General features: G+C 48.7%; 6 protein-coding genes and 1 long non-coding RNA gene across 12 annotated transcripts in view; 2 read left to right on the forward strand and 5 right to left on the reverse strand.

The window, feature by feature from the left end:
- Positions 1 to 18,202: 18,202 nt before the first annotated feature.
- On the forward strand, positions 18,203 to 169,306 carry LOC102576771 (copine-5). 4 transcript variants are annotated; one of them, XM_006260045.3, is made up of 21 exons: positions 18,203 to 18,415; positions 46,938 to 46,978; positions 54,699 to 54,745; positions 81,000 to 81,103; positions 83,126 to 83,165; positions 84,493 to 84,569; positions 95,696 to 95,755; positions 98,865 to 98,928; positions 105,336 to 105,439; positions 107,308 to 107,412; positions 121,895 to 121,936; positions 122,373 to 122,448; positions 127,103 to 127,156; positions 128,157 to 128,218; positions 136,286 to 136,332; positions 136,984 to 137,165; positions 137,782 to 137,909; positions 138,792 to 138,894; positions 158,555 to 158,612; positions 165,278 to 165,351; positions 166,062 to 169,306. In XM_006260045.3, the coding sequence occupies exons 1-21, from the start codon at positions 18,306 to 18,308 to the stop codon at positions 166,248 to 166,250; spliced, it is 1,767 nt and encodes a 588-aa protein (XP_006260107.1). In that variant the 5' UTR covers positions 18,203 to 18,305; the 3' UTR covers positions 166,251 to 169,306. The 4 variants fall into 4 exon arrangements, with proteins under 4 accessions (XP_006260107.1, XP_059573098.1, XP_019348151.1 ...); XM_059717115.1 differs by lacking the exon at positions 95,696 to 95,755; XM_019492606.2 differs by lacking the exons at positions 158,555 to 158,612; positions 166,062 to 169,306.
- Positions 169,307 to 180,857: 11,551 nt separating this feature from the next.
- Positions 180,858 to 189,163, reverse strand: NFATC2IP (nuclear factor of activated T cells 2 interacting protein). Of its 2 annotated transcripts, none has more exons than XM_019492605.2 (10): positions 189,106 to 189,163; positions 185,841 to 185,918; positions 185,644 to 185,769; positions 185,130 to 185,187; positions 184,889 to 184,997; positions 184,733 to 184,813; positions 182,248 to 182,428; positions 182,010 to 182,154; positions 181,738 to 181,859; positions 180,858 to 181,643 (listed from the first exon to the last, which is right to left on the reverse strand). In XM_019492605.2, exons 1-10 carry the CDS (start codon positions 189,115 to 189,117, stop codon positions 181,485 to 181,487), a joined length of 1,071 nt encoding a protein of 356 aa, XP_019348150.1. In that variant the 5' UTR covers positions 189,118 to 189,163; the 3' UTR covers positions 180,858 to 181,484. The 2 variants fall into 2 exon arrangements, with proteins under 2 accessions (XP_019348150.1, XP_014460915.1); XM_014605429.3 differs by having other exon boundaries at positions 185,644 to 185,772.
- Positions 189,164 to 206,930: 17,767 nt separating this feature from the next.
- LOC102559906 (galanin receptor 2a) lies at positions 206,931 to 208,013 on the reverse strand. The gene has a single exon (XM_006260060.2). It carries the CDS (start codon positions 208,011 to 208,013, stop codon positions 206,931 to 206,933), a length of 1,083 nt encoding a protein of 360 aa, XP_006260122.2.
- A 6,764-nt stretch (positions 208,014 to 214,777) lies between these two features.
- On the reverse strand, positions 214,778 to 215,731 carry LOC102560132 (galanin receptor 2a). Its single transcript, XM_006260061.2, has one exon. It carries the CDS (start codon positions 215,729 to 215,731, stop codon positions 214,778 to 214,780), a length of 954 nt encoding a protein of 317 aa, XP_006260123.2.
- Positions 215,732 to 223,376: 7,645 nt separating this feature from the next.
- Positions 223,377 to 263,775, reverse strand: SORT1 (sortilin 1). Of its 2 annotated transcripts, none has more exons than XM_019492519.2 (20): positions 263,609 to 263,775; positions 249,348 to 249,407; positions 246,741 to 246,814; positions 245,585 to 245,687; positions 244,899 to 245,063; positions 244,006 to 244,079; positions 242,809 to 242,858; positions 241,632 to 241,759; positions 241,156 to 241,300; positions 239,004 to 239,159; positions 236,786 to 236,892; positions 235,819 to 235,921; positions 235,413 to 235,581; positions 234,129 to 234,319; positions 231,935 to 232,124; positions 231,251 to 231,367; positions 230,474 to 230,582; positions 229,822 to 229,928; positions 227,935 to 228,058; positions 223,377 to 226,592 (listed from the first exon to the last, which is right to left on the reverse strand). In XM_019492519.2, the coding sequence occupies exons 1-20, from the start codon at positions 263,738 to 263,740 to the stop codon at positions 226,578 to 226,580; spliced, it is 2,319 nt and encodes a 772-aa protein (XP_019348064.1). In that variant the 5' UTR covers positions 263,741 to 263,775; the 3' UTR covers positions 223,377 to 226,577. The 2 variants fall into 2 exon arrangements, with proteins under 2 accessions (XP_019348064.1, XP_019348063.1); XM_019492518.2 differs by having other exon boundaries at positions 241,632 to 241,762.
- Positions 263,776 to 264,231: 456 nt separating this feature from the next.
- LOC109284349 (uncharacterized) lies at positions 264,232 to 265,780 on the forward strand. The gene is made up of 2 exons (XR_002091770.2): positions 264,232 to 264,402; positions 264,702 to 265,780. It is a non-coding gene; the product is annotated as an uncharacterized LOC109284349 (long non-coding RNA).
- A 4,279-nt stretch (positions 265,781 to 270,059) lies between these two features.
- PSMA5 (proteasome 20S subunit alpha 5) overlaps positions 270,060 to 285,691 on the reverse strand; it is a 19,675-nt gene continuing 4,043 nt past the window's right edge. The window contains exons 2-9 of the mRNA XM_006260046.4: positions 285,604 to 285,670; positions 280,885 to 281,011; positions 279,341 to 279,408; positions 278,354 to 278,461; positions 278,182 to 278,240; positions 276,339 to 276,441; positions 274,116 to 274,202; positions 270,060 to 270,354 (exon numbers count right to left, since the gene is read on the reverse strand). Of these exons, the coding sequence (XP_006260108.1) occupies positions 270,277 to 270,354; positions 274,116 to 274,202; positions 276,339 to 276,441; positions 278,182 to 278,240; positions 278,354 to 278,461; positions 279,341 to 279,408; positions 280,885 to 281,011; positions 285,604 to 285,670 (697 nt within the window). The 3' untranslated portion in view covers positions 270,060 to 270,276. The remainder of the gene's footprint in view (positions 270,355 to 274,115; positions 274,203 to 276,338; positions 276,442 to 278,181; positions 278,241 to 278,353; positions 278,462 to 279,340; positions 279,409 to 280,884; positions 281,012 to 285,603; positions 285,671 to 285,691) is intronic.

Genomic DNA, 285,691 nt, shown 5'->3' on the forward strand with positions numbered 1-285,691 from the left:
ACATGAACTGCGTCTTATTCTGAACCTGCTAACAATTCTGCAGCAGCAAGCCCTGTGCTCCAAGGGTGGGCCCAAGGGGCAAGATGGTATGTAGCAGACAGAGAAGAGAAATGCATTTAAATCAAGTTGAAAATAAATCTAGATAGATAGATAGATAGATAGATGTTGGTTGGTTTTTAAATAAAACATTTCATTTTCACATGAGAAGTTTGGAAAGACTTTGGCAGTGCTACATTTGAAGGTGTCTGCATGAAATGCTTTGACCCTTTAAAATGTTTTTTTTCCTCATTTCCTTTTTTGCAATCCAGACCAGTAGCCAGGGGTATAACAAGCAGAGTTGGTACTCAGGGCAAACCCCGCAGGAGAGCATGGAGGGGGGTCATGCAGTTTTGGGGGTCGGGGGCATGGGATCTGAGCAGGAGGTGGGTACAGTACTTTTGCCCAAGACAGGAACACTTGCACAGTCCCAGCTGAGCTGCAGGTGCTTGACTTTGCCAGGCTGTTGCTCTTAAAGCATCAGCAGCTCACAGCCTGGCTATGCTGCCCAGGCACAGACTCTGAGAGATTGGAGGTGATTCCAGTGCCCCTCCTAACTTGACGTTTGGGGCTAGTGCCCCTATCGCCCACTAGTTAACTTGTTGACAATCGCTAGTTAACTTGTTGGCAATAGCATAACTAAGGTAAGGAGAGCAGGGCAGATGGCCCAGTTGCTGTCTTGGGGCTGGGATTGGAATAGTATCCACTGCCACTGCAGAACGCATGGTCATACCACTGGGTCACCGGGAGCCACATGTCATTGCTGCCTCCATGCATCCTGCTGCCCCAGGTGCCTGGCTGCTTTGTTGCGCCTCTGACCCAGGCGGACAAATTTGGCTCTGAATTGCATGTTGTTTTGGTCCATTTTTCAGTGCATTTACGATTGGCCAGGGAAATTCACCCAGTTCTAGGCCAGAAAGCAGTTCCAGTCTAAGAGCAGGAGGCTTATGTCCAGGAAAGGATGGAGGCTCACAGCCAGGGGGTAAGAGTCTATAGAGGAGGGAAGTTTGCCCAGACTATGTGCCTGGAGGCTATAGAGAATTTCTCATTGCAAACCCTGTCCATCTGGGACTGGCCTCAGTCCTGCCCCTCCCTTGTCTGTGCCTCCTGCTCTCAGCCACTGACAGCAGCCCCCTCATTTCATTCTGGCAGTGTAGAGTTATTAATAGGGAGCAGATGAAATCTGAGGGCGCAGACTGCTTGGAAGCTGCTTGGCTGAATGTGATGGCACTTAATATCTGGCTGTCTGCCATGCTTAGGGAAGAAGCGTAGGCCTGGGTCTTAATGTATCAGGTCTGTTCATTAACTGACCATTGAGGGGGGAAGGTTCCTTTCCAGACCAGAGAGGTACAAAAGACTCCAGCTGGCCCAGCACAGGATCTGTTACACAGGACTGCTTCCTCTTTGAATTACAGTAGTGCTAATGCACCAAACCACATGCCTGCCAGCCCCATAATGGGGAGGGAGGGACTCTGTTTTCTGCTGCAGCGAGCTCCTCTGAGAAGGCATTCAAGTCCAGGGCATATGCCCAGCTCCATGTGGAAGCACACCAAGGAGGGGCTTGGCTCTTGTAATAGGGATGTGAACTCACTGCTACTTGGTATCAAAAAGGCAGGCTCCAGGCTGCCTTCCAGCATTTAAATAGGGAGGTAACATTTGGTTAAGATGACCCTGAAGCAGAAGAGGGCACATAAACAGGTTGGTCCATATGTGCTGCAGTGCAGTGTGGGGTAGCAGTTGGAGGACTGCCAAGAGTGAGGCCATTATACATCCGTTCACACAAACTCTGAAGTGTGCACTCAGAGTGCAAGTGGTGTTACTCCTTTTTCAAGGAGGATTACTTATTGCAGCTAAGGACACCACACAAGTAGGTTTAAAAAACACTTTTGTGTAGACACAAGGCTCTTTAAGGTTAACTACATTTATTTCAATGTAACGTGCCTATGTAGACAAGACCTAACTGGGGCTATACTGATGGCTCTGTTCTACCAGAGAGTTTTTAGAGCCATTACTCTGGCTCCCAGGCTGCTTGGTCCAGACTCCCTTCATTCAAGTTGCACTGGGCTGTTTGCCTTTTACACAGTTGTGTGACACAAATTGACAACTACTTGCTATAGAGCCTGACAGTCTCCAGGGTAGATCCTCCTGCATTTAATTAAAGTTTCAAAGAAAAACATGCTTGTTTTATTTTAAAAATACATGAAGGTTGAATTGGTTCCTTTAAATATCAATGGTGGTTCCAACCAGAGACAAAATCTGGCACTTTACAAGAGTTTCCAGAGAGCGTAGTCTGTCTGTCTGTCTGTCTCTGTCACACACACATACACACATTCTCTCATTTTTTCTCAGGATTGTTCTTATTTTTCTTATTATTCACCATTGATCTTATTTTTCCAGCATTGTTCTGCCAACAGGCCACCATCAGAGAGTAACTAAGGTTTGTGTTTCTAGCAATGCCTCCATCATGGTGACTCCTGTGTGGTCTGCACAAAGCTGCGCTGTGAGAGGGGAGGAAAGTAGGAATAACAATGCCAAGAATTGAGTCTGAAAAGAAAGGAAATGCAATGCAATGCAATGCACCTCCCCACCAGTGGATTCTGGACCTGAGTTACATCTTATTCTTCATGCTGCAGTAACATGGAGCCAAGTCACTCCCAAACCTTTTTTGCTTTGACTCTACTTAAAGTCAAGTAATTTCATGTATCCCCCACACTGCTATTATAGGGGAAGGGACTCACCACACCTCAGCTGCTCCACAGTAACTCCACCCATGCCTGCTCTTATCCCGTGGTAAGTGTGAAATAAGCCTCCTATGAAATTTAATTGCCCTGAATTATTGTTCACTTATTTAGGGTGAAACTAGGCATAGGGATGGTTACCATGCAGCAGCAATGCTCTGCCCCCTGTTAATTTAGAGCACACAGGGTAATTGCAGGCTTAGAGGAATTCGGGGCTCCATTGGAACTCACAAACCCACTTGTAACAGCTGTGACCCCACTGAAATATGAAGTCCGCTGATATAGTCCTAGTTGTGCTATGGACCCCATTGTGCCATGTACTACAGAGACATCAACTGAGAGACAGCCCCTGCCAACAATAGTCTAATTTGACCATGTGCATAAGGGGTATTCCCATTTCGCAGATGTAGAACTCAGGCTGAATAGTGAAGTGATTTGCTCAAAAGGCAGAAAGAAGGGCTATGGAAAAGCCAGGAACTGAACTGAATCCACAAGCTCAGCAAGAAGTTGTAGTAGATTATGTGTTACAGGTGAAACAACAGTGCCATCCAACAGAGGAGAATGGTGTTAAAATAACCCTTGTGTGGTTCTGTTTAGAAAGCACTGGGTGCAGGGAGTTCCTGATCCAGGTTTGGGCCTTCCAGATGCTAACAGTACACAAGCAATAATACTACTCGTGATGATGGTACACTGCTCTAAGGTGTGTCTGAAGCAATGCTATGCCAATAGAAGATACAAGAGAGGTGTTAGAGCATGAAACGAGCCTTTTATAGAACAAAGGCAGAGAAATACTATGCAACCCCTGATAAGAGAGCCATTATCAGAACCACTCAGCATAGAGGATGTCAAAGCCTCCGCAAATAAACAAGCCAGTGAGTGGCCAGCCCATGCTGATGATAGCATCACCTCTTCTGAGCCAAGTGGGAAGCAGGTGGAATTTCTGTTCCAACAGATCAAAGCAGGCTTATAAAACAATGACCTCGTCATTTCGAGAGAGCAGCAGAGCTACATGTCTCCCTATATTGGAACACGGCCATGCTTGTGATGGGCAGAAAATGGCATCAGGCATAAGCTATGTATGTGTAGCAGGTCTATCCCTGTAAGTGGGGCAGCCAGCTCTGGGTAGCAGCCCAGCTGTGAGTGATGATAAGCTGGCAGGTAAAAACCCAAGCAAGGAAGAAGGAGCAATTTACAGGTGGGAATTAGAGTGACCCTAGAGGAGCTTGCTTCTAGGAAGGGCCAGAACTAAAGGGCCCTCTTCTGCTGCCTGGGAAAAGGCTAACCTTTGCTCATTTATTTGTTTGTTTGGACCAAGGAATTATGGGTTGTGTTGCAAGGACTGGCTGAGGGACTCCCAAGGGAGCAAAGCCAGGCACTGGGGCTGCAGGTACACAATCCTGCTTGTGGACTTTTGTTTGGGTGGATTGAAGGACTCCTAAGGGGGCATAGCCCACCTGCACAGCAACCTGCTTCTGGGAAGACAAGATGGACAGGGCTACAGGATGATGATGGGTGTTTGAGGAAGGGTCCTGCCCTAGCATGGGGAGATGAATGAAGCTGGGGTGATGCTTGGGTGTCATCTCTGAATGGACTGATGATGGAGCGCCCCACCCTGCGAAGAATTTCTCTACTGATTTGGCAGAGTTCTGTCTGAAGACGAGACAATTTGCTTCCCACAAGCCAAACAGGCTTGAATAAGAGACTGGGAACTGGACTGTCAGCTAAAAAACAACAGGCACCTCCTGATGAGAGCAAAGAGCAATCCCTGATAAGCACCTTGCTAAAATTCAAGTCCCTCCACTGCAGCTGGGGAGGAGGGGGGTGGGTAGGGCAGGATGGTTTGGGTGTAAAGCAACCACTGGTGTCATGAAAGTTGTGAATGCTGCCCTTGCCTCTTACTCCATGAGGTTGGACAAGCCAGTTGATCTCTCACTGCTTGTTAACCCATCTCTAGCATAGGGTGTGTAAATGCTTGCGTGCTCGCACAGCACTGTGAAATAAGTCCCAAGGTGCCAAAGGTGGCAGCCCCATGGCAGGGTAAGTGCTATTTGGCTTGTAAAGTGTCTGTGTGATGTTTGTATTGGTGCGCAAAAGACTAAACTCTTAGCATGCCTTCACATTATCTGGCAAGGTGATTTGCAATTGAACTGATATTTCCCTAATTAACTAATTAAAGTTTTTAAATGTCTGATTTTTAGAATTGCTTGTGGATGAATTGTCACTGGCACCCCTAACAGTTTTGACTGGGGTGAAAGTGGGGCACCAAGTTGTAGGATATGTGCCCGAATCCATAGTTGCATATTGTTCCCCAAACTCTCTCTCCTCTCCTAGAGGAGCAGAAAATTAAACATCAACTTGCTAGTTGGTGATAAGACCTTGATTTAGTTATGATTTGATGTTACTTCTTGGTAACATTTAGCACCTGGGTTATGTTCATTCAGTTGAACATTGTGAGCATGCTCATTCAACCACCACCTTTGGCTTCCTGTGGGTTATTGTCTTTAAAGTCCATTTCTGGTGATTTTAAATGTCTACACTTACACCCACATGCTTGAGTTTGGGTTGCATTTAAACACATTTTGAAATCTGGGAAAGGTTTCTACAAGAAACTTAATGGGGGTCATTTATCAAGAACAAACTATAAATCAAATGTGTGTTTGTTAATCCCATGTATAGCATTGTTATCCACTCAGATGACTGAAAATTAAAAGCAAGTAACACTTGTGGAAGAGAGATTAATTCTCATGTTTCAGGTTTAAGCCACCTCTAGGTATGGGTGGTCAGGTGGTAACTTGCTCCATTCACTGGTTCTTTGTCTGGGCCCTAAGAGGACGTGTTGTTTCTGAAGCAGCTGCTGCCGTCATCATTGGAGATGGGCAGCTATGCTACATGTGGTACCCCGGTCATATTCAGTATGGTGATTCTTATGTTTCTACTTCTTCTGCTGCACTTATCCCCATCGCTGCCAGTACTTTGTGATGTCTGAGGGTCATGCCAGTGAGGCCTCTTTAAAGATGGTCTTAACCTTATACGCTTGGCTGGGATGGGTTAGTCATTGATAATCCTGCCTTGAACAGGGGGCTGGACAAGATGACCTTGTGAGGTCCCTTCCAGCCCTACTTCCCTATAGTGTGCCTACGTAGCTCCATGCTATAATGGTGCCCTGTCCCTGTCTTGTGGGGGCTGAACTATGTATACAGGTCAATGACGCTGCTATTCTACTCTAGAGAAGCTGGCTCGTTTTTACTTTAGGCACTAAAGATTACTGCTTTAATCAGTAAGAGCAGAGAACCAGAACCAGTAAAATCCAGAGAGCACCACGCCCATTCAGACTCCAAGGCAAAGCCAGCTCTTCCAGCAATTTAAGCACATGGCAAACATGTTCATCACCGGACACTTAGGTAGCTGATTTCCTTCATTTTGACATTTGGTCTCATGTAGAAATGGCATTGATGCTGGTTGTTGGCACATGTCAAAGCAGGTGCCTGGAAGCTGAGGAAAGCTGGATGGGAGCTGAGCACAGAGCTGCAAATACTTTGCCATTCCCATGCTGCAGAGCTGCCTGGATCTGGTGCTATGGATGGCTTGCCACAGATGCAGATGGGAATGTACATTAAAATTTCTCCATAGCTGAGGTTGCTTCATGTTGCAGTCTGGCATGAAGTTGCCTGGGTGAAAGTTGGAGGGCCAGATGTTGCTCAAAATGATGCTGGTGTAAATCGGGCATTAATTTACTGGAGTCAGTAGAGTCCCAGTGGGCTGAGTGGGATGGTTATTAGCCCAGGGCTGCTGCATTATACCTACCTAGCTGGGATATTCCTAAAACTGGATGGATTTCTGTATTTCGGAGGTCAGAGTAGTGTACATGTAAATGTCTATGCATGCCTATGTGTAAATATGCATGTTTCGGCACTTAGATTTGCAGGGTCCAGGAGTGTTTATGTGCATGTGCCCTTTCAGAGGGGTGTGTATGTGCATGCATGTTTACAGAGAGGGGGTGTGTGCGCTTGGGAATAAGGAACCATTGGAAATCATTTTGAGGGCTCTGCTTTCCAAGCAGAAGTGTGGCTGTGAGCCTCAGCCTAGGCTTCAGTTCAACAGTGTAACTAGGGCTTGGCAGGTGAACCAACAGCCCCCTCGGGAACTGTTTTAGAGGGTTGCCCAAGAAAAACAGCTGCTGCCAGCAACCTGACTGCCACCTCTGCCATCAAGCAGCTCACTGCCACTGCCACTGCCCCAGCTGCTCCTGCCTAGGGCGCACACAGTCCTGGTTCTGCCTCTCTCCAAATCCACAGCCTTAGTCTAAGCCTTTGGATGAAGCACCTGGTAGCTCTGTGGCTTGGTTTCCTGGCTGTCGGGGGTAGGGGTGCGGGGTAGAGGGAGAATACCTGCACTTTCTCTACTTCATTTGCTGGCCCTTCAGAACAGAGTCACTGTTGCCGTGTGTAGGTCCCATATTTGGCCTTCTGGGCCTACAGTAATGGTAGTAAATCTAAAAAAGGAGAATCCTGGAGAGGCACTAGGAGGTTTGTTGAAGCTCCTTTGGTATGTCAAGCTCACTTGGGTACAAGAAAATTCTGTGAATTAAGAACCCTCTAGGCCACTGTTTTTTGATCTGTGGTCTGCACGCTGCTGTGGGATCTACAGACAATGTCTAACGGGTCCGCAAAAGATGACTATGATCAATCAAAAGTATGTGAATACCCACACTTACAATTCAAAGGGGTCCGGACCTTCATTTGAAACTTTTTAGGGGTCTGCAAATGAAAAAAAGGTTGAAAACCACTGCTCTAGGCCACTGTGCAGGGGGGTTCTCTGCCTTTAAAGGGACACAGCAGTTATTTTAATTAGCTTGCCTTTCTCCTAAGTACCCTGGGGCTGTATTCCACATTTTGCACTAATGGCCTTGAAGACATCACTCTATTTAAGAGAAAAAATAGAGCTAAAGAAATAGCTTTTTTTTTTTTGTTTGTTTCATTGAGCACAAAAAGGCACTTGGAGTCCCAGATGTACAAGGGGCAACAATCTCTTCCAGGATAGGTTATCCCCAGCTCCTTGCTTTAGCCCCAGGGTGAATCTTCATTCTGAATTTTAACTTCCTGCCTTGCTAGAGTCTTAGCTTTTAATGAGATTGGAGCCATCCAGTGCCTGCTGAGCATTGGTTTGTACCAAGAAACTGCAGCATGATTGGAAAGCCTCAGGACTGAAATTGGATGGGTATTATATTACAGGAATGAAGTGTACTGGAGCTGAGTATGTGCTTATAACCCAAGGCTTGGATAGGAGGCTATGGGATAGACCTAAGGGGCATGAGCTGCTGTATGTATGGAGTGGGCAGCACAAGGCAGGGGGAAGGTGGGGGAGCTGTAGGTTGGGGTCAAGGGAAATTGGTAGTTATGTATTGGGTGACCCGGGGCAGGAAAGCAGGGACCTGCCAGTTAAGGCTGGAGGGCAGCAGTAGATTTGTAGGGAAATCCAGAAAAGGAAGGGTGCCATTATGGGTTTTCTGCACCCTGGCAGTAATGCATTATTATTATCAGGCTGTTCCCAAATATGCCCACAAGCACTGTCCATACCCAGAAACATGCGGGTGAGAATGCTCTGGTGTGTCCCTCTATGGCTGGTCTTGAGCTCTTCATCTGGCAGGCTTGTGAGCAGCCATTGGGGATAACCCCAGAGTGGCATCACTGGTGAACTTTGGTGTTTTGGAGCCTGTGTGAGAGCAAGGGTAGGTGGTCTATTCTTGGGAATGACCCTGATGAGACGCACCACAGTCAGATCATAGACAAGCCCTTCATCTCCCTGTTCCTCTGTTGCCCAGCTGTACAGCTGAGATGCTTATCTTCATAAACCAATTTTGAGATACAGTAGTGCTGCATCTTAACCATTGTGAGGTGCACAGATATTGCTATTATTTTGCCCAGCATATTTTAGGACAAGCAGACTAAAAATTCTCCCTTGCCCCCAGCGATCACAATAAATCAAACATAAAAAAGCCAGTCTTTGAACTGTTTGATCTGACACAGAATATTGCATCTCAGCAGGAATTTGCATTTCCTTTTTTTCCCTGGCATTCCAGTGATGCTTCTGTATTAACTCCTGTATTTCCCTCTGCAATCCTTCTACAAGCCATGCACGATAGGTGATAAGTCCTCCCATCTGTAACAGGTTTTTTTAGAAACCATCTATCATTATTTTTTATTTATTTATTTAACACCCCCCCCCCAAACACTAATTAAATCATGTATATATTTTTTGCTGTCTCAAACACTTGCCAGGGAAAAGTTCAAAGAAAACAGACAGTAGGGAGCAACTGGAGAGTAGGGAAAACAACTTAAGGCTAGACAGATTTGCTACCTTGAGCATTAAATGCTCTCTTTTTTAGTTAAATCATATTTAAGTAATCTTTTTTTGGGGTGGATGGAGTTTGGTATGAATGTGTTTCTACCCTCATTAGGTATTAATAGGTTCTAACAGAGCCTTGAAACCATTTTCATGCAAATTACACTAGGATTTTAGATGTTATTAACTGTTCAGTTCCATATGTGAACTGGAGAAGCCGGATGGCAAAAAATGGTAATTTCATCTGAACATGATTCTGTAGTTTATTTTTAGTAGGCGATATTGAAGAGAGATTATCATCATCTTTAAGACCTAAAATTTAAGCCGCCAATCTTCTTCTTCTTCTTTTTAATGGGCTTTGCAAAACCCCCTGTGCTGAGAAAAATGTGTCATTTAATAATAAAGATGAATGGATAATTGTTGCCCAGGTGGCTTGCTAGTTGCTAATACGTGGGTTCTTGCAGGATTCCTCTCTCTTCCAGGGAGAGGTGGATGCCATCAGTCGAATATCTTCTGAGGTGCAAACTTATCTATTTACAAAGAATGTGCATGCCGTTCTGTTCACCTGGACACAGCAGAAGCATGCAACAAGAAGCGGTTTCATCATTCCCAACTTCTACATCTGTCTTTCCAGTCAGTTCTGGGCCACAGAGCCCTGTCTTTCTGTTCCCTTTCATGCTCACAATCTCTTCTCTTCCCCTCTGCTTGCTTGTATTTGGCTTTCTCCCTACAATGCTTTGCCAAACAACTCTCCTAGCCTCTCTGGCTTGCCTTGAGTGATCCCCTTGGTCCAGCTGGCCTAGCATTTGCTCAGGCCTCTCTGTGCAGTCTGTTGCCTTAGGCAATGGCTTCTATTACTTGTACAAGAAGGGACTTAATTGTACTTTCATCAAGTCTGTAAGAAGGGTGCTTAACACGTGTGTGTGTGTGTGTGTGTGTGTGGGTGTGTGTAACCAGGTCTGTGGTTTATAGTGAAGTAGCATTTGTGCTATAAAACTAAGAAGTGCTTTCTGCTTTAATGGACAACTCTTATGTGTTTAAAAATCCGCATGCTTATTGAGATTGTCTTCTGTTTGATTTATGTATGCGCCACCCTTCTTAACAAGGGCTCAGGACTGCTTGCAATAAGAGCACAGAATTGCAGAACAGAAGTGGACGAGAGAACAAAACAACTTTTAAAAGGGAACTAGAATATCCACGTAAAAAAAAAAAAAAGACCCCACTATACTATATCCCAGCCTCACTTTGTTGGCTAAGTGCCTGCTAAAACTGTCTTGCATTGCTTAGGAAAGATATTTGGGTTTGGGCTCTAGCAGACTTCAAGAGGGAGGGAGTTTCAGAGCTGAGGAGCTCCTGGCTCCATATTCTTGGCAGTTGGTAAAGAGCAAGCTAGAGGTGGTATGGCTCAGGCACATAGATGGCTTCTTGTCTGGAGGGGAACTGGATCTATGGTGTAGCCTGAACCCTCCTTCCCAATAGGGCAAAAACTCCCCACCTTCCAGCTTTCCATATTAACTGCAAGATATAGTAGTTCAGCTTCAAAAGGAGGGCTGAGGGATACTTAGACTATGGCCCCGCAGTTAGAGAGCTGTGCTGGGAAGTTGGAGATGAAAGTTCAAAGCTCCCTTGTTAGGTTAGGAGCCTAAAACCTGTGCCCATTCTTTCCTCAGGCAGTTCTTAAACCACTGTCTTATTGGGTTAATATGCAAAGACCTTCTTAGTTTCTTCCTCCTGTGCTTCTTACCCTGCTACAGTCTGTGGGGGCTTGCACTCAGTTACGCATCCACACAACATGTGGAATAGGATCCCAAACTGAGTAAGTGCCAAAAATGGCAATTACATGGCTGGGTAAGTACCATATGGTCATGTCAAATGAAATGGGATTCTGCCCAAAATAACTAGTGGTAGGATGGCCATCATATAGAGGACAGTCCAGTTCTCTGTCCTCTACTGATATGAAACTGGACGCCTTTTATGTTATGTTTATCCAGTTATGACATAAAGGCATTGGGTTTTGTATCAACAGAGGACAGAGTAGCAGAAAACTGGAATGTCCTCTATGGTGGCCACCCTAAATAGTGGTCAGATAGAAAAGTGATTGTACTGGCTGAAAGTGAACTTCCTCTAGGAAGAAAAATGAAACACTGGAAGAATCTTGAAGAATCTTTCTAATCTGTGGAGATGGTCAATGCAAGATTCAAAACTCCTTGAGAATCGGAAAACAATTTGTTACATATTAATCTAATATTCCTGAAAATGGTTTTCTTTTAATTTGAAAGGAAATTTAATATATAATATAATATAATGACGACAACAACAACAACATTTCGCTAAGAGAATCGGGAAATCTAATAGACTAGAAATTAGGGCGTTTCAAGTTTGCATTTGATCAGTCAGATTTCATAGTTCAAGATGAGTGAAATGGTAGAAATGGACAGTGAGAAAATTGGGGCTTTAAAATTCATTTCAGTTAAAATCAGCCAAGGGATTATTAATAGCCACGCAGGTAAAGAAACTGATTTTTAAATATAGAATCCAGGGCTGTCAAACTGACAATCTGAATGAGTGAGGGGGAGGTCTCACTCTTCTTTTCTTTTTTTGCCTTAATTTTAATGTTTCATTGAAAAAATATCACAAAATCCTTTCTAATGAGGCTATTTTTAAAATTGCCTAAAAATTTGATCCAAAACCTTAATCCTGGTGCCTGAGTGACACGAGGATATCCGTTTTTATCCCACAAGTGTATCTAAGATCAGCTGAGATTCATATGCAGAATTTGCCCTCATGCCAAAGGAGGTGCTGTTTTTAGATGGGATGGACCAGAGCTGGTGCATAATATGGTGCATAGGACAGCTAGCGAGAGAGATGCAAAAAGAATGTGGAAGTAGAGCCCCGTCCATCCAGTGAAGAAATTGGGCTCAAGATTTATAGCTGAGGTCTGCTTCAAAGCTCAATGAAGTAAAACAAGGCTTCAGTGATCTGAGTTTCTCATTGAAGAGCTTGGATTATGAAGATGTCCTCAGAACCAGAGTTGCAGTGCTCCCATGCTCTAGAGTCAGATTTTCTTTGTGCATATTATTTTTAAAAAATGAGACAACTAGTCACACTAATTGCTTCTTGTCTTGACAGCATTGCTGGAAACTTAAATGTGACCATGCTAAGTATGCCCTTTTCTCCAGCCAGCCTTGCCAACATCCTCATCTGATTTTGTTACAATGGGCAGGCTCTTGATTTGCTATAGAGTACATGTAGGGTCTGTGAGCAGTGGAGACTGGGGACATCCACCTTCCCTTCTCCTCAACAAACAAGCCAGCTGTGTTCACATCTGATATAGTCCACGCCACATGAACATGTGTTTTTTACCCTATTTATTGCTGTACTCTAGGCTGGATGCATCTCAACAGGGAACACTTCGTTTTCCCAACAGTTGTCAGACACTTTTTATTCCCAACACTGGCCAATAATCGTCTCTTGCACTTGTTGAGCATACAGGCTACAGAGTCCAAATCCTTTGTGCAGCTTCCCCAAATGAGACTGTGACTCTAACTGGGCCTTTCTGACCATTTCAAAAAGAAAACAATCAATCCAGAAACTAAATCTTTCAACATTTTCACTGCATTGAAAGTGAAATGATCCAATTTCAGATTTAAAAAAATGATTTGCTGAGATTTTTAGATGATTTTTTTTTATTTTAAAGGTATTTAATTAAAAAAAATGAAATTCAGAGATGCTGTTATTTCAAAATGTCCAAACAAAATGGTTTGAGGTTTTTTGTTTTTTTTTCAAGAAATGTTGAGTTTGTTTCTAAATGAACAGTTCAGAGCAATCCGAAAGAACTTGGGGAATGTTTTGGTGTTGCTAAATCTAAATATTTCACTGGCAAAGAGCCGGACAAAATTTATTCAAACAAGATCTATTTGGGACCCTGCTCCAGGCTGCAGAAATGTGTGCAGACTGTATTAGGACTACTACACTTCCTGTACACAAAGGAGCTGCTGTTACTTCCATGTAGTAAGACCTGTGATTCCACCACAGGGGGTAGGAAAGGGAGCAGAGCTGAAGGTGATGTTGGAAATTCATCTGCGTATTTGCAAGGAATGGGGATCTCCTATGCCGCCAGGTGGAGTCCTGTTCTTGGCTATGCCCCTGCTTTGCTTGGATGAGTCCTTTCACACCTCTAGTATATGTTTCTGTGCAAGTTTGTATGTGCCATGGCTGACCCTACTATGGGCACTTCCTCACTGTAAAGCCTTACTTGTGTCTCTGTGTCCTTGCAGTTTCTGCAGTCACCTGTGCAGGCTAGGGGCATATCTCACAAGCGTTTGTGCTGAGACACTCCAGGTGTCTTTGCCAGTGGCAGAAACAGAGGCATAATTAGCAAGTACTTTGCCCTGGGCAGTGGTGGCATAAGGTACAGGACCAGTGGCTGGAGGTTCCTTGCTGCGGGGAGGGATGTCACCTCTTTAGCTGCCCAAGTGTGTTGAGTGGCCATTTAAAGGCTGGTTTATGGTAACCAAGAAAATGAAGTGACATCTTCCCCAGCAGCAGCAAACGGCTGGCCACTGCTCCTGCACTGAACAGTGCTGCCTCTGTTCTGCCCTCCCTGCTGCCAGAGTGGGAGATGCTGCTATTGTAGGGAAAGTACAAGAGCGTGAGGCCCCATCCCATCCCTTGGGCAGTGTCTGGGGTCCATGCCCCTCTCACCCACCCATCATTACAGTGCCCTTTGAGAGGAATTGGGGGAAGGCAATGGAGGACTATAAATACCTCCAGCTTTGAACCTGTGTCCTCCCTGCCAAGTGGATGGGTTCTTGACTTGGATAAAGTGGAGGCTAGACTTTAATCCATGGTGTCTGCCAAGTAGGCAAGCCCAGATGTCTATTGCCTCCAAACTGGGACTTTTTTTTCTGTGTGGATGGAGGGGTTGGCATAATATGAGTAAATGGGAAATGCAAATGTACCCCTTGTTCATCTACCCAGTCAATGTTTTGACACTGAATTAATGCCTACAAGTTATTTGAAGATCCTAAAATGATAGGACAGGATTAAGTTCCAACACAGTCCATATGTAAGGCTCAACAGGACCTGATCATGGTGCTGCTAGATGCTGTGCAGAGACATAAGTTCTTGTCCCAAAGTGTTTACAATCTAACTGGAAATAGAGGCTGCCCAAAAAGACTTTTACTTTTTAGATTATGTATATGCCCACATGGTCTTGCTATCTGACTGCCTTAAAAATGCTAAAGGTCTTAGCCTTACAGCACCTTTCAGAGGTAAATATTACTAGTCACACACACAGTGAGCAGTAGAAGCAGAAATTGGATTCGGATTTCCTGAGTTTCGTTTTAGTGCTTTGACCAGAAAGCCATGAATGCATTATTCTAATTATCTAGGACTTCTGATGTTTGGCTCATCTGCTTTGCAGAGTTTTAGCTTCCTAAAACTTAATATTGAATGTCCTTATTGGAATATTGTGTTTGTTTTGTTTTTCAATTTAAGTAATAAGCCTACTTGTCCTTTATCGGGGTCAGTGAAATGAAACTCCCTTTGACACACGCACGTGAACAGGTATCGAGCTACATTACTTTTTGATGGTGTGAAGGGGAAAAGGCTGTCAGAATCGCATCACTTGATTGTCATTCCCCCAAGTGGGAGTATGAGCCATCTGCATGCAGAGTCTGCTGGGCCACAGGGTTTTTTGCCAGGTACACGTTTTGTTCTGACACCAAAGCTGCACACTTTCACAGTCAGCAACCTTTATGGAGACTTATTTACAACTTTCTCAGCTAAACACAAGCAGCTTGGGGAAACCCTTGGGCCAGAAGAAGTGTTGGTTGCGGAGCCATCTGGCGGTTTGTGGAGGAAATGGGCTGTGCAAAAAAACACACCCGCCTTTAGGATCTGTTCCTGGATGCTAACCCCATAGGGGGATTTTTTTAAAGAGATGATTTCTGTCATCACTGCCAAGAGCAAATGCCAGTGAAACGGATGCAGGATCTGAGCACCAGAACAAAAGGCTTTTAACCCTGTTAGCTGAAAGGGAAGCTGATGAGTTAGAAGTAAAGATCCGTCGTGTCGATTCCCAGCTAAGTCCACGCGGCTGAGCCCTGGATGGAATGCGTCTCCTGAGGCAGAAGGAATAAAAGATACCCTACAGACTTGCATGGAGAACAGCAATAAAGGACAATAGTCTACAAAGGACCTGATCCTGTAACTGCTTGCTTCTGCAAGTAGCTCAGAGGTCCCAGTGCTCTCCTCAACTCCCATGCGGTAAATCAGGAATAACTGCTGAAGTAAACGGCCCTACGTGGGGGTAGGTGAGAGAAGAATGCTCCCTGCCCCACGGGCACTTGCACGGAGAATGCTATATAGGGTCGGGCCCACAAAAAGCTAGAGACTTGAGACCAGAGATTTTTAAGCAGGGTGCTGCAGGGTGCCCCGCAATGTAGGAGCGCACAGGAGTCACCAGATAAACCCAGAAGTAGGATGCAAGCATTTAAAAACATTCTGACTTGTTCTGATCTTTCCTAGTTCTTTGTAACAGAAGCATTGTTCTGGTTTCTCTGTAGTTAAAAATGAGTGAAACCTAAGAGCTGACATTTTCTGAGGGGGGGCTTGAGTCTGGAAAAAAAAGCTGAGAACCACTGCTTTAGACAGCATATCTGCATCCAGTCTGGAAAATCCTACCCACATCAGCCATCCTGTTGATTCAGTGGGTCTGCAGGGGTGATTAAATGTGTTGAGGATTTGATTTATGGGTCAAGTGGTAGAAACATGGGACCTACTGCCAAAATCCAAGATATGGACCCCTGTTGGGGCTGTGTCCGTGGTGGAGGGTCGAGTGGTAGAAGCATTAATTCCCACAGCCTCTGCTTGACCCACCCCTGCTGCCATGTCTGGACTGGCGTGGGAGGAGGCCTGTGCTGTGGATCCAGCTGCGGGGCAGGTGAGTTTGTACCCATCTGAAAGTGCTGCAAAATGTTTCAGACAGGGTGGGCCAGATGCACTGAAGTCAGTGGCCCAGAAATACGGCAAGGAAGTCAGTGGAGCACTCTAGACAGCAATCAGTCAGATACAAAGCTGGTGTAAATCAGCCTCACTTTTTCCTGGAGCTGCACCTGCTTACAGCAGCTGGGCATCCGGCCCCACATCCATTGCCAAGATTTCATTGACACATTCTCTTTTTTTGCAGAGTGCTCCTTACCGGGTTATAATCAATGCACTGTCATTAACCTCTGCTATTCTGAGTTGTTTCATTCTGGCTTTTCAGTCCATTGCCCTGGTCCTACTAGCACCAGATGTAGTGACAGAAGGAAAAGCAAACCATAAGGGGAGGGATGATTTCCATGCTGGGGCTCAGTTGAGTGGGGAGCAATTTGCTAGACCAATTCTCAACTGGGTGCTATGGCATGCCAGGGTGCTGCAGGATCCAATAAAGGGAGCCCTGAAATGATAAGGGCAGGCCCCTGCCTTGCTACTCCTCACCCCGCTCTCAACACCCATGCAAGCGTCTACAGTACACAACACACACACCACATGCAGACATTCACTAACAATCCCTCAGAAGACAGTGCACCGCTCGTAGATCTACACGCACAATTTACATACACCCCCCAATACACACCCTACAAATGCACAGTAACACAACACACATACATGGCACACACACGCATCCAAACATGCTATGAATACAGTGTGTTTAATAAATGATCATAATATACACGTATGTATATAGGCACATACACCAGCACATTCACAATGCACAGATGTATCAAAACATGTAGAACATGTGACCCACCTGACCCTACCTGAATACGACAGAAAAATATGCACCAAAAAAGCAAGTGCAACCTCTTAACACAGGACTGTAACCAGTCACCCGAGCCATGCACACAGCCCACCAACACACGTACCCGTTGGGTACATATATGTACCAGCAAGCATACAGAGATCCTCAATGCTCACACGTGTGCATGTGCCTACACAGAACAAACACACATCAAGCATATCACACACGCATGCACACTCCCCCAAAAGGTGCACACATTCATCTAAAACAACTGTATACTGTGCTTTCATGGGTGTAGGCACATACACAACAGGTGCACACACAACATGCCCAGTCAGCACACACAAGCACCCAGCAACTACCCAAAAGAGCCACAATATTCGCACATGTGCACACCCCTCACCCCCATGCTTGGACATAGGCACACATCAGACACACACATATACCAAACAGCCACACATGAACACACACAGACATGCTCCCATATATATGCTGTCACACACTCTCACACACCCGCTGACATGCACAGACACCCCCAGACACATATGCTGTCACACTCTCTCACACCCACTCATATGCAGAGACAAGCACACACACTTACTCTTTCTCTCTTATACACACACACGCCCACTCACATGCACAGACACACTCTCAGACACACACACTCTCACACATGCAAATACAAGCTGTCACATACGCTCACCCCCATAGACACGCTGCCACACACATACACACTCTCTCACACACAGATACATGCTGTCACATGCTCTCTCTCACACGCAGACACTCTCACGCCCACTCACATACACAGACACACTCTCAGACACGTACACTCTTACACATGCAAACACATACGCTCACCCCCACAGACACACTGCCACACACATACACACTCTCTCACACAATTACATGCTGTCACATGCTCTCTCTCACGCCCACTCACATGCACAGACACACTCAGACACACACAAATACATGCTGTCCCACACCCCCCACTCACACACAGAGCCACATGCTGTCACACACTCTCACACCCCCCTTTCACACATCCACTCACACACACAGACACATGCCATCACACACACACACACACACATATGCTGTCTCTCATGCAGACACACACTCTCGCACACACAGTCACGTGCACACTCTCTCACCCCCCCACACACGCTGTCTCACACGCAGACACACACTCTGAGACACTCTCTGTGCGCGGGGCGGCTCGGGGGCCGCGGGCGGGGGCGGGGCGGGGCGGGGCGTCGGGGCTCCCGGCCCGGCCCGGTCCGGCTCTTATCCCGGCGCGAGGGCAGGCGGGCGGGACCTGAGGCGGCGGCAGCATGTCCGTGCCCGTGCGGCAGGGCCGGGCGGCGCCGGGGCTGTGAGGCCGGCGGGGGCTGCCCATGGAAGACGAGGCGATGGAGCCGGCCGAGGACATGGCGTCCGTGAGCGACTTCGACCCCCTGTCGGGCAGCATCCCGGCCACCAAGGTGGAGCTCACCGTGTCGTGCAGGTGGGGCTGCGGCGGTGCACGTGCAAAGTTTGGGGCGCGGCCGGGCCGGGGGGTGGCCCGGGTGCGGGGCGCGGCGCGCACGTGTGTGCGGCACTGCCCCGGGCCGGGCGGCGGGAGAGCGCGGCGCAGCTCGGGGCCGGGATGCCTCCAACCCCGAGTCTCGGCCAAGCCCAGGAGAAAGGAGCGGGTCCTCCGCTGCACCCGTCCGGTTGAAATAAGCAGCGACTCAGCCTCTGGGCTCCCCCTTTGGCTCCCCGAGGCAGAGTCTGGGCGCGGGGCTGACCTCGAAACGACAGGGAGCCGGCCGGGAGAGGGAGGCAGGAGCACTCACCTGTGAGCTGCCCTGGATCCCCTCCCAACCTGCCCCGCTGGGAATGGGTGTAACCAGTGCAAGATCTACCCTGCCCCACTGCCCTGGATCCCCTCCCAACCTGCCCCGCTGGGAATGGGTGTAACCAGTGCAGGATCTACCCTGCCCCACTGCCCTGGATCCCCTCCCAACCTGCCCCGCTGGGAATGGGTGTAACCAGTGCAGGATCTACCCTGCCCCACTGCCCTGGATCCCCTCCCAACCTGCCCCGCTGGGAATGGGTGTAACCAGTGCAAGATCTACCCTGCCCCACTGCCCTGGATCCCCTCCCAACCTGCCCCGCTGGGAATGGGTGTAACCAGTGCAGGATCTACCCTGCCCCACTGCCCTGGATCCCCTCCCAACCTGCCCCGCTGGGAATGGGTGTAACCAGTGCAGGATCTACCCTGCCCCACTGCCCTGGATCCCCTCCCAACCTGCCCTGCTGGGAACAGGGTAACTAACCAGTGCAGGATCTACCCTGCCCCACTGCCCTGGATCCCCTCCCAACCTGCCCTGCTGGGAACAGGGTAACTAACCAGCGCAGGGTGCCTCCAAGAGCTTAGTGGTAGCGCTACCCTTTTCCGGCTGCCTGCGAAGGGGGCTCTGTAGTGAGAGGGATGTGGATGGCAATCTGTGCAGCCCTGTGTTGCACACGGGGTTTGCAAGTAACATCTTCCCGCTGACCCCGTGAAGCAGGGGTCTACGGGCCAGCTCTACCCTAGGGATCCACCGGGTCTGTGAGCAAGACGGTGCCCCTTTATCCTGTTCCCGGCTGGGGCAACCCAGAGGAGGGCAGTAAGGAAATCCTCCTGGAGATTTCCATGTGCTAATCTCTCTCCCATGGGAGCAAACAATTTGGCTCGACATTATTTATCAGGCAAAGATGCCCTGGGCATCAGTGGGAGTGTTGCCGGAATAAAGGGTGCTGGATGTGGTTGACAGTGCCGGCAGTCAGCTGGCACACAGGCCAGTTTCTAATCTGAGTTTTGCTTTAATAGAAATCTGAAGTAACTCCACTGAAGGCAATGGAGTTGCTTCAGATTTAGGGTAATGTAACCAGCATCTGATCCCAGATATGTTGGTGTAAATTTGTAATCCCTCCCTGGTCCTGGTGTGAGTACTCCGGTTTTATATCTAGGCAGGAGAGAGGAGAATGGGCCCCGTAGAGTCACTCCGGACTTACATCGGTAGCTCACTGACATGTGCATCGGGCCCCTTGTGCATTTGCGTTCATACTTAACATGCAGCAAGTAAGCAGAGAGCGTTGCCAGCTTTAAACTGCTGTAATATATTCTGAATATTGTTATACAGATGCCATCCTCAATAAGCATCTTTATCCCTAATGCGACTTAGAAAAGATGAAAAGGGTTTCTTTTTCTTTGTCATTTTGGATTAGAGAAGAAAAATGTGCATGTGAGAGAGAATGGGCTGGATCTTCAGCTATGCACAGCTTCACTGACTTTGAGGGGGCAGCTGTGAGCTACACCAGTTTGTGGTGTGGGCTGAATCCTGTGTCATGTTGGCTCCCCTCATGTCACGGCTTCAGAGGCATTTATTCTCATGGGGCTATTTTGGAAGGCTCCAAGCCTTCATTGCAAGGTTCTCCTCAGGCTTTTCTTCCTACGCTCTGTCATAAGGCTTGCTTTGGGGACCAGGTTTTGCCAAGCTGAGGTCAATTAGGAAGTGCAGGGGCAGCACCCACTAGACTAGCAGGGACTGCTTAATTGCCTTCATCTGTCCTGAGCTACTTGGCACCAGGGCTTGATCCAAGTTCTGCAAGAGTAGAGGTTGAGGCGGGGTTTAGATGCACACTTCTAAAGAGGCACGTTCTAGAGCAGTGACTCTCAACCAGGGTGTCGTGAGATCCTTTCAAGGGTGTTATGGGGTGCAAACGTGATTCCCAAGATAAACCCAGCAATGTCAAAGAAGAATTCATAGTTCCTGTTCAAGACCTGTTGTGCTTTTTTCTAAACTCTTTGCAACAAAATATTGTTCTAAAATTTTTCTGCAGTCAAAAACCAAGTGAAAACTAAGAGATGACACTTTCCAAGGGGTGAGTCTAAAAAAGGCCAGAACCGCTGGTTGAAACGGAAGAAGTCTCTTGTAACCTAGCCAATCTTGTATTGATATTCCTGGATTAAGTTACTAGCCTTGGCAATAATTTGATGTGTGGCTTTCTTGGGGGAATCGCCTCTTGATTCAGTGCCTCAGTTTCCCCTCCTGTGAAAGAGGGAGAATGATACTTCCCTCCATCCCAAGGGGAATACGGTCACTGAGTGATAAAACCACTTTCTGATCCCAGGAAAGAGGGCAGGGGGTTGCTCTTAAAACATTGTTCCTTCATAGGTGCCTTGTATGGAGGCTGTGCACATTCATTAATATCTTTAAAGTACATCTCAGATGAAAAGCCCTTTAATCCATAGCCCTGCTACAAATGTTCTTTGTGTCCCTGCCGTGAGGTCTCGCTCCAAACTGCAGTGGGGCTTTGCTAGCTGAGTTGAGAGTCCTGTCTGAATAGTTTTATAATAGAGACAGGGCATGGGGGGTTTCAGCTGTATGGTCCAACTTCATACTGTCTAGAACTGGCCAGAAATGCAGAAGACAATGGTTTTTGATGGAAAGCAGTGATACAACTCTAGCTATCAACTTCTTGCTTTGATGAGCTCTTCCTCCCCACCCCACCCCCGCACCAGTTGAGCATCAGTCTACTCCTTGCCAGATAGCTGTAGACAGCCAGAGAGATGCATGCATGCCTTTTCACCTGCAAATGCCGCTTCCCACATGCTCAGAGCAGAGTCTCAAAATGTCTGTGAGCCCATAGCTGTGAACAGAGGGTGCTGCATGTGATGGAGCAGGGTGTGCATGACGGGAACAGTGTCTCTGCTTTCCCTTGCCCACAGCTGGGCAACTTGTACTGCCCACCAGAATTCAATGCAGCGTTAAGGGGTGTGATACAATGAACTGCTGATGTAGACAGATGAGGATACTGCTCTTGGGCAGTAGTTTCTGTATGTGTTCTTCGTACCTGGCTGATGCTTGTTTCAGAAAGACTGTGCCCAGTCCTTTTAAAGTAACTCAGGTTCCCAGTGTCTGAACTGAATCCTTAGAGATCCATTTGCCCAGCAAGTGTGGAAACTTCCCTGTTTCAGTGACCATGGCTAGTTCCTAAATGATGGATTTCTGAAGAATCTGGAATGGATCAGAGGCAGTTTGTGGGGGGTCTTTTTGCCTGTTCAGGTCCTACAGAGAGGTTGGTGTTGCTTGCTGTGGAGTCCTGAGGCCCCATCTAACTTGAAGCCTTTCTTCGTTGGTTATTCCAGTGCTTTCACGCTGCAGAATTGCTGCGGCACAGACTGTTCTGCTCATGCTACGTAGTGGTCCTCTCCTTCCCCTTTCCTGCCTGCTGTGTGTAGGGCTGCTGTAGAGGCAGCACAGTACTTGTGGAGCTGGCTTTGCTCCTGATACTGGGATTAGCTTTGCCTCAAACATTCTGAATGGTTGTGATTAAAAAACAAAACAAAACAAAAAACCCCCCAAAACTTGTCAGTATGGCACTGTATTCCTGAGCCTGCAGATAAGCAGCCCTAGTGCCTCAACTACTGCTTACTGTTTTGCAAAGCTGCAGAATGAAATAATAGGCTGCTGCCCTATTAGTCTGGGTCTAAGAGTAGTTTGCAGTGTCTCTCGTAGAGGCTGAGAAATGGTATTTTTTCCCCCCTTCCTTGAATGCTTCTTCATTCCTTTTTTACCATTCCCACCTTGTTTTACTCACTCTTCTGTAAATCTCAGTTTGTGGGAAGAGATTGTGGTGGTTAATTAACTGGAAACCCCCGGCTGGCTCACCAGCCCTGCACTAATGAAAGTGCTGGGGCTCCAGTGTTAAATGTGCATGGCAAACAAAGAGCTGAGTTAAACCAGTTGAGTTAAGTCTGTGCTGAGTGTCCTTGTTGTTAACTGGGCTGAAAGGAGAATTAGTGCAGAGATGCATTTTAATATTTCTCTTTAAGAGCTCTTCTGGCTTTCTCTCCTGAAATCCTCTGGCACATGCTATATGAAGGCAGTGTAGATTTGCACCTTATAGACTAACCTGTGTGTGTGTGAGATGCATCTATCACAAGCTTTCATAGGCTGAAGCTCACCTCATCAGATCTTCCAGCTACACAGCTGAAGCTTTATTGATACAGGAATATTGATAAGCTGCCAGAGCACTAGGATGTTACACCAAGAAAACACCTGTAGTGTGCATACAGCTGTAGTACCAAAGCTATACTCCTGGCAGGTGTAATAAACTAAATGCCAAAGTCAAAAAAAGTGGTACCATGAGACTGCAGACTTGTTGGTACAACTGTGTCCATATTAAAGACTTATGCTGTGGTAGCTAAGATGCTCAGGGTCCACAGCTTATCATCCTTTCTTGCTGGATGGAAGCTGTAGTGAAGACTTGTCCTATGCTGTTTGACTCAAGTCACTGTAGCTTGTAACAGGGAAACCTCAACATCTGGAATAATTTAGCTCACTTGTGTTGCCACAGGATCATGCAGACATAAGAGCATAACAGTAGATGAGTGCTCCTGAGCAGAAGCCCCCTCCTCTTTTTTTAAAGTGGCTAAAAGGTATGTTTGTCCATACGCCATAGACACACACACGCCTTTCAGGGCTTCTGAATCCACCCTCTGAAAGCCAAAAAAGGGCCCAAACTCCAGTTCTTTCCCTATGGTCACATGTCATAATGAGATCACTTTTCATTTTCAGTTTGCAAGTGACAGTGGCTTACGTCACATTGACCTTTTCATTCCCCAGGGAGAGGAGAATGAATTTAAACAATTAAGATTCCATGCCAGATCAGAATGGTTTTAAAGGAGGATTAATATGGGGGCCTAAATAATTTCAAAGGGATTCTTTATTGTCCCAATTTCAGTCAGACTTTATGGATTAGTTGTTACTGTGCTATTAAAGTTTCCATATGTCACCAATTTGCTTCAGTTTGATTGGCCCAAGGAAGAGAGCTATTGTCTAGCTTGATCAATTGAAGAACAAGTTTACCACACAACTAATCTTCCTCTTTAAAGCCTATTGTACCTAATGTATGAGTCCGGAAAATACTGATTCCAAACTGTAAATCTGTTTTGCTCAACTTTAAGCCCTGAACCTTGCTCGGCTGATTCAGCAATCTCCTTTGCTTACATAATGCTACTGAACATCACACAGCTTTTCCCTAATCACAATTACCAGTATTACCATAATTCTTTCCACTTGTACAGCATCTTTCTTCTGGAGAGCTTTAAACGTTCGTTGATGTTATCATCACTTAAAGGACAGGGAAATTAAGGTAGGGAGAGGTGAAATGACTCAGCTGAGGTCACAAAGAGGTCCATATCTTGAGCTGATGTACATCTGCCTGCGCCCACTTATTCCAAAACACAGACCTTAATATATGTCATCTGAGCACTTTGTCCTTTTAGTGACAGAAAGTCCAAATTGATCAAACAGCAGTCCCTTGCTTTAACTATTGGATATTTCTGCCACGTGACTCCTCTGGTCTTATAGAATTTCTTTTTGTCTTTAGGTAATTCTCCCATTGTACTCTAGGTTTATAGGAGGGAGGCTTTAATTTGTGCTCTAGGTTACAAATAGCACCATATCAACACATATCTATATAGCTTTCGGATCCAGCTAGAACAAACTAGGGTCAAAAGTTGCAAGGCTGGATACCTAAACTATCTGCAGCAGGGGTCGGGAAGTGATTTTCTCACTTATGTGTTAAATGTATGGATAGGACAGCTGATTTGGGGGTGGGGGGGAGGGCAGGATTGATACTCGCCTCCTGTGAGTATCAATCCTGCAGGAAAGTAAAAGGCTAGATGGAGCACTGGTCTCCTCTGAGAAAAGGGATCTCTTCTACACAGAATAGAAATCTTGTCCTGTATTGCAGGAGTTAGAAGGCTGGATCAAATGGTAAAGGAAGAGGGGGCTGGACTGAAGGGATCTGTAACAGCTTGGCAGGAGATGGGAGACCTGATTTAGGTGGATCCACCCAGTGTAGAGCAGCATGAATAATAGATTTTGGGAGGTACTTTAGTGAGGGGTACCTTGAGTCTAAAAAGGTTGAGAACCACTGGCTTAAGGAATAGCAGTCCAGATGCTTGCATTCAGAGGTCCCTGGCTCGGTCAGTGGCGATAACTTAAGTTGTCTGAGTGTGAAAAGGATGAAAGTAGAAGGGGTCAGGGAGGCAAATAATAGACAGTATTATAATAAACCATGTAGGCAAACCAAGCTAATTAATGTAGTAGCAACTGAAAAGACCTAAGTGGTGGGGTGTAAAGAGGTCTCCTAGGGAATATCAATATCAGGCTAGAGGAAACAGCAATTCTTCCTGGCTGCTCTGGGGTTGGGGTGGGGTCTGTGTTCCTCAGTCAGTCGGGTAAAGCAGGAGCCTGGCAGAGTTTCTCTTGCCCGGTGACAAGAAAAAAAGAGATGTCAGGAATGCAATAAAAAGCAAGCTGCCAAAGCTCTGTGGTGAGCATAAATTCCAATCTATAATATATGCTGTGCAGGGATAATAGATTCTAATGATAAATCACAGCTGATGAAAAATGTAGATCAGGGAGGCAGCTCTCATAGTCACTGAGTAGAGAGCAAGCTCAGCAGAGGGGTGCTGGCCATTGGGGCCAGCCAAGAGGAGACCCAGCACTGGGCTAAGGGGACGGGGACGGGGGACCATGAAAGGATATGGACCATGAAATGATGCGGACCAAGTCAGTTAGCATTGATTCTGGGCTGGTTCTTAGCTGGTGTAAGGTGGCTTCATTGACTTACACCAGCTGGGGATTTGGCCCTACATTTGGATTAGCAGATGACATCATTTGGCTGGTCATAATGCTGTTCCCAATGGATGCATGTCCCTGTCACCAAAATGCCAGCTCTGTTGGCACCAACTGTCTCATTGTGTGAGTCTCAGCAGGCCAATGGGCCATGGGTTCTGGACTCCCCTCCCATGGACAGAAGTGGCTTCCCAGGTGAGGGCTCAGGCAGGTAGCTTGCCCTGCCTGGGCTACAGAGAGCTGGCAGACTCCAGGGTTGCCAATCCAGATCCTCCCCTGGGGTTAAGTTCCTTGGTGCTGCGTTTGGAGGGATGATGGTGAGATCAGAGCTGGTTTCTGTGAGCTGTGGATAAAGACAGAGCTAAAAACAAGTGGCATCCTTGAGGAGGAGAGCCAGCCAGGGTGTACCCCACAGTGACAGACAAACCATGCTCGGGGCCCAGTTTTCACCTTTGATGCAATGTTGTTGTAAATCAGGGTGGCTCTGTGGCAGCCCAGATGGTTACATCCCTGGCAAACCAGTGCAAGGGGGAGCAGGACTTGGTGCCTAGATTCCAGCGAAGGTGAACATCACAATTGGCCAGATCCGCAGGTAGCCTACATTGGTGTAGGTCCGTTGCAGCTGTTCAACACCAGCTGAGGGTCTGGCCTACAATACAGAAGTCAACCTGTTCATCTCTCTTGAAAGGTTGGGACTGGCGCGATCAAAGAGTTCTCTGAGGTCCTCAGGACTTCCACAGGGTGCAGGCTGGACCCAAGAAGTGCAGAGGCCTGGGGAAAATGGGGAAGGGGCCTTGCCAAGACTTCTGTAGCCTGCAGAGCCACTCCATGTCCAGCCTATGCATGGAAGCATTGCCAAAATCCAGTCCAAGCCCCCTTCTCCTTGTATCATTCCCACACTCAAAGGGTCAACACCACCAAGGAACAGAAAGGGGGTTCATGTTAGAGACTGCCATAAAGCTGGAGTTTGGTTTGAAACCACCCTGTAGACCCAACAGGCTGGCTTAATCTGTTTGACTTCAGCGTGCCTCAGTTTTAGAACAGGGTTTGGGGAGCTTCTTTTTAGGTTGGTCTGGAAATGTCTGGGGGAACAGCCTAGGTCCAGCTCTTTGATCTCTCTCAACTACACTGATCCAATGAGGAGGGTGACAGGAGCCCTGGGAGTCTGGGTTGTCCCCATCCATGGACTTCAGCTCTGATCCTTTCTCTCACCTTTGATATGCACTGGATGAGGAAGCAGATGGATTTCCGAGATGTCTCTCTCAGTGCTGCTGTGGGGCCAGTTATAGTGATGAGGAATGGCAGGTGGGATCGAATAAGCAGTCAGAGCTGTTGAGGATGCTTTGTCTTCAAATTGGCAAAAGCGGGGAGTAGCAACACAGCTTCTCCCAGCCGTAGAGCAGACATCAAGATGCCTATTAATTTCTACTCCATTAGAACACAAAGGGGCATTGCCTAACCCCAGAGCTAGCAGGACCAGGGTTTTGATCACCTATCCCAGTATGCCTTCAGATAAGATGGTGCATTTCTGCAATGACTCTTGGATTCCCCTCACCCAACAATCTCCTAAAATTATTAAGTCTTCCTTTTCCATCTCCCCAAAAAGGACTGCATCCTTTTGCCAGAACAGAAATGAAAGCAGCACTCGGCTGCTGTTGCAATGCCTCGCTGTCGGAGACACCCCAGCCTGCAGAAGTCAGCAAATGGAAGGATTTAACAGTTCATTTGTTTAGCAAGTCAGATAATTAGATCCTTATATATAATTCATGGTGCACATTTCTATTGTAACAACTGGTGGGTAGGAATTGTTGTGCGTGTTTTTTTTTGGCTTGAGGAAAGAGAAGAGATGCAAATATAAAATTAAATAAATCCTTCCACTCAAAAGAAGCTGCAGCTCAGAATATTTTTGGAAGTCTGTGTATGTTCAGCCAGTTATGATGAATCACAGTGCTGTAATTTACCTAGGTTCTTCTTCCTTACAAAGTGTTCAAGATAAATGATTCGGTTCATTTGTTTCCTGGGGATCTTGAGCACAGTTTCAGCTTCTGAACATATCTGTGACCTGTAAGCTTCCCCCAGGTCCCTGCGATAACAGAGTTGCTCCTGATTTTACCCCCCCATACATGAAACCTGACTGATCACCAGGTGAGCAGTATCAGGTCCCTGTGCCTGGTTCTGACCTTGCTCATTCTGGAGCAAATCGAGAGTAGCACTAACTTCATTCAACTCTTTGAGCTAATTGTTGTTGCTGGTGGGGCAGATAACAACAGAGTCTGGCAAACTGGTCCTCCTTGTGAATTGACACAATGTACAGTGATCGACACCAGCTATATCTTGTGTATGTCTGTGTGTGCACACACATAACACACACATAATGTCAGTTTGCTAGTGTAAAATGGTATAGGCTCCTGGAAATCATGACAATGCTGCTTTATGCCCACCAAGGCACTAACATACGTACACACCTGTACATGGTTGGGGGGAGAGAGCATCCAGCCAGTTTTGGGGTGTAAAATCTCATCTTTGAAAGTCACAGAGCTCTTCTGCTTTACACTACTGAGGATCTGGCCCATAATTTTTCCCCTGTCTTGTGCATATCTGAGTTCCTCACATGGTGATTGATGGCTGCTTTGCCATTGTAAGTGGAGAATGAATTAATTCTGAATTCCTCTCATATGGAAATTGCTGGATCAGAAGAAGGGGCTTTGTCTGGAACTGCACAACTTGACCTTGGCTTCTAAATGAAAAAGGGAAAAAAAAAGTGGATGTCAAGTGGCTTTTTTCCCCCCCATTTGTTTCAAGATGCGATTGGATTTTTTTTTCTTTCAAAGAAACTGGGCAGATGTATTTTTTTTTCTCTGCTTTTCCTTTTCTCCTTCTCCCCTCTCACTTGGCAAACTGTCTGGCCCTTAATATCCCTCTACCCTTGCAAAAACACCCACCACAGATAGCAGATGTGTTCTCTTCATTACTATTCTGCTTAGTCCATACAGGCGTCGGTGCCACAGTGTTGGGGTAGTAGGGAATTTCTTCCACAGCTAGTCCTCCTGCACTGTTCCCTACAGTGCCACCTCTTAGCAGAGGCTGGTATTTGATTGGCTGAGGGTCTCTTCCGGCAGGTACATGACATTCCCTTACAGTGCTCCTTTGTGGTAGAATTTAAGACTGAAGTGCCCAAGTAGGAGCTCTGTATGGCCAGACTCCTATAATTGCAGCAGTCAGAGACAGAAGGACCTTGCTAGAGCTAAATCCTTTGCAAGTCATCTCCAGGAGGCTTGGCTTGGCCCCATTTGTACATGTACAAATCATTTTTCCAGTCTTGTTATAGGTTTTCTGGGGGGCTCTGTCCTCCACAAAGCCTGTTGTGTTGGCTGAAGTAAGTACAGGGGAGGGTAACCCTTTCCAGCAGGTATTTCCTCCCAACCAGGACTCCTATACCTGTACCTTGGGACTAGATGTAGAGAGCACCCCGTGACCAAGCTCTCATGCTATTCATTAGGTTATTACCCAGCCAGAGTCTCCTTTACACTGGCTGGAATTGGTGTGCCTAAAAGCCTGTCCAGAATAGACATTCTAATAGCCTATGCTGCCTTGTAGCGCCGGGTGCTGTCCCTGTCTTATGCTTTCATTTCTTCTTGGTGGCTGGTTCTGGCACAGTTCAGATCATCCCCACTACTGGTTTTCCTGTGTGGGTGCCAGTATTGCCTCCTAAAGGGATAAACTGGAGATGAAGGCAGTCTGGGACCTATTCTTAGGTGTATAGGACAGACTGGGGTGTGCATGTGTGTTGCTGAGCTCGGGCAGCCTGCCATAGTCCTCAAACCCTGTTTTGCTTTGAGCAGGTAGTTGCATGGGCCAGTGTTACACAGCACCTGAGGAATAAATTCCTGGATGCCTGAAGGGCACGGTTTTGCTTAGCACCAGACATAAAGTGGAGCAGCTGATAGAGGCAGTGGTGTGGGGGGTTTATCTCTGCCTGGCTGCGTTTGCAGGCTGCTAGGAGCCGGGCACAGCATCCCAGCCTGCCACTTTGTTCCAAAGCACTTGGCAAGCATGTGTGTGCAAGGAATACTTGTGGAGGGCTCCAGAGATAATGAGAGGCTGTGCTGAGGGATCTCTTCCTCCTCTGTATGCGCAAGGGCTGATTAACTGGTTATTAAAGAGGGCTGTGACTCCTGGCTTCAAAAGTTTCTTTTCTAGGTAGCTGCAGGGTGTAACTTCAGTTGCTCAAATGAATTTGGCACTGCTAAGAGGATGAGGCACAAAGGCCCTGGGACCTGGAGTTTTGGGCCTGACTGCAGACTAGGGACCAGTTTGGGGAGTGAGATTGAGGGCTCTTAGCAGAGCGTACAGCCAGTCACAGTTTTATCCCGGGGCTGCCTTTGTGGGAAAAGTGCCTGGGGCTCTGCCGTGCTCAGTGTAATGAGGGCACGAAACGAGGCCTGCAGACAGAGGAGGGGCGGTTTTGTGGCTAAGATGCGGCATTGGCTCCGTGAGGTCTGTACTCCATTCCTGGGCCTGTCGCCAACTCCCTGTGTCACCTCGGGCACTTCAATTTTCCAGACTTTGTGCTGCTTCCTTTACCTACGGAGACTGAGCATAGGGAGCCTCTCCTGCAGTACATACGTGTGGTGCCTAGCAAAATGGGCACCACTGTAATAGCCATAAAGAAAAAATCTCCCTTTCAACTCTGGGAGCCTTCCTTGGCTATCCCCAGGGGAAGGAGCTGGGCAAGGAGGTGCTGGTATGTTTGTCCTGCAGGCTGCACTTCAACACGGAGCAGGGACCGCAGGACCAAGGGGCATTTGGACTGCTCTTTGTAATAAGCTGAGAAGCCACTAAGGAGGGTCAGGGATATGCTCCCTTGAAAAGCCAAGCAGCTGGTGTGTCTGAAGAAGGACGTTTCAGCCTCAGGCCTATATTCCTTGGTGGCCAAGCCTATGGGGGTCACTAGGAAGGTAGCTTGTGACCAGAGCTGGGTGAGAGCTTTGGGTCAAGACCCGGATCACCGCCTGCATGATGCAGGACTTGGACAGCTGGCTCTGGAAATACCCCAGCTGCTGATTGCAGACCTGCTGGATGAAGAAGCACCAACCCATGTCTGGGCTTTATTGCATTTTCAGGCTAGAAAAATGAGAAGAGAGTCACTGACGTTTGAACTTTCTTTTTGATAATTTCTACACAAAATGCTTCAAGTCTTTGATCTAAACGCATTCCTGTTTTGGAAATTTCTTTCAATGTTATGGGGGGGGGGGAAGGCTGTGGCCAGGTTGGGTGCTGACAGGGAGTCATTTTCTGTTCATCTGGATGTTTTTTGCTTTGCAAAGTTTCCCATATGCCTCAGAGTCATCGGAGGAGCAAGAGCTCAGCCTTTCCCACTCTTCTTGCAAATCCCATCTGCCCAGGTGTGATGGGATCTGATTAGGAGGATGGGGCATCCTTATCCAGCACAGTCCCAGGTAGAGTGGGAGAAAGTGCACTTAACTCACCCCTCCCAGAGGTTGCCAGATGAGCTGTGGGCTGCTGGTACTGTCCTGCTGAGAGGTGATTAATGGGTCCATCTGTCTTGACTAACAACTCAGCTGATGCTCATTAGAGGTCTGGGGGTGGCTTGCCAGCTTCTCAGACAGGCTCTGATAGGATGAGCAGATGTGGATGAGGAAGGAAGGCTGCAGGAAACTGTCAGCAAACTAAAGCTCCCTCCTATGATGGGTGATCCCCTGTGTGAGGTCCCCAGGAGCCAGAGACCTTGCCATGGGTTTGCCCTCCTGACACCCTCCGCTGCTCTCTCCCTGCTGACCACTCTCCGACCCCAAACTTTGTCCTCTGGCTTTCAGCTCTGATCAGAGTTGCTCTGACTCACGCTGCAGTCTCTGTGGATGGATCTGGCTGCCTTTTGGCCTGAGTGCAAACGGGATTCTGCTGTTGCCCTTTCTGGCTCCCAGCCACCTCCACAGAGTGAACTTCAGTCCTTCCACCGGAAATTGGTGAGTGAGGAAGAAGATGTAGCCAACTTCATTTGGAAAAGTGACACCTGGCACAGGTTGTTCAAAGACCCACCGGGAGGGGAAGAGGACAGAGATACAACTGGACATGGAGACAATGAGAAGGACTACAACAGGATCAGCGGAAAGGACGGTGACTGAACTGAGAATGTAAACCCCAAATCGGGGCTTGGACGAAAGGACTGTGATTTGGGGTAGGTGAGGGTGGAGGGTGAGTGCGCAGGGGAGTGGGTGCATTTATTGTATCAGGAAGCACGGGCTTCTTAATGCAGTTTTAAGACATGTGATGGAAAGTTTATGATAGAGTGTGTGTGTGTGTGTGTGTGTGTGTGTGTGTGTGTATGTATGTATGTGTGTGTATATATATATATATATATATATAATATAATTTTTTTTAATAAAAACAAAAGAAACCTCCACAGACTCCACCTGCATCATAACATCAGGCTACATTGCACCGTCCCCATACGAAACTCCACCAGGGCCTCCCTTGCTGCTCCTGGCATGACAGATGACATGGACCATGGGCTTTAGACGTGTCAGGACTCTGGCAGTTTGTGACGTGGCAGAAGCAGTTGGGGTCTGAGAGGGCAGAAAATGCAAATCGGTAATTTGGGGGCAGGATTTGTGCCTTTCTGTCTGCACATGCGTTACCTAGGCACTAATGCAATGGAACTATTAAGGAGGTGGGCACGGGAGGTAGTAGGGGGAGCTGATTTCAAGAGGCCTGGGCATCCTGCCTGAACTCCTGATCCCAGGCCCTGTATGTTTCAGGGCTCATTAGAAGCTCCTGGATCATGAATGAATTTGGGGAAGGTCCTTTCTGGACTTGTGCTGTATTGCATTAACGATATGCAGCAGTGTCTGTGGGTGGATTTAGCTGCAGGGATTGAACTAGGGACCCCCTGCTTTGCCAAGTACACGGCTGTATTGCTGATGCTAAAGGGCCATACTAAGCAAGCAGAAGCCACCAGAAGTCTCATGAGCCTTTTGTTTGGAGCCATCTTGACTTCTATTTCTGCTCATTGAGTAAGTCCTTTTTTTCCTCTAGATGCCGATGAAATACAGCTTCCTCTGTAGTGAAACAGAGCAGCTGTTAAGCAGTAACACCGCTCAGCAGTCTAGGTGGAAAGCAAAGGAGAATCTCGCTTGGCTGACCTGTGGGAATCCCCAGGGAGGAGGCATTTGACTGAGTAGGAAGCTAGCCAGGGTATTGTCTAAAAAGCATGATGGCATCACTAACGACTGCAGGCGTGCAACAGCCTGCATGCTTTCCCCAGTGAACATGGCCCTATGAACTGCTTATGCTAAGTAATACTTATTTATCGTGTTCATTCTGGTCATGCTTGGGACCAGCTGAGCAAGGAGCCTCATCGTGCTGTGCAGACAGAGAATGCATCTGCTGATGCTGGTTTTATTATGGGAAGTCCCTGATTCTGTTTGAACCTTACTAAGTTATTTATTAGTGGTCCTCACAGCTATGAATTTGTTTCCTGGTGATTAAATGGCCTAGAATTAGCGTGTGACAGTCCCCATGGGCACTGGACTCCACAGAAAGCAACCTGTTCAGTGCATGGCACTATAGCAAGTCAGGGATCTGATTCACCCCTATTCCACCTGGTTACATCAAGGCAAACTCCCTGGTTTCTAATCACTCGCCCTTGTGTAAATCAGGATTACTGAGTTTTGGCAAGCCATCGAGGGCCGCATGACAGGCAGCTTGGGGCAGATAAATATTAGTTGTCTTAATTTTGGGGGTCCCCACGGGCCAGATAGAATGGCCTGGTGGGCTGCATCCGGCCCCTGGACTGCATTTTGCCCACCCCGGGGCTAGATGTACCCAGAGGCAGCCTGGCAGTTAAAGCACCACCTTGTGATTGGGGAATCCAGGTCCTTTGGGCAAGTCCTTTCATCTCTTTGCCTTGGTTTCCCAGCTGTAGCATGGGGCTATGTGAACTGCTTTACTGTCACAATGTGAAGGTAAAGGATTTGGAGACTGGGAGTTGTTCAGCTTCTCTGCAAAGAGGGCCTAAGGGGGCTGCTGTTCATTTTGTAGTGCAACTCCCTCAGCATAAATAGCAAGACCTATGTCTTACATTACTTTTATCGCAGTGAGATGTCGTGCTGAGGTCAGTGGAGTCCCTGTTCATAAAGTTAAACCTACATCTAGGTCTGTGCAGAATCAGTGCCAAAAGTACAGTGCCTTAAGTTTATTGTAAACAGCAAACCAAACCAGACCACTGTGCAAGAACAGAAAGTAGCGTGCCTGTGTGACCATCAGAGCCATGGTTTTGCTTTGAATTTCCCAGTGTCTTTTTGAAGGGGAGAAAAAAGGAAAAGGAAGAAATTACCTGTGTAAAGTTGGGAGTTGAAGCAGGGAGTGCTGGTGCTAGGTCCCCTGATCTAACTCCCATGTATGTGTTTATGTAGGGGGATTATGTATCCACAGTGAAGACCCAAAGCATGATAGCTCAGTGCCCCATGTCCTAGTCCATTGGGTTTAACTGAGTTTTAGCTGTGTTCTTTTGCCATTCTGCAGGGAAAGAGAAAATTCCTAAGGTTACAGAGTGGGGCTGGCAGCGAATCAATACTTTGTGCTGGAATGACTCCCAGCCCTGGTCGATGGGAGGATTAGATGGTGACAGAATGAGCTCGCTGTCTAACGAGAGAACCTCCTGAAACCTGTCTTCTCTAATTAAGAGACACCATGAGAAACTCCAGCAAAGAGAAGAGAAATCAAAGCAACCTCCCAGAGCTTCTCTAACAAGGCCTGAGGACCTAACTGTGCTGAGCTGTCCCATTGCAGGCACAGTCTTGCTTCAGAAGAGGGACAGGAGGCAGAAATGGTTGTGGGGCTCTGGTGAGGAGGGAAATTTCCTGACCTGGGAGGTGAAGAGGGGCTTAATTCCTGGAAAGCAAAGATTGGAGAAGGGCCTACAAGCCTCAACTCCTGGTTTCTTTTTATGGATCTGAAAGGGAGTGTTGTCTTGTGGTTAAAGGTTGGCCTGGGAATCAGGACTGCTGGGACCTCCTGGCTCTAAGAGGGCGTGTGAATTGGGTAGCGGGTTCAGGGAGCTGCGACTCCCATGCTCTCTTAGCCGCTCTGCCAGCAGCAAATTTTGTGACCCTGGATTGATCTTAGGACTTGGTTTTCTTTTCTGTAAACTGTAGCTAATTACATTGATCCACTTGCAGGAGAGGCAGGGAAATCCTTGGGTCATGGGGACAGTGTGAGCATAGTGTCATTGTTTTCTACTCCAAAATTCATCATCCTGACTCTTCTCAGTGAAAGATAATTATAGCATTGGCCCCTAAGCCTGATCCATGCCTGTGCACTCTCCTCTGCTTTAAGTTGTTGACAAGTTTTGGGGGAAAGGGAGAGGAAGGGACTTGAGGCTGGGGCTTGGCCCAGGCTTGGGCAGGCCATGTTGTTGCAGTATGCCAGGTCCCAAAGGGCTCTGCAAGCCCCTGTGAGTGAGGGCAGTACAGCCCCATTTCACAGACGAGGAAACTGAAGTACAGAGAACTGAAATTTGTCTGGGGGTCTGGAGCAAGCCTGTAGCACAGGAGTCTGTATCCAGGAACGCTGACTGTCAAACCTACCTCCCTGAGCCCGCTAATGTCCCCTTTCCTCTGTTATACTAAGAAGAGAATCCAGGAACTTGACTCTCCATTGCCCTGTCCTGTAAGTACTAGGCCCTGCTCCCTTACAAAAGCCAGGGACTCTTCACACCTTCCCCCAAGACTCTCTGGTCCTGCCATGATCATAAATAAGTTTGTAAATGTAGACGAATCTCTGGGCCCGGTACAGAGGGGATCCCTCTGCTAGTGCAAATGACCATGGCTCGGAAGTCTATGGGGTTGTTCCAGTCTACAGTGACTGGGGACCCTGCTCTTCATACTGGATGATTCTTTGCTTCATCCTTCAAATGATACTTACCTCTTGAGTTTGCAAGGTCTCTGGGGCCGGGCTGGGTGTCCCACCCAGTGCAGCGGGGCTCTCTGTTCTGTTGCTACTGTGTGTGAACTCATGATCGTTGGACAGGTGCTGGGGGCACAGCATCTGCCAGGCCTCAGTTCCCCAAGCCCTCTTGCAAGGCACTGGAGCCAGGTCCTGAGAAGGGAGTGCCCTTCACATTTACACCCTCACTTACATCAACTGAGGAAGAAGCCCTGCCAGTTATGGAAAGCACTGTCTTGCCCCATCCCTGTAACGGGTGAGGGTAGGTGGGAGGCAAAGCCAGGTTTGGATGGCTCTGTGGTGCTCTTCTCCCTGTTTGCTGAGGACATTAGAGGCAGGTTTAAGAACCGCTCGGCTATGAAGCGGGTCAGGCAGGGAGCCAGCTCCTCAGCTGCTGTGACCAGGTGTCACTCTGAGTTCAGCTGGAGCTGGGCCAAAAGAAATCCCCTGAACATCTGGCCTGGCCCAGTGTCTGCAAATTGCTCTTGGTGGCTGAGCAGAAGGATGCAGGGCATGGGTTTTAGCCCAAGGGAAGCACAGGCATTTCCAAGCACATCCCAGTGTTCCCCACTGTGCCTGCAGAAGTTGCTTGCAGCAGGGATAATGGCACCTCCCTCCTGTGTCCTGCTGTGATGTACAGAATTCCCAGGCAGGGACTTCTGCGCTTGCCTCGTCCTCAAGCTCTGGCCAGCATCAGTCTTTGATATTGGCCTTGTCTGTAGTCTATAATGCACAGCTGGGGCTCATCTCTTTCTCAGCAGGCACTACAGTGTGCTCTGAGCTGCCTGATTGCTATCTCCTGCTCACTGCAGGGCTGTGCATTACAGTCACTTCTGCATCCTTTAAAAGGGCAATGGCAAGGTAGCCTAGCCCCAGCCTTGTCTACATGGAAAAAAGCAGTCTGAGCTTGCTGGCTGGTGAGTGCCTTGGCTGGAGTGAATCTGTTGTGTGCTGCATGGACTATACCCTGGTGATTCCAGAGAAGGCTTAGGGCCATGGGGCTAGCTTGGGTGCCTGCACTAGCAATAGGGCTGTAGTCATCTTTGTGCTCAGGTCTCTGCCTGGCCTCTAGTGCATGTTGGAGCAGCTCAAGGTTGCTTCAAGTGGTGCCCACAGGAAGAAGAGAATAGTTTCAGCACAGTACAGCCCTGCTGCATCCCTGAGTGCAGCTCTGCTGTAGCAGCAGGGAACGGGGCAGTGCAGTGGGCTCTGCTCCCACCCCCTGTCTGCCCCGTAGGATCCTGGTAGGGTCAAGAATAGCTGTGGCCCATGGGACTGCCCCTTAATGCAGAAGTCTCTCCCTGTTTGTGTCTGTAGGGCTGCTGGGAGTAAGCTGTGCCTGTGCTCGGGGACCGCGGTGGATCCAGCTGCCTCACAACAGGGGTACAAAGGGAGGTCCTCGGCACTCCTCCCAGCCCCATCAGGCCCTCAGTCTGTCAGGTACAATCCGTCCCTCTGTAACTCGCCCAAACAATCCAGGAGTCCTGCTCCTCCATTTCCAAACCTGATTGGCCCTGATTGCAGTAACTGGCAGGGGATGGCAAGTGATGGGGCTGGGTGGAGGGTGCTAGACCCACAGGCCTCCTCCCACAAGCCTTGGGAGCGGATAGGGGAGTCACCTCAACCCACCTAGGTGCTGGCCCTTCCTATTGACTCCCATCCCAGAGGAACTCTCTCTGGCACTTCTTGGTGGGACATTGGCTTGGGATTGAAACTCTGGTGTGGTCAGTCCAGACAGCAGCTTGTGTGTTAATTAGCGCTCCTGTTTACTGCGGTGATAAGCCTTGGAGTTGGGTATTGATGTGCAAATGTGAGAGCCCCATGATTTTCTGGCTCTTTGCTGTTAGAAAAGGCTCCCATTCAGATCAGCTGGCTCTAGAGCAGCCTCGCAGGGCCTGTTCCCGTGGCCTTCAGCAGTGTGGAGGCTGGACAGTTCCCTGGCCCTGATTTGGGCTGGGCTCGAGCATGGGATACGACAGCAGCATGGAGCCGGGGAATAGCGTCTGGAGTCCTGTGCCTGCCACCTCCACCCACTGAATCACCAGCCCCAGCCCTTGCAGCATCCCCAGCTGCATTTCCTTGTAGAGCTAATTGGAATGTAATTAAAAAAGGCTCATCAAAACCTCTAGGGATCAAGTCCTGCTGTGATTTAATCCTACACAATGGACTGAAGGTAATGGGGCTGGGCAGGGTGTGAATCCTAGTAGAAGATACTCCTTAGCTCCTTTAGGAAATAATCTTTGGTGGATAATAGTAAACACAAGCTACTTCCTCAGTGGCATCGTGATCCTGTCAAACACAAGCTGTACGGAGAATTAGAAGATCTAGTGTCTGTCCCCTAGGTTTATTCATCTGAGTGATCTCAGGTATGTCAGCTCCTCTCTCTATGCCTCAGTTTCCTTGTTTGTAGGAGGAGTCAATACACTTAAACTTCCTCTGTAAAGAGCTTTGAGATCTGCCAATGAAAGTTGCTGCAGAGATGTGTGGGTAGAAGGCTGTTTTATGCACACAAATGGCAGTTACACAGCTGGGCAAGAGCCATTTTTGGACTTGCACGCAGTTTGCAGTTCTTCCCCATATTTGGTGTGGACACACAAGCATGCACATGGCTACTGAGCATGCTCTGGTCAGGCAGGTTTGGAGCTCCAGAAACACTGGTTTGAGCTTAAGTCCCCAGAATTCAGCCCAGCAAAACTCAACAGGGAGAACACCCTGCCGTGTTTCATCCCAGGAGCCTAGTGTTGTTACCACTTACCCAGGATGCAGGAGACCCAGGTCTTATATTCCTCGCAAGCAGGGGGAGCTTAAATCTACATGTTTCACTTCCAGGACAAATGCTGTGACCACCAGGCTGTGGGCTGGGCACTGTCTCCTGTCTTCTCCAGGCCTTCTTCTGGAGCTGAATCACTGTCCCCTGCTTTTAATTTTAATTGGATAAAATGGCTAGAGGACAGTGGGGAAATCTGTGACCCACTGATAGCAAGGGTCTAGGAGAGAAAGCAGACCCTCTCCTTCCCAGGGGATCAGGCGTGTGCCACAGCTTCTAATTTATTCTTTTTCTCTTGCCCCATGTTTCTCCCTTGGTTCCCAGCTTCAGCAAGAGTGTGGGCTTGTGCCGAAGCTGTGGCTTGGTGCTCAGAGCACTGCTGGGAAGCTAAGAAGCTATAGGTTCACCCTGCTCCCCTCTTCCCCGCTCCTGGTGAGAGGAACCTAGAATTCAGGTCTCCTGGTTCCTGGGCAGGTGTCTGCAGGGCTAAAGCAGAGAAGGGATCTAATGCCTGCTAGTCATGGGGTTTGCACTCATCCAGGAATGCATGGAGTCACATACCTGCCTGGCCAGAGCACAGGCCTCCCGGCAGTGCTGTGGATGTTCATGTGGCCACACTGCATGTGGAATAAGATTGCGAACTTTGTGCATGAGCCAGTGGCAGCAGCTACAAAGTGGCCTAGCTGTCTTTTTGGGTGCTTCAAGCAAAATTGGATTCTGCCCTAGTGTGAGTGGGGCACAGCTTTGGACACAGCCTCATTTTCCCTCAGTGTCACTTGCTGCATTTTGTTCTTTTGGAGAACAGATTCCATGTGTCATCTCTCTGTGCAAGGTGCTTCACTGAACAGTGGGCGATTTTTTTTTTCCCCATAGGCACCTTGGAATCAGGAGAGATTGTCACCAGGCTACTGTTTTATTTATGCTTGTGGCCCGATTTTTTTATTTATTTATTTTTTCCCCCTGACTTCTACCCCTGGACATCCCTCCCTCAGCACCAATAATGCTACTCTGAGGCAAGTGGCTCCATCCTGGCTTAGTGGGAAGAGGGTCCCTCACTGATGTGCTACCACATCGCTGGACCCAGTGTGCCTGGGAGTCCCTTGGAGCTTTTCCCTGACTGCTGTCTGAGGGCTACAGACCCACCACGAGAGGTTGGTGGTTTGTAATATGCTCCAATGTCCAGTTGCAGTAGGGGTGGCTCAGCACCATGGGCTAGCAAAGCTGTGGCACTTCCTTGCTCCCAGCTGCCTGCTGTGTGGCTAATGGGCCGTGTGGGAGCCCCGCTTTCTGTCTGACCTAGTTTCTTTCCTGCCTGCAAGTTTCTGCAAGCCAGACAAATGCTGCGGTGCTACTCAGCCATTATTTGAGGCATATTCACTTGTACAAATGTATGTACATATTTGAATGCATGCCACATGCAGACACATGCCAAGAAGCAGGTGTGTACCAGGGTCTGTGTGCCTGCATATGCACTCAGATGCACAAGCCAAGGTGTCTGTGCAGGTGGCATGCACGTGTACTACACATGCAAGCACACATTCAAATCAATGCTACTCCTCCCCCATGACCTCCCTCTCTTTTCAGCTGGCAGGATTGGTAAAAACGTAGGTACATGTGAAGTGGAGATGTGCCGGGTCCTGTGATGTGAGTGTGTGTGTGTGTGGTGTGTGTGCATGTGGGAAAGAGGCAGGGACTCCCACAGTATTTAGCCATGGTATCTGGGCTTGCCCTGCTGAGTCCCTGGGAGGGAGGCAGTGGGAGGGGTGAGGATTGGTGATTTCTGTCCGTCTTCATGCCACAGATAGGGAGACTGGTGATGCTGGAGGATATCCTCTGCTCCCAATTCCACTTCCAGATTAGGAAGTGGAGCACCGTGGTCAGGACTCTCCCTGGGCAAGCGCAGGGCTGCTTCTCCCATCTGCTGTCTGGGCCTTCCTGTCTGTGGTCAGAGGGGCTGGGAAGGGAAACGCCTGGCAGGGGAAATGCCATGTATCTGGGTCCAAGAAGGCAGTTCTCCGTAAGCGTTCCTGAGGATAACTGTTCTTCTGGCGTGGTTTAGTACCGACCGAGGTGTTAGGGCTTTAAGCCCACTTTATGGAAATGGGAGGCTTCTCCCTAGCTTGCTCCTGCAGCCATGTGGCTGAAGGCAGTTGAAACTTTGGGGCATCCAAACCCCAAGCGTCCAGGCTTGGGCCTGCATGTAGGATGCCTGCCAAAAGACGTTGGAAATATCTGAAGCCCTTCATGGGAGTGGAGGATGTTTGCCAGTTGTAGGGCCACTTATGGTTTTGGACTGACTCACGGATTTGGACTTGATTTGGCTTGGAGCACAAATTTTTTAAAGAAAGGTCAGAGGGGCTGGGAGAACAGGAGCTGTCCAGTATAGGGGCTTTCTCCTATACTGGACTATTCCTATAGCTTCCTCTCTCTTGGAAGAAGTGTCCTGTCGTCATCTTTAACCCCTGTTGTGCCAGGGAACTTTATGGCAGGCCGATGGGTCCTGCTGGGTCTTGATTGGGTGCTGTACATTGCTTGCCAGAGTTCCTCAAACTACCATTCCCCTCTGCCCCCACTTCTTCGCCACTGGCACGTTAATGGAGATTTGGTTGTCTTCTTTTCCTGGTGGAATCAAGTTCTGTCTCTCCCTCTCTGGTGATTGCTCCTGTGCCTGTTTCCAGCCATCCCCTGGGAGTGCCACGCAGCCTAACAAAGGGGGACTTGCTCTTTCTAGCAGTATTTCAAGTCTGTTACATCTCAGCTGGTCCACGTTCCTTGTGTTGGATAACACCCCGAGAGGATCCAGGAGTCTGAAATGAAGCCAAGTCTTTATTAAGAGACCTAAGTACAGAAACGCAGCAGCAGCAGGTAACATTCTAGCTATATGCACATGGTCTGGCTTCCTGGGGCCTTCTCCAAACACCTCGTGTAGCCTGTGCTGCTCTGTCCTGTTCTGCGCAGGCTGTTCTCTCTTCTTGTTGTCATTATCTTTTGTTCAAGCATTTACTGACTTGCTGGGGCCAGACTATTAGATAGAGGCCACCTGAAGGATACAGCCACTATTGCCTGGACACTGCAGCCTGTGGGGTTGCCTGGTCATTCCTGTATGCTGCTCCAGCCCTGTTGGAGCACCCTTTAGTTAAGTGGCATCCTGTTGGCCCTCTGTGTTGTTCGTGTACCTTGTTTCTGACCCTCCCATCTCAGGCCGCTGGTGGCTCAGCAGCTTCCTGATCCTGGCCTTGGCTCTGTCTGTCTGTCTGCTACTACTCTGCAGTTGTCTTTGGTTTTGCCTCAGCCACACCTTTGAGTCTGTAGGTGCCTTTTATCTCACTCTTGCCTGGACTGTTGCCTTTTGCTGTTGTTTCTTTGGCTGTTGGAGAGAGAGAGGTAGGGTGGCTCACCTGCACATAATGGCTTCAGATCTGGGGCTCTTGTAGCAGGTTGCTTGCCAAATACTTGCCTTTCACCTCTGTCATGCTTCTGAGTCTTCATTCTACAGACTTCAGTCCCTGTGCTGGACTGCCATGTAGCAGTCCTGTGGTCCAGAATTGCCATGTCCTGTTGTCCAGAATTGCCAGGTAAATTTTAGACCTATGTCATAGTCCTGGGTTATCCCTTTCTTGATACCTTCTCTAGGGAAAAAAAAGGTTGTTAGCTATAATCCTGGTGCCTGAGGGTCTGGATCAGTTGTGCAGAGGCTGAACACTTGCCTTTAAGTTGCCCCTTTGTGCCTGAGCTTGCCTTCTAGGTGTCTCTCTCCTTGACATATATATCTTTGTATTCTGTTAGAATACAAGCCGAGGTCCATGGACGCTATTCTCTTTCCTTTCTCTCCGATTGGGGATATTGTGCTATCCGTTACTTGCATTGCCCTGTTGCCCAGCAATGGGCACTACTTCAGTGGTCAGCTTCTGTAAACACCAGGTGATAACATCTCTTGCTTCTTATTTATAGCCAGCATCCTATCTCCTGGCCACGGAATGATTTCATTGTACAGCATGAGTATTCAGTCACATTTCTCCCATCTAATATTGCTGCTTATCAGTGTTGCTAGGATTACACTGCAGCTGGCTTTGCAATCCAGCTGGAATGAAATTCATTGTCCATCTAGTAGCGTGGGTGTACATACAGCTGCTGAGTGACTGGCAGTGCTTTCTGCACCGTGTATGTACTGAGAGTGTTTGAGCCTGCTAGAGCAGTCATGTCAAACTTGCCTCCTGTCCTGGGCCAAATCTGGACCATGGGGTCCTTGCAAGCTGGATCCAGCTGGGCTGGTGGCTGGGGAGGTAGGGCTGCAGTGCTGGTGATGGGCAAAGTGGCCAGAGGGCAGCTGGGGTGTCAGTTTTTTCCTCTTGGTGCAGATTTGCCATGTCCACTGGAACCCAAGGGCCCTGGATTTTGTGGCAGGACTCCCCCGCAACCCCCACATTGCATCAGTAAGTAGCCCAGCAAGTTGGATGCAACTGCTCCACAGGCTGGAAGTGGCTCATAAACAGTATGTTTGACACCCCTGGGCTACAGTCACACTGCAGAGAATTGGGTGCTTGGTACATATTCAGTTGTGGCTTTTACTATTGCTTTATTTGTTTCTTCTGGGGTAGCTGCAGGGGGACAGACAGTGGTTCTGTTTCCTATATACCTTGCAACATTGTCTGTAGACTGGGCACTTTTCTTTCTGCCTTTCCTGCTGCTTTCTGTAGTATATGAACTGAAGTGTGATGTCTGCACTCGGTTATTCTCTCTGTGCTCAGCCTTTTGGTTCCTTTAGCCTGACCACTTGTGTTTATTCTGTACAAGTGGCTGTCATGGTTATAATCCTGTCTTTGGGTAGGTTAGCCAGCCCTGCTCTTTGGAGGTATTTCTCTAGGGTTAGACCTCCGTGTCTCAACACTTGCTCCTACAGACAAGCCTGTCTGTAATGACCTCCTTCACGTCTTCAAAGTGACATGTAGATGACAGAGTTCTCCCTCCTGTTTCTTGGTGTCAGGTAAAATCCCAGTGTTTCTCTATGGTCTCATTCTGTCTAAGTTTGCAGCAGTCGTCACACACCTTTATTAACTGTTCCAGCATTTCCGGCATTATCCCTGGCAGCTGTATCTCAGTCACTTTGGGCTAAACCCTATTTTCCTTCGTGTGTCTAAGTGGTATTTATGTAGCTACCATTTTTGCATAATGGCAGTGTTTGGCACTTGCCCATAGTTTGGATTCTATTTGCATTTGCTTAGCTGTATTCACCCTGTAATTTCCTTCTGAACGTGCTCAGCAGGCTGCAGTCTGCCCAGTGAAGGCTCCAGTGTGGAAAAAATTACCTGGGTATGGATGTAATGCCAGGGCATTACCAAGGCTTCAGTTGCAGAAAAACCCAATTTGTATGTGGTGGGGGCAGAAAGGACCTTGACACTCTTTAACCTAATACCTAATAGGTAGGATACTTGAAGGGTGGGTGGTGGTTCTTGTTTCCCTTATCCCTCAAACCTAGGAATTGTTTGAATCTGCACCTCTGACTTCCCAACACGATGCTCCAACCACCTGGACCCAGACTACGCAGCGCACTCTCCAGCCTCTTCTTGGAATTGGCCTGCTGGCAGCCAGGAGGGGAGGAAATGTGGAGCCAAGTAGAGGAGAGCAAGCTAGAAGGAGGCTTGCTCAGTGAGGTGAATATTGTCCTGGAAGGGAAAGGGGCCACAGCTCTACCTCTCCCTCTGAGGAGGGTAGACACTATCCCAGTGCTGTTCCTGTTTTAGTTGTTTTTGTTTTAATGAAGATGAAGTGCAAAGTTCAGGAAAGTCTTTGGCAGCTAGCGACCAGAGTCAAGGGCCTCTTTCTTCCAGGACATGGGAGGGGATACTACTCTATTCACTGTTGGTTAGGCCTCACCTACAGTACTGTGCATAGTTCTGGGCTCATCTGGTACAACCCCTGCAGGAATGCTGCTTCTAGATCATCCCTGCCTAATTCTTATCCAGCCTCCTCTTGAAGATCTCTGATGAAGGAGATTCCACCACTTCCCTGGGTGCAAGTGTTGAGAAGGGATCCAGTGGAAATGAATTGCTTCAGTGGTAAGGAAGTTTTTCTTGAGATCCACTTTAAATCCACTTCGGTGAAATTTTGAAGCTGTTGCTTCCTGTCTGCAGCAAGGGGAAAAAGTTGTTCTCCTTTTTTCTTTGCAGCAACTTTTCAAATATTTGAACCCTGCTATTGTGTCCTTCCTTAATCTCCTTTTCTCCAAGCTAAACATGCTTGGTTTCCTCAACCTGTCCTCATATACCTTGTCTTCCAACCCTTTTTTCATTTTTAGCACTAATCTGGGCCCTCTCTAGCTTCTCCATGTCCTTCTTAAAATGTGGAGCCCAGAACTGCTCCCAATACCCCAGATGAGGCCTAACCCATGCTGTGTGACCCTATTATGTCCTGTCTTGCACCCAAATGCTTCAGCTGGCATACCCAAAAATTGCATTCCCTTTTTTATGACTGTCTCACAACTGATTCATGTGGAGTTTGGGATCCACCAGAACCACTAGACCCTTCACAGCAGCACTGCCTCCCAGCTGGCTAGTCTGTATTTTTGTATTTATGCATTTGGTTATTCTTCCCTTTTAAAAAAAAAAAAAAAAATACCAGTGGTACCAGTGTGTGACGCAGGGGAGAGGGCAACCTTTTTGGCTGGCATGCCACAAATTAGCCTGGACCCTTCCCAAATGCTTCTCTGACCCCCTTTCCCTGCCTGATATTCTACTTTGCTTTCCGCTCCCTGTCCAGTCTGCCACCCATCTTTCATGTGCCACACACAGGCTGCCCATGTTGCAGGTTGGCTGCCCCTGATTGATGGCATCCACTTTGTGACCAGCAAGCAGGCAGGTGGGCTAATAGTTGATCCTGACTTACCTTGGTGTAAGTGAGAAAGGCATTGGGCCCAGTGGGGTCACTCATTTACAATGATGAGATGATAAAGGTGCTAGTTAAATGGGTGGAAATCTGTATTAGTCCAGTGAAATCTCTCCAGCAGAGTTGCTTCAGATTTTATACTGGAGTGACCTAGAACAGCATGTGGACCATGACACTACATCACATTGCATCCATGGAGGCTCTGCACCACTGACTTCATTGAGAGTTTGTGTGTATACCTAGAGATTGGCACTATAACATGTACCCTAAGTTGGCAGTATTGGGGCAGCAGAGCCTAGTGTTCCTGTTGGTTGTCATACGCCATGCTCCATGCTGTCTCTCTTGGATGAATCCTGCTGTCTCCACCAGGCGGGGCCAGGTGGGAAGGGTGAAAGTGCTGAGAAAGGACATACTTTATTTTGCCTTCTGTCCATCAGCAAAGCCTGAAGCTCACCTGGGGTAGTCAGTCTGCTCACGGGCAACAATTTGGTTTTGTGTCCTACCCTCATCCCTCCTATTCTTGCTTCTTCTGGCCTCTCATGACCCTTTGCAGAGCTGAGGCAGCCATGGCTGAATGTAGAAAGGGCCCTGTTGCCATTTCTTCAGTTGTCTAGACTCCTCTAGGTGGGCTGCTGTGCAACATGCACTCTCTTCTCTCTCTGAGGCTGACAGTTGGATCCCCTCTCATTGCATCCATTTCTGCTGCAATTACCTTGCAAGCGCTTTCTGGGGGCGGCCGAGTTGGTGAATCCCAAGTATCAGGAGACTATAATAAGAAGCACATTTGATATTCTGAGAACTTGACGGTGCTGGAGTGAGAGAAGGGTGCGAGGGAACAGGGAAGAGACTGAGGCGGAGAGGTGTGGAGAGAAACTACTGACTTAGAAAGTGCTTGGCTTTCACTGTCTTCCTGAACCAGCAGCTTCTATATGGCCAAGGTGCCAAATGGAGCCTGTTTTCCTTTACCAAGTAGGCGTCTGTTGAAATTGTGTTCTTTGGGGCTGGATTTTTTTTTTTTTTTTTTTTTTTTTTTTTGCAGCCAACTGGCATGGTGGGAGGAGGCTAAGTTTGTTTGAAACATCTAGACCACCCCACAAAGCAAGCAGAGAATGGGCAGGTGTCTGCCACTCTGTCCTCTGCTAATGTATCCAATGCCTGTCCCCAGTGAGGGGCTGAAGGGACTTTCACCCAACCCTTGGACTCTGCTGAGACTACAGACGGGGGTTGGTGATGATGGTGGAGGCTTGTTCATGCTTATCCATTTGGATTGGGGTGGAGACCTGTCAAATTCATTGCATACATATCCTGTCCTGTCTTATGTATTTGACCATGGGGAGGTTTTTGCAGTGCACTGCAGAGCTAGTGGGCGGGCTGTGAGTTGGGATTGAGGGGTACTGGCAGGGCAGGGCTGGCATTGCAGGGAGCATGGTATGTCCTGACTAAGGTGCCTGGACAGATCAAGGGTGGGGAACAGTCTACCCAGGAGATAAGGATGCGGACACAGGAGATCAGATGGGGCTGTGAGACGAACGCTGCATGTTAGCAAGCCTGCTGCTGGCTGGAGTCCTGCCAGGCCTGAGTTTGCAGAGGTGCCTCTGACCAGAGCTGGCCCTTGGGGAGAAAGGGCAAGGGGGCTCTCTGGGCTACCAGGGGTGCCTCGGGTAAAGCAGGCTGATCTGTGCCCGACCTGCCCCTGCCACGCTGTAACTCATTCTCTTCTCTATTCTCTTCAGGCATCTCCTGGACAAGGACACGTTCTCCAAGTCTGACCCATGTGAGTAGCAAAAGTGGCTTGTTTTGAGGGGGCCAGGGAGTATGGGGTGGTGGTGGGTCTCTGGTGAATTGTCCCCAGCCGGGACATTAAAAGTACTTGCGGGGGGACTCAAAAGGGTCAGATCTCGGGGATCAATTCAGTGGTTGTCAAAGTTTGAGGAGGTGCTTTAAAGACTGTCACACTCTGGGGTGACAGGCTCACAGGTAAATCTCTGCCCCTCCTACTCCCTATTTCATAGATTTCATAGACATTAGGGCTGGAAGGGACCTCGGGAGATTGAGTCCAGCCCCCTGCCCCAGGGGCAAGTCAACTAGGGTCAAAGGATCCCAGCAAGATAAGCCTCCAAACCCTGACTCCTGGGTTTTATTCCTACCTTGAGGAGCAAAGTGGGATCTAGGCTACAGAGAGCAGGGCCAAACATACAACTTTGCCTCCTATTGAGTATCCTGGGACTCGGTGTGGTTGGATTGAGGCAGGACACTTGAATTGCTAGCCCCAGGATCCTGTGGTTAGAGGCCTGTACTCACTGGTCCATGAGCCCATGGCATGGCAGCAGGTAGTAGTGCTGGCATAAGGCAAGCTGGGGTCAATTGGGTCTTGGAGGAGGATGAAAACCCAGATTCTCTCCAGGACAGGATGTGGGATGTTTTAGGCATACCCAAACTCCAGGGCATGACAGACTGGGACCCACACCACGGAGTTCATGGCTCTGGGGCATGGGGCACACCATGCAGTGCAGGTCAGCAGCACTGATGTTTGTCCCTGGGTCTCCATGCCAGTCGCAGTGCAGGGAGTGGAGGGGTTCTGGCCATCTGGGACAAGACGGTAGGGTCTGGAAAAAAGACTAGGTGTGGGGGATGTCTGCCACAGAGGTGGAGGCGGGGAGTCTGAGAACGGTGGGCTCCTTCCACCCACCAGCAAAGTAAAATCAGACTAAATCTTCAACTGAGAAACAAAATAGTGGAAAAGTTCTTACAACTCAGAGAAAACGTGGGTGATAGGTTGGGCTGAGGGGCCAGGGACATTGCAGGGTATTTTCATAGGACCAGCTTTTCCAGCCCCCAGATTAAATTGCAGTTCAGTGTAGGTGCTACCATCTCAAACCAGAGCTGTTCTCTGCACTTCTTTGCTGCACAGCTGTAATATAAATATCCCCTCTGAGAAAAGACATTCAGGCTATTAGAGCACTCCCACCTTCACGGGAGTGGGAACCACATAGTGAAATTGCCTGGTAAACGGCCCCTTGGCTTAGTAAATAGCATTATAATCGAGTCCATACCATCTTGATTCGTCTCCAAATGACAATTTCCTGGGAGTGCCTCTTTTCTCTATCCGTCTGTCTCTTTGTCTCTCCATAAATCTCCTTGGTTTAGCGTATAGCTCACTGTCTTGATATGAACTGGCACCAACTTGGGGACCGGGAAGAGGCCTGGTGGGACCCGTGGTTTGCAGGAAGTACATCCCCAGGGCTTTGTCATTTAGTAGCCAGTGCAAGTGGACAGTCAGACCATGCATATGAGGCTGCCTTAGAGCTGTTGTCTGTGGTGGGTGCTGGATGACTTGGGGGGGCTGGGGTGGGGGCTGTAGAGTCTTGATCACTGACCAAGGGTAGTATTGATTGGGAGCTGTGTGTTTGCTCCTGTGCAAAATGAATGTGCTGGATCCAAGCCCAGTCCTAAGGCAGGCACTGATATCTCCTTGGTACGTCTCAATAGAGGAGCCTGGGATTGAATGGGCCACAGAGACCAGATTCCCCTCTCAGTTCCTCCACGTTTTGGACCAGAAGCACCCCTAGGAGGAACAGGAGGATCCTGGAAAGTCCCCGTTTTCCCCCCATCCTGCTAGGAACCACTGAACGGGAGCTGTACCAGCTGCGAGAACAGGACAGCTCAGATGACACCGACCTCAGGGAGGACTAGTCAGCCATCCTGCCATTATCCCATGTGACCATCCCATCCAGTCATTGCCCCATGGACCATTAGGGCAGAGCAGTGCTAACAAAGGCTATCGTGGTATGCTGGGGGGAGGGTGGCATTATTTCAGTTTGACTGTGAGGTTTGCAGTCCTCCTATCCAGCCCGTTAACATGAGCTGGGTGGTAGTAAGGGGGGCACATGGTGTTTTTTTTAGAGGGAACAATGGGGGACACTGACATTGCTCATTGAGAGACTAGTAAGTTTGGAGTGATGGCTCAGGAAATGTATGAGAGGTGACGGGGAGGGTGGTGATCTCTTTTATTGGGCCAACTGTTCAGCTGAGAGAGATGTTTGGCAAACTGTTGGTCATGAAACACCTTCTTCAGGTCTGAGAGAGAAGTAGACCAGGCTAAGCTAAATACCAGCCCCCCTCCCTTGGCTTGGGGACGATTGCTTTGGGCTTTCAGTCATTTGGCAGGTCATTAAGGTGCTGCAGTCTTCTCCTTCATGTAGGGGTTAACACAGCATTTCAGGGCAGCTTCCATGGCAGGTTCAGCTGGAAGGACACTGAGAGGGGGTCTTGGTGCGACTGCATTCACTGTTTCTGGGGGATTGGTCAGGCTCCAGGACTTGGCATTTCCCCACCCCGTCCCCACAAAAGGAGCCAGACCTGAATTGCCCCAAGCCCCCAGATCCCTCCCTTCACCTGGGGTCCCCCTTCTCTCCAGGGCTGCCAGGGGGAGTGCTGCCCCACATCCCTGATCTGAAGCTGCTCCCCCCCTCCCTGCAGCCCAGACAAGAAGGGGAAGAGCTCCTAGGACAGGAATCCAGGAGGGAAGAAAAGCTATTCATCACCTGGTGGTTTGTCTTGGCTGGTGTAGAGAAGTGCAAGTAGAGCAGCTGGAGAGAGAGGAGAATCTGTTGTGGGTCCCACCCTCCCCCAGCAGCCATCTCACTCTGTGGCTTGAGCCCCTCCAGAAATGCAAATCACACAGCCAGAACGGCTTCAGTACAGTCGCAGGGGCTTCTCCTTGCACTCGGTTGAAGCCAGCACTTGCTCTGCCTAGGCAGCCCCCAAACCCTTTGAGCTTTTAAACATCCAGCCTTCAGACTGGAGCTGGAGCAGGGTGGGAAGTAGGCAGGAGATGGGACTCCCAGGGCTTTACTGCTAGCAGCTGGGCAGAGACACGGGAGGGGACAGTTCTGGCTTCAGTGCTGGCTGCTTCCAGGGGGTCGGAGCAGATTCAATAGGAGAGGATTTAGATAGAGCAGCAGAATGCCAACTGCAGGAGGGGGACCTGGCTGAAGATGTGCCTGTGGGCCTCAGGAGGATGGTGCTGGAAAACAGTGAACCGCGGAGGGGTGGGGGAGTGCTCTTTGCTCCGGGAGGGAGCCAGTGGGCATCCAGTCCTTTGGGGAAAAACCTACTCAAACCTCCTTAGGAGCAAGTCAGGCAGCCTTGCTCTGACATCAGTGAGGACATCCAGGACAGAAGGGGGGTTCGTATAACTGGCTTGGCCCTTCCAGGAGATAAGGGTGCAAGGTAGGATCATTTCCTGCAGCTGTGGGAGAGTGCAGGCCATCAGGTGTCTGGACGATGCTGTGCGTGGCTGCTCTCCTCTGGCCCTTGGCAGATGAGGGGGGTTATGCCTGTGAAAATCATAGTGGTTCAGTAAATCGTGGGGGGGGATGAGTGTCAGGGGTGGGGAGCTAAGGCTGCCACTCTTTCTCCCCATGTCATCTCCCTCCCCCATGCTGCTGCAGCCTGGCATGTTCCTCAGGTAGACCCCTTACCCTGGGGTCACCAAAGCAGCTTGTGTGCCTGGTGGTGGCTGATGCCAAGGACCCTCATGGAGGAACCCCTGGGGCTGTGGTACTTGCTGTCTCTGCCATGGATGTTCAATGTGAAACCTTTTGAGGGAATTCAGCTCTTGTCAGTAAGTCATGCCAGTGTAACAAGGCTCCTTGACTGTTATGCCAGGGTTAGTGTCTGCAGCAGCAACTGCTCCCACCGGGACTGCTGTTTTGGGCCCGAGGCAAGACTGCAGCTCAGCCCCTAGCCAGGCTGAGGAGGAGGGGGAAGAGGAAGGAGGTGATGCTTGCAGACCTGGCAGCTGGGACTGCAGAGGATGGGCATGCTTGGTTAGGACACTGTCAGGGGTGCTGTCTGTTCTGGTCTTCCAGTCCCAAGCCCTACCTTCCCATGCTCAAACCTTTCTCCTGCCATCTCAGCCATACCAGGATCTGGCTAGCTCAAGCACAGTCCCAACACCCCTCCTGCACTGTCTTTCAGCCAGCCTTACCAACCTGCAGCACCAGCCTGCCACACTGAGGCCCCAGAGCCCTTTCTCCAGCCCAAGAGGGAGCTTCAGGATTTGAGAATGGGGTCAGGGAGAGCGTTCTTTGCCTTTACAGGGTCTTGGGGAAGGTGGTGGGATTCTCCAGCCCTCTTGTCCCTCTGCACAGCGGGACATCATTGCCCTCATGAACCCCCTTCCCTCTACAGGGGAAGGGGAAGCCATGCATGGCAGGGCACATTGGCTTGTGGGCCATTTTTAGGCTGCTTCTTTCCCCATGTCTCTTCTTTGAGTTTGCAAATCCTCCCCATGCACCCCAGTGCCACTTGCAGCACGTGGTCTTTGTTTCCCAGAACAGCGTGTGATGTTTCTGTGCTCAATAAAACCCTGGTCTGGTTTTTCAAACAAATGAACGAGTTGTTTTTGGGGTTAGTTGGGCTTTACACAGAGGAGATCTCCTCCTTCCCGGCCCCTCTGGCACCTCCATCACAAGAAGGCCCTGATAGTTATTGTGTGAGGAAAAGCTGTTGCTGGGCCTGGTGCCAGCTGGGGGGCCTCTGCTGTCCAGGCTTCCAGAAACAGGGCCAAGAATTGAGGCAGGCTGGCATCCCTGCTCACTGGCCCTGGGTTGCAGAGCAGTGCAGCAGCATTGGTGCTGGCACATGTTGAGGCCCTTTGTTTGGAAAGGGATGTACATTTGGACAGTGCTGAAGTGCTCAGAGAGTGCTTCAGATTAGGGCAGGAGGTTTGAAGCTCTAGGTCAGGAGCCCTACCAGGCAGCCCATCCTGGACTCGTTGCCCAGTTGGCCACACCTGCTAGAGGCTCTTACTGGTAGCTCCTCCCTGGCTGATGAACCAGCTGGCTGCTGTTAGGGCCTTGATTAGCTGCCAGGAGAACAGGCTTCATATTTAAGCCCACCTGTGGCAGCAGCCTCAGGCCAGCCCACAGCTCTTTGGAAGGCCTGCCATGGGAAGCCTTCCTAAATCGTGTGCTTTTTGCTCTGGCTTCTGACCCTGCTTGGCTTTGGACTCTGGCTTTGGGAGCTCTGCTCAGCTTTGGTAACTTGGTACCTTGCTCCACAGCACTGACTTGACTTGCGGTTTGACTAGGACTCTGCCCCTGGCTCCTGTCCTCCCCTGGTGACCTAACCACTAGGTCAGCCCAGTCCTTACACTCTTCGCGTGTATGTCTGTCCATGCTCAGATGCTTCTTACACTGGTGTCTCAAGCCCATCATCCTGTTTGGGCTGCGTGTACCCTCGGGGACTGCAAAGCTTACCTTGGCCAGGGAATGAGCAACCGAACTTCAGCTGGAAGTGGCTGATGTACTGCTAAACAGATACATGCTGCCTTGCCAGAAGAGGCTGCTGTACTGAGCCTCAACCCCCATGGCTCACCCCACAGCCTGGTACCCTTCTGTCTTTCCCCATTCCTGGATACTACATGAGGGAGGAAATAATAACATTTGGATGCTTATCTTGCTGGGATCCTTTGACCCTAGCTGACCTCCTGCCACTGGGGCTGGGGGCTGGACTTGATCTTCAAGGTCCCTTCCAGCCCTAACATCTATGAATATCATGGTGCTACCACTCCCTTTTCCCCTTCTTTCTGCTGGTGGAAGGAAAAGGAGCTGGGTTTCTTCTACAGGAAAGGTTCATCTCTCCCATGAAGTAGAGGACAGACACAGCAGTAGTGGGGCTAGAAGGAGTGGTATCAGAGAGGAGAAATACACTTGGGATTGGAAATGGATCACAAGGGAAAGCTGGGGGATTGCTTTGCTCTCTGCAATGTTGGTTACAGCCATTATAAAACTCATTAATCTTCTTAATGCCTCTCCAGTGCTGAGCTAGTGGGAAGCTAGTGAAAGGCAGCCGGGCACTCCAGTGAAGGGATCTTAATTGGCTGCTTATATTTTCCTTCCTTCAGGCATGGTAGCTTTTTCCTCATCTTGAGAGCTTAGGCTTCACTCTGCCTCTTCCACCCGCATCATACAGATTACTGGAACTGCTCCAGGCTGAGCTTGAAAACAGCCATCGGGGACTTGAAGGGGTGGGAAGCTTGAGAGAGAGGACCCTGCTTCACCTGAGATCAGACCAGGGTGGGAGACCAAGGGGTGGAGGTTGTATCAGTCAGTGCCCCCTCAGTGCAGTGTGTCCCCATTTCTTGCATGTGGTCATTAAAGATCTGTTAGTCCCAGTGTCCTCTGAGCCAGTTCTTCTCCTATTAGCCAGTCTGTGCTGTGGTTCTCTATCCTGTGATCAAGGTTTTTCCTGTGTTCAGATTGAGACCATGATAAAGGTGTTATGAGGCCACAGCACCTGCAATGGCCCAGTGAGGCAGCCCTGTCCTTGCATCTCCTATGGAGTTGCTGCAGAGCCTGGGCAGAAGTTTTGGTGCTAACAGCAGAGACTGCTGTTGGCACAGCTACCCTAAAATCATGGCGTTCAGGGGCATCCCCGAGCCAGGCTCCTTGATCTGCTGAATGTCTGTTGCTGTGACAAAGGATAAATCCTGGTTTCAGCTTCCACTGTTCCTCTTATTGAACCAACAAAACTGCTTGCCAGATCCCCCTGGAGTGAGTTATCTTAGACCCCCTGCCAGGGTCAGGGAGCAGCTTCCAACTGGGCCAAGCTGATCAGGAGGCTGCGGCCCGGCTGGGGAAGGCTCCCTGTCTCCTCTGCTGAGAACAGCCACCACCTACGCACCACAGAGGCCCCGGTGTGCAGAATGCACAGGGGTTGGGTCCGGCCAATGTTTGTAGGGCCTCCTTAAAGCTAGTTGTGTAGCACCAGTGATCCCTGCTCTGAGCATGTGCATAGGAACTGCCTAAGCCCTCCTGAGAGATGCTCTGTCCACACTATGTAAAAGTATCCTGCAACCACCTTGGAGGAGCTGGGTTTGCACTAAGTTTGACCATCAGTGGGTGGGGGGCAGTATTTCTGCTAGACTGCCCCTGACTCTGCCCCTGATGATGGGGCAGTAGCTGCTGGTGTGCTCTGTACAATGCTCAGAGAAGGACTGTGATACAGGGATCCAACAGCCTGCGAGGAAGCTTATGTTGATGGTGTCAGCAGGTTGCAGTGGGCAGGGCAGGGGACTCAGGCTTCCTGACCCTGCTGTAGGGTGGCCTGGGTTTTGTTACATCCTTTCTCTGCATTTCAGTTTCCCCTTGGTTGTGAAGGGAACATCCCTCACTGGGATCTGTAGTGTGGTGAGGCCTTGAGCCTGGTTGGGCATCTGGGTGTTGTATGTAATACAAGCACCAAGCAATAGTTCTGCAGAGGCAGGGAGGATCACCAGAGACCCACTCTAGGAGCTAAAATTTTGGGCTCCCAAATTATACAGGGGAGGCTCAAGCCCACCTTCCTTTTCCTCTGTCTGGCTTTAGCTTTATCTCCTGAACCATAATCCCCAGTGGAGGCTAACCTGCTGCAGGATTCCCCCATCACACACTTCCTACAGGGCTGTTGCCTGCACTAACTCCCAGTCCTATTCTTTCTCTCCACAGTGTGCGTGCTGTACACCCAGGGCATAGAGACCAAGCAGTGGAGGGAGGTACGTACTGCACGATTTCTTTCCTGTTCATATGAGAGACTCCAGGGTTTTGTGGAGGAGAGGCAGGTGAGACCAGTGCCTAAGAGCTAAGGTGGTTGTTGGTGTCCATTCTCTTCTGCCACCCGTTTGCTCTGTGACCATGAGCAAGTCACTTCTTCCCTTTGTCTCAGTTTCCCCACCTGCCAATGATGTTGATGAGCCCGACCTAGCCCATGAGGCATCCTGAGAACCAGCGCAGAAGTGTCTGGGAGCCACCTTGCCTAATGTTCTTCATGAAGGGACACAGCAATTACTGGAGTTGGAAAAATGAGAAAAAAATCAGACAGACGTTCTCTTGGGGATTCAGCCTGTCCTCTTTCCCCACAGTCTCCTGCTTGGTGCTCAGCTGTTTATTCCCATCCAGAACGTGGAGAAGCACACATGCTTCCTCAGTTGCCGCCTTGCACTCAGTCTGTCCCTAGCTAGTGCCCTCAGGATGCAGTAATATGTGCATGTATGCACAGGAACCAGGGCCGAGCGCTGTGTGGCTGTGGTTCTGGGCAGATCCACATGTAAGTCTGCCCTTGTGTCCAACAGCGTGTATGTGTGTGCAGAAATGCATGTGGTTTAATTCTGAGTATATCTGTGTGCAAATCTGCTGGATATGTTTGTGTGTGAGAGGTGGAAGCCCATTCATGTGGGTGAGGTTGTGCATACGTGTGTGAGGGGGCTGGGAACCTATGTAATCTGTGGGTGAGGGTGTAAATATATGTCCATCTGGATGTGAGCTGGTGAGTGCAGGTGCACTTGTGTGTCTATGTGGGTGTGAGGTAGTAGATGTGGGGGTCCGTGTGTATGTCCATGTGTAGGTGGGGAGCCAGGGGTATAGCTGTATGTGTGCAACTGGGGACACATTTTGGTGGGTGGACATGTGCTGCAGAACCTATACAGCATGGCTCCTGCTCTTACTGCAATAGGAGGTCTTCGAGACCTGGGTCATCGTCAGGCTTTGTGCTGTACACAGCAAAACAGGGTACTCCTTGAGTACCAAGCTTGGCAACTGCTGAGCAAATGAGGAGCAACTTTTGTCTGTCTCTGAAGCTATGGCACCAGGCTGGGCCTGGCACAGGCTGAGATAGACATCATGTTGGGATAAGCCATGGCGAGGGAATTTGTTTGACGGGAATTGTTATTAAAGGAAAATTTCAATGATTAGCTGTGGATACCCACAAGTATGCCCCCTTCCCCTACCCCCAGAAATACATGTGCACCTACAAGCAAACACAAGAATGATTACACATACATATGTACCATCTCCTGCACATGCAAGCGAGCACACACTTATGTGAACACACTCAAGTCCATAGATCACTCACAGACAAGTGAATGTATACTGAAGCCTGGATATGTGGGCACATGCAGGTGCAGACTTGTGAGCTTATACATGCATATACACACAAACAAATGAGTACAAATACACTCATTCAGATAAGTGCATGCAAATGCGCACACAGCTCTGGTAAAGCTTGTTGCAATCTCTGCACAGTGACTTGGTGACTATGGGTGGTTAGTGCAGTGTTTCCCAACCAGCGTGCTGCGGCGCAAAAGTGTGCCATCAGAAATTAATAGATGTGCTGTGGAAGTTTGCCATGGCAATGAGCTACAATCAGTATGAGGATGGGGAATGCCTTAAGAGGTGTGCCATGGAAAAAAATTATTAGTGTAAGTGTGCCTTGGGCTGGAAAAGGTTGGGAAACACTGGGTTAGTGTATCAGGGTTTTAAACAGGCAGAGATCTCCACACACAGCATGGCAAGATGCTGAAAGCTCCTCTGCTTCTCCCGTGATTTCATATGCTGAGCAGCACGTCTTGTGTCTCGGGCTACGTCACTGAACAGCTAGGAGAGCAATGGCTAGACATGAAAGACAGTCTGATAATGATTTGTTGGCCCATGAAATGCATGATAGATCTCATTCTGGTTTCTGGTGGAAAAATGCCCACATCATTAAGAACAATAGAAAATTGCCCTCTTCCCTTAAAACAGTAGGGACTCTCCCCACCACATGAGACCAGTGGGGAATCCCCCGTACTGAGAACAATAAAAAACATTCAAGTTCCTCCATTAAGAATAATGGAACTGAAAACCATGGAAGTTACTGTCTGCTGGCCTCTGAAAAGCTTTCCCCTGTGTTGTCTATTGACTTGAAGCCACCAACAAAGTGGTTTTGGAACCTCTCCAAACCAGAGGTGAACAAGAGAAATGTCATTGGTGTCTGGATCAGGGCTGGACTGTTGGAGGTTGAGCCAGAGCAGGGGTTCCAGTACAGCGGCACTGGTGTCCCCCAGCATTTCTCAAGGGCAAAGGTGTGACTATCAGCTTTGGTGCCATGGGAAAACTTCTTGGCAAGGGGTGGAGGGGTGCTGAATGCTAGAGAGCAGGGGGGAGGAGAAGGCGTGGTAGAAGGATGAAGCCACAGGGCAGGTAAGACCAAAGACCTCCTGCTGTGTCCTAGCAGCTGGCCCCTGCAGGTGGGTGCATTGGGTCTGCTTCTGACACCACAAAGGCTCTGGGGTGAGGGGACACCCTTATGGCACCACCTCTAAGTTGACACTTGGAGCTGATGCCCCCCTCGTACCCTGATTGTGCTACTGCTCGAGAGAGCTGTGCCATAGTTTCTTATGTGATAGAGAGAGAGAAAGCTTCTGCCATCTTGAATGTCATGCTCAGGAGGCTGTCTCCATTTTCAGCCTTATCTAACTTATCCACAGAAAACAGATCTCTTGTTTCTGAGCTAGAGTGGAAGTGAAATGGGGGCAGGTTGTGATGCAGGGTTTTGTATGTACAACCCTCCCACCCACAAACTTCTTGGAGCTGCTCATGGTTTGAGGCTCTGCCGTGGGCCTGTTTCCACCAGCATGTTTTGGCTAATGCCATTGACTGAGGTCAAGAAACGCAAGGGCCTTTTTGCATTTCATTTGCTTGCAGAAGGGCCATGCATTGCGAGACAGCTAGGCTGCCTGATGTCTGAGTAATGACAGCTGAGGACAAGATGCCCGACTGCAAGCTGTCAGATGTGTCCATAAAACTCACAAACAGGCCATATCCTAAAGGGTGAACCTGAATCTGTATGAGGCAGATGGAGTGAGCGAGAGACCAGGATTGCAGTTGCTACCAGGGGGGCAGGAGCAGCGTGTGCACTCCTTATGGTGACAAAAGCCTTGGTTCCCATGGCAGATCCTCCTTGCCGGCCATATGATGGGTGGAAGGAGGTGGGGTTACCTGTTCGTATTGATGTGTTAAGGAGCATCCAATCCTATTCATGGCCAGGTGTCCTTGCTAGGTCGAGTGGTCACATCCCTCCTCTCCTAGCGCAGGCTTGAGCTGACTGCTTTAAAAACCAAGGGGAGTTTCTGTTTTCCTGCGTTGCACCTAAATGGGAATTTTCTAGCTAGGTATGGGGCACTCTGTGCTTGCCCTGTGCTATGGATGCATAGACATGTGTGCAGACTGAGCATGTACTGGCCAGGCACATGCATGTATACCTGAGTGGAAGTTCAGGAAAAAATCCTCCCATGTAGCTGAGCAGTTAGTGCATGTAAACTCTGCATTTTAGCCTCCCACCCAGAGGGAACTTGAACATGCATCTCCAGACCCCTTTCCAGTTCTCCCTTTGATTGCATGTATCCATTGTTGGACAGAGAGCGATGCAGTGGGGAAACTTCTGCCATGCTGGGTGTGAGGATCCAGGCTGGTGTGCAGGGTTCTCTGTTCTGGGGCAGCTCCCATCTCACCTCCTCTGGCTTGACTTCTTCCTCCTTGTCCCACATATTTCCCTCTTACCTGTTCAAAATGGAACGGCCCCAGGGTGGATATGCCTGACCTGTGGCCTGATGGTTAGGGCCCTGTGCTGGGAAGCAGGGTCAAACTACTTCTGGGTGAGGGGCACCTGGAATCTAGGTCTAATGTTTCCTTTGTAAGCATTCAAAGCACTCAGCTGTTGGTGCCAAAGCATGGGAGTTTCATCGTCCTCTCTAGCACCTCGCACCTGCTGACTGTGGGTTTCTGGCTGGCCACATTTTACACAGGTCCATTCTGGATGCATACATGTATGTGCCCAGGCAGGGCATGGCCTACTGCTCATGCTTAGTCTATGTGCACATGCTTACTCATCCACAATGCAGAGGTAACAGAATCACGGCTTTTGTGTAAGGTGCCACAAAAACCACTTGCCCAGCTAGAAATCTGCTGTTTGGGGGCACAGAGGGCAATCAAATTTTGGTCCAAGTGCTTGTCCTGTGCAGACGCTGAGTTGCCTTTATTTGTTCCTGATGATGGTGTTCTAGGAATGGCTGCTAATTTGTTCCTAAGTACCAGATCTCCTCTGGAGTACTTGTAGAAGTACCTGTAGGTCGTCTCTGGAGTCACGAGGGTTCAAGACACAGGGCAGGATAATTTCATGTCTTTTGGCAGCTGTGCAGGGAAGTCATGGGCTTAAGCAGGAGTCACTGCTCAGCCCATATCCCACCCACATGCTCTTATGGGGAGTAGCTCCCTCCTGAAGCCTGTTCTATTCCCAAAGGCCAGAGCAGGGATCCCTCTGCTTGCCTGCAGTGGGGAATCAAACTTGCTACCTGTTTCAGAAGTTTCCCAGCCAACAAACTTGTCTGTCCCTGTTGTCACGCTCACCACATCGGGCTTCGCTGTCAGATGAGTCCGAGAGCCTGATCAGTTCATCTCAGCATGCAGCTCAGTGGAGGTCAGAAGGGCCTCTGTAGCTTGAGCTCCCACCAGTGTGGATGCTGTGATGTGTGTGGCTTTGTACCTTAGTTCTGGTTCTTGCTACGTGGTCCTCTCTGCATCTCTTTGGCTTTCTGGGAAGCACAGCTGGTTCCAGGTAATTCACAGCATTAGGGACCAATGGAAAAGTACTGGGTAGGCATCCAGGGAGAGCAGTTGGCTAATGCACCAGTCTCAGACCCTGGGGAGCTGGGTTCAGATCTGCTTTGGTCATGTGAGACTCATTACCGCTTGTGGAGCAACTTAGGCAGGAAGCATCTCTCACCTTCCCTGATTGGTTGGGAGATCTTCATCACCCCGAGTGACCAACTTGAGGGGTTGCAGCATGAGCCATGGCTGTGCAGAATGCAATGGCTTGGCCCTTGGGTGAGCTGGACTAGTGTAAGCTCATCATCACATCACCCCTGCAGTCCATACCAGGGTCTACCCTTGGGCAAACAAAACATGTTGGGCTAAACCCCTCCTTTGCTGTAACACCACTGGCTTTACACCAGGGAGGAATTTTTCTCTGCTTCCAGTAAGCAAGCACCTGACCCAATATGTCCAGTTGGAGAAGGGAGCTGGGAAGGCCTGTGTGGAGGCAGTAGGACATGGGGTGCAGAGGTGGAACTCATAACTTCTGATGTACTTTTCAGCTAATGAACCAAGTGAGACTGAGTTGAGTGTGGGGGTTGCAAATTAGAGGCTGGTTATACAGGGTTGTGTGCAAAGAAGGCATCAGGCAGGTGCCTTCTTCAGGGGCTGGCTGGGCGGGGGGGGTGCAGTCACAATCAGCATCTCTGTAAGACTGACTAATGGCTGTGGACACGAGTGCACATGACTGCATTTGCATAATGGCTATTGGTATTCACGCAGTACATTCCCCCTGCCTGGGAATATGCATTAGGGAACTGAAATCTGTATTTCTCCTGCCTGGCTTGGCAGTGCTGGCTCTAGAGATGAATGTCCCATTGGTGAATATGCATGACTTCAGCCCTCCTGCTGGGGGCACGTTCCTCAGCTTAAGTTGTCACCCTTGGCTGCTCAGGGATTTGTGTGAGTGACTCCTAATAGCACTTCTGGAGATGAGTGCCTCAGTCCTCGGGCACTGAGATAAGGCAGGGTCTGTAGCATAGGCGAGTGCATTATCGGATGGGAAGAGAGAGGGGTGGGTATCTGGGACAGGAAGGTGCCTTACAGGCTGGGAGGAGAGTGTGTTCCCGGGGCAGGACAGTGCATTACTAGCGGGGGGAAGGTGGGGTGTCCTGAGATCATGTGGTGCATAACTAGGGTGACCATATGGGATAATGTGAAATCCTGGACAGCGGACACTGCCCCCACTCTCCCCCTGCTGCAGGAAGCCTATTCATGATCCATTGCTCTTTACTTCATAGGTGTTAACAATCTCCTGTGAAGTAACAATTAGTGTTAATGGTCATTCCATTTATGAAGCTGACCTATTTTAGGGCAATTCTGCTGTCAGCTAGGGCTTCCTATTTCATAGCTCCTCTGCCTCTGCACCCTGTGCCCAGGGCCACTCATTTTAATTTTCACCAGCCAGCAGCTGGGACCAGCCTCTGAAATTTGGGACTGTCTTGGCCAGACTGGGACATGCATGCATAACTGACTGGGGCAGACAGGTTGCTGGTGATGAGCCTGGCCTCTGAGTCCCAATGATGCTGTGGAAGGAAAGGTCTCCGAGGGCTTGGAAAGCGGAAAGGAGGAGAGGGACTCATTCATTTAAGAAATAAGGCTGGTTGGAATCAAGCTGGATGGACCCTTTCAAGATGCAGCAGTCTGAGAGGTAAAGTGGATTCCCCTGCATGTAGCCTGGCCTCTGTCTTGAGACGCTAATGAGTTGAGCCTGGTGATCACATCTCAGATGCTAGAGAGCACTTGACCTCACTTTCCCCCCCAAGCTCCCCACAGTCCAATTTGACAGACCTGATTTGAGAAGAAGCCAGGAAGGAAGGCAGTTTGTGGCTGAGGCTTTCTGCATTTATACCATTGCAGTGTTCTGGGGAACGAACACTGGGAAATAACGGGACTTGTGTGTCACGGCTTATTTTAATTTTGTAGCTGGGACTGCAGCAGCAATAAGATTATCATCACAGAACGATGGAATCGCGGGGTTGGAAGGGATCTTGAGGGTCCTCGTGCCAACCCCTGGCACAAATGCTATACATCAGTCATCCCTGTCCAGTGCTTATCCAAACTCTTCTGGGGGGGCATTCTGGCTGGGGCCTGTGAGGGCGAGGGGGGGCAACCCCTAAACCTTGACTCTTGCACTTGGCCTAGAAGATTTGTCACTCTTACTTCCTGCTGGCAGGGAAATAGTGAATGTGACAAGAGCCTTTGGGAGGGTGGCTGGAGCAGCTGTCATTTTGATTTTTTCCAGAAAATTGAAATTTTCCCATGGAAAATTTGAATTTAACAAAAAGGACATTTTCTGATGGAAAAAGCCACATGGATCCAATGTACATGCCCTGCAAAGCTGTGCTATCAGCAGCAGGCATCTCTACTGTTACAGCTGCCAGTCTAATCAGCAGGGGACCTTGTTCCTCTCCAATTCCTTCCCACCTGCTGGAGATCTTGGGACAGCCACCATGAACTTCAGGTAAGTCTGGGGCAGTCTGCAGGTGGCTGCTTTACTCAGACTGTTGGGACCCAGGACTTCTGTCTGCACCCATGTACTGTATATGGGGATGAAAGCTCCGGCTCAGCAGCATGTGAGAAGGGGACCAAGGACAAGGCCTCCCCCCACCTTGCCCCCAGCAACACTGTAGAGAGGGGAAAAAGAAACGGGCAGTGGCTCAAGACAAGGTTCACGCCTGGGGAAGTTAGACATGGGGAGCATCAGCCTGAGGGCATTTGGGGTGGGGATTAGCTTTGAGAAGAGAGAATTTGGCAATGCAGGAGCAGGGCTGAAAAGAAAAAGGAGGACAAGCTCACCCTGGGCTCTCCACTGGTGCCCTAATCTGGTTAGACTGGCAGCTATAACACTGGAGGTGCCTGCCCCTACTGCAGCATCAGGATGGTCAGGGTCCCCCCCACCCAGTCTCTCAGGCCACAGGGCCCCTTAGCCTAGCCATTCCTGTCCCGACCCTCTTCTGTACAGTCGTAAGGTCTCATTCTCAGCCCGGTGACAGACCCTTGTGAGCAGAGCTTGTGATTAAAGAATAAAAGCCCAGCACCTGCTCACCCCTCACAGGCAGAGAGAATGCATTGGAGGGATTTTTGCTTATCACAGGGCTCTGGGGAATCTCTATCCATGACCTCTCCTGCATGCTGGTAATTGTTGTCTAGGCTCTTCACGCCATCAGGATAATAGCTTGCATGGCTCTGCAGTGTGCTCTGCTCTCCATCTGGTCTCTGGAGGGAGCTGGCTGTGCTCACATTGGGAAATGGCTTTCCCTGCAGCTCCGACCTAGAGCTATTGCCACATTCCCTGCTGGGAGGGGCTGAACAGGAGCCTATGGCACCAGGGGCATTACCCCACTTCTTCCCTGGGCACTGCTTCAGTTCATCAGCTGTTTTGTGCACAGACTTCCAGTGGGTGATGCGTAGCTCCATACTTCAGACTCCCCACTCCATCCCTTGGTGCAACTCATCCCCCAGGTCTTGGCAAGGTCCTGACTTAGGTGCTGGACAGGTGAACGAATCCTGCAGATGGACAGGTGAGAAGCTCTCTTGAAGCTGTCATACAATAATGGGCAAGAGAGTAGGTCACAGCCTGTTTCCTTTTAGCGATGCTAACAGCTGGTGCCCTGGAAGACTTTTCTTTTACCCTTGATTCTTTCGGGGACAGTTCTCGCTGGCTTGGGAGATGGTTCCCCAATTCAAGAGTTTGCCATTGTCTGTCTACTAGTTTTTTACACCAGTCCAATGCTGTTTACATGGAGGTACCTCTGTCCAGGGCCTTTGGAGCCAGTAAAAGACCTTGGAAGGGTGGAAGGGGTGACACTCATGTCTATACATCCCGTTATGTGGCACAATGCAGTGCTGCTGCTGGGAGCATTGAGGAGCAGGAGGGATGTCATGCTATCACCTCTGTCTGTGACCACTTAGCCCAGGTTCCCTTTCCCTGCTCCCATGGAGGAATAAGCCTGACCCCCAAGAGTCAGGTTGTGAGGTGACAAATGCCTTTTGTGGGGCAGGAGCAAAGGCCAGGCACTACTGTTGGCTCTGCTCTGAGGATCCTCGCACCTGAAGGTTGGATCGCTTGTTTGGGCTGTTGTGGCTCCTGGCCCATACTTCCAGATCCTCCAGGCTAGGAAGTTCAGCATGGGAAGGACAGAAAGGGCCAGGAGCAGCTCTGCTCCTTTCTGGGAATGTCATTTGTGGTGATGATCCATTGTCCGTAGCAAGGTGTGGGGGTGGCTTGCCTGCCTGTCACACATACAGGCTAAGGGCTCCTCCAAAGGCCTTTCATTGGTGCCCACGTGCTTAACAGCTCACATCCAGGGAACATTTTCACTTCAGCAGGAGCTGAATGGGAATGCCATTCCAGAAACCCTATTCACCAAAACCACAGAGCCCCAGGAACTGAGGTTTGTTTGCGAGGGACCAGGCTGGCGAAAGAACCCAGCAGAGAGAGCAGGTCAAGGGGACTGGACTGGGTGCACATCAAAACTTGTAGACACAGGAGGAAGAGGAGGAGGGATCTCCAGTTACTGTAGCAGAGCTGGGTGTGGGGGGCTGGGATAACAGGGGGCTGCCATTCTGGACTGATGGGCATCAAGCAGAGCTGGCCATGGGGGGGGGAATGCAGGATCAGAGGCGTGCTGCAGATCAGCCCTGGTGGGCATCAGAGCTGGAAGTAAGGAGGGCTCAGGGGTGGGACAGTAGGGGATGGGGTTGAGACTGAGGGGCATTGACAGATGTTTAAGGGGGCTTAAGGGCTGGGAGCACAGAGTGCTGCAGATGGGGTTCAGGGTTGCTGGCAGTGCAGCATGCACGTGTGGAGCTCAGGCCGGGAGTAGTAGGGGAGATGTGCCTGGCTTCCAGCACCTCCTCCTCCACCTTCACAAGCGCGAAGCCCATGCACCAATTAGTCTGGAGTCCTCAGCTGCCGGCAGATGCTCTTGCCACCTCCCCCACATCAGAGCCCCAGGCAGGCTCGGTCCCTGCTAGCGGGGTAAAGCTGGGCGGCTTGCTGTGTCAGTGTAGCTGGGGACACTAATGGCCTGGCACTTGCAAACCTGTCTCGGCAGCACCTGGGGGGAGCGTCTGAGCTTCCTGCCCATGTGACAGGGCAAGTACTTGCTGGGGCACGCGCAGGAGGCAGTGAAACATGGAGGGCTCTGTGCAGCCCACAACGCTCAGGCAGGGCCTTTGCTTGTTTGTCCATGTCTCATGCTTTTCTATGCCAGGTTACTCTTCCTACCACTACCTCTTCCTACCACTGTGGAGCATCTTGCATACCCAAGCATGGAACCCAGTTCAACCCCGACACCAGCCTTCCAGTGGTGTCCATCCATGGGTATGAAGGAAATGGCTCCTGATAGCCCCTAAAGGAGTGTATTTGGGTTGGAGGGATGGACAGATCTGTTCTGTGGCCACCTTTCTCTGTGCTTCACTTTCCTGTATCTACAAAATAATGCTAACAAAAGCGGGAACAAGCCAGCAAGCCAGTTGCAGAGCCATGACTAGAACGCAGGTGTCCTGAGCCCTGGTCTCGTGCACAGTCTACTGGGACAGAGAGCTGTCAGTCTAAATGCACCTTGTGTGGTCCTCGCAGGACATGCAGTCTGTCAGTGTTGTTCTCACTCAAGCTGCCTAAGTAGGAGGACAGCACAATGATGTTCCCCCTCCCTCCCTTCTTGTGGTCACCTATGCCATTATGAAAGCAGGTGTGGGGAAGGGTGAGGTGTGTGTAGGAGGGTATAACACAACTTCAAGAAGCAAAGCTGTATTTTTTTCTTTCTAAACAGAAAGGGGGCAGATCTCTACCTGGTGAAAGTCTACAATGCATCAGATTGTAATGGGTCTGCAGCAGTTTTCTACCCACCAAGGATGTGGCATTCATGTTCGTCATTTCTCTTTTGCCTTTTCAGCTTCCTGTGCTCTTCTGCCTGCCAGCACCTGTGGTGCTGACACAATCGCACAGCAAAATGCCAGCTTAAAAGCTTCTGCCTTTCCATAGGCTCTGTAGCTGGACAAGGAACTTTGTCTCATCAGAGAGAGCGCCAAAGCGGGACAGAAGGAGTCCTGGATAATCTTGAGTGTCAGCAATACACATGGCCTGGGATAAATTCCCTGCGTGTATGTGGCGCTAGTGTATAAATGCTCCAAATTGTCACCCTTGCACAGATCAGCTGAGACTTCTGTGTGCATTGTATGTATGTACCAAAGGGCTGGATTTTTATTTGGTGTGTGTTAGTGTAGCTTCATTGAGCTGCGTTGCGAATTTGACCCACTCCGCCCGTCCTTTCTTTTCTATGACACTAACATCCCGTCACAGCATGCTAGCGCTATACAGGGCATCGCTATTCCTTTATTCTGATGTGTCCTTCCCTATCTTTTCTTGCTCCGGCTTTGATGTCAGAAGTCCTCACTGGAGATGCTTCTTGACTCTTTCAGGTCCAACTTGTCACCCAATTAGAGTTGCCTTCCTCAGTGTGCAAACTCTTTTGGCTAAATCCTCTGTCCCTTGCTAGATGCTCAGTGACTTTTCCTTTGATGTTTTCTAACCATGGCAAAGTAGATTGGCTCCTTCCTTATGCAAAGTGCCTTTGAACTTGGGTGCCTACAGGACTTTCAGGACTTTTGAAGCTGAGGGAGCTGGGAGTGATACTTTTGTTGCAGTCAAGTCCCTTAAAGGCCAGCCCACTGCTCAGTACAGCTAATGGGATTTAGGTCAAACACTCAGTTATCTGATAAACACTCAGTTATCTGATAAAATTTCCATTCTAGGAAATCGCCCTCAATAAGACAGCCACAACGTCCAGCCATCTCTCTGTTCATTTATATACCATGCCTATCTCAGTGACACTTGATTTCTTTACAGAGTGACAGAGCCCCTCTTGCCAGAGATACTTTGCTGTGGACAAAATATCACAGGCAGTGATTGCACCTCCTTCTCCTTTTAGGCATGCTCGGAGAACTATGCACCGTCAGGCCCCAAAGGGAGAGCACACAAGGGATTGCCTGGTATATGCATTTCACTGGGACATAGTTTTGTGCATGTCCCTGACAGAATTGCAGGTGCCTAAGGGACTTAGGCACATCCCTGGCTAGATGGCAGCAGCATAGGGGTTGTAAAGATTTTAGTGGTGTTGAAATATTGCCAGCATGGCAGAGGCTTTGAGCTCCCTGTGCCTATTTTTACTGTGCTTCTGTACACAGAAGGGCTCCAGCTTGCACACATCAGAGACAGGATCCCCCATGCTGTGTGCAAAGCTTAGTGCTTCATCCCCTCCTGTTTGCTGTGTCAGCCACTTTGTTGCTTCCTTCGTGGTAATGTTTGCAAACTGCTGCGCCTGGTGCTCCACTTTGCTGCAGTGTGGGGCAGGAGTGAGGGATTTACGGACAAGGCTGTCATCACCAGAGGGCACAGAGCAGTAAGGCCAACAACCATGGGGAGAATGATGCAGATTTGGGATGGTGCTTCTGGGAGCCATGACAATTATGAGCAGCAGCATGGCCAACCTCCGCCTTGGCAGGGCTCCCGTCTGATGCGGTGCCCCGCAGACAATAATATTTAAGCCATAAAACTTTCAGACAGATACTTGTAAGACACAGTCATGTCAAGTGCCATTCTTGACTAGGCAGGAAATGGTGTCAAATTAATAGGTGAAATGCAAAGGCCAGATCCTCAGCTGGTCTGTAGTGCTGTAGCTGTGTTGGAGGGCCTGGGTTCAGGTCCCAGCTGATATGAATCAGCGGAGCTGCACTGCTGGCAGTGGGGACAGATCCCTGACTGGTTGAAATCCATGTAGGGCCAACGCTAGGCTGATTTTTATACCAGCTAAACAACTGACAGTAACTTCCTAACCCACTGCAGAGAAAGGATATGTTCCCTAGGCCCAGCAAGAAGGTGGTTACCTGGGACCATGCTTGTTTGGCCTTCCTTGTAGTTGTGAAGTCCAAAACCCCCCTTGATCACAGGGTGAAATGAGGCCCTGGGCAGCACAAGGTCCAGGTACCACCTCAGCTCCACAGCAGGAGCATGTGAGCCATGTTTGGAAAGGAAATCGGATGTTACTAAAGCTGCTGACAGACATTCAGTTAAAGGCACGATGGGATTTGATCTGCAATCCCAACAATCACACGTCCTGCCACGCCACGCCACACGTGCGCAGCAGGAGGCACGATGGTGGGGGAAGGCCGGATCCGAATTATGCCCTTTTGCTGGTGCAGGGCGAGCCTGCGATTGATGATCCTGGGATCCCCCTGAACCAGCATGTAGCAAACTAGATCCCTGGTGTTCCTGAGGCTGGGAGTGCCAATCAGCTGATTGGTGCTGGCTTCACATTCAGTTTAAGGTGCAATGGGAACCAACTGAACAGATATTACACATATTTTGTGTAATAACTCTGTGGCTTATTCCCTGTTTTATTGCACAACTATGCTTGAACATGTTTCCGAGTTACTACTTAAGACATTAAATGGTTAATCATGTGTTTAGTACAAGTCTGCTAGGGGCCTCATACCATACACCTTCATAACACCCTCTGTCTAGGGGTCTCTGGCCACTGCCATTGATCCACAAGGCCCTCTCTTACACTTGTGAGCCTGCTGTTATTATTTTTGCCCCTGATGGGCCAACCATGGCTGTTAAATGATCCCAAGCCAGTGCAGTGGCTGAAAAAGAGATGGAATATAGTTTCACGGTCCTGTCCTAGAGCTTAGCCAATATGGACCGGCACATGCTCAATTGTGATATTAGGAGCTTGGCAACAGATAAGACAATGACAAATCATTGACCAAGCCCATTGCCATAATGAGGTGGCTTCTGAGCACTGGAAAGGCATCATGAGGGCTAAGCTGGTGGTAATACTTAGTGCCACATACTTGCCAGTTGTAAGGAAAAGCCCTTACCCCACTGGAAAGAGTGAAGGATAGAGGGGGGGCAGTGCCAAAGTTGCACAGCAGATCAGGAATGAAAGCTCAGCATTGCCCACAAGACCTCACGGACTTCATTCACCTGGACCAGAACAAATGGCCTTTGTTAGAGGAAGCAGATGCACCGGGTCACCCCTCCTTTATCTTTGTGTGCCCAAGCGGCACTTGCAGCTGTGTAGCCCTTCCTTTGATACTTCTGCTGTTTCAGTTACATGTAGCTATGCTGTCCTTGCATTTCCCTTCTGAGCATGTCTAGGGGGCTGCACTATGCCTGCGTAAGAAGAAAATCACTTGGGTTCATGTGTCATGCTAGATAAGTCCTTACACTTCAGCTATGGAAAAGCCATGACTAGTGGGTGCTTGGTGCATGAGGCCAGTGTACTAGCCCGGTAGTCTAGCAGTTGGGGCATGTTCCCAGGGAGCAGGAGAACCAGCTTCTAGCCATCCCACACCCAGAGAGGTTTGAACCTGCTTCTCACAAGGTGCTCTAAAAACCAGCATGTGGGCTAGACATTGTCCAGAGCACTCTGTTCCTGCACCTGGATCACAGGGCAGCCAGGAGGGGAAGTTGGCTAGAAGAAGAGCAAGCTGGAGGGTGCATGGCTCAGCAATATGCCCTAGATAGGAAAGGGCATTGGATTCTAGCCTAGACCCTGCCTCTAGTGGGGCAGAAACTATACTACTGCTATTCATCCATAAAGTATTGAATGCAAGGCGCAGCCAAGCAGCTTCAAGGGGAGGCTAAAGAGTATTTGGGGCAGTATCTGGCCTATGGCCTAGGGTGACAGCACTTTTCTGGGAAGTGTGAAATGCAGGTTCAAGCCTTCCCCAGGTGAGGGGAGATGAGAGCTGGGTTCTCCTGGTTCCCGGGCAGTTCTTCTAATGATTAAGTGGGAGGGACCTCTTCTACCGCCATGTGTCTGGCAGGCATGAGGGCAGAGTGCTGCTGTTCTGCTGTGGGTGGAAACAGAATCCAAACTGTGCACAAGTGCCAAAAATGTCTGATGTGCAGCTGTATACGTTCCATTTAGATGCCCAAGGATAAAATAGGGTTTAGCCCTTGGTCTGTGTAACAACAAAGCCTTTGGTCAGGTTCTGGGCCAATTCTGCAGTAACCATAAGAAGGCACTCTCTTGTTCCACAAGTGGAAGAGACGCCTCCTGGAAAATGACTCAATAAAGTTCATATCAACTGGCAAGCCCTGTAGATTTCATGAAAATGAGCCTTAATTGTTTATTGTGTTTGGAATCTTCTTCAATCAGCTGTGTATAAATATTTTTTATAAATACAGAGGCTCCTTGGATAATGATAACAGCGATGAGAATGCAATGAAAGAATAAAAGCTGTTATCAAGCAATAAGCTGATTAAAAATAGGTTGTATGAGTGCTAGAGAAAGATGCTGTGTACAAGCCAAATGTATATTTTTCCTCTTTGATTCAGTTCAGTTAACTTCATAGGGACACACTTGTTCTTCAAGTGTGAATTCTGAAATGAACTGGATAGGATGGATAATGCAGCTGTTTGGGTGATATCAGCTCTGCCTAACTGTGCAACATAAATCCTATACTGCAGACAATTAATGGGTATTCTCTTTTAGCCCAAAAGAGAGAGGTCTGCACTCTTTGGAGAGAGAATGTGGGTTCTGTCTCTCTCGCTGGCACAAGCTTCAGATCCCAGATGACTGGAGAGGTTACCATCCCATACAGGATGCGGCATTGCAAAAACTGTGCGTCCCTCTATCACTTCTCCATTGGAAGTTACTCCTGGTTTTTATTTGACTGTCAGGTTGTCACTGATCATTAAATAAAGCCTGGTATCTCTTTCATTGCTCTTCCCTCGTGTTTTGATGGAAGATTTCTTATTTTGCCTATAATCCAAGGAAGACTCTTGCATTTTCTTTATTTTCTGGACAGTACAGCCCAAAACATATTTTTTCCCAGTTCTCATCTCTCTTCAGTCCCACTGGTCAGAATTTTTCCTCTCTGGATTTCTAGGATATCTTGTTGCCTCTCGGTTCCACTTTGCAATCAGATTTTCTCTTTGGTGGAAGTCGTCTTACACTACACACATCTCACTGTGAAATGTAGGAGAAGAGGGCTTATACCGCAATCCTAGAAATTCAGGGTTGGAAGGGACCTGAAGAGGCCACCTAGTCGTGCGTCTGGCCCTGAGGCCGATTCCAGTACTGTATATCTAGCCCATCCCTGATGGATATTTGCCAACCTACTCTTAAAAATCTCCAATGAAGGGGATTCCCCACCCTCCCTTGGTCACCTGTTCCAGCCCGTAACTGTTTTAATGGTTAGAAAATATTTCCCTAAATCTTTTTAGCTGCAAATTAAGCTAAAATTTGCAGCAGCCATGGAATACCCTTGCTCAGTATCCTCATCATAACAACCTTTTTTCTATTGTCTCTCCCCAATCTTCTCTTCCCTTCTCTCAGCTCAACAAACCCACCTCCTTCTGTCTTTTCACATAGGTCACATTTTTTCTTATTAAGCTCCTTTCTTTCCACTGGAGTCTTTTCAGTCATCTGAATATTTCTTTATCTGTAGTGGCCTAAACCAGGGGTAGGCAACCTTTTCCTGCTGCCCACCCCAGGAAGGGGACAGGTATGCAAGGTTGCCACTCCCTGGCATAAACTATACACTGTACAGAGGCTGGGGCCTCTCCAGTACTGAGTGGAAATGCAGTAATTCCCTCCTGTGCCTTCTTATTACACTCCAGAATGACATTTGCTTTTTTGCAAGTGTTGCATTGCTACTCATATTCCTGTTGTGATCCATCAACACCTACAAATCCCTTCCTGCACTTGTGCTCCTTAACCAGTTATTCCTCAGCTTGTAGTTGTGCATGGGATACTCCTTTCTAAGTGCGGTACTTTGTCTTTGGTTATATTGACTTTTACTTCAGACAGTTCTTCCAGTTGTGAAGACGGTTTTGAATTCTGTTCCTGCTCTTCAGAGTTTCATAGTTGGTAGGGTCAGAAGGGACCTGAGTGGATCATCTAGTCCGACCCCCTGCCATGGGCAGGAAAGGATGCTGGGGTGAAATGAGAGTTGCACCTTCTGATCCTGCTCTTCAAGCTTGCACCTTTTGCCCACCTCGGTGCCATGCACAAGAATAACAAGTGCGCTTCCAGTTTCATCAGCCCATCATTAATGACCACAGTGAATAGAACCAGGCCCAGGAAAGAAGTACAGGACCCCCCTTGAAATGCCCACTGAGTTTTTTACACTTTAGGGTGATGTCATTTCAGTCCTAAACCCTCCTTTTTCTTGTGACAATATCCTGTGGAAAAATGTCAAGTCTTACTAAAGTCAAGGTACATCGTGTCTACTGCTTTCCTCCTATCCACTAAGTCAGCTATCTTGTCAAAAACGGAATTAGATTTGTCTGACATCACTTATTCCTGACAAATCTGTGTTGGCTGTTTTTTATTCCCTTAACATCCCCTTGGTGGTTATCAATGATTGCTTAATAATTTTGCTCCAGTATCTTTTTAGTTAGCAAGTCAGGCTGAGTAGCATATAATTCCTTAGGTCCCCTTTTCTCCCCTTTTGAGAGAGATGTGCTGTGTTTGCCTTTCTTTAGTCCTTTGGGACTTCACCCATCCTCTGAGAGTTATCAAGGATAATTGCTAATGGTTCAGAGACTGCTTCACTTGGTTCTTCTAGGGTGACTTTCCTAGGCTCTGTATCTAAATACCCTTTGACTATTCTAAGCATGCTTTCCTTTTTCCCTGGCAGTCTATTCCTTCTTGTTTCTTGCTTGGATCTTCTTAGAAATCTGACAGAAAACAAGACCAGTTCCTCAGCGGGTGTAAATACGCACTGCTTCGTTCACTATGGTTCCTTACACCTTCCGAGGACCGGGCCCATATTTTGTGGTTTCTTATTTGTAAGGGATTGAGCCGCAGGCTTGAGCAGGATTCTTTTCAAGCTATCCCACCTGTAATGCTAGAGCAGCAGTAGTATGCTTCTTCCTTCAGGGTTTTGTCTGGATTTGCTTTTTTTTTTCCCCCCCTCGTGGTTTGTGAAGAGGCAAAGCTGAATCTTTTGTGTTTCCTGGCCCTACTCTATTTATTGCTGAGAGCATATTGTCTTCTCTGCAACAGAGCCCCTGCTATTCCATGACACTTGTTGTCATCAGGAAAAGAGGACGTCTGTTACTATTGGGGACAACTGGTATTTAATCCCACTGTTTTCTCATCAGTTCCTAAAAGTAACTCAGAGGCTGGTTGGAGGTTTAGGTCTGGCATTCACATCTGCTAAGGGCATTTACTAGTTCTATCACTATTCTCAGCTGAGAGTCTCAGCAGTTCTTGAAGACCGATGGTACTGATAGAGGGACACATAATCCCACATTATTAAGACTGGTGGCACTGATAGAGGGACTAGACACCAGGTCCCCATTAACAGGAAGCACTCCACTGCCATGATGGCCAAGGACTTGCTCTCTTCTGTTAAATGCTGTTCACTCGCAACAGGATTTTTATTTCTTCCGTGTTTGCACAGCACCCAGCATAATGGTGCTTTGGGGCTCGTAGGTTCTCTAGCAATGTAAGCAATAGTAGGATGCTTACAGTGGAGGATAGAAAAGACTTTCCCAACTCTTGTTTGTAAGATGAAGCCAGGTTGAGAGTGGCTCTATTTAATTGCTTGTCTTAAACAACGGGTGCTCCAAGACCTGGGGCCAGGTTTTGAAAGGTGTTTTGGTCTCTAATGTTGCTGGTGGGAACCTTGCAGAGTTTTCAAAAGGGCCATCTTTGGGCATCTTAATACCTTTCCAGATCTGGACCTTGGAGCTGAGGCTAGGTGCTTTTGCAAGTTCATGCCAAACGACAGTAAAGTCAAGGAAGGGGTTACTAGAAGTTTTATGAGAGAAATTACACTTCTGGGGAGAAAGACCTAGGATATATTCTCCCTCTGTTTCCTTCAGTCTAGTCTGAAAATGAAAGTTTTCAAGGGTGGAAAGAGCTGGTGTTTTTCTGTGAGAAAAATGAATGCGAGGAGCATTTTTCTATACAGTATCTCTCCCTAGGTTCAATGCATTTATGTTTGGTAGCAGTAATTAGAGCTCAGATCTGGAGGTTACAGCTGTGGACGGGGCTTCCCATGTAACACTTACATAAGTCACTGCCTTACATTGAGTCTCTATTCTCAATGGGAGTCATGAGGCTTAATTACTTGGCATTTATTAACTATTTTGAGAAGCTCAGTTAAAAGATGCCAAGTTTGGCTGACTCTCACAGTAGGCAAGGGTAGTATATCACCGATTGGAGAGCCCATAAGTCTTCAGGCTTATCTTCACAGGGAACTCACAGTGCTTTAGCAGTCCCTAGATAATTAAAGCCATATAGCACCCATCTTGTCTTGTGCAGTTACAGTTATCATGATCTAAAGGCACTCGTACTAGTGCAGCTCATTCCTGTATAGGAAGAGGAAAAACTGAACTGGTATAAGGCATTTGTATGCTGAGATAGCTACACCCACTCAAGAGGCTGTCCATATATAATGACATCCGAAAAAAAATTATAGCTGTAACCGATATATTATAGATCTTTACAAAGTCTGTATGTGGACCTGGACACACAGGATGAGGTGTGATGGGATTCAGTGCTGGCAGGTTGCTTTCAGAGTGGTCTGCCCATACACGGTCAATCTTAAGCGTATATTTGCATTTTCTAGATTCTCTTAATGCTTCACATTGACAGGACTGGAGTTTGGGGCATGCCCTGTTTTGCATCCTGGTCCATTACAGTGGTGGGAATCGGAGCTTTAAAGCCCAAGTTGCCATGCTCAGATCTTGCTAGTGGATAGACTTGTCACATTGGCACTTAATCAGGTGAAAAAGGCTCTTAATGCACATTGCTTGTGGAGAGTGCTCAGGATAGACCCCCATACCTCACAGGATCAGATCCTGCCCATTTAGATCTGCCTGAGTTTTAAGTGATCTTCCTGAGGTTTCCGATGCAATCCATCAGGATAGTTTTATTTTGCTGCTGTTGCTGCCTGCTGTGTAGCAAGCCTAATGAGGCTTTAATGGGCTATCAATTACTTACGCAAATAAAGGGGGGGGACCTGCATCAGAGGGGGCAATAATTCCTAGCATTACAGTTCTATGGTAATAAGATCCAATCCATCACAGCTATTTGAGAGCGTGTTGTTCTCTCCTGTGTCTCTGAGTTTCGTGTCTGTAACAGATATGGGACCTGCTCCATAACATCTCTCAAGGGGCCAGATCCATTTCAGTCGGAGTTAAAACATGCCTGTGCCACGTAGCTGTTGCTGTAGCAAAGGCCTCAAGAAGATAATACATCAAATATTAAATTGGCACTATAGCTAATCTTATTCAGAGGGCCAGAGCCTTTGAGGGGCTAAACACCTGGTGACTTCAGCTCCTTTCAAGATTGGGCCTTTTCAGAGTCAGATTATGATCATACCATCCTCCTTTAGCCTATTAGTAAATTAGATTTAGGAAATCAAATGACAGACATCACAAACTAAAGCCACTCATGGAGCATCAGAATATCAGTCCTAAGACTTATTGGAGAATAATATAGCAGTGGTGCTCTTTAGGGATCAGTCTAAACACTTAGAGAGGAAATGATACCATCTGTAGACCTCTGGAAGCACACTATTCTGTTCTGCACCAGGGGTGAAATCTGCTAGTCAGATCTGCAGGAGGGATCCACAGAACCTTACAGGAAGGTTTTCCTAGCTCCTCAAGGCATTCTCATGGAAAAAAACCCCAAAACGCATCTTTCTGGGCTTTGCAAGGCTGCAGGAGTGAGAGGTGACTTGATTACAGTTTGTACGTGCCTCCACTCTGGGAAGATGTGTGAGGCTGCGTTCACATGGGAAAGCTGACAAGCATGGCTATTGCAGAGTAAGTGAGGAATTATTTCAGGATAACTTCATTTTTATCTCAGAGTAGAGTGCCCACACAGGGCTGCTATTCCAAGAGAGTTACATTTTGCAGGCACTGTGCCAGTCTGTTTCTCCTGCATAAACTAGGTCTGATAGTAGAGGGCTGTAATTTAGCAGACAGAGGCAGAACAAGACGCAGCTCAAAAATCATGAAACTGGCCCAAAAAATCCTGAGATTTTTCAAAACAACACATCTTGAATTCTTTTCCAGGCTTCCTGTGAGCATGTATGGTTTTTAATCTTTTCCTGATCATGGTGATCAATTTTTCCTCATGTCCACTGGGGACAGGACAAGGTATAATGGGCTGAAATTGCAGCAAGGGAGATTTAGATTAGATATCAGAAAGAACTTTCTACCTGCAAGGGTGATAAAGGACTGGGACACATTACCCAGACAGGCTTTGGGATCTTTATCACTGGAAGTTTCTGCAAGCAGGCTTGACTGGGATGGTTTAGATATAGTGGGGCAGGGGGTTAGACTGGGTGACCCCTTAAAGTCTCTCCTATGCTTTGTACCAGGCCCTTAGTCAGTTAGACAGAGCAGGGTCTGGGGTGCGAGTGGAGGCCACTGGCTGGGTCTCTTGAGATTCAGTCCTGATCCCAGAATTGTTTGAATAGTCCTTAACTCAACCATGAGCTATGTGGTCGATGCAGGAATTACTGGGGGGGGTGGGTCTCCAGCCTGTTTTCACAACAGGTCTGACAAAGAGCATAATGGTCCTCTCAGGCCTTGACATATCAAGCTAGCAGGTGAATCATGGCGCTTCTTCACCTCAGCTTCCATCTGTGACATACAGATGTAATAGCCTGGAGACTAATTGCAGGACTTTAAAAAGCCAGCTGTTACCACAGAGATCCTTGGTATCCCAGTTATTTGGATCTGTTTTTCTTTCTCATCTGTCCCTATTCACTGTAGCTGAGCCAGCCCTACCAGTGACTGAGCTAATTGGGGTTGATCCCCAGCTAATGCAAATCTTTCTTCTACAGCAAGGGTCCTCACTTAGGACAGCTGTCTGGTTTATGGAAGTGGGGCTAGGTCTGAACAGAGCCCAGGGCTGTGTTTTTGGCCCTAGGAAGGCCTGGCTGGGAACCTGATGAGGAAATTCACCCTCCTCTGTTTCTTGGGGCATGATTCGCCAGCTGGCATCTTCTGGGCATCTCTCGCCCAGTCTGTCCCTAACATTGCAGAGTCTCTTGGTCTCTCCATTTTTCTGCCCGTAAGTTGAAATGCTTTCATATAGATTCATACAGTCTTAGGCTTAATGTAGGGGTATCTAGGTGAAACATAATGGCCTGCGATGTTCAGGAGGTCAGACTGGATGATCTAATAGTCTCTTCTGGCCTTAAACTCAGTGCACCCATGAAATGGCACCGACTCCACAGTGGGTAGATTAAGAAGCTGACGTTTGAGTGGTAGCCTCAGCCGTGATTCACCCCCGGTGGGAGGGAGCAGGAATACCACCAGCAGCAGCTGTCCCAGGGTGCAAGGACAGGCAGCTCCTGTCCTACCAGCAGATACTGTTCAGATCCTCAGCAAGGGTCAATCAAAGCAGCTGCAGTTTCTGAAATGGAGCCAGGGGCTGGGCATCAGCTGAGGATCTGCCCCAGTGTTGCTGTGCTTTTGGAGGAGACTCCAGAAGTGAAAAGGGATTAGAGCAGTGGTTCTCAACCTTTTCAGATCCAGGGCATCTCTCGTTAGCACCAAAGCCTTTCCATAACTTTTGCAAATGGAGTGGCACCCCATTTCAAAAGCAAATGTGTTTATTACAGTGCTTACCTCCTTGCTCAGGGGCCAAGCAATGGGGAGAGAACAGAGGTGGCCTTAGGGGTGGGTGACATGGGCAATTGCCCAGTGTGCCATGGTCGGGGGGGGGGGCAAACACATGTGTGAGCAGCCTGCACTTACAGCAGCTGTCTGCCCCCAGCCCTGCCCTGGCTAATTCCCCACCCCAGGCAGAAGTGGTACCCAGCCCAGCCCACCCTCGCTTCCAGCTGCTACTCAGGAGCAGCTGGGTTGGCAGGGTGTGTGTGTATGTGTGGTGGGGGGGGGGGGCAGGATGGCACCTACTCCTGCCCACCTACCTGCTTGACACACCATGCCGCTCCAACTCCCAGCTGCACTACGCCCCATGCCCCTGCCTGGCTGCTTGCCTCTGGCTCAGCCTGCAAGTTGGCACTGACGTTGGCGGGGGTGGGGGGGAGGAGGGAGGGGTGCCAGAATATAAGTGCACCCAGGGTGCCATTTTTCCTAAAGTTGGCTCTGGTAGGGAATCATGGAGAGCCTGAGCCTGCCCTTATCTGTTTATCTCCTCACACCTGGAGCCTGATCCTATCCTTATCTGCTTATCTTCTAACACTTCCTGCAGCACCCTTCAAAGGATCTCACAGCACTCTTGGGTGCTCCAGCATCCTGGATGAGAATCACTGGGCTAGAGAATGGGTGTAACTGATGTGTTTTATGGGGAGAAATGCAGAGAACAGGGAAACAGTGCAAATGGGGACAGCAAGATTCAATTAATACTTTCCCTTTGTATGGTCTCAGGTGCAATCCATCCATCCAAGCCATTTGGTGTTTTTATACAGTCCACCATTGTCAGATGAAGGTACTCTTGGGTCCTTTCTCTGTTCTGGCATGGATTCCCTATGTACCCTGCTCTGTGCCTCAGTTTCTCCATCTGTGAGACTGGGGAGGTGATCCTTCACTTACCTAAGGCCTCAGAGGATGGCTGTTGAGGATGCTGGGCAATAGGCCACGTCCTCAGATGTGTAAATGGGCATTGAATTTGATGGAGGTACACCCATTTACAGCAGCTAAGGATCTGGTCCAAAGTGTGTAAAGGGTTGAGAGCTCAACAGAGACTTGGGAATCCAAGTGCCTCGCAGGTGTCTGGATCTGCTCCTCCGGAGGGAGGGGGAATCGCTGCCCAGCAGTTGCTCGCTGGATGCCTGGTGCCTCCTGACAGAGCCTGAAGGGATGTCTCCTTTGACTGGCAGGCGCAGGGCAGAACAGTTCCTGCAACTCGCTGCCTCTGGACTGTTAATCAAGGGCTTTCAGGATATTAAAAAGTGAGCTCAGCAAACAGCCTCTGTTTGAGTACTGGGTGCCCCTGTGGGGGAGGGAATCCCATTAACCTTTGCAGTTTCCGCAGGCAGCCCCTGGGGCATCAGAGAGCTCTTTGCAGTGGGATTGAGCATCCCTGACATGGACAGAATCATACAGTAAAGCCCCTGGGTGAGATCCAACCAGTTAACTCCATCATGGCCATTCAGATAGCAGGCTGCTCTGCTGGGCAGCCCCAGATTGGGGCAGCATGGTCCAGTGCAGGGCTGTCCAATTTCTGAGTGGCTGCAGACTGTACACCTTCCTGGGGTGCATGACATGTGGGCTTCCCTTTGTGTGCCACCACAGGAACCCTCCGCAGCACTGTCCTGTGTTGTGTGGGGGTTCCCGGCTCCCTCAAGCCCTGTGGGCCCTACCACATCATCCTGTCCTGCCCCCAGGGGTGGGGGTAGGAAGCAGAAGGTCAAGGGGGAGCCCAGAGACCCTGGTGACAGCAGCAAGAGAGTGATGGCAGGAGCAGCACCTGGACTGTGAGCCTGGGGGCCATGAGTTAACCACTTTCAAGCCACATGTGACCTGTAGGCAACCAGCTGGACAGCCCTGGAGTGGTTTACAAGCCACTAGGCTGGGAGTCCAAGAGTGCAAGGTAAAATCCCAGCTCTTTGGAAGTCAAAGGGAGCATTTTTCATTGATTTAATGGGGACAGGAACACATCCTTGGGGTCCATTCCTGGCTCTGCCGCTAATCACTGCCTCTGTTTCACTTCTCAACCTTGCTCTGGAGGGTCTAAGGTGGGGGGGGGGAATTATTTTGGGCGGAGAGCTGCTTACTGAGTTTTGGCAAGCCATCGAGGGCCGCATGACAGGCAGCCAGGGGCAGATTAATATTAATTTTCTAAATTTTTTAGAGGCCCTGCAGGCTGGATAGTATGACCTGGTGGGCCACATCCAGCCCGCCGACCACATTTTGCCCACCCCTGGTCTAAGGGCATGCAGCGCAATGAAGCCGCAATCGCAGCTGAAGGGCTCCTGACATACTGCTTCTAATGAGAGCAGAAAGCCTACACATCTGATGCCTTGTTCAGCAGTGACACTGCATTGCAAGTCCAGGGGTCTCAGTGTATTGCTCCATCCCACTCATCATCTCACACAAGCCATGTGTCCCCAACACGTGCCACTGGGGGCATGTGAATGTGTGGAGGGCAGTGCTGGCAGGGTAGTGGGCTGCTTACATTTCACCTCCAGAGAACTGGCCTGAGCTGTAGTTTAGATCCCATGTGAAATGAGTTTGAAGGTCTTGGACGCTAGTGGCTCTCTGACACCTATCTGCTTCCAGAGCAATGCACAATGCCATGCTGTTGCCACAGGCTGCAGTGGCAGACGTTATAGGTGGGGGATTGAGGGACATCAACACATCTGAATGTGTGAGATCCCTAGGGCTGGGATCTCAGGGGCTGTTCATCGGGAATGAAGAGCATTGGCATCTCTAGCCAGCTCTGGCATTCATTGGTTTCAGCATCGTGGCCTGCTGTCCTTTCCCCTTGCAATCCCTCCCTCTGGCTCTTTGCCTGGACTCTCTCTGGGATTGGTCCTGGTATGGAGCCCTCCTCTGTGGCCCAAGGGAAGTGCCTCCAGCAAAAAAACCAAAAACCCTGTTAGCGTTAGTAAAACACATGTGTGACCCTGGTGCTTGTGTCACTGGCTTAATTTAGTCCCGAGAAGACGCTAATTTGTGCCTGGCAGGAAGGGTTTGCGTCTCCCCCCTGCGGTTCCTTGCCCAGGGGCACACATGACGTGTAATTAACAGCGGTGTCATTGACGTGCCTTGGGGCTTAATCACAGCGGCCTCGTGAACTCTCCTGGTGCCGGCTTTGTGCGAGGGCAGCCGCCTCTGCCAGAACTCTGCTGGTGTGAGCAAGAAATTAGCAGCTTAAGAGACAGAGGCATCTGCCCCCTTTCTCTATCCCCCTGATTCCACTCTTCCCTTCTCCGTTCTCGCTCTTGTCTTTCCTTCCGTCTTGAAAAGGTGGGCTGGAGCTGTCAGCTTATCTACTATCCGTACTGGCTTCCCTAATTATGAGTGTAGAGAGAGGTAGTTAGCTGTGTGAGTCTGAAGGTAGTCTGAACTGTGCTTCAATGAGGATTGCTGAATTGTTATTTCCTGTCCTATCATTAGGGGAGAGGAGTAGGAGGCACAGCAGTGGTGGTACCTTATAGACTCACTCGTTCAGAGAAGCACGCTGCCCTGCCTTCTGCCTGCCTTCCCTAGTGATAGGACAGGAAATAGTAATTCAGCTCTCCAGGGTAAAGCACAGTTCTAGGGAAGCCCAGAGCTGGTGGTTCCCAGGCTCCGGGTATCTCCCAGGCTACCTTCTGTACCATCCCAGGGCTTCTGGCTTCAGCTCACTGCTGTCTCGCTCTCTCTGTCTCTCCTTGCAGTTTGGCCGGACTGAGGTCATTGACAACACCCTCAACCCTGACTTTGTGCGCAAGTTCATCCTGGATTACTTCTTCGAAGAGAAACAGAATCTGCGCTTCGATCTGTGAGTGATGTGATCCCAGGTTGTGGGGCGACAGTGGGAGGCCTTTAAGGGAAAAGAGCAAAGGCTGCATCTCAGGAGAGACCCTACAACAACAAATCAATGTTTGTCCGTGGTAAAGAGATCCTCCTGGGACATGTCAGCTCATGTGCAGACCCTAGCTAGAGTTTTCCAAAGGGTACAAAACACTTGAATCCCATGAATAGTCAGTGTGGGGGAGCCTAGATCCCTTTGAAATCCCATCCCCACTAATTCACCGACTGGTGTGTGGGCTAAATTCACAGACCTCATGTTTCTAAGGTATCCCACACAAACAAGCCAGTGAGAATAGCCAACCATTTTTGCTTGTTAGAGACCCTACAACAGTGGTTCTCAACCTTTTTAGACTGGAGGCGCCCCTCTATAGAGTCAAGGCCTCTCAGAAAATGCCAGCTCTCAGCTGCCACTCTGTTTCTGACTACAGAAAAATACTAAAGCAATTCTCCTGTTGCAAATAACTCAGGAAGCCCACTACAGGTCAGCATGTTTTAACACTATGGATTTGAAAACTCTGGGTTTATCTTGCAAATCATATTTGCACACTGGACAGCACTGACTTTGTGTGGCAACCCGTGCCACCTTTGAAAGGGTCTCAAGGTACCCTTGTTGAGAATCACTGCCCTGCAAGAATAACACACTGGTGTAAGCACACCCCAGGGTTCGTGAGACCCTACAACAGCAAACTAGTGTGTTCCACCAAGACCCAGGGGAAAGACATTCAGGAATATGGATTCAGTCCCACTCTTCCAGACAGCTTGAGCTTGGTTGGCTCCAGGGGGGTGGCAGCCCAGGCATGATCTTGTCCAGTGACAGTCCTTTAACATCATCTAAATAACCCCCAGAGCTGAGCACCCAGGACAGGACCAGGTCCCCGTCAGTCACACAGGTCACAGGCTATGATCATGCACTTGGTGTGGCTCAGAGCCCATTCATACTCTTGCTGTCTAGCCCTCTGATTGCACTAACCAGAGCTGCCCTTGCCCTGCTTTCCAGCCCCTGCTCCTGCAGGGAAATCTGCACAGTCTTGCTCCGCTCCTTTTGGCTCAACCAATCTGCTCCTTGGATGATACAAGTAGCTGTAGAGGGGCTAGCTCCAGGAAAGGGCTTGGACAACACTGTCTGACTGCCTGGGAGATGTTAGTGATGCTTGTGCCTTGTGCTGGCTTTCTATTTGAGGGGAACATTTCTCTGTGTATATCTCAAGCAGATCTTTCATCTTCTGGGCCTGAAATTAGGTTTCAATTGCTCTTCCTTCCTGTTAGTCCTGAAATACAGTCTGACCGCAAGGCAGGATGCTGGCATCCCGTGGAAACGGATGCTATTTAAGGTCCACTTGGAGCCCTCGTTCTGCTTTCGGCTTTGTTTGTGCCATTCCATAGAGGGTCCTAGGCTGTAAAGGAGTCTGATGTGGCAAGATGAGGTGCTACAGTCTTTATCATACTGGTGGTAGTGCATGAGCCAGACTGACAGATGTTGGATTTTTCCCAAGGCAAAACCTTTTATCTTGGGGTCCTACAAAGGGATAGCCCTTCTGTCCCATGTTAAGTACCTGTAAAGTATCTGAATTAACACTTTGCCTGGGGACAGTCATGGCTAATTCAAGTTAATAACCATTCAAACTTCCTGTATAAAACAGGGAGAGTCCTTTAATGTGAGTCAAATCATCTTCAGACTAAACCTTAGCCTGAGGCTACCGGGACCTCTGGGAGGTAGGGAGGAATTGTGCTGGAAGACAGAGCCCAGGAGGGCTTGTGTTCAGGAGTGGCAGGTGCAGAGACCATCTCTTTACTTGCAAGCTGGCCATATTTGATCCTATAAAGATAAGATTGTGTTGCTCTCCTAGCCAGTAAGCCCAGCGCCACATGTTGACTGACACGCTCTGGCTCAGAAGGTGCAATGTGGCAGTGATGAAGAATGTCATGAACCTCCTGGACGGGAGGCACCAGGGCAATGTGTAATATGACTTCTCTTTTATCTTCTCTGCAGGTATGATGTGGATTCCAAAAGTCCTGACTTATCGAAGCATGTGAGTGTCTTCCCTGCTCCCCCCAGAGTGATCCACTCCTGTACCAAGTACTCCTGTACCAGCCCACCCCATTACCTCACTGGGGAACACAGCAGCTGCTTTGCACTTCTTGCTGAGCCCACCTGTGGTGACACTGGCTCCACAACCTGCCAGCAGCCTGCTGTGGTGATGGCAGGAGAGTTTGGCAATGGGATATGGTGTCATCTTCCTTTCACCAGTATTTCCAGCATCATGGTGATGCAAGGCTTCATGCCTGGGAGTTGTCCAATGACTCTGGTGTGAAGTGAATTTGATAGGTCTCAGCCTAGACAGGCAGGCCAGGTAGGTGTCCTCATCACCAGAGCCACCATGCTGATTATTATCCTTACTCTCAGCTTGGTGGAGGGACTGAGGGTTGACTGGGTCATGGAGACTAAATTCCCTTTTTACTTTCTATGTGGGTTAGGAGTGGGGACACTGATGCCTTGGATGAACCAGGAGGCCTAGGATGGAGGTGGGTCTCCTTAGGGGTATTGTATAAGAGCGACCATACCGAGGCAGGCTTTGGCTTCCTTTAGGCTATGCCAGCCTGGAGCTAGTCATGCTGTGTTTGCCCTTGTCACCACCTGGGCAAAGGTCTCACAGACCGCCTCATCCTTCATCCCAGAGAAGTGCCAACATCTGGAAGACTTTGGAGCCAGAAGGTTGCTTCAGCTGTTGAGCTGATAGAGCTAGTGAGGTCATTCAGACTCACGCTAGGAGAGCTCCCACCTAGGCTTGATTAGAGACTCTCCTATCTGGACGTGTACACAGTGTTTCATGGCAGCTGATAGGATTTGTCCACCCAATTGCTAGTGATGGCATTGGGAAATCCTGGCCTTAGTGTTTTGTGATATAATCTTTGTGTGGGACAGGAGATGCTGACATGCTGGGGGCGGTGGGACTTCCTAAGATTTCTTATACTTCCTATTTCTCCCCATAATACCCTGCAGTGATTCCATGTTACTTCTGTAGATAAGTCACAATTTTCAAAGTAAAGAGTTCTTATTGGAAACAGTCAGTTTTTTTAGGAGCCAAATACCCAAACTTTCCATGACTGGTCCTACGCTGGAATTTTATGATGAAAAGCCCTGTCAATTGGAACAAATGATAACTCTCCACCCAGGCAAAACTGAAAGATTCTTATACAAGTTAATAGATTTGCTCAGTTTTAACACAATGCAGCCAACATGGGTATATTGAATTACCATCTACCTTCAGGGCGGATCCTCAGGTGGATTGGGTTATAACAGAGAGCAAAGAAATCATTTGGATACTTGATATTCATCCTGGTCAATTCCTCCAACAGGATTTCCTGGGTCAGGCGTTCTGCACGCTGGGAGAAATTGTTGGCTCTTCGGGAAGCCGCCTGGAGAAGCCGCTGACGTGAGTGATGGAACTGCACAGGGCAAGGGTCATGCGATTGTTGTACCATCAGTGCATGGGCGGGTGGGTTTGGCCTTCCTGACCCCTGGGATCTGCGTGGTTTCAGCTACAGGGTTTGACCAGGAAGGGAGTGAGGTGGCAACTGGACCCAAAGAGCTATCTCTTGACTTTACACAGGTTGAAATAAAAGGGAGCAATGAGTTGACTCTAGATTTGGCTGGGGTGAGTGCTGTGGGGATCAGGCCCAGAGCTGAATGGGTCTGTAGGCGCTGAACCAAGTAGGAGATTCATGGCCATTGTGTGCTGCCAGAGAGGGGAAAACAGGCTGCTGTTGCATTTCTCTTGGGTTTCCTTCTTGCCTCTTGCTCACTGACATTTTGGAGATGATAAATTATGAGTCAGTAAGTTTCTTTTTTTCCCTCTCCACTGTGGTGATGGAGCTTTGTTGGCTCAGCTCAGTGGAGCTACAGGAGCTAATAGCACTTATTGACTGAGGGCCAAGCTGTGCACTGTTACACTGGTGTAAATCCAAGTGAGCTTCACTGCATTCTTCTCCACCACTTACTCTATCACACAAGCAGACTCACACCCTGCTAACCGGACTGCCCAACTGCCCTTGCTGCAGCCCCGAATCCAGCCTCTAGACCTGAGCACTGCACTTCCATGTGCCCACCAAAAGAACCACAGGCAGGAAGTAGTCCTCATAGTCAGGGCACCAGTTTGATGTCCAGGAGAGGCAAGTTCAGTTCCATGCTCTGCCACAGCTCTCCTATGTGGTCTTTGGCAAATCACTTAACCTTGATGTAACTCAAGTTCCTGTGTATAAATTTTAGGTCTCTTTGGGGGTATATGGTCATTGTGCAAATAAACATATTAGAAACTGATGTGCTTTGGTACAAGATAATGGGAGCCATAGCTCAGTAGATAGGTAACTATTTGCAGTTGATATAATTCCCCAAGGGTCACAAAGACACACTACTTGGGCATCCCCAGACCCTGAAAACAGCTTAGCCATGGGCATAGGAAAAGAATTTGGTATGTGCTCTCTAGTATTTCTTTCTGATGGAGAAAGAAAACTTGGAAGGGATTTGATTTGGTGAATCTGGGTTTTTAATCTCTGAAAATCAGGGCCATCATGTCTTGCTTTTCCCCATTTATCTCAGCGGTTCTTTGGAAGACATGTGGATTGGAAATTCTAAATCAAAGGAGCAGAGGTGCAAAGCCTTTAACAAAGATAACTTTTCTCCCAAATTACATGCATGTTTGCAGAAATAGTGTTTTAAGAAGTCTGATCAAATATCCCTTCTTCTCTTAGAGCTTTCATTTCACTGGGAGCTGCAGTCTTACAACTAGGTTGTCAGGCAGCCATAGACACCTCGGAAGAGTTGGATAGTGGTAGGCAAGACCTGAATTTCTAATGTTCAAAACAAGGAGGAAAAACCCTTAAGCAAACTTCACAGACTATCTTTACCTGTGATAGGAAATGCCACATTTCCCCCTTACAGGTCACCCTTACAAGTTAATCAGCTAAGTCAGGCACACAGAGTCATTTTTTCCTAGGGGGTTTTCAGTCCCTGCACAGCATCTGTAGAGCATTCAAATTCCCATTGACAGACCAAGATGAAAAGGCCTCTGTGGAGCTGTTACTGCTTTGCGTGTCCATCACAGGTCGACTGGGACCTCTGCTTATGTGAATCAGGGCTGTCCCTGTTCATCCCAGGAGGAAAAGAGTGTATTCTGACAATGGAGGCTTTCTAAATCTCAGCAGGAGCAGGCCAGATCCTGAGCCATGTTAAACCAGCCCAGTTGTATATTAATTTATCGCTCTTAACAATGAGGCAGCGCCTACAGACAGCCAGTCCGATCTCCTGTGTTTTATGGGTGTCATGCACTGGGGCAAGGGATTTTTTTGGGTCTCATTTCAAAGCTACCGGCAAGCTGTCCAAACTGCTCTCAGTGGGACAAGTTTCACTTCTGCTAGTGGGAGTGGAGTTAGATCAGCCTCAGAATTGAGGTTTCCCTGTGACATATGGAGGCTCCATCAGCCTAATTAATAGAGTGGATGCCAAAATCTGCTTGTCTTCTAAAAACCGTGGGGGTGTGTGTGTGTGAGAGAGAGAGAGAAAATACCTGTGTGTGTGTGCACTTGATTGTGTGAGAGCAGGAATATCTGGTTATGTGCGTTCAAGAATATCCATGTTTTCCAGTGTATGTAAAGAGCTTGTGCAGTGGTGTGTGTGTATATGTGTGTGCATGTGCATGTATGTATTAGTAGGGATAGCTGCTATTACAAGGTTTTATTTGCAGTCCAGCTGGACCCTTTACAAAGCTTAATCAGAGCAATCAAGGCTCTCACCAAATGAGATTAACATCCCAACTGCCTGTGGCATCCCCAGCCAGCCTGAATGCAGGATTTAGTCCAGTGGGAGGACATGGCCAAGAAAGTGGAGGCTTGAGGCTCCTTCTGAGAGCAGTCAGACTCCTGCCTTTCTCTGTTCATGGCCCCCACCAGCTTGTGAACACTAATGAGAAGGGTTTCAGTGCCAGTGGTACAGGTGGGGAGACTGAGGCTTACAAATGTAGCCAGTGGCACACAGGAAGCCAGGGATGGGACTCATGTTCCTTAAGTCACCTTTCAGAGCAGGAATCACAAGTCCTGCCTTGGTTCCCATCTGAATACACCTTTATACCAGCCACAGAGGCAGGTACTACTGCAAAGACTGCTCCACTACCACCCTGCTCCAGAGGCTCTGGATTGCTTGCTCCGTGTGACTGCAGCAGTGAGTATCCATATATGGGGCAGTCCCCTAGAGAGAGTGCCTGGTATAATAATTGACCCCATGGTGTGCATTGTTAGTAGTCTCCAGCCCTGAGTCTGCCATCCAATTTACAGGAAGGACTGTGGGTTTTCAAGAAAGCAATTTAGTTCATTAGGGTGAAATTCAGAGTGACTTAGCTGCTGCCTGGGGCTGATCTGCTGCGTGGGGTGAAATCCGCTCTTGCTGAGCACGTAAATTGGCCCCGTGTAGAGTGGGCAGAGCTGCTATGAGTGAATGTCACAGCTCCCCTGGCATCGTGTGTAATCCATTACCCCAGCTGTACGGTAGGAGGCTGCATGCATGTGTATGTGTGTGCACGTGCGCGCGTGTGTATATATCAAGTCAGTGATGACCAGTCACACTGTGACAGCGACACTTGGGTGATTTTCACAGGCTTCTCCAGGAAGCCTGTGAAACAGCTTAAGGCAAAAATCCTGGCAGCTAAGGGCAGGTGCTGATTGTATGTGCAGAAGGAAAGGGGACCTTGGAGTTGTGCTGGGGCTGTGGGGTGCTTGCTGCTGCTTCCTGAATACTGCCCTTGGGTGGCAAAGCTGTGGCCAGAGGTTGAACTCCTGCCCAGCTGGCACTAGGACTGAGACCTATGTCAGGATGAGGCTGCTACTGTCTACAGAGAACAGACCAGCTGCAAGGGCAAAGGTTTGGCTGGGGCTGGCCTGTCCTTGACAGGGCAGTACCCGTCCAGGAGGGGTAAAAGAACCTAATACCTTAGGCATCCTTGGCCTGTCGCCAATCCATGGTGGCCATACCAAGAATGACCCTCCTTACTCTAGCATCCTCCTCTCCTGTTTGCCAGTACCACCCCCTTCACCTGGTGGAGGGCTCCATCATTCTCTGCCTTCTGATTCTCCTGCTATGGTGCTGCAGCAAAGATGTTGATGATGGGCAGAACCGGGACTAGTGTTTGGGCCACCTGGTCCCACATTGTGTGGGGGATGTGTTTTGAATGCACTTGGAGCCTGATCCTTCTCCCACAGCAGTCAATGTGCAGCTCCTGTTGAGTCATAGAGGAGCCACTTGGACTTGCGATAGGGGAGTGGAGATTCTTGTGATCTCCCCAGAAGTTGTCACCTCTGCAAAGGCACCAAGCTCCTCCTGGGCAATCCTGGTCCTGACGTTGCTGTTCCCAGAGGCAGGATTGCTGTGCAGGGAGGCAGGGTGAGTATGATACAGTGGTTTGAAAATGCATCTATTTGAGTGTAGCTGTCTTGATGGGAGAGGCCATCTTGGCAGCCTTGGAGAGGGAATCCTTTGCTTGGCCATGAGTCAAACTGAGGATGCACAGTGATTAAGCAAGCCCCTGCATCAGGCACCCCAGCCCTGCCCTTTGGATGTCTTTCATATAGCCAAGGTGGGGGTGGGCTTCACACCTCAAATAGTGCTTGGCCTCATTGCTGTGGTCAGACCTGGTGGTGACAAGAGGACAGTGTATTTAGGGGAAAAGACCCCAGTGAGAGACAACCTTTGCTATGGCTTGTAGGGTGTTATTTGACTGAGGCATGCATTGATTTTTTTTGATTTTTTTTTACTTATTTATGGTAAAAAACTGGGATCTCTCTCTCCCCCACAAATATATTTTAAAAAGCTGCCGTAGATTGATCCTGCTCAGCAGGGTTACATGGCCCAAGTGCTGTGATCTTGGCTGCAGGTTGCCTTTCTCTGCCTTTCATAGTGCCAGGACTTCCCTCTGGTAACAGCATGGTTGGAAGGATTGTCACTAGCACTGATGATGAATGTCTGTGCTGCTCCTGCGGTGCTCTGGAGGGCTGTTGCCAAGAAGCACTGTTCGTCCACTTGCTCCTGCTCTTCTAGTGCCAGTAGTTAAGTTCAGTAGCATAACTAAAGGGGTGTTGAGCAGGGAACCAGACACAGGCACTGATTTGTGGGGCACAAAAATAGCAGCTGCTGCTGCTGCCAACCCAGTGCTGCTTCCCTGTACGCTGCCATTGTCCAGGGCACAGAACCAGCCAACAACACCTCTGATGAAGCTGCTGTCCATCCCCATGGGAACCCACCTGTCTATCTGTGCATGTGCTGGGTCTGAGTCTGGCAGGACAGCATATTAGTTAAGTCCAGCTCTAGAGCATCAACAGCACAAGAAAACAGCCTGTGTTCTCACAGCCAAACTTCTCCTGTGCCCCCTTTCCATCCTGAGATACAGCATCAGATCCTCAGGACAGCTCCCTCAGAGCTGCAGAAATGTGGGACTGTCAGAAGGGTGCATTCAAAGCCCTCTCCCTCCCTTCATTCTGGGGGAGCCAGCACCCCCAGAGCCAAGCCAAGCAGCAAGGGAGACATTCATATCCAAGTTAATGAGATCTACTCTTAGGTTGGGCAAAACCTATGTCCATCCAGACTCTCCTAATCACAGCAGGGACTGTGCCCTGTGCTGGTGCAATCATAGCTGGATTTCATGCTCTGCTTGAATCTCCAGGAGGTGTCATCTGTCTTTAATGTTCAACTACAAAGCCCAAGTCTTTATGAAAACCTGAGCCATTGATCTGTGTCCTCCAGGTGCCAGAGAGATTCAGAGGCACTGACTCCAGAGCTGCTGATACAGCACTTGAGCGGAGGTTACTTTTCCTCTTTGTCTCCTAGGCAGTTAGTTTGTGCTGATGGCTCTTGGGGGCAGCTGCCTGGGAATGGCAGGGCCCTGTGAAGCTGCTGAACATAATTGGCCTCCTTGTTTTGAACACCTGTTCTGTCTTTGGTTACCTGGTGAGCTTTGTAAATCAGAGCCCTAAGATGAAGAACCAGGAGCTTGTCATTAATCATTTTTGTGCTGCATGGGCATCCACACAGCGCTGGCCATGCTCCCAACATCCTGAGCACAGAGTAAAGCCTGGTCTGGATTCTCCAGAGGCCTGGTTGGTCCAAAGCCCCATTCAGGTCTCCAAGAAATGACAGCCTCTTTGCATCCAGTCCCACAGATCGTGGGTCCCTTGGCCTGGCACTGGCTTCCTCTCTGCCCCTCCCCACTGGATGCAAAAGCTGCCTTCTCCGCACCTCTGTCTGTCTGGACTGCTTCCCTGTATCTCCCATTCATTCCCTCTGCTGCATGTATCCCAGCACCTTACTACCTCACTTGTGTCACTGTTCTCCCCCTACAGAGACTGTTAGTCCTGTGCCTTTGTTCCCAAGTCACTTCTTCCCCTGGTGCAGTGAAGTTCCTATCTCTGGCTCAGTACTAGGGTGGGGCTGCCCCTGCACCCAGCTGCATGGCTGCTTCACATATTTGGGGTCATTCTGACTCCTTCCCTTCAACCCCAAAGGATGAGCATTTGGCTCCCAATGCAGGTAACATGGCAGCTTGGGGGATAGGAGCTTGTAGGAACAGATGTCAGTTAGCCATCAAACCCAGCTCCAATCCAAAGCAATGAAGGTTGCTCCCATCCCCTGGTGCCTCTGACATCCCCTGTATGAAATGAGTTTGCCAGGCCTCTTGCCAGCTCCTGGCACACAGGTGTTTGCAGCTTGCAAATGACCACTGGCACTGAAGAGCCCCTGTGGAAACCAGACTCCCCTCTCATTCCATCTGGGACAGGCACGGGATACAGCGGTGGCAGGGAGTGTGTTTGGAACAGCTTGCCTTGCCTTGCCTTGCCTTGCCTTGCCTTGCCTTGCCTTGCTGCTGCCCATGTCATCCCACATCTGCCCCTCCGCAGAGGCTGTGGTTCCAGCATCTTGCACCAGAGCTAAATTCACCAGTTGAGCACCGAGTTGAGATTCTGCAATTCTCCTTTTGTGTATTTCTGTTCCCAAACAGAAGAGCTATGCTTCTCTAACAGATGGTGTGTTCACTGCAGCCCCAGACCCAGGCGAGCTAATTCAAGAGCTCCTTGGATTTATTTTGCTTTCCAACTTCTATATTTAACAACCCTTCCTTTATAAACTTACAGTAAATGTTTCTCTTTCTCACACACACACACTTTGGATTGGACAGATTCTCTTTCTCTGCATGTATTGCTGGAGTCTCTTTGGAGGATTAATTTCTCTGACACTAATAGCACTCTGCAGAGCTGCTGGGTCTTGACTCAACATTTCAGGCATCAACTGCTGACAGCAAGGCAGGCTCATCTTGCAAAGAGGCTGAGCACCCCCAGCTCCTGGAGGGGGCTGGAGTGGTGGGGCCAGGCCTCCAAGGCAGCTGGATATTGTCAGGTAGACATATACACAGAGATCTTCAAGGAGAGCAGCTCCCTGTGCTAAGGCAGAATTGAGGAGCTCTTTTAGTTGCCCTACCAATAATCTGCTGAGCTGGAAGTGCCTGTGTGATCCTGGCCAGGACTGTGGAACCAGTCAAAGGATCTACCCGAGGTTTCCCAGCAGACCTGTAGACGCATGTGTGAGAGACAGGGGTGGGTGATTGGATGTCAGTGCAGAGCAGGACATGGGCAATAAAGCTGAGGGCTCCCATATTAATAGCTGCTTCTGTTCTCTAGGTAGGTGCCCGCCGGCAGCCTTGCTTACAGCTGCCTTGTACAATGCATGTTCTCCAAGTCTCCAGGGAGAGGTGCTGTCTTGGCTCCTACTCCAGGCCTTCTGCTGGGGACGCTCCCCCTCACTGCCACTGGCCATGGGAGCTGAGGAGCATGAGTGTCATTTCTGTGGCATGTGGCCATGGAAAAGCAAGAAATCTGACTGTGCAAGTATCTGTGCAGGATGAAGGGGCTCTGAGTAGTGTCAGGCCGGCCCCTGGGAACGGACCTGGTCCTCTGTGCAGCAGCAAGGCACACCCAGGAGCGCAGGGTTGAGCCAGCCCCATGCAGTGACCAGGGCATGCTGGGAAGTGGTGAGTTGTTCACTAAACCCAGATGCAAGGGTTGATGGAAGGAGCTTCTGGGATCTGTCAGCCACAGTGGCCAGAAGGATGGTTAGGTCTGAGGTTTTGGCTAAGTTTGATACCGGAGATTGAAACAGTGATCTGAAAGAGACTGGGCAGGGCGGTGAGGCCTTCCTGGGCTGGGGGAGCAGACTACGGGCGCGTGCATGTGTGTACACATACCCATACACACATGCACGTGTGTGGTGACGGGGCTGAGCCAGGAGGGAAGTCACTTGCTTCGCACAAGCCCAGTCTCTCATCACCCATCTCACGTGTCATGTTGCAGCCTCCCCATTGCCAGGAAGCAAGAGCGGGTCCCTGAGGGCTGGGGAGGCCACTCAGGCCTTACGTGAAGGATGCAGGACATTCCTGCCCCCGCACGTCTGAGCTCAGGATCCCGGCGGCGGGACAGACACATGCAGAGAGGGCTAAGGGAGCTAAATTTATGTAGCCTAGAAAAGAGATGGTTGCGGGGGGAGGGCCCTTGATTGGCGTCTATAAATACCTTCAAGGTAACAATGCAAATGAAAGGAGGGAATTACTCACTGTCTCTGGAGCAGTGGCCTGAAGCCAAGGGAGAGAGGGAAGTGCAGGGGAGAGATGGGAAGGGAAAGTTGTTAACATCTCAGGCAGGGGGAAAGGCCTCAGCTCTGCAGGGGTCAGGGTACAGGTGAGACTGGGCATCAGCTCTGCTGATACTTAGTGATGGGAGCCCTGGAGAAGCAGTGGTAAGGTAGGGTCAGGCTGGGTTTATATAGGCTAGGTTAGCCAATACTGTGGCTCAGGCTTTGGTGACTTGGGTTTAAATCCCTGTTCTTCCAGGCTGTCCGAGCGACTTCAGCCCACATCCTCAAAGACATGTAAATGCCTGGTTACAAATGGAGTTGGGAACATGACTATCTTGGGGGACTGGGCCTTTTCCCTTCCTTTGTCTGCTTCCTTTCTTGCAAAATGGGGATGATGGTTCTTAGTTTTGGTGCAATGCTGTGAGCTCCTCAGATGGAGGAGCAAGGCATCAGTCTTGTGAGAAGGAGCAAGTCTTGTGCTGAAGACCAAGGGCTCTGCTCTTTTCCAGAATCTGAGGATCTGGCCATATGATCTGAGGAGGGTGGGTGTATGAGGGGATAGGTTGGCATTTAGGGGCTACATTCAAATCCAGTATAAATAGGTACAACTCTGTTTAAGATAATGAAGTTGTGCCCTCTCACACCACCCTGCATTTGTCCAAGCTGTCTTCCGATCAGCTTAGCCTACATCCTTGGTCTCAAGTGAAGTTAGTGTCCTTAATTATCTTTGCAGAGAAGTGGAAGTAATTGACTCCTTCAAATGAGTGGAACCACCTTGTGTCTGCAAAACAGGACTGGAAACCACTGCAGAGCAGTGTCTCGACAGTTCGGATACTTCTGGTCACATGGGAAATAGCGACAGGCACCTGCTTTCATTCTGGGGTTTTCACACTACCTGGAGGCTTGTGTGGCATGCAACAATGAAAGACAATGGAGAACAAGTTGTGGCCAAACCCCAGGTCACCTCTGTCCAAGCCCAGTGTTAGCTCCTTACCTTAGAGTGAAGATTTGGGTGCAGACTTTTGCTCATTGTTAGTAACTAGCTGCTCCTCCAGCTCTGGTTGTTCTGCCCCATGTGCTAACACTAGTGCCTGCCAGGTTTTTGGGCTGAACGCCAAAGCCAGCCCTGTGATCTTGTCAAGATCCTGATGAGCTGGACCCTGGCAAACACACAGATTCCACCACCTCCTTTTTGGAAATTTCCATTGACGCTTGGATGGAAGAGGGGATGTTTTCAAGGAGCGAGAGAAGGTAGTTCAGTGAGTGTCTGTGGACAGTAAGCAAAGCTTGGCGGAGACAGAGGAGCAGATTTCATTCACTGTCACAGCTGCACGCCCAAGCCTGCTGCCTACCTGGGGCCACAGCTGTGGGTCAACCTTCTCCGCTGCTCCCTAGTCCTGCTGCCCTCCAGTGGCCCTCTCCCAGACCTCCTGAATTCAGTCTTACCATGGCTGGCACTTTGAGGTTCCCTGCCATGCCCCAGAATCCTTTTCAAAAACTTGTCCAACATGGTGCAGGGGCAGTCAGTAGCATGAGGATTTCTGGGATTTGGACATGTCCAAGACTGGGTATTGACCACTCTAGGTGGTTGAAATGACCTAGAAAGGTCTCTCTTTGTGGCTGGGCAACCAGACGGGATGAAGAAGGTGGGGTGAGGTTGGGACTAGGTTATTGGGGAATGCCCTTCTGTGCTATAGAGGAGGTGGGCACCGATGTAGTGTAAGCTGAAGCCCAGTCGAAGGGACCTAGTTTCAGTCTAGGAATCATGTACCATTCCAGGAGGGATGTTCTGGTGCTGACCTAAGTTAGGGGCCAAAAATGCCAGTCATTTCTAGGTCAGTTTTGAGTACTTGGCAGCCTGTTGTTTGAATGGAGAAACCAGAATATGTTGGCTGGCAGTTTCTATTCTGCTCCCTGGGGCTGAATGAACCACCCAGGCTCTTGTCACCCATCTCATATGTCATGCTGCGGCCTCCTCTGGGGCTGAATGAACCACCCAGACTTCTCAGACAGGAAAGCTGCTGCCAGACCCTTTTCTATAGCAGCCAAGTTGCTACCTACCCAGCCAAGCTGCCCACCTGCCCCTGCTCTATGGCACCCCGCTGCTGCTCACACTGCCCTGGCTGGATTAAGGGCAGAACCACGGATGTGACTAAAGAAAGCTCCTACTTTCCTGCCTCAGTCTTTGTGCCAGGGCTTTGGCTGGGATGCTTGAGCCAGTGCCAGCTAGTTAAAAGCCCGTGTTGGTATGTGGGCACAGTGGGAAGGAGATGCTCCAGCAGTATGATCACAAGCATTGCATGGATCTGGGAGAGAGGCCACCCTGACCTGCCAGTCCTAGGCCTCCTCTTGTTCTCATGGTCCCTTAGCACAAGGGCCAAAGGACCATTTGCCTTGTGACATCTCTTGCTCCTGGAGAGTGACTTTTAGGCTGAGGTGTGCCAGACTCATGGTCACGTTAACTGTTAGCTGGGAAGCTTTGGGATTTAGACCCAACTCCTATAACCCAGAAGTTCCCTAATACCTGCATTGGCACTGGATTTTCTTCAGCACTGGAGTCTGCTTTCCCCAGCCCCTTCAGAGGCAGCAAATATGTAAAAAGCCACTCAGAGAACGGACCTTCTGCGTGTATGGGTATCGCTGTCTATCTAGGCCAGCACAACCAGGGGATACTCACCTAACACTTCTCCACGGGCACTCCCTGAGCCGTTGGAGCATTCCCTTCTCCTTGTCTCCTTCCTCATCACAGGTTGCTACTTTCATTTTGTGCGACCCCCCCCTCTCCCCACCGCCAGCCCCCAGCTCATTCTTTCACGAATGCCGATCCCAGGCGCTTCATATCTCCTGTGAGCTGAGGAGTGGCCAACGCTAATCCCTGCTCTTTCTAACTTTTGGCAGGATGGGAGCTTTCACCTTGCATTCCAGAACCGGGAAGCCCACGCCATCCGTCTCCAATGGGTGAGTCATGCAGCTTCTTTGAGGTCTCTTCAGTAGCATTGCAGAAACAGGAGCTGGTGCGCCAAGCTGGCAAGGTGCATGCTGTCAGGGGGCAGCATGTAGAGAGGATCCTTGCAAGAGCCCTGGCAATGCTCTTGTCACTTGGGGAAGCTGTGGAGGGGACCCTAATATTAGGATGAATCCTAGCCCCCTGAAATTCACCTAGACTCAAGCAGGGTCCAGGCTCCTGCCTCAATCTTGGTTTCTTTCTGAATGGGCATGATTAAAGTTCATTGCAAGGAAAGCAGACCCCATGCTGCTGGCTGCATGGCTTTCTGATGGGAATACAGCCCGAGGGGTGAGAGCCAGAGGTTGGCCAAAGACTTGGAGCCTAATTCTGCTCTTATCCACCCTGGTGTAAATCGGGAGTAATTCAAAATCAGGCCCAATACCTGGGAAAACATCTCTTTCTTCTGATCTCTTCCTTCCTCCCCTGTATTCCACTGTGCTCTCTTCTCTTTTTGTCAGCCTCGCTCCCACCCCTTGCGGTTCATCACACCCATGCGGAGGCTCTCAGAATGGCTGTAATCTAGCCATCTCCAAGCTAATAGCCATGAATTGGCTCATAATCATGGCAGGGTCACTCAGAGCATCTCATGGGTTTGTCTTTTTTAGACTGAATCTATTTGACCCACAGCCGGTTAGCTCAGTTGGCCAGGTGACCGGTGCTGACTCAGAGCAGTGACATACCTCCTCCTTCCCAGCAGCCCCTGCAGCATCTGCATTGCCACCTGGAGCAGCAAATGGCTCAGCCTTGCCAACCAGTGTCTAGTTAAGTCCACTCTGGAGCAATGACTTTTCTGTGTAGGACCCCTGGCACACACATACAGGGCTGTCTTGGAGACAGTGGGCCATATTCCCTACTGGTGTAAATCAGCAATGCTCCACTGAACTCAACGTGCCAGATCTAAACTGGCAAAACACCATCAGACCCAAATGGCCAGATCCCCAGCTGGTGTAAATCAGTGGAGCTCCACTGAAGTCGCTTGACCAGATCATTGGCTGGTGTTAATCAATGTGCTGCTATCGGAGCCACAGATTTGCAATAGCTGGTCAAAGCATGTTAATAGAAGGAGCCTCAGAAGGGTTGAAGGCTGGGTTTGGGCAATTGCTTCTCCAGTTAGGTTGCTTATTAGAGCCTCTTAAAAATTACCCCAAAGCTCCAGTTCCCAGCAACAGGTCCAGGCTCTGCAACACTTGCCTCTGAGTCGTTCAGTTCCACAACCAGTCCCAGTCCCTCGTGACTGAACGTCTGTGTGAGAAACATCACCCCCCCCAGTGTGATTCCCCCAAACAGCCAACAGCCTGGTCAGTACATGGTGCTTTGTTGAGAGCCAACTTCTATGCGTGGTTGATCATGACACTGTGTGGTTTGCATGGTGCTAGATAGCACTACAAACATGACGTGTCAAAAGCCTCGAGACCATCTGGCAGACCATCAGCAGAGCTAGGAAGAGAACCCAGGACCTTACCACCCAAGGCTCTTTCTTCCTAAACCCAGCCTGTAAGGGGCATGTCTTGAAAGGACAGAAGCAGATTCCAGTGAACTTAAAAGAGGCGCCTGCCCAATAGCTAACCAGTTCAAGAGAGGTGTCTTGCCCCAGAGAGGCCTGAAAAGAAAAGCTGAAGCCCAGAGAAATGTCCAAGCTCTACCTAGGCCCTTATGAAAGGGGGAAGGGCAGCTCTATAGTACTGGGATCCATGTCCTAGAGTTCCTCGTGGGCATGCAGCCCAGACTCAGCTTTCACCACAAGTTGAGGCTTTCAAGGCCTTGCTCCATTTTGTCACGCAGACCTGTGCTGGACCAGAAAGTCAGACCCACAGGTAACCCAGAGCCCTATAGACTACCTGCATCATGGCTATGGAGGGGAGGGGGAAAGGCGTTTCTAGCTCTGAGCCCTTCTCCTAGCCCAGCACACTTCTGTGTTGCTCAGTTGAGCAGATGTTGAGCAGGCAAAGTGCTGGCTACCTTCCTACCCCTAAAGATCCCATCACATTGGGCGCTTGTACATGTGATGCCATTAACATGTACACGTGACAAAAATGGCACTTTGTGTGGCTTAATGGTATTATAGCGTACACGCACAAGGCTTTTGGGAAACAACTTTCCATGGTCAACTTTGCAAATTGCAATGATAAAGCTGTCAGCTTGCCCCCCACCTGTGGGTAGGCTCCAGCTCTGCCCAAAAAACAAAACCAAACCAGAATTGGGCCCCCTTTGAAATGGTTTAGTCCTCAGGGTTTTATTCTATGCCCCACCATTTCAGTTTAGGGGTCATACAATAAAACCTTGAGGATTAAACTGCCCATCATGTGTGCAAACACCCATTGCCAAGAATTTGAGGGAATTGGGGAAAATGCTAGTTCTGTGTAACCTTACAGAGACAAATAACAGGATGTCAGGGAGAAGAAAGAAAGGAAGCGAAGGAGTGGGGTGGCAGGGACAGCAGGATGGGGAGGGAATGATCTAGGGAAATAGAGGGTGGTGGGGGAGAGAGAAGGTAATAACCTGAGTGATGGGTGGGACATGTGGAGGCTGGAGGTATGTGGCTGGGGTGATAGAGATGATGGGGTGGTGACAGTGAGAAGGGGCTGATTGAGATGGTGGGTGTTATAGGGCTGAGTATAGGGAGGGGCAGGGCATTAATGCCTGGGGGCAGAGATGAAGCAGAAAGGCCTTGCTCTATTTAGCAGAACAGCCTAGGTGTATGTCTCTGGGTGTGGGTTTCTTCCCCTGCTTGTATAATAAAACCCTCCATTGCCCCATTCCCAGCGGATGTCAAGGAGTAGGTAGGCAGCAGGGAGTGGCAACAGGCAGGGTAAGCATATGTGCTCATGGGATCTTTCTCCCAGGAAATTGGTGGGCTCTGGTCCCCCAGAGCAGGGGCACTGACAGTCTCCTGGTGAGTTATTGGGTGGCAGAGTTCAGGATGGCACAGAGCCTCTGCGGTATGTCCAGGCCAGGGCTGGGGGAGCTCCTGGGGACATGGATATCCCAGGAGTAGTGAGGCCCTGGGGCTTAGCCAGGCCAGAGACTCAGACCCTGTCCCCTCTCTCTTTTCTTTTGCAGCGGCATTCCAGGGAAAAAATGTGGCACCATCATTCTGTCAGCTGAGGAGCTGGGCAATTGCAGGGTGAGTGATGGCTGCAGTGCTTCCTGGTGGGTATCAGACCAGCAGTGGCAGGAGAGTGCTTGGTAGCTACATGAAGACCTGAAGAACCCACCTAGAAAGGTGTAAGGGGAAATCATGGCAGGAGATTGGGATCTGAGCTGGGGTCAAGCTGGCTCTTGAAATGGGGAGGAGAAGACCCTCCCCTGGGTTCTACTATTGTTTGTATGCACATGTGCACACGTATGCACGCATGTGTGTGCATGCACACACACACATACCTGTGTACACACAGAGCATGATCACATCAGCGCTCTCAAGTGAACAGGGATCAGGTCAGGGCCCTGGCTGGATGGGAGGCCTCTCCAGAGAAATCCCAGGGTTCTGTAGCTGCTGGTGACTCGGTTGGAGATAATCCCTCCTTGCTTTCATTGCTCAAAGAGTGCTGTACTTGCAGGGAGGAGGTGGCGGGTGGGAGGGAGATCGGCTTGATGCTCACTCTTGGGTGGAAGATGTCACAAGCCAGCAGGAAAATGGGGTGAAGGTGTGGGATTCTCCTGCAGGGAGCGAGTTCAGCACTTTCCTATTCTTCATTGAAGGGAATTAATATATCCTCGCCCCCAGGATTGTGCTGCCCCCATTTTGGCAAGGCCCCAATTCTCTCCTTCCCACACAGATCATGAAGTGCCTCCTGCACCTTCTGCTTTTGTCACCTCAGTCCTCAGCAGCTGCTAACCTGGAGTCACCCACTCTGCTTGAGCGTGACCCTTGGCTGTACATTAGCTGGTGAGCTGGACCTGGGACTCCAGCACTGGCTGTGAAGCTGAGAGCAGGGGCTGCAGTGAGCAGCGCCAAGTTGGCAGAGGGGCACAGCCTGGAAGAGGTGGGGGGTCTGGATGGATAATTGTTCCTGATAAATATTTCATTGCTTAATCTTGCCAAGAAAAGAGGCCCCTTATGGAGCAGGGCTGGTGTGAGGAACAGTATGTCACAGGCAGTGTCTTTTTTTTTTTTTTTTTTTTTTTACTGCTTTGTTCTCTTATTAAAAATTTGTGGCTGACTATAATGCTCACAGAACTAGGGCAGGCATAATTCAAGCCAGGGTTGGGCAGGTTCCCCTAGCTCTGTGGATTCTCTTCATTTCTGAGTCCCCTACTATCCCATCCCTCAACTAACCCCTCTCCCCATAGCCAGGCCAGAGCATCTCACTCATGAGCTCCAGGACCCCTGCTTTCCTAGGCACAGGTGCCAGCAGTCCCCAAGGTGGGTTTGTGATGCACAGAGCCGTTGTTCACAAAATGACTGTCAGCCTCATTGTCACCTTTGACCTAACTTAAGGTTGGACATTAAGGCCAGATCTTCAGTTGATCAGCGTCAGTCCACTGACATCAATAGAGTAATACTGATTTATACCACCCATCTATTTGCTGCCAGGGGAGTGTCCTTGTGGCATGGAGCCAAGGCGGCTGTAGTTTGCCTGGTGCATCCTGCACAGCTGCAGCCCCTGCTGGTGTAGCCCTTGGGGGCTTAGAAGTTAGGCTAGGCTATCTCCAATAGTGGAGATAACGCCAGGTCTGAGAAGAAGTTGAACTATGGTACCAGTGGGGAGCAGCAGGATATAGTGAGCATTCTGCCAGGAGAGATCCTAGCTTTCCTTCCCTTCCATGCCTAGCATTTGCCTTGGATCTTAGAGGCAGCAATCACCAGCCCCTGTTCATGCTATGGCTGTTCAGAGCTGGTGCCAGGGCCAGCAACCATAAAACACTGCTCTCTGTGGAGCATAGCTTGCCCAGTTGCCTGCTATGTTGCTACCCCTCTGAGACAGGCTTCTGCATGGCTGGTGTTCTCAGCAGGTTCTGCAGTGTGGGATCCAGCGAGCCAGCTGTGCTTCCTGAAACCCAGCTGCTGCTCCGCTCCCTGACATGTTTAACCCAGTGGTGCAGAGTCAGTAGTTGGTACCTGCTGGCCAGGCTCTCATGATTGCCAGCATGCCTTCCCATCACACAGCTCACTGGCTGCACGCCCATAGACCTGTGCCCTTCCACCCCAGGGCTCTGGTCCCAATCTCACATCCTCCCTGCAAACTCAGCAGTGACAACATGAGGCATATTGGCAAGAACAGAAATTATTCTGGGGCTTGTAAGTGCCAGACATGAGGGTATGTATGAAATAGTTCGAAAGTGTGTGCATGAGTATGTGCATATGTATGTGTTCCCACCCTACGTACCCCTGGAGTACACCCTCTATACCTACATGCATGTGCATCTCCCACAGTATAAGTGCACACAAACATATGTATCTGTACCCTCTCGGGATACATACACACATCTTTACTTATCTTTAACGTACATGCATACATGCACGTACACCCGCACACAGTTATACCTACATGCAGCTCACCTTGGTGAACTCTCTCTCTCTCTCTAACACACACTCTCACACACACACCCCCTCTAAACAACAGTACACTCCCCAAGGAAACACTCCCTACAGCTATACAGCTGTATACACCTATACAGTTATGCACACATATACAGACGCTTCACAGTCGCACACAATACCAGGATTTACGAGCACACAACATGAAAACTCCATGCTAGGGCACAAATAGTTGTGTACATATATCAGTATGGATTAGATGATCTCTTGAGGTCCCTTCCAGTCTTACTTCTCTATGATCTATGTATATAGCACAAACTACTCCCAAGCTTCCCCTAACAAACTGGACCCACCTTCTGTTACTCCCAGGAGCTTCGTGCTCCTGTCCTCATCTCCAGGGCCCAAAAAGGGACTGGTTGTGTGAATCAGAGCAGCCCTCTCACCTGTTTTGCTGCAAAGAAGAACTGAGGGGGTGGGAGCAAGCAGGAATGCCATGGGCTAGGCCTTGAAACACCCTGGGGCAGGGAATGATGGTCTGCAGTGACAGCAGCTGGATTGTCCTCTCTACCTTGTCTAGTACCTCTATTGTTAAATCAACTTCAGGGAATTTACTTCTAGTTTTCATTGGACTCACAGCAGAATAAGGCCCAGAGGAGTCACTCCAGATTTACATCAGAGTGAGCAATGGAAGAATAAGCTCCAGAAAGGGTGGCCTGCCTACCAGCTGGCTGGACAATCCTGGTGCACACTGAACCAGAGATATTTTAGGGCCAGGCCACCCTGTTGTCCTGGCTCATGGTGGGGACATCCTCCGTGCTCCGATATCCTTTTCATAGCCTACAGCAACTGGGAGGAGGGAGTGCACAGGTCAGCAGGCAGCTGTCACAGCAGTCAGGAGGTGATGGTGCCACTCAGGGAAGTTGGCTGGGTTCATCTGACATGGTGGTGTAATGAGCTCACCTCCCATCCTCTCTTCCCCTCATCCTTTCTTCCTCTCTTCCCCCCATCCCAGTCGGGCATATTTGTTGTGCTTAGGGCCATGGCTGACTGGCTCACATTGGTTACCCCATCATAAGGACAAGGGTGCAGCGGTCAGGAAGAGGCAGTCAGCTCAGTAGCCAGGTGCATTGTAATTAGGAAGCTCATGGAGGGCTATTTAAAGGACACATCCTACTCCTATCGTGGTTGAATGCTTGCAACTCTCATTGGCCTCTGCCCAAAGAAGGGTGCACCCAGCATCTCACAGCATCAGGGTCTTAAAGAGATGCAGTTGGTATTGTTACTACTCACCCAGCACTGGAGCCCCTGTGGCAACCCTTGGCAGCATCCTTTGCTGCTAGGGAGACAGGCAGTGTCATGGTAACTGATGCTCTCTGTGTTGTGATCCCCAAGGCTTTGCCTTCAGCTGTCACGGGGGCATGACCAATTTGAAATATATGTGGTATGTGGATGGTCAAATGCACATCGAGGATCTTGTGGTCCTTGTTTGGGGAGTTAATGCTCATAGTGTGCAGCCCAGCCTGCTACCCCTGAGTGCACAGCCTCTCCACACTCTTAGTTTCAGATGCTCCCTCAATGTTCAGCTCAGCAGCCCCACAGGATTATAATAATAATGCCCTGCATTTTGCTAGCACTTTTTATCTGGGGATCTCAATGGGTTAGGGCAAATATAAACCTTATTGCAGAGACAAAAACAGGCAGAGAGGGTTGTGACCAGCCCAAGCTCACCCAGTGATAGAGGAAGGAAGGGTACCCCCAAATTTCCCTCCTATTACCACTAAAAAGCATTCTCTAGCAGAGTTAGAAATAGAACCAAGGAGTCCTTTGTGTGGACACAAGGTTTGTGTGAGGTATCTGAGTGGCTTGTTCAAAGATGCAGTCTGTTTCTCTGATGGCATCCTTGTTGGGTGAAGGCATTTTTTCTAGATTGGTGAGGTGAGTGTTGCAGGTATTCTCCACAGAGCAGATTTAGTAGCAGTTGAAGGCCTGGTTATAGATTACAGCTCTCTTGATGAGTTTGGGATGATTACTAGTTTTGTGGAAGTAAATGTGGTGGTCTGTGGATTTTTTTGTATATGTCCACTTACATCCAGAACAACATCCTGTATCTGGAAAATTGACATAGACATAGGTTTTCTCTGGAAAACTTCTGATGGAAGGGTTTAAATTGTGATGGAAGTTAATAAGGGAATCTAGATGAAATTATCATCTCTGTATCATACGCATAGTGCAGATTTGGTGGTGCATTTTTTCTAGAAACACTTCCTCAAGCGGTTCATAAAGAGATTGCCATACTGAGGGGTCAACTTTGTACCCGTGGCTGGGCTCATGGTTTGGAGGAAGTGTCTGTTGTGGAAGATAAGGTTGTTGTGGGTGAGGATGAGCTGCACCGTCTGTTGTGGTTGGAAATCTGAGGGTTGTCTTTGGTCTCATAGGTATTTTAGGCAGACAGCAATGCCTCCATAGTGTGGGATATTACTGTGTGGGCTAGTGACATCTGTGATTGCAAGTACGGCTTTCTCATGGAGGCGGTTAATATTGCAGATTTTGTGAGGAAGTCTGTTGTATCTCGTAAAAGCAAAACAAAACAAAACAAAACTTGGTCTTTGAGTTATGACTAGTTTGCGGCTGGTTTCTATGAACGCTGGTAGTTCTTCAATGAGGATACTGCAGTAGGATATGATGGATCTGCCAGGGTTTCCTTTATGCACCTTGGAGAGCAAGAAACATAAATGTTCCAAGAGGAAAGTGGGATTTGTTTGTGCAGCTTTTCTTGAAGCCAACAGGCAAAGGATTTGATGATGTCTGTGTTCAAGGTTGAACATGGCGTGGAGTTGTCCTTGGGTTCCTTGTAAGAATTGGTGTCAGAGTTGCCTGTCTGTCAGCTGATGCCCCTGCCTGATAATATTACTGCTACCTGTCCCTGGAGCTGTTGCATGCTTCCTGAAGACTTCTCATGTGTATCCTTAGACTGATCATATGCAACAGGCTTCACACTGGTCAGGCATCTATGTGGCTGCTTATGCATATAAGTCTTGGCATGAATAAGGGTAGGGGAGGAGATAAATGACACCTGGCATTTGAGTCTGCATTTCTCTGACATCTCAGCGGGGGACATCTCATGCCATGGGGTAGGTATTGTCCAAGCGCCTCTCCAGTTGCCTTTTGAAGCTGTCCCTGCACCTGACATTTGATGATCATGGAAGAACATGGATGGATGACAGTAGGGGAGTTTCTGCCCCATAGGGAATAAAGTCCTGGCTGGACTCCAGGGTCTGACTCCCTCCAGGGCAGCAGCCATGCCACTGAGCAACACGCCCAAGGGCTTGTTCTCTTTTTCCTCATCCCACATATTTTCTTCTCTTGGCAGCCCAGGAGACTAGCTTTGAAAAAGAGGCAGGAGAAGATCCAATCATGTGGCTGGAGTCCTGTGCTGAGAAGTCAGCTGCAATTTCAAACCCCCATTGGTTGAGGGGACTTAGTACTAGGTCTCCCGCTTTGGAGGGAAGTGGAGGATAAACAAGGGGCTGGCTGCCTTCTTCCTGCATTTAACATTTAGTTGTTTTTTTTGTTTCCTGGCTTTTGTGACATGCACACTCATATGCCAACATGTGGGTGTGGGTGCACATATTTGTACAAAGATGGGCATAGCCTATTGTGCATGCTTTGTCTATGCATACATACTTACACACCACAGTTCAGGGATAATCGAATCACAGTCTGTATGTAAGTGGCAAAAATGCCACTTATACCAGTGAAAACCTGACATGGAGATGCACAAAAGTAACAGAATTCCACCTTTAATCTCCTGCATCCCTACTGCTTAGACTAGAGCATGAGGAACGCATCTGGAAGGGCTGAGACATTAAATTTGAATTGAAAATTCCTGGGTCTCCAACAGTGTTGTACTAACTAACTAATGATGGTCAGCTATGATTTCTTGTGTAATGTGCACCTGTCACGAGTATAGAGCTGTTTCTTTATTCTCCTGGGTTGAGGGACATCACCCTAAATCCACAGCCACTCGTGGAACTTTTGCTTCTCATCCCTAGGATGTGGCCACAATGCAGTTCTGTGCCAACAAGCTGGACAAGAAGGACTTCTTTGGGAAATCTGACCCCTTCATGGTGTTCTTCAGAAGCAATGAAGATGGGACGTAAGTGCTGTCCAAATGCTTTCCTCTTCACTATACAAGGCCTCCACTATCCGCTTCTATACGAACTAGAGCCCCCAGCCTCTCTCTTGATCCCCTGTGGGAGAGACAAGCAAACCTGCTGTTAAGTAGGGGCTCTCCACCATGTTTGGTTAGAGAGAAATAGAGACATCCTGTAGGTCAGAGTGTTTTCTGCCATCTAGCTGTGTCCACCAAACTTGCCAAGAGCAGCACAGGGTGATCCTGGCTTGGTAGGAGGCCGCTGTTGTTGTCAGTCATTTGTGTAAGGATAAATGTGATCCAGCTCCCACTGGAGGCAAAAATCTCCCCCCACCTCCCCAGTGTCAGTGGACACTGGCGCAGGCTCTTACAGGGTGCCAGCAATGTGCATGGTGCAGTAAGGCAGTGGGGAATCAGGACTGTGAAGCTGACATCCCCTTGGGTAGCTTTCATTGGCCTGGCAGTCTGGAAAATGCTGGTTAATGGCAAGATGGTGACAGCTGGGAAGAACTTGCTCTGAATTTCTTGCCTCAAATCCAGAAACACCAAGAATGGACTCTGGGTTGGCTGCAACCAATGCAATTCTTTCTACTTTGGGTGCTGTACTGTTGAGAAACTTGTCAGCTTGCATGATTTAAAGCATTGTTCTTTTTCCCAGACTAGGAAAGCCTGTGGGATTCAGTACTCACCCTTTACCTGATCCCCTCTGCCTCCTGAGATCATTTACGTGGGTGGCAAGCAGGTGCTCCTCTCACCAGCATGTGACAGTGTTAGTCTGCTGTTATTTTGCCCATGTGTTGCGTGGGTGTCAGTGACAAATCAGGGGGAATCTAGTCTTTTCTATACACCAAATTTCAAAGTAGCTCCTGAAATTCCTAGTGAATTCTCCCTGGTTTGCAACTCAATGAGGTAGATTAGAGATGAAACCAGACCACAATTCCTCTGGGTAATGGAAGCTTCTAATGAGGAGTGCGTGAGGCTGAACGAAGACATTCATCCCATTGATCTTTCTAAATCAAAGACAAACAGAGCGGGGGCAAGGGCAGCACTCCCCATTCTGAACAAACGCCACGAGCAGCTCTTGTTAAAGGCAGGCAGCTTCCCTGCTTGATCCCTCCTACCCTGGTCATTACTCTTTAGTTTGCTAATTAAAACACTGCACGCAGCCTTTGAGATGCTCCTCGTTTATCACTCCAGGCCAGAGCCTTTTAGGCTTTGGTTGGCACCATACCTGTGGAGGTATGAGTGTAGTGTGCCAGCTTGGTCTGTTGCATGGGGAGATCCTGTATACCCATCCTGAGCATTACCCTGAGGGTTGGGGTGTGATCTTGAAAAGCTTGAGAGACATCCTTCAGTGAAAGGTATCCAGCACCTGTAGCTCCTACTGACTGAGAGCTCAGCACCAGTCAGGGTCAGGTCCTGGGCTGGGTCCAGAACTAAAGGGCTCCCCACTAGTGCCTGGGACGGGGCAGAAGGATTTTGGTTTTTGCCTGATGTTTAAAGCCTGTGTTTTATTTGGGAGGACTGGCTGAGGAGCTCCTCGGGCAGCAAAGCCTGCCTGCAGAAGCCAGCAGGCCTGGCAACCTACTTGCATTCCCCTGAATTTGGTGTCAAGCCCTTTGGAGAACATGGGATCCAGAGGGGATTCTCCAGCTGTTAGTGTTTGCAGGGCAGAGCAACCCTCCTGAGCATATCGTGGCTCATCAGTCTCTCTGCCAGTACTGGTGTTAACAGGTGGGTTGGAAGGTCCCACATAGCCTGCAAACTCAGCAGTACAAAGCCTTTCTCCTGGACACTAGGAAGGTGGCAGGTCCCTGAGGATTAATTTATGGCTTGGCTGGATAATCACCTCCCGCTTCTTGTTATACCAGCTTCACCATCTGCCACAAGACGGAAGTGGTGAAGAACACACTCAACCCTGTGTGGCAGGCATTCAGCATCCCTGTGCGAGCGCTGTGCAATGGAGACTATGACAGGTAAGGAGCGTTCCCTTATAGCAGCTCACCCTACCAGCTCTAGGTTGGAGGGCAGTTGGGGTGGAAATGGGTCATAGATCCAAATCATACAGTCCTCGGGCATCGTGCTCTGTTCCTTGAGAATGGCATGGGCCTCTGCGCAGCCTTCAACCCCAGAATGGATTTTTTGCCTCTGGGTACCAAGGCTCAGGGGTATGTGGAGGTGCTCTGTTAAGTCCTAGCTATCAGCCAAGCTTTGGCTGCCCAGTTGATGGCACTCTGAAAATGCCCTTAAAAGAGGCCTTTCCTTAAAGAGGTAAGGTAAGGAAAAAACCTACCCATTTTTAGGTTAAAAATCCACCCCAGTGACCACTCTGTACCCTCTTCCTTCAGTCTTGTTCACAGCAGTTGTAGCTGTGCAACTTCAAACAAACCCTGACCCCCTGTAAACATATTCACAGACAAGAAGGCTGTTTGGTTTCAGGTGTCATAATCTCCTTGTCTTAAGTATAAGGGCTGCTGTGACTCAGACGTTAGAGATGGAAAACCTGTTAGGTGCCCTGCTCTTCCCTACAGGGAAATCTCCAGTCCAGTTCAGTTCTAGTAACCCATGTCAGGAGTCTCTTACCCATTCCAATAAAAGACTCTCCTATAATCAAAATACCAGAGTGCTACATGACACACGTTGTGTCGTACAAAGGAAGAGACTGCAAAAGAAGCTTTTCCTATCTAGATATACCACAGTGCCATAAACTTCTGAGATCTAAAGGGACACTCTGCACTGCAACTTCATGGGGAACTTCAGAAAGTCTGCCCATGTTTGAAATCTCAGAGCTCCTCAGGCTCAGATCAGTTCTAAATTGGTTGGCCCTTGTCTCATCTAGGCATTACCAGAGTGAGGGATAGGGCTGCTATCCCCTGGAGGCAGCTGCCTTCTTGCAGATGGAAGGAGCTCAGAGAGTGATTGATAGAAGGAAGCAAGCAGCAGGCATCTGACTTGGAGAGGCCTTGGAGGTGGATCATTTGCTATAGTCATGAAAGTCGCTAATGACTCTATATTTAAATCCTGCATCGAAGTCAATAGCGATACCAGGGAGCAGGGAGACTGGCTTGGTGATGGGTGATTGGCAGCAGTGCTAATCAGGGTAATAAGGGCACCTTCAAGTTGGTACTGTGAGCACAAAAATGCCAATTAGAGAGAGAATAAAGTCCAATAGGTACCATTAATCAGTGCAACATACTCTCCTCTCCGCCTGCCGTATTCATAAAAAGTAATGCCACACGTACTGCACAATGCATGTGTAAGCATGTAAGTGTGTGTGGGTGAGAGAGAGTCAGCTTTAATTACAGACTTTGCCATTGTAAATACGCTAATATTTATCTTGGATTATAAGCTCTGCCCCACCATCCATTTACCAAGCTAGGTCTATAGCAGCTGTTTCTGGAGACAGTAAAAACCTGGAGAGCAACCTGTGAACCACCTCAGTGTCTGAGTATATAATAGACATCTAGCATGCCAGCTAGAGGAAATATGGCTGTATAGATAAGGCACTAAGCGGGGACTCAGGATATATAGGTTTAGTTCTTTTCCCTGCCACTGACTTGCTGTAAGATCTTGGTCAAGCTACTTATTCTCTTTGTACCTGAGTTCCCCATTGCTGATACAGGGTAGACTACTAAAGCTTCCTTTGTTTTGACTGTAAGTTCTTTGAGCAGGTCCTCTCACCACGGGTATGGGCAAGACCTGGCACACTAGGACCGTGATCCTGGATTCTGTAGCAAATAAGAATAAAGTAAATGTATCAAATAACAAAGATGGATATTACAAGGGTGTGTGTGTGTGTGTGACTCACTGCTGCTGAATATGAGTTGGGACATTTTTATTCAGTTATGTAGTGGACTCTGAAACACTTCCAGCAGTGTATTTAGCTGGGGGAGTACCTGATCTCTCTGTGGGAATCAGCTCCATCTCTGCTGCTTCTCTTTCCTCTCCCATGTCATTCAGCTTTCAGGAGCTGACAGCACATACCGTCTCTTAATGCCTCTGCCTTTGTCTGAACTGATTCTCTTTAAGTGTTTCTCTCTTCTGGGATTTCAGCAGTTTTACTGCAAGAGCTTCTTTAAAAACAAATTGTTAAGAGAGAGTTCAAGTACCTCTCTCACTGCTGGGACTTCTGTGATATGTCTTTCTATGGCACATCACTTCTTAACTCCTTTAGGGCCATATACTGGTAGTTCTCAAAATGTTTTTGGAACTTGAGTTAAGTGCCATGCCACTTCTTTGCTGTATACAGTGTTATACCCATTTTAAAGACAGATAGACTTAAGCACAGAAAAATGAAGGTTTCTGTTTTTGAAAGCATCCACTGGTTTAGGGACTTCAGGGTAAGAAACCTAGAACTTGGTTTTCAGAATTGCTGAGTGCTTGACTTCAATGGGGAACTAGCTGTACCCAAGATGGCAGCCAGCGGATACTCACAGCTGCCACCTATGACCATTTTGTAATCCTAGCCTGTGGTGGTACGTGGAGCTCAGAAGTACAAGTCACCAGCTCTCCTCTGCCTCACACCCCTCCTGCACAGTCAGAAGGAAATTAAGCCTTTGGCAGAAATGAAGACATCTCAATCCCTCTACTTGAAAGGGAACCTGGTGGAGAAGCAGAGAGGTAGCTGTGGAGTGTCCAGTACTTCTGGAAGGAAGATATATTGCAGAGAAATTGGAGAGTTGAAATCCTGCTGACTGGCAGAAACTGAATAGCAACAATTCATCGCAGCATGAGCATAGAAGGGACTGCAAGCTGCTAAATAAATTTATTCAAAATTTCTTTAGGATCAGGAAGGATTTTTACCCAATGGTCAAATCAGCTGGAAGGGGGGGTGGGGGGTTGCCTTGGTCTCTAGTGGGAAAGCATGGTCCTCTTCCTTGGGTCATTCAAGCATATTTTAACAGTCTTCTTCCTGTCCTTGCAGTGGCAGGACATTGACAGTGCCTTCATCCCCCTGCTTTACCAGCAGCAAGTGAAAGGGTGTTTTGATGTTCTCGGGCATTGCGCTTTTAGCTGTGCGAGGGGGTTGTTCATGCAGTTTTAAGAATGGGTTAGACAAACACTTGTCTGGAGTGGTTTTGAATAGGGGTTATCCTGCCTTGAGCCACTGGACTCTCAATGGCTTCCTGAGGCTCCTTCCAGTCCTACTTTTCTATGATTCATTGTGATCTATGGAAGAAAGTCACTGGGAAAGGTTCATTTTCATAAGAAGAAGCCAAGTGCCAGGTGAGACTATTGACCACTATGTTACAAATCAGTGTTAAGCCAAGTTATCAAATGAACAACTACTGGAGAGACAAACCTGAAGGGGGATTGCAAAGAGGATGGAGCTGGACTGTTCTCAGTGGTGACAGATGACAGAACAAGGAGCAACGGTCTCAAGTTGCACCAAGGAAATTTAGGATAGATATTAGGAAAAGCTTTCCCACTAGGAGGGTAGTAAAACACTGGAACAGGCTACCTAGAGAAGTGGTGGAAGCTCCATCCTTGGAGATTTTTAAGGCCCAGCTCAACAAAGCCCCGGCTGGGATGATCTAGTTGGGGCTGGTCCTGCTTTGAGCAGGGGGTTGGACTAGATGCGACCTCCTGAGCTCCCTTCCAACCCTCATTTTTATGAGCCTAAATTAGGGACCAAACTCAGTGTGGTACAGTCAACAGCCAAATTGCAACAAGACTGTGCGGCAGAGTTGACTTGGCCAAGAACTGAGTAAGATCGGAAGCACAATGGAGAAGAGCGACTGAAATCATCATCTTTGAGCCAAGTCTGGCAAAGACGTATATAAATCAGACTGGAAAGGATACCTCTTCTTAACAGTTACCTCTTCTTAAGTAACTGCAGTGTTGCATGGCACACTGAGTAGCAACAAAATAACACATTTTAAATCGCACTTTGCTCACCGTTGAGATTTCACGTGAGTTAATAGCCAATAATGGAGCACACTTTAGGGGCAGCCCATTTTGGCAATTCTCTTCAATACATCACTTTTTGCTATTACTGGGCACAATCAAAAGGATTTAGCAGGAAAGCTGGCAAAAATTGAAAAAATCATAATGGTATAAAAAGCTGAGATGGATTAAAGGGATTCACTGGTAGAATATTGCAGTGCAGCTCTCTCTCTTTCTGTGATCAATTGATCAGAAACTTTGAAATGGGCAGAAAGGCAAAACTCGCTCTCAATATATAACAACCCTTCTTGAGCTAAAGACAATGAACCTGAAGCAGTTGCAGGAGAGCCACGTGCCAGGAAAGTAGGACAGAAGTAACACAGTGACAGCAGCGTCAAGCAGATACCCCTATTGTATGTGGCAGAGGATGTTGGACTCCAAAGAGGAACTGGCAGACTGCCGAGGTCACAACAATCCCGTCCTCAACAAGGCTGTACATCACAGTCGTTCTGAAAGCCAGTCCTTCAGGAAGAAAAGAAGAATCTAAATAAAAGCAAGAAGGCTGGCTAGAGGACTTGAAATGCTGCTGACAGTGCTCGTGTGCTGGGAGAAGTAACGCAGACCCATCCAGACAGCAACAATGAAATACCAGGAGCAGCAAATGGCCTCCCAGTCGCTGAACTGCTTGAAAAGGTAGCTGAGTGACCAGAGAGGCATCCCAAGGCAGAGGTGGCAAATTTTGACAGATGCCAAATAATAGGGAGAATGATCACCTAATTACCTCCTGTTGTGAGGTTCAGGTGGGCTTCCCTAATCTCTGCGTTGGGGTGTTATTCGTGGGGTCTGCTAGTTTGCAATGGTTGTTTTGGTTGATTATATTTTATTGGATATTTGCTTTTCAAGGAACAGAAGAGAGGTGATTGTAACAGCATCTTCTGGAGTCCAGCAGGTTTTATCATTCTGACCAGCGTTATGTGACTGGCACTGGACCTAAAGATCACTCTTTTACCAGTCCCACTGCGTCACGCTGTTACACACAACACCTCCGAAAATCAAGTCTGTGCATCCTATGTGGACTCAGCATCCCAAATTACTGGACACTGGGAAATACAGACCTGACTTACTGCAGATCTTCCCAGCTTTGTTCTCTTGGGTACCTGCCTCTACAACCACCAAAGTAACACCGCTAATTTACCCCCAGCTTGTAGCTCGTGTTATTTTTATTCCCAGTAGAGTGTCTGTCAGTACAGGAGAGAGGAGTGGTGTGTCATAGAAATAATAGGGATTTAATATGGAGTCTGTTGGACACAGATGCACCCTGTGGCTCTCACTGCCTTGCTATCCCCTGCCCCCACTGACTGTACAGGCTCATCCTAAGTGCTGTTATATCAACAGCCATGGAAAAGACTGCACCCTCTGGTAGGCTTGCATACTGTTGTGGAGACTGGAAAACACATGCAAAACCTTCTGCGGGCATGGCAAGGTGCCATCCTGGGTGTGTGGAAACAAAGCCAAAAGCTTTATTGGAGGCAGGAACTCTGAAACGTTATGGGGGTGAGGGTGGGGAAGAGGTGGAGCTTGGTATTTGGAGGTAACATTAGGAAGGCTGCAGCTGCCCCCATGGAGGTCAAAAAGAGGATGACGGTCATGCCCATAGATAGTATCTATTCCTTGTTTTTAATTTGAGTTTATGGTACAGCCGTGCCACACATCTAGCTGTTCCCATACCATGTGGCAGCCCCATAAAGGGTGGGCAGACTGGCAAACCAAGCCTTTGTCCTAAGAACAGCCTTTGGGTCCAGAAAAACTACTCTCCTAATAACAAAGGGAAGTACGTGTTTAGGCAATGCCCATCTTTCTCTGGACGCTAGCTTTAGTCTTTGTCCTTGACAATGTGCCCTGCAGGGGCAGAGCTAATACAGCGATGCCACTGGCTCTGCTTTGCCTGCCAAAAATTGGTTCTTTTGTTGTTTTGCTGTTAAACTCCCCCTTCAGTGCAGAAGAGAAACCAGGTAAAGGTAATCTGTGAAGCTGAAAGCACAACTCCCCAGGGGTAAACATAGGAATGTAGGATAGGAAAGGGCTTCCTGGGCCATTGAGACCAGTCCCCTGCATTCACCGGCACTCATTAACCACCAGAAGCCTCCACAATTACTGTTTCAAAACCTCACCCTGAACTATAAGGAACAGTAGTTGAAATGCCAAGACCGTTTTTAAGTTCCAGTCCAAATTCATCCACACCCATTTGTACCCATTTGACTTTATGCCTGTTTGCTTGGTTTTTTTAGCTTAAAAAGCTCTTCACCTTCCCTAGGGTTTGTCCCATGTGGGTACTTCATGGAGTGATTACATTGCCTCTCCATCTATTTGTTGAGTAAACAATCCAAGTGTGTTTAATTTTTTCTCATATGAAAAGGTCTTCATTCCCTTCACCATCTTTGGCCTTTTGTTGAACTGCTCCCAGCTTAAGTTCATTCTTTTTGAACACTGGTGACCAGAACTGCACGTGCCTTTGCTGCTACACATTAATTATAGTACTTCTAATATAAGGTACTACATAAATGCACAGTAGAAAAGGTACACAGTCTTTTTGTGATATTGAAGCTAAGTACAGACATTCAAAAAGCCCGAGCCCAAGTTGATTCAATCTTTGCAGGTTAGTCTAACCTGCGTAGACTGAACCAAGAAGCAAATGAATAGACATTCACTTTTGATTCTGGAAATGCATCCACGTGCCTGCAGTGGCTCATGCTAGAAGCTGGAGGATGCTAGAGCAGCCTTCCCTTCCCTTCCCTTCCCTTCCCTTCCCTTCCCTTCCCTTCCCTTCCCTTCCCTTCCCTTCCCTTCTGCAGTGACCACAAGGCTGGGGGGGGGGGGGGGGGGGGTTGTGGCCAGGTCCCCATAGGCCATTGAGTATGGTTGGGGAGGGGTTTAAACCCCCACCTTGGCCTGCAGGGACCCCAGGTGGGGTGTGTCTGGGCAGGGAGGGGGGAAGCAGCCCTTGCCAGGCTTGTCCCCAAGTGGTGGGGTAGGGAGGGGGGCATGGCCAGCCAGTGGCCTGGGCAGTGCTTCAGGCTTGGTGAGGAAGGGAGGGGGAGAGGGGAGGCAGGAGAGTTTAATCTCCCTCTCTCCCCTCCTCCTGAGCCTGCTGTCCCATGTCCCCGCCCCCTCCACTCCAGCAGGGAAAAGTGTGGTAGGGGCTGCCCCCACCCCCAGGCAGAGTGGGATGCATCCCCAGCTGGGTTTCCCACCCCTACCTCCTTGTCAGCCAGCTCTCACAGCTCCAACTAGAGAGCAGAGAGGTAGGGCCAACCCTGCTCTGCTGGAGCAAACAGCACAGTCCAGCCCAGGGCTGCAAAGCATCCTGGGATGCTGGGGGACTGAGCTTTAACTTGAACCAGGAAGGAGTCTGGGATAGAAGTCCCATAAACTGGTTTGACCTAAATCCATTAAGTCTAATGCTTTCAACCAGGTTTATCTTAAACTAGTTTCGGACATTTTGAAACTGGTTTATGTGCACTGAGCTTCTGTTCTGTTACAGGTTTAAACCAGTTTCTGATCACTTAAACCGGTTTATGTGTAGCTTCTGTCCCTAGCCTTAATGCACAGTAGAGTGGGCACATCTACATGTGCATTAATGCACCGTAATTACAGCACGTTAGGTTTAGTACCTGTAATAACAGGTACTAACTTAATGCGCCAGTGCACATCTTTTAGGTGACACTAATGTGCAGTAGACTAATGCTACTGTGCTTTAGCACATTAATATGGCTTTTGCCATAACATGCTAGTGCTCAGTAGAATTAGTCTACTGCGCATTATGTCATGTAAACGCGCCCACTATCTCCTTATCTGTACTGCATACACCTGGCCAAATGCAACCTAGGGTTGCAGTGACCTTTTTCACAGCTTCATGTATTGGCAATTCATGGCCATCCTATGACTGGCCAATATATACTTACTAAGTCTTTTCTTTCCTCATATGTTTCCAGTCTATTCAACCCTATCTTATAGCTGAAGTCCTTATTAGAACTGAAAGTAAAAGAAGCATATTTGCATATATTAAACCTGTTCATCTGGCCAGAATTGCTCATGTAGATCAGCTCAAGACCCATCTAATCCTTACCCTGTCTTCAACAGTGGCCACCTTCAGCTCTGTAGCTGACTGTCTAACAAGCAGTGTAAGAAATACTTAGGATATAATCTTGTGGGGCAGCCTCCTTCCTTAGGACCATTACTCAGAGGTAATATAACCTTCAGGAGGAATATGTAACCTTTCCACAAAATGAGGTTACCTTTTTGGCTTTGCTGTTTTAACTCTGGATATCCTTACTAGCCATGCAAACACCCAATCGTCCTTTAAATCCTTTGTTCTTGACCTTGGTGATCTCCTGGCCCAGTGAGTCCCACCAAACTAATTGTACAGTGAGTGGAAAAGAGAAAGCTTTTCATCAGTTTTAAAATATGCCACCTTTCGCTTCCATTGAACTTCTGGTGTCATTGTGGGCAGGGGAACAAAAGCCCCTCGCCTGCCGTGTCTGAGCCATTCTTTGGCCTGCATCACTTTGTCAGGTGCCCTGCTATTCATCTTGACTCTAAGGTAAGCAGCTCTTCCTTTTCAGTCCCTCGTTAACTGTGCAGCTTTCTATAGCTCTTGAACCATTCTCAGCGTTGGAGAGACCATCTCTAGCTCTGCCATGCCCTTTTGGAGAATGGCATGAAAACATCCCCTCCAGCAGTGCTCAGCAAAAGCATGATTGCCGGGGCTGGAACCAGAGCTCTTCAGAGCTAATAACCTGGGCTGCTCTAGCATTAGCTAACAAGCTAATCTCCTTCAGCCACTGCTCGAACAGGCATAGTCTCTGCAGCGTGGTACTGAATGTAGCACACCCACCGGGGGCTTATCCAAGGGGGCTGAGATCTCCTGGATGCATCCCTGGGCCATTCCCAGGGCTCCTCTCCTCTTCACAGATGCTCTGGCCAGTGGGGCGGGGATTGCTATCTGAGGTTGGCGCCTGTACTCGTTGGGCAGGAGAAGGGTTAATACTCAAAGCACCGTCTCAAACAAGGAAACAAAGTGAGGGGGTGGATTGCGTTTGTTGTCTCGATCTGTGACTGGCTTGGCCCTCGTGTCGCACGTTTCCTTGGCAACTGAGGCTAAAAATATACTCCCGAAAAAAAAAATTTAAGTGGGGGGGGAAGACCCACGCAACAGTCAAAACAAACTAATTAAAGATCCAGCGCAGGAGTCGTGAGGATAATTAAAAAGTCATTTTAATAATTTGTTTGGACTTGCTTAGAAGCAGGCGAACAAGTAAATGTATGGGGTGAAGCCACCATGTGCCAGGGAGGCGGCACAAGTCATCGCTGGCTGGACTGCAGGGGAAGGAGGAGGCAGGGATGTCCGCAGGGTCCATTCGCGGTGGGCCAGGTTTTCCCCAAGATGAAGGATGCTGGCTAATGACTGGTACCCTGGATGCGTGGGTGGCCGGATCCCTTATCTGCATGTGGCTGGGGCAGGCTTTGGGAACCAGGTCAGGGATCTTCACAGAGGTACTTTGGACCGAAGAGTCTCTCCAGCATATCAAACCAGGGTCCAGCTAATCCACTCTTATATCTGATAGTGGCTGGGGCCTGCTGCTTCAGAGAGAGGCAAGATCCTCTTGTGGCCAATTACAGAATCCTTCCTGATCTCCTTCCTCCCTCCCCACGAGAAGCATCTTGCAGCTCTTGGGTGGCTAGCAATTGCTTTGCACCGTGAAGCATCCTCTCCTTTATGGAAAAACTATGTCCAGCTAATAAACCTGGAAATTTCTTGCTTAATGAGAGTCCCAGCAAGATAAGGAGCAAGCAAAGGGAGTCCTGAGAAACAGAAGTGCTTTGCATTTCTACAGCTCTCTGCATCTGCAAGTCTCAAAGTGCTTAGCAAACAGTCAGCCTCAGGAAGGTAAATATTATTACAGATTGGAAAAATGAGGCACAGGGAAGATGCCCAACTGGCCCTAAACCACACAGTAAGTCAGTGATGAGCCTTCAGTGGAACCAGGGGCCCTGACTCTCAGCCTGCCTTGATCTACCTACAGCAAAGATGTTTATGAATAAAGTTGCGTAGTTCACACCGTAGATTGACCCAATGCTAAATGTCTCAAGATGTGGCATGTCCGTCACCTAAGATTTACTGCTTGCCAGTAGAGTATTGTCAGCTTACTGATCTTTGCTTCTTAGTTGTCCCCAGTTACCACGGTCTTGGGGCACGTCACCATCTTTTAATATATTCACCCTTGCCAATCTTCCTATAAAGCTGGGCAATGCTATTCTCCCCATTTTACAGGTAGCGCTAGAGGCACAGAAGGATTGAGTGACTTGCCAAAGGTCACAGAGGCTGTTTGTTGCATGGTAGGGAGTTGTATCCATATCTCCTGAACTGTAGGCTTTTGCTCTAACCACTTGGCCAGTCATCTTTCCATTTTGCTTCAGAGCTCAGAGTCTCTCTTCATCCTGAAGCACGTACACATACCCAGGGACAGTAACATCTTGCAGTATTAAAACCCCATGGCCTTCGACTCTTCAGCTGTCCTTTCCCTCATCTCTGAAGCAGCAGCTAAGAAGCTGGCCTGAAGGCTGAAATTAGTGAAAAATGGCCAGGACATCCATGATGCTCCAGTTAAAAAATCACACTTGAGCAGGCAGCTCCCTCTGGTTAGCTTCCTATATCTTCAGCCCTAACAGTGACACTGAGTTCTCAGCCACAGTTGGCACAGAGGCCTGCCGGGCTTCTCTCTCCCAGGCACTAACGCCTGGAAATATGAACAGATGGCTCTGTTTGTTGGCCCTTGCAGAAACCTCACGCCAGGCTCGCTGAAAATGGAATCCCTTGTCTGTCTCGGCTTACTGTGATCGGATGGGTGACCACCCGGGATCCTGGTTTTCTCTGTTTAAAAATCACAAATTCTCTGATTTAAAAAAAAACAAACTCGCAAATTCTCTGATGAAAACCCCCTAAATCTAGGTTTTTCCATGATTAAAATGAAACATCACTATATAGGTATCAGTTGAACGCAATGTTTTATTGATATATTTACAATTTTAAAGCAATTTGGAAACCTACCTGTGCCTCAATCACTACAATAAAAGAAATTCTAAATACCTATCAATTTCGGTGTTTGATTTTGGGTTTTTTATCATGGAAAATCAGCACTCCCCCTGCGCCCTTCAGTCACTAGGATGCAGGTCCAGCTGCGGCTGTCCAACCCCCGCCCTTGTGGTGCTGAACAGCCCTGATATGCCAGTTCCCTGCCCATGCCATTGCCCCTCATTCCCAACCCCCAGCCCTGCCGGTGCCCCTCACTCTCCAACCACAGGCCCCCCCACCCTCCCCAGCCCTGCTGGAGGGGGCCTTCAGCTGCCAGGGCTACGGTGCCAGGGACCTGGGTCTGCAGCTCCCTGCCCCCTGCAGCAGCGCCCAAGCCCCAGCTGCCACCCATGGGAGGTGGCAGCTGCTGTTGCAGTGCAGCAGAGCATGGAGCCTGGCTCTCACTCCCCCATAGGTTGCATGGCTGGAGCAGAGTCTGTGGGGGGCGCAGGTGTGGGCTCCCCACTGTGGGCCTGGGCTCCCAGCCCTGCTGTCCTCCCCTTGGGGCCTCTGCAGCCCAGCGGGCGAGACCTGGCACAGCAGGGCAGAGCACGGCCAGGTGGAGAAGCTTAGTGTCACCTCCGGGAGCCCCACGCTGTCATGGCAAGGTGTTCCCTGCCTGTCTGGCAGCAGCGGGGGGCACAACTCTGCGCCGTTGCCCCTGCTGCTGTCAGGAAGTCAGGGGCACCTGCCTGTGGTGACGTGAGGCTCACAGAGCCGGCACCAAGCTTCCCGGCCTCACTCTGCCCTGCCTCACCGGGTCCCACCCCACAGTCTGGGGGCAGGGCAGGGAGCTCCAAGCCCATGGCTGTGGCCTCATCCCGCTCCCTGTCTGGGCCCTGCGGCTGCACATGGCCCCCGGCCCCAAGCCCCATGCACCACCTGGGCTGGGCAGCAGCCCCAGCCCTGCCCAACTCCTTCCCTCCCTCACTATGGAGGCCTCAATTTCCAACCCCATGACTTACCTGCAGGAGCTGCTCTCCAGGCTGCCTGGCAGCCATGTGTGTATGTACATGTGCACATTTACATGGCACCTCCTGCCTGACTGCCTTCCTCCTGCACCCCCTAGCATTTTGCAGGCTGGAACTCTGCCAGCCTGCAAGGGGAAACTCATGTTTTCCTGCATTTTTCTCCTTTAAAGGAGAAAATCTGGGTTTTACCCCATTTTTCCATGGCAAACAGAAAGCCCAGATCTCTGGTGGCCGCAATCTGTCTGGTACAGGTGATGGAAATGCATGCATGGGTACATAGGAGATGCGCAGAGGCTGAAGATGAGAGAAGCTGATGGGTGAGGAGGTTCCGACAAGAGTCAGTCTTTGGCCTGGCAGGATGTTCCTCTCCAGGCCTTTTCTCTGCCCCAGGGGTGGTAGTTGTCCTGTCTCCAGTAAACTCTATGGCAGTGGTTCTCAAACTTTTATCTCTTGCCAACCACTTGAAAATTGTTGAGGGTCTCAGCAGACCACTTAATAAACTTTTTTTGTTCTACAAATCAAAGCACACACTCATATTTTAATATCAGTAGTCTTACCTTACAAGTACGGATATTCTCAATTGTTCCACAACCTTTCTGTGGACCACCTGAATGGAGCTTGTGGACCAGTGGTGGTCTGCGGACCACAGTTTGAGAACCTCTGCTCCCCTTCTTTCTTGGCACCAGCTCAAGACTCACCCTCCCTCTTGTTGGTAGGTGTTAGGCTGGCTGGAAGAAGGTAAGCATCAGTTCCAGCAAGGAATTTAGGCAGATGTAGAGATGTATCTAAAAAGATTTACAAAAGGGCCTAAACAACATCTTTAGGTGCTGAAATACCTTGGTAAATCTGGCCGTAAATGTGTACCTAGCTGGTTTATTAGCTCACCCAGAGATAAGGGAGGTGGGAGTGTTCATCTGGAGAAGGGAGATCTAGGAAACAGGCTGAGAACCCGGAGGAGCAGCAGCTTAGTCTTGGGGCAAGGCTTAGACTGGGCTCTGTGTATTGCTTCCTATTGCTTCCTGCAGCCAAGAACGGCACTTGCAGAGCTCCAAGGGAGTATGTGCCTGTGGGAGAGCTCTGAAGGAAAGCACCCAGCATCTGAAAGTTAATAGCAAAGTATTCTGATATCTAGGGAGATAGAGATGAACTGTACTGAGTCCAACATCAGAAATACATTTCCTGACTGTGTAGAGACTGTGCAGAGAACTCACCCCCATTTCATTATATTTTTATTTATTAATAATTGACTGATGATGCATCCTATTATATATGTCACACCTACCTGTAGGCCACATGTATCATATCACCCTATCATAGGATACACATATGTTGCATCTAAGCTGGTATGTCTACCTGTAGTATCGTCTGACAGCACTTGATTCATACACCTGTCTGCAGTTCCTTTCCAAGTATGATATGTGCTCCAGAATAGGTTTGGATTTGTTCATTTGCTGTGTAAACATCTGTCTGTTTAATTACCCAGCTTTCTAGCTGGCAAAAAATACACAGCTATAACTGGCTAGTGCATGGATCAAGTTGGCTGCCTTTAAACAGTTCTTAAATATAGCTGAAGTCAGTTCCAAAGGCTGCTGAGAAAAAGAGCAGGTTCCTGCAACAGATCTCCCCAGGACCTCATTGCCTCTTTGCTTTTGCCAGGGCACCCATGGATGCCCTGGCACTACCAAAAGCAAATTGTGAGACCATCAAAAGCAAATTAATCAGTCTCACTCTACAACTGTAATACAAGCACAGTGTGTAACACTAGGGGAGATGGGGATGCTGGAATCTGAAGACAGGAATAGGATTAAAGTTGAAGTCATTACATAGTCACTGGCCCCTTTGCTGCAAGCATGGAGCTAAGGTCTAGAGCACCGGTCATAATGCCTAGTAGGCAGCAACGTATGTCCCGGTATCTGTATGCAGAATGCCACAAAGTAGAATGACAGCCATGGACACACAGCACTTCTCTTCATGATTCATTTGAATATAATAGCATCTTTCATATGGTGGCATCATTTCCAAATGCTTTAGAGATGTGACCACATGGGGCGGTCAATTTGAAAGAGACCAGAGGGCGAAAGAGAACAGTTATAGAATAACATAAATAATGGCAGTTGAATGAAGGGTACCTGTATTTGAGGAACTGGATGATGCTGCCATGTTTCCCTGCAATTCACAATGCAGTGAGAATAGTAGAGGGACGACAAACTCAGAAATGAGAGACTTGAAGAGTAGACAGGCATTTAAGAGAGACTGGAAGTGACATGGAGAATGGATAAAGCAGGTTAATATAAAGAGACTGTTTCACTGCTTTTGCAACAGCACCGAGTGTAGAGCCTCCAAACATGCTGATAGCACCAGGGAGCAGAGAGAAGAAAAGAGATGATGTGATCCCTGCTTTTGTGAAATTGTTCCACTCTGCGGAGTCTACAACTTGACTGGGAATAACCAGGGGATTTTGTCTTGCAGGACCATCAAGGTGGAGGTGTATGATTGGGACCGGGACGGCAGGTGAGGAGAGCTCAAGGAGCTGTGGAGCATTTGGCTGGAGGAGTACAGACTCTAAATGTTCCTGAACGGTTGTAGCCCTAGTTAGCATGGGTGTGATCCTGCTTCTGCCAACCCAGTGGGCAGGATCAGGGCCAGCTTCCACTCTTTTTTTTAGTGAGAAATAATGTATTTGTGATGTTCAGGGCAGGTGGGGAGGAAGAGGAGGACAGGCAGGAAGGATGGTGAAAAAGAGAAGGCAAGTGAGAAGGAGTAGATTGCACAGTTGCAGTTCTTCCCAGGATACCTTCTATGTAGCTGTGATGTAGGCAGGCTGCCCTTCCCAGTTACAGCATGAAAAGGTCAATGTGATTGTGATGCCCTGAATCCCATGCCTGACCCCAAAGCAAATGATTTTTCTCAATACCATTTCTCATAGAGCTCCCTTTTCCATCCACAGCCATGACTTCATTGGGGAGTTCACAACCAGCTACCGGGAACTGGCACGAGGGCAAAGCCAGTTCAACGTCTATGAGGTGAGTGGAAGACCAGGAGACCCCTAGTACTTGCCCAAAGGGCCAGCTGTTCTGTGCGCCTTCCTTGTGTGGTTTACAGAAGAGAAGCAGATAGATTGTCAGAAGATGAACTTGCTTGCCTAGGAGGGTAGTGTAAGAGTTCACCAGTGCTACATCTTGCACATTTTTTTTGCACCTGTGAAGATGGTATGTACATGGTATAGTGTGCTACCAAATCAGTGTGCTAACACACACAGGCTGCTCCCCTTTGAAGACCTGGACATGACACTTAGCTCACAGGAGAAATCAGTTTGATCATTTCCCCTGGCAACTGGAGAAGATTTGATCACATTGCACTAATAAAGTCAGTGTTCAGTTGGCAGTCCCTGCTCAAGGGAAGGCAAAGCCTGGAATAGCAAAGGAGGTTATAGGTTGACATAGAAAAGGACAAGAAAGCTACATGGGGAAACCAGCTCTGGAATAGCATCAAGGACTGTAGGTTGGCGCTGACAGGCATTGGCAGAGCTGAGGACATGGGGAGTCCAAGATGGCAATCTCAGGTGGGACTGTGGGTTGGGGTGGAGGAGCATCAGCTGAGAGCTGTGGGGGGGTGGGCGCAGCCAGGTTGAAACTACAGATCAGGAGCAAAGAAAGTGCTCTGGCTGGAAATTGTTCAGAAATCAAGGTCATTGGGGCCTCTCTGAGCATTGAAAATATTATTAAATAATTAGCCATTTCCTGACATTAATCAATAATAAAGGCTATTTTCTACTATACAGCCATAAAGAGATCTTACCTTGGTTGGATATGAAAACATCTTTGAGCTACCCTAGGGCACTGCCACATTTTTGTTTGCTATTGGGCAGTTTTTTATAGTTCTGTAGCTGGAGGATCAGTTTAATCTTTCTAGAAAGCCGAGGCAGTCCAAGAGAGCAGGGGAGTACAACTTACTAGGGGTGGAAAAGGGGAGAGGACCTAGAATGGACACCTGGCTGAGTGTGACACCGGGCTACATGCCTACCTGGTGTGAATTGAATTAAGTGGGGCTCTGCCAGTTGGCATCTGTCAAATTACTGGTCCAGAAGTTAACATCTGTCACATTACTGGCCCAGAAATGTGATGTCGCCAGTGAAGCTGAGGCTGGACCATGTGGCTGTAGTTTACTATAAGCTGTGCCATATATAGTTAGTACTATATAGTTAGATATAGGAAGAGTAATGTAGGTGCCTTCCTGGTGAACTCATCAGGGTCATTTTTAATATTGCCACTTTGCAAGATGAGTTCTACCACAGGTATGGCAGGCTTCAGTCCACACTGTGCCTCCATCTATGCGAATAAGTGCAGCTCTTGTCAGGCCCCTTGTCCCTTTGCCAGTCAGGTCCCACAGACACTTCCAATAAACTCTAGTGCATCCCTAGGTTCATCTCAGGACTACTGCTAATGGCAGCTGACTCCTCAAGTATGATACCTGAGGCACACTGACCCTGGCTAGCTTGCTGCAGGACCATCTCAAAGACCACTGGGATATTCAATCTTGTTGAGTTGTGTGTGGGGAGGAAACATGGCCAGTTTGAGATTAAGAGATCAGACAGCAGTGCCAGGCATGATTAGGAAAGTGGAGCAGAAAGATTAGTAGGCCATATCTTCAGCTGGGATAAATCGGGAGAGCTCTGTCGCTCCAGTGGAACTTGGCTGGTTTGCACTAGCTGAGAGTCTGACCCAAAGGATCAAAATACGATACGTGCATTGTGGTTGAACAGCGATCAAGAGGAATATGATACCATTTAACAGACTATGGAGCAGGTAAATGCTGAAGGAGATACAGGTGGTTCGGTGGGACTGTTGAGACCGAGCAGAGAAAAGCTTTGACTGAAAAGGAAGACCATTGTCATAAACCTGGAGTTGTGAAATATCCTCCTGAAGGGAAGCAGTAGGAGCCCTGTCATGGGAGTCCTTTATAGACAAGGCAAAGGATAATGTACTTCAAGGGAACTGTGTTCATTTAAGTCTGGAAGTGATCAAATGGGGCCTGTGACACACAATCAGACCGGTCTGAATCCATCCAGCAAAGATCAACTTCTCCCTACCTCTGCATCCAGATCACAGAAACATTCAAAATGAGGCAGTACTTTTTTAATGTTCAAAGGGGTTTTTAATGTTCAAAGGTGTTCATATGGCTCTATCCAAACGCTTCCTTCAAAAGTAAAACACTGGAACAAATAACCCAGAGAGGAGGTGAAATCTCCATCCTTGGAGGTTCTGAAGACCCGGCTAGACAAAGCCTTGCTTGGGATGATCTAGATGGGGCTGGTTCTGGTTTGAGCAGGCGGTTGGACTAGATATGACCTCCTGGGGTCCTTGCCAACCCTCATTTTCTATGATTTTATGAAAACATCTCCCTTGTGAGGCACCTCGGTGTGAATTCAGACAAGAGAGATATGTGTTCAAACACTGCCTATGCTGGACGATCCTGACCCACAGCTCTGTGGGCCTGGCTCTGTGCTGCCCTGCATTTTGTCATCATTTGCCCCTGTGAATTGCTGCTCCCTGTGCGAGTGGAGCTGCTGAGCGGGTAGCATTTTGCACAGGTGGAAGTGCCCGTTTAAAGCACTGAAGTAACAGGTGCCCAATCCCCAGGCCAGCCTCTGGCTGCTGTGAATTAGCACTCCTCCACTGACCGGGCCACTCACCCTCCATTCGTAACACAGATCGCAACACCCGTGTGTGAGCGACAAACAGACCTCAGCAGTGACTCCATTGCTTTGGTTCCCTTGCATTCCCATGCCTGGGTTTCCTTCCCTCAAACAAAGTGACTTGTGCACTAAGCAGCCCTTAACCACAGTGGCTCCATCTTAATATCATCTAATGTGACATTTCTAGGGCATCTTTCAGACTGACCGCCTGATTCGTATCTCAGCATGTCCCTTTATGAGCTTTCACAGTTCCCTTCAGCAGGAGGAAGGAGTGAGAAGGAGAGGTTGGGGGGAGGGAGGAGCTGGCAATAATCTGTGTAAATCATTAATGCCTTTTATTCTGGATGAATTCCCATGACCTTATCAAAACAGATCATTGAGAAGGGAAGGAAAAACCCCATGATTCCAAATGAGCTCTTTCCAGAGATAGAGCAAAAATGTAATTTCACTGGCTGGAAAGGTCACGTCCTTGTTTATCACGGAGGGGAAAGGAGAGCCCTTGGGAAGGCCAGCAGAGTTGGTCAGCTGGAAGAAGAGTAGGACTTTCTGCTGAGGGCGGATAAGAAACAGATTCAGGAGAGAAACAGGCTTTCCCTATCCCAGGTTTTGGAAAACCCAGCCCTTTATGGAGCAGCTGGGGGATGGAAAGGGAAGACAGTCAAACAGCGATCTGCAGAGTTTGAATAGCTGAGGAGTGGAGTCTCCAGACATGGATTTTCAAAGGGACTAGCTATTTCATGCATCCAGGTTGAAATGTTTTAAAGGGATTTGGTTGTCAGAAAGCACGCACTACCAACCCTCTGAGAAGCAGGGCCTTTTCTCAGGTGTCATCGCTAGGACGCTCCAAAACGGAGGCACCCAAATCACACATCACTTTGGAAAACTCGACCATGGGATCCAGGAGCAGTGAAGCCTATGGACAAAAAGGACGCAGGCTCCAGAGAAGAATAATGCAGCAGTTAGGATGCTAGCTTGGACCTCTGCAACATACTCCCTGCTTAACCTTTGGCAAATTGCTTATCCTCTCTGTGCCTCTGTTGTGCATGAGGGGGACAAGAACACTGTCCTGATTCAGGGGGTGCTGCAAGGATAAATAGGTGGTAACAATATGAGGTGCTCTGGGAATAGACATAGAAATACCTTGGATGGTTTCTTGTTCTTGTCTATACATGGTGATATTCACCCCCAGGTGTCAGGTTGGCATGGGACCTATGCCCTACTTATGTCCTTCCCAAACCCTGCTGGAATGAATTTTAATATTGCCTATTTCATACCCTGGCTCTTTGCCACCGGGCTAGATTCTCTGGTGATGTAGCTTATCATGGCCAAGGAGACTTCAGTGGGAGCTACATGCCTGAGGAACCTTATCCGCAGTGCCTGAATCTTGTGTTATATCACCACCTTTCTCTAGCACTGTTGCATTCACATCCCCTGTGGTCAGGAAGATGTTCTGAGAAAGAAAAGGGAAATATTCTTTTTAATAGGAGAAACAGACTTGTATTCTCCAAAGAGCTAAGGGCTACTCATGCTGGCTGTGAGAAATTGCTCTTGCTTAGGACTGAATTTATTGCCTTAGGCTTTTCCTCTTCCCTTATTCCTGCTAGGCGATAACCATATGCACATCTGAAACAATATGGTTTGTTTCTGCTATAATGATGAGAAATTTGGGGGGGCAGAAGGAATTGCAGAGTAAAAAGAGATGAACACTCCAATTATACTGAGACTTGCTCCCATTTCAAAATATTCAGCATGATGGCAGGATAGATAATTTATTAGAGCAACTAGGGGCATGTCACTCATTTGCAATACTGAGGTCACTTGGAGTTATTCAGTCTCTAATAAGAGAGAGGATCAAAGGCATGTAAACCTGTACAAGTCCTATCTCGTCTCAGTTGTGCATTGTTGGTGCCTCTTCTTGCTAGTCAGAATAGAATTTGCTCCTAAACAAACATTCAGTCTCTCCCGCTTCTTTCTTCCTTTAGGTGGTGAATCCCAGAAAGAAAATGAAGAAAAAGAAATACATTAACTCAGGAACAGTAAGTGATTGGATTTTCCTTTGGCATTAATGCCACCTAAGAATTGGTGTCCTAGGATGATGTATGGCCCAAAGACAAGCCACCATGCAGTCCTCACGTGTTACAAGAACAATTTTCACTGATCGGTGCTTTCACCCCTGTAAGTCTTTGACATGGGGTGCCACATAACAGCCAAGTGGTAGCTCGCAATCATCGGTCAGCTTTTTATGGGTGGTTTTCAGGTCTGATCTTGTAAACTAAGCTGGCCTGGTTGCTGTTAGATCTTGGGTAAGAGAGTTGTGGGGAAAATCCAGGCGCTGGGACTTGCAGTGGGCGCCATTAATGATTTTTTTCCTGAGTCAGTATTGAAGCCAGGGCAGACGTGACCCTGGACTTGGTTGAAAAGCAGAAGGGAAGGGTGTTCCTAGGAACACTTTAGATTTGTCAGCAGAAATTCAAACCAACCAATTTCAGCTGAAAATCAAAATATTTTGATTTGGAAATACTACACTATCCTTCTGTATGGGCAGGGTCCTGGGTTGTGCAATACAGGAGATTGTCTCCCATCTTGGGGAGGAAAGGGGTAGTATTATGAGAGTTCCTGGCCCTGGTGCTTTATAGGAAATGGAGGGGTTTGGGGGTGGCGGGTGGGGAAAGAAGGCAACTACACTGCCACTTAGATGATGCATTGTGGTACCGTTTCAGAATCAGAATATTTTCAGGTTTGGGGTTTTTTAATTTAATGAAAAATCAGCATTTCCACACAGTAATGAAACATTTTCATCCCCAAAAAGATTTTGTTGAAACCCAAATTTTCTATTAAAAAGGCCCTATGTGCCACCCATTGCCAGGGAACAGATTGGAAGGTTAGTTTATTCCTCGGGCCATAGATTCATAGTTCAGTCTCCAGAGCTCTCACACTAGCACCTTCTCTTCGCACCAAAGAAGTTGACCTTTGCACTAGCAATCTCTGAGGCATAATTCTTGGTATAACTGACTGCCCTCTCTCTTTGGCCCCAAGGTGACGCTGCTCTCATTCACTGTGGAATCAGAGTACACCTTCTTGGATTATATTAAAGGAGGGTAAGTGGGCTATTGTTTCTCTTCCTATGCGAGCAAGATGCAGGAGGTGAACAACCTATTTCAAGATGGGGACAGAGCCACTGACTATTTCAGGGCACGTGAATCACCCGTTATTTTTGTTTGCCATGTGCTGACGTTGACAGCATGGCATGAATTCTGTTCCCCTTGGTGCATCTAACTTGCACTTAGCCAGCCCCATAAAGGGGCATTTTTGGTGTTTGCACTGGTTGCAACTCCATTACCCCTGCACTGTGGACATGGAAGCACATGCAGTAGTAGGCAATGCACTGACTGGACAGCTATGTAGCTACATAATGCACATACCTAGGTATATGCCCTGGAGAACCAGGGAGAAGAGGACTCCTATTTTTTAGCCAAATAACTTTGTATTTAAGGCACTTGTCTAGGGAACTGGACCCAGATTCTGACCCAGACAGCTCTGAGCAGCACACCATGGAGTGTGCGTTTTCTTGGTCATTCTCTAGCACTCCTCTTGAAACTCAGCTGCTGCCTCTTACATTGATTGTTCATTGGAGAAAATACAGTGGAGAGCAGTACAGCGGAGAAACTTATGCCCTATTAGGAACAAGGGACCGCACCTTTCTGGAGCAACAGCTGTCACTCACTCTTTAGCTTGTTTGCTTCCTCCTGGCTTCACATATCCTCCTCTCTTGGCCCACAGGAGCCAGCTTCAAAAGGAGGGCTGCAATACGGCCTGACCTGTGGGGTGGTGCTGACCGCAGCGGTGGTCTGGGAACAGATTGGGAAGTCAAAAAGTTGCAGGTTAAGCCGGCTCTAGAGCAGTGGTTTTCAGACTTGTGTGGATCCCTGGGGTTCTGCAATAGCTCATCAGGGATTCCTCGAAGAAATGGGGGGTAACGGTGGAATGGGCTGGGAGGCAGTGCATTGCCATTGATAACTCGGGTCACCTAGCACCATGTCAGTCTTTAGGACAGGGATAGAAGTGATATTGAATCATAGAAAATGAGGGTTGGAAGGGACCTCAGGAGGTCATCTAGTTCAACCCTCTTCTCATAGCAGGACCACCTCCGACTAGATCACCCCAACCAGAGCTTTGTCTAGCTGGGTTTTAAAAACCTCCAAGGATGGAGATTCCACCACCTCCCTAGGTACCCTGTTCCAGTGGGGGGCTTTGCTGTTCTCTAATCCTCCTGGCCCATCTGACTACAAAACAGAACCACTGAATGTCAAGTGGTCTGTCTGGTTAGTAGAAAGGTCTCAACCAAACTTCTTGTAAAAGTGTTGAAACTTTTCTTATCCTGTGTACACTGGCAGGCCACCTGCTTGTGTGACCAGTTGCCAGTTATAACCATTGTCAGCAACAGGTTGTTTTCCTGGGTCATCTGGGCCTCAGTTATGTCCTTACTACTGTCACTAAAATCATGGAAGCAGTGGAGCTTGTCCAGCCATCAGTCACGTGCTGTGGGATTGCACAGAATGGCCTAGAGGATTCTAGGAGGGGGCATTGTAAAGCTTGGTCCTGTTGTAGCAACATCCATTTGTGCATAGCAAGCTGATACAGACTCTGGCCTCTAGTTTTGGATTCAGATTTCAAACAACCCAAAGTTTGGTGTATTCAGATCAAGGGGTTGGTGTAGGTCAAGCTCATTAAGGGCACAATGCAGCTCTGTGCAGAGAACCAGTAGGAGGCCTCGGCACTGTTCAGAGTTCTCAGACACAGACTGCTTAACGTGCAGAGACAAATTATATCCGGAGGCAACCATTCACAGAGCAGGGCAGTGACAGTTTCTACCCACTGCTTGAGTGCAGCTGAGCTGGGAGCAGTGCATTCATTCCTTACCATCACCTACATGGAAAGATATCTGTTAATAAACTGAGGGGAGTCCCAGGAGGAGGAGTGAATGTGATAAGGAGTGGAAGTGATATGAGAGGATTAAAAGAGTTGAATCTCACCAGCCCAGGAAGCCAACAGCTAATGGGGGATATCGCTGTCTTCACATATTGGAAGGACATGCTGTATCAAGGAGCAGGTTCTCATCTCTTACTCCAGTCAAGTTACATCAGTATAAGTTACAGGAGTTTTAGGACCCACAGAAGAGCAAGGTGGACAGAACAATGCCAGCAGTCACAGAATGGAATTAAAAATGGCCACATTTAAGCTATCGGGGATAGCTAACTACCAGGGAGGTCTTAACCAGACCGTCTGCTGGTATGAATCACATGTCAGGGGAGCCGCATCCATTTACTCCACCTAAGGATCTGCCTCCTCGTGCGACTGACAGAACAGAATCCCACTTTCTACTAAGGTTTTACTTATAAATGGGCTAGAAAGGGTGAACAGATGCTCTAGGCATGTTACAGAGAGGAGTATTATACATCTTAGGTGGTTATAAGCACATCAGTGAAATGTGTGATGGATGGTTATAAATCAGGGTTACAAGCAGCTGCCAAGCTGTTGCACTCTATAATCATTGTGTTAGGCATTTATCAAATAATCTATTAATCCTTTAACTGAGTGATTCTCAAGCAGGGTGACGTGGCCCCATGGCATGCCTTGAGATCCTTTCAAGGGTGCTGCAGAGTGCCATGCCATGTTAGCACTGTTAGGTGTGCAAACATGATTCAAGAGAGAAACCCAGAGATTTCATATAGAAATCTATAGTGTTAAAAGCATTCTGCCCTGCTATGGTCTGTCTGAGCTCTTTGCAACAGAAGAATTGCCGTGTTGTTTTTCTATAGTCAAAAAGGAGTGAAAACTAAAAGCTGGCATTTTCCAAGGGTGCCTTGAGTCTAAAAGCATTGTGAATCCCCACTTTAGTACTTTTTATAAACCATTAATAAATTGGTCCTAAATCTCCCAAAAGAGCCCTGTTGCTTCGTGCCCATAAAGGTAGACTGAACGAATCTCCCGGTAGAGCCCTGTCCTGCTCTGGCTCCAGGGAATTGGGAAGGGACCGTTTTGATTCTTCTCACCTAGGCTTAGAGCGGTCATTACAATGGATCCCTTAGCACCTGACTGGAGTTACTTGAGGCCAAGCAGAAATTTCATCCTTGCTGAGCACCTGGCTCAAGGCAGATGTCCTGGATATCTGCTTTTCGGGCCTTGTGAGCTCTGGGCTGATTCTCAGGGTGGTACAGTGCCAGCTTATATACAGCTTGATCTGTTGCCCACAGATGCAGAAGACAGACGGTGACAAGTCAAAACAGGCATCCTGCAGAATGCTGCCAGTGCCATCCATGCCCAGCCTTGGTGCCATTGCATATGCCATAATCATGCCATATGCCTCCTTGTGCTCATGCAAACCTATTAGCATGGCCATGCCCAGGAGAGGTACCTGAGCAGCTGGAGAGAGGAGGCACCGGAGTTCACAGATGCTCCTGACTGCCAGCAAGGCAGGCTGTACAGCAGAGCAGCAGCTTTCTGTGAGCTCACATTAGCATGTGTACGGAGAGCACTGAAAGAATGAGTCTCTTCAAGGAAAGAGGGTGCATGTTCCTATCCAGGGTCCCTGAGTCCATACTAATAGCATCCTCTGTCTGAGGGCCCTAGAAGGTACCGATAGACATGGGTACCCCATCAGAGAGGCCTAACAGCCAGAAGTCATCAGCAAGAGTGAGCCTGGGCCCTTCATGGCAGCCTTTGGCCTTGTTCTTTATATCTGACCACCAGCTGCTTTCACTTCGGGCTTCAGAAGACAGTTAGCAGGGAGGTAGATTGACATGGTAGGTTTGACTAGTTTGGCCCAGACCCCAGGGAAATGTCTTGGTATGCCAGTAGCACATAATTAGGAGCTCCCTGCATGCACCAGGGCTGGTCCCATGGATGAGTGTGACAGCTGCAAGTGACAGCTCCACTTTGAAGTAGAGGGGTAGTGGTATCTAGTAGTTAGAGCATGTGACTTGGGAGCCAAGACTCCTGGATTCAATCCCTAGCTCTGTGAGGAAGTGGTATGGAGGGGATAGAGCAGGGGAGCTGGGAGACAGGACTCCTGGATTCTGTTCCCTACCCTGCTGCTTGCTCACTGTATGACCTTGGATAAGTCGTATCCGCTTTCTGTGCTTCAGTTTCCCATTTGTAAAATGGGAATTGTGACACCAGCCCATCTCTGCCAAAGTGGATTTCCTTTCTCCTCTGCCTTCATCACTCTCTGCGATTCTCAGGGCAGGACTTGGAGCGTCCCACTCAAGCATCGCTCCATTGGCGTGTGTTTGGCAACATTCAGGGCTCCACTTGTGCAGACGTCCATGACATCTGTCACAGTTGTGCACATCTCACTGCTGCGCCCTGTGATGGGCTGTTTTGTCAGATTGACTATGGTCTCTTCTACCTTGTGACAACTATGTAGCTTCCTGGATTCATTTCCTTTTCTTGACAGCAGGCTGTGTGGGCTCAGCTCTCACTAGAAGGGCTCACACTGCTCAGATGGGAGAGCTAGTTGCATTAGATTTGCAGTGAATGGTCTTGGAGAGGTCTGCTGTGCTGGCCTGGCTAGATGGGGGCTACTTAGGGACATTTGCTGCATGTCATGTAGGGCAAAACATTTCTCTGAGCTAGATTGGGGGTGAGGCAGATGGAGCGTTGTGTGAGGGAAGAGGGGTGTAGGAAAGAGGTGTGGAGCAGGCTGCGTGAGGGAACGCACTGCAGGGGATGGGGATAGGGTGGCAGTGCATGTTTAGGTGGGGGAAGAGCAGGTGGGGGTATGTCCATGGGCCCAGATGTGGGTTGGGGTGCAGAGTGAGTTTGGCTGTGGATCAGCTCTGGATGGTGGTGCGGGGGGCTGTCCAGTTGCAGGTGAAGATCTAGGTGGGGGTGTGGTGCAGTGTGGATGTGGAGGCAGGTAGGAGTGAAGGTGCAGAACTGGACGTAGCTGAGGGTGTGCTTTCAGGTGAGGATGGCAGTGTGGGTCTGGGAGGGGGTAACAGTTGGGGTTGCAGGTTCCCATCCACATGGCAGTTCAGGTGAGCTTGGGGGGCCTGGGTGTGCATTTGGGTGTGGGTGGGCTCTGAGGGAGGGTGTGGGTGGAGCTGCAGGTTTGGGTGGTGGGTGCAGATGTGGACCCAGATGTGAAGGAATCTGGGGGGTCCTGGTGTGAGTGCAGATCTGGGTGCAAGATCGGGGGAAGCTGAGGGTGGGGGCAGGATCCGGGGGAGAGAGCAAGTGCAGGTATAGGTGGGGGGTCTGTGTGCAGGTGCTGGTGGTGGTTTCAGGTGGGAGTCAAGTGCAAGTTGCATTGGGCCCAGAGGGGGGTGGGTGTCAGGGTGACTTGGGTTGCAGGTCCAGATGGGCAGTAGGTTGTAGAGAAAGGGGTATAAACTGGTGAAGGAATGGAGGGGAGCGTGTAGGGAGATGTGATCGAGAGCACAGAGAGAGATATATGAGAATGTGCAAGTCATGTGAGTGTGCGCTGGAGTTTGGAGGCTTTGGGGAGTCTGCCTGTGCATGGGAGGGGCATTGTGTGGGGCTGTATAGACACGCGTGCTGGGGCGGGGGCATGCGGGCTGTGTCGGGGAATAGAGTTCCCATAGACACATAAGTGCCAACATGCCCTGTAGGCAAAGGAGATGATCCAAATACCACTTGGACGACCAAATCTAGACATAGAGGTGTCCAGAAAAGAAGAGACTCCACCCCATGGTTTCCACTTGAACCACTCACACACCTCTGGCTTAGAAAGGAACCCAGGAGTCCTGCCTTGCTGTTCTTTGTTCTGTCCACGACACAATGCTGCTTCCACCCACGTGTGGAGTATTTTATTACACCAGTGACAAAAACTCAGCTCACATGTATCCCCTGTCACCTCTGGACTCTCATCCTGGCATGACAGTAAGTTGATTGGCCTTCTTGCCCCATTTGGGGCTGATTGGCCAGACAGCATTAATGTTGGGTGTGAGTGATGGATACAAGATCAGCCTGCAGATGCCCTTCTGCCAAGAGCTCTGGCTCTTTCCATCATCTCAGCTGAGACATCCCAGCTGTCAGCCCCTGCCACAAACCAGCATCCACTGTTCTGTGACAAGCTGTGCCCTCAGATGTCCGGGGAGAATGTTAACAAGGGGCTGGTGCTGCCGTGGGGACTTGACATCTTACCTGCCAGACAGGAAGAAACAAAGCCAGTGGCAACAGGCTCTTGTTGCGTCAGCTCTGAAAAATGGCAGGTTCAAAGCCTTGCATCCCTTAAATGATGAGCATCTCCAAGCCAGGATGCTGACCCAATGCATCGGAGGGTCTTGAGGCTCTGCAAATTCAACACAGCTCTTAAAAAAATAGGGGTAGGGTTTGTATGCACAGGCTAAAGTGCTGCCTCCACCCACCAGAAGTACCTCTGGAACCTGTAAGCCAGACCCTCAGATGCTGTAAATTGTCATAGTGCAATCATGGTGAGTGGCGAGGCACCCGTTTACACAGAGGCCAGATGTATTCCTAGTGGGCATCTCACTGCACTTGGGCACCTAAGTGTGAGTCTATTCCACCCTGCGCAAGTCCATGAAAAAAAACTATGAATGCATCTACTTTTGTTATAGGCCATCATCTGGCCCTTACGATTGCATCAGGTTTGCTCTGTGATTTGGACAAACCTCTAATGCCCGGTCTTTAAATGTGGATTCTAACTTGAGGAACTCATCTGGCATCATTTTATAAGGACTTGATTTTCAGAAAGGGCTGAGTGCCCTCCTCCTCCCCCCCTACCATGCAGGAAATCACTGCTACCTTCGTGGCAGGTGTCTTAAGCTGAACAACGTGAATGTTGGCCTTTGGAAACAGAGCCTTAGCTAATGTAAAAGAAAACAATTCCACTGACTTCAGTACAGCCAGGCTGATCTACATCAGCAGGATGCAGATTTTGATTCTCAAGTCCTCCTGATCCTGAATGTTTTCAGCCTTTCTAAATCCAGGACTTGTTTATGCACCTGGGGGAAAAAAGGGAGCTTGGGTATGATCCTGAAGGGCCTGGTGCAACTGTATGGGTTCACTTAAAAATGCCAGTGAGAAAAGCGAGAGAGGAGTCAGGCCCAGTAGAATTACTCCTGACTTATTCCAAGTGAGTGAGATGAGAATCTGACCTGCAGGTTTTGTTACTGGCTATTCAACCAAACCACTTCTCAGGAGCAGGGATGGGGTGAGAGACGGAGCCTGCATTCATACAACAGTGTTGATAAATCATGGGGCATAACCTTCTATGCTGCCTAATTAATGTAGCTAATCAAAAACTAGCCTGATCTTATGTAACTGCTCCAGCATCGTCATCAGCCAAATCATGGGCAGGCCTTGAGAAGTAAGACAGAGCACAGGCAGGTACTGTGCAGGAAATCACATCCACTCTGTCAACAGGTAACCCTCATGTGCAGCCTCTGAGCTGTGTTGCCAGGGGTGTGGTGGTGGCCAGGCTGACAGCACATCTGTCTGCTGCTGTTTTTGAGCCCCTTTCCCCCAAGGGTTGGAGCTTGGGGCCTGTGCCCCAGACCCCACTTTTTGCTCAGCACTTTGTAACAGCCAGATTTTCAAATGTCTTATATTGACCCAGAGCCTCCATTAACTTAGTGAGTAAAGCTTCTGCCTGCAGTCCCATTTTTGAGACATTGAGATGCATCTAGTCCAATGTCCTGTCTGCAACAGGGGCAAGGAACAGGTCTTTTAGACTAAGAGTGTTTGAAACAGGGCATGTGTAGAGTTATCCATGCCCCATCATACCCACCAGGCACCTGAAGTATTGTGTTTAATAGTTCCTAATGGACCTATCCTCCATAAATTTGTCCAGTCCTACTTTGAACCTTGTTACACTATTGGCCTACACCATAACTTGTGACAATGACTTCCATGTGTGAACAAAAGCCATAAGATGGTAGCATGGCTAGCATGGAGGGATCTTTCTGGCTGCCAAACATGACACCCGTGCTCCAACTGGCAGATCTGTGTCTTAGCCCCCATGAGGCTAGAACTGCACAGTTGGAATCTGAATTTTGCAAAAAAGCAAGAGTTTTAAGGTTGGGCTTCAGTGTCAAGGGTGAAGACTGAGCAAAATGCCTCCAGACAAAGTCCCGCACTGCAGTAGCCTCTGCCTCATACTATCATTGTCACTTTTCTAGGACGCAGATCAACTTCACCGTGGCCATCGACTTCACAGCTTCCAATGGTGAGTCTCTGTACCAGAGATGCGGTGGGAGGATTCCCAGAACAAGGCTAGACCTCTGAGTTGGGGTGCTCAGTGGCTGTTCACACAATAAATGCTATTGTAACTTCTCTAAGAGGTTGCATATTTATTGCACACTTGCAAATTCTCCATAAGGTGCTTTAAAATTAACAGTCACTTGAGGTACAGGCAGCTTGATAAGTCCCAGTCAGATAGGGATTGGGTATCCTGCAAGGAGTAGTATTCAGTTTTCAACAAACAAATGTCCTACCCAGACCCTTTGGGCCTGGTTCTGATCTTGTTTGGATCAGTGTGATGCCAGGATCACTCTCCCAACCTCATTGGAAATACTGATGATGGAAAGAGATGAATTGGGGCCACTGGTCAAAGCCTGTGTATGGTCCCTGGGCAAATTCCCAGGGAAATCAGGAAGGGGCTGAATATCCTCTTGCCTGCACACACATCAGTCGTCCCCCCAGATGGCTTAGTGGAGTTATTCTCATTTGCCTGGTACATGTGAAAATCAGGCCCTGGCCTCACAGTGAGAGCATAGTTTTGCCCCCTAAAGTGACCTGACAATGTCCAGTTATATATCACACACCCCTCTACTGCTGTGCTCTCTGCTTGCCTCTAACTCTTCTCTGTCTCTGGCAGGAAACCCCTCGCAATCCACTTCCCTGCACTACATGAACCCCTACCAGCTCAATGCATATGCTATGGCACTGAAAGCAGTGGGCGAGATCATCCAGGACTACGACAGTGACAAGATGTTTCCTGCACTCGGTTTTGGAGCCAAAATCCCTCCAGATGGGCACGTGTCCCACGAGTTCCCACTGGTACTGCCATCCCCTTTGAGTCTCTCTCACACTCAGTCTCTCTCCCAGTGGGTCCATCTCAGTGCCAGACTGGCCCACTGAGCAGAGAAGGCCACTGACCTGGCCAGGAGGCTGCCATGTAGGTGCACCAAGGGAAGCGGATCCTACCCACATGTGAATACCCTGTATCTTCCTTGAGCCCTGCTCCCTGGAGATGTCTACCATGCTCAAGGCACAGACTATGGAAGTCAAGTTAATACCACAGCTGGGACCCCTGGATTCAGTTCCTAGCTCAGGCACTATTTTTGTGTGGCCTTGGCTGAGTCACTACCCCTCTCTCTCTGCCTCAGTTTCCCCATCTGGGAATAATGGCACTTGGAGACCATGGGGTGGAAAATTCTGTGCAACTGCTAAATATAATTACTATTCCTCTAAGCCCTCAGGGAGGTGGTCTTCATTTCCTTGAACACAACCCCTCCTCGTGATTCCTCTCAGTACAAAGGGGAAGCCCTCACATCGCTCTCAGTGACTCCCTCAGCCAGCACTTTGAGCATCCTTGTCATCTGATGGGGGAGGTAAAAGAAACAAACAGGGAAGGGGGAAGACGAGAAACCATTTCTCCCTGTCTTTTTCTCAGAACGGCAATGCTGACAACCCCTACTGCAATGGTATAGAGGGCATCCTGGAAGCCTACCACAAAAGCCTCAAGACGGTCCAGCTGTATGGCCCCACCAACTTTGCACCGGTGGTTAATCATGTGGCCAGGTAAAGGCAGCCAGTGCAGTGGGTACATGGCAACACCACACAGACCATCATGCCCTCTTAACTCCTTCTCGAGCTAGAAGCAGGGCCAGATGAACCCTTTAGTGGGCCCTAGGCAAACAAACTCATGGGCCCCAGGCTGGCCGAGACCCCCTCCCCACCCGGCACTGCTTGGAGCCACTGCTAGGAAGCAGGTGCCACGGCAAGGCTGGCAGAGGGGAGGGGAAAGGAAGGGAAGGGAGGCAGGTAGGTCCATTCACGCCACCACCATGGAGGGAAGGACCGGGGCCCCTCACAGCTCAGGGCCCTAGGCATGTCCCTAGTTTGCCTATGTGTTAATCCGGCCCTGGCTAGACATAGGCTCTTAGCCCAGAAATGCCTTGGCAAGCTACGGTATCTGGCAGAGGCATGTACAGCCCTGCTTTAACAATCTCAGGCCATTATTTCCTGTGGCACAGTGTCATCCACTGGCCTGTTGTTACCACCACTTCCAGCAACCATCCATGCGGAGTAGCTGCGATAACCAGCGTGCCTTTCCTTCAACCCAGAAGGATCCTGATTGAATGAGTGGTGAATCGCTCTTTCTTTGGGACTTGCACTGTTCCTAAAACGTGCTTGTCAGTGCCAGGAGTGGAATTGAAGTGTAGAGGACTCCCTTCATCTTGCCACAGACATCTTTAAATCTGGGAAACTAAACAGGCTACTCTAAACCTCTGACAGAGATGGATCCTGCTTTGGTGCTCACTGGAGCACTTCAGAGTAAATTGAGTATGCAGCAAGTTTAGCCATCAGGTCAGAGGCCCCAGGACTACTTCTCTTCTTACACAACAGTACCCTACAGCCCCCACTCCAAGCCTATACTCAAGTGAACATCTCCCTGTCCAGGTATGCCACGGCTGTCCAGGATGGTTCCCAGTACTTCGTATTGCTGATCATCACAGATGGGGTGATATCGGACATGGCCCAGACAAAAGAAGCCATTGTCAATGTGAGTAGTGGGAGCCATGCTCCTGTACAGTACCACCAGATCATTTCAGCATCATATCTGCACGTGAAGCTGTGCTTCAGCAAACAGTAGCTGCGGACCCCCATTGCAACATCCATATGGGTGAAGCCCACTCGCTCGCTTGCTCGCTCGCTCACTGGCTAACACCAATGGCTTATGCAGAATCCTGTCCCCTGTAAGGGAAATGGTTCATTTGGGTTTTCCCCACTGAACCTAGCTCCAGGTGAAATGGTTGCCACCCAGCAGTCCTCACAGGGGTAGGGACAGGGTTGGGAATTAGCATGTTCCTTAGAGATTTCCTTCACTCTTTAGCAAGGAAACATCATGCCACGTTCTGTCCTTGACCCTTCAGGTACTTCAGTCACATGATTGTACATGGACAGGCAGACACCTGAAGCAATCTGATGCCTTAGTTTTTCCCCTCCTCATTCAGGGAGCCTGTCCTTGCACTGTGTTCTCTGGTTGGTACAGTCTGAAGGCCCTGGTAGACATGATATTTGTTCCACCATATCAGTAAAAGAACTGGCCACCTATTTATGCCGTTTGTTGCCATAAAATAATGGATGATCTGTCTCAGAAATGATGGATCCAAGATGAAAGAGTTTGAAAGAGCAACTTCTTTGTCTTTCTGGGACAAAACATGGGATCAGGTCAAGAGACTCCTACCGCCAACTTTCCCACAGGGCTCAGCTCTCCCTCCCCCGCCCCCCTCCCTCCTCCTGAAACCCAAATCTCACGTCTCCCTCCTCCTCCAAGAGGCAGTGTCTGGCTTGGGCTACCTACCAACCCTTCTAATTACTGGGGTTCCAAGAAGCATGAGACCAGAAGTGCTTCCATGGCAGTGCTCTTCAGATCCTGGCTGCCTTCCAGCCCTTTAAATGTCCTGACTCTTGAATATGTGGCCACCCATAGCGCCTTATTTTTTATAGTGATTTATTTTTTGTAGTCCTGCAAATATAATATATGTCCAGGGCCCTGAAATGATGTCCTTATGCTTCACCTTCTGACTGGGTCCATCCAGTGTCACCTTCATTCTCCTTGCTTCTGGAAGCATTCTGTCACGCTGTCCTGTGCCCATGCCCTCCAGCGGGTAAGAGGTGGCCCACTCTCTTCTTTTGTACTCAGATAAGGAGATAGCAAGAGGAGGAAAAGTCACTGGTCGTGAACAGGAAGGGAGTGTCTTGGGGGCCTTGTTTGCCATGCAGCTGAATGGCTATACAGTAAATCAAATGTTCCCTATACCAACACAAGGAAATGTGTGATTCCTATTCATTCAGCATCCCACCCACAAACAAATCAGCAGCATATTACAAATGCAGGAAATAATTAGCTCATTAGAGGTAATTTCAGAGAATTTGTGACCAAGTCCATCCGTGGTGTAACTCCATTAAGGTCAACCAGGTGGAGCTGCCCTACGATGTCTGCATCATGATCATGGGGAGTGCTGGGGAGGAAAGCCTCGATCACTGTCTATGGGTAATAATGTTGCCAGATATCTGACCATTGCCGAATTTTGTCTGTTGAGGCTCAGATCCCTGCCTACTATAAACCAGCATAGCTCCTCTGAAGTTATGCTGATTTACACCAGCTAAAGACCTCTTCCATAACTGAGTATTGAAACCATCAAAGCCTGTGCAGACAGTTAGCTCTTTTTCAACAGGCACAGACGATGGAGGGTCATCTAATCATCTAGTACATCCCTGTCATACATTTTCTGTTATTGCCAGATGACTTGTATCCATCATATCTTGTCAGTCTGGTGTCTGTAGAGGAATCAATAAATCCTCAGCTTAATGATGCAGAAGCCTACTGCCCGGTGCAGAGATCTTCTGAAGATAAGTGCTCCTTTTCCTTAGACTGGTGTCAATCAGAAGTGACTCCTAGTTCCCTCTGGGTGCGTTAATGTGTTCATTAATGCACCATAGTTGCTGCTCATTACGTTTAGTACTTGCATAACCAGTTATTAAATCAGTGCACAGTAACTGGTGCTACTGCACAGTAGCACCGGTGCACACCTTCTTACTGACATTAACTGCGCAGTAGCCTAATACTACTGCTCAGTAGTGAATTAGCATGGGTTTTGCTTGGCACACTACTGTGCAATGTTATTAGGCTATTGTGCAGTTAGTGTCTCTTGTAGATGCATCCACTGTGATGTAAATTAACAATATTATCATATAAGTCACTGTGTATGAAAGCTGAGTCAGACCCAAAGTCATTAATTAACCCTTTCATAAATATTACAACAGCTCTTTTAAAACAATTTAGCTACAATATCCACCATCACTAACTGATGAACGGATGCCATATATATATTTAAAGCATTTAACTTGTAATTTTTCATACATTATGATGTCTGGAAGGTGTGTATTGAATAGATTTTGTTGCTCCGTCAGCTAGTCAAGAACAGAGCCGTGCTAATACTTGATCTTTTACTTTGCTGGCTGCTCTGGGAAACTGAAAAACCATTCAGTTGGGCTGAATAAACTGTATTGTAGACCCCAAACAAAACATTTTATTTTCATAGATTCATAGATGCTAGGGTCAGAAGGGACCTCAACAGATCATCGAGTCTGACCCCCTGCCCTGGGGGGTTTAACAGGGTTTTTTAGTTTATAAAAATTAGTCAAAAAGTAATTTTGAATTGAAAAATTATCCTAATGAAATATTTTGAAAATATCCTAATGAAATATTTTAAGTTGGGGTATCAAACATAGGCCTGCAGGCTGGATTTGGCCTGCAGACCTGCTCTATCTGGCCTGCCTGGCTGCAGGTGGGCAATGGGAAGTTGGTGAGACTGGCCAGGGGTGGGGAATGGCTTGCCACAGAATCCAGGGCCTTTGGACCCTGTGGACATAGCGATTGGCAGCAGGAGGATGAGCAAGGGTTGATACAGCCTCAGTTGTCCTCCGGCCACTTCATCCCTTGCCGCCACCCCTGACATACCTTTTCAGCTGCTGGTCCCACAATTGCCCCAGACTGGAGCTGTTGCCACATGCCCCATGCTGGAGCTGGTGCTGCTGCCACCTATGTCACCACTGTGGCTACCTTGTGTCCTGGGCTGGCTCCAGCTCCAACCCAGGGCACGAGGTGAGTCTGCCATCCCTCTTCTAAATGAAAAAAAATGAAACATTACATTTTGAAAATGCCAGACAGAAGCAGAATTTCTTTGCTTTTTTCTCAACGTCAGCAATTTGGTGAATCCAAAATGAGTGTGCAAAACGTTTCGGTGTCAGTAAATCTACATTCCTCTCCAAAGATTTTTGCTTGAAAGATAGATTAGAAACAAATCATTTTGACATATGGAAAACACATTTATGTTGTGCTAAAACAATCAGGTCCCTTGGATGTACTTGACAGTCTTTTGTGAGTCTGGAATTCCTCTGAGTGATAGTGGCAGATACGTGGTAGAAGTCACGTGTCATTTCGCTTGCCAGTACAGGAAAGATCATCTTGGGAGTTGCTTTGTGTTTCAAAGGATGATGCATTTCAGGCGAATGAGCCATCATCATTTTCAGCAATGACAAAACCTCCTTTCTTCTTCTTGAAGATGATAAATATACTTGGAGCAAACAAGGTAGTGGTCACCGACTGCTTTCCAAGCACTGAACTTGGCCATCTTCCTTGAGATCGGAAGGCATTTATCTTTTTCACTGCATCCAGTGTTGGGGTTTTTTTGTTGTTTTCTGGTGGTGGTGGTGGTGGTGGGGTGCTTCTGTTTTTTTTTCCTGGTCCTTTCTTCCATTTGAGTTGCATCTGAATTTCTTTGTCCTAAGCAGGCTTAGCTATACTTCAGGTGATGTTATTTTTACAGCAGCTCTCTGAGACTGCAGAGACACAAATCTGATATTTGTTATTATACTTATATTGCCCTAAGAAGTGATCTTGTGCTTTTTTATGATAAAAGCCAGTGAAGCTCTCACGGGCCAGAACAAAGGCGATGCTTTTGTAAAATCAAGAAGTCATCCCTGAGATATAATGGTAATTTCTTCCCTGACTGTAAACTCCTACTTGGCACAGGGTCTGTGGCCTATTTTGACTTTGTTGGGACCAGCAGTCTCCGCTGACTTTTTGTCCAATAAAGGCTGGATGCTTATACATCTTCTAGAAGAGGGTGTTTTGATTTTTTGTCAGTGATGACTAATGTGTATTGGTCTTTGGGTGCTGGCTTACGTAAAGCTGCAGCACTGTCTTCCTAGAAGTTTCATAGTAGTTTGTAACAGGGTTGGGCTTGTTTGCTTGTAGTTTGTCTGGATATCCCCTGCATGAGATTTTTATGAGACTTCACGTACTGATTGACACGGTGGAACTAGATGCATTTTCTCAGTTCTCTTGTTGAAACAACACCGAAGGAACTAACTTACAATCCCATGTCAGTGACTTGGCCTGAAAAATGCAACTCTCTCCACCTCCTTCCCTTTCAAAGAGGACAGTCATTTTTCACGGACCGTTCTGCAGTTTCAAACCGGGGGGAAAGAAAAAGAACAATCTTAGTCTTCTTTTAAAACAAAAATATTCTCCGACCACTAAGTCATTTTGTCTCAGGCATTTCCCAGTGCAATCAGCTGTTAATGACATGCCTTCGATGTACTGTACAGTCACGGATTTCAGAATTGCACCGAGGACAATATGATTGAGGTACTTGCTCATCAGCAAGTTGTTTTAGTGTTTATTATGGGATGTCTAGAAGTCAGGCAGGGTATTAAGTCTGGGGTTTTTTTTTCTGTTTCTTTGTGCTGTATTGAAAGGACAGGATGGATTCTCAACTGTTGCAAGTCATCATATCTTTACTGACTTCACTGGAGTTGTGCTGATTTATACCATCGGGTGTTCAATCCCATATGTATAGAAACCACAATGATGAATGGGGTATAAGCACTAAAACTGAATCATGTTTAATACAGGCTGGCTTTTGGATAGAATCAGGTCTCTTCATACATATGTACATACGTACATGCATTTATATATGACAGATTCTTTCCAGGAGATCTCCTTAACCCCTCTGAAGTCAAAGTAATCAACATGATGGCTCAGCTGCAGGCTTCTGCATTATCAGACATTTTATAGCTGTGCCTGGGTAATCCTCTTGCTTTATCCTGTAGTTTTGTCCTTTCTAACCACTGTACTTATAGCTCTGAGAAGTTAATGGGGATTGAAACATCTTGAAAAATGTGAATCTCTTAACTCTAGACCAAATGAACCATGGAGCTAAGGAGAGGCTTGTCCCTGCTTTGCATTCAGGACTGGTACTTGATGCCAGAGCATCCAGATTTAGACCTGTACTCTTATCATCAGGGTTATTATGTTGGAGAAGTTACAAGTTGAAGTTCACAGAGGTCAAAAATAGATATCCTCAGGCCTTGGCTGTAGCATGTGGCTGGGAACATTTTCTCCCTGTTTCTGTGATGCGCTTTTACAGTGTTTCAGTACATTTGAAGCTGTGTTATTACCCCATGCATCACTTAGCTTCTTGTTTTCACACAGGCATGCAAAACCTGGCATGCGTAACCAGCTGCTATGTACAATGATGCTACCTTTGTGCACCAGGTGGGCCTCAGGTTTGGGAGTGAATTAGTGAAGTACATTGTGTTTACTTTCAAAGCATATGTGATTCACTTTACATAAAAAGTACCTGGGACATACAAAGGCAGACAAGGTTCCTTGGGTGAATTTGATATCTTTTATTAGACCAACCCAAATGGTTGGAGACTAGTTATTAAGCAAGCTTTCGGGTTCAAAAACCCTTCGTCAGGCTAAGGGACATACAAATGCGCATGGATGCATATATATGTGCATACGCATGCATGCACACATCGGTCTATATGAACATGTATGAATTTATGCACATTCACTAATCTTTAGGTCACTTCAGATCCTGCAAAAGTGAAGTCCAGTAGTTTGTTCCATTCAGCTGTACCAGTCAGTTTTCTGCCATCATATTTTCAAGGTCTATTGCAAGGATAAAAGTAGAAATAGAAAAGAACCTTTCCTAAAAACCAAAATCAGAAGCACACTTGGGGTTTAGGGGGCACAAGAGCCAATGAGAAAATCTATGGGTTTTCTATCAACAGGTTACTCCCATCTGTGAAGTAGGAATTGGCTCTCTCTTCAGATGCACAACTAATGAACTTTGCCATGTGTATATATTTTGTTGCATAAATGCAGCTCAGACAGGCTACTCACTCTCTGTTTCCTAGCCATGAAGATGACATGAACCTAGATCCTCTGTCATAGTTGCAAATATTGCAAGGGATTCCAGCATGTCTTTGGTAGCCTTGGTAGATTTACAGAAAATAATTATTTCTCCCATTGGCTCATCCATTAGGCTGCAGAACTATGCACATTTTGGCGCTCAGTCAGTTGGTTTATTCACTCCTTGATTCAACCCATCGTGTGGCTGTGCAGCTCTCCAGACATACCTTGCTTTGTAATTGTGATGTTAGCTGGCACTCTTGCATGTGTTGATGAGCATGTTACATTTTGGTGCAAAGTGTGAACCAACTTTTCCTTGACACGAAGCATATGTTCTGTTTATCTCTCCTGGTAAGCTGTCATCAGATACCTCATTTTGGTCTGGTCCTCTGCTGAAATCCTGGCTTCCTTTTTTTTTTTTTTTTTTTTTACTGTCTTCTAAAGGATATTACTATAGTAAAATGCATATAAGGAGTTTGGGTTGGCCTTTTCTAGACAATAGGAGCATGTTTATAATATAATGAAAGGAGCTGATGAAATGTCAGGAAATGTAGAGTTGTCCTGGGACAGAGATCAACCCTACTAAAAAGCTAGCTGGAGAAGGAAAGCTTATGCTGAACTTCACATGGCAGTGCTATTTTAGCTGCCAAAAAAGAGAACCACTCCAGGAAGAGAGTTACATTTGGGCAGTAACCGAGAGGGTAGGTATGCTGTGCTGGAGTGGAGGAGGACTGTCCATTCACAGTGACAAATGGTATCTTGTCCCTGTGAGTAGCAGCTTGCAGCTGGCAATGTGACAGTTTCTTCTTTGCTCAGGAGTTTTGTCCAGACTCTGTTTCTAGGTAAATGTAATGAATTGTTTGACTGCTTCCAATAATCAGAGATTCTGAATTTATTTTGCAGCTACCTTGGCATAAATGCAGATAAATAGGTAGGCTAGGCAAATAGACAGTACATCTGGAAAAAAGCTTCTTAACGCTAAGCATATGCTCCTGTTTGTCTCTCCTGGTAAGCTGTCATCAGACCAGATGGGTCTGGTCCTAGGTTCAAATCCTGGCAAGTACATATGTGGATGTACTTGTGTGGGTAAATAGATAGATGAATTATAGGCAGGGCAGTAGGATAATCCATCAGTAGAAAAAGTAGCTAGGAATCATAAATGAAAAGGTAGATAAGACGGTTGGTAAGTGGATGAATAGACTGACAGGTGGATAGGATGTTGGATGGGTAGATACCGCTAGATGAAGAGGTTGATCTAAAAACCAATTTTTCATGTTCTTGGTGACTGCCTCAAGTAATCAGCTTCAGTTTAAAAATAATAAGACTTTATATTTGTTTGATGATTTTAATGTGTCTTCAAGTCTCTGGGATGCAGCTAAGACACAGATAACTCAATAGAGCCAGGAGATAGCTCAGCTCAATTACATTGCTCATTTCACTATTTGAATTGCAAAGGGGAAATAAAAAACTCCCTTTCCTCTGTGTGGGTGGTGTTTCTTTTTTTCCGATGTTTCCTCAGCTCTGCAGTTGCCTTCATCGTTGAAATACTATTTCACTTGCCTGAGAAATTTGCTGGCTGCAGGTTTCAGCATGTAGAATCGTTCGTTTGATTAATTTTCTCTTACCTCTGCCATGAGTTAGAGTCACGCTTCAGTGTTTGGGCCACAGAAGGCCATATTTCCTCTCTGTCTCAGTGAGGGATAGACTGATATAGCCTTAACTGTTTATTATCAGAAAGTACGTTGAATGTATTTGCAGTCTGTCAGCTTGATTCCCCTCTCATGCTGATTCTCTAAAGGCTTATGTGGAAATAAATCTGATTTGTGCTGGCATCAGAGAAAGAAGAATCAGGCCTTGTCTTGTAAATGAAGTTACGGGCCAGATCCCCAGGTTCCCTCCTCAATCCTGATGGTACCTCCTTGTAGTCCTTATGGAAACCTTACTTGGGCTCAGAGTACATGGAGAAGACTTTGAACCATCTTCACAGAGGGATAGTGATGGAGAGAGGGGAAAAAAGAATGAAAGAAGAGAGACAAGAGAAGATTAAAAGAAGAATTTCATTAAAAACCAATGCATGTGTTTTTAGACACATACACACATGTATGTATACACATGTCCTTATACAAGCACAGACACATGCACATAGGGGCAGAAACAATCAGGGTCTCTAACATGGAAAGACTACCTGTGAAATAATGAAGCAAATGAAGAATATCTGTAAAATAATGAATGCAAGGCAGGGCTGGGTGAAAAGGTAGCTAAGTGCGATGTCTCCCGTAACAGAAAGGCACACGAGATGGAGTTCAGAAATAAAAATGACCTTAAGACAGCACTCAGCAGCACTGCTGGGGTTGAATCTGCTTATTTGCGGAAGAAGCATGTGGTTTATTCCTGTCCTCTGTGCTGGCTTCGCTCAGGAGGGGCCAAGCACTACTTGGCTCCTTTGTGCTATATTTCACTGCCCAGTGCTTAACCAGAGAGGCCCAACACCAATATAGGAATGTGTCCTATGTTTGAAAGTTATTGCTCAATGCAAACTGGCCTTTTTTCCTCCTAGTGTTTGTAACAGAGAGAGAGAGAAATATTGTCGTCTTTGAAATATTCACACCAGGTGAAGTCCACCCTTTTTTGTTAATGACCTTCATGTATTTTCATGTGCTGGATGCCCCCAGCAGCAGCCAAGAGATAAGAGGATTCATTTTAAACTCTGTTACTAGCCGCTTCTTCAACAATATCCCAGAATGTTTCATGTTAACTGGAGTTATGTCCTAGAATACAAATCACTTGGTTTCCTTTCCTGGCTTCTTAGGTGGCCTTGGGTTAGTCACTTAACTTCTTTGCGCCACTCCAAAATAGAGATAATGAGACACTACCATGATCTGAACCAAGCCCCTAGCTCATGTATGCTACCCACACAACAGGGGGGGGGGGGGGTCTGCCCATAAAAATACAGGGAGTTTGCTTAGAAAAACCAACATGTTTTCAGGGCAGTTTTCAAGACCTATCAGGGAATGGGCTGGCAGAATCCAGAAAAAATAAAATGTGTATTTTCCTATAGCTTATTCCATAATATAGAAATATATTCACTTCCTACTCCATTGAAAGGATTCAAGTGATTTTCACAGCAATTTCTAAGGCTGTGTGGATAGGGCCTGATCTACAGTGGGTTGAATCATGTAATTCCAACAAGGTGAATTTAAGTCAGTCTGATTTGCGCTGCCAGAAGATGTGTCCCTTTATTTTGTTTGAGGGAGTTGATTCTGTCATGGTTGATGGGCTCATTCCAGCTCAGAGACTTTCAGTATGATACCAGTGCCCCAAAATAGTTGCATGTTCACGATTCAGAGATTAGAGAAATGGGGTCTGATTCTGCTCTCGGAGCAGTGTAAATCAGGATTAAGCCCAGAGAAATCAGGGTCTGATCTCACTTACACTGTTGTATTAAGGTAAATGAGAGGAGAATCTAGTTTACCCCTGGAGAGCAAGGGTATGGATGGATGCAAGACCCAAGATAAATTAGGTCTTTGTTTTTGCAGCTAAACTATTACTGGTGCCTGAACTAGGCCAGGTCTTGCAACACTACAGGCTGCGATGTGGACATGCCCAGAGACGGAAATCGGATCCAGTGGCTTCACTGCTACCTGCATTGGGGGAGTCAGGCAGGCCAGATGCTATTTCAACCCTCTTCTCCTTCCTGACCAAAGAAGTTTACTTGGCTTATAGGTGTCATCTAGCCATGAGGACAGGAGCCTCAAGGGCTCCCAGGGCCTTATGCAAAGTATTTGTGCTTCTCCTATTTATATGGGCCTCTGGCCAGAATCAGTCTCTCCTGCCTTAATTGGTGATTGTGATGAGCCCTGTCAAACTGTAAAATCATGGATCTGAAAACAGCTGGTTGTTTTTGTTGGGTTTTTTGCTTTAGTTTTTCTTTCTCCCTGGATCCCTGTAGGGGATTTTATCTGCAGGGAGATGGGAGGAGTGCAGTGTGAGTCGGATGGATCAAGATGGGTCGGAAATCAGAAGAGAACAAAAAATAGTAATTGCTTGCCCTTCCCTTGTGTCTTCTCTCAAAAGCACTTACAAAGGTTAATGGTGTCTACCCTGCCAGCATGGTGCAAAGGGGGTACATTGCAAATGAGAATCAGGCCTGTAGTCCTCCACAGTGCCCCTTTGTGAGAGGTCACTGTACTGTCAGCCCCATTTTAGTGCAGGGGACACTGAGACAGAGACCCAAGGGAGTGACTCCCTCAGGATCATAGAGAGCACATGTCAAAGCTGGGATAGAGCTCCACATCATCTGGGTCTTAAATCCATGACCACCCTTCATCCCCCGTCTGTCCCCTGCCCTGGAAGCTTCCCTCTCTGTTGTCAGTGCAGTACAAATGGGGAATGCCCACTATGAAGTTCCCTTACCCATGAGAAAAGCAGGTCATGACAGCACAGGGCAAGTTCCCATTGCTCACCACACAGGTCCACACATCCAATTGGTTATTGTTGGCAGCAGGATCCTGTACTTAAGGGATTAATGGTCTGCTCTGATATAGCAAATCATTGTTCTTACCAAGGGAGCAAGCACGAGTGGTTTAATATACTGTAGTATATATAAAATACAATATATATAATATACTGTAGGTCTAATATTAGGTAGTCCTATGAGTCTAGTTGTAAGCAGTTACTTCCTTTTCCCTCAGGGCTTTGGAAAGCACGTTCCTCTTTTTCTGATCCTTCACTCCGGTGTGTGGGGGTTTGGAGAAGGGCAGGGAAGCAAGCTGGGAGTACCATCTCTTAGCCTGGCGGCAAAGGGTTGGGGTTGAACTTCACTGAGGCCTGATCGGGAAACAAGTAAGAAACAATAGCCAAGAATATTCAAAAGGTGGCAGGAGTGAGCACATATAGAGAGAGTGACTTGCTCTGCCTTGCTCACATGGGAATTGGTGACCTCTAGAGCAACTGTTAGTGTGTGCATCCCTCCTTGGTGAGCCTACAACTAGCTGGGACTCTTTCTCTTCAACAGATTAGGCTAATAATGTACCCTGCCTCATGTGTGACACCTATATTGTTGGGAGGTGAGGTACCTTTCTGCCCCTAGAGAACATCTGATGAAGCTTTTAAGTGGGAGATCCTTACCTCTAAAGTATCGGGCCCTTCTGAAATCCAGCTGTGTCCCTGCTCTGCTATCAGTGATGTGCATGGACTGCACAGGGCAAATTTTGTAATATCAGCAGTCACCATTGTGATTCGTGCTCCAGATGGAGCTGGCTCCTTGGCCTGCAAGGATATCGGAGTGGCTGCTGAATGAGCCTCTCATATGCTATTACTCAGCCATTGATTATGTCACGTAATTTATGGTAGCTCCTCATCCCACGCTCAACACAGAATCCCATCAGCCCATAATAGATTGTATTTTTTTTGTTAGCAGATGGGAGAGAGCCTCATTGCTCTTTTCAGGCTAGCTTTTGCCAGCTGACATTCTTGATACATCAGCTCCTTATGGAGGCCACTTAACCCCTGCACCGTGCTCCTCATGTAGTAGTTACCTTGTGATGAAAGCCCGGCTGAAAGGAGGTCGAACACAGTACATGATTCCTCTGGACGTTGGGCTTCATTAACAGGGAAAAGAGTTGAGAGCAGCTGATTAAAAGCACACAGCAGCTAGCGGTTCACAGGCTGGAAACTCAGTAATTGCGGAGGATGGTTTAAAGCTGCTACCAATATTTGCTCTACTTTTGGGTGACTGGTTGCAGCACAGGGGTTGATAGATTTGTTTTTAGGTGGGCACTGCCATTCCTCAGAGAGATTGTGTAGAACATACCCAGCCAGATTCTGCCTCCTGGACGTTTTCCCCAGGAAATCCTTAGGGGTCACAAAGGCAGCAGAGTGACTCCTTTGCCATCCCTTCCCTTCCCAGTCCCAGTGATGAGTAGCCCTTTTAGTACCCCCTCTAAGTCAGTGTCTAGAGTTGTTGCCTCTCTTGCCCCTCTCCCCACCCAGTTACACTACTGGATCACTCAAATGTCTGCAGATAAAAATGACTGAAGACAAACCATATAATTATTGTGCTGTGTCCTGTGGATATTTTGAATCACTGATAGTAAGAATTCCCATTTTCATAAAGTGAGAAGGGAGTTACTTTTATTAGCATATCAGCCAGAGCTAATAGGAAAAGGATGGGTAAGTAGAGGAGGAGCAGGAGATGAGGCAGAAGCATGAAAAGAGAAGGGAAGAAAGGTAGGGAAAGTTGGGGGTATGGAGGGCAGTTAAGAAATAAGGTAGAGTGTATGGAAAGCAAATATGGAAAAAGTCATAAGTACCCATTTATCTTCCTAATGCAGGGGCGCACAATTATTTCGGGCAGAGGGCCACTTACTGAGTTTTGGCAAGCCATCAAGGGCCACATGACAGGTAGCCAGGGGCAGATATATTAATTTTCTAAATTTTTTTAGGGGCTGCGTCCAGCCCCCAGACTGCATTTTGCCCACCCCTGTCCCAGTGCCATCCTTGTAGCTTCTTCACCCAAATCCTACTCCACGGTTCTGAGTGTTAAAAGCACAGCAAAAGGTGAAGGGGCTTCTCCAAGACCATGCTACTGGGTCTCTCAGGCGAAAGGCAGAATAAATCTAGAGGAGAATGAAGTGTCCCTGAATTCCTCTTATGAATCACACACTCTGAAGGCACAAAAACCCCCCCTAAAGTCTTTAGAAATTCATTCTCTCCTCACTGAGGTCCATGGCCAAACTCCTATTGACTAATGGTGCCTTAGGGACTCAAGTTATCTGGCCAAAAGGTCACTTCTCTGCATCTGAGTATGACCCCATTTATTGCCCTTCCTTGGAGTCTTGTGAGTCTAAGGAGTACTGAAAGATAGTAGTTAACTGTGTTAGTTGGAAGTCCAGATAGCTTTGTACCTCATAGACCAACCAAATCAAAGATGTCTAGCATAAGCTTTTGTGAGCCCAAGCTCACTTCATCAGATGCTATGAAAGGACATGCACAGAGCAGTGCATCTAATGGAGAGAGAGATCTGAATGCAGGAGACAGGGAAGGGTGGGGAGAGGGGAAGTGCTCTATGTTCATAGGTACTCTGTTTTCACACTTTGCCTATTTTATTGGCCTCCAAAGTAATTTCTACATGAGGAGCAATAATAAAAACATACATCAGTAATAGGCAGGGAGCTGAGGACCTATGCTGGGGCCCTGTTCCAGAATGTAGGCTGTAACAAACTAAAAAAAGAGACTTGGAGCTAGGTGGGAGTTAGTCTATCATTCATGACCCAATATAATTTCAGTAGTAGCCAGTGCACTCTAGCGGGGATTTTCTACCATGCACCTGGCAGGGATCTTTGAGAGACTGTTTAAAAGATGCAATCAAATAAGATCAAATAGTATTGGTCAATTAATCACTTCAATGCAGGGTTACCTACAGCATCACACTGACTTAGATACAAAGTTTTTCTGTTGCTTTCCTGTTGCAGCTGGCATGTTGCCACTGCTGCCTGATGCCCATGCAGAATTCCCTGTAATCAGCTGTGAGTCATTAACACAAATGAAGTAACAGAGAGAGGCCTTTTCCATGTCATGGGGCTGAGGATGGCTGGTATGGATTCAAAATTATTATTCCACATTTAGATCCTGCAGGACAGGAGCCTAGCAGAGTCAGGAAATGGCTAGACACTGGAACATCCACGAGTGTGTTTAGATCAGAAACAAAGGGATATATAAATCTTCATGCTTCTGGGTATGACCTACTCTTCATTCACTGGAGATTAGATGGTGATTAGGTGGGGTTTTTTTCATGATTGGCCATTGGGGCCTTTCTTGTGCCTTCTTGTACTGCAGCTGGTGCAGGTCAGCTTTGAAGTTAGAGCTCTGGGTTAGATGGACTGTGGTCTGATTTGCAATAGCAAGTCCTATGTTCTCCCTTAAAGCAAGTACAAATCAGTAGTAACCCAGATGGATTAAATGAACTTAAATTGGAGTGGAACTAGTGTGGTTGTATCAGGATACAAAGCTGCTGTAGCCGCAAATCTTTATTGCATGTCAGCCTAAGTCCTGGCAGATATTATTAAAGCAAGGAAATAGAGCTTGGGAAAGAGTCATGCTTTCCAAGATCCCATGCAGTCTACTAGCATAAAGCAAAATGGCTGTCTTAAAGCAAACTTTTTTGAATTAGGATGGGGGAGTCTGATGAATAGATTGAATTAATGATTTCTCATGTGCAAAATTCTGAATGGCAGAAAACCATTCAGAAAAGGAAAGATAAGATTTTGCCTGGCATCTAATGTGTCTAATATAATTCAATCTGAGGATTAGCTTTTGCCAGCAAAGAGAACATTGAAATATGTAATGATCATTTGAGTGATTTGGGTTCGGCTGTCCCTGGATCTCATGCATTCCATTAATGAGATCACACCTCAGCACTGGCTAATGGATTAAGGATGCTTCACTGAACCAAACTGAGTCTAAATTTGAATCTCTGGAGTAAGAGACAATAATGTCAGGCCTGCCAGGCCTGGGTTATTACATTTGGTAGAAGCGAGAAAGCTGAGTGACATTTCTGTCTACCATTTCTTTGAATTTTAGTACTTGTGAAAAGGAGAGACTGATAGCCAGAGACACGGATATTGAGGGGGCTGCCACAAGTCTCTCTCTGACAGCTGCGTCCAGGCAACTTGATCCTCCTGTACAGCCCACACCCTTGCTATTCTGGGTCTGCTAATGCAGTGTTTCTCAACCCATGGGTTGCAATCCAAAAGTGGGTCACAAGAATATATGAAAGGGTCGTGAACAAACTTTAAAAATGGATTCTCCATTAAAGGAGAAAAAAAGTGGGAAGCCATGGCTTTTCCCTTGCAGGCTAGCAGAGTTTCTGCTAGGGGCTGCCTGGGGACACATACCCCCCTTACCCCATATACCCACCCCCTGGCCCACACACTGGGGTCAAGACTGGCCATTGATGTTTAAGAATGGGGCCTGGTACAAAAAAAAAGTTATGAACCACTGTGCTAATGCACCTCAGTCCTGACAAGTAGCTCCTTGTGCTGTTAGAGGACTTGGTCTGCCCAGTGCATTTCAGTAGTGATCAACTGTTCAATAGGGGGGTCAAATATGCAGCCTGCAGAGCTGCTGTGTCTAGCCTGCTGGACTGCCAACACAACAGCAGAAGTTGAGGGGTGTGACTGGGGGGTGCGACCTGCTGCTAACACAGTCACCCTCCTGCTGCTTTGTGTGTCACCACTGCCGCGGCCCGAACTCCCCAGCTGCCAGCCCCCACTGCATGCCCTGTGCAGGAACGGGAGCTGCCGCTGCTGCTGCTTCTTTGTGCTCCAGGCTGGATCTGGTCCACAGGGAGCCCGTAGGTGATGTGTAAGTACTGACAGTAGGGTGGGGACGCAACTCTGCATCACTGCTGCCGCTCCCACTGCTGCTGGGCATTGGGTCCGGCTTGGCTGCAGCCCCACACCCAGCCATTAGTGCAGAAATCATGCTGCTGCCACCACCCCACTGCTGCCAGACTCTGGCTCTAACCACCTTGCAGCCTTGTGCCCTGTGTCCTGCTGTCAGCACAGAAATCTGGGGAGGCACTTGCTCCCCACCATGCCCATACAATGCGTCATGTATGAGGCAGCCTCACAATCCAGTTGCAGCCAGGGGCACATGGTAAGTTTGAATTCCTGAGCTATACACCACCCCCTAGCTCTTCCTGTAGTAGACTTTTTGCGCACAATAAATTGTCAGTCATGTTAAAGAGACCTCGTGCTGTGTACAATATGACCTGCCATCTCCTGCTATTCAGTCTCTAGCATCCTGAAGCCTTGTTTACACAGGGATACTGTGCTGATCTGGTTGGTTAAGTGGAATTGCAGTGATTTAACCACATAAATCTGAAGTGCATTCACACCACATCCTCAGTGTGCCTTGAAGCACACTCTGTGTTAATCACTTTGCTCTTGTGCTTGCTTAAACTACCTGAAGCTTTGCCATGCAGTTCTGTGCTTTGTGACTTTTGTGCTTTGTGGGAAACCTTCCAGGAGGTTGTATCTGGGGAAGAAGTCAACGGACAACAATGATCCCTTCATTAATGTTGCTGGTGCCCTTTTGAAACTGCTAATAAGCAGCACGGAGGACACACCTTTGTGAATGGGAGCATTAACAGAGGCCCTAGCCTGGTCTTCTGTCTTCAGGTCCTTTTGCTGGAGATCTTTTGCTTTGATGTGACACTGCGACCAGCTGAGAAAGTGACCCCTTGCCTTCCCTTGCTCTCGTAGTGTCTTGGTGATTTCTCCAGAGTTGACTTTGTATACAGCTGTCAGAAAGGGCACTCAAGTCTAGTACATCAGGAAGCATCCAGGGAAGGGACATGACTGCTATACTGAGGATGTGAACTCATTACTATTACCTGGTTCTGAAGAGGAGCCCACTAGCATTTAAACTGAGAGATCATTTCTGGTTACGACAATCTCAGAAGTGTGGAGGACAGCGAGGTACAAAGACAGGTCAACACAGGTGTGAAGCAACACAATGTGGTATTGTAATTGGGTGACTGCCAGAAGCAGAGCAGTTGTAAAAGTGCCCATGCAAACTACAGCAGACAAATTCAGTGCAAGTGGAATTGCTCCTGTTTCCAGAAGGAGTAGTTACTGTGACTTAAGCCACTAGATAATTCCATTTAAAAACCAGTTGTGTACGGTGAGAGGCACTTTTAAGTGAGCAAACTACACATTTCTGCACATGGTTTGCATGTAGGGAAGGTGCAAGGCAAGCTTAAGACAGCAGCAGTAGCCAGCAAAATGCAAGGAAATCAAACGTTGACTGGATAGCAGGGAGGTCACGTGATTTATATTTGATTGAAGCTGCTGTACATTGGGAGTCAGAATAGTTCAAATTTAAATCACGGGCCTGTCTGCTAAATTCTGCTCCCAGCTCTGGTAGGAACTGATTTCGAATGACTAGATCAAAGGGAATGAGTTTCATTCTCACTTTGGGAAGTGAGTGTGGCCTTGGTGCTCTGAGCACTGGATTGGGAGCTGCAGCTCCTAATTTCCCGTTAGCCCTAGGAAGAAGTGCAGTGTTGTATTTACCCTTGTCTTTTGTGTCTCAGTCATTTCTGACCCATCATAGCACTTTGCTTCCCATCCCCCAATGATTTTATTTAATTTACCTGTGAGACTTTTTGTTAAAGGCTATTAGAAAGTCCAAATACATTTTGTCCACCAATTCCAACATAACCACTGTTTTGTCAACACATTGACCTAGCTTTGTAATTTGCTTTGGCGATGTTGAGTGCCATTAATTGTTAACAACTATTATAAAATCTCATGTAAGTGTGCGTGATCACCAGCAATCAACTCAGACAAAGAGCTCTGATTATTAAAGCTCCCCCATTTCATAGCAAAAACAATCAGTGATTGCTGGAGGGGAAGGGAAAAAGAAGATAATTGGAAGATAAAGCAAAAAGTGGGCTAGGTAAAAAAACAAGGGTCCTGAAGGAATTAGAGTGAAAATCACAGGGTGTCAACATGATCTCTCTGCTGTCATAATGAATTACATGACAGCCAAGCTCATTCTCAGGGAGACAGCACAGCTCTCCCAAATTCAGAGAGTGAGTGGGGGGAAAGCTTGTTAATATGTAAATGAGAAGAGCTTGACCTAATAAAAGGAAAACAGAAGAGAAGAAGCTATATGTGTTCCCCTGCCCTGCAGTAACACCAGTCACTTTGGAGGCTAATAGTGATGAGCAAATTCTTGTAAGTGGAATTAATCACCCATTACCAAAGTGGCTTATAACTGTGGAAGGAAACGAGTTAACCTCGGCAAGCGGAGAGCAGGGAACGTGATTGTCAGCTTGCGTAAATCTCTGCCGCTCCATTGGAGCTGAGAATCTAGCCCTGGATTTTCTTGTACGGAGCACTGTATAATAATAAGAATAAGGGAAACAAATTCAGCCCCATCCTCTGCAAACTCATCCCCTTTGAAGTGAGGGGATATAGCTTTAGGAAATATCTTCCATCCCAACAAAGTGTAGACATGCAGCCCCACCATCTTGATATCATCTCTGCGTAGGTATGGAACCAGCAGATATGCAGCATCAAAGCAGGGAGGAAAGGAAATTTTGGCCAACGACAAGGAAAGGCATACTGATCACGTAGAGCAGAAAGGATTTTTCACCCACTCGGGGGAAACAATTTTATAATGCTATATCCAAAATGTTTCTGTACATTCAGTGCTCCATGACAGTCTTGTAATACTATATTACCAGCACATCGCTTTCATGACAAGTGGTCTTAAGGTAAAAACATTGAGCACACTAGTAAAACCCATGCTGGGGCAGCCACTAGTTAGAATGCTGCTAATAGAGTGCATCTCCTTTAACCTAGTCCCAATGCAAGGCAGCATCAGCTCTGAGAATGAGCTTCAGTCCAGTGTGACAATTAAATCCATGCCTTCCTGGCCAGGAAGTAAGGCTTGAAAGTAATGGAAGCATAGTGACACCTAGTGAGACCTGGACAGAGAAGCAAAAATGAAGAGAGAGACAGACAGAGAAAGAGTAAGCTTCTCTGGGGACTGATTCCTCTTTCATTCATACAAGTGTAAATCAAGAATATACCCACTAAAGTTATTGGGGTACAGTTCATGTGAGTTAACACTCAGCCTCTTGATATCAGTTGCAAATCAGATCTAAACTGATCTGAAGCAGCTTTCAGTGATACAGCAATGTAACTTTGACAGACCTGACTGGATGACAGTGTTGAGTTTGATGCAGTATACGGTAGCATGATTTTTGAGCCAGAATGTCACCTGGTTTGAATCAGCATAGTGCTGTTGACTCCAGTGAAATCATGGCTATTTTCACCAGCTGAGAATGTATCCCTAGCTTATTGTACTGTCTGCATTACATTACATTACCCTAACTATACGCTTCACTAAGGTGGTTTTATATTGTGCCTGGGCTCAGCCACGATGCAGTTTCAGATACAGAGTGTTTGGTAAAGCTGTGCATGCTTACTTCTTTGTAAGAAATATTTAACTGGACACACAAATCCAAGATTTCCAGCGAGACAGTGCTTGGAACAGCAAAGCTCTCCCCTAGTCTGTTCAAATCAGTAGTTTTGTTAATATTTACTGTTTTTCAGTGGTATCTGGGGGACTTTAACTTGTAGAAACTTGTATAAAGCTGTAGGAATCTCACCTAGGAATTTAACAGAACATGTTGGGGGAACTGCAGCCCTCTTGGGAATAGGAATGGTGATTCATTTGGACTGTGGCTGGGCACAGCTCCTAAAGTTTTCAGAGCTTAGATTCACTAGGGTTGACATTAGTCCAGTGTTTTCAGCTTTGTGCCATAAACTCTTTTTTTCTCTTTCCTTCTCCCCCTCTCCTATTTCCCTTGTTCTCCAAAATACCCTCTGTCCCTCCCTCTCCCTTGTTTCCTGCTCTTCTTCCTCTGCCACAGGCTGCCAAGCTTCCAATGTCCATAATCATTGTGGGAGTTGGACAGGCTGAATTTGATGGTAAGGACAGACCATTCTCTGCCTTCTCTTGCTTAATATGCGTAGAATCAAAGTCTAGCTGGAAGCACGAGCCTAGGATTCATAATCAGCCCTTCACTCTGCCACAAAGAGCCTGTATGACAGGGGTGGGCAAAATACGTCCTGTGGGCCAGATGTGGCCTGCCAGGCGATTCTATCCGGCCCCTTGGGCCCCTCAAAAATTTAGAAAATTAATATTTATCTGCCCCTGGCTGCCTGTCATGCAGCCCTTGATGACTTTCCAAAACTCAGTAAGCGGCCCTCCACTTGAAATAATTGCTCGCCCCTGCTATATGACCTTATCTGAGTGGCATCCTTTCCCTGTACCTCGGATCTCCATCTGTCAATGGGAACACTTCCCTTCTTCACTAGGGTGTTGCATTGTTTAATTCATTCATGGCTGAAAAATGCTAAGACACCCATGAAGAGACCACCTGAGCAGATAAAACATGCCACATCGCTGCCTCCTGGTTCGGATCCTTAACTGGTGTAATTTGGTACAGCTCTGTGAGTCGGGAAAAGCTTGTTAATATGTAGATACGCAGAGCACGGGAAGTGCTGATTCCAGCCTTTGTAAAAGGTATTTTTTGTCGGGTTCATCCTATAAGAGACTCACATTCCCTGAAGATACTTCAGGACTCCCCAGTTTGTAAGGACAGGAGTCCTTCATCTTCCCACTAACCATTTTTCTTGATTCAAAACCCTCCGGGTAGAAATGTCTCCCTCCCGCTCTTCAGATCCATTCTGCAGGCCCTGTTTTAGGCAAAAGAAGAATTCCCTAGTCTGGAGAGTGGCTTGTGAAAGGGCTAAGAGTTTTGAATGAACTTGGGGAAGGAAACAGATGGCAAAAGGCGAACACAGCAGGAAGGCCCCCACGCAGCAATTACAGGAATGCTGCCGAAGGCTACAGCTGGTGCTCAGGCACTCCATGTTTACACAGCAACCCTTCCAACAAATAGACAGCAAATAAATGGGTCTCACTAGAGCGAGTTCCCAGGTCTAGAGAGCTGCTGCTGCCTATTTACGCTGCAGCATGGAGAGAAGCAGCAGGAGGAAAACAGAGAAGCTAGACAGTGAACAGCAAAGTAAACTTAGGCCTAGAAAAGCCAAAGAATTAGGTGACAGCCTGACATGAGTGACCCAGACCAACTGGTCAGGCAGAGTGACCCTTGGATGCATCACACAGGATCCAGAATAACAAAGGGGGTGGTGGAAACATTTGTATTTAACACTGTTCACTGTCCTGGTATTAGGGACTGCTGTCTGCTTCTGCCAAATCCCGTCCTGACTCATGAAGGACCTAATGTGCTGGCACGTGGGTAGGGGGGAGCATTCCCCACTCCCTTTGATTCCTGGTTTACCCAAAATTTAAAACCAATTGCCTGGCAGTGGCGGCTTTCCCTTTGTCTGAAGAAGGGTGTTTGTGCCCAAAAGCTTGCAAAGAACAGTTTTTCCAACTGTTTAGTTGGTCTAATAAAAGATATCACATCTACCCAAAGAACCTTGTCTGGCAATAGTGGCAGCATTTCTATTCAGGCAGCAGTGAGGAAGTCAATTGACTCCGTGGCTCAGTATAAAGTACCTGATTCCTTTTAGCTCTTCATGCCAGACGTGTTAATGATCCTTTCCCATTTGTAATAGTCTTGGAAGTCCCTCTAATCAAGCTATTCTTTCTTCTGCAGTTCTGCTGTCTGTTAGTTGCTTCTGGTAATGTAGCTCCTCTTTCAGAGCCCTGCAGACTGTTTTTAACTCTAGCTAAAAACATTAATTTTCATAGACATTATAGACATTATAGACATTAGGGCTGGAAGGGACCTCGGAAGATCATCGAGTCCAGCCCTGCATTTCCGTTTAGGTATAACATTTCCATTTAGGTATGGAAATGTTAACACAGGTGAACATGAACTCAGGTATGGAAATAACTTTCATTGGATGCACTGTCAAGATGCTCAAGGCTAGATTTTGTCTTATGAAACTGCATTCTAATGAGTACAGGACTAATGAGCTAGTCCTAGTGTATCCGCTTAGCGTGTTGTGTTTTTTGTGCATAATATATGATATAGCAAATTAATGCATATTCCAATAAAGTAATATTTGTTTTAGCTTTGATCTTAAGCTAAATAATACAGCCCTAGGCCCCTAAAATATTAGTAACGTTTTAAATTTCTTTTTAGTTAGAGAAAAATGTGTTGTTCTGTATATGATGATGTGCCACTGTGTCTGCAACCCCCTTTCCAAATCCTAGCACCACCCATGCATGTGAGTTATACCATGATGCTGCATGTGGAGTATGCACCAGGGAAGCTAAAGACCTGAGCAAAGTTACAGAAGACTTATCATCAAGGGTGGGGAGGTTGAGGGGAGAAATCTCAATGGTGAGATTTATCCGGCTTGGATCTGCCTCCCCCTGGTGCAGGAGACCTCCTAATATTTAATGAAAACCTACAGAATAAGTTTGGATTTGGCGGGGTTTGTAGCTACTCTTAGGCAGGCAAGGCTCTTTGGGTAGATGTGATCTCTTTTATTAGACCAACTGAGTAGTCGAGAAAAAGTTCTGGGAAAGCTTTGGGACACAGTCACCCTGCTTCAGGCATTGGGAGTCTCGGCTGGTTTGAGACTCCAAGGAATGAGGGAAGCTAAAAGCGTGGCAGGGTGTCAGTGAAAATGTAAATAGGTAGAAATTAGAAAGACAAAAGGTCATAGGCTTAGAAAGTATATGTCGCTGTTGAGGTTAGCTTCTTTTTTTTCATATTGTGAAGTTTCCATTTCAGACAGCAAAATTTGTTATCTTCCATGTTGCTGGGTTTTTGGTTGTAGCTGTGTTAGTCTAAAGACATAGGGAGGCAAGGTTCTTTGGGTAGATGTGATATCTTTTTATTAGACCAGCTGAGTAGTTGGAAAAAAGTTCTTGCTAACCTCAGTTGGACCAACAGCATGGTTGAAATTGTTTTAGAGAAGCTTTTGGGTACCACAGTCCCTTTCCTTAGGTCTCTGAGGGAGGGTACTGTGGTACCTGAAAATTTGTTTGAGTGGGCATATGTACACATACATTAATGCACTGCAATTACAGCACATTAAATATAGTACCTGTAATAACAGATACTAACTTAATATGCTGTAATCGGCACTACTGCACAGTAGTGCCAGTGCACGTCTTTTAGGTGACGCTAATGCTCAGTAGACTAATTCTACTGCGCATTAGCACGACTTTTGCCGTGACACACTAATTTGCAGTAGAATTAGTCTACTGCACTTCTAGCGTCTCATGCAGATGTGCCAGCTGTATCCTAACCATGCAGTCAGTCAATAAAACATAGCACTCACAAAAAAACTTTCTTCTTTCTTCCTGGACCATCATGGCTTCAGCATCACTTCAGCGCTTGCTTCATGCACTAATAGGAAGGTGTTTCAAGCCAGTAGCAATGAAGATGGTTTAAGAACCTATTAAGTCCAGCCTAGAACTGAAAAAATCTCTCTTGCTGTGTAAAAGAAAACTATATTTCAGTATTTGTTAGCATCTTAATGGACCTGCACTTGGAGGCAAGGTAAAGAACTGAGCAAGGGTACTTCAAAGAAAATGTTCTCAAGAGTGACAGGTGTTAAAATGGGGAAGTGTCCCCAGGGGAAAAGCAGGGAGCACCATCACTCTGGACATTTAACAGCGTGCTGCAAAGAGAGGTTAGGAAGGGCTTTTTTCAAATTGCCTGATACGTGGGTTTTTTTAATAACAAAAGACAGGAAAGTTTAATTTTTTCTCTGTTGGTTTTTCATGTTTAAAACATTTGGTGATGATTAATTAATAGAAAATGTTATTATTTTTGTCAAGTCTTCTCTCTTGCTTTGCCAAAGGTTTCCTGAGATGTTTTCTGGGAGGACAGAGAGGAGAACAAAGCAGTGGTTAGATGCCTTTAAGCAAAGTCTCTGTTTTGTGCTCTACATTTTAAGCAACTGAACTGAATTTGAAGCTATTCTTGTTCCCGGTTCGGGGAGCTTTGGGAGGCAAAGGGCAGCAGGGAAGAGTCTGTGGCAGTTGAAAGGCCATTGGAGTCGGGTGGGTTGCAGAGACAGGGTGTCGTCTAGGGCTGCAAGGAGAGCGTCGTGTTGGAGGCAGATGTCAGGGAGCCTCGCCATGTGGTAGCGCCCTTAGTGCCTCAGCAGCCGACAAGCCTGTCACACAGGCATGAGCTGCGGTGCACCTGGCGTGCTAGCAGGGCTTCAGTGAAGACACAGACTGTTCCCAGAGCATTGCAGGGACTCCATGGGGGAGGCTTAGTAATCACACTGGCTTGCAGAACTGTTTGTTTTCCCTTAAAAAAAAAAATGTTTGCCCAAGTGTTTCCCCATGGGAGACGGAAGCCTGGCACATTGCTAGCAAAACACAGTCTGACATTTATTCATCGTTAAACATTAAAATAGTTCTCTACATGCTGCCTTGCTTCCTGCTCCAGTCCCAAAGCCACACGCAAGTGCTTCCCTATCCCCGCTTCTTCTCGGGACAAGCCAGCAGCATGTGGGAACTGTCAGGCTCTCGTCAGGGGGATGGTGGGGAAGGGAACAGGGCACAGCCCTCCCCACTGATCCTCCTCCAGGATCAAGCAGCCCTGGGCACGGGCATTTCCTCTTCTTCCACATCTGTGGGAGAGGCAGAAAGGACAGTAGGTTGCTCTGGGCCGGACTGCTATATGATGAGGAGGAGGCAGCTATAACGCGTCCACGTTAGCACGTACCGTTGGCCGCATGCAGACAGGCCACACATCTGGTCCGCTCTGACCCTGCCCTCACCACTGTCAAGCTCTGGGAACCTGACAGTCGTGGAGTGGCGGCAAAGCTGAGAACATCATTTACAGCTGGGAACCAGACTCATCTCCTGTAGATGATATATCATTGAAATATGGCACGCTGAATTGTCTGGATGTACGGTTGTAACCATGTGTATAGGAATAAAGGAACTGTTATACCTAGGCACAGACCTTTCTGACACCAGCTTGTATCTGTCTTTAGTGGAGATTACTTTTCAATTCCTATCAGTTAAAGGTTGATGTGTGCTCTGAACCAGGCATGGATAGATTCAGTGGGCTCAGAAACATATCCAGCAGCCATGGTTAGAATATTTTGTCAGCTACACATAAATCTTAATCCGTGAGGCAAGGATTTTTTGTGATATCTTTAAATGGACCAACTGTATAGTTGGAAGAGTTGTTGGCCAAGCTTTCCTTAGATCACTGATACCTGAAAGCTGGGTCAGCTTCATAAGGACAGCTAGAGAGTGCTCTGGGCAATACCTAGTCCATGGGTTGCTACAGTCCAAATGGAGTCCCTTTATATTGCACAGAGCATTGTGCATGAAATAGTTTCATAGTTTCTAGGGTTGGAAGGGGCCTGAACAGATCATCAAGTCCGACCCCCTGCCCTGGGCAGGAACAAGTGCTGGGATCATAATACCCTAGCCAGCTATCTATCCAACCTCCTCTTGAGGACCCCCAAGATAGGGGAGAGCACCACCTCCCTTGGGAGCCCATTCCAGAGCCCGGCAGTCCTAACCGTAAAGTAATGCCTCCTGATACATGTGATGGCAGCAGCTGAAAACCACAGCAAAGAGTATGCAATTCAAAGCATCACCTACACAGCAAAGAGAGCAGGGAGCATGGAGGGACTCAGACCTGCACCCTTGAATTTCTAGTCAAAGTCAAAGACCCTAACAGCAGCATGGAAACAGTGGAAGGAAGAACTGACCTCATACACACAGCTGACCATGGCAATGAAGGATGAGAAAATGGAAGTAGACCTTCTCCATTACCTCATTGGGATAAAGAGTCTCCATTTGGACCGTAGCAACTTGGATCATTATTTAAGTATACTATAGTCAGTGATGCTGCTTGCAGCCACCTTTGTCGGCACCCTGATTGTATCACGACAGGATCACCCGTGTGTAACCAGCAGCCCTTGCTGCTTCCCTTCCCCTGTAGACCAGCTGTCCTCATCCTATATTGTTGTCCATACCTAGCAGTCTAAGGAATTATATCCTTTTTATTCATCTTCTTTCAAAAGCAAAAAGTCTAAATCTTTTCAAGTCCTATTCATACAAAGGAAAATCCAGCCCTCTGAGCAGTTTCACCAGTTGTTTGTCCTTCTGTGTCTAAGACAGGGTGACCAGAGCAAATAAAATATTCCAAACAGCGGTGTTTGTTAATTCGTGGAACGGCATGAGTGTTTCATAAATAGCATTTTCTATCTCACGTTGTTCTTTATACCTTCTAATATTTTGCTCCTTGGTTTATAATATGACTGCTAAGCTACATGTTGAAACGTTAGCGAGCTTATTCACTGAGATGGATAGGTTGAGTCTTTTTTCATGGGGTTACAGTAAGGTTTCTGGGTAGCTCAGCTTATTTCCCTTGATGTCCATTGTGTTGGATTTACCAATATGGAGTTGTGTCCCCCTAGTCTGCTTCTCATTCCCCATTTAGTCCCATGAAAATCTTCACGGCCTCTAGTGCTGGGTCCTCTACAAAGTGTGCTGCCTCATTCGTAAGTAGATTAACTAGCACCAGTCTAGGCTTTTTGGCACTGACATGGTACTGGGTTCCTTCCAGCAATTCACTTGCTGCATAGTTAAGACTTTATGTTTTTTCTCCTTTCCCTCTCAGCCATGGTAGAGCTGGATGGTGATGACATCAGAATCTCATCCCGGGGGAAGCTCGCTGAGCGAGACATCGTCCAGGTAATCACAAAAACTTTTACTAGCTCAACTGGTTTTTAGCCTTTTCCTAATTCATGTGGATCCAAACTTAGTGGAACAAAAACATTTCAGATTCCTCCATGCCTCTCCTACCTGCCCAGCGTGTAGGTTGTTAGAGGAGCGGGCTTCCATCAGGGCACTGGGAATTTTCCTACCTCCAGTGCTGTTCAAGATCAGACAACATAGCAGCACATCTGGGAAGCTGGTAGTATACCTATGGGTTTCACACACTTGGAGAATACTGTGTATTAGATAGCTGGGGAAGAATTTAAGTACAGAGACTCAAGAGGGCTGGAAGTATTATCAGCTACAAAAATTAAGTGTTTCGACAATCCCCTTGGAGAAGAAAGGGCCCTCATTCCTATTCCAGGACCCACTGTCCTTTCCACAGCATTTCTGTTGCAGAAGCAATCCTTCCTGCTCTGCCTCCTCAGGGCCTTTCTATTCCCAAACCACCCCATCTAGACATTGCTAGTGGCTTGTACCCATTGCACCGTAGCCATTGCAGCCGCTAGGATACTATATGATACTATACATATGAAGCCTCCTTGTTCGGGCAGGGAGGCTGTCTGACTGCCCTGAAGCTGATGTTCCACTAATGGTCTGATCTCTTGTTTAGAGCGGTATGCCTCACCTCATGTATAAAACTACACTTTCCTGGATGTCTCTCATGTGCTTTCCTTCTTTCCCAGTTTGTTCCATTCCGCGATTACATCGACCGCACAGGAAACCATGTCCTAAGCATGGCCCGGCTGGCTAAGGACGTCCTGGCTGAGATTCCAGACCAGTTCATTTCCTATATGAAGGGACGTGGCATCAAGCCCAACCCAGCTCCTCCTCCATACACCCCCACTGGCCATACCCTCCAGACACAGATCTGATTGCCAAGAAGCATTTTTCAAACAACTAGAAAGAATCCCAGGCATTTTGTTGTGTCAGCTGTTGACTGCCTCTAGCTGTATGCCAAGGCATCCAGAGCTTTCACTGAGGTTCCTCTGTGTACTTTTTTTCTCTGGACTTGGCTTCGGGACAGCCAGTCGGTAAAGCCAGTTGTGCTGTAATGCTGACACATTAGCGTGCATCATTGGAAGGATTTGTAGGACTGGAGACGCAAGCAACAGGAGGGAATTTATTTTAAAAAGACAACCGACAGGCTTCCTTTCCAGTTTGGAAGGGTGATGAAAGGGAGAGGCAAGAAGTGAGATCTGAGAGCTGTCCTCCCCAGGGCCCTACTTCACCTGTTTTCTTTTGGGCTCTCAGCAGACCAGCTATCCTCAAAAATCGCGGTAGTCTCTCTATGCCTCTCCTTAAATGATTCTAGTATTTTATAGCCCATGCACAATCCACCTGCCTCCCCCTTTCTGCTGACAGTCCTCATCCTCTTGCTGTTTGCTGACTTGGCTTATCTATATCAACTTAGCAGACTTTTGTTGGCTCCAGACATCAGGTAATGTTGTGGGTTTTTTCTCTGCCGCTCTGCCTGGATACTTTTTCTGACTTGCTAATGTCGTCTCATCTTCTATAAATCAGCTTTGGCAAGGCCTATATGAGTTTGGGAGATTTGGGGCTTTCCTTGGTTGGTTGGGTTTGTTTTTTTTAAATTCATGGTTTAGGTTGAGCTTTTCCCCCTTGATACCCACATCACTTCTTTTTTAGGCTACATTTGGTATTTGCAAAGTCCTGGTTTCTGTCATAGTTGGGAACCTTTTGCCAAAAAGATGTTACACATCAGTGTGTCACAACAGTGCTCTGCTACAAGGGGGGATCAGGATGGGGTATGATTTTGAGCACTGTTACACAGGTGATTTCATGGCCGATCCAAGTGCTGTCTGAAGCACCAAAATGAAAGGTGAACTTCATCCCTTACAGTAGGCTGGAGCTCTTGACTACACTGTATATATGCATTTAAGCATGGAGAATTCTGCTCCTCAGTATTAAGTGGAAATATGTCCTTGTGCTATTATTCCCACTTTGGCAGTGGTACTCCTGTAGTGTTTGAATGACCCTCCGTCCTTTTTATACAGAATATTGCAAGGTGATTCACCACTGCAGAAAACTTTAACAAGGCTACTGAGCAAAGAGGGTGCAGTTAGCCCTTTGACATGAAATGAAATCTGAACACTTCCCTAGGCTTTCTCTCCCACTGTCTCTTGGGCAGCTTTTTTAGAATAAATTTGGTCATATGTTTATCTCCTCTGGTGATTCCAGGATTATAACACATGTGCTATGTCTTCTTGAAAGAAAATAAAAGGGACAGATGAACCCTAGCTAAGTAAACTCCATAGGCACCTTAAAGTCTCTATTCACAGACTATGGTCCTTGTTTTTGAATATCTCAGTAATTGGCTAGATAATTACCATGAATGCATACCATATGGATTACATGCTACTTAGCAATGGTCAGTCTGGATCATAGTCCTAGGTGCTATGTTTTAGAAGAATTCTCCAGTGAGACAAGTAGAGATTTCACAAGACAAGCAGATAGGAGGGGTAGGAGAATCTAGCTCTGAATAAAGGCAGATGCAACCCAGCAAACCTGTATTAGTACTCAGGGTTCAGCAAACCATATGATCCCCAGGCAGCCTATCACACATCACAATCTATCCGTATAATAAGATTTTTTTAAAAGATAGGATCCAATCCATGCTTGTATCTGCATCATACTCAAATGAGAACTAGGGAGCCATCCGTGGATCAGTGGGTTCGTTTAATATCGACCTGCCTGTCACCACGAACCTTTAGATCCTAAACAGTAAGGCACTGGGAGAGATTAAGCCAACTCTAATTTTATCTTCCTTTCACACCAGTTTAACTCCACTGGAGTTGGTTCTAATTTATACTACTAGAAGTGGCCTTTGCATTCTTGACTCATGACAGCAGTTGCACAACAGTTTCATTGTTGGGTTTACTGCTGCTGCCTGGTTTTTAGATTTTGCAAGAGCCAGGCTGCCTAAAGATGTCTTAAATTCCTTCAAAATTGTGTGTGGCTTTCCTGGCAATTGGGAACCGGCTGAGCCAGCAAGCGGCTCTATCACTATAGGAGCTCAGGGCACCCACTAAGTTACCAGCGTAATGGAGGGCATCATGCTCTATGAACTTACTGGGCTCCATCATCCCAAAAAGAGAGGGCGGTCATAATTATGTCACCTTTCTACACCTATCCACAATCCCCTTTGCATTCTCAGCGTACCAGTCAACTTTGCTCACTCAAGATAAGAACCCCAAAGAGCAGTTAGTGGCTGGTGTGCGTCTCTGCTGCCTACTTCTTTATGAGCAGGGATAGTGGGCAATACTCAGTCATGCTGCTCTGTACTTGTTTCTGTCTGTGTATTGATATTGGGTGCCATATGCCCTTGCAGTTCCATGCCCAGTTCTGTACAAGTGTAGCTATGGGGTGATGCATGCCTGTGCAGTCCTGTACCCAGTTCTGTAAGTGTACAAACAAGGTGGTGCATGTCCATGCTGTACTCCCACCCTGCTCTGTATGAGTGTGGATAGCAGATGATGTATATGAGGTGTGGATATAGGGCCATGCATGTCCAGTTCTGTAAAACCACAGATGTTGGGCTGCCTTTTAAGCCCGATGCCCATAAGCACGGATGTCTGGTATTGCTGAAAAGAACCTGAGTTCTCCAGGATGGGTTGTGTGAATTTCCAGGGGGAAAGGGGCACTGTACAGTCTGCTCCCCAAATCCGATTCTTCTTTATCAGCTACAGAAGGTTTTCTCTGACTTCTGAGAATTTGCTGCCACCCAGCATGTTCTTGGGGCTGCTCTGTTCCTTTCTCTCTTTCCCAGCCCCTCATTCACTTTATTTTTTATTTGCATGGGTGGTGACCTTTATATACTTTACACTATTGTATTTTGTGTCAAATGTCTGATGTGATCTGGTTTGTATTGGATTGCCTTAAACTGGAATAAACTATTCTTTTTACTACAGCACTGAGACAGCTTTGACTTCTTGTTCACTGAGGCCTTTGAAAAGGTCACACACTCCGATAAAATAATGTCTCTGTTACAAGTAAGATTATATCTTGATTGACTGTGATGATCAGAAAGAAAGAAACTGGTGCCAGTACTGAGCTTTGGTGAGGTGTAGCTATTTCTCTTAAGAAAATGGTTCATCCCTAAGGATTATGAACTTTAGGAGTTAACTAAGCATTGGATGTTTTTTGCAGAAGTGTTTGCTTTCTCTCTGGATCTTGCTATTCCCAATCTTATGCTTTATTCTAAGTGAGGTTTTCAGCCTGTGGTCTACCGACTATATCTAAGATGGCTATGATCAATCAACGTATGTGAATGCCCACACATACAATTCAAAGGGGTCTGCACCTCCATTTGAAATTGTTTAGGGGTCTGCAAATGAAAAAGGGTTGAAAACCACTGTTCTAAGTAATTTCTTTTCCATTCTGTTTATATTTTCAAGAACCTTAAATCAGTGGCACATGCAGCCTCCGGTATTTCACTTTAGCCAGTGCTGTCAAATTCTCCTTTGCCCCTTTGGTAGTCTCTGAATGTTGGTGTATTTTACACGGATGCCTGAACAGCCAAGACATGATCATTCCCTGGGTCCTCTCCTACTCTTTTCTTTTGGACTGAAAGTTTAGAGACCTGTGCTTTCTCTGTGAGCCCCTGCATATTTTCAGATACAAACTCCTGCATCAGGTGAGAAATTGGGGTAAAGCAGGGACCTGTAGGTTTTAACAGCCTTCCCTGATCAAATACAGTACTTGCCCAGAAGCTTTATTTTCAGTACCAGGGATGGCACTGGATGTCTCTGGTATGTTAGGAGTAACACTGTTCTTTTGGTTTTTTGGCCTGAATTTAATCAGCTCTGCAGTAAGTATATTATAGGAGACTCAGTACTGCGCCCCTAAACATTGCAGCATTATCTTCTAGTTCAGTGGTACAGGTAAGATGCAGTTTAAACCTCTGTAGATGGCAAAGACCTATTGGACCTCCCAAGCACCAACACCAAATTTAATGAAATGCCCACTGAACCTGAGTATGTTATGCTTGGGCAGGGGCTTTCTGATGAGGGGGCCTTACCCCAGGAGTAGTCAGATCGGCAAGTCGTTCACAGTAAAGCTGACTCTACACATGGTTTGTGCCTGCATAGACATGGTGAGCATGCAGTAACCTGGGCAGCTGTCCCAACCCCATGGCTGTCTATCTGTAACCATGCCAGCCCACTTATTTTTTCCTGTGCATAAAGGATCTCTCAGCTAAGCCTGCATCTGTCCTTCTGCCTCACAGCTTTCAATCAGGATAAACTAGAGCAATGTCCCATGTGCTGCAAAATTAAGTGCAACGAAGCCCATCCAAAGTATAGGGAAAATGAAAGCAAGTGTTAAAATATGTAGCACCTACTTAGATAAAGCACAGTTTCATGAATGGCTATAGAGCTCTTCCCAGCTCTACATTTTCATTGTCCAGAGAGGCTTCTCTAGAGATTTATAAGTATTGTCCAACCCAGAAACCAAAAAAAGGACTCACCCCACCCTTTCTCTCTAAAGGAACATCACTGCTTTCCGACACTGGGTGCATCTACACGTGCAATTAATGTGAAGCAATAAAGTCTGGCACATATTGCTCCAGAGTTTATTGCTCCTAGCCACTATGTTTATGCTTCTGGGATCACAGCACATTGAGCCAGGTAGGAGCAACCCTGGCTGGTAGGGGGTCCTGGTGGGTCAGCCTGCCAGCCGGGGCTGCTCCAACCCAGCTCAACATGCTGCGGAGGGGCTGGCTGGGGCATGAGGGTGCTCCAGTGCGGGCTAACCAGCATGAAGCCCTGCACTGAAGCACCCTCATGCCCCAGCCATGTGTGTCAGCATCTACACGTGCATTGCTGTGCAGTAAATAACTCCACCATAGGATAGTGCCTGTATTTACAGCTACTAACCTATGGCAGAATTCATTGGTTTACTGTGGCCTAATATGGCTGTGTGTGCAGATGTATAGACTTTACTACGCAGCTAATTAGGCAGCTCCGCAGTAAACATCTCGTGTAAATGCTCCCACTGAATACACGGGATTCATGCAGTTTTTCTGCACATGTAATTAGGCTTACATGGCTTTCCCCCTTCACAGTGTCTGCAAGTGCTCACATCCTTAAAATCATATCTGGAATATGGATTAAGTCTGCTTTGTAAAGAGTGTTTCCTAAGAGCTAGTCAATATACCTCGGTTCCAGTAAGAAATGAAACCGGTTGGAAACATATAGGAAAGATACAGCACAGAGAGCTGTCGATGCTTTCCAGAGACTGCCTTAAGTACTTGAAAATATCACTTAGACATTAAAAATGGCCCATGAATCTCCTGTGAGGCCTAAGGGGCCCAAACCCCCAAATTAAAAGTGGGCACGGTCCCAAGGCTGATGGAAGCAGCTCCAAGACAGCCTGATGCAGTTTCGAAGCTCCGGGCTGCTAAGTAGCGTGATGGGGATTTAGTGAAAGGCCCCCTTTTATCCCGCAGCCTCTCAAGCAATCCTTCAAGCTATGAATCCAAAAAAAAATGCCTCCCTACCCTGCCCCAACTGAGTATGCCCACCAGCGAATGTTACCAGCTTCTGTCAACAGGAGCTTTGAATATGTTTGCCTTGCCATCCCTTGCATGAGCAATGGCATCCTGGCCTGGTAGGTGTTCGAGTTCTGATGCCTTAGTTTTGCTGAGTTCTCACGTTGATCCCATCACAAACGGTTATTCTTAGTAACTTTGCAAGCCCTCCTTGATTAAAATCCAGCCTCCAGGTGGAAATAATTCCCTTTTGCCTGTAAAATCTCATTTAAGCTCTCAAATAAGCAGATGGCCTCTGTTTATTTCTCCGGGGCGCTGTGTCTTCATTGCACGTTAGGGGGTTAGTGGTTTTGTCTCTTTCCATGAGCTGGCTAACAGGCATGACGAGAACGGGGAGGAAAATAACTTACTGGCATTAGTACAAACAGTGAATCCCCCACATGGGGCTTTCTTTTACCTTCCTGCTTGAAATCACAGAACATTGGTCACACAAGTAATAAATAATATTTAGCGGTAAGGTAGCACGAGAGCCTTGGAGGCTGTAGCCACTGATGTTGCTTTGAATCGGCTTCAGTTAATCCTCTCTTAACTGCAGGGCTTGAGGCTCTTGAGGCTCCCACAAAAGTTATTCCAGTATTAGGCAGACACTGCTCCAAGAGTAGTGGCTCCATTTTGGAAGCATGCAAATTTTTTCTGAAAAACATGATTTTCTATTCTAGAACAGAGATTTCACACCGGCTCCTATTTCACGGTTCCTGTAAGCCAGGGCAGGATAGCCCCCCACAACTTCCCCTGGCACAGGCTGTCCATCTCAAGGCCACTTTGGGGGATAAGCCTGTCCTGGTTTACAAGCAGTGCCCCCAACCTTGCATGACATCTCTCAAGCCACCGGCTACCTAACTCCTGGCGTCACCAAGGCACCAGCCTTGCAGCAGACCCAGATGCCAGCTTTATCCCCTCATCAACACAGATCACACTGTCACAGCCAGGGTTCATTTACCTGTTCCTCTCCCAAGTTCATACGTGCTACCCCCTGATTACAGCATCCCCCTGCTGCCTATGCTGGACAGACAGGGAAATCCCTATATGAAATGGGCATAGATTTGACAGCAAGTCCAGAAAGATATACAGCCTGTGGCAGAACACGTCTGCCACCCTGCATGGTCTGTCATGGACTCAGAGTAGCTGTTGTTAAACAACCCTTTACAAAACCCAGCTTGAATGCTGAACTACAACACAAGAAATCATTCACAGCCTGGATTGTGTTAAGTGTGGTCTCAACAGAGATTAGAGAGTCTTACCTCATTATCTGGACTAGCTTTTATAACCCCTCAATGGGTTAATTCCTTTGATCTCTTCAAATAACCTTTACCTCTCAGCAGTTCCCCCACCATTCCTCCCCCTTTTTCTTATCCTTTGTATTTAAGTGACCTTATTCCTTTCTATTTAGCAGCCCTACTCTCGACAAACCCATTCATACCATCTGAAGAAGTGGCTGTAACCTGCAAAAGCTTGTACCTCTCTGAGCAAGTTAGTTTATCAGGTGCCATCCTCCTCTGCCTCCTGCCTCACTTCAGATTAACGCAGCTAACTAGCTACCTCCCTACCATCTCTATGGATAACAAGGACAACAGCTTTTAATAATTCATGTAGCATGTCTGAAGTGGCCTCTGCCCTGGTGGCTCTGGGAATAGCCAGGGGTATGAAGGCTTGGGTATGGTGTTATCTGGCTCTTTTTCCCAAGGGGGGAGGAAAAGGTCACATACCTGGGATCAAATGTTAAAAGAAGCCATATTTATTTAATGCATCCTTAAATCATAGATAAGATGTTTTGCAAGAATAAAAGTAGAGAAAAACCTCACACTGCCTTGGCAGCCGGACTGGCTACATGGGACGAGTCCATTGTGCCCACAGCTGCCCAGGCTGGCTCAAAGGCACTGGTCGGTGGGCCCAGAGCCTGGCAGCTGCCCACTACAGGGTCTTGTGTGCCCAGAGCCACTGCTACCTGCACAGTGTTTGCTCATCCACCATGCAGGGGGCCATGGGGACAAGCCTGGCAAGGGCTGCTTCTCCCTTCCACTTCCAGGCACACCCCAGCTGGGGTCCCTGCAGGCTAAGGTGGGGATTTAAACCCCTCCCCAACCACGCTCAGTAGCTTGCCAGGGCCTGCCCCCCCACCCCGCTACCTTCCAGCCTTGCGGCTGCTGAAGAAGTGAAGGGAAGCCTGCTGTAGCGCGCCTCCCCTGCTTCTAGCCTGAGCCACTGTAGGCATGTGGCTGCATTTCTGTGATCAAAAGTAAATGTCTATTCACTTGCAAATCAGTTCAGTCTACGCAAGTTAGACTAACTTGTGATGATTGAATCAATTCAGGCTCAGGCTTTTTGGATATCTGTAATTAGCCCAGATTTTAGGAAAGGACTTGCAGTGAGCAGGTATTCATCAATCATCAGTCTTTCTATTTGAATACCTGCCGCTGCCCTGCATGCCCTTTCATAGCATCTGACAAAGTGAACTGTTGCTTATGAAAGCTTTAGTCTATAGTATATAGCCTCTATACAGTGCCACTCTGCCCAGCTTTCTCATTGCAAATCAAGCAGGGGAGGGAACCGCTAAGGCATGTGTGGAGTGCTGTTCTGCACACAAACTGCAGTGCAAAGTCTGGCGTTCCCTGAGAAGTAGAGAAACACCCTGTATGTATGTGGGACACATGCTCAGTCCCAGTGTAAGAGGAGAGCTCTTATCTAAGAGTAGCTTATATCTGGTTTGCGGAGATTTGAATACTCCACAAGGGGTAAGGCACCTTGCCCTCCCTGATTTTCTGTTCCCTCCCCTTCCCTGGCAAACAGAATTGCAGGAGCCTTGGGGAGTTCCCTGCTACTCACCCTGCACCTATCAGAGCATGGCTTTTTAAATAGCACAGAAGAAAGGAAACTGAGATGGGACCTTTTCTTTTATCTTTGTTACATAAATATTTCTTGGCTTCTCCAACAGCATCTGTAGCACCAAATGTAAAGGGAAACCCTTCCCTGCCCATTGCTGATGGACTGCTGGGTGATCCAGTCCCACTCACCTGTTTTCACCCAAACTGATGGACATCTCCTGCAGCCTATATCCCTCCCTTCCTGGATGCAGAAGTGGGACCACTCCAAGGAAAGGCAGAGGAGAAACCCGGCTACTCAGCAGTACCCTGGCAACCCATGTGGCAGAAAGTACTGTCCTCTGCAGCCCTCACATTTCAGGTGGCCAATAGATCTAGCTGGGTTGCAGGAAGCCATGGGTCATAAGAGAGGCTTGACACTAAGCAGCCCTGAAATCTCTAAATGAACCCTTCATTGGTGCGTAGTCCTTTGTTGGTAAAGAAACCCGCATGCAACTTGAAGGTAGGGGCATGTGCTGAAGGAGGGAAGACTTTGGAGGAGGGAACCACAAAGTCAGTCTGCATGTACATGGCCTGAATGGTGCAGCACTTCTGTAAATAGGTCTCTGAATAAAGAGCCGCCATCACTTTACAAGCCTGGAGCCCTTCCATGTTGTGACGCAGGATGTGCCATATGAAGCAGGTGCCCGTCTGCCGAGGCGTGGGATTTCAGCTAGAAATGCTAAGTTTCTCTGTTGTAAGGATGTTCCATACCTCACTAAATCTAGATGTCCATATCAGTAAATCTAGATGCCCATATCACTAAATCTAGATGCCCATATCAGTTCCCGCCTGGAATTCAATGTAAATGTTAGGCCCAGAGGATGCATAAGGTTACGTCTTAGTCAGTGATAGGAAGTTATGCAAATGCTAAGTAAGAGGTTAGGCTTTTGAAGCTGATGGGTGTGATTGTCATCTGTCCGTCAGTATAAATCAGAGAAGTGGTTTAGTTCCTTTCTGGTGTGAAATACGGTAACTTCAACGAGACCCACACACAAAATACAGGCCATGTGCAAACTCCATGATGTGGATGGAACAATTTTGCTGGGGCCTGGAGCCTTGTTCTGTGAAGCTTTGTGTACCTGCGAGGAACAGCAGCCAAAAAGCAGACTGATAGCAAGAGGAGTATTTGTAATTAGGCCATGAGGGAGAGGTGCTTTTAGGCAAACGCTGGCTGGCAAGCGGCTTGGAATGACGAGCAAAGAAAAGGTCTCCTTTTGTCTCATTCTGCCAGGGAACCAGGATCCTCTGTATAAATAACAAGGAACACATTAAAGAAACACCTTCCTCTGGTTCTTTCATCCTTCAAATAAAAACAGTCTATGAGCTCCCCCCTGCAAATATTGATCAGCCACTCACATAAAAAAAGAGGTAACATAACTCCCAAAAGCAAACTGTTGAGTGAATGAACATTTGTATTGGAAACAAAGCAATCCCCACCCAACAGGTGTTGAATGGGGAAACCTCAGATCGTGCTAACTTTGATTAGACATTTTGCCCGTTTCAACCAATGCATATGCCTCATGCTACATAATGTCTGCCTGCAGCAAAACGACAAGCACCACTACCGACAACATATTTAATTGGCCCATTTGACCACATCATTATCTGTTATGACTCTTAAAAATTGCATTGCAGGAATAATGCTTGCAAAGACAAGCACTCAGAAGTCAGGAAATGTCAGAATTGAAGGTTGCAGTAGGTATGCATTGTGATATACCCTTTAATTACATGGTCAGGTTAATTTTTCTTTTTGAGGGAACTAGCTCTTACAGTTTCAGTCTGAATGAAATGTATCCAATTTACTCAGACATCCTTGGTGCGATGAAGATAAAGTAGGACCTTGCTTTGAACAAAAAAAAAAAAATCCCGTGCTTTTTTTTTTTTTTTTTTTTTATATGTAAAATCAGCTAACCTATGTCATATAAATACTCCCTCATTTATACTAAAATCAGTGTTGGATTCACTCCTGCCTGGCATGTGTAGAACAGCTGATATGCCATGTATAACGTTTACCCGGGTAAATATACAATTAACTTTCCAAAGTAGTGATCCTGGAGGCAGTGTGTACTGTAATCAAGCCTCAAACATCTGCTTCATCTTTGTTTCATGAACAGAAAGTCTCCTCCTCATCGTTCCTGTCTGTGACTGGTATACGCTTTCCTGGAGGAAGCATCACTGTGGGTACTGTGGAGGAATATGAGGCTGTAAAGGACATTGGTGGCAAATTGAAATGACAAAAAAAACCCAACCTGAAGGGCAGTGCTTAGTGTGTGTGATCCACGTCATCCTTTGTATTGCACTGAAAACCAAATACCCGCTCAATTGAGGCATCAGACTCAAGCAGAGGGGTGGGCTGAATTTTGTACCTGCAGACTGGGATGTAAATTCAGACCTATATATGCTTCTGAAGTGCCTCCCCACCCCCAATCAAGCAGAGAATACAGCCTTCGTGCAGCATTGAAACATTAAGCTGTTATGCATGCCTTATTGTCACATTCACCTCTCAGTGAGAAAATCTGCGCCGTTAACCTACTGCTATTTCTGGCCCTTATTTTGCCTCTTTACTGATCATTCTTTCTTGATTTTTTTCTGCTTTTCCCAGTTGTTTTGTCTTTGCTCTACAGCAGGTCTTAGCCCCACGAGCATCATGCCCACCTCCAGCCCTTCTGCTAAAATAATCAGTCATTAAACAGAGCGTGTTGAAACTAAAGTGGCTTCATTGGGTTATAAACTTGACGTGCCAATCCAATTAATAGGAGAAATGGCATTCCCCCCGCTCCCGAGTCATTTTTTTCCAGCTGCTGGGAGACTCAGGCCGACATCACTGCAGTGAGGATGCTCGGGTCACATTTGAAAGGTTATCGCTTCACCCATGAGGCTCAGCTTCTGGCAGCTCATGTGAGCAGGATTTGGCTCACTGCCTTTCTTATTGTAAAGTGATGGCAGTAAATGGGATGTGTCTAGTCATATGGTAATAGGAACTGACTGTTTCATGGCAGCCATGATTCACTCACTCTGCATTCAGAAAGGTCAGCGCTTGCTGCAGAGTAAGACACAAATGTCAGCATCGCACTTCTGTCTTCCTTCAGTTATTCCTGGAATATTTCCCTCCCCACCCAAATAGCAGAAATAACCATTATTCCTAGCGATGAAGGTTCAGACATTTTCCATCTGGATGGTAGAGAAGAATTAAAATGGCCTCTCCACGGCTTCTTGATGGTCACATTACTGGAGTGAAGGAAGGACCTTGCTCCATCCTTGGAATCGGCTCTTCCTTCCTCGTGTTCACAAGCTCATGAAAAATGGAACGGCGCACTGGTGATCGCACACCTACAGTGACAGCAACGTGCCTGGTTACCGGCTGAGACTGCAGGATGGCACGTTGGGGTCATGGCAGGAGCAGGGGGCGCTGAGAGGCCAACGAAGGGTCAACCCCAGCCTATGGGGGGGCGGGTCACAGAGGGTTCATGTCTCCCCATAATGGGGGGTAAGGTCACAGTCCAATTCTTGGGGCAAGAAGGGTCACAGAGAGGTCAACATGGGGTTACTACAAGCCACATTGGGGGTTATTACAGGTCAAATCCCCCCTAATTAGGTGAAAGGTCACTGACTTTTGTGGGGGGAACCAGGGGTCACAGAGAGGTCAATGCAGGGTTACTATAGGTCAAATCCCCCCTAATTAAGTGAAAGGTCACCAATATTTTGGGGGGGAAACCAGGTGTCACAGAGTTCAACCTGGGGTTACTACAGGTCAAATGTCCTCTAATTAGGTGAAAGGTCACAGCCAACATTTTTGGAAAACCAGGGCTCACAGAGAGATCAACGTGGGGTTACTATAGGTTAGATTTGGGGTTGCTACAGGTCAAATCCCCACCTAATTAGGTGAAAGGTCACCAACTTTTGGGGGGGGACCAGGGGTCACAGAAAGGTCAATGTGAAGTCATTGCTATAGGTCAAATGCCACCTAATTAGGTGGAAGGGCACAGCCAAAATTTTTGGGAATCCAGGGGTCACAGAGAGTTCAACATGGGGTCACTACAGGTCAAATCCCCCCCGAATTAGGTGAAAGGTCACCAACTTATTTTCTAGGCAAGTCAGGGGGTCACAGAGAGTTCACTTTGGGGTCACTACAGGTCAAATCCCCCCCCCGAATTAGGTGAAAGGTCACCAACTTATTTTCTGGGCAAGTCAGGGGGTCACAGAGAGTTCACTTTGGGGTCACTACAGGTCAAATCCCCCCAGTAATTAGGTGAAAGGTCACCAACTTATTTGTTGGCAAACCAGGGGTCACAGAGAGTTCAACTTGGGGTCACAAGAGGTCAAATCCCCCCAGTAATTAGGTCAAAGGTCACGAACTAATTTTTTGGGAATCCAGGGGTCACAGAGAGTTCAACTTGGGGTCACTACAGGTCAAATCCCCCCCGAATTAGGTGAAAGGTCACCAACTTATTTTCTGGGCAAGTCGGGGTCACAGAGAGTTCACTTTGGGGTCACTACAGGTCAAATCCCCCCAGTAATTAGGTGAAAGGTCACCAACTTATTTGTTGGCAAACCAGGGGTCACAGAGAGTTCAACTTGGGGTCACAAGAGGTCAAATCCCCCCAGTAATTAGGTCAAAGGTCACGAACTAATTTTTTGGGAATCCAGGGGTCACAGAGAGTTCAACTTGGGGTCACTACAGGTCAAATCCCCCCCCAAATTAGGTGAAAGGTCACCAACTTATTTTCTGGGCAAGTCAGGGGGTCACAGAGAGTTCAACTTGGGGTCACTACAGGTCACATCCCCCCAGTAATTAGGTGAAAGGTCACCAACTTATTTTTGAGGGAAGCCAGGGGGTCACAGAGGGTTCAACTTGGGGGTCACGAGAGGTCAAATCCCCCCAGTAATTAGGTGAAAGGTCACCAACTTATTTGTTGGCAACCCAGGGGTCACAGAGAGTTCAACTTGGGGGTCACGAGAGGTCAAATCCCCCCAGTAATTAGGTGAAAGGTCACCAACTTATTTGTTGGCAACCCAGGGGTCACAGAGAGTTCAACTTGGGGTCACGAGAGGTCAAATCCCCCCAGTAATTAGGTGAAAGGTCACCAACTTATTTGTTGGCAACCCAGGGGGTCACAGAGAGTTCAACTTGGGGTCACGAGAGGTCAAATCCCCCCAGTAATTAGGTGAAAGGTCACCAACTTATTTGTTGGCAACCCAGGGGTCACAGAGAGTTCAACTTGGGGTCACGAGAGGTCATATCCCCCCAGTAATTAGGTGAAAGGTCACCAACTTATTTGTTGGCAACCCAGGGGTCACAGAGAGTTCAACTTGGGGTCACGAGAGGTCAAATCCCCCCAGTAATTAGGTGAAAGATCACCAACTTATTTTTTGGCAACCCAGGGGTCACAGAGAGTTCAACTTGGGGTCACTACAGGTCAAATCCCCCCAGTAATTAGGTGAAAGGTCACCAACTTATTTGTTGGCAAACCAGGGGTCACAGAGAGTTCAACTTGGGGTCACAAGAGGTCAAATCCCCCCCAGTAATTAGGTCAAAGGTCACCAACTTATTTTCTGGGCAAGCCAGGGGTCACAGAGAGTTCAACTTGGGGTCACTACAGGTCAAATCCCCCCAGTAATTAGGTGAAAGGTCACCAACTTATTTTTGAGGAAGCCAGTGGTCACAGAGAGTGCAACTTGGGGTCACTACAGGGAGGGTCCTATAGGCTGAGCCCCCTGAGCTGAGGTGAGGTGGATGCAGTGCTCCTGGGGCCCCCATTGCTTCCTGGCTGGTCGAAGGGCCATGGTAGAGCTGTGGGCTGGGAGCGAGGGGCACGGCCGGGGGCAATGGCGGGGAGTGGGCAAGCAGGGCAGGTGCTATGTGTCTGCCCTCCCCACCTCCCCCACACGTCCCCATTGCCACCCTCCAAGTCACATTCTATCCTGTGACCCAACCTCCACTGCCCCCATTCCCATGGGAACCAGGCCCTCCGCTGTGTCCATCCACCACCAGATGCCAGGAGCCCCGTCTCCTGGGTCCCCCCCGCTGCGAGTGGAGCACAAGGCAGCCAAATGGTTCCAAGTCATTTATTCATATGCATGGAGGCCAGGGGGCGGAGCTACCCCAGGTGATGGCACCAGGGAAGAAGCAGTGCTGTGACATCATTGTGGCCACTCACCAACCCCTGCCCAGGTCTGGGCCCCACCAAAGTCTGAAGTGATGTGAAAGAGGGAATCCTGACAGTGGGCAGGGCCTGATGTCACTCTCACTGCAGAAAGGGGCCCAAAGCCAAAGGGGAGGTGCGTAGGAGCTGAGGCCTGGTACTGTTACATCAGCTGGGCCCTGATGACATCACGGGGTACAGAAGGGGAACCTGGCCCACTGCAGGCCTTAAATGGCAGTACTAATGGGTCACATCACAGGTGGGGATTTCCCAGTGGGCAGCTGGGGCTAGGCTGGCGACAGGGAAGCAAGGATGACATAATAGGCTAAGATGTAGAGTCACACCCTGATGACATCATCAGCATGGTAGGTGGGGCAAAGGCCAGGCCCTGATGATGTCACTGCCTGGGTAGGCCTAGGTCTCAAAGACATCACTAGCAGATGAGTATAACTAGGTCCAAACTTGCTGATGTCACCCGCAGGGTGGGCAGGGCCAGGTCCAGCCTCCAATGACATCACGGCAGGGTTGGCAGAGCTAGTTCCAAGCCTCAATGACGTCGCCAGGCTCCAGCCCCAGCTGCTCAGGGGTGTCGGAGGGTGGCAGGAGGCGGCCGTCAAAGACGAAGCGCAGTGGTGCTGAGTCCAGCCCAGCTGCTGCGCGGTACCGCCCCATCAGTCCGGACAGTGGCGCCGTCTGCGGAAAGAGGCTCAGTGCCGAGGCTAGGCTCCCCAACCCCACAGAACCCAGGCTCTTGGCCCCCCTGCTCCCACCCGAGGACCCCTCTCACCTTGGGCACGCTGAGCGTGAACTGGGAGCCTGGGTCACGACCCCGCACTGTCAGGCTGACCTCATCGGGAGGGGGGGGTGCCTGCCCCCCGGCACCACTGTCCACCGGCTCCACCACGCAGTCTGCGCGACACGCACAGCTCAGCACCCCAATGCCCCACTCAGCGAACCCAGATGTCTGGGCTCCCAGTCCCCCCACTCCAACCTGCCCCAGAGAACCTAGGATTTTGGGCCCCCGCTCCCCGTGGGGAATCCAGGTGTCCGGGTGCTCACCAAGGATGTCAGCCACGCCCAGGCCAAGGGCACGGGGGGTGGCGCTGAGCTCCAGCAGGCGGTCGTGCCACAGCAGCAGGACACGGGAGGACGGCACGCCCAGGAGCTGTGCCAGCTGCTCAGCCGCCCGCTGCAACGGCTGCGTCTGCAGGGAGCAACGTGTGTCAGGGAGGGGCAGGCGGCCCAGACCTCCCACCCCCAGGGTGCATTCCGCAGAGGCGGCACAACGGGGACTCACCGGGCCAAGGGGAAGGCGGTGCAGCTGGCCGCGGCACCGCACCTTGAGGCGCAGCAGGGGGCTGGCGGGCACGGGGGCAGGCTCCTCCAGGAGCACCACGTCGGCATCAGGCTCTGTGCACAGGCTGCGCTGAGCTGCCGACAGCAGCGAGCTCAGGCCCTGCAGCTGCTGTTCCACCGCCCTGTGGGGCCGTGGGCACAATCAAGGGCAGGCTGGGGCGCCCCCACACTGCACTATCCCCCATGCCACCCCTCATGTTCCCCCCCAGCACTTCCCCCCACACACCCCAGCACCCCACATATACCCCAACACCAGCACGGCCCCCCACACACCCTGCCACCATCCATGTGCCCCCCCACACACTGTCTCCCGGAAACCCCCTGACACCCCAACATACCCCTCCAGTCACTCCCACTATCAGTTACGCTGTGTGTAAAGGACCCGTGCGAGTGCTCACATCTGTGGTGTGAGATGGGAGAGAGGCCTGGTGAAGTCTGTGGGTAGGGGGGAGTTTGCTGTAGACCCCAGGCCCTAACTCTAGCCACCAGCAGAAGTTTCCTGGGCACAGGCCCTGGTTCTCATGGGGGACTTCAATCCTCCTGATATCAGTTGGGGGTTCAACACTGCCATTCACAGGCAATGCAGGGAGCTTTAGGACGGTGTTGGGGACAACACCATGGTGCAAGCGCTGGAGTGGCTGACTTAGGGCCGTGCTCCTTGACCTGCTGCTCACACAGGGGATTGGTGGGGAACGGAGCACTGGATGGAAACTCAGGCAGCAGCGACCGCGAGAGGATTGAGTTCAGGATCCTGAGGAGAGGGAGGACAGAGAGCAGCAGAGGAAGGACCCTGAACTCCAGAGAAGTAGACTGCGAATGGCTCAGGATCCCTGGGGACACCAGACAGAGGGGGAGAGGGGTCCAGGAGAGCTGGCTGGACTTTAAAGAAGCCTTACTGAGAGTGCAAGACCAGCATGCAGGAAGACGAGCAAGTCTGGCAGAGACCAGCTGGGCTTAGCAGGGAACTCCTCCTTAAAATAAATCACAAAAAAGAAGCTTGGAAGAAGTGGAAACTTGGAGGAAGAAGAAGGGAGGAGTATAAGAGTGTGGCTGGGGCAGGCGGGGATGCATTCAGGGAGGCCCGAGCGCAGCTGGAGCTGAAGGGGAACAAAGATGTTGATACAAGAGGAGGGTCAGAGACGTGCGGGTCCCTGACTGATGAGGGAGGCAGCCTGGTGCTGGAGGATGCAAAGCAGGAGGAAGTGCTCGATGCCATCCTCACCGTTGTCGTCACAGGCGAGGGCAGTGCCCAGATGGCTGCACCGGGCAGCAGTTTGGGGAGGAGGGGAGCAGCCCTCGGTGCTGACAGAACAGGTTAGGGACTATTTAGAAAGGCTGGACATATACAAGTCCATGGGGCTGGGTGGGAGGCACCCAAGGGTGTTGGATGATGTAACTGCAGAGCTACTGGCCATGATCAACATGGTGATCAGGAGAGATTACGGATGATTGGAAAGGGGCAAACAGTGCCCATCTTTAAGAAGGGGAAGGAGGATCCAGGGAACTACCAGCCCCACCTCTGCCCCTGGAAAAATCATGGAGCAGATCCTCAATTCTACGCACTTGGAGGAGAAGGTGATCGGGACCAGCCAGCAGGGACTCACCAGGGGCAAGTCATGTCCAGCCAACCTGCTTGCCTTCTATGACGAGGTGACTGGCTCTGTGGATGCGGGGAGGCTGGGGGATGTGGCGCACTTTGATTTTAGCAAGGCTTGTATACAGTCTACATTCTCGCAGGCAAGATAAGGAAGCGCAGGCTGGATGAATGGACTGGAAAGGGGATAGAGAACTAGGCTCAGACACTAGGAATTAGTGGCTCTGTGTCTAGTTGGGAGCTGGTACCAAGTGGAGTGCCCCAGGGATCGGTTTTGTTCAATACTTTCATCGCCAGCCCGGAAGATGGCACTGATGCACCCTTACCCAGTCTGCAGACAACCCCAGGCTGGGGGGAGTTGTACAGACACTGGAGGGTCAGGCTGGGATTCAGAGAGACCTGGCTCAGCAGCAGGCTGGGCTGGCTGACAGGCTGGGCAGCAGTTCTGCAGAAAGGGACTTGGGGGGGTTGCAAAGAGCACTGTTCTCAGTGGGGGCAGGTGACAGGACTTATCCTGAGCAATGGGTGCAAGCTGCAGTAAGGCAAGCTGAGGTTGGATACGAGGAAGAATTTTCTCCCGAGGGGGGTGGAGGAGCACTGGAATGGGCTCTCCGCAATGGTGCTGAAGTCTCCATCCTGGATAGACAAAGCCCTGGCTGGGATGATGCACTTGAGGCTGGTCCTGCTTTGGTCCCGTCCTACCCTCATTCTGGTGATTCTCTGGTCCCCAGACCCCGCCTCTACCACTGACCTAGAGCCCCGAGACCCCTTGCAGCCCCCCAGACCCCTCCCCAGACCCCCACCCCTCCCTCTGCCGCCACAGCCCACTCACCGGATGGTGTGGCGCGTGCAGCCACGGCGCCGGCGGGAGGGGACCGGGCTGGGGGGCGGTGACGGGGATGTGGGCCGGACCCTGAGACACACACAGGGGGTGTTGGGGGCGGATGGTGCATAGACCCTACCCCGCCCCCACCCCCCCAGCACTCACAGCATCTCTGGGCCCTGGGCGGCCTCAACCTCTTCCTCCTCCTCTGCTGGCGCTGGCGGGGCTTGGCACGGGGCTGGGGCAGGCAAGGGGGGGTCCTCCAGGTCTGCATCTGGGGGGGCAGGGAATTAGGGGGGGTGCCCCAGGGAGGGGACTCCTCAGAAGCATTACCCCCCCCACAGCAGTGCCCTTCACTCCCAACCCACAGCCTCCCACGTGACCCCCCCCAAATGGCCCCCCTTACCTCTCTCCCAGATAGAGGGGGGCACTTCTAGGGGGCACAGCTGGAAGCTCCTGTTCACCTGGGGGCAAGAGAAGGGGGAAGGCTGTTACCCACAATGCCCGGCTGCACCGAGAGGGCCCTCTGCCCCCTCCCAACACCAGGTGTGAGATAGGGATGCCCGAGGTCTGTGGGGGAGCCTGTGGGGACTGGGAGCCCAGATGCCCAGGGTCTCTGGACTAGGGGGGATGGGAGCCCAGACACCCAGCATCTCCTGGCTAGTGGGGTGGGAGTCAGGATGCCCGGGATCTCTGGCCTGGGGGGTGGGAGCCTGGATGCTGGGGGTCTCCAGTTTGGGGTGGGGGGAGCTGGTATGCCCAGAGTGTCTGGACTAGAGGGGGTGGGAGCCTGGACACCTGGGGTCTCTGGTGGCGGAAGAGCCCGGACACCCGGGGTCTCCGGACTAGGGTGGGGGTGGGAGCCTGGACGCCTAGGGTCTCCGGGTCACAGGAGCTGAAGCGGCACACAGGTCACTCACCTTGCTGGAGTAGACGGGCACAGCTATAACCCTGGTGCTGGGCGGGAGGCGCCGACGCTTGGGGCGAGGGGGCGCTGCCACCCTTGTGTCCCTGTTGCTGCCCCCTGTGCGGCGCAGGCGCACGTCCTTCTGTGGGAGAGGAGCAGGGTCAGTGCTGGTTGTTCCCCGGCCCCCAGCCCTCGTCCCCCTACACTCACCAGCTCCATGTCACTGTCGCTGTCACTGCCGAACTCTGGCGGTGGCCTCCGGCCCTGCTGCGGGGGGGCCCCCATGGCCTGCGGGACAAGAGCGGTCAGAGCCCACGCCCCGCACCCTGGCAGTGCCCCCTGCTCCCGATCCCTGCCCCAGCGGTGCTCCCCGCTCCCAACCCTCCCCCCCAGCAGATAAGGCTAAAGTTGGTTCCTTATTCCCAGTTCCTAATTCCCGGTTCTTTTTCCAAAGTGAATCTAGACCCAATAAAAACTAGTTCTTAATGAACTAAACAACCTAAAGAGACAGAATTTCATTAGCTACGCATATGTACTAATTAATATGTAAAATAATATTTCACATCAAGTACAGGGCCCTAAACGAAGGTCAGATTAGGATGGGATTATGGGGCAAAATACTTCTTGGGCCACCCCACATTTCGTGCTGATGCCACTGGGGGACTGTCCCAAAGAACTGTGACCACAGTCCTGCCCGGCCCGAAGCATGGTTTGGCTGTGCCCGCCTGCCAACTAACAGCCCCCATGCCCACTATACTAAGTATAATGGCTTGAGTAAGAAACTGGCTTTTAGGATGGGATTATGGCTAGAAATTCTGCTTGGGCCACCCATCAGAATACCTCTGTGCGACCAGGGGACTGTCCTGGACAATTGTGACCAGAGACTTGCCTGACCCAAAGCACGGTTTGGCTGTGCCAGGCTGCCAACAGACAGCACCCCAGCAGCTGTACTAAGTACATGGAACTGAATAAGGAACTGATTTTGGGCTGGGATTATACCCAGAAATCCTTCTTGGGCCACCCCAGACCATGTCCCTGTGCCATGGGGGAACGCTTCTGGAGATCTCTGATCAGAGAACTGCCCAACCCAAAACGCGGTTTGGCCGTGCCAGGCTGCCAATAGACAGCACCCAAGCCACTGTGCTAAATATATGGAACTGAATCAGGAACTGGATTGTGGGCTGGGATTATACCCACAAATCCTTCTTGGGCCACCTCAGACCACACCTCGGTGACACCAGGGGATGCTTCTGGACACCTCTGATGAGATACTTGCCCATCCCAAAGCACAGTTTGGCCATGCCAGGCTGCCAAGAGACACCACCCCCCAGACACTCTTCTAAGTATCTGGAACCAAATAAGGACCTGGATTTTGGGCTGGGATTATACCCAGAAATCCTCCTTAGGCCACCCCAGACCACACCTGTGGCACCGAGGGACTCTCCTGGACATCTCTGAACAGAGACTTGCCCAACCCAAGACGCGCCAGGTTGCCAACTGTCACCCACCCCCAGACACTGTGCTAAATATATGGAATCGAATAAGGAACTGGATTTTAGGCTGGGATTATACCCAGAAACCCTTCTTGGGCCACCCCAGACCATGTTTTTGTGCCACTGGGGGACGCTTCTGGACATCTCTGACCACAGATTTGCCTGGCCCAAAACGCGATTTGGCCATGCCAGGCTGCCAACAAACAGCACCGAAGCCACTGTGCTAAGTATATGGAACCGAATAAGGAACTGGTATATGGGCTGGGATTATACCCACAAATCCTTTTTAGGCCACCTCAGACCGCACCTCTGTGGCACCGGGAGACACTCCTGGACATCTCTGACCAGAGATCTGCCTAGCCCAAAACGCGGTTTAGCCGTGCCAGGCTGCCAACCGACACCACACACCAGACATTGTGCTAAGTATCTGGAACTGAATAAGGAACTGGATTTGGGGCTGGGACTATACCCAGAAATCCTCCTTGGGCCACCCCAGACCACATCTCTGTGCCACTGGGGGACTCTCCTGCACATCTCTGACCAGAGATTTGATCAGCCCAAAACGCACTTTGGCTGTGCCAGGGTGCAAACTAACAGCACCCCAGCCACTGTGCTATATTAATGGACCTGAATAAGGAATTAGATATTGGGCTGGGATTATTGCTAGAAATCCTTTTTTGGCCACCACAGACCATGTCTCTGTGCCACCGGAGGATGCTTCTGGGCATCTCTGACCAGAGATCTGCCGGGCCCAAAACACGGTTTGGCTGTGCCAGGCTGCCAACAGACAGCACCCAAGCAACCTGGCACGGCTATACCGCGTTTTGGGCCAGGCAAGTCTCAGTTCAGATATGTCCAGGAGTGTCCCCCCGTGCCACAGGGATGCTTTCTGGGGTGGCCCAAGAAGGATTTCTAGCTATAATCTGAGTCCAAAATCCACTTCCTTATTTGGGGCCATATAGTTAGCACAGTGTCTGAGGGGTTGTTTCAGTTGGCAATCTGGTGCGGCTAAACCGTGTTTTAGGCCAGGCAAGTTTCTGGTCAGAGATGTCCATGAGTGTCCCCCGGTGCCACAGAGGCGTGGTCTGGGGTGGCTCACGAAGAATTTCTGGGTATCATCCCAGCCCAAATTCCAGTTCCTGATTCAAGTCCACATACTTAGCACAGTGGCTGCGGTGCTGTGTTTTGGCAGCCTGGTATGGCCTCACCGCACTTTGTGCCAGGCAGGTCTCTATTCAGAGTTGCCCAGAAGCATCCCCTGGTAGCACTGACGTGTGGTCTGGGGTGGCCCGAGAAGGATTTCTGGGTATAATCCCAGCCCATAATCCAGTTCCTGACTCGGTTCCATGTACTTAGCACAGTGCCTGGGGTGCGGTCTGCTGGCAGCCTGGCACGGCCAAACCGTGCTTTGGGCCGGGCAAGTCTCTGGTCAGAGATGTCCAGGACAGTCGCCCGGTGCCACAGAGGTGCGGTCTGGGGCGGCCCAAGAAGGATTTGTGGGTATAATCCCAGCCCCAAATCCAGTTCCTTATTCAGGCCATTATACTTAGCGCAGCAGGCATGGGGGCTGTTAGCTGGCACGGCTCTTTGGGACAGTCCCCCAGTGGCATCAGCACGAAATGTGGGGTGGCCCAAGAAGTATTTTGCCCCGTAATCCCATCCTAATCTGACCTTCGTTTAGGGCCCTGTACTTGATGTGAGCTGTTATTTTACATATTAATTAGTACATGTGCGTAGCTAATGAAATGCTGTCCCTTTAGGATGCGTAGTTCATTAACAACACGTTTTGAGTGGGTCCAGATTCGCTTTGGAAAAGGCACCGGGAATTAGGAATACGAAACTGGGAATAAGGCCTAGGGACCCGGGAATAAGAAACTGGGAACAGGGAGCCGGGAATTAGGAACAACGAACCGATTTGAGACTCATCCCCGGCCGTGCCCCCCGCCCCGCCCGCCTGCGCCCCCCCACACGCACGCACGCACCTGGTCGGCCATGGCGCCCGTTCCCGGCGACCCGCCCCGTAACGCCCCGCCCCGCCCCGCCCCGTAACGGCTCGTCTCGCCTCGCCTCGCGCGCCCATTGGCCGCGCGCGGCAGAGCGGAAGCGCGTGTCGAATGAAACGAGCGCCCCCCCTCCAGCGCGAGGCATTGTGGGAGTTGTAGTTCTCGGCTGGGCGCAGGGGCTGCGGTGGGCAGCGCTGGGGTCGTGGAGGGGCTGCAGGGCGGGGGGCACCGCTGGGAGCGGGAGCGGGTGCCCCCTGCGCAGCGCTTTCCCGGGGCGGTGGCGACGCTGGTTGTGCTGATGAGCACGTGCGTGCACCGATACACGCGTGTGCACACGCGCCCGCCCCCAGCACTGGTCCCCCTCAGCTCCCCGGGGAAGCGCCCTGCGATGCAACAGCCCAGGGCCACTTCCCTCCCCGCAGTCCCTGACCGGGGACGCCTCCGGGGGCCGCAGGAGACCTGGGGAAGGAGACAGCAGAGGCAGGGGCAGGCCCGTCAGGGGAAGCCGAGGCCCGGTGGGGGCTGCTTTGTCACCCCTGAGGCAGAGGAGATGCAGCAAACCCCACAAAGTGACCTCATGAAGCCTCGCCCTCCTCACGGGTGTGTGCGGGGCTGAGCTCTCCCCTTCGGGGGCCCCGGAGCCGTGCCGCACGGACACGGGCCGGCTGGGCACCCTCCAGACAGACGCTCCTGGCAGTGAACGTGCCATCTTCACTCCCCTGTAGTCACTCGGCTCCGACCGCTCCCAGGCTTTCCCACTGGATGCGGTGGATCCCGCAGCTGGACGGCAAAGGGCACCTCCTCTGTTGGGTCCCAGTGCGGCAACACCTGGATCCCCGACAGCTGTGGGTGGGGGGGCTTCGCCGTGTCAGTGCAGAGGCAGACAGATGTGCACCTCTGCACACCAACTAAACACCGTGTACTTACGGCTTTCACGAGCCCCAGTGCTCTTAGTCACGTGCTGTGGAAGGACCCCTGGGCTGGGGGCACTAGTCCAAGCAGGGCTGGGGAGCTGAGGGAAGTTATCCTCATCTGCGCTCCCACAGGGGATCCCTGCCAGGCCGTTCCTGGCATTGCCGGTCACTGGGCAGCAGCTTCCCAGTGCGGGCGCAGGGGAGGGGGGAAAGCCCTGCCTCCAACCCAAGTCCACCAAGGCCTGTGACCACCACTTCTGGGGAGGCCTCTGAGCAAAACGCTCCCCACTCTTGGGCCATCCTGGGCCATGATTTCACATTAAGCTCTCCAGCATGTCCACATCTTACATGAAATGGGCTTTTCACTCGCCTGCTGCCTCTGACTCTCCCCAGGCCTGCGACCCTGCAGGGACTCACGCCACACCCGGATCTCCCAGGACTCAGGCTCCCCCCTGTTGTCTTGGGCCTTATCCTGGAAGTGACACCAGACCTGTGCCCCATGGTCCTGCACCGTCGGGGTGAAGGTCAGGCAGGCTGTGAGGCAGGTCTCAGGTGTCGATGTCCAGTCCTGGGGCAGGGCCAGTAACAGTGGCTGGTGGTCAGGGGCCTCCCCGGGTCCGTCCTTCTGGATCACCGCCCTGTCCTCGCCCTGTATCCGCTCCCACGTCAGCCGTGTCTGCAGGGATCTTCCCCTCCATGGAGCAGCACAAAGTCACCTGGCCCAGCCGGCACCACTCCAGCCCCTGCACCTTGGAGATGGAGCAAGGGGCTTTCTAGCCTGGGGTCAGAGCAACACAGGGCTCAGGGTCAGCTTGGGATAGTCCTGGGGATGCCTCCAGCCTGGGATTGGGGCTGCGGGTTGTGGGTCCCCAAGAGCAGGAGGGTAAAACCTACCCTGATCTGAGGGGCCCTGTCTTCACAGAGGCCTCTGAACCCCCCAGCGTGTCACCGTCCCCCTCTCTCCCCTCTGCTACCCCTAGCAGGAGCTGACTCCACCCGCCCGCTACCTGCGCCTGCCAGACCCCAGCACCAGGCAGGGTCGGCACAGCGCAGCGCTCAACCAGGCAATGAGCAAGAAGCTGGAGCCGTGGCCTTGCCCTACCTGCCTTGGAGCGTGCAGGCCTGGCCCCCGGGCTATGGACTGGCAGGGAACAGGGGCTCCAAGCTGCAGGGCTGATGTGGTCCCAGCAGACCTGGAGCTCCACCTGCCCTGGTACTTCTACATCTCCCTTCTCAGAGCTGGGCGCATCGGCACCAGCCACATGTCAGGGCCCAGCAGGCAGATGCGAGCAGAGGGGATGGGTCATGGGGTCCATCAGCTTGGACCTGCACCCCCTGAGCACCAGGCAGGACCGCACAGGCCAACCTGAGAGGCAGAGAGTGGGGGGGACTCTGCTGGCCTGGAGGGGCCCAAGAGCCTTGCAGCCTCTTGTGGAAGACCAGGGACCCCGAGGTTGGAGACAGCAGCCAGCTGCCCTGAGTCTAGAACACCTTTTTCAAGTGTCTCATGGAGTTGTGGGTGCCTCAAACACATGTGCTGTGTCTTTCCCCTTCCCAGCATCTCAAACTTGCATTTCTTTCCCATTCCTGGTATGTGCTGGCCCCCTGCGCTGGGCGGAGACAAGGGCTCTGCTGGCATCTCCTCCCTGCCTGCAGCTGCAGTCTTGCTGTCTTTCCCCACTGAGTCTCTCTGCTCCTCAGGCACCACATCAGCCCTGCCGCTCCCATCCCCTGCAGCAGCCTGGTCTGGGCCCCAGGTCTCCGTGCTGGGGGTCTCCATGTTGCTGGCTCCACCTGCTCCCCTGTTACTGCTTGCTTCTGGTGCTGCACTGTCTTGCATCGATGTTCCTGCTGTGCCACGTCCCCCCCCCAGGCCTCTCATCCACTGTGGCTTCCTCCAGGGCAAGGACTGGGGCTATATTCCCTGTCCCAGAGACAGTCACCCATGGTGCTGGTGTTGGCTCTGCCCTGTTGCTCATCAGTGCTTGTGGGCCCTGCTTTGCTAGTCTGTGCTGACATGTCCACATTATCCCTACCACTCTGGTCCTCTGCTGTTCCCTCTGGCTCAGAGTCCTCGGCTGTATCCTTCTCAGTGTCAAGGTCCCGGGGGGTGCCAGCTCAGCCCCCTTCCTCCTCACTGATCAGGGTCCCAGCCCCCTGGTCCTGCACAGACGTGCCCTCCTTTGTGCCGTCATCTGTGCAGCTCATGTCCCCTGGAGTTCCCTCGTCTGCTTTCCCTTCCTTGGACACAAGCTCCTGGGATGTGGGGGCATCCTGGTCTCCTGGAGCAAGACGTGTCCATGGGGGTGGTCAGAGCTCACTGCCCTGGGGACCCAAACCCTGTGCAGGGCCCCCTGGCCCTCCCCACACCCCTTCCCCTGGCAGCTGGAGCAACACGCTGAGCCAGGCAGTCACTTGGTGGGACCTATGTGTTTTCCTCAACCCCACTGAGACTGAGGATCACTCCGGCCCCAGTGCCAGGGCCCAGCAGGGGCAGCCAGGAGCTGCACTGTTACCATGTGTGCTGGCCTCCCCCACCCACACTCACCCTTCCCTGGGTGGGGGAGTGGAGTCCGGTCTCCTGCTGGGAGCTCCTTGCTCCAGCCTGAAGATCTTGGCATGCAGCAAAACTTCTGCCATCACCCAGCACATGGTCCCTTGGCGAGACGGCCCAGAGATAGGGGGAAAGGACCGGGTCCCCATGACATCCCAGTGTAAAATCACTGACTGACCTGTGACCCGCAGCTCCCCGCTGTGTCTCTCAACGGGGGTCTGCAGGACGACATCAGCAGCAGATGAACTCTTCCTCCAGGTCCCCCTTCTCCACGGCTGCTAGGACCAGTCCGGCCTCCTGCTGGAAGCTCTTCCTGTCCACGGCTGGAACAGGCTGGTTATTGGAATTCAATCCAGGAAAAGCAACAATAAAATCCCTTTATGTGGGATTTAAGCATCTCACCTCATGCCCTTATCAAAGCTAATGGTGGTCAATAGTTATCTAGCATGATCTGCTAGCCTTAGGGCAGCTGGGGTAAAGAAAGCAAGGCTCTAGTAGCCTGACCGTGAGACAGAGCAAGTGAGCACCAACATCTCCCAGTGAGATGAACAGGAGGGAAATGCAGCAGTACTTAGGGAGCTCTGCGCACAAGCCATTTTCCCCCTTTCATCTTTAGGTCTCATACTCCCTTCCAACCTGGCTGTGGAATATTTATGCCTCAAGTTTCCTTATAGCTGCTCCATAAACCCTTTGTTCATTATTGCTAGTCTGCTGCTGTGTGAACCCCACAAGGCTAAAGCTGGCGAGCTGGAATCACTCAGCCAAAAGACATAGTCATCAACTGATTTAAAATAATCTCTTGCCCCTCACTACCCCTTCCTAGTAATCCATGGTAGGGGCAATGCTGCTTGTACATCCAGTCCTAGATCAGTCCAGACTAGAGTTATCCAGCATGGGCCACTAAGGGGTTTTAGCAGCTTACCTTCTTAGAGAGCTGTTAAAAGAGTAGAATTGAACATCTGCCTCTGTTTCCCTATCACAGGCAGCTGTGAAAAATGGCTAGTGTAGTAAAAGTGTGTAGTTCAGTGGCTACAGCAAAGGCCGAGAGCCCAGAACACACCTGGGCTCCAGCCAAGGATCTGCTAATGGCTCCGTGCATGTCATCGCGAGCAATTTGTTTCCCCTTTTTCTGCTCTACTTTCCCCATCTCTCAAGTGGAGTAACTAATGTCTGGATATGTTGCAAGGCCTAAATATTTGTAAAAAGCATTGAGATCCCTGAAGAACAGGTAATATGTGTAACTTTTATTGGGAAACCATAGACAAACACTTCTGGTGGTATTGGAGGTGGCAAAGCATCCAAATTCAGAGTGCTCCATCAGGGATTATAGGCTACGGGTGTCAGCGACTTGCAGCCCCAATAATCTCTGTGTCTGTGCATGAAGATGAGTGACAGGGAAGGTGCAGAGACAGTAAGAGCCTGGGACAGCTGTGAGCTGCCTCAATGGCTTTTTTTTTCCTCATTTGAGTATAGAGAGCTATGTTCTGTGGCTCTTATTTTTCTAAAGTCTGTCAGCAAAAGCAATTTGCTTCTAAATGCCTCTTGCTGCTCTCTCGATTTCTCATCATGTCTTCTGAAGCGAGCAAGAAGAAGAGAGATGAGAGCGGCCAGTCAGTCATGTTGCCATGTCATTATGTCAAGCAGATTTCTGACGGGTAAAAAAATCACCACATTAAAATGCTGCATATGCTCAGTGACTTGGTATCTATGATTAATGCTGAACAATGGGGTAGCACAGCAGTCATTTGTCTAGTTAGTGACATTGCCGTGTGTTTGTGTTTCATGAGATTCTCCGCTCGCTGATAAACGGGGAGGCAGTGTCACATTGTTACAGGGGCACCTGGAAATGCAGGACTGGCCTGCTAGCCTCGAATGAGGGGGTTGGTTATTGAAGAAGCACAGTCCAGGCACTTGTTCTTTATTGATTCAAAGATTAACATATTAAACCAAGACAAAAGGGAATCTACAGTGGGAATTTTGACCTAATTCTCCTCCTACTGAAGTCCATGCAATGGACCTCAACTGCAAACCAATTCTGATTGGTTTTTGAAGATCTGGCAAAGGTTGATCAAAGTAATTTCCATCAGCTGCCGGGATCCAGGAATCTCAGCTTAGCTCTATCTCCAGCCAGGGACCAGGTTTTGAACTTGTCCATATGAGAAAATAGTGTGTGTTTTTAACATCAGGTTGTGCTGCTTTTATGAACACCTTGTTTTTAGTGTAGGCCAACAAAATCCTGTTTAAGGAAGATTCGGACTTGATGGAAGCAAATTTTCCTAAAATGGCTTTGGGCCAAACTACTGTGTCCTGCCTTGTGGTCCCATGTTCATCATGTCACACTGACTTGGGAAAAGAATCCAACTGGAGGGTGCAGGCAGAAGTAACACATTTTGCCTGATCCCTGCCACAGAAAGCAGTCTGCAGGTATAACCAAACAAGTGTATGGCTGCAGACTTATTTAAAAGGGTTCAAGCCCACAAAAATATGAGGGTTGAGATAAACATGCTCCAAATGAGTGTGTTCTTTAACATACATCTGCAGCGCTCCCAGCCTGTCACTGTTTTCAGAATGGGAGGGGGGAAGGGAGTGGAGGGAGTTTGTTCTGGGGGTTTTTACAGCCTGCGCTGGAGGGTGGCGGGGGCTCTAATGCACCCACCCCACCCTCCAATACTAGCTGGGGAACCCCAAGAATGAGCTTCCCCTCCTCCCTTTCCCCCCTCCCATTCTGAAAACAGCAAGAGGCTGGGGGGGCGGGGGGTGGCATTGCTATGGAGACCAGGCTGCAGGCTCCCAGCTTGCAGTGGCTCGTGCCAGAAGCCAGGGGATACTAGAGCATGGCTCTCTGGCACAGCCAGCATGGGCTGTGTGGTCAGTCCCTCTTCCTGCAGCCTCCAAGGTCTCTGAGATTTGCAGTCCAGAATCACAACAACAGGCCTCTGCAGGGTTGCTCATCACTTCCTCTTCCTGCCTCCTCTGGGATTTGTAGTCTACAGTCACAGCCAGCATTAAGTAAGCAGAGCAGGGCATGTCTGTACTCAGGGGGAGGGAAGTTTAACCCCTCTCCCTGGCCCCAGACCCCAGCAGGGGTATGCTGGGGGGGCAGTGAACCAGCCAGTGAGTCAGTCCTCACTGCTTCAGCTGCTCTCTGGAGCAGACAGCCTAGCCCAGCCCAGCCCAGCCCAGGGCTGAAAAATGCTGAGATGCTGGGGGACTGTGATTTAACTTGCACCAGGAAGGGGTCTGGCACAGAAGTTTCATAAAGTTTCACTTAAGCCTGATATTACATTCAACCAAGTTTATCTTAAACCAGTTTCAGCCATTTTCAAACTGGTTTATGTGCACTCAACTTCTATTCTGTTACAGGCTTAAACCAATTTCTGATCACTTAAACCGGATTATGTGTAACTTCTGTCTCTAGCCTAGGTCTATTCCCTGCTTTGACATGTAAGACCATTTGCAAACGTATCAAGTTTCACCTTGAGGCTAGTTGGGTGTGGAGCCCCATGGCTCTACCTGCCAGAGTGCTGTTCCAATGCTGCTCTCGCACCCAGCAGCCTTACCAGGTGTTTCGTTAAGGGGCCGCAGGGCCCTCTAGAGTCTGAATATTCCTAATGGACACCTCATTTAGATGCATCATCAGTACTTAGTACTGCACATAGTATTTGCTGTAGTGAGCAGTTCTGCTAACCTCACCGGGATCTCTTTCAGTGGGCACGTTTTGCGGGGTCAGGCCATTGACTCCGATACAAAGCAATGATGCTAAACCATTGTATGCTCAGCACTGTCTGATACACATTCCTGATCTGGACCATACTGGTGTCTACGCAAAGCCTGGAGTGCAGTTGCTGTTGGCCAGACTTTTTGCTTGTGAGAACAGTGGCTGAGGATATCATTAGTCTCAGTCAGTGTTATGATCCCCATTTAATAGATGGGGAAACTGAGGCACAAATCAATGAGTGCTCAAGGCTAGGGCAGCAGCAAAATGGAGAATATACTCCTGGTCTCCAGCCCAGGGATCTGACCACAAAGCACACAGCTTCCCCAGTGAGACTAAATATTTGAGTAAGGGGTAGAGCATTAGGACTGTTTTGCCCAGTCCTGTTGCGTATCTGCTGGAGGCCATAGTAAATATTTATATATAAGTATAAATCTTCCTTGACACATCAAAAACCCGGTGCTGGGGTGGCAGGGTAAGTGCTCGGTACAAAACAATCCATATTTTGCATTGCTTTCCCTACAAAGCACGTGCACAGAATTAAACCATTCTAAACAGAGGACGTGAAGATAATGTGGTGTGAATGATGCATAACAGAGAAGCAGACATTGCATTGGAGGGAACTAAAAGCAGTCATCAGAGTAATAACAGTGAGTTACTGAACCTGTGCGGGAACACTGAAAGCTCACCAACTCACATGTCCTGGTGTTCGCTGATGGCTCTGCAGTACTAGAGCTCGCAGGAACAGTCAAACAGGATCAAGACAATAATCCACACAGTAATCCACACAATCCGGAGTCCTGTCTCTAGCACTAGCTGTCTCAGAGGAAGGTGCAAAAAAATATCATAGAAGACAATTATAAATTAATCTGCCCGTGGGAAGTGTCTTCCCAGTCCCTGCCAGGTGAGAATTTTGCTTAAGCTTTTGAAGAACATGGTTTATTTCTATTCTATTTTACACCAACATAAAATATATAGCTATACCCCAATCAAAAGAACAGCTCTTGCTCCTGACATCCCACCAAGATATCCACCTGTTTCCAACCTCCCCTCTTCAGGGAAGGTCACTGAACAGGTGGTTGTCTCAACCCACATGTGCCAAACACATCTGGATGCTGTCAATCTTCTACTACACAGTGTTATCAGGCTACTGCACATTAAGCGTGCAGATGTGCCCAGTTTGTTCCAAATCCTAGTTCACCGGGGAACCCTCCGAAAAAGCAACTTTTTCAGGCCTGCTTGAAACTGTTCAGAAAGGGAGAAGCAGATGAGGGGGCTCACAGAGCAGTTGGAATAAGCCAGCACCGAAGACAAACTGGAGGCTACAAAACCTGCTGAAGTCTCTGGAAAGCTGTGGGTTGCAGAGAGATAGATCATCACGGAACAGGGGATCCACATCAAGATAAAAACTATTAGCACAGTCAGGATCATGATGGTGGCCTTCTGGTTGAGATGGACGGTTACTGATGAATGGACTGTGACACTCGCCCTGCACCAGAGGGACTGGACAATTCTGGAATAGCACAGAACCAATAGCAGCACAAAGGGCAGAAAGGCAATGCCCCCAAAGAGAACAAAGTACAGGAAGGTTTGCTCTGGGGTCATGAGGAGCATACAGTAGCGAGCATCACCAATCTTAATGACCCCTTGGTGCATCCAGTTGGGGATGGAGACAGCAAAGCCCATAAGCCACATGCTCATGCAAAGCCAAAACCTCTGGACCTTATTTGTTGAGAAGGAGCAGGTTGGATGGACCACTGCTAGGTACCTCAGGATGGATGTGGCCACCATGCTGTAGAAGCTGCAAAACATGGTCCACATGGAGAAGCTCTGACTGCTGATACAGATGGCCACCCCCAGTTGCCAGTCCTCATAGACAAAAGTGAGCAGCAGCACTGTGACATTGTACAAGAGGAAGACCAGGTCTGAAATGGTGATGTTAACCATGAGGGTGTTGGTCATGGTGGAGATAGAGCTGCTGCTGCTGGCTCGAAGACCCTCAATCAAGACCAGTAACATCAACAGGTTTCCCACAAAGCCAACTAACAAAATGATGCCGCAGCAAGAGGCAAAGATGCATCTGAGCTGCATCTCAGTCAAGCCCAGGAAGTTGTATCCACTCCCATGTGTGGAGTTGAAGTTGGTTGTGGTGTTAGGAGCTAGAAAAACAACTGCTGTGGTTGATGATAAGTTCATTGTTCCAGCCTGAATGAAAGGAGGATAACAGTCTCAAATGGTAATAAGTAGAAATTGTTATTTAGGTTGCACCTTCCATCTGATCCCGTGCAAGCACTTCATAAGCACTGCAGCAGCTTTGGAAGGAAGAAGATGAATTTACCAATGGGGAAGCACAGGGAGGCAATGACTTACCAGAGTTATAGAGAGGCCATAACTCCTCCTCCCTCTGCTTTTTCTGCAAGGCAAAACTTACCCTCAGCCAGGAAGGGATGGCCTTATAAGCATTGTCCATGCACAAACCAAAGGGGTATCTCCAGAGTAACATTAGCTCTGCCAGAACCACTCGCCAGAAGCTGATCTTCCACCTATCCGGCTTCCTCCATCCTCCTACAAAGCAGTGACTCCAGTTTTTGGCTCAGTCTCAGGTACTGGGTACCAGATCATGCCTCTGAACACTTGACTGCTGCAGCAGCTCTATAGCCCCAGCAGAGCCAGTGTGGAAGGTGCTTCTGGGGTCTGGGTGGGCGATGTGCAGCACTGGGTGACCACAACTAAGAGAAGCACTTACTGTACACCCTTTGGGAGAAGAAAATAGTATAGCTGGCGCATACATGGGCTGGGATGATGAAGAAGGTAGAGCTGATGGTTGTTTCCCTTGTGATTTTTTGAAAACACACTACTGAACAGCATCTTGGGGATCCTAGTGAATGCCATTCCTACTCCTCTAGTGGGTGGCAAGCCAGGTAGAGGTCAAGGAGCCTGTTATAGACCTGCCAAAGGGCATCTACACTGCATCTGGGGTGCTCTTGGTATGGGATGCCCTCAGGCCCACCCCATGCACCTGCTCCCTCACACACCCTGAACTTGGAAATGCAGAGTGAAGCTATACTGGAGATGCTCCTTTAGCAGCTTCACCACCACGTTTCTGGGTTTGGTGCCTGCAAACGGAGTCAGTGCATGGAAAGCACTTGAGGGTGCCCCTTCCTGAGGACATGGAGGATGCAGACATGCCCTATCAGAGCCCAGCTGTTTTAGCTCAAGCAGCAGAGATCTGTGCATAAGGATGCAGAAGTCCCAGGTCTGATTCCCTGCTGTCAATGACTTGCCTGTCCCATGGCCCAGTGTAATAGCCTGCTCCTCAGCTGGAAGGAACAGATTTGCTACTATACGTTGCCAAATTTTGGACAAACCAGTTAAAAAAAGGCCTCTTTACTGATCACCAAAGTGCTCTTTCTTCTCCTGGAGAATCCCAAACCCTCAGCAAGCTGATTCTGTTTCATGCATAGAGACCAGCCATATGCTATTGGCTCATGTGACTTGTCACTTCAACTTCAAGGAAAGCAGCTAAGCAAGAGGGAACAAGAGTAAAGTCTCCATAAGGGACAGCAATGTGGATCTCCACCTTGCTGCCATCTGGGCTGAATACAGAAGCTGTCTGCAGTGGAGTGTGGAAACTTGAAGGTGCAATGCAGAGAAAACAAAGTCAGAATTAGGCTCAGGTATTTGACTTGTCAAATAAAGCTCAGCCAATTATCGGTCAAAAACTGTAAAAAAAATTTGCCAATTCATCGAAATAATACACAGTAAAAGCACAAATTTGCCATTAAGAAATGTGTCAAAAAACAATAAAAATCATATTTCTATTCAGAAAACTACAAAAAATGTAGATTTTTGTAAAATTACTATATTCTTTAACCGATCAAAAAATATGCAGTCAATTGACTGGTCAGTTGACAATATTTGACCAGTCAGTTGACCAGCTTGCCAACCCTAGTCAAGATTGTAAATGTAGATAGCAATGTGCACATCCCACTGAAACATCCCATTCCAACCCTCTTTTTCTAGTTTAATATACCCATGTGGTCCTCTGAACCCACCAAGGGTTCAGTACAGCTTACAGTTAAGGTGCTGGGTGTTGGACCTCCTGCTTCTTATCCAAGTTCAGTCACCTTGCCAAGTCCATGATATTGCACTTACACTTATATTACTTCCCTCTTCCCTGCCTTAACTGCCCCATGTGTGAATAGGAAAGGATGAGCTTAACTTCTTCCCTGGAAACGGAGGTAGCAAGGCTACATTAATTAATGGTTGGGAAATGCTCCACTGCTAAGGGACGGAGACTACAGTTAGGTTGGTGAAATTAAAGCAAGGATGAATTTCATAGATGGTGCAAGGGCCAAGTCCCTATTGCAGCAGACGTTCTACCTTTCAGACCTTGGGAGAGTGCCCACATTTGCACTAGCTCAGCTCTTCTCATATATAGCAGGCTTCTGTTTTCTTGCCCAGATAGATTTCTTTTAGGAATCCCTGATCTCATTCTCTAGGATTTCCCTGAGCCTACCCTTTGCTCACATGGCCTCCTATTCCCTGTTCACCAAATGCCCTCCAACAGCATCTTTACTTTACCCCTTTTCTTACAGCGCCTTCTGCACCAATCTCCAGCTGCCAGCACTTAACAAAGGGACAGCACCTTTGGTGACAATGACAACAATTCACAAAGAACAAGGCTGCAACCCACCACACTCATGGCCCACAGGCCACCTACCTTCCTTTAGGTTGTAATGATATTTAGTCACTAGCAACCAGGTCTAGATTTAAACCTTGATGAGCACCTACCTTGATGAGCACCTACTCTGGACTCATTCAAATGGCATTTGGATGTTTATCTTGCGGGGGTCATTTGACGCCAGCAGACTTCCTGCCTATGGCAGGGGGCTGGGCTTGATGATCTTGCGAGGTCCCTTCCAGCCCCTAATGTGTATGAATCCATGTATCTATGAGCAAGGCTCTAGGTACGATTGGGAGCCAGGTGGCCCAGTTCAGGATGGACCCGGTACATTAGCTACTTAAGTTCTGGTCTTCCCATGTGGCTAGAAATCAGAACATCTGCCACAGACCCAGTATTTCCCCCAACTACCTGACTGCAGCCAGATCACTGACGTCTGTCTCTCAGGCATTCTGCTTGTATTTTATTATAAAACCTTAATACGGGTCTAGCTCTTTAAGTCTTGTTCCTGGGCATCTGGACATCAGCAGCAGGGACTGAAGAATGGCAGGAGAGAGTCAAAGCAGCAGTTCAGGGGACTTAACATCTGCTGTGCTAAATATGGGTGTCCTGTGTGACACCAGTTTATCCTTTGATCAACCTGGCTTGAAAAGTCAAGGTAAAGGAAACTTGCAATAATACCTGTGCCAAACCCCAGACTGTCCTGCAAGGAAATGTCTCTTACAAGGGAAACAGCCTCTTTCTCACTCAAAAGACCGACTCTTTGATCATGGACCAAGACAATCTCACCATTTTCTTCCAAAGGAAGAAGACTCACCTGGCCATAGGAGTCTAGTGTAGAAACAGGAGTTGCGGGGTGTAGCTAGGTTGCAGGTGCCTCTCACCTGGCTGGCTGGGAACGTCCCTTCCTTAGATGATACACTTATGGCTGCAGGTTATTTTATCCTTGAACATCTGGGAAATACAGAGACAAGAGGGCAGCGTTTTCCTCCCCTAGTCACTGGGTGTGAGCAAAGCAGGCTAGAAAAAAGCCAGGTTTCTCTATACGTATGTCCCACAGCAATCTGCAGCCTGTGTACATAGAAAGAGGAAGCTATTTTAATCCTAGATTTTCAAAAGACTTGTGAACCCAAGTCCTCTGTGACTGCTTGTGGTCATTAAAGATCTCTGTGATTTATTGCACAAGAGTTGGGCATGCTAACACAGTGCCTGGACAAGTTTGTATCCAGGTTCTGAAATTGCACCTTCCTAAATTTCCGTTTACTAAAAGGCAGCTTTATTTGAGCAGGGGATGATGTTCAGAGTGGGGCTAGAGAGAAACTTTCCTGCAGAGGCTGGGACTCTTCCATCCAGAGAGGACAGTTAGAGGGCTCTCACCTGAAGTTAAAGCCATCCGCCCCTCTTTTTGACACTGCCCCAGACCCAGCACAGGGCAGGGTGCCCTGCCAGGAGGGTCGGAGGAGGTTCTGTGCAGACCCCGGGTGGGGAGCAGCAGTCCCCTGAGCTCAGAGGTCCCCCCACAGCCAGTGCAAGGCTCTGCCTCCCAGTGCAGGGCGGAGGAGGGTGTCCCACACTGGGGGCTGCGCCGGTCCCTTGCGCACCTTTGGACATCAGAAGCTCATTGGGGCGGTGAGCAGCCTCCTGGGCATAGTGTTGGGACCCTTCTACGAGGACAGCAGACCCTGGGATGTTGGTCTGGGTTTTGCCCAGTGCCAGCCCGGCTTGTGGCCCTTTGTCTTTTGAAGGCCCTGGAGGCAGCTCTGCAGCTCAACCTTTGTCTGAACCAGGCCCTGGTGAGGGTATTTGGGCAGGCGGCATTCCCTGGGTGCCCACATATCCGTGCTCTACAGGACACGGCTGTTCAGCTCCCAGAGGGCAGCCCAAGGCCGCAGCTGCCCCCAAGCCCAGGTCTCCCCGAGAGCCTGGGGGCTGGGGCACGGTGCTGCAAAGTGTGGGCTGGGGGCCTCTGAGCCCCCCTTCTCTGCACCCCCTTGGCAGGGCTCGCACAGGAGATGGGATCCCACAGTGCTCATTTCACCAGCAGCCTAGAGCCCTGGTGGGGTGTGACTGAGTTACCTGGTTGGGCTTTATGGAGTGGAGATTGATGTTGGGGTAGCGCGTGGCAGGGTTGATGCTGTACTGGCTGATGTTCTTGTTGGTGTTGTCGGCGGACGTCTGGGAAAGGTACTGGTATATGCTTTCCCTGTACAGGGGAAACCACGTGGGTTAGACAGGGACAGAAAGGATTCATGAGATGGTCCAGGCAGATCCCATAGCCATGACAGTGTCACCAGGCAGGGGACACTTCCTGACAGTCCAGGGACTCGGGGTGTGGAATTAGTGCTCGCGAAAGGTACCACCAGACTGAAAGCCCAGGAAGCCTGAGCCACTATTTGTCTACCACAACAGGACAGGCCTCCCCCACACTTGAGGAGGGACCTTCCTGGAGCCATCAGAGGTGCTCCATCCTCAGGGGGCTCTTAGTCACTGGTGGTCTCAGCCACAGAAAAGGAGACTGGGAGAAGACTTAATAGCAGCCTCCAACTACCTGAAGGGGGGTTTGAAAGAGGATGGAGCTGGACTGTTCTCAGTGGAGACAGATGACAGAATAAGGAGTAATGGTCTCTCAAGTTGCAAAAAGGGAGGTTTAGGTTAGATATTAGGAAGAAATTTCTCATGAGGAAGGTAGTAAAGCACCAGAACAGGTTACCCAGAGAGGTGGTGGAAGCTCTACACTTGGGGGTTTTCAAAACCCAGCTAGACAAAGCTTTGGCTGGGATGATCCAGTTGGGAATGGTGCTGCTTTGAGCAGGGGGTTGGATGAGATGTGACCTCCTGAGGTCCCTTCCAGCCCTCATTTTCTATGAACACCGTCTCCAGGGATCTCCACCCAAGATGTCCACACTGGTTTGCAAAAACCAGAGGCCTAGGGCCAGATGTTCCAATGCATTAGGTGCTTTCAGGGATTGACCTCACAACAAACCTCTGAAAAGGTTATTGCCCCAAGTGGTCAGATGGCAGAAGCAAAGCTTAGATTTCTGGAGTGTCTCAGGATGACTCTCTGATGAAGCCAGGACCCAAATGAAGTTTTTCTCATCTACCTGATTCACCATCTCTCTCTTTCTGCCACAGGAACAAGAGAGTTAATAGCCCAACCTGGGGGTGCGGTGGGACACAATGTCTTTCTGAAGTGAGCTGTGACGGCAGCCATGGAGGGGTGGTGAGAGGGTAACTCAGCAGCACAGGGGCTGCAGCAACACGATGCTCAGCTACTGAAGTAGCTCTGCCAATAAAGGATTGCTGGGCCAGTTTCTGGGTGCACAGCTGGATTTAGAAGCTTATGGTGCAAGACAGGGCTAACCCAGATGTGGTGAATTTCTCTAATCTGGAGAACTTTGCTAGAAGCTTGGCTAAGTAAAAGTAAGTATAAGTAAAAAGGTATTCTGAGTTATAAGTCATTGGAGTCCACCCTGGAATATCCCACATAAAAGAGAGCCTTGATCTCATAAAGCATTTCGATATCTAACCTTTTTTGACAAAGGGACAGGCCAGATTCAAAGAGCTAATGCTGAGACCATTTTTTTTTTAATCTTTATTCATCAGCTCTACCCGGCTTACAATGGCATGTTTTCTTCTTACAGCCTTTCCCATGAAAGTCTGTGTAGTGTAACCTCCCAATCTGCTTCATTCCCTTGATGAAGGATGGCTGCTGACACATAACAGAATAACCTCATTCTGGTACTGAACGCTTCACATTACTTTTAATCCCCATAAATTAAAGCAAAGGCAGACAACTTAAGATATAACATATACAGTACAGAGCAAGGGAGCTCATGCACACAAGCTGGGGCAGTAACACCCAGAGAAAATGTCACTGCTTAATTTGACACAGTTATAATTAACTCCAAAAAGTACACAACAATTTAAAGCAATTAATAGATACGGTATCTATTTGCATACCACATACCACCCCTAAATACGACACACACACCTTGTTTTTGGAAAGGCAGGATGAAAGGGGGGAAAAAATTCTTTCAGTCTTACCTGCCACAGGCTCACCATGCCTGACTGCTGGCTGTATGGAGCAAGGGCAGACTGCACTCATCAGCATTACTTCCCCTTCCCTTGCTAGCCCACCAAAAAGTACTGCCAATTCACCATCAGCCATAAAGAATCATAGAAAATGAGGGTTGGAAGGGACCTCGGGAGGTCACATCTAGTCCAACCCCCTGCTCAAAGCAGGACCAGCCCCAACTAGATCATCCCAGCCAAGGCTTTGTCAAGAAGGGCCTTAAAAACCTCCAAGGATGGAGATTGTACCACCTCCCTGGGTACCCTGTTTCAGGGCTTCACCACCCTCCTAGTGAGTAAGCTTTCCCTAATATCCAACTTAAACCTTCCCCTGCTGCAACTTGAGACCATTGCTCCTTGTTCTGTCATCTGTCACAATTGAGAACAGTCCAGCTCCGTCCTCTTTGGAGCTCCCCTTCAGGGAGTTGAAGGCTGCTATCAAGGAGAGGGTTAAACCCCTAGTTTTTGGCTAAGCAGCAAGGGGAGGGGCAGCAACACTAATGAGTGGACTCTATGTGCCCAGGAGGGAGCAGATTACAGTCCCCAGCATCCCCATACCTCCCTGGGAACCCATTTCCTTACATAAGAGATGTACTCCAATGTTAGATTGCTAGTTTTGGGGGGAAAGGGTATGCGTGATATATGTGAGTAAGTATGGTATTTTTGAAACCATACAGATATGGTCAGATTTTTTTACCATAATAATGGTTGTCCATACTGCTGTCAGTCATATTGGGAATAACTAGTGCATTGTCTATTCCAGTGGTTGTTAACCAGGGGTACGTGTACCCCTACAGATACTTAAAAAGGTCATACAGGGTACAGGAGGGCTCCCACTGCTGTGTGCACCCTGGTGGAAGGGCCAGGGAGCATGTGCCCCTCTCCTTCCTCGAACTGTGTGCAGGGCAGAGGTGACTGCCACTGTGCACTGGGCTTTGAGCACCACTGCAGATGCCTTGGGAGCAGTGCGATGCCACATCCCTGCTGCCACCAGGTTGTGCTGTGCCCTCTACCCACCTGGAGGTGGGAGATACGTGGCGTCGCACCACTCCCAGGACAGCGGGGTGCAAAGCCCAGCATGCAGTGGTAGCCACCTCTGCCCCATGCACAGATCAGGGGGGGCATGTGTCCCCCAGTCGTCTGCCAGGGTGCACGCAGCGGCAGGAGCCCCCCTGCACCCCTGGACGAGCCGCCCAGGATCCGGTTGTCCCACAACCTGGCCCAATTGGGGCCCCATTCACCCCAGCCCCTGCCTGTGCCCCACTTCCTCCCTCACAATGGGGGCCTTGATCTGCCCCCCACCAGCCCTTTCCTCTCCCCCACAGACTTACCTGCTGGGGGGTTGGGGCAGGCTCATGTGTGCAGGCTCTCAGCCCCCTAAATAATTTTAATATAATGGGGTACATGAGCTGAAACTTTGAGACAGAAGGGTACACTTGTTAAAAAAAGGTTGAAAACTCCTGGTTTTCAATGGGGTTTTCAAAAATGCTCATTGGCGGCCTTGCCCTGCTCCCACTGACTTCAGTCTGAGCAGAATTAAGCCAACCCTCGCAATTTCTGAAAATCTTACTTTAGGGTAAAGGCCTGGCCTCAGTGAAGTCCCCTGGAGTTTGTGATGGAGGTCTACAGGGCCAGACTTCTCTCGCAAGTCTCCCACAACTGCTCTAGCACTGCTGGTAGGAGTGATGGCCCAGAGCACTCTCCCGACCACCACTGTTCCTGCCAGTGGTCCAGCTAGGGGTGCTGTGCTTTTGTGCATCTTTACATTTTCCAGTCCTTGCAAGAACCAGAAATGGATGCCCCGCAGCAACACACACAAGCCCGGACGTGTAGCTTTTCCAACCTGAACTCTCAAGACAGCTATTCCTATGAGATTTCTGTCTCCAAGGAGAGTCGGTAGAAGTTGGGAGCTGTGGTGCAGACAGCAATTTCCGCTCTGTAGGCATGGCTCCTGCCTGCATTAGCCCTGTAATGCCCCCTGAAAAGATTTTTCAATTGCAGCCGTGTTTGGTCTGAGAAACCAAAGAAAATGAGGGGGCTGACACAGCAGTTGGAATAGGCCAGCAGTATGGACAAACTGGAAACCACATAGACCACAGGGTTCTGCGGGAGGCTGCGATTCACCAGGAGGAAGGTCACCACCCAATATGGCATCCACATCACCACAAAGACCATCACGATGGTGATGATCTTGGCAGTGACCTGCCTGCTCTTGCGGTGACAGTTCTCAGCACGAATAACCCCTCCCCTTCGGCACCAGAGGAATCGGACAATCTCCCAGTAGCACAGCACCATCAGGAGCATGGCAGGGAGGAAAGCCACGCCAGCAAAGAGAGCAAAGTAGAGCACAGTCTGCAGCTCCGTCATGCACAATACGCAGTAGAACCGGCTCTCAAGGCTAATGACCTGCTGATGCATCCAGCTGGGAATGGAGACCACAAAGCCCAGAATCCAGGTTAAGCTGAGCAGCAGGAGTCTATGGCAGCAGGTGGAAGAGGAGCGTGCTGGGTGGACAACAGCCAGGTAACGCAAGACAGAAGTGGCCACCATCGTGTAGAACCCAGAGCACATGGCCCAAGTAGACAGACTCTGGCTACTGATGCAGATAGTTGCCCCAAGCCTCCAGTCCTCAAAGAGGAAGGTGAGGAGCATTACTGGTACGTCATAAAGAAGGAAGATCATGTCGAAGACAGAGATGTTGATCATGAGGGTGCTGGTGATAGCAGCGATATTACTTTTGCTGCCCCGGAAGCTGTCAGCAAGAACCAGGATCATAAGGAGGTTTCCGGTGAGACCCACCAGGACAACTAGGCCAAGGCAAAGGGCTAACAGATATCTGACAGACAAGCAGGAGACACCACTCAGCCCATAATGAATGCCATCTTTGGGAAGGGAGGTGATGGTATGATTGCAGGCTAGGAGGGCACTGTGTCTCAGAGTGGGCTTCATCCTCACCTGCTTCTGAAGACTGGTGGCTTGTTAATTCATAGATTCATAGATGTTAGGGTTAAGATGTTAGGGTTAGGGTTAAGATGTTAGGGTTAAGAAAGCAAACAATGAGTTATGAATGGGTCTAGAACATAATGTGTAATTCTGATTATGGTAAGCTTTCTCCCATCTACCCAGCACTCGGGACATCAACTATCTGTTGCACCCTTGGACCCCTCCCAACCCAGAGACCCATTCTGATGTCCCGTTTTGGGGACTTAAAAGATCCACAGGTTTCTGGCTAGAGGGTTTTGCCCCTCTGCTCAGGGTCGGACTGATCACCACATCTGGGATAAGGATGTAATTTTACCCCGCAGTCAGATCAGATCAGCCTGTGGGGTTTTTGCCTTCCTCTGTGTTGAGGGCATGGTTTTCTACCTTGGATCTCTTGTGCATATGTTAACAAACTACTTCCTGTCCTTGCTCTGGCAGGACACTGACAGTGCCCTGTTCCCCTTCTTTACCTGTGGCAAGTTGAAGTGTGCTTGTGATGTTTCAATTATAATTAGGGATCTCCATAAATCGTGCTGGAAGTGCCCCGCAGCTGGCCCTTTAATGTTTTTCATTTTGCTACTTGCCCCCCCAGCCCCACCAATTTATGCATCTGACAGCTGTATTCCTTTGGTAAGAATTGCATTATATTAAGGTCTATTAGATTGTGTTTGACAACTGAAATATGAAGATGCTCTTAAGAAGTCATGAGACTAAATGGCTTGTATTCTTGTTCTTCACTGGGAGGGCCCCTGGCGGTAGAATGAGTTACCAAAGAAGAGTACCCTGAATCCAAACATACTTGTTTTCAAAAGCTGGCTAAATATCTTGGTCTGCTGCAGGCATCCCAACAGCTGTGAACACACAAATGAATGAAGCAGGCAAAGAAAACTTCCTGTTGCTGGAAGAGTCCAAGAGCAAAATCTTGCATTGACTAATGAAGCTCTAAACAAAATACTAGCTTAGATCATAGACTCTTAGAGAAGTAGGGCTGGAAGGGACCTCCAGAGCCCGACCCTCTACCTGAGGCAGGATCGTCCCTATCTAAGCCATCCTTTGAAAATCCATAATCTAAACTCTTCACAAAACTACCACGAACTTTGACGCAACACAAGACATAACACGGTAACCTGTCACCAGTAAAACAGGGGACCACGGCAGCCAATGCCCTGCTTCTATAAAAGTTGGGAACTTCAGATATACTAAAGCTGTTAGCTGCACACACACACATGCATGCGCACACTTTGAAGTAGACAGTGTAATGCTGGTGCTACTCCCTGTAACTGCTTTTAATATGTGTATTCAGGAAGGGCTTATTATTCCAGCATCCTCAGAACCCGAGGTCCTGGTACTATGGGAGAGATATCCATTTCCACTCCATTAAAGTCTGGGTATAAGCAGAATTAATCTCATTACCTCTTTGCTACATAAGCATAGCAGCTCTCCATTGTACTTGGAAACTAAGCTGTTTAACTGAGAATACTCTAGTCCTTGAAACATTAAATTGTAGAAAAGAAAGGTCTTTGCCTTAAAGCACTGTAGTAATCCACTAACCTTAGTGCTTCATCTAAGATCACCCCTTTCTTTGATTATTAGATACCTCTTGTCTTTGCTATGCTAGGCAAGCCTTATACATACACATATTTGACTCTCTCTATCCTAAAAGAGGAAATTATTGACTGAATTACGCTTTTTTTCTTTTTCCATACGGCAGCAAGATAGTGATGCCCAGAACTTTTCCCAACCAGGAGCTGAATAGCTTTCCATCAGGTTCTCAAGGAAAATCTGAGGGGCAAATGCAAAAAAAACCCTTCTTAAATCAAATGTGAAAGTAGGAATTTTGATTGTTAGGGAACATTTCCAAAACCTGCCATTACCATTACCCACTCCACCATAACAGCCACCTTTCTCAGCATCCCATCTGCAAGGTTTCTGGGAATGTGTTTTGCTCTGCAAAGACACTAAAAAAGCCCAGGGAAGTTGTACAGCAAAGGCAACTTGAAGAAACAGAATTGAAAGTAAACTCTAAAGACAGAAAGAGATAGACCTGAGACAAGAAGAAGGAAGGAAGCTTTCTCATCTAATTCAGCTGTCCAGGTTATTACCTTCAAGGTAGTCTTGGCATTGGTCAAAGGGGCTGTGTCCAGCACAGATTTGCAGACTGAACCTCTGTGATGTTGTGTTGTGAAGTCTCCTGCTTTATTCTTCTTGCGTGAACCAATAGAGAAGGATACGAGAAAGGGGAGGAGGGGACCAGGCCCGGGCCCCTCCTTTCACATCTTGGCATTTTTTTTATTACTGGGCCAGGAGCAAAATGTATATGCAGCGTGTTCACCCTCAGCAACGCCCTGCAACAAAATCATTGCCTTTTCAAACTAGCCCTATTGAGGGAAACCATCAGGATTGCCCTCCAGAGCTGAGCCCATAGAGTTAAAGCATATAGGATGGCAGAGAAAGGCCATTTTAAATACTAATGAGTTAGCCACATACTGCATCAGATTGCATGACTGACTATCTAAAACTTACTGAAATGTGTCTTTGGGGAGCTGGACTTCTCTAGCATGTACATAGCTACTTATTCCCAGCACTGCAGTAGCCCCTTATAACCTCAGCCAACAATAGGGCCCCATTGTGTTAGGCTCTGTGCATCCGTACAGTAGGTTAGTGGGGCCAACCTTTTTGCTACTCTGATCCCCTTCCCCTGCCTGATCTGCTGCTCTGCTTTCTGCTCCCCCTTTGGGGTTCCTTGACTATTTACTGCTCCCCGTGGGCTCTTTGCTAATCTGCCCCTGTTTTCTGCTTCCTGCCCTAGATTCCCAAACTATCTGCTTTTTGCTCCCTGCCCTGGGTTCCCTGCCATTTTGCTGTTCTGCTTTCCCCATTGATCTTCTGCCTTGCTTTTTGGTCCCTGCCCTGTGCTCCCTGCCTGATCCGCTGCCTTGCTTTCTGCTCCCTCCCCTACCTGTGGCTGTGCTGTCATCTCTTCCCCGATCAGCTGTGGGCCACACACAGAGGTGGCCACCCCTGAAATAAGGGACAGTCCCTGTCCTGCAAACCTTCCAGTTGACATAGTGAAGGCAGATAAAAGGGGGGGGGGGGGGGGGAAAGGCTGGCCAGCCCTATGGTAGAGATGGGGAGCTTAGGCACCAAGCAATTAAGCCTCCTTCTCAAGGTGCAGGAAATTGGGGCAGAGCCCACAGCTCCTAAGGTCACGGTGAAATTCTGCATGATCAGTCAGCAAATCAAAACCTCTGGGCTCAGGCCTGCTCCCATGAAGCCAATGGCATTTTTACCATTAGTAGTGGTGGGGCTTCACCAGAAAACAAGGGAGACCAAGGCTAGGACCTGGTAGCCCTGAAGCACCTTAAATAAGCCTGCTATCTGTAGCGCAGATCTGTGTGTAGGATGCCCGCAGCTGCCTTTTTCCTCCTCTGCTGCAGAGAGGTGGGCTTTACAGCAATACATTTCAGGAAAGCCACGCTATGAATCCTCCTCTCTGAGGCCACAAGACAGACTTCAAAGTCTAGCACAGCCATGTCTTTTTAAAAGGACACTCCTAAGACCCAGATACAATTGTGTCCTAAGGCCACAATGCAACTAAATACAAATGCCAGATGCAAGTACAAAAATGGTAGACACCATCAGTCCTTTAAAATGCATTATCCCACAATGGACTAGACAAAGCCAAAGCCATGGACCAGTTTGGTCCATAAGGGAGCACAGTGTTACAGAGCCTTCTGCAATGGCTTTTTCATGCTGCATCTGTACAGCACCTAGCACCACAGGGGCCCTGATAATAAATTAAACCCACCTGGAGCTACTGTATTATATATGATGTAATAACTACTCAGTATGGATGGGAGAGTATGAGTCTGAGAGCACAATGAAATTTAGGCTGTAACTCAGCAAAGTTCCCTTGCTCTGAAACCTGCATATCAAAGCGAACGCGAACACCACCTCGCAGAGCTCCTGCAAGCTCCAGTGATTACATCCAGAGACCTATTTGAGATGACGCATTTAGCTCTTCACCTGTGGTCCAGCTTCAGCCTCATCAGTCAGATCCTCATGGGACAGGAAGACTCAGGACTTTGCAAGAGCAGCACCCCCTGTGCAAAGATAACAGAAGAGTCATTGCTCTGTTGAAACCACCGGATGAACCTCCCTGCAAGCACCATCAGGCCCGTGCGTCCGCAGTAGAAATAGAATCCTATTGGGGGAGGTCTTTAGGGAAGAGAGATCCATCTCCTACCCCAGTGAAAGCCTCCCACCTCCTCCGTGTTCCCCACTGGGACCTCATTAACCCAGACCAAAGGAAATGAGGTTATTACCACCTAGCTCTGAGAGCTCTCACATCATCAGCCTGACTCATTATCACAACTCTCTCCGCCCCATGCCCAGAGCAGCAGCACCATTACTATTCCCAGCAGAGGTGGCTGCTGAAGTCCTTCTAAGTGAACAAACACATGGAAACCAATCAATAGATGCTTAATGAAACAAGGAGATCAACACCTACCGTACTTGCTAATCCCCAGGTAAACTCTAACCAGTATAGAAACAGGCTAATAGCCAGTCCATCTGGCTGGGCTCCAGAAAAATAGTAAATAACATTTCTGTGCAACTATAACATTGGAAAAGGGCACTCTGGCAGGCTGCACAGCTGAGGCCCAGAACCAGGGACTGCAAAACCTGGAAGCTGCTTCTGGCTCTGCCACGGACCTGGTGTGGGACCCGAGGCAGGTTGCTTCACTGCTCTGCCGTTCTGTTCCCTCCTACAACGTGGCTGGTGTCTTTCTGTTGTACCCTCCTCAGGACCATCTCTTACGGTAGACTGCCTAACACAGATTTGGTGCCAATGCATTTTGACTAGAGACCCCCAGCAGAAACTGTGCCAGTTTGGAGGTACCTTACACCAGAGGAGAACAAGAGATGCCCTTTTATCGTTCATAGTGGTTTTTTTTAAATTTTGTTCCGTCCTCACCACCTGCGTTTCTGAGCCCCTTCCAGGAGTGCATCAAACAATGTGATTGACATCTGTCAGGTATCATTTGTTCGCTCATCCTCTCCTCATGGGAGGTGGTGTGTGTTATAGGATGCCTTGCTTTAGCAGAGTTGGACTATGGTTTTAGCCATGACGGTCCAGTAAAATATACAAGTAACGAGGACTTTTTTTGGGAGGGGGTCATATCTTTTATTGGACCAGCTACATAGCTGGGAGAAGTGTCAGATGAGCTTTAGGGCACCACGCGCCCTTGCTCTGGGCATACAATAGCTTGTCCAAAGCAGTTCCAGCCTCCCTTGGGGCCTCTATGTACTACTTGATAAATAAATGCTGGTTTTCTGATGGAGCATGATGGGTTTATGAGCAGAATTACACAGCGTGACGGCTTGGGACCAGACTCAAGGGACCCACAAGCTCCCGTGCGCTGCTATGTGCCCATGTGTTCCTAAGGAATAGTAGTGTCAATCCTCTCTACTTAAGAGGAATCAGCTAACAAATGCCCTTGAGAGAAGAAAGGAGCAGAAATCAGGTACTATTGTCTGCACCTTCGCATTTACATGCAGTCATATTTATTAACATTTTGGTACAGCCCCCAGGCACAGTGGGGTTACAATCCATGAGGAGACTCCTGTGAAGTACTGAAATAGAGATAATTACTAATAAAGGGTTGGGTTTCTAATGAGCAGTGCCTCACCCTGTCTGGAGGAGGAGGAGAGAAAGACCAAGCTGTATTGACATTATAATATGAATTGCACTCAAGTTTTACCCGCAGACAGGATCTCATCTATCATTTTGGCTGACCTCCTGCATAGCAGAGGCAGGAGACCCTACCCACGCTTCCTGCATCAAGGCCAACACTATGGGATAACCAGGCTGGACCCCGCATGCTGCATGATCTACAACCCTGTAAGAGCTTATGATCTAAAAGGATGTAGGAGTGGACAAGACAGATGAATGCAGCCCAGGTGCAGGGCTGGAGAAGAGAGTAACGAATATAATGGGACATGCTCCACTCTGAACCAGTCAGTACTACATCAGTTCTTTGATCACAGAGAGGAAGCGACAGGTGAAGGAAGGGCGCAGAGCTATGAGTTTTCTTGGCTAGTCCACCCTCTGCTAGCCCATTGCCCATGAAAAAATAAGTCTGCAGGCAGCACTGGCTGCATCAGTAGGGCTTGAGTCTAGGACCAATGGCTCTGACAGCATGATTTGCTACTGCCTGAACCACTGGTGCCTGGCATATCTGGACCAGTGCTGATCTAGAGCCTGGATCCACTGCAGGGTCAGTCCACAGGGTTGTTCGTGGGTGCAGTCTAGAAGGCTGGCCCAATTTCATGCACCCAGATTTGGCCATAGATCAGCCTGCTTGCACACTCAAGTGATCTAGCACACAGGGCCATGTCATCTGGCCCTCGGGGACATGGACATTTGGAAGGGAGGCACTGGCAATTAACATGGTCACTGCTCCCCTTCCACAACATGGGGGACATGACACAGCTTCACAGGCCAGAGGTTGAGCATCACTGGCCTAAGCTAAAAGATTTACTCCTGTAGGAGGTTCAAACACAGAGAGAGAGAGAGAGCGCAAGCAAGAGAACACCATGCCAAGGGTACACGTAGCTACAAAGGGGGGTCTTATCCCTTTACACCATTAGTTCATTTGCCCCCATCAAACCCTGCATACTGCCACTGCGTCAATCTTGTGCGGATGCACAGAGCCCCCATGCTCACTGCTCTAGCCAGGCCTCCTCAAGAGCTTCCTCAGCCCAGCTTGGTACTGGCTAGAGAGGCTGAAGCAGACAATGGGGTTGACGCAGCGATTGGCATAGGCCAGCAAGGTGGTCAGGTTAGATGCTAGGTACATGGGGGCTGTACTCAGCAACCCATCCTCCCAGGTGAGGAAAATCACCAGCCAATAAGGGATCCACATGACCACAAAGGCCACCACGGTGATCAAAGCTATGATGGTGGCCCGCTTGTTAACTTGGAGGCTGGAGGCTGTGTGGATGCCTAGAGTCCTCCTTACCCACAGGGCACAGATGATCTTGGAATAGCACAGGATCATCAGTAGCATGGGTGGGAGGAAGGCCACCCCACCCAAAAGCCTGAAGTAGAGAGTCATGTGCCACTTTGTCATTTGGTTCACACAGTAGGTCTCTTCCCCAACCTTAACAATAGTGTAGTACATCCACAAGGGGATGGAGAATAGGAAGCACAGCACCCATATGGACATGCAGGCCCAAGCAATGTGCTTCTGGGAGATGGACAGGGTGCGAGTGGGGTGGATCACAGCCACGTACCGCAGCACTGAGACCGCCAGCATGCTGTAGAAGTCTGCAAAGATGATCCAGAGGGACAAGCTATGGTGGCTGATGCATACCATGTACCCCAAGCGCCAGTCCTTGAAGATGACATTGCCCAACATCACTGGGACATCATAGAGAAAGAAGATGAGGTCCAGGACAGCAATATTGACCAGAAGGGGCCCAGTCAGACGGGTCACATGGCTGACACTGGTTCGCCTCAGGTTTGGGATCAGGACCAGGAGCAGCAGGACATTTCCAGGCATGCCTAGCAGGAAGATGAGAATGTGGATGGAAGCAAACAAAGCCCTGCTTTGTTGGAGGAAAAGGTCACTCAAACCAGAGCTGGAGCCATTCTCTGCTCTGGAGTTGCAATGATCGGTCATGGCAACGATGGAGCCCAGCAGCACCAGTCACCCTGACCCACTTGTTTAGTCCAGCAGAACCAAGGCTGCACCTTCCAGTCTGATGTGTTGAAATCAAAGGACAAGGTTAGATTGGCTCTCTGCACCTGAAAGAAAATGATATTGCTGTAGATACGGCTCAAAGGATAAGTGTCAAAAGCCCTGCTCTCCATAGAGCAAATGAAAGAGGTCTTTAGGCAGCAGAAGGATGAGCAACAACTTCAGGGAAGAGCCTGTGGGAGAAGCATTTCAGGTTCATGGAGACAACTATTAGAAAGCAGAGGTGCAATAGGGTACAGCATGTCTCCTTTGGGGGCAGGATGGGGTAGTGAATGCTACCCTCCCCTGGGGTTCTTGTATCAGGACCTAGGGCTGTTCGAGGACTCGAATCCCAGAGCCCCAATTTCCAACCGCCTGCTCTATCTGCTGAACAGCACATCCTTTCCATGAGGGAGGATATGCCTGGCAGCCTGGGATCACACGGTGAAGGATTCATGGTGCTGAGAACATCAGGGTAATTTCACAGAGGCAGATTTTAATTATCGGAGGTAGTCAGTCTGATCTCACCAATGGAGAAGCTTAGCAGGGGTTCAGGGAGAGCGTTTAGAAGAGCTGCATGGTTCTGGGATTCAACAATCAAGGCACAGAGGGAAGAAATAGGACCACCAACATCCACAGCTGAACATGGTGGATCCCATCCGTGGCTGTAAGTTCAGATTTCTGCCAGTTCAGCTACATCTGATAAAGCAAATAGCAAGCTCTTTGGAGCGGGAACCTCAAAACCAGCCCCACAATTGGCAATTATTATTTTCTTTTCAATCTACATTTCTGATTTACAGTAATTTCTGAGTGTGATCATCTCTTGGAGGTGATTGTCTATGAAAGGTGCGTGGGCTCCCCAATTCACAGCACCTGCAGTTAGCAAGGTGTGTGCCTGTTAGTTTTGATCACCAGGAAGAGAATGATGGATGAGGACTGCTGTTTGCAGTGTCCCAAACTGCAAAGGAAGTGACTGTTTTGATGAACATGCAGGTAAAGGGGGCCGGGGAGCAATGGGAAAACCACTAGCATTTAAAATGCACTAAAAGAATATAAAGACTGTTAACCACATCCATCAGTGCTCAGGAGGGGTCAGCTCCTCTGCTCGCAGGCTGGGAGGGACCTTTGGGCACCCGGAGTGACTGAACAGCAGCATCTCTGCAGGGGCAGGAAGCTCAGGACAGGGGGGGTTTGTTCTGCCTGGTGATACAGGAACAGAAGCTGCAAAGCCTTGATCACAGTGCAGGGGCTGTACCTTATTTTGGACGCTCTAGTTAGACAGGGGGCTTCTCACTTGGATTCAAAGGGAGATTTCGGTGAGGTTTCACTGGCGATTTGCGCAGCAAGCTGCAGTGAAACAAGCCTGGACTCCCATCAGACTTCTCGATCATCTGGAGTCGCACCGGGAGCCTCACCTCATCCTGCTCTTACATTGTGAAGAATCACTACTTTCTTGGGCAACGTCGGGCCCGGGATCCAAGCTCTCTCCAGAGATACTTCCCCCGGTTCTGCAGCAGAAATGGAGCCAGTCAGCACACTGCTGTATTTCTGCATCCGGCGAGAGCTCCCAGGCCATGCTTTTATACTGTGAATGGCTTGTGCTCCAGATGCAAAAAGAGCTTACCTCCCCGGTGTCGTGTGCGTGGCAGCAATTTGCTGGATTAAACTGCAGTCCCAAGCAGCCTCCTGTCTTGATCTTGTCACTTCCCCAACAAAACCCCTGCTGCCTAATGAGACAATTTATACGCTTCAGCCAGAAAAACCCCAGGAGGTGGTGGTGCTCCTGGACTGCTTGTCAGCATCCTTCCATCTGAGCAAACAGGAGGCAGTGCCGCGAACCTCAGCCTTGTCAGTGCGGAGGGGAAAGCTGCTTTGAACGGAGAACGGGGCGTTCTGTCTCCTCTTGCTACTCTTACTTGTTCAGCATACTTGAGGGCTAGTAAAGAGAAGCAGGTTGACACCGAGCCCTGGATGCAGCTGCCTCTGAAGGGGCCCGGGTCCATTCAAAATCCACAGCCCAGCCTTGCTCATGAGGACTTCACTTTCAAGGAAGGGAAAGCAGGAGGCAGTACTAGGGTAGCCCCCAGGATGGCTGCCTGCAGCCTGTACTTGTGCAACATGTTCTGCCAGCACAGCTGCTTCATACCACTGCGCTAGCCAGGCCCCGTGCTCTCCCCACTGCCATTACATTCACTCTTTGCTTTGTTGTTTGCCAAGATCCACCAGAAGCTTTCAGACCAGCAGTCTTTGCTCTTCTGAGCACAAACCCATTTGAAACCATCTCATACTGGCAGCTAAGGAAATGGGAGCTGGTGCTGCAGGGGTGGATTAATAAACTTTTGCTCTAACATAGTGGTTAACCCGTTTTTCATTTGCAGACCCCTAAAAAAATGTCAAATGGAGGTGTGGACCCCTTTGAATTGTAAGTGTGGGTATTTACATGCTTTGATTGATCATAACCATCTTTCATGGACCCCTTAGGTATAGTCTGTGGACCCCCACGGGTCCATGGACGACAGGTTGAACACCACTGCTCTAGCAAATTCATGTTCTTATGAATGCAGTGCTGAAGGGCATTGCATGCAAACACACATGAGCAAACTGAAGGAGACCCAGCCATGAATCCCCCGTTGTCACAGGCAGCCAGGATTCCACTTGAGCAGTGCCTTTAATTTCCGTTATGTCTGCTTAGGCCAAAGTGGAGCTGGGCACTAATACTTCCATTCGGTAAAGGATCAGGATGGAGACTAGTGTGGCAGAAGGTTGGGAATCTCAGCAGCTTCTCTTCTCTTCCACACAGCGATAGGCCACCTAGAGCTGACACAAGCACTGTGATGAGTTGCATAGCTAAGCACAGTCCCGGTTCACATTGACACTTCCAAGCCACGTAAGGGTCCATACTGGCCCGAGTGGCTGCTTACCTTGCTGTCACTGACCCGGTTTGCACAAGCAGCTCATCTTGATGAAGCTGAATTGGTTCCTAATGTGCCATGTCCATCCTCAGCCTGGACACAGGAGGAGGGGTGGATGTCGTATACGTAGACTTCAGGAAGGCCTTCGATACGGTATCCCACCCCATACTGGTGAACAAGTTAAGAGGCTGTGCCGTGGATGACTGCACAGTCCGGTGGGTGGCGAATTGGCTAGAGGGTCGCACCCAGCACTCTTTCCTGCCTATGCAGGGGGTCGGACTCGATGATCTATTGAGGTCCCTTCCGACCCTAACATCTATGAATCTATGAATCAGCCCTTTCCACCTGCAGATCTCAAAGTACATTATCAATATTGCCACCATCACATCGTGACTCCTTTTAAAGATGAGGAAGTGGAGGAAAGAGGGGAAGTTAGTTAGCCTTAAGGTCAAACCGTGAGTCAATACAGACCCCAGTAACTGGGCCTGCCGTGTCCCTGTTCTCCAAATGCTTGAGACATTTTTCTTTTGACGAACAGAAGCCAAGAGCCCTGACTCTCACCTCGCTTCTGCTCCAACTCGGAGAGAACAGTTCAAGGATTTTTGTCCTAAAAGTCACACGGCTTATTTTTTCTACTCCTCTCTAATATATGGAGAACATCTTTATTGCATGAAAGGGAGGGATTTTCCTGCTTCAATACATTAAAAAAGTCATAAATTCCCCTCTTACTAAAAGACACCATGGAGGATGGGAGAACTAAGATTATGACACCCTGCTGCAGTCTAGCCTGGGCATGCGGGAGTAGGGGGTTTAAATTGGGCCATTTGAGATTCTTTTATCCACACTTCAACTCAACCCCCTGTGGTGCAAGTCAAAGCTCCTTGCACATCAATCAAATGCTCCTATCCTTGTTTAGCCGTCAGAGAAAACTCTTGCACCAGCTCCCTGAGCCCGAAGCAAACCTCCAACAAAACCTAAAAAAAGAGTTCAGAGATTCCCTCGCTCCATCATAAAGAGAAAGAGCAGACATGCTCTCACAGGACAGCTCCAGTGGGATGGGGGCGGAGGGTCAGTTCCTGTTCTGGTAGCACTTCTAGGATGCATGCTTAGTCTACTGTACTTGCAGTAGGGTTGAACACTGCCAACAGGCACAGCTTTTTGCTTTGACCTGCCAAAGGCCCCGTGTGAGCCACAAGCTCTATTAGGTTAAATAGTGTTTGAACTGACACACAGCAGGGTCCAGCCCTGCATCATCACAGCCATATATCTCCAAACACCATCTTTGCAAATGTCTTCACCAAGGCTGCTTTCCACCCCTGGGAGCTGGTGAAGCGGATTTAACCTGCTGTTTTTTTCAAGGGGTGACATCACAGAGACACAGAAAACAGCCTGTTTCATTAGACTGGTGTTTGTGTTCACCAAGACCTGAAAGACATCATTAACATCCCCAAGTACAGCCCAGCATAAGCATGGACCATCAAGAGAGGCCCCATAGTGCTTATTAAAAGCTATCACCTCCACAGCCAGGGAAACAGGGATGGTCTTGGCATTGGGAGGGAGCTACACGTACTGCCCAGAAGCAGCGCAGCTCATTGAAAGCATTTAGCAAATCCAGACTGTTCTGACTGATTTACAGATGCTGGGTTTGGTGGCTGCTACAGGAAGGGCAGGAACTGTCTGCATGAAATTTTACTGCCTGTTGCTACACAGACAACAGGCACAGTGTGCAGGAATAGAAAACAGAACGAGCAGCGAGCAAATAGTACAGAGTGCTAGCTGGCATAGCGGCAAGGACCACCCAGGACCTCCTAGACAGAAGTAGCAGAGATACACCGAGCAGAGCAATTTTTGGTATTGGTGCCCAGAGCTGTTCGTCTCAAAGCAAAGCCAAGCTGCTGCCCATGGTTTGACGAGAGAAAGTCATGCAGCAATTCCAGCTTGGAAGGAAGCTAGTCTCCCCTACATATGTGAATGCCATTGAGCCCAGTAACTCAAACTGGATGGTATCTTCAGAGCCTGAGAGGTCTTCTGCCAGGTGTCAACCCATTAATAACTTACCATTTCCCTGGTGGCTGAGAAGTTGCATCTCATTTCCAAACTTAAATACAGCTTCCCGCTGATGGATCTGGCTACATCTTGGCTTGCTTAATTAAAGAGCCTCTCCAACAACTTATCTTCTCCCAAGATCCGACAGGCCACAGTCAGCACTCCCCAAACAACCAAAGACAAAGACTCCCTATGCATCATCAGAAGTCAGAGTTTTCCCAGTGTAGGGGGTGTGCTGCCAGTCCCAGACTGGCTGTTTGCTGCTGGAGCTAAGGGAAGAGTTGAGGGAGATTTGTGATGCTTATACAGTGTATAGCACTAACAGGCCATGAAGGGGTTAGTATCACATCCAATGCCCAAGAACCACAAGGCATAAGTAGTTTCCCTTGTGTTCGCCGTGAACAGTGCAGAGCAGAACAGTCTCCTTGGTGTTTGCAGGTGTCTTGGATTTAGAGTGCAAAGCCACGCTGCCTTCTGCCTGACCATTACAGCCTATGCTTAGTACAGTGGAAGGCAGGGTTAAATATGTTTACATCAGCCCGAAGAAAATGGACATGAGCCCCTCACCCAGGGTAAGTTTTCCTAAATGAAAAAAGGGGAAAACACCCCTGAAAGAAATCAGGGGTAAAAGCCTCAGTGTCATGTCCACCAGTCTAGGTTTCCTCTGGCTCCAGGAGAGCCATTTGATCAAGGTAAACAGGCTATATACTACTTGCTCCCATGCTATGCAATGTAGCAGTACAGTAATAACAGCACCTGTCTAACCCCAGAAGTGCTCCTCCCCAATCCTGACTGCAGTCTAATGTATATCTGTATACAAAAGTGATGGGAATTACACCAATGGACAAGCTCACCTGTCTCGGCCTAGCCTGCATCGCTCACTGGAGAGGCAGGTAATGTGTCTGGATACTGTAGATCCCAAATGCGAGCAGTTGTGCATCAGTCAATAGATTTTAAGTGTTGCCTTTGGGGTGGGGGGACCAGGGAGAAAGTGGGGTCCTGGAGGGTTCCCTGATGTCGTCTCAAGTTAGACCCCAGACAGGGAGCACAGGAACAAGTATGAGACCTGTTCAGCTCTTAGGATCCTATAGGACTCCGGCAAATGGTTAGGACTAGTCCTGCTTTGAACAGGGGGTTGGACTAGATGTGACCTCCTGAGGTCCCTCCCAACCCTCATTTTTTATGATTCTAAATCTTGGGCAAAGGGTCACATCAAATACTGATGAATCCCAGGAGCCCTGCTCCCAACCAACCCTGCATAAGAGGATGACCATGCTGTTTCCCCACAGCTCCCCAGAAGGATGCCAGCTGGGGAAACCTTTTGCATTATGAACCGGAGGTTGGCATGAGCAAAGGCACATATTGTCACATGTAAAAACCTAGACTTCTTGTTTCAGAGATGATACCTTTTATATTAGGCCAACTAAGAAATCACACAAAAAAAAAATCTTTTTTCTGCAAGCTTTCAGGCTCACATGCCCATCATCAGGCTCAGGGAAAATTAAAGATGGTAAAAAGTCCCCATAGGTAGGAAATAAACTTCATTTTTGCACAGCGGGAGCTGAAGATGGAGGTCTGTCCCTCTGGGTTTGTGAGCCCAAAAGCTTGCAGAAAAAGGTAATTTTTTTTGCGATTTTTTAGTTGGTCTAATAAAAGGTATCATATCTCTGAACCAAGAGTTCTCGATTTTTTCATTTCTTTTTGTCTTAGACCAATACAGCTACAAAATACATCCTTGAAACATGGAAGATGCTGAATTTTACCCGATTTTGGATTTTAAACTTCATTGCTGAACAAGAAAGATTTCTACACCTCCCTGCTTGCCATCCGACACCTCCAGGGAAGGAATCCTGCCTGACCCGCGCAACAGAGTAACTCTCTCATGGACCCAGAGGGACAGACCTCCATCTTCAGCTTCCTCTGTACACAAAAAAGTTTATTTCCTACCTCCGGGGACTTTTTACCATCTTTAATTTTTCCTGAGCCTGATGAAGGGCGTACAAGCCTGAAAGACTGCAGAAAGATTTTTTTTTTTGCGATTTCTTAGTTGGTCTAATAAAAGGTATCATATCCCTGAACCAAGAGCTGTAGAGGTTTGCATTTTTTTTTTGTCTCAGATCAACACAGCTACTAAATACACCCCTATTTTCACATGTATCACTTCATCTCTAGAGAACTTCTCAGGATCACATAAGGGTGTTTGCAGGGGGTAGCACAAGGTTTTCAATAGGCTGAGTTTATCAAGTGACAATATCCTATTTGTTCTCATGGTGTAATTCTCAATGATTTTCTAGACAGGACAGTGATGATGCTGGGTCTACCTAGCAATAGCGGGAGACTTTGTGAGCTTTTCCTGATGGAGTTGTTTTCAAAACTGGCAGCACTGTTCAACATCCATGTCCATAAGGCTGGCTAAAGTCAAGTAGAAGCACAGTTCTAGTACACCACATGGACCCAAGAAGCTACTCCTGGCTCCAGGTGATATTTATTTCTAGGTCATATTTCTACAGTGGCCCAAAGCTGAAGTCAGGTCCCTGGGCATCAACACCGTGCAAGAGGTGACATTTTACAGGGATCTAAGCCAAGCCAGCTCCCCGGCTCATGAATAGTAATGCAGCTTACAGCGGAGATAACACAAAGTCAATGGTGCTTTTATTTCTAACCCAAATATTGCAAATATACAGAAAAATACCAGTACAAAGTTATAACACATCCAGGTTTATTTACAGAACTCTACACACATCTCCGTTCCATTCCCCTGGACCTTGCCATGGGCTGGACCTTGTGGAGATACCATATGGGAGTGAAAGGGCTATGGCTTTTAATTACGTGGTTACTTCTAACTGGCAGGGCTCCTGGAGAAGAGTCCTTGTATTGATCTGCCTTGCAGGCATGCTGATGAGCCGAAGGCAATAGTGGGATGATGCTTCATAAGCACATGCAATGACTGTGTCCCCTTGACAGCCCTGGGGGAACAACCTACTGGCAAGGGGACAGATGCAGCCCAACGGGCATGCGCTGCTCAGAGAGATAGCAGGCTGCTGTTGCATGGCACAGGGACTTGGGGAGACGCACCACTGCCTGCTGGAAGGCAACTGCCTTTCTGCTGGGCTGGTGGTAAGCCCTTTGGTGCACAGGCTTCCTCAGAGGAAGAATGAGCTCAACTCCATCAGCCAGTGTCTGGCCCCTATAGGCATGTTAAGGCAGGGTGGGGAGGACAAGGAGGAGGGGAGGGGGTTGGGTGAAAGTTTCAACATTTACCAGCTTCTTCTGCAGCCTATGCAAAGACAAGCAGTCAAAAGGGCTTCATCTAAAGAACACAAATAAAGTAGCCATGGGTCTGATCAGGCCACCCCAGTTCATCGGCGTGGAACCTGCTTTGACATCGCAGGCAGTTGTGCCCAGAGTCATTGGCGAGGTGGGGAAGTCTGACTCTGCCCCAGATGCCTAGGCAGTGAGCGTCTGCAGGAAATTTATCATCCCAAGAGCAACAGTTTTTTGGTTAAATCGTGGCTGCGTGTGGGGGGCCTCTTTCCATCTTTCTTTGTCAGCAGGTGGCTACCACTGCCAGTTTTGTCCAGCTGCACAGAGCTAGCAGTTAGTTAGTCTAAAGGAAAGAGAAAAGCACCTCCAAAAACCCAGTTCAGTCTTAAACTGTAAGATTTTCTAAACCAAGTTCTCCAGGTGACTCTTTCATCTGCTCTACTACAATACACACCAGGCTGCTTCCACTGTCAAATCTGCCTTCTAGTCACTGAGCAACCCCTGGCATTAGCTAGATAAAGATTATCCACCTTGCATGAAGCAATCCCCTACCCCAGCGTTTCCCAACCTTTTCCAGCCCAAGGCACACTTACATTAATAAAAAATTTCTGCAGCACACCTGTTAAGGCATTCCCCATCCTCATACCTATTGTAGCTCATTGTCATGGCAAAATTCTGCAGCACACTTTGTCATTTCTGATGGCTCACTTTTATGCCATGGTACACTGGTTGGGAAACACTGCCCTACCCCTCAAAAAAAAACCCCACTCCACTGCTTTAGAGGGAACCACCCAGTTATACCAAGAGAAATGGCACCTTCTAGTGGCCACAAGAAAGCTGTGGCCTTTTCTGCAAGTTCGTAAAGGAAAAACTCCAGTATAACAAAATAACAATAAACTTCAGGACTATGGATGCCTCTCAAACTCACTCAGCAGGGGAAAACCCTTGTTAACTCAAGGGGAAGCTGCTGAATGAATGAGGGGATGGAAAATGCCATACATATGAATTCATTTTCAAAAATCAACCTCATTTTAAACAGAAGTGCTTTAGAGTCTCATGAACCTCATTCTTTGCATTAGCACCTAAGGTATAGCTCACCAATGCAGGAGTCAAGTGACAGCCCCATTAAAGCACCCTCCTACCCTTTTTGCCCCCACCCCCCAGCAGAAGTCAGGTATGAAGATCAGAGATACTAGTGACATCAGGCTGGTATTCCTGATCATTCCCTTTTAATGATAAATATGAAGTTATCACAGTTTCCCTTTAGCAAGAAGCCCTCCTTAAAGCCCATTCCAACTTCTGGCTTGACACAAATAACCAAGGGGTGTCAGATGCCGAGGACATGGGGCTTTCTGAGAAGGACACATGCATTGCATAGTGCAGTCAGCCAAGCAGAAATGCCCGCTGCTGGGGCATCAGCACCTCCAAACGGAACGGCAATAGGAAAGGGAGGCAGCAAGATCCCACGCACATTAACCAGAGTGCCTGCAAGCTGCCAATCATGACCACTTCAAACAGCAGCTCTGCAGAGTGAACAAGCAGCTGATCTCATATTGCTTTGGAAAGGAAAAAATAATAATTCATGGTAGAAACAAAAAAGGGGTCTGTCTTTTGTGACTTGCCCCCACGAAACAAAGATGGGGACTCTTACCCCCAGCAATAGTGCTGCATGTGCACACTTCCTCTTACAGCAAATCCACCTGGAACAGACAATTCCCACCACCCTAAGAGCAGAAAAACAAGCATGGGAGGTTTGCTTGGATGGAGCTTTCTGCTGCATTTATTCCTAGAACTAAAAAAAAAAAAAAAAAAGCCACCTCTCTCTTCCTACTCCAATTTGCCCCGAGCGAGTACTTGCAGACAACATTTTCACAGCCTGGATCTTTGGAGCCATATGGCCACCTGCAGCAAGTGCTCCCAACCTTGTATCACTTCAGCTTTCCACCCCACTCCCACACTGCTTTTGGCTAGGCAAGTCTCTCAAGATTAAATAAAGAGCAACCCCCCAGTTTCCCAGGGTCCCACAGGGACTGGCTAAGCTGTCTGAGGTCCTGACAACCGCTGGGGTCAGCCTGGGCTCCAAATGCTGCAGTGTCAGCAAGGAACATGCCATGGCAGAGATCAGTCTGAGAGGTTAAAATGGAGTTACGAGATTTCTCCCTGCAGCAGGGAGAAATGCACCTAGGAATACCAAGCACAGAGCACAATGCTCCTGTCACCAGCAGATTTGTTTTCCTTAAAAACAAAATAAAACAAAAAAAAAAACAAACAATTTTTTCCACAGGATGAAAAAAAGTCATTAAAATAAAGTTAAATTAAAATCTTCCCAGCCCCGATTCAGAGCCACTTGGGTCCCTGCAGCAGTTCCCCCCAACCCCCTCTGACAGGCCTGCAGCTTTGTTGCGTTTGGACAGTCTCTATGGAAGCAATGGGACGGTGATGTCCCTCAGAAATGGGAGAGGCAGCCGTCGCAGAGGAGCGTGGTCTGTAGGCGGCTTTGCTGTTCTGCAGATCCGAGGCAGAGTCCGAACCCATTTGTCCCAGTGCCGGTGACAGCCGATGCGCTGCTACTCCAGGAGGTCCTGAGAAGAGAGCACACATTGACACAGCAGGGCAAAGACCATAGGACAAGGGACTTCCCTGCCTTTCTGTAATCCCAGGCCAGCACCACTCTCCTCCAAGCACTGAAGCATGCCCCCCTCCCTCCCCAAGAAGGCAAAAAGTGGGGCAGGTGGGGGTTAGCACTGAACTGAAGGTGCCAACTGGGATGGTGATTGGGACTGGTGAGTGGAGACCATCACAGAAGATCTGTCCTTCATTGAGGGTCAGGTCATAGCCTTGTGGTCCAGAGGGCAGCCTCATTTACAAGGAGGATGAGTAGGACGACATTCCCCTCTACTCCCTGTAGTCACCACCCCACAGGGTGAAGTTCAGTTTGCAGGATTCAGGCAGGACTTAGCCTCTGCTCTCCTTGTGGGCAAGGAAACCAGCAGGAACAGACTAGTTTCACACAGCTCTGAACAGCTTATTGAAAGCTGAGTTTTTTTTATATGAGCATCTAGATACAGAACATTAAGAAACCAATGCTTCTGAGTCAGGGTCCAACTCCTGCCAAGAGAATTAAGATCAACTGTGTTTCCAATAGGCTAAAGAGATGTCCATGACCTTATCACTACACCATTCAGATCCTAGGTTCCCTCGGCCAATCTGCAGGTGGGAAAAGGGGCTTTACAAGCTGGTCAGTAGCAGCAAACACCTGAATGCCCCCTGTCTTTTGCTTGGTTAGCTATAGAGCATCCCTGGCTCACAGTGTTGGGGAGATACTGGAGCACCACATGGGGATGACATCTTGGGAAAAGAGGGATGGTTTAAGTACTTGGGACTACACCATTTGCCTCCAATGGGGATACTGGTTTTACTGGGCAGTTCAAAGGAAGGAGCACTGGTAAACTGTGTTGGAGATTCAGTCCCCTCTGCAACATAGAGAAATTAAGAGGGGGGTTGTTGTTTTTTTTTTGAAGACACATCATTTTCAATCCACAGAGGGTATGATATGAAGCAATGTGTTTAAACTGCAGCAGAGAAGATTTAGATCAACCCCCAGAAGAAGTTTCCTCATAGTAAGAATAGCAGGGCAATGCTGGAACAAGGTACTAAGGAGAGTTATACTTATCCCTTCCCTGTAGGTTTGTGAGAAAAGGCTGGATGGGAATCTGACAGGATGGTTAGGAGCACTGAATCCTGCATCTATGCTGGGGAGCAGACCCTTCCACCACCGTGAATCTTATTTCCACTCTCCCAAGAAGCAATATGCCCACATCCAATCCAAGCCCTGATTTCCCAATAGCCTGCAGATTCAATCAGACACAGAGTACTGAGGATGCTTAGACACTGCTGTCTCTGCATCACCCACTAATCACCTACCTCGTCGGAGTCATCATGGTAACCGCTTTTATTAGCTGAGGTGACCGAGTCCAGAGTATCTACCCCTTCCACGCCATTTGCATCTGCATGCTGCTGCAGGACAGAATAGCGGTGAACCAGGAACCTGGGAGGAAATCAGACACACCGGCATGGGACATGTTAGCGTAGGACACTTCTTCTCTGGGAAGAGGATCTCAGAGCAGTTCTGCTGGCAAGGTTTTAGGTCAGTGATATTTTACCAGGTTGCTGTGGCACCCTGTGATGCCACAAGATCCTCTTAAGAGTGTTGCGAGGGGCCACCCTATCAGCCCCATTAAGCGTGCAAACATCTGTGTGATTCACAAGATAAATCTAGAGATTTTAAATAGGAGTCCAGAGTGTCTGATCGGTTGTGGTCTTTCTGAGTTATCTCCAACAGAAGAATTGCTCTAGTACTTTTCCATAGTCAAGAAAGGAGTGAAAGCTGACAGCTGGCATTCTCCAAAGGCATTCAGTCTAACAAGAGGAGCTTTCAGTCTAAAACGTTTGAGAGTCATTGTCCTAGGGCCCTTATCAGAGGAAACACTGCAGCCAGCAGGGAAATGCAGCACCTGTTTCACAATACTGTTCAACAGAGCTTGATCAAGTGAGACAGGAAGCAAAGGCATCTGTACGCCACTGAAACCCCAGGAGTGTCTGAAGAATTGTGGAGGATTACTGAAGATATCAAGGAGTTTCTAACCACCACAGGCAGCCCACACCTCAGCATTTGTATCTCAGAGGACAAGCACTGCCCAGCACCTGGTGCGTTTGGTGGCAGCACAACACGGGAAGCCTCTGAGGGAAGAGCATCACCATCACCACCTCTTGCAGCACTTGTAATCCAATTAGGAGCCTTCCATCCAGGTACCAACCCAAGTCTGAACCAATTTAGCCTGGAGAAACTAATGAGATAATGCAAACATGGCTGTGGCAACACTGGCATTAACGTGCTGGCTATGAAGGTAAGCAGAGGACTCCCCCTAGCAGGTCACTGCACTGCTTTACAGGCCCATGCAGCAGAGGGAGACTTCAGACAATGCAACAGCCTTCTCTGGAAAAATGCCGGTTCCCCTTTGCCCTGCATTGCAGTTCTACAAGAGATGGAGAACTCCAAGGGGTCCCATCCAACCTGGGAACTTGCTCTCATGCAGGAGGAAGCCAACTGCATCTCAACTAATCTGACCATTCTCTTCCCTTTCCAGGAATCAGAACAAGAGAGCTGTGTATCACACAGGACTTTCCCCACCTTTTCAGACTTGCTCTAGTAACATTCCCTCACACACCTGGCTCTGATCTCCTAGACTGCCCTATTCCCCTTGTTACATCTGATCCATTGAAGTTTGGCCCATTCAGGATCAAAAGCTAGGCCTGGCTTCCAGCTTCAGTGCTAAGTGGTAAAGTACAGATATTTTTCTTGGCAGCCTCAACATCACTAAGGCACAAAGAGACTTGAGATGCTAGCTGGACATTACTGTACTGAGTCAACACTCAATCCACCTCATCTTGGTCAGGACCATGTGGCTTGAGGGGCCAGACAGGAAACAACAAGGCCCTATGGCAGCCCAGAAAGACCAGAGCATGATCTCCAGATGGTTGGCTTAGAGCTCACAGCTGGTTTAGTGAGATCACCTTGAGTGAAAACTTATAGCCCTTACAAGTCTTCTTATATAGTGGAACAGTTAGCAACTGCCATCATTACCTACAGGGATCACAGATCCTCTAACAAAGCTGAAACCAATTGATTTAGGAGTCGTCTCCAAGCCTTCCTGTACGTGAATGAGGTGGAGTGAGATGGCTAAGCCAGGGGTTCTCACCATCTAATGCATCTCCCAGCTTAACTGCACCCAAGACCTCTGCAAGCCTCACCTGCCCCCGCAGACATATTTCTTAATGATGACGACTCCAGCTACAATCGCGATGAGAATCACACCTATAACAGCCAGAATGATGGGTGTGGAGCTGGAAGAGGCTGACTGCAGGGAGAGAAAAGGAAACATTGCTATAGTCACATAACGTGCAATTTAAACCAATTACTGGCATTCACTTGAGACTCTTCCAGTGCCAAGGAGCAAAAAGCACTGTGCAACAGAAATTACTTGGTCAGTATCTTGTATGGCAGTACAACCACTTCAAGGGTCAAACATGACAGCTGCTCCAAAGTGCAGACCAAGGCTTGAGTAGTTTTACAAGTTACATCTAGGTGGAATTGGGAAAGGTAATTGGAGAAACAATGCACTTGCTCCCCTTGAAGCAGCATGGAACAGTATGTTTGGCAATTCTATTTAAAGGGAAGGCAGTGCCACAGGATCTGACCCCACGTGGCGAGGGCAAAGGCTTCTCAGTGAGTGTCCCTCACTTGGTCTAGCACAGGACAGTCGGGTGGGCGAGGGAGTCTTTGACAGCAGGGCAAAGGGACCTATTTTAAAAGCAGCAATGTCAGGATCCTGAGGTTTCCAGCCTGGATTTGGTAACATACCTCCCACCCCCTGTTTTCTCCAGGCCTGGGTTGATCACCTACCAGCTGGCTGGGGCTCAAAAAGTTGCTTGTGCATTTTCTCTTCAGGTCAGTCACCTCCCGTGGTGGGCTCTGTCCACCATCACATTTGTCTCCTGGTATTTTACGATACCTGGAATTTCAAAGAAAACTTCTGAAAACCCGAAGCACAGTGGGAAGCTGCCCAGGAGAGGCTAGGGACTGCCCGGCCACATGTGGGCACAATAACCCCCACTGGGCTGGGAGCTGTAAACCACATGCACAGTCATGCTGCTTTCTAATCTCGATCCACGAACTGGGGCACACCCACTGCATCCTGCAGGGGTGTCTGAGAGCCACGGCCTCCTGGAAACAGAGTTCTTAGCCTCCCAGTACAGTGCTGCTGCTGGCTCCTGCCAAAGCAACACAGGCTGCTCAGTGGCCTGGGCCATGGCATGTTGACATCCAGCAGAAGAAAGGGCTCACTCTGGCATGCTCCAGTAACATGTGCCCTGCATCCAGAAGAGCAAGCACCATCCCAACTTTCAGGGCAGTGGGGGAAAAGGTGCGTAAAGATGCCAATGGGCATTGGTGGCAGAGCCTAGAATAGAAGCCAGGCCTCCTGGACCCCAATGCTGCCCTACCCACTAGGGAATGCTGCCATGACAACAGCTTCTTTGTCACTCATTCCCAAGCCCACCCACCACCTTTCACTTCAGCCTTCCCTGCAACAACGGTGCCACATGCCAGCAGCCCTGGGTGCAGCACTGGCTGAGCACCTGGATTCACTCAAGGATCAAGGGTTATAAAAAGACACGTTACCCACTGGTCTTCAGCAGCTCCCGCCTCCCGTAGAGGCAGAACTCCAGGTCGTGGCCCTTCAGCTCCGGTTGCTCCACGCAGTTGGACTGGTTTTCTGGGCGGAAGTAGCCGAAATCACTGCAGCATGAGAGGCAGCAGAAAGGCAAAGGAGAGCAAAGCATCAGAGACTGCTTGAGGCAGAGCGTGACCCATCTCTTCTAGCCTGGCATGTTGCTACATGCAATCCCAGGGAGCCTCTCAGACAAAATGGAATTGGGTGGCATAAACCTGGCCAGCAAGGTCTGTGCTGGGGGTCAAGCTAAAGAATCCCCCAAGCAGCCCCCAAGTCTTATTCCTGATTTGCATTGCTCCTAATATATGGCTCATGGTGCTGTCCAAGAAGCTGAGCACTCCTCAGACCATGACCCTCTGTGGATGACCCCTGACTTTATGGACAAATTCTTCACTGCCATGAGCAATCCTAAACTCTGAACCAGCAAGGGAATCTAGATCCTGTGCACAGGCAATAGCACCACTAGATCCCAGTCTAGGGGCCAAAGCCTGCACCACACATACCTAGAAATGGCAGCATTACAGTCCCCTCCATACAACAGAGATCTGCCCCCGTGCAACTGTTCTAGACCCCTGTGGGGCACTCACCCTTGCCACGTGAGACAAGAGGGGGGAAAAAATGCTTGACCGTACCAGAGGAAGTCTTCCAGCGTGCAGAGACAGACTGATGGCTGCTTGGTCACCATGTAGTCCCGGCCGTTCTGACAGACCGATGACTTGCGGAGCCGCCGGTATTCCTCTTTGTAACCCAGGATGCAGCCATCAGTGGGGTTAGTGGGGTTGCTGGAGTGAGCTAGCCAAATGGTGTAATCCTTGTCCTCACCTGGGAGAGAGGAAGTCATTAGACTCCAGATTCTTGTCAGCTATGCTGCGTGTAATGGCCCTAGCTAACAGCAGAGAAACAACTGCTGCCTACTTAAGAGCGGGGGGCTCACATGCCCAAACCAGGGGACAAATATTCACTTCAGCCCAAAATCTTACCAGCTGGCATGATGCAGCAGGCTGTGCCCTGTCACAGGTGATATCAGGGCCACTCTCTATACCCCCTGTTCTACCCAGTGCTGATGGGAACAAATGTGCATGGCACTGAAAAACCCTGCCTGACCTATCTGAAGAATGCTTCCCCCCACCATGTACAGTTCCCACTCAGTACACTCCTAGACAATATTGCCCCTCCAGGAGCCTGCGGGGGCATCCTCTCACCCCCCAGGGGAAGCTTGATGATCTAAAGGATGGACCAAGGGAGGCATTAGAAACTAAGAGCTTCAGCTTTCCAATTGCAGCTCTGTTGCAGATTGCTTCCATGCCATGGGGCACGTTGCTGCCATCACGCAGGGAGTGAGAATGAGCACAAGCACTTGCAAAGACAAGTATTGCCGCACTGAACAGAGAAAGCTCCTCTTCAGACGGGCAACCAAGTGCCTAGGATGACCCTAGAAGCCTGTCAGCACAGACTCTCCATGTTAAGCCTAAACAGATACTCCACAGCCTCAGTGAGTATCCCAAATAGTTACAGGCTCTGCGAAAGTCACCACATGGCTTGCCCAGAACCCTGTTCTATAATCACCAGGAAGAAGTACCCCAAATCTCTGATCAAGTATGCCACCATAAGCCAGAGCTGAGGACTGAGGTGGTGAGTAATGGGGGAAGTGCTCCACAACAGCCTTCAAGGCATTTGCTGCTGGGTTGGGAGTTCTGGGGCCTATGACACCTGCAGAAGGGTGGGAGATGGCTTGGGGCTGTGGAGAACACATGGTCTGTTTTTAAACTGGGATGGGCAAAATATAGCCTGTGGGCCGGATCTGGGCAGGCGGGGCTGTTTCCCCTCACACTGGGTGGGAGGGTGGGACTGCTTACCCCCCAGTGCTAGAACAGCAGTGACAGCTACGGACCCGGGTGGGTGACCTGATCCCCACCCAGAACCTGCTGGCCACATCCACAGCTGATGCTGGCATATGCCCAGGGCTGCTTCCGGCATGCAGGATGGGTGCTGCTGTAAGTTGCAGATGCAGCTGGCATGTTCTGGGTCAGGGTGGGAATTGGGGTGTGCTACAGTTTTGGGCAGGATGAGGGGAGAGAGAGCGAAGTGTGACCTTCAACTTAGGGAGTTTTAGTGAGTTGTTGCAGGGTGGGGGTGCTGACCCAGCCTGCAACAACTCACCAAAACCCCCTGAGTGGCCCTCCAGCCCAAATAATTGCCCACCCCTGTACTAAACCAAGCAGCAGTGGACTGGCTTCTGCTGACACTGTCCTCTCTAGGTCCCAGTGTCAACTCCAGAGGTGGGCTCTAGCCACCTGCAGGTTTAGGCAGCCAGCTGCATGCCAGCTCATGCTGTGTTGTCATCTGCAGGGGTTTGTGCTGGATGGATAGATACAACCAGAACCATTCAGAGCAGCTGTGGTTCAGAAGCACTGATCTGGCTGCACACACTCGGTGCCTGCCTTGCCCTGCCCCTGAAATGGCCTTTGCAGAACCCAGCGGGGACATCAGCTAACAAGGAGGCTATTTCTTGGCTTCATGGATTTGTGTTCACTAAATAAATGAATAAGCAGGGACATCCAGAATGCTTCTGTCTGCAGTGGATTGACTGGGGGTGTATACAGAATTGGTCTCCCTCGTGCACCCAGTCTGCTCAGGAAGCACAGTCGTTGCACAGCAGCTTAAGATGTTCCCTGCTGAAATCCCCATATCATATTCCTTGGCCCCTTTTGGTCATTCCCCACCCATTCACATTCAGCTCAGTTCCTCCACTTTGCCCCTCAGAAGCAGGCAGCCCTTCAGCACCTGTCTCCCTGCATGGAAAGGAAGGAGGCAAGAGAAACTCACAGCTCCTGACAAGGAGGTCAGCGAAATCAATGGTATAGGAGACCCATTTGCGAGACAGGAAGCTCCCTCTGAAGCCCCAGACACTGACATTCATAGACTTGGCTCCTGGTTCAGATGCTAGTCCAGTGAAGAAGATGGGCTCCTTGGAGAATGTGTACTTGTACCAGCATTGCCCTTCATCTGTGGAGAACCTAGGCAGACAAGACTTACAATAAGGAACCAAAATTATCAAGGAGTTCATACAACCTCCTACAAGAGAGCAGCAAGTCAGAGAGGCCTGACGCAACCTTCTGTGACCCCCACGCTGCGTTCAGAGGCTGAGACATGACGGAGTACATGGGCCACACATCACTTGGCTTGCAGACAGGACCTACTGCTGTAAGTGCTCAGAAGAATACTAGCAACAAGGCAGAGACTAGCAACAAATGAACCTCTATCCAGAAGAAGAGGTTGCCTCCCCATCTCAATAACCTTGATTGCTCTAGACCAGTGGTTCTCAACCTTTCTTGATTTGAGGCACCCCTCACCAGACTTGAGCCCTCCTCTATGACTCTTGTGAATTGAGTGGCACCCAGTCTCAAAAAAATATTTACAGATTACAGTGCTCACTCCCTTGCAGAGCAGCCTGGCAGCGGGGGCAGGGGATCATCCAGGCAGGGACAAGCCCGTGCCTAGGCTTTTCTGTTTAGTTTATCTGCTTATCTCCTAATACCTCCCTTACTTCCTCATACCTCATGGCACCCTTCACACAATCTCACAGCACCCCAGGGTGACATGGCACACTGGTTGAGAGTCACTGCTCTAGAACAAAGGTTCCCAACCACGGGGTCACGGCCTGGTACTGGGCCTGCGGTGGGTTGGCTGCCGGGTCATGGCACAAGCCCCTGGCTTGCACCCCCATCTGTCTGCCTGAGAGAGCGGCTTTTGGGGTCACAGCTGAGCTTTTGGGGTTAAAGCTGGGTGGCGGGGGAGCCTCGGGAGGGAGGCAGCTGGCTGTGTGCGCCTCGTCCCGCTCCTGCTGGGCCATGGTAAGAAAACATTGGGAAACACTGCTCTAGAAGAACTGAGTTTCCTTTAAACACTGCAGTGTGGGAGGGGTAGCAGGAAGACCAAGATGACCCAATGTCTCCTTCAGATTCAAGCAGCACGGACAGAACTGTCCTTACAGCTTGTCAGGGCTTTCAGGAACCAGAGGGTTCCCCTCCCCACCCAATCCTCTTCTCCTCCTCCCCTTCCAGCCACCCTCTCCCCCAAGAACTGTAGCAGCGTGGAGCTCATGCATACTTAATCACATTGATCGGCTGGCTGCTATGCTCAATGGCAACGATGATGCCCCCAGAGTCCAGGATGGCATAGTGATGGGGTCCCTCCAGCATGCGGGCCCAGGTATAGCCCCCGTCATCCGATATGTAAACGTCCGGGCTCACCACGGAGATGGCATCTCCCACGCTGCCTGTGACACAGCACCCACATCAAGATATGAAAGGTCACTCCCCATGGAGCAGGATGCAATGCATTTCTTCTCCCCCTCCAACCACACTCTATAAGAATGAGCAACTTTCCAAAAGGGTGAGCCTGCTGCAGACCCCATCTTTTGGGCCTCTGGCTGGCAAGCAAGCTCCCTCCTCCTTGCCCACACAATCCCAGTGGCACTTGCCCTCCCACTTCCCCTTCCCATGCAATTCATTACCATGAGCGATGATTATGCCAACAGCATTTGGTTCAGAGAGCGGTACCATGGGCACATTCAGTTTCTGGGAGATACTGTAGGAAGCGTGGATGTGAAGGCTGCACTGTATACAAAAACAGGAGAGAATCCAGTGTAGGGGGCCACACAACACACAAGGCAGCCTCTCCCCAGCACATTCCAACCAGCAGAGCTCTGCGACCAGTCCCCTTGGATCAGAGGCTCAGCACAGCTTTGCTCCCATGCTGGAACCATTCAACTAAGGCAGAGCCAGGGACCAGTGTACTAACACCTTGCAAGTGAACAGTGACCAGATCACCATATTTGTGCACATTTTCCTTCCTGGAGCAGAGGTAGGCTCTGGGGGTAACTCTATGCCTTTTCCTGCTACTGCTATTCTCACTAATGCCCAATCAGGCTAGACAGCCTGCATACATAGGAAAGGCAGCCCCCACCCAAAGACGCCAGGATGATTACATATTCCAAACCTTTGCTAACTTTACTCGTTATCTTAATCTGGCAACACATCTGTCTGGTGGAATGAGAATAAACTGAACGGACATTTTTCTGAATTTCTATTTGTCACATCTAGGTCTAACGCTAGGCTCCTACTCTGACAAAGGAACAAGTCCTTTGAACTCTTTGAGAAGAGCCATCCTGGTCTTCAAAGGCGAAGCCAAAATCTCATCAGCTGACATACATCTACACCACGGGCAGCAGCACAGTATAAAGTCAGCAGAAGTGGAGTACTAGATGCCACCTGCCTGAGGCAGCCAGACTTGTTTTGCACAGCACTCTCCGCTCCAGGTCTGCCACTAGCCGATAGTCTGCTCCCCAGCTTAGCTGCTGCTGTCTGCAGTGGGGATGTGGCCAGTGCCAGCTCTGAGTCCGAGCTGGACAGAATTTCTCCCCTACCTCATGATTAGCAAGATCACCCCTACTGGCTGGCAGAGATCTTGGAAGGACCAACCTCCTCTTTGTTCTTTGCAGTGGAGTCGCAGGTGGTGTTCTGAGGCTTCCGCAGGGGCACCCACTCGCCGCCACGATCAAACGTGATCACTGACTGGATGGAATTGTCTGAGGGAAGAAAGGTGCAGCTGGGATGAGACGGTCAAGACTATATGCCACATGCCTAACTCCTACGCAGCTTCCACCAGACATCTGTCCAGCAGGCACACCACCCCCTTGAAATACGCAGACAGCCTGGGTGTTGCAGAAGGCACAGCTGAGCTCTCACTCGCAGCTGATACATTTATTTCTGCTGTGCCGTTTTCCCAGGCCCAGAGTGTTCCTGCTCCCCCACGCTGATTCTGTCTCTCCAGTCATAACTGCTACTCTGAGACAGACCCAATTAAGGACTTTCAGCCTAAAGCAGGACTCCGAAAACTTGTGCACTGTAACAGCTCAACAATGGACTTTTACAAAGCTCCAGAAATTATCCCTTCAGGCTGGCCAGGAGATAGCACAGATGAAGAACTACCCTCACCCAAAACACCAGCATCCACATTTCAAGTGTTGTTATTATTAAAGTCAGCTCATGCCCCTCAGTGCTCAACTTTACAAGGCACAATGGGTCTTGGTGGAGCAGTTACACCATCTGTTCATCATGTTACCTTGCATGGCTGCTATTTCCTCCCTTTTTGCATAAAGGCGGCATTTCAGCTGCCAATGTGATCACACGCACACGCGCAGTGGGATTCTGTTTCCCTTTGTGCCTCTAAACAGGAGTTTTCTAGCCATGTTTCTGGCTGTTTGGGGCACTTCCCCCTGCACCATGAATAAATAAACGTGTTTATATGCTACAGCAAAGCACACATGCACGTATCTGTGTCCAGGAGAAAGTTGTGGGGGGAGGGAGCAGGGGGAGGGGAGAACCCTCCTGCATTTAGCTGAGCCACTAGCCCCCCTTGCATTTAATAGCCATTCACAGATGTTTAAGGCTGGAAGGGACCTTGTGAGATCATCGGGTCCAGCCCCTCTGCTGCACTGGATTAAATGGATGGAGAGCAGCGCAGTTTTTGCTCTACTGGGAGAAAGGGTCCAGGCTAGAACCCAGGGCCTTCTCTTATCCATGCCAGGAAGCATCTCACTGAGTTGCACACCCTTAACTCTTTTCTTCCTGACTCCACGCATCTTCCTCTCTTAGCTGTGCAGGGGTGGGAGAGAGGTCTGGATAATGTCAGACTTGTGGCATGGTGGCTGGAGCATTGTGCTGTAAAACCAAACTCCTCAGGGCAAAAGAAGCCTAGAACCCTTGTCTCCTGGGCAAATGCCTAATTATTCAGTTATTGGGGACAAAGCACGGGCTGACACTTCTCTGGCATCTAGAATCTGTCAGTTGTAAGCTTCTGACTAACCACACTGCTGTTACTTATACACACACATGCACATCCAGAACAGGTACATACGTAGCCATGTGGCTGCCCAGCCACTGCGTCGCCTACTGCACATGCTCAACCTACATGCACACACTCGTGCTCACAGTGCAGAGGTAAGAGAATTGCAACCTGCATGCAAGTGCCTAGGAACATCACTCTGGCAGCTAGCAAACTGCCATCTCGAGGCAAAAGGGGGATAGAATTCCTCTCATGGTGTCTCCTCTGAGCTCTGTCTCATGCCTGCACTGCCCCATGGGGGCAGACAGCAGCTATCCAAACTGTAGCTGCATAGTGCCATGAGTGCCAATGCTGCATGCATGGTGCATAGGTTGGTTTATGCCCAGGTTGAAGGGGAAAGATGTTTTGGTAAGATATCAGCCCCACTGGAAAAGCAGAGCAAGGGGCAAGAAAACAGTCTTGGAGCTGAGGGTGCTAATTACTGCTTTCCTCATGAACAGGACCAGGGCCCTCCCACTGACTCCAGAAGCCAACAGGAGCTGCAAAATGCATCCAGTAATAGAAGCCAGACACAAGGGGTCATCCTTGAGCAGTCCACCCAAGTATGGTGGGTTCTGGCAAATCCAGGCAAACACGAGGGACCCGAGCCATGAGACGAGCCCTGACTTTCCTGGACCTCAGTAGCCCGAGAGTCTGCCAGGGTCTCTGCAAGGTTTTGCAGGTGTTGAAGGAACAGGCTTTGCCTCTAAGCTAGCTCACGGGGACAGCTCTGCTTCCATCCCAAGTTCTTTCCTGGCTTGCAGTGCTCTGCTGCAGCCTGTCCCGCTCCAGACAGAAGTCGCATACACTCACCCTCCGAGAGCACGCTGGTGATGTAGATGCCACGCAGTGAGGTCACGTTGATGAAGTCTGTTTCCCCTCCAGTGGTTGTGTAGAGATGCCGCTCGAGGGACTTGGAATACACGATGCCCCGATCGTCTGAGGTATAGATTGTGCCATAGCCAGTCTCTACAAGACATGCAGCACGCGGTTCAGGAAGAGAGGCAGCCTGATGGAACACCCACAGTCCTGCACTCCTACAGTAACCACCGTGACCAAGGCTAGTAGGAAGCCTGGGCAGTTTCCAGTCACACCCAGCCTAAAGTCTCCATGCTCCAGAGACAAGCCAGTCCCTGACCCATCATTTCAGGGAGGACAGGACATGTGGATCCAGCCTTCTGATCCGTGGGGTCTCCAGGAATCTGAAAGACTGGGGAGGGGTTTGGGACACAGTTTCGCTGTCAGGAGGCATGAGCTGGTCCCCAAGCTGCAACATTCAGGTGGAAGGGAGTGTCAGGAACTAGGGACTTTGCTATTGCTGCAGGCTGTTGTGGACAATGTGTTACAAAGCAGGATAGCTCAGTAGGAAGGGTGCCAGCTGCGGAACCCCAAGACCTGGGGTCAATGTTGGACATGCCCAAGGCCATGCATGCGAGGCCTGTGGACAAATCAGTCCCATGACCTCACTCCCTCATCTGGTCAATGGGAAGAGCACTGCCCTCCCTCCCAGGGGTGTGTGAGGGTAAATCTGTTAAGGTTATGGGGCATTCAGATACTAACACTGTACAAATGCAATTGTGCCTTTGAGAAGTCCTCATAATAAAAGGCCCTGCCAAAGACCCAACACTGATCCCTACTTCTCTAGTTTTGCCATACCCAAAGCAACTCAGCAGGCTTTCTCTGATATGCTTGAGAGCCAGGGACAGATTTTCCTGGCAAGTCTGGGCACCATACAGTGGTAGGGAGTTGAGATTATGTTCATTTCAAGCTTTCGGGGCTGGACTGCAATTTATTTTTCCAGCTGCCCTCAAGCAGTTTTCTGGGGATTGGTTTTGAGGTGAAATTGAAACATTTCACGTGCAACAGCTAAGCAACTTGCCCTGATGTATGTGGCTGCGTGGCAGGGAGGACAGTGCTGCACAGGAAAGACAGAGAGGGAAACAGGCTTCTAGCCCCTGGAGCGCTCCTCCTGATGTGAGAATGGGTGGGCACACAGCTACATGATTTGGCAAGCCTTAGCACTGTAACAGCAACAGATAATAGCATGCTTCTCAGAATGCCTCACAAGCAGTAGAAAGAAAGACCAGAAATTCAAAATTAAGGTGACCTCTGCAACCTTAATTCTGCCCCTCTGTCAGAAGAGTCCTGTTTTCCAGCAAAACACCTTGACTGCATCAGCAACTCCAAAAGTTGATTTGTGATCTAGCTGGACTGCTTTGGTTGCTGCTAGACTGCACTGTGGAATTTAAACCAAAGGGCACCTGTATTTCCATCACTCTCCCATTCTCCAAGGCCATAAGATGATGTAGAGAAAAAAAAAAAAAAAAAACTCTTCCTCAAAAACAACCAAATTCACAATGGCAGGATTCACAGAGCAGTTTCCAATGTAGAAGTACTGTGCTGAATGATACAGCACAGATATGAGGCTGATGTTTCCAGAGTAAGAGACTTAAGGTACATAGCAAGAAATTAGCAGCCTACACACAAGGGGGCTTGAATACCTTTTCCAAGACACACCACATTCTCCTGAGCTCTTGGACTCTGCAAACTGATTATGCAATGTGGAGTTGCAGAGACACTGTTATCAGTCTACCCCAAAGGCGAGCGTCTTCCATGGAAGACACAATGGTTGGGTGAAGCAGAAGGGTCAGCTGGGGGGCAGGGTAGGAGTTAGGTCATCTGATTGCTTCTGTACTTTAAAGCTTAGATGTGGGTTTGAGGTGTGATCCAGACTTGGAATGCTTAGGCCTCTACAGGTGGTAAATCTCTGCTCAGAACACCACAGCCTTCACACGACAATCCCCTCCTGTTTGACACAGTTTCATAGTTGGTCGGGTCAGAAGGGACCTGAGCAGATCATCAAGTCTGACTCCCTGCCATGGCAGGAAAGAGTGCTGGGGTCAAGAGATGTGCTATTTTACCAAAACCTAGCACAGCCCACTCTGCTCTCCTCTGTAGCCCTTACCTCCACGCTCATCCACATGCATAAAGACCATATCATCGTTAGCTGCCAGGATGGAGTAGAACTGCTCCTGGCCCACCGAGGGTAGCTGGGCCATATTCCAGGTCTCGCCTTGGTCAAGCGAGACATGAATCCTCCTTGTACCACCCTGGAAGGAAAGGATATTGCTTATAAACCACTGGCGACAGCAGCACCACTTCACTGTATATTAGTTCCTCTGCATCAGTATCCAAGATATACCACAAAGGCAAGAAGAAGAGAAGATGGAGGAAAAATACATCCCTGTAACATGACGGGGTGCTGGAATGGGGCAAGCAATTAGAAAACCATGTACTCCATTATAGTCCTGCCTCTTTCCAGCTCTGTAAGGCTCAGCCTTGTTCTTGTACAGCCACACCTACAGAATGGCTCATGGCCTCCCAACACCACAGAGGGCTCCTGCTGCAAGAGCCAGCAAGAAGAAGAAAAGACCCTCATACCTTCTCTGTCATCACAGAAGCAAAGAGGAAGCGGCCCCCCAGCCCGAAGGAGTAGATCCTTGTTCCAATGGTTTTGAAAACCTTGCCAAAATCAGATGTTTTCTTCAGCTCCAGTAACCCGAGGTCAGCTTCTTAAGAAGAAGGAATCATGAATTAACATAGTAGCTGAGAACAAAAGGATCAAGGTGCTGCAGTTCCAAACTGAGACCAAGGCAGGGAAGTGATGAGTCCTCTTACACAGACCAGTGTACACACTGTCACACATACCACCCTTCCCACTTCCACCCTCAGGATAGAGCCACATCCTGCAGCACTAAACTCCAATGTCTGCTCTGGAGCACACATTTTCATCCTGGCACCTGTTACTAGCAGGACTCATTCCTTGCATTGCCAGAGCCATCTAAGCCTGCTGGATGGCAGGAGTTCCAATGCCCACTGGTCTTGTGGAAACTCATAGCAGATGTGCTCTATTTAAAACCAGACACACTGAACTTCTGCATTGCAGCCTGTGACAAGCTAGCTTTGCCTCCAGGCCAATCAAATCTCAGGCTGGCAGCAAGCAGGTCTCTAGAAGGCAAGTTATAACACCTAAACATCCATCCATCCACCACTGAAGGTCCAGTAAACATGCATCTCTCCTCAGCTGAAGACCCAAATGCAGTCCCAGGAGCACTGTTTGCTCCAAATTTTTCCCTCACCTACTCCTCCATATCTGACCTGTTTCTCTTTAAACTGTTTCACAAGGGTGCTTGCATTATATCAGTTTCGTGTCACACTGCTTTCCATCACCCTGCACAGTTCTCTGGATGTTCTGGCCTATGAAAGAGCTCAGTTTAGACGAAACTGAGATTTCTAAATGATTATTTGAATTACAGGTTAAATCACTTTGCACACAGAGCCTGACAGGAAAGGGACGCTGAAATCCAGGTTTCCAAATGACATACTGTAGACACAGATTAGCCATTACAGTCTCAGGAGCATTTTTGTTCAGGGTAATTCAGAGCTGTTCTTTGCTCCTTGAATAAATGAACCAGTGAGGAACAACTGAAGGTTTCTTAAGATCTTAACAGGATATGAAACTGAAGGAAGATTCTTTTGAGTCTATAGGCTCACACAGACCAGGAGGTTAAGACTCTCAAGTGCCATATGATTCTGAATTAAATCAGGGAATACTTACTGCAGGAGCCATTCAGGTAGGTGGTGAAGAAGATGGTGGTGTTAGCTCCCCTAGAAACAGAGGGGCAACAAAGACTGTGTTTAGGCATGATAAAGGTGACTCATTTATGGGGGGCTTTTAACAAGAGAGGACATGGCACAATCAAACTCTAGTATAGGCATTCATTACTGAACAGTTTCCATGGACAGTGCAGACCTGGGATTTTACAACACGCACCTCCATGGGATGAATCACTCCAGCTCCTTTTGGAGATGGAGTATTTTTGTTCAAAAGTACAGGGAATATGCCCGGGGCTTGTGAACCTGCAGCTGGGTACTGCACAGACTGCATACAGCAGCCTCCCCCAGGTTATCCACTGTAGCACTGCGTGATCAGGTACAGGCAAGTCATGTGTTGAAAATATTCTTTACCCGACACAGGGCTGATGCCTCCCATACTCATGGTGCCCAAACCCAGATTTCTACACCGCTATGCTGCTTGACCCCCCCAAAAAAATCTCTGTGACCTGTCATGTCTATTTCTACAAACAGAAAGCTTACTGATACTGCTTATTTGGAAGGGTTCAAACTCAAGGAAGCTAAAAAAATTGTAGCATTTAACAAGGCTCTTTTGTCTGAAGTGCTCCCTATATCTACAGATAAACCCTTAGGGAAAACAGTCAGACATGCCACTACACTCTGGGCATCCGTAGGAGTACTTGACATTACAAAGTGGTGGTACAAGTGCTTTTTTCTTTTTTAAGGGCTTTTGAAGACTGCCTAAGATTTGCATTCAGTCATACACTTAATTTAAATATGCACTGAGATAATCCCAGGAGGTGTCAGACAAAAGGGCACAGGAGGCTCCAGAACAGACAAGTTCAGCTTAAAATATTTGGATAAGGTCTTGGATTACACAAAGAACGTCTATGTGCTCTGTGAAAGAAATGGGAGTTTCATCACATGTATGCTCAGTACACAAAGCTCCCAGGCCTTTGGGCTGTTTGTTACTCTCTCACACAACCAGTTATGGTGTCCTTCTGAAGCCTCCAAACAGAAACTCACTCACTGGGGCCAAGAATCAGCATGAAGAGCTCCAGTTACCCAACCAATGTCAGAATTAAGCATTTGAGTGGGAGATTTGACAATAAAAGTTAAGACCAGTGCAGGGGAAAAGAGCCAACAACATGGATCACCCACCTGCTGTGTGGCTACTCACCATTTTGCCAGACAAACAGCTTTGTGGAGTTCTTCCCAGCTTTCCCCAAAGTTCTTTGATACCCAGAGGCCATTCTGAAAAAGTCAGAATTAAGAAAGATTGATCGTTACTGGCTGAACTACCTCTGAAAACTTCAGCCTGAAGATGGAGCATTTGAGAACAGTAAGTACAAGACTAAGCATGTGGAGAAGTTTGAGAGAGCCCAGAGAAGAGCCACACGCATGATTGGAGGTCAAGAGAACAGGCCTTATGAGGAGAGGCTGAGAGCCATGGGACTCTTCAGCCTGAAGAAGCGAAGGCTCAGGGGTGACTTGGTGTCTGCCTATAAGTACATAAGGGGTGTGCATCAGGGACTGGGAGGACGTCTGTTCACCAGGACACCCCAGGGGAAGACCAGGTCTAAGTCACAAACTGCTGGAAGACCGTTTTAGACTGGACATAAGGAAAAATCCCTTTACCGTCCGAGTCTCCAGAGTCTGAAATAGACTCCCCCCCAGAAGTGGTGCAAGCACCTACTCTGGATACCTTTAAGAAATGCTTGGAGGCTTATCTTCCTGGCATGATTTGACCTCAGCTGACTTCCTGCCCCTTGGACCCGATGATCTTGTGCAGTCCCTTCCAGCCCTAGTGTCTATGACATCTATGAAGACCACAGTGGTCACTGTAAACAATATACTCTCAGTTTCAGGTTTGAACAGGTAGATTTTGTGACCCAATAAATCTAGAGTGATAGGGCCACTGCAGCTAACTTGTTATTTTCCCCACTGTGGAAGACCACGCAATACCACAAGATGTCACTAAAGAGTTCGATAATGTGGTTTGCGGGTTCTTTAGTTATTACTACAAGGAAGCAGAGAGGAACATGTTCCCAGCTTTCTGCCCGTATCTCTTACTTCAGTGCTGAGGGCTAGCAGGTAATCCGAGTTCTGGGGGTGGTAGGTGATTTGAGTCAGCGGGTGGAAAGGGAGATCTGTCTCGACAAAGTTCTTGGCAAAATCAGATGATCTAAAGATCTTCCCTCCGTGGCTCCCACCAGACACGTCCCCTGTCAGAATCACCTGAACATGGAAAAAAAGAGGGAATGAGGTCAACACATTCACCTTTGCTGCCACAGCATCCCTGGCATGGCACAGCCCACAGGAAGAGCAGAAGGCAAGTGCTGAATTAACCTGCTCTAAAAAAGGAGCTTCATGCAACTCAGATTTACCCAGAAATCCCCTGCCCTACAATTATAATGCGGTTTCCAGAGCAGCAGATCTCCAAAGGCCTCTCAGGGCCCTGAGAGAGGTGTTACCCACATTTTACAGAGTGGGAAAAATGCAGTAAATAGACATGAAGCATTTTGCCCAAACTCTCCTGGCATGTCCGCACAGTGCTGGGAACAGGACCCAGGGATGCCGGACACTAGTAAGAGCAGCCCACTCAAAACTAACATTTCATCCTACCCCTAAAACAGAAACATGTTACAATCCAGCATGAATGAAGCCTCCACTGTAAAGACAGGCTGCTCCCCTGCCTCCCCACTGACTCAAACGCAGCATAGATTAATTGGCTGGGGAGTGGATAACTTGTCTCCTACCTTGCCCGAATTTTCTGGTCCAATGGCTATCCCAAACTCTGTCCGGATGAATGTGTTGTTAATGAGGTGCGTGATGTCCTTGAACTTTTTTCCATAGTCCTCACTGAGCAGAAGAAAAAAAAGAAATGGTAACAATGCTAGAAGTCACCTTGGTATGCAGCATGGTGCCAGGGTCACTGCAAAGGCCATTGCTGGGATTCAGGAGCCTCATGGGAAGGATGTTCTGGGGCACCTCCAAGCAGCTGTTCACTGCAGCCATCAGAAAGACAGATGGCAGGGAAAGAATTGCAGCTTTTCATGGTGCACACATCCCAAAGGTCTACGTTCCAGCTGGGGAGGAGACTGCCAGCAACCCAGCACCAGGGCAAGCCAAGGAAGTCAACTGCTCAGCCTTCAGCTCCAACTCATTTGCTTCCCCCCTATAAAAAAGGCATTTACCCCACTGAGAGAAAACCTCAGCTGGGAATTTTGGTCTCCAAAGGGCCTCACAGTCCTTTACATCAGTGAAAAGATCTTTGGGAAAGATGCAGGCACCAGCTGCATGTGCCCCAAAAGAACTGGGGCACCCTTTTGTAGAGGTGAGTTAATGATCTGAATGGAAACATCCAGGCCCTGGGCACATTCACAAAGGACCTGCTCTGTCCACGAGTGGACAAGGTCCTCCTGGGTACAAGAAGAGCATCCTGAGTACATGATACATTATCAAACCAGCACAGCAGCTGAAGACTCAGCTTTCACAATTGCCAGAGCTATGCCTGGCTTTCCAGGTCACCCTTCAGCACACTCCCAGCCCCCCTGGGCTAGGCAGGACCTCAGCTGTACACTTCTCAAGCACAGAAGCAGATGCTGGGCATGCTTGGGCACCCAATGATTACTTCTGGCTCTGCACTTCACCAGCAGACCCATACTCTGTAGGCTCAAGAAGCATAGCAATTAAATGGTGGCTTAGAAGTACTCCACTACTACCACCTACGAAGGCTATCTGAACCTGTAAGCAAGTCAGTCTACTTCCGGCCCCTTATGCACTGGGTGTAGCCAGCTGACTTCCAATAAACGGGAGAACTGCAGACTCATATCTGATAGCTGAAGAATGCAACTCTCCAATGAAGCAAGGTCCACAAAACCAAATCAACCTACTGAGTATCACGGGTCTCACCTCCTGTAGAGCTTGGACTGCCCGAAACTCACAATCACCAGAGGCACCTGGAACGTGGTCAGGACAAGAATCACCTGGAGACAAACAAAGAGAACCAAAGGGCATTTGTACGCATGCTTGCACTGCAGCACTGGGCGCTTTTAAACGTGCCCGGCGCTGCTGCAAATGCAGTTGTGTAAGCGTCGAAACACACATCAGTGCTCAGAAAATGGTGGCAGAGCACTTTTGAACTACAAGTTGGAGGTGTTTTAGTTCAAAAGCGTACTGCCGCCATTTACTGCATGCTGACACGCATTTCGCCACTTATACAACTGCATGCGGCGCAACGCAGTGCACGTCAGCTTGCATGCAGAGCAGGCTCGATTAATGGAGCCTGCTCTGACCCACCAGATCTCCAGTGCATCTCAGGACAAAAAAAAGATACGTGTATAAATGCCCAAAGAATCAAGTCCGTGGAAGGCCTGATGGAACAGTCCCCTGCGAACACCAAGCAAGGTGGACAATGCAGCCATTGGCCTTGGTGCTACAACATAACTTCACTAGATTTACCCCTACACCCAGCTGAACTTGGTAGTTATCTTGCACTTTCACCTACCTAAGAATCCTAGTTTGTTAGAAAGGTGCTTTACAGCTTGTGGGGTGGGGTAGGGGCTGGAGCAGAAGTTCTTGGGGACCCTTCTAGCCTTAACATTTATCACAGGATTACCTACAATTGCAGAGACAGGACTCAGTGACCCAGATGGCCCCGTCCAGTTCTGCGTTAAGCATGCTTTATAGACAAATTCAGCCACTGCTGGGGAAAAGGCACCAAACCAACAGACAACCCTGATAGAGGCAGGGAAGGAGGGAAATTCTGCTCAGGCTTTAGGTGGGTAAACAAGCCTTTGACATCCATCCACGCCAGACCACCCCTGGAGGCTCCAGGTCTCATCTGCTAGTGGAAGCTGACAGGCTGAGCTGGCACTACTGTGGATTTGAACCTGGGACTCCAAGAATTTCAGCCCTGGTGCTTTAGTCTCCAAGGTGCTGTGCAGCAGTTGACATCACCTGGGGCACAGCAGACTGGACTACAGGTCTGAGAAAGGCGGCTGGCTCAGTAGTTCCCCTCTCTGCTGGAGCCTACAGGAATGCAGAGTGCCTTTAAACTGTTGACAGCCCCGCGATGCAATGCGCAGAGGTAATTACAGCTGTTGGAAAAGCCACCGCCCTGTCATGTCTACAAAGACATGCTCTTGCCTCCAAACACCTGATGCTACCTGACAGCAGCTCAGTCACCCTGCATTCACAGCCTTACAGTGAATACCAGTTATATGGGAATATAATGCGGAACCACCACTCTCTGTGGATGGTGTGAGCTTTGCAAGCTGGGCTGTGAATGGCACAGGCACCTAAGAATGGCCTTACTGTCAAGGGGCCTCATTGTTTTTTCCTGGTATAGCAGAAGCTCTACCCCAAGCAGTGGCACTGCTACAAAAACTCTTATCCCTGCACAGCTCCAGAGGTCTGCATACTGCTGAACTGCTGGCCATTTCATACCAGGGCAGAGGACTGGAGGCTTGGTACAGTTAGATGGATCTTTGGCTCTAACTCCATGGTAATGAAGCTGACCATTTCCTGTCATCCATTAAGCAACAGGACCACCATCTCTTTCATGATCTGTTCCCACCCTAGGTAGAATGTAACAGAGGGTTTGCAAGGCACCCTATAAAATTAAGATATTTGTATCTGAGGTTTTGCATGGCACAGGACTTGCTAACAGCAGGGCTCGAAATCAGTGGTTGCAGCACTTTGCAGCATAATGAAGGAAGAACACTGCTGGTTTCCGGTGAGGTAAGCCCTTTGCACCTACAAGGTGGTTACTTGTAAAAAACCCTAAAACTAAAGTGTACAAGAGTGGTTACGCCCTGGAACAGACACCTAGAGAGACTGTAGACTCTCTTTCACTGGAAGTTTTCAACTGCACATCAGAAAAACACTTTTTGCAGGATGATCCTGTCTCCTGCAGGGGGCTGGTCTTGAACTCGATGGTCCTTTCCAGCCCTTTTTTGATGACTCCAAACACTATCGTTGCTAGCACAATCCCCTGGGAGCTTGCAGCAGTTTCTACGGAAAGGATTGCTAGGCTGGCCTTAACTAAATTGGTTTGGAAAGTAATAGTGACAAAGGGCAGAAAGTAATATGACTGCTTCCCAGCTAATCATATTATACCAGTATGACTAGCTGGGGTGCAGTCATATTGGCTTAATAGGTGCTCATGCCGGACTAGCTTGTCCCTGGATGCATATAAAGTCTCCCAATTCCAGCAGCTTTATACCAGAATTGCAGCCACACTGGATAGCTGCACTGCTTTGACTGTATCTGCTTCTGATGTCAATACATCAGTGCCAAGCTCTGTTAGGTCTGCCCTCACTGGGGATATGGCCAAAAAGGACTGACCCTGCACATGCAGATGCTGCCGCAAGTGTCTCATTCTCAGGAACGCTCCAGCAGAAGGCTATTGGGGAACACTAAATCCAAAATGTCCTACCAGCTTATCCAACCTTTACCACTGGGTAGTTAGCTGGTTAGGTGCCTTTAAGCACGTTTTTTATATAACACGTTACTTACTCCAGTGCTGTCCCCAACCCAGGAGAGCGATACTGAGCCGCTGAGATCGTCAAAGACACACTGGAAGGAAAGAGAGAAAAGTCATTTAAACTGCTGGACTTTCCACTCCCGATCAGATAATAAATATCAACCCTTTGTCCTCTCACCAGTGAGACACCATGACTTGTGGACAGGACCCTCCCCCTTAAATGCCTGATCCCAAAGTCACTTCAACCCAGGGCAGTAATGCCCACCCCAGAAGCGGTCTCTCCATCCAGTCTCACTGCTGAAGTCTCCTGGGCATGACCCCTGGGCCTCTTCTCTCTCCATACACCCACTTCCCTTAGGTAGTAGATGTAAGAGGGAGTCTGTGGTGGACAGCACAGAGCACAGTTTCAGCAGAGACCTTGGGAAAATCTTCATGAACAGCCAGTGCAGGGACAAGCAGCCAGTAAACTAAGAGGTCTACGATCACTGGTGAACCTCGCCAGTGAATCTCAGCCTTTCACTCAAGCAGTGCTTTCAGGTCCTAAAAGGGCTGGCTGCTGAGGCATGTGCACAGGTTCCACAGCCTGCCCTTCTCCCCGAGCTCTGCAGCCATCCATGGCTTTTTCTTTCCCACCTGGATGCCCACCAATACGTTCATTTGGCAGTTTGGGAAAAGCCTAGCAATGGAGCCAAAGAGCACGTGCTTGTCCAGCGCAGTCATCCTCACCTAACCATATGTCACTGCTAAAGCAGAGCTCCATAGGCCCCACGTGTCTTGCCTCAGCAGATGCCCGAGATCATCTTTGGTAATCCTGCCCTGGGAGAACCTGACACTACGCAGCACAGGCTGCTCCCAGATCTCCTCCCCCATTCACGGGTTTGTATTATTAACATGCTGCTCAGCAGGGAGTGCCCTGGCAGCAAGTGGAGGAGGCCTGTTTGCAGCTAAGAAGGGGAACAAGGGGAAGTGCTAGGGCTGAAGGTTAAATGGGGCTGGGCTCCTTTCCCCGCTGATCCTGCTGCACATAGCTAGGAAGAGAAAAGGACAAGGGCCATATTGCCAGACAGCAGGTCTGAGTGCGCTTGTGAAGCTGTGAAACCAGACTGAGTGCACTAATCAACACAGATGCCACAGCAAAACTGGAGCTGTGCTATTGTGCTTGCCAACTGCCTGTATTCCCCGCAGCTCCTGCCAGCTTCCAGGCACCCAGACACCCTCCCGGGCAGGGTCCAAGTGCTCTCCTGTGTTAAGAATGGGGATGGGCAGAGACGATGTCCCAGAGAGACTATGCCAGCCAGCCACCTGACTGTACAGGGATGTGGCTAATCAGGGCAGCAGTGGTGCCAAGGAGGAAACCAGCAGCACAGATATCATCTAGAGCACAATACCTTCCATAAATGCCCTGCCCTGCTGTTTCAAAGAGTGCCTCAATTAAGCTGTGCTCTGTTCACATTCTCACGAAGATTTGAGCCTCTCCATTACAGCTCAGCCAGCACCTGTGCCCTGAACGTTCATGAGTCAGCCATTGTTTTGAGCCAAAAAACAACTGGGCTCCTGAGTTATGGGCAGAGAAACTCCTCCCTCTTGGAGCTGGGTGGCTCCAGTGTACCTGTGCAGCTGGCAACACAAATTCCTTTCTTCTACAGGCAAGGTCAGAGAGACAGTCCCCATGGCAATACTTCTGCGGCCTGAGTCAAGATTTCCTTTTGAGCCCAAGCACCTGCTAGCTGGATTTCTACAACAGCATTACCACTCGTGCTCTCTAGCAGCTTCGGACCAACGAAGCTGCATAGGTGGCAGCATGGGGAGGGTACAGAACGATGTTTCTGAATGGAGGTGTCTACCCGGGAACCTCAGGCAGGGGCAGTGCCAACACAATTACTGAGCTGTTCCAAACTATGAAAGGCAGGTAGGCTTCTGGGAGAGCCGAAAGAGGAAGGAGACATGGGGAGGCTACCAGGAAGGATTTCACAGCAACAGCGGGGACCGCAGGGACTTACTGCTATGTAAGCAAGGGGAAGAGTTGACAAGATCCTTAATGAAATCCAGCCCACTAGAACAGCGGTTCTGTCGTAATGGATTCAGACAGACCACAGCAGGTCAGAGTGCTTTTAACACTATGAATTCCTATTTGAAATCTCTGCGCTTGTCTTGCGAACTGGTTGCACACCTACCAGAGCTAACATTGCGTGGTGCCCTGTAGCACCCCTGTAAAGATTTCAAGGCACTCCAGGGTGCCGTGACATCCTGACTGAGAGTCACTGCGCTAGAAGCATGGGCTATTCTGAAGCAGACCAACCTGAGGATGGAGCTGGAGACATGATGTAATCTTACTTCTTGGCGGTTGTAGGAAGTTGCCAAATGTCATGCGCTTTAGCACAGGTGATGGGGACTTTTGGAAGACAACAGAGCTGTTTGCAGTACTTGAGGAGGGAGATTATTTAAAAAGCACACAGCTCACAGCTAGGACTTTTGGAAGTCAGAGAACCAAGGCAGCAGCCTGCCTGAGAAGCAACAGAGGAGGAAAATTCTGCTGAAGACCAAGAAACAGAGGGCAAAAAGGAAATAAAACAGAAAAACCAGCAGAAATTAAGTAACACTGAGGTTTCTCTTGCCCAAGGTTTTTGTGCTTGAGCCACTGAGATGCAAGAAGCTGGGACACAGCCAAAGACCCTGGGCAGGAGTGTATTGTTCAGGGCAAGCCAACATGTTGAGGAGCAGCAGTATAAGGGCTGCAGGTGCTGTGGAGAGAAGCTGCAGATGGGTAGCAGTCACTGCAAGACTTGAGAAAGAGGATCCAGTCTGGGCAGCTGCACTTGCTGCCTGCACACGCCTTGTTTGTGGATTCATCTGGGAGAACGGTATTAGCATCTCATTTAAAGACAGGAAACATGCAAAGGAGATAGAAGGACAGAAGATGAGCCACATGCAGATGGTATGAATGCCAGCAGAGAGGCACTGAAATGGATGTAATAGAGAAGTTACACAGGAAATTCAGGAGAGGGGTGTCCAGAGTTTGCAAAACCTGCACGCTATTAGTCACTGCCAAACAAGATGCACGCAAGCTGCAATCCTCTTTGCCCTCTCCAGGCAAACCCATCTCTTATCTGTCCTCCTCCCAGGAGGATGCTGCAACACACAAATACTGCTTTGATGCACACATCAGGGAGCAGAGTCTGCAGAAAGAGCTGAGTCACTGCAGCGGCTCAGGCCCAGATGTCCATCAACCCCAACTGGTTTTCTAAAGCTTCCTCCGCTTGACTCAAGACAGTCCTGGAAGGTTTCTGATTCTCAGGGAATTAGGTTGTATTTTAATCTTGCCGGGCCTTGTGCCGCGCTCATGATAAGACCTCAAATAACATCCACGTGACATGAAGTGGCTCCACTGTATTCCAGCAGTGGAGGAAACCTTGCATTTTCAGCCTCCTGGCCAATTAGCAGCCCAACTTCATAGTAGCAACGGTCCAACAGCTCGCCTTCTCTCAAAGTGAGATTTTAAATGGAGCAATGGTTTCCCTTTATGTGGAAACAGAAAGAAGGGATGCGAGTTAAAGTGAGCACCGGCAGGCAGGAAGGACTCTGAGTGCAGCAAGCTCCAGTTTCAAAAGAGAGATTGTTACACAGATCACAAACGCTCGGTGAGGAACGTGACGAGTTGTACCCACATAGACACAGAGGACCAAGGAAGCAACAGGTGCACAGCTCTTAGCCTAGAAGTATCCATCCAGTGTTCCCATTAGGAACAGGACTGGCAGGCAGGAAAGCCAGCAGGTGCGTTCCAAGTTGACTTGACTAGTACAGGGTTGCTCAACCCGTGGGTCGCAAGAATATTTGAAAGGGTTGCAAACAGACTTTAAAAAATGGATCAACAAACTTAAAAAATGTATTCTCCTTTAAAGTTGAAAAATGTGGGAAACCGCAGCTTTTCTCTTGCAGGCTGGCACAGTTTCAGCCTGCAAGAGGCTGCTTGGGCCCCCCCCCCCCCACCCCACACACTGCAGGGGCTGGGGCCTGGGGGTAGCGGGTCGGGACTGAGGGGCACTAGGTTGGGACTGGCCAGTGTCTACAAATGGGTCCTGGTACAAAAAAGTTTGAGAACCACTGGACAAGAAGGAGAGAGACTCCTCTTCAGCAATTCAAACCTGTGCTCAGGATCTCTGGATAAGCAGGCATTGGCGACTTGAATACAAACCAACTCTGCATGGAATTGAAGGGAAGCTACTTTGCACTTTGAGAATGCCTTTCAGCTCAGGGATCGTAAAGCAATGAACAGCTCAGCCCTCACACCAGGTGCCTGCCCTGGGTGAGGAAAAGCAAGACCTCCATGATGCAGCAAGGCAACAGTTTCCTTTTGTTTGAATAACGTTGGCTTCTAGAGAGCTTCAACCCACACCAGGATCCTGTTTTGCTAAGCCCTGCACAAACAGCCTCCACAACTGCAAAGAGGTGCTTGCAGAGTGACACAAGAGAAACAGTGTGGGTCAAGAAGCAAAATATATTGCAACCCAGCTGCTAGAAAGAGAAAGCCAGAATGTAATTACAGTTGGAAAGTCACCAGGATGTGCTAGAGGTAGAAAGACATTTACAGGAATTATAGAAAATGAGGGTTGAAAGGGACCTCAGGAGGTCACATCTAGTCCACCCCCCTGCTCAAAGCAGGACCGTCCCCAATTAGATCATCCCAGACAAGGCTTTGTCTACCCAGGTCTTTAAAACCTTCAGAGCTGGAGCTTCTACCACCTCTCTAGGTAACCTGGTTCCACTGTTTTACTACCCTCCTAATGAGAAAAGTCTTCCTAATATCCAACCTAAACTTCCCTTGCTGCAACTTCAGACCGTTGCTCCTTGTTCTGTCATCTGAGAAAGGTACTGGCCTCTAAGCTCTTCTATTTACAAACCTGATTAGAAAGGGAGACTGCAAGAAAGAGGGGCCTGAGCAATGCTGCGATCCAAAGGAGCAATGTTGGAGGGTGAGAAAAGATATCATGGACAAGCTTGAAGAGAAGCCTCTGGCAAGGGTAGCAGGACAAAAACATTCTGTTTCAAGTAGTATTAAAAATGACTTGACTCTGTTAAGGTCACAAAAGCGCAGGTAAACAGAGTCAAGGCAGCACACAGGCATGGGTGAACCATGTGGCTGCCCAGGGTCTGAACAGAAAGGGGGCCTGAAAATGGTAATTTTTATTATTATTATCTTTGGAGAAAATGGTAACTTTTATAATTATTATTATCATCATCATCTTTGGCGAAGGGGGGCCCAATACTAAGTTTGTCCAGGACTGCCAGGAGTCTAGGTCCGGTGCTGAATACAATGAGGCATGCCTGCACAGACTGTACAGACAAATGCAAAGTCAAAGAAAATGGCTAGTTGCATAGGGACACTTTTGCTAGGCAGAAGGAAGTGGCCACTCGGCTCCACTTATCATGGGAAAGGTTAGTGCTTTACGCCCAACAGCTTCCTGGTTGGATCAGGGTTGGGCCATAAGGGAAAACATGCCCTCCCTCCAGACAGCAGTGGCTTCTGTAGCCCCGGAGGGATTGTGGCTTCAAGCCGAGCTGCTGCAGTATGACAATCCCATTTAGGAAGGCTCACAGGAAGTGGTGATGTTATCCCACCAGCGGGCAGGCTACATCCTGGGCCTGGGAATTAGGACCACTGGGTCCCACTTCCAGCTCTGCTCAGCCTCACAAGGGGGTCCCCAAAGAAGCATAGATGACCGAAGAGTCACTGAAGACAAAGCTGTTCTGGGAACCTCCAGCAATCAGCCCTGGAAACAGCTAAGTCTTCCTGTTCAGAAAACATTCACCAAGTGTTTTTCCTTGGCAAGCGTCTTGCTTCCTCTCCACCCTTCACCCATCCCCTTCCCTCCATACATCGTTAAGTGGTTTCTTCCCAGGAAGACAGAAAAATGAACAGTCAATCTGATGGGCAGCATGCAGCAAGGAGCCCCAATGAGCCCACGTACAGGGGTGCAAGAGCAGTGTGTGCTCACCCTCCCTTGGGGCAGGGGAGAAGCTGTTCCCCAGCACCAGAGGCAGACAAAACCATCTAGACAGCAGTACCCTCTCCTCCCCGATCAGGGCCAAGGTTCAGGTGAAGGGGTGGTTGCACAGGCCACACGGATCTGTGGAGAAAGACCTTCCATCTAACGCAAACCTCTCCTGCAGAAGCAGATCTCCAGGAGTTAGACAAGACCACTCAGGTAATGTCTAAGCCAGTGATTCCCAACCAGGGCGCTGCAGCAGGGTGCTCAGTCCTGAGATGCCTCGAGATCCTTTCAAGGGCACTGCGGGGCACCATGAAGAGCTAGGGGCGCAAATGGGATTCACAAGATGAATGCAGGGATTTCAAACAGGAATCCATAGCATTAAAAACACTGCACCCTGCTGTGACCGGAGTTCTTTGCAATACAACTGCTCTATTATTTTTCCAGAGTCAAAAAACAAATAAAAGCTCAGAGCTGGCATTTTCTGAGGGGTGCCTTGATTGGGAAGCACTGGTCTAGCCCTGACAGCGTTCGCTCCCTTTGGTAACTGGTTGTCTCCACAGAGACTTTCAATCCTCATGTGCAATAAGAGTCAAAAAACCCAGGCAGGTTTCCAAGACCTCGGCAGCACGTCTGGGCACCTGCAGACACTGTGCATTATTATATGAGGTAGCAGGCAGGAGAGAGACAGCTGTAAATTATGGGCTGTGGAGAGCTCTGCCAGCTTCTCTCGGCACTTTCTAAAGCCATCAACACCCTGCGTAAGCAGCTGTGAGATGGTGACCCCTTTCCCCCAGAAATGGCACCAAGGGTAACCCATGTACGGGAACCAAGCACAGAGGACCTGGACGAACTATGAGTTGGTGGTAGCACCAGAGCCTTTTTGTAAAAGACCTGTGGGTACATCCAGGGTCTTCTTGGCCCTGCAGGAAGGTAGATCTGGCAGAGAACACCAGGGCATCCAGCCTCCAATGCCAGAGTGAGGTTTGCTTTTGGGTAGAGAAAGAATTCACAGAAGTTTAGAGCTGGAAGGGGCCTCATGAGATCATCGAATCTTCCTCTGTTCCTCCTACAGCTTACCTCTGATGGGATCAAGACCTGAAATGCCCGTGTCAGCATACAGGGATCCTGACACACACAGATAGCTATCTGCGCCCAGCTCTTGCAACCTTCCCGTCACCCTTACTCACTGCTCCACCAGCGTTTAAAGGACTGTTTGAAACCTCACCGCCCTGTTGCAGAGAAGCCTCATTTGTGTGCAACATCTACACAAGCAGCAGCTTTCTAGCCAATCACCTGGGAGTGTTGTTGTTCCCCAGTACAAAGCCAGGCCATTCACATGCAAAAAACACAGGATTGGGGCAATATTAGTAATGCCCGTTTCCTGTCAGCTGCCATGGAAACGTATGGGGTTGACCCAGCAAGCCAGAAGCCGGAGGATTTGACCCATCTGACAGCAGCCAGCACCTGCCCCCGGCGCTAGGGCTCTGCCAGATCTCGGCCAACAGGGATCAGGCTGGATCTAGAACTGGAAAGAAAACAGGCACAATGAAGAGTCCCGCTGTAGGAATACGGACCCATGGCTTACTGAAGGGGTTGCAGTGTTGCTGGTCTCATAAAAGGATATTACCAAGCAAACCTTCAGGGTGGCTCATCCAGGGCAAAATGGGGCAGAGAGGCTGTGGGGGTCAGATGGGGCCATGTGCTGCCCAAGGTGCACTCTTTCCAATGCACCAAAAGCCCAATCCCTTGTGGTCACTACAGAATCCCAGATGTAGGAGCCCTATGCACAAACTGCAATGCTCCGAGGCTTTTCAGTGCCTGCCCCAAACCAGGGCACCATATTTCCAACCAGCTGCCGCAGTGCCCCGCAGCAGCCTGCACAACGGCTACAACGCACCCCACGTGCCTTTGGAACGGGGGCATCACCTTTCTGCAGCGCACTGCTACAGATTTACCGCATTGGAAAGCTGCCCTAAGTCCATCCCAACTGTGCAGTTCATCCAGCAACAGGAATAGCACACAGAAACCCTTGCCTCTTGCGAAGTAAAGTGAACACGCTAATTGAGGGGGAACGCTAGGAGCTCTAGTCTAAGCTTGTCTTTACCCAAGTGACCACGCAGCCCTGTCACTTGCGACAGGAAGCCTTAGTGCTTAGTCCCTAACAGCAGTAATGATGTCTGGCCCCAAATGTCCAACGAACCCAGCACTTCGGCTTGGTTGGGCAACACTGACAGCAGCCTCGATGGTGCAAAACACACGTCACTGGGAAGCAGTTCAGAACAGGGGTCAGTGATCTGGGGAGCCATTTGATCCAGCCTGAAGACATGGGGTTTAGTCACAGGTGTTTTCTCCATGCACCTGCTGGGAGAAGTAGCATCGGCAGCTGGGTCCCAGTACCCGCTCACCTCTGATCTGAACTGGGTCATTGTGGCCTGCAGCCTAAAAGGCTCGGTGATTTCTTGGTTTTTTGGGAGGGTGGAGGGGAGGGGTTGTAAAAATATTTATTTCTATATAAATAAATATAGATATAGCTTTACCTCCAGCACTCCACCAAGCAGCCCCTGTGGTTCACTTGGCAGATCAAAGCCCACTGAGACAGTTAAACCATTAAAAACCCATTACACAGTTTGCACCTGGTGATTTCTTGTTTAGAACACGACCTTCCCAGTCCTGCAACACAGCTTTGCATTTTCCCAAAGGAGGTGGCAGAAGGACAGAAAACATTGCCCAGCACTGCTGAGCCAGTCAGGCCAACATTGATCCAATTTGGACGTGAGCATAAGGGCTGGCAAGGACAGCAGAGAGCTTTTGCAATCGCCCATCACTGGGCAGCAGACTCACTGGCCCAGCAGTACTCTCCAAGCCAAGCGGTTCCTGCACTGCTGGTCAGGCAGCTCTCCAAGCCAGAAATTGAGATCCTCCAGGCACCGCTCGGGGATCATTGATCCGGACTCAGAATAAACAAACAGCCTCCGTCCGGCCTGGAGGGACTTGCAGCAGCTGGAAGCACAGCTGCAAGCTAATCCCTTTTCATGACCAAGTGCAACTTCACCCTGTTTACTGGGAAAGGACCCTTTGACTTCAGGAGAAAAGCTGGCTACATTCAGAAAGTTTCCCAAACCCAGGACAAATTGTGCAGGGGTCATCACCTGTTTAACACTCAGTTTTCAAACCGACCAAGTATTAGGGGCTTTGCCAGTGACCCTTGAGGCAGGAGGACCTCTTCCCCAAATATTAAAATAAGGAAACTGAGGCCCGTAGCCCAAGCAGATCTATGCAGAGTCCCTGCAAGCACAGAGATGGCAGGAAGCGACTGGCTGTTCTGCTTGTCCTTCCAGTGGTTCCAGTCCTTTCCCCAGCCAGGCTGACTGAACCAGTTTGATGTAGCAGCAGACAGTGTACATGCTTCCTGCAGTGTTATGGGCCCAGCTTTCTGGGAAGCAGCAGAAATTGTTCTCATGCAGCCCGGCATTGGTGCTGGAAGCAACAGCTTGTGGGTTGTTTCCGACGCAGGTTTTGCCTCAAGGCTTCAGCCGGCTCTCAGGCACCACCAGCAAGGGGCAGAGATCAGACTGCACATCAAAAGCTGCTCTCTTAGAGTGTGACAGAGCACACTTGCCTCCGCTGCCTTTTGCGCGCAAAGCAAACACCCACCTCCCACAGAGTTGGACCTGCACAGACAGCAGCTGACGTAGAGAAGAGGTGACAGCTGGCAGGTGCTGCTGCACACTAATTTTGAAGGCAACCTGCAGGCACACAGCCACCAAAATAGTGGCCTAATCCTGAACTCCGGATTCACAGGTGGGATCCTGAACCAGCAGGCCACAGTCCCGTCAAGAGGCTGCCCCATGTGCATATGATTTTAGATTCATAGAAAATGAGAGTTGGAAGGGGACTTCAGGAGGTCACATCTAGTCCAACCGTCTGCTCAAAGCAGGACCAACCCCAACTAGATCGTCCCAGCCGGGGCTTTGTCTAGCCGGGTCTTAAAAACCTCCAAGGATGGAGAGTCCACAACCTCTCTGGATACCCTGTTCCAGTGCTTTACTACCCTCCTTATGGGAAAGTTTTTACTAATATCCAACCTAAACTTCCCTTACTGCAACTTGAGGCCATTGCTCCCTGTTCTGTCATCTGCCACCACTGAGAACAGTCCAGCTCCATCCTCTTTCAAACTTTGCTTTTGGTAGCTGAAGCTGCTGTTAAATCTCACCTCGGTCTTCTCTTCTCTAGACTAAATATGCCCAGTTCCCTCAGCCGCTCCTCAAGTCATGTGCCCCAGCCCCTGAACCATTTTCAGTGCCCTCCACAGGACTCTCCCCAGTTTGTCCGTGTTCTTTCTGTAGTGGGGGGCCCAAAACCGGGCACAGTACTCCAGATGTGGCCTCACCAGTGCTGAATACAGGGGAATAATCACTTCCCTTGATCTGCTGGCAACACTCCTACCAATGCAGCCCAGGATGCCTTTAGCCTTCTTGGCAACAAGGGCACACTGCTGGCTCATATTCAGCTTATTGTCCACTGTAACCCCCAGGTCCTTTTCTGCAGAGCTGCTGCTCAGCCAGTCAGCCCCCAGCCTGTGCTGGTGCATGGGATTGTTCTGTCTTAAATACAGGACTTTGTATTATCCTTGTTGAACCTCATGACATTTCTTTTGGCCCAAGCCTCCAATTTTTCTAGGTCACTGAATCCTATCCCTACCCTCCAGCAAATCTACTGCTCCTTGCAGCTGGTGTCATCTGCAAACTTGCACTCTATGCCATCTTCTAGGTCACTGATGAAGACATTGAACAAAACCGGCCCAGGACCGACCTCTGAGACACTCCACTTGATATTGGCTGCCAACTAGACGTTGAGACATTGATCATTACTCTTTGAGCCTGATGCTCCAGCCAGTTTTCTATCCACCTTACAGTCCATTCATCCAGCCTGTACTTCCTTAGCTTGCCTGCGAGAATGCTGCGGGAGACGGTACCAAAAGCCTTGCCAAAATCAAGGTACACCACATCCACTGGTTTCTCCACATCCACAGAACCAGTCACCTCATCATAGAAGGCAATCAGGTTGGTCAGGCATGACTTGCCCTTGGTGAATCTATGCTGACTGTTCCTAATCAGCTTTTTCTCCTCCAAGTGCTTAGAAATGGGTTCTTTGAGGATCTGCTCCATGATTTTTCCAGGGACAAAGGTGAAGTTGACTGGTCTGTAGTTCCCTGGATCCTCCTTTTTTCCCCTTTCTTAAATGTGGGAACTCTGCCCTTTTCCAATCATCCAGGACCTCTCCTGATCACCATGAGTTTTCCAAGATGATAGCCAGTGGCTCTGCAATCTTATCAGCCAACTCCCTCAGGTGCATCCCAACTGGCCCCATGGACTTGTACATGTCCAGCTTTTTTAAACAGTCCCATACCTGTTCTTTCACCACTGTTGGCATCTTACCTCCTCCTCAAACTATGCTGCCTGGTACAGAAGTCTGGGACCTTCAGCCTCTGATCATAGGAGAAACCCTGCCGACGCACAGAACTCACCACCACCCCTGTGCTCCTCCAACTAGCTCCTTGCTACCTAGAAGCACTGGAACGACTAAGCCAGCAGGATCCCCAGGATGAAGTTTACCCAAGCAATAGTTTGTAGAGAACTGGGAAGCAGCTCTAGCTGGCTGGAGAGGGTGGAAGGCGCCTAATGCCACCCAACAAGCCCAAGCAAGGACCAGCACTGAAGCTGTGCGCAGAGCTGCAGTCAATCCACTTCAAACTGGAGACTGACATCCACTGTCCACATGGCAAAGGGGAAACAGGCTCTCCCCCACGTGCACACAGGCTCCCGTAGCGGAGATACGGAGACTCTGGAGTATAACCCATATCTTCTGGGAGAAAGGCCCCTCTCAGGCTAAGGGACAGCAGAATAAACCTCAAGAAGAGAGGCAATGTACTGAGCATCAGCTTCCAGATTTCACTCTCTCTTAAGAAGCCCATAATAAAAGCCTAAGAGCTCTTACTTGCTCTTTCTCTAGTCTCCAACAGGCACCATCTATTCTATCACAGACGGGGAGGACAAAACACTGCCAGTGCTAGCAAACAAATGCACACATTCTTCTTCGTGCTGAGCCACCATGTTATTACCCACCACACAGATTTTTCTGACACAGCCTGTTTCTTTTAGACACTGTGGGCTTTTTATATCCCCACAGAGGCGCCGTGATAGAGGAGGGAGGTTTGGCTTGTGGGGCAATGCAAAGAATGAGGAGTGTCAGGAGAGCTGGGCTCTGCTCCCAGCTCTGTCCCAGGCTGGTTTTGGGCAAAGTACACTGGACGGCTCCATTTTTCATCCCTAAAAAAGGGAGAATGCTTACAGTATATTACAAGGAGATTGGATGCTAAACGCAATGTTCAAGTCCTTGAAATCCCTTAGAAGGAAGCAGTCAGAGCTGATCATAGAAGCTGCGCCACCTTATTCCAACCAGACCAGGATGGTAGAAAAGACAGACTGAAGTGCTCCATTAAGCCATGAAACCCATCCATCCCAAGGACAGGCTATCACCCCTAAGAGGGAATGTAACATTAAACCGGCATGTTTACCCCAAACTTCAGCCTGTTTGCTTTAATCTTCCCAACTTTTGATAACGCACCAGGTACTATAGGCAAGTAGAAACAGACTTGAATTGCTTGGCCAGTGACAGAATTCACAGCTGTGATGGAAGCCATCTGAAGGCAAGCCCCACGAAAAGCAATGCAATGCTTGCCTGCCTTCCCCCACCTGCAGAGCCACATTGGGTAGCTTCATTCCTGCTCCCAGCTTGACCAAGCAGTAGCACAACATTAACAGAAGCTGTTCAGGTTCACAGTCAGTAAGACTGGGGTTGCCAGCAGAAGTTGAACATTTGCCCCTGGGTATCTACTGCTTGGAAAAGCCAAAAGCGGAAGCAGACACTGGGGCAGTGTCAGGGAGAAGAAGCCAAACAGATGTCAGAAAGTACCAGCCACACTCCCTGCATCTGCAGCAATGGGGAGGCTCTGTGCAAGGGGTAGGAGGCTTCTGCCCCTCAAAGCAGCTGCAACACTCACGTGTTTGAGGGAGGTGAGGTAGGGACAGGACTTTTTCAATCAGTTAGTGACATCAGGGCAAATCCTGGGAATCCCAGCCAAAGAGGAGGCTTTCACTGCACTAAGCTTTCCATAGGCAGGCAAGAAAAGCAAATCCCTGCTCCCTGTGGTTTGGCATCTCGGGGTCAGGCGGGTGGATGAAATAAGCAGTTGGGATCAGGCTGGATTTACACTAAAGAGCAGTGCACTAGGGCTTGGCTTCCTACCAGTGCTCTGCTCTGGCATCGGGCTGGGTTTGGGGAGAGAGGATGGGATCTCGCCTTTTCTACCGGACCTTCAGCAAGTAATCAACTGGCAAGCTCTAAGGCTGGTATTAAAAGAAACAGGACAGCCGAGTTTAGCCTTTGGGCAGGGGCAGGCCTTTGCAAGTCGGAAATACACAGGCGGACGAGATTTTAGGGCTGCCGGATTCGGCAGGATTGCTTCAATCTCAATCTTTTGCTTGACTTTTTCACCCCTGCAACAAGAAGCTACCGTGTCCTGGGGAAGGGCTGCGCTAAGGGCTCCGACACCAGCTACTACATCAAGTTTATAAAAAAAAAAAAAAATTAAAAAAATGGGGAAGCAGAAAAGCCTGGAGGACGCCACCCCATGGAGTGCTAACTCCGGATTGCCTTGGAAGGGAAGTCCTTCCCCGGAGAACGGGGGTGAAGCCTGCCAGACACAGGTCTGCTCTTCAGGGCCCCAAAAGAGCCGTAGGCTTCAGGTAAGGAACGGAGCCAGGAAAAAACCTGCCGAGAGCGCAACGAACACTGCCGAGGCCGTAAAAAGAGCCAAGACGGGGAAAGGAAGGAATGCGAGCGCAGGATTTTCCACTGCGGGTCATTCGTTCGACAGCAGCCCCGAATCACCCCGCTGTCACGAGGGGCCCGGGACCCGGGACGCTTCCCACCACGCGCTCGCTCCCTTCTCCGAAGCCTTCCCGCAGGGGCGACGGCTGGAGCCCGTCACACTGCGACTGCGGGCCCGCCGCCCTCGGGCGCATTGGCAGGACGCGGCACAAGTCGGAGCTTGACCCCACTGAAACCCGGGGAGGGGAGGGGCGGGGATCCCTGCGGGGCACCTGGCCCAATTGAAGCCAGGCCCCGGCGGCTCAGGCGGAGAGATCCGCACGGAGGACGGCCAAGGGCTGCCAATGGGCACGCTGCTGCCGCGCACAGACCTGGAGACTGAGGCGCGGGCCCCGAGCGCCCCCGCTCACCTTGTGCGTGTTGTTGACCAGGGCGCCCTGGACATCGCGCAGGTCGCCGCACTCGGGCAGCCGGGCCGGGCGGGAGAGCGGCGACAGCAGCAGCAGGACGAGGCCGCTCAGCGCAGCCGCCCGCAGCCCCATCGCCACTCCGCCGCCTCTGCCCCGCGGCCGCCCCGCAGCTCCGCGCGCCGCCCCGCCCCCCGCGCCTCATTGGGCGGCGCGTGCGCGGGCGGCGGTCCGCATTGGGCGAGCGGGACGTCACTCGGCCCCTCCGAGGAGCGCGCCCCGCCTTTCCCTGACAGCTTCGCCGCCATTCGCGGAGCCGCAGCCACTCGCGGGCTCGGATTGGCTGGAGCAGGCGTCAGTCTCTGCCATGGCAACCATAAAGCCTTTCAGGCCGGCTATGCGCTTTCCGTGGGCTTCGCTCTTTGCCCCCGCCTTGTCAATGTCTTGTTGAGGTCCCACCCCCTTCCCCAGTTCATTGGCTGTTACTCTTGTAGGCTCCCTAGGCTGGCCTCACCCCCCACGCTGGTCGCTCTAGCGACTGCTTGCTGATTGGCTACGGGCTGCGCCCAGCCCTTCGGCCATTGGCTGAGCACGAGACGCTCTGTTCGCGACTAAACACTCGGGATCCTGGCCCCGCCCCCTGTCCTGCGGGGAGAGGAGAGGCCGGATCGGACGAGCGGGGCCACTCGCGTTAACCCCTTCTGCGCCGCGGGCGGTGCCTGCCTGTGCACTCCCAGGCGCTCACTCAAGGGGGCGCTTGAACGTGCGGCCACGCGGGCAGGACGCTGCTGCCAGAGGTGCCAAGAGCTGGATTAACCCTTCCCTGGCTCTGCCGCCAGTAGCCACAGTGGTGGCAGGGCCGGGAAAGCAGCCTCCATCCCCCGGCCCGGGGCACAGCTGCATCCAGCTCTGTCTCTGGAGGAGCAGGGAGCACAGCTGCACTTCTCCAGATAGAGCTGGAGGGGGGCAACCCTCTCTCCGCTCCCTCCTTCTGGACTCACCTACCTGGTTCTTCCCCCAAGCTGCTTTTCCTGCATTAACCCGAGGCCTCCATCCATCCACCCTGTTGCCGTCACTGATTTTTGGTTTCTTTCAGCTGGAGCTACAGAAGAGCAAACGTCAAATTGCAGGATCACATGGATTGTTTAAAAATCGCTCAGATCCAGCGTGAGCAGGAAGGGAGCCCGGAGCGCCACATGCTACAAAAGACAGACAGAAAATTGCTGTTCGTTTTCAAAAGTCTCACCAGGTTTAAGCCAATGATGTTTCTCAGACTAGAGTCACACTTTTGACTGCTTCAAGTTGCCAGTCTTAGAGCTAGCCAGCTCCCACATGCCAGGCTGTGCCCAAAAGTAAACCCATCACTGAGCCCCGATGCTGCACTCCTATGCCACTGGAAGACAGCTAGCAACCTTCACAGCTTGGTGCGATTACATTGGAAATGCATTGCAAGAGCTGAGAAACAATGAATGATCATCACACTGCTTGCTAAGCAGGGTCTTTACCTCGTATTCGCTTTGCCCCCAGGGGATTTTATTATTTCCAGTAAATAAATGAGGGTATTTGATGAGATGAAATTGCTGAAAGAATTGGAGAGAGAAAGGTCAGGCGGGATATTTGCTGAATGAGAATAAAGAAGTGCTGCTTTGCTTAGGGCTGGAACGACAACAGAGACAAGAAGCCAAGAATCGAAAGTGAAGGGCCTTGTAAAGTGAAAAGTCTGGAAGAACAAACTCAGCAAGAATGGAAAAAGAGCAGAAATGGTAAGAGCAAGGAACAGGAAGACAAGGTATTTGCAGTGCCTGCAAAGGGGAAGAAGATAGGACTAGCTGTAAGAGACACTCTAATCCATTGGTTTTCAACCTGTGGTCGCAGACGCCTAGAGGTCTTCAGGCTATGCCTAAGGGGCTCGCGAAAGATTATGATGATTAGGAGTTTACCTAACTCATGGTGAGACGAAGCAATTTTTGCAGCTTGATTGCGGCATGAAGAGTTGATTTCATGGGCATATTCCAGTGGCCCCACCCCTCACTGCTGATTGAATGGTATTATGCCTCTGCCAATTTAATAGCAAATTCCACAGAAAGTAAATTATATCATGTAGCATATTATTATAATTCTAAATATTTCTTTTAAATAAAATTACATCTATTATAAATGTATACACAATATGGATTACAATTTGTATCCTGTTGTTATTATATGTAGCATTCTACAAAAAAGTTTAGAAATACTAATTAACACCAATTTTAACAGAAACATTTTCACTGACTGGCACCGTTACTTAGTTTCTGTCACTAGCAGACAGTGGGTGCATCTACACATTCACCAATGCACTTTTGCTACTGCACATTAAATTCAGTACCTCTAATGTGAGGTACTAACTAAATGTGCATTGGGCTGCCCTAATGCGCAGTAGCACAAGTGCATGCTTCTTTAGTGATGCTTCATTCTCAGTAGCCTAATTTTACTGCACATTAACATGGTTTGCCGTGACTCTCTAATGCGCATTAAAATAGGTTACTGCACATTGAAGTGCACGTGTAAATGCACTCAGTAATGCTCAATGATGTGATCTATGGCTGCAGCGACTCATGTTGTCTTCATATTGCGGTAAGCACTGAGATATTCTAAAACAGCGTATCCTATGAATAATACGCTGGGGATTTTTTTAGATTAGTTCCACAGGAAATGGTGGCCAGTGCAGTATTTCTTGGCGATTGTAGACAACAGTTTTTTGTGGTTTCCACAAAAACCATGAAGCCAGGAATTAAGTAGACACTTAATTATGATCATAAGTATGTGAATACCCCCACTTACAGTTCAAAAGGTCCGGACCTCCATTTGAAAATTTTGTAGGGGTCTGCAAATGAAAAAAGGTTGAAAACCACTTCTCTAATCATTGGGTTGGGTGGAAAAGCAGCACTCAATGCCTCCTACCCACTGGAGAATGGCATGCACATTGAACTGGTTTTCTTCACTGCCTACAAGCCCTTGCCTGGTATAAACAATCTAACATGTTTTCATTCAAGGCAACAATTATGGCTTTACAAATCTGTGTTTAGAGTGTTATATAAGAAAGTTGGACTATTTCCATAGACAGAAGCAGCCAATATTTGCGGGGCACAGCATAGTCTGAGAATCCAAGGCATGGAAATTAAACCTTAACTTGTTTTTTTGCTTTTTAAATAGCAACCAACTAACAGAGGCTTTGGTTTGGCGTGTCACATGCCACACCACACCAAAACAATCTTTTGAAGGTACGGCATTGCTTTGCAACAAATTCATACGAAGCTTCCTCCTTGGAAGTAAAGACCGCTCTAAATGCAGTTAGAATAATAAACAAGATAAAAGCTTTCCCCTTCAGTCCCAAGAGAGGTAGGGACTTGCAAGCATTCAAATCAAGGGAAGTCATGAAGGATGAATTGGGCTAAGAGCTAACGCAACCGAAATTAAGCCTCTGTAACCGAGTTAAGAGGGAGAGAATGGCTTATCTCACCACAGCAGCTGATAAAATCATTATGGACTCTACCCAAGGTCACTGACAAGTCAAATAGATTTAAAACCACCAACAGTTCCTGGCTCTTTGTATTCATTCCATATTCCCTTGCAAATGAAAAAGGGTTCACCAACAGAGACCTTAATCTTGCTAATATCATTACTTCATACTTTTATTTTTTCCTCTTAACCCTACTTGGAACGTAGGGTTAAACGTAGGCGTTTAAAAACAAGGATATCCAACTTTCTACCTAGGCTGTCCCACCCAGGCAGCCTGCAGGGTTGGGGAAAAGGTAGCAAAAAGAGCAAATAAAATGCACTTGACTGAAAAAGTGGAGGAGCAGCAAGGATCTATCATTCTGAGATTCCCCAGCTTGTATTTGGCTTGTTGGCCGCCTTACAACAATCTCAAGTGTTTTGTTTCTCACCAGACCTTAGAGGGATCAGACGTAAGAATACAAAGCCTTGATTTTTAAGTTAGAAGGAAACCGTGGCAGCATCACATAGCTACTGGTACCAGCTACCATGTGATTCGGGTAGGAAATAAAGGACTAGTTCTTTGTTTGAAAGCTATGAAGGGAAGAATTATTTTTTTGTATTTTGGTTTCCTAAAAAAAGCTAGCATGAATAGCACCGTTTTCTGGAACAACAAAATTCGTAATGTCACTTACTGGGAATATTTGTGCAGTGTTTGGACACCTACTAGACAATACTATTGTTGCCCCAGGATTTCTTTTACCAGAGACCCCCAAGGATTGACATGGTCCCTTGTCCGATTTGGTATCAAGTGAACTTTATTAGTAACCCCTAGGCTTATTACAAGTTTATTAGCCTTATAATATGACCTGGCAAGTGGTTCCTTCAGGTGTTACTGGTGCGACCTTCAGTGGTACCGGCTTCTGATCCTCTGCGGGGTGTGTGGGATGTTAGTTTCTGGATTCCTCGTCTGAACAAAAATTTCAAGGTTGCTCCTGCCTCCCCAAGGTGGCAAACACAGAACACACACCATCTCTTTTGTTTGTCCACTACTTTTGTAATTCTCTCATCTCAAACTGTCCAATCCTTAAGTTTCTTCCCTCATCTTTTTAGATAAGGTACTCCGATCCTATTCTGTTTTTGGCTTCCTTTCCTTTTAGGGAAACTACTGTACCTGGTTAGCCCACTATATCAACCACAGCATTTATGTTTCCCAGTGCGTTATAAGGCACTCTGTACAATTTAATTGCTTAGTTCTGGGAAGGCCTAAAAGTTATGCTAAGAGCCTGAGCATAACTCAATTTGCCCCCTACAACTATAGTAATCCAAAGGCTAAAGACAATAACATTGAATAGCTAAATCCTACACTTATCTTACGTGCAACTTTCAGTGTTATTGGACCTTGGACATTACACTGATAGAAACCAGAATACAATCCATTAGGCACATTCTTAGAGGTGGTATAGTCCAGTGTGGAATGGGACTTTGAACACTTCAGTTCTATTATTGGCTCTCACCATCCTGCTGGGTTCCCCAAAAGAATAACAGTAAAATTAAGGTTTCGTGCAGCTGCCTGGCAGTACCATCAATAAAACTCCTGCTGGAGATTCAGCAGCCTGTGACTTCAGTTACAGTAAAATGGCTTTCTTCACAGACTTAACTAGATTTAGTAAATTCAGTAGAAATGGAGGCTTTAACCATACCGAGGGCGAATTCCAATCTTTCCACCACTGCAAGTTTCTCTAAGGTCTTTCTTGATTGTTACGCTGAATGTTTCTTTCACACAGAAGACAAAAGTTCTTTTTTTTCTTCGTTATGAAATTGTTTAATTTTTCAAAATAGGAAAGACAGTATAGATCAACTCCAGGTAGATCTAACCTGAACTGCATACAAGTGTTTAAAGAACCACTCACTCATTAGAAATAAGTCACACGCCCTCTAATGGCAGGGATCACCACGTAGTTCATTTTCTAAATTTTGAAAGAGCCTCAGTAAGAGAGAGAACTTCATCTTACAGATGTATATTTTTTGGTTTGATGGTTCAACAGGGTTCTTTTGCTTTCAACATTATAACACAAGGTAAATATCAATATCCATATTCTACTAAAAGAATGAGTCTAGAGCTTCTCTGGTTATGGGAGCTGCACTGTACTTTTGTTTCCAATCGAGTTCAAGTAATGAGATTACAAGGCCTGCACTAGATGAGCAAAAAGGTTGTCAGCTGAAAAAAAACAAAAGACAACCCCCCCCCCCACCCCCCGCATGCTCTCAAAATTAAGTGATGCTAGTCTGATCCTTAATGGGACAATCTCTACCAGAAATCTCAAAATAAAGTTTAACAGTTTCACATCTGGGAAAGACTCAACAGGTATGAAAACAAGACTTTGGCATTCCAGTTGAGGGTTTAAGTATTTTACTATGCTTTTTTTCTTCTTAGTAGGAACTGTGAAGTAATGAAGAATACCAGATCCAGTTATTGATTTTTACAACCTTTAGAAGCTAAAGCTTCATGCAAACCTCATGTATTAAGTCAGTTAACCATGACAAATCTGGATAAGCAAGGAACCTTTTGGACAAACTGAATACACAAACACGGAGCACTGGACACTAGGTTCAGAAGCAAGGGAGATACGGATCATGTTTGATTACAGAAAAGGTTGGTTGGTATGTCATAACTGCATTCTCCACAAGAGGGTGTTTTGCTATTGAGTTGTCAGCACAATCTCCTAGAGCAGCTGCTGGAGGTCACGCCATGTCTGGGAACAACCCTCAAATTATGCTGCCCAGAAGAGCGTGCATAGCATGGCAGCAAGTCTTTTGGAAGGGATGACAGATCCCAGACATACAGTAAACCCTGCATACAATGTATTACCCTGAAGTAGTTTTTAAATAGCTGAGGCTGTTCTATACCTGCTCCCCATTTATTTGCTAATAGTTTAACATCCCCCCACTCCAGAACTCCATTATGAGAGACCCAAGATAGAGTAACAAAAGGATTTATTCTCATTTCCTCTTATTGTAGTTCATTTATGTACAGAAACGGTAAAAAAACCTTAAGAGCCTTCTAGGAAGAGCAAGCAGATATGCTGCTGGAAATAAAATCATGGGCACTGGAAGGAACTGAAAGAAGTCAGTTCACTTTGATCAGGGAATGAGGCATTTGAGGGAGTCTCTCTTTCTCTATAGCTCCTTGTTTTTCAAATATCCTTGATGACTTCTTCAAGCTCTTCTTTCGTGTACATGTGAAATTTCATTCCAGGTTCCACTGTTGCCAGCTAGAAAAAAAGGAGGAGAGGGTTAAACATAACTGCGCACTTGCATACGTGAGGAAATGACAGCACGGGGCATGGAACAAAAAGAAGCCACACCAGAGAGCAGCTGTTCCTTCTCAGCGGCCTGATCTGCCAGCCCAGCGAGATCGCTCCAGCCTGTAACATGCTCTTTGATTCCCTAAAATAGCTGCCTGCTACAGAAATAGCTTCTAATTGATTCAATCACCCCATAGTAGCAGCAGCTCAGAGAAGTGCCTATGGGGAATGCTCAGGTTCTGCTTCTTCCTGACTGCAGGGACAGATGGGTTATAGCATTAGTTCTTCAGCAAACACTTCTCAAAAGGGGGCTCAAACCACAGGGCAGCCCAGACCCATTTTAACCAGTCAGATGCAGAAAAACATTCCTTTGCCCATCAGCTTTAGGGGATCATACCAAGGGGTTGGCAGCTTTCTTTTTTAGTATCCAGGGTTACAAGCAGTGTCTTGTTACCCAGGGTTTTAAAAAAGGCTGCAACAACTTAGATCATTAAGGGACAAGTTGTTAATGACTACACTGATTAGCAAAATTAACTTCAATCTCAGACCACTCTGGCACTAGGCAGAAGGGATAGAAAGCTTGCCACTGCTGCTATGCATCAACAGAAGAGATGCTTGGTACCAGATGCAGAACAAAGGATCTCTGCGCATCCTGAAAGCTCCTGGGTCCAACTGCACCCCTCTGGGGGTGCCCAAAGACACCAAAAGGGGAGAAAGGAAAGTCATTAAGAGATGCGGGAATTAAAAAGAACTTTAAAGCCAAACTTTACAATGACTGCTAGAAAGAAGGCAAATGTTAAAGTATCCAATGTGAGGCACTTTAACTGGAGCCAGCTTTCAGAAGGGGAGCAGTACTTTGTCAGAAGTGAGGCATATGTTAAACATCCAAAATAATCTGTAATAGATTTTCCCTCAAGTGATGAATATTGTGTTTCCCATCCCAGATCACTAATCAAAGATACTCAAAGTTATTCAGGTTTTCCAGGCCTGTCTGAACCTCCTTCAAGTCTAAACTTCACTCAATCCCCTTGAAGCCTTGTCAGGCAGAAATGAACAGTCGCTGTTCAAGAAAAGGAGCGAAGTTGCTTTTGATGCTCTACTGATGCTTTAGTCAAGTGGTCAACACATACCCATACCTTGGTATTATTTACTATTGTTTGCATGGCATTTTTTTTCTACCACAAGGGGTTGGGTCTTTAGAGGTTAATTTAGAGGTTGACATATTTTGCCTTCCAGCCTTCCAATCTACTGTAACTTTAGGTAAAACATTTCTCAGGCAGAAGAGTGACTTGAGTCTACCATCACTTTAATCCTCCTAACATTATTCTCATACTTACCCCTGATAGTGATTCTCAATGCGCACCGAGATATGCAGAGTACAGTTAAGCCCTGTTAAATGAGGACCTCACATATCAATGTAGAGTAATGAGTACAGTGTTTTCTTCACACTGTGCCACAGGTTGTCCAAAGAAAATACCGATTTGCAAGGTTTCTGGGGAAGGTTCAAGATTACGATCTAAGAATCTAATTCCCATCCAACATACTCTGCTTCCCTTCTCAGGACAGCCCAGTTCTTTTGTCTCGAAAGAGGATCACCAGTATTGGATGCTAAAATAACTTGTACAATCCAAGAGGCAAGACATGCGGTTGGTGAAGGGAGGCCAATATATGCGGTTGGTCCAATTAAAGGCATCACCCACAAATATCCTTGTTGATGGTCCAGGAACAGAGACACAACTGTAACATCACTCCAGTACTACCTTCTACAATGCAATAAAGTTATATTTTTCTTCAATGGCTAGTACTGTTCAGGGGTGGCACATAGGCAAATCTACTGTAATGCAGAGCACGTACCCTGGATCTGAAACATTACTATGCTTAACGGGTTATATGAAAAAAAGAAATGTTAAGTTATGGCATTCTTCAGCTTCCTTCCTTACCTCACTCTTCCCTTATCATTTCAGCAGCCATCTTTCAGACAGCCCAAGTACTTGTCCCTCATGACTCAAAAAAGGTTAGGTCCCCCACATCAGAGGCTGGGCACCCAAAAATTAGAGGATAGTTTTGAAAGTTGGCACCAAACTCTTAATTATTTGGACAAAGCACTCAAATGGGACACACACAGCCCTGTTTTATAACAGCTCTAGAGATTGTTACTGGCATGATTTAAGCAGCAGCTGAGTGAAGGGAGGAATAAAGAGGAGACAGAGGGAGAAGAGCAAATTAGTAGTCAATTACATGATTTTAACATCCAGTCTCATAACATGTAAGAATAAGTATAGTGCAGACATGCTCAAGTGTCTGCTCATCCATGCTCCATGATAGCACGAGAAAACTAGTTAAGTTTTCACTTGTTTCTAAAATGTTACGCACTTGGGTCATGATATATTTTGCAAAGCTTCCGTTAACCGCTAGGAAGCAGAGGTTAGCATAGAACACATTTATTCTCAAGGGTTTGACAGACTTCAAATCTCTCTTTAGTCTTTCTGTCCAACAGAAATTTTTGGCAGTTATCCAAGACTGAATATAGCAAGTCCTGACTGTATAGTTTTCATTCCTTGTAATATTATATGTGCCAGGGAAACGTGGAAGGGTACACCCTAAAAAAAAGTTACCCTACTGTCACAGGCCTGGCTTACTTTAGGGCAGGAGTGGGCAAAATGGTGGATCCAGCCAGCGGCTGGACTCCATTTCCCAGCAGCCCCTGCCCACATGGCTGTGGCCAGTTTCCATGGAGACCCGAGGAGCTACAGAGACATGATATAGTGTGGGGCCAGGGTTTCCATGGAGACCAGCCCCAGCAGTGCTGGCAGGGTGTGCTGCTGGGCAGGGAGCTGCTCCGGGACTGGGGCTGGGATCCTGTGGCAGTGAGTGTGGTCTGGAGCTGGGGTGTGCAGGCAGAGGATCTCAGCCCTGCTCCAGCTCCAGGCCATGCTGTCACCGCTGCAGGATCTCAGCCCTGGAGCTGCTCCCAGCCCGGCCCGAGCAGCGCTGGCAGGTCTCCATGGAAACCCTGGCCCCACACTGTCACAGCTCCACCATTCCTGGTGTCTCCATGGAAGCCAGCCTGCAGCGAGGTAGGCAGGAACTGCTGGGAATTGGAGTCTGCCACAGACCCAGACCAGCCCATGGGCTGGACTTTGCCCACCCCTGCTCTAGGTTCTGGCATCAACACTGCCAGCAGGAGACCCAAAGCTTTGGGAATCAATATGAAATCAAGTCTAGTCATACTCTGGGACTGCTGCAGGACTCCACTATTTACTCAAGCAAGCAATCACAAGATTAGCAGCAAAAACACACAAAACAAGATATGAAGAGAAGACTTCTAATCTTGTTTTGGATAGGCCAACCTAAGCCTGTAACAATACACAGATATTATGGTGATAGATGCTTAAAAAAAAATGTAGAGGTACAGTGACCCAAGCATCTACCATCCTGAGGAGAGACTGAAGGTTTTTAGAGTTAGAGAATGGCCCCCTCATTTTAAAATGTTAAATATTCTCTCACCCCAAGTCACTGCTGGGTCACGTTCTTTTTTAAATAAGTTACCTTATCTACAATCAACTAACTTTCTCAATGAAAAAACATCACGAAAGACAAGTCTATAGTACAGCCAGTTAAGTCCGAAATAAAAAAGCAAGGAATAAGCAAGGCAGATTTTTCTTTCAGTCAAAATACTAGAGAAACTCCTTCAATGTTCAAAACGCCAGGACAATAAAGCAAATTACCTCAATATTAGTTGCATTCAGTTTCTCTTCCATGACTTGTTTTAGGATGACGAGAGAAGACTTGATTGCTTCTTTCAGTGTCATTGACTATTTAAAAAAAACAAAAACAAGTAAAAAAAAGAGTTAGCAACTCTTTTTTCCTTTTTCTGATTTCCTGAACACACCCATCCACTTGTTTCCCTGAAGGAGAAAGTGCCACCTGCTCCAGAAACCTTGCACCTCTCCAAAATACCAAAGAAGCCATCAGTGGCAGAACATAAAAATGTAACTGTATCACATGCACGCCTTCCTTCTGCTCTTTTGGCAATATATTTTGGACAGGATAATAACTAAGAGTCATAAGGTACACAGTTTTCCTTGCTGTTTGGGTATATCACAGTCCTCTAAGGATTTAACATGACATTTTGTTAAAAAGCTATGAGGCTACTGCAAGCTACTATTGCCTCTTTTGACAGTCCCCCCTTAAGAGGGGTCTATTTAAGAAGTCATCCAAGACAAGTGTATTAGATGTTGGTTGCAAATATCTAGTGGCTTATAGGTTTCTCACAGAACAAAAAAAATTCTGGAAAACTTGGACTTTATTAGCATGAGTCCCTCCACAAGTCAGCTTGCAAAGCCAAAGCTCTAGGCAATCCTCAAGAACTGTTATTAGCTGATAGTATTCATTCTGGTGTGTAGGGCAGGGGCGGGCAATTATTTTGGGAGGAGGGCCATTTAATGAGTTTTAGTGAGCTGCTGAGGGCCACCTGGGTAGCCCCACCCCTTGACCATTGCCCTACCCTTGTCACCATCTTGGGACTGGAAGTCCCACCCCTAACCCCTGATTTTTACCACTAAAAGTCCCTCCCCTTGCCCCCCAGAAATGCTCCTTTGGGGGGCAGGGGAGTGCCATCTTTAAACCAGAAAAAACCAAATCACACGCTAAAATGTTATAGTAGGTGTTTGACTTTTAATTTTATTACAAAAAATATTTTTGTCATGATTTGTGTTTGCATAATGTATAGAGACGACTGCATAATAACTTAAAATAAATTCTTAGTTTTGTATATTGTGGTGGGGGTGTGTAGGAGAGATGTGTATGGGGAGGCACAGGGTATGTCAGGAGTCTGTGTATATGTGGGGGTTGTGGGGGCAGGGTGTGGGTGTGAGGGAATGAACTCAAGGGAATGTTTCAGAAGGACCCCCCCCTCTCCCCCCATAGCGCACCAGCAGCAGGCAGGACACAGGTGCCTGGTGGGGCATGGCTCTGGCCAGTGCTGCACATTACAGCAAGGGGCGCAACCTCCCCCAGGTTGTCTGTATCGCCGGTACTCCCTCCCACTTGCATGCAGCCCCTGCACTTGCACAGCACAGGAGGGAAGCCCCACATGCTGGAGCTGGCTGTCTTCCCTGCTGGGGTTGCGCTGCACTGCACAAGAGAAAAGCCTCAGGCACTGGAGCAGGCTGCCTTCTCCGCTGGGGCTGCGCTGCAGACAAGGGAAGCCCCAGGCGCCTTCCCCTGGGTGGTGGGGAAGGCAGCCAGGTCCAGGGCATGGGGCTTCTTTCTAGTGCTGCACAGCCCCAGCAGGGAAGGCAGCTGATTCCAGCATGTGGGGTTTCCCTGCTGTGCTGTGTGAGTGTAGGGGTTGTACGGGAGTAGCAGGGAGCACCAGCTATAGAGGCTTAGGGGAGGCTACACCCCTCACTGCAAAGGGCAGTGCTGGCCAGAGCTGTGCCCTGCTAGGCACGAGTGCCCCACCTGCTGCTGCCACTACCTGCTGGGGCTGCACACCATGGGCAGGGAGTGTGGGGGGAGTCCCCACATCTGTCACCCTCCCTCAGACCCAGGGCCATCCCAGGGCAGGGAGGCAAATGGGGCAACCATGCCAGGCCCCGTGCTTTGGTGGGGCCTGTGGAGCTGGGCAGAGCAGTGGCTCTGTGTCCAGCCACTTACTTACTACCCCTCTGCCACCAACGGTGGCAACAGCTTCTTCAGAGACAGAGGTGTACACATGGGTGCCTCACTCCCACCATCACAGGCAGAAGGGCTGGGCAGGGCACAATTTGTTGGTGGGTGTCACAGGCCAGATGAGAGTGCTTGGTGGGATGCTTCCTATCCTGCTCAAGTCATTTAGTCAATATGCCATGTAACCAATTCTGACAAAGTGGGGGCAATACCTTACAGGATGTTGCAAGGACCAGCTTGGCCAATCAAAAGATGGAATTTTGAGCTCATTCCATTACCTTGTGGTAAACCTCTTGCAGAGAGCTCTGTGCACCTTCTGAGGCAGACCCAATTGCTCTTGCATCACACTGTACAAATGTCCCTGAAGGATCCATGTGAAACCTGCCAGGAATACAGTTAAGAGTGAACACCACACAGTATATCTTGTGGCACAACATAACAAAATGCTTCATTAGAAATTTTAGAATAGTGCAATATTCTCTGCAGAACCCAGCTTACAGATGGAAGCCAAGAGAAAGAGAAAGCAATTTCTCATCTGGGTGTAATTAACTTGTGGCTATGCAAAACTCATTGCCACAAGGTATTGTAGAGGCTGATAATTTAAACAGATTCAAAAGACAACTCATGCAGGATAGGTCCACTAGCAGGTAGTAGGCCCTGCATAAATACTGTTCATCTTGGCATCCACACACTGCCTTGTAAGATAGCTTGGTATTCTGTATCTAAAAGCAGGGGGTGGCAACCCCCAGCACATGTGCCAGAGCATGGCACGAGGCCATTTTGCTCTGCACACTACAGCCAGTCTGGGCTCTGGGCAGCTGCCACTGGCCATGGAGCCAGACTGCTCTCAGCAGGTGATGGGGAGGCTGCAAGCCCTGCTGCAAGTAGCCCAGCCTCTGTGGCAGGCAGTAGCTGCCCAGAGCCTAGGCTGGAATGCTAGGCAGCCAAGAGGCTGCAAATAGCTGCACCAGGGTTCAGAGACCTGGCCCAGCTCTGTGGCTGCTGGCAGCTGCACGCATGCTTCAGGGTGCACAGTGGGGAAGGGGCCAGGGCTGCACTGCCACAACAAGGATCGGGCACCTCACAGCTCCCCCACCATCTGCCCCAGTGCATCAACATCTTTCAAGCCCAGGCTAAAGGTTTTTCTGGTACTTGGCCCTAAAAATGTTGCCAACCCCTGATCCAAAGTCATCCTTGCCCTGAATAGCAAACTGGAGGGACTGCTGAGACAAAAACACCATTTACTGATAATGCCTAAGGGTTTAGGGAGGAAATCCTGATCTGAGCTGACTGTGAGGGAGCCAAAGGATCAAGAGAGACCCTGAAGCAAACAAAACCCAATAGGTAGTCAGCAGTAACATAGTGAAGGGTAGGCAAACAAGGGACCAGGCCCAGACATCACCTTAGGGGACATCTAGAATGGCAGCAACAGTCAGGACAGGTAAGACTGACAACCAACCCACACACTGGAGGGTTCTGCCCAGGGCACAGAGCTTGCTTGTTATGCCTGTGATAACTGTAGCTTGGCTACCCTGATTAGAGTCGGACACTTGTTCAGTCACACCTCCAACCAATCTTCACAGAAGGAATGGGATCTCTTGTTGTCATGAGAGCTGAGGCCACATTTACCTAGAGGGGCAGACCTTCAACTAGAGATTCTTCTTACTGGCTGTCCCCCTAACTGCATTCATGGAGCTTTTCCCCTCTCCAGAAAAGCCTGGATCTCTGAAACATACTAGTTTCTTGTTACAAGTGCTCCACCACCTCCCTAAGGAATGTTATAGCAAGCTCCTGGTATTATATTACTAGTGGCTCTGTTAGTCCTTTTAGAAAAGTATGAGTTCTTCCCATCCCCAGCTTACTTTAAAAATTGTTTAAAAATTAATGTATACTGCAAATGTCACATTCTGCCAGACACTGAAGAGGCATCCTTTGTACTAGCCAACAGGCATGTTACAGGATTAGTATCTCTGTCAGGTGCATATGACGATAAGCCCCATGCATTCGGTTTATATGCAATCCTAGCACCGGTCCTTAAACAAAACACCTGAAGCACCATAAGAGAGACATCCGCCCACCCTTATAACAATGGGTATGATGCAATGAACATGGTGGACTTACAGCTGGGGTCCTTTTTCATCAACACCTCCAAACAGCAGCGCTACACCAAATGGACGAGACTGTAAAAAACAAACAAACCACAGAACGTTTGAAAGACCGGAACAGTCAAAGCAAATCAAAGAAAAGCCACTAATGTGCCCTCAGAACATGTCTCAGAGAGCTCTCAACTTACCATAGCACCTGGATCAGCATCCTCCTCTCCAAACTGCAGGGCTAGGTTCGACACAGCTTGTGTCACACTCTCCACCGTCATGATTTCATTATATGTAAACCAGTGATTCTATAATGGGGAGAAGTTGGGGGGAGAAACAAGGGCTTGAACTATGCCTTTCTAAAAGCCAATTACTACTTTCACATGGTTATTGGCTTATGAGCGGCCTGGCAACAAAGAATGAAACAAAGGTCTTGAAAGTAGCAGGCCTGCCAGGTAGCTTAGCAATGGTACTCCAGACTATCAGTTCCACTCCCTGTCTTAGCAAGGTCTGTGTATTAGAGGCAGCACATTCAGTCACTGGTTGGAGACAAAGCAAGCAAAGTTCTGTGTTACCCACAAGTGATACCCCAAGCTAGAAGAAACTTCAGGAGAAAGGGATCTTCAGGTCTGGCTTGGGATGGAAGAACCATCAATTCACAAGGATCATACTTTCTTCATAAACTGTGGGTTCATTCCTTTATTAGTTTGCTACTCCTAAAAGGATGTTCAATACTCTGGAACACTGATGAGTGTGAATGCAAAGCCAGGGCATTTGTCCTAGTTCAGAACTACACTGCAGAAAAGAGGGAATTATAAGCTACTCCAAAAGAAGGAAGTGTGCCAAAATGCTTTTACTCATTCATGCAAGCTGCAAAGCCCCCAAGGAAGAGCCCCTCTACTACAGAATTATGGTCATTTCCCTTTTCCCACCAAGTTATTATTTATAAAAAGAAAAAAGAAAACAGGAACTGGGAAAATATAAACATTAATTCTGCCAAACACCCGAGATGTCAGTAGCTGAGTTTAGTTGCAAATTACTCCTCCTGCACACATCTATTTGCCTTTGCTACAAAGGTCTGTAAGTACCTGGGTCCACTATATGCCATAAGAAGAGTCTATTCTCAGAACAAGTCTCAGGAAGGGGAAAGGCAACATTTTAACGAGAGGCACTTAAAAAAGGGTTACCTGTGTCTCCACTCTTGCTTTGTCAATTAAAGTCTTTGCATCAGCTATTAATCCACTCATAGCACATCCTGGAACAAAAAAAAGGGAAGAATGGGACAAATGATGTTAGTAACTTACGAAGTACGTTTGTCCTTTGCAATCCCCCAAGTGTTTCACTAAGTACAAGTGCTAGTTCATGCACAGGCAAAATGCAGTCAACTTCAGAGAGAGAGAGAGAGAGAGAGAGAGAGAGAGAGAGAGAGAGAGAGAGAGAGAATGTATCCACTGTGTATTACAACACTTGCTAGAGGCGAGTGTTTATTATTCAGCTACCTGAACGAATGCCTTACCATGCTGTTGGTGCTTGGTTGCATGGAACCCAGAGCTAAGATCAATGACAGTTAAACAAAGGTCTTCAAATCATCCATTCCACCCAACAAAATATTAATTCATTAAAACAGGAACCAGTTCTAGAACTTCATATGAAAAATCCAAGCAGCAGAGCCTGAACCTGCTAATATATTCACTCTTCCTGAGCACAGTAAAGGCTGCAGCACAGTAAGAAGGGAAGACACTTGCCAACCTCCTAACCATAGGCAGCAAAATGTAAGAGTGATCTAATTAAAAGGGTCGTAGTAAAAGGCATCCAAAGTGCAGGCAGGGGACTCACCACAGGTTTGCAAGTGGGGGAACTGGCATGAGAGGATCCAGGACATTATAAATCTAAATATTGTAAGAAGCAGCCAATAAGTAACCTTTCTATTTAGCTATTTATTTTAAATGTGCAGAAATGTCATCAACTTGCATGTTTGCAGTTGATTGAAATACCAGTTTATAAGTAAAGCACATTTTAATGCCATATGGTTGCTGGGACATGGTTATGGGTTATAATATTAAAAGAAATCAAAAGGGGAAACTACATGCCTAGAAAAAGCCTGTACACCTCCATGATTCTCACCAATTTTCACCATTTAAAAGAAATGTTTTAGAGGTCCCTCTTGCATGCGTGTGCGTTGGGGGGGGGGGGGGGGGGGGGGGGGGGGGCAGGCAGGGACAGGGAGGAAGAGAGGCTAAGAGAACATAATTTGGCAGTAAATCTTTCTTGGGGCCCCCCATGTATGCAGGGGCCTGCCTTGACCAGAAGAACAGGCTAACATTAGTACTCCAATCAACAAGCTTCCAGCGTACAAACTGGCCCTGGATCAAGCTTTTACATTGCCATAATTCCCTCATCGCCTAGATCTAAATTTGGGGACAAGCTAGCCTTAGGGAGGTCACACAGGAGTGAGGGTTACAGCTGCTGCTTCCTGCTCCTGTAACTATGCCCTGCTGGCCTGGAGCCTGGAAAACCAGTGACCAGAACCTGGTATTTACTGGGAGTTCAACAGTCATTCCCCATCCAACAAAGTCCAGGTCTTTGCAGATTTGACTTCAGAAGCCATATTTCAGAAGAAGACTTTCATTAAACTTCTCTAGGGAAGAGAGTTCAATTACACATTAAGGGTTTGACAGACATCTACACATCTTACCATAGGATTAAAAAATATATAGTAGCTCATCCTTACCTATATGAGAATCTATTTCTACAATTTTCTCAATACTGCTAGGTTCCATAAGCGGAGACGTGATTCTTTTCTCCACAGCCAGGCAAACACCCTCTGATGTCTGGATCCCAATGGCTGTGGAACCAAGCTAAGAACATAACATACAGTTACCACCACAATCCTTAATCCAGGCCATTAGGGTATCTACAGTTGGTAGGCAATTACATGAACACCCCTCCTTGAACTACACGTTTTTATCCCACAATAGTGCACCTGCAACAGCAGAAACAGACTGCATATACAATAAATAAAGTTTATTCACAACAGATATAGAAAAATACATAATGATGGTTGAGTTTAAAGCATCGCAATTTAATCTGGGAACCTGAAGAAGTCAAACTGCACATCTAAATAGCTGAGGAGTTCATCAGAACCCAGAAATCCTTTCACAGAATTAGTCCATATCTTCCCTTCACCAGAGGTTTACAACCACTGGGCAATGACCCACAAAGGGTTGGCTGCCAGGTTGCAGCACGGGACTCCCACTCGAACCCCCAAACATCTGCCCAGACAAGTGGCTTCTGTCACCAGCAGGGATGTGCAGGGTCAAAGCTAGTGGGTGGGACATGCCCGGGAGGGAGGCAGCCAGCTTCATGACCCTGTCCCGCTCCTGTGCTGGTCTGCAGGTTGGGAACTATTACCCTAAGCTATGTCATCATAAGATCACTTTTAAGAAGTCTAAAGAATTTGAAGGGCCTCATGAAATCTAATTTGTGTTTTGCATAAGGAAGGTTTTAGACATAGTGGTTGTTTCTAGGCAAAGACATTAAGGCCAGATGCATTTGAATTAGTTATGTTTATTGTTTGATTTTCCTTTTAATTCCATTTCTGTCAAGCTGCTTGCCAGTTGCAAAATACATGGAATGTTTCACCCACAGACGGAAGAAACAAGTTCTCTGAACTCACATGTTATACTGCTTTCCACACTGAATTTAGATTTCAGTATGTTAGTACTTTGCTTGTAACACTTAGGGTTTGTCAACACTAGGAAATTGATCTATATAGCACAGAGAGTAGAATAAGAGCACTCATGCGGTAAACTATGCTAATTTAATTATACTGATAAATTTCCTCGTATAGACAAGACCCAAGTCATTCCAGATACATTGAACAGAAAGAATTTCCCAATTACAGGAGTTGCATAATGACACTCACTTCTAGGCTGCCTCATGGATTGGGTCTTGAAGTCTTAAGTTTACTAGCAGCAGGTTTACAGTTTTGGTGAGAAGCGATCCTTACTTATCTCAGATGCTTAACTCTCAATGAACACCTGACACTATTTTATTGTACTTATGAAGCATGATCCTTGTTAGAGGCATTGTAAAGGTTATATTTAACATGCCCCAATTTCTTCCCCCACAAAGAGAAAGATATTCCATGCATCTTGAGCATAGACAAAACTCACCTAAGAATTTAAAAGAGCCTTCTGACCTGCAAAAATGCAGTGCATTTGTAAGCTTAGTGATAGAACTGATGGGAACAGAGACAAGTGAGTTTATCCAAGGTTGAAGACCAATGTAACATTTGAAACGTTTCAAAGCTTAACAGGATTTGAATAGTTTCAAAAACAGAGCATTCAGGTGCAGGCAGATGCACATCCCCCTGTAGCCCCTCCCTTTTCCCAGAGCACTTCTAAATTGCCAAGTCAGCATGCAGCAGTGGTGCTCTCCAGCTAGGGAGTATAACAGTAGGCTTGCTTGGTCCTGTGGCTCTACTGTCCCCCACCCTAATGGGAAGGGGGGGTGGAGAGGTGGGAGGGGAAGGAGTATAGCAGACAGTCAATGAGCACTCCATGTCCCTTGGCTACTGCTGATCCTAAAGATTGCCAGTAGTATCCAGAATGAGATGGGGGAGGGGGAAGTGCTGCATTGTGGAGTGCCTGGAGGGCCAATCTACTGTAAACAGTTAATATGAAAAGATACAAAGCTGCACCTGTTCCTCCTCTGTCATCCCCCCCCCCCCCCCCCCTTTCCAACTACACTTGGCCACTTCTGGAGCATTTTATCAAGCTTGTGTGTCTGTACACTTACTTTATTAAGCATTTCAAAAGCATTTCAAATGTTACATCTGTTTCCAGCCTAACAGATTAGATTTCCACAATCCTCTGCTGCATATGAAAACTGTGAAAGCTTGGACAGTAAACAAGACAATGGCTGGGGCAAGACTGGATTGTGGTAACAAGAGTGACACAAGAAAATCCAACTCTGCTAATGGCTTGGAACCCATTAGGTGTCGAGACAGCGGAGTGCTTGCAGTACCCAATACCAGACCCATGCCATAAAATAATAAAAGTTGTTAGCAGAGACCTGAACCACTCATCACATGTGTATGTACTTAAGAAAGCAAGAAAAGCCTGGGCCAGTGTAGCCAGCGAAGGCAAGGAAACTACATATGCATTTCAATTGACCTAGCAGCTAAAGACAACAAAAGACTAAATATGCATTTCAAGAGAAACTTGTAAAAGGTACAGGAAGGGATTCCCTGTTCATGACAAATGCACCCTGCTCACATTAACAGGCACAATATCTAAGGTGTAACATATGTCTGGAGTTTGGTAAACAGACAATACCAGTGCAAGCTATTGCAAATTTGCCCCACTGACAAACAAATACCCAAAGACAGGTTTGGTGACACCTCTAAGGATCCTGTTGGACCACTCAGACCCATCACCTGTAAATTAATCTATAGCTGTAGGAGCTGCAGAAACGCACAAGTCTTCACACCTAGATGATCCAGAACAGGAGCCAGGCAATTAACAGTTAAGATATAATGATCAACCTGTTCCTCCCTGTTTGTTTGGACTCTAATTGGCCAACCGTCAAAAAATGCTTTGAAGCCATACAATTAAACAGTAGAAAATCTAAGCAAATATACCAGCAAGATGTGTGTAGTCCAGACCAAGCCATCCTGCCACCCAGCTGACAAGTGAAGGATCCAGGCTTTGAGGCTGCACAAGAACTGCTTCCTGCCTGCATTAGGTAAAGATCTCTGCGCAGCTAAGATACTACTAAGGGCTAATAGTGCGTTTTATATTGGGAAAGAGTCTTTTCCTGTTATTTAGTTTTGTAGATTGTTGGAAGTTATTAATGCAAGCCTTTCTGCTAGTCATCAACCGAATGTCGTGTCAGTTCTCAAAGCACTAGGTTTAAAACCTACTTTCTAAGTGCAACACCTCTACTTTATGAACAGTATGAATGTAGCATCATATTAACAGGCAAGATGTATTTAAGGTCTCTTGCTTCCAAAAAACCTTAATTAAATTGAATGGCTGAGCCCTACCTGCTCCCTACTGGTTCAAATGCTTTGCTTCCGATAACACTGGCTTCTATGAGTATGGACACACATACCTTGGGAGCCGCTTCAAAAGGTGAAGGGGAACTTTTGCTTGTTCTAACAGGTACTTGTGAATAAGCCTGGAGCAATACAACACTACCACTTTTACACCCAGGGTTAAGTTGGATCAGCTTTACTTCACTTGTATCACTATGGGTTTGTCCACAGGTAACTGGTAGGACCTAACAGCTGCTGTGCCCTCCAAATCAGCATTCCCCCCTTTCTAAACAACTCCAAATGTACGTGTGTCCATACTATGTAAAAAGGTTCTTTTCCTAATCATACTTCCACTAGAACCCTCTGGATCATATCTGGGAAGAAACAGTGCCACTTCTTTAAAAAGTAAATTGAAATCCAACCCAGCTCTCAATTTAAACTCATTCCATGCATTCACAATCAGATAAATGCTAGATAGAGAAAACAGTCATCCCCAGTTATCAACAGGGACACTCAAACTTCACTAATCCCAGACAGCAGTGGCAAGTAGCCAAGAAAATGAAGGTCACTTTAATAACATCAGTGTAGCTACAATTTAATAATCTTTAAGGAGATGATAACATGTAGAGATTAGGGGCCAGATCCTGCTCCAGTAAGTGCATAAAAAGACTTGCTCGAGTTTGTGAAAAACTGTTAACAAATCAAGTGGATGGATCCTCCTCCTACTTGTTGTGTTTTGTGACTTAGTCTTAAGACAAAGATCAAAGCAGGTTACAAAAAAGATGCATTAATGGATTTTCAGGAACTCAAGGTAAAATGAGATTGCACTTAGGTGCCAAACCGGTGTAGCAGGACCCAACCCTACATGTCCCAGAAGATGATGCTCCATTAGACCAAGAACATTAAGGGAAAAGCGAATCATTTAACCAAACTTAGAGAAAGGCATTTATACAGAGGTAAAGAATACCATGCTGGAGCTAATGCTAATTTGAGTTCCATGAGAACTTTCACTTCAAGTGACCAGGACTTTTGTTCTAATAACATTTGGCAGCACATAAGCCTTTAGTAATTTCCCCAAGCTTTTGCTGTGGGTGTTTCTTTTGGGGTGGGAACTTTCCCCTTCTAAGTCATGGGATTCTCTACTGCTACCCAAGTCAATGTTATATATAAACAAAAATAGAAAAGCTGCAAGAGATGTACCTGTGCAAAAGGGAATACAAAAATGGTAGGGCTCTGGTTCAGTCCTAAACCCAAATAAAGAAAACCACTCACTGTAGTGAATGACTCCATTTTTAAGAAGCGTCTCATCCTTCCTGACCAAAATTAGCCCTTCACTTGTGACAAGTGACCAAAAAGTCACAACTTGAGCCATTTAGACTGTAATGCACGAACATCAGAAGTTCACAATACCTTTATGGCCTCAATGGCATATTCCACCTGGAACAATCTCCCCTCTGGTGAAAAGGTGTTCACACCCCTGCAATGAACCAAAAGTCAG

Source organism: Alligator mississippiensis, chromosome 14, assembly GCF_030867095.1.
Source record: "Alligator mississippiensis isolate rAllMis1 chromosome 14, rAllMis1, whole genome shotgun sequence".
Taxonomy (NCBI): domain Eukaryota; kingdom Metazoa; phylum Chordata; order Crocodylia; family Alligatoridae; genus Alligator; species Alligator mississippiensis.

What these genes read in the sequence shown, in the direction of transcription:
- LOC102576771 (XM_006260045.3), top strand. Translation starts at nt 18,306, where the DNA reads ATGGAAGACGAGGCGATGGAGCCGGCCGAGGACATGGCGTCCGTGAGC. An exon ending in AGGAGCTGGGCAATTGCAGG is followed by an intron (nt 98,929 to 105,335) that starts GTGAGTGATGGC and finishes TCTCATCCCTAG; the next exon opens with GATGTGGCCACAATGCAGTT. An exon ending in CTGAGCGAGACATCGTCCAG is followed by an intron (nt 165,352 to 166,061) that starts GTAATCACAAAA and finishes CTTCTTTCCCAG; the next exon opens with TTTGTTCCATTCCGCGATTA.
- NFATC2IP (XM_014605429.3), bottom strand. An exon ending in GCGACAGTGACATGGAGCTG is followed by an intron (nt 185,773 to 185,840) that starts GTGAGTGTAGGG and finishes CCTCTCCCACAG; the next exon opens with AAGGACGTGCGCCTGCGCCG. An exon ending in TGCACGCGCCACACCATCCG is followed by an intron (nt 182,429 to 184,732) that starts GTGAGTGGGCTG and finishes ACGGCCCCACAG; the next exon opens with GGCGGTGGAACAGCAGCTGC.
- LOC102559906 (XM_006260060.2), bottom strand. Translation starts at nt 208,013, where the DNA reads ATGAAGCCCACTCTGAGACACAGTGCCCTCCTAGCCTGCAATCATACC.
- LOC102560132 (XM_006260061.2), bottom strand. Translation starts at nt 215,731, where the DNA reads ATGACCGATCATTGCAACTCCAGAGCAGAGAATGGCTCCAGCTCTGGT.
- SORT1 (XM_019492518.2), bottom strand. Translation starts at nt 263,740, where the DNA reads ATGGGGCTGCGGGCGGCTGCGCTGAGCGGCCTCGTCCTGCTGCTGCTG. An exon ending in TGCTAGCCCTCAGCACTGAA is followed by an intron (nt 244,080 to 244,898) that starts GTAAGAGATACG and finishes TGACTTTTTCAG; the next exon opens with AATGGCCTCTGGGTATCAAA. An exon ending in CACCAGCGTGCTCTCGGAGG is followed by an intron (nt 236,893 to 239,003) that starts GTGAGTGTATGC and finishes TTCTTCCCTCAG; the next exon opens with ACAATTCCATCCAGTCAGTG.